The following is a 283,634-nucleotide window of genomic DNA, read 5'->3' as shown; positions in this document are numbered from 1 at the left end:
ATTATTTTATTTTATTTATTTTTTTATTCATTTTTTAATTTTTTATATAAATCAAATACTGCTATTATTAGCTTTTAACTATATATTGAATTGTTAATCCTAACCAGTAAGCTCAAATTAAATTTTCCTAACCAATTGGTTCAAGCAAAACCCCAATCCCAGTGAGTGAGGACGTTTATATTTATAGAGGCTATTAGTTCAACTTCCTGAATGAAGGAGAGGGCTTAACTAACCACTGCCAAATAATCTCCACTATACCAGGCACTGTGCCCCAACAGCATAAAAGACACTTAATTATTTGCAGCACTCAGCACTTTAGCACCAACAGCATAGAAGCCACTTACACTATACCAGAACAGAAAAATAACCCTGTAAAATAATAGCAATTAAATCTGTAGCAGGAACCCCCCCACCCCAATTATTCTGTTTGCACAAACTTCACACACACTCACACTCACACACTACATACGCCACATTTCTGTTATAAAGTCATAGAAAATCAACCATACATCGGATTTGCACTGTTCCATTTTATTTTACTCCATGTGACAAGGACTATCAAAGGAGGGTGGCTTGGTTCTGGTCAGCCATAATCCCTTCAGCATACCAGCACATCCACAGGAGCCCTGCCCAGTTGCTATGTCAGCCCTGATAATCCCAGACAGAAGACAATCAAAATGACAAAGAACTTGCATATGGTAGTGGATTCAGCATGGACTGAAACAAAGGACAATAATCAGATCTTCCCTCTGGGGGCAGGAAACTGCAAACTCCCCTTTGTCACCTGGAAAGTACTCATGGGGAGGGGGAAAGGAGGAACCAGCCAGGTGACAGGACACTCAGGTTACCACCACAACTCCTCCCTCAACACCTCCTTTCTGTAATGTATGCATGATGTCAACCCCTCCTTTCTGTAATGTATGCATGATGTTTCTGGGGGTGGGCTTGACCTAGAGGAGGGGAATTTCAAAAGTTTTTATAAGGTCTTGCACACCATCTTTCTGGGTCTTTCCTCTCTCTTGCAAGTGAAGGGAATACCCTGTTGCAACAGTTCAATAAAGGCCAAGCCTACAGGCTGCTGTTTTGCTCCAAGTTATCCTGGTTGGTGTCTTTACTTTTTGTCCAAGGGAGCCCTCAGATTTTTCCGTTAACAAATCAAACAGTGTCTGTTATACTGCCAAATAACGCACACCAAGCCAGCTAACTATACGTAGAATAGGGATGAATGCTCTAGCAGTTAGCAATTTATTCTCAGCGTCAATAAGCTACGCGGTCTAAATGCAATTAACTCAATTAACTCTAAATGTAATTTACTCTAAATTCTGCCAGGTACAATGCGAAATACTGCTTGCCTAATCACCAAGGGCGGGAGCTACACAGACGTATGTTTGTGGGGCTAAATATGTTTTGAATTATCCTGCCAGAAACCCCCGCCTCACTCAAAATGGCCGCCCTGGCTTCAGCACGTGGCCAAGATGGTGCTGGCAGACTGCCCACACTCTGCCCTTGACCAATATGGTGTCCCGCACAGCAGCACTCAGTAAATAATTCCCAGTGTTAATAAGCTACAATAGACCGCTACATAAAAACCGCTATAACTGTGTAAAAAGCTGTACTTGTGAGGCTAAATATGTGTAAAAGCATCCTGCCAGTGACCCGCGCCTCACTCAAAATGGCCTCCCAGGCTTCACCATGTGACCACAAACAAAATGGCGCCGACAATCTGCCCACAACCCGTGCCTTTTCCAAAATGGCCGCCCCCGCTTCACCCACGTGCACTACTAAGATGGTGCTGACGACCTGCCCTTACAGTGGCCCTTACCAGAAATGGCCGCTAAAACTTCAAGAATGATCACCCAAAGAGGCGGGGTGCTGCGGAATCCTTGGCAACCTGACACAACAATTCAGAAGAGTGAGGAGATGAGGGCTACTGGGAAGGGAAGGAGGACAGCGGGGCGCGCAGGGCAGCAAGGTAGATCAAAACAAAACACTCACAGCACGCCTGCCTTGGTAGTGAAAAGGAGACGGAAACACAGAAGCAGCAGCAGGGAGGGGGAAGTGGAGAAATCAGTGAGCCCCGTGCACGCCTACCGGCTCTTAAGAACAGCCACGGGACTTTCACTCAGTGGCGCGTTGCCGATCGCAAGGAAGGAGGATGGGGCGCAGCGGAAAAGCGGTGGAAGCAGCACCCCCCAAGCGGCATAAAGCCCTGGCCGGCAGCAGCGGAAAGGAGGAAACTAGTACAGGTCAGGAGCGTCCCGGAGCGCCCACGCTACCCTTCCTGATTCTGCCGACGAAGCTGCAGCCCCCTTCCAAATCAAATCAGCGAGAACTCCACTAGTCCAGCAAAACTGCGATAATCCAGGTAAAGGGACCAAAGTATCTCCGCGATTAAAAAACCCGCTCAGCTGGAAGGTGCAAAGAGGGCAGTCCCCAGGCGTGCCTAGCCTTAAATAGGCTAGATCACGCCTCCCCGGCCCGATGATTGGCGGGCCGGGTCGCCGACACGCCCGGGGATTCCCTACTCTCGCGGGGGCAGAGGCTAGCCCCCGCGTGAGGATGTGGGAGGATTTCTGCACGCAACCCCCTCTCCTTTCAAGTCGGAAATGGCTTTAGCAGAAATCAGGCAGACACATGCAAATAAATTATAGCAAAATTATGGATAGTCACCTACTGACTTGCTGCGAGACTTGGTCTGCAATGCTGTGAACAGCAGAAAGCTTCTTATTGTTATCAATATAATTAATATTATTTTCTATTAGTCATGTCCATTGCTTTCAGAGTAAGACTTAGTTTTCTTTTCTTTTTCCAGCTCTCCAATATTCTTTTTAAGGGGAGGTGATCAGAAGTGTGCACCGTATTCCTAGTGTGTTTGCACCATAGATTCGTGTAGCAGTGTTATGACATTGACAGCTGTCAGGATGCTGTCAGTGGCTCCCGGCTGGTTGCCCAGGAAAGCATAAAGACAAGTAAACTTTTCTTACAGTCCTTTTTTATTTCATTTTTTTAAAATGATATTTATTGAAAAAAAGATTTTTTAAAAAAATTACAAAGAAAAAAGACAAAAACAGAAAAATAAAAAAAACCATCATTTTCAAATTCTCCACTTTCATTACCTTCTTTCCATGACCTCTTCCTCCTCCCATCTCTTGTATCTTAATTAATAATTATCACAGCAAATCCTTTCCATAATTCATAATATTCTGTCATTACATTACCTTACTCTATTTTCATCTTATCTTAGAAAAAACCTTAAAACTTAGGACTTAAATCTTATTTTTACCAACTTCTCATAACCATTACCTTTTTACCTAATTCTTTAAACATTCTTACAAGAGCCAAGTGTAATGTGTATGGGTTGCTCGTGCGTAAGTTGCCGCCTCTCCAGGCTTTGTTGCCTTGCTAAACCTTTCAGTCTGGACAGCCCTTCACTTTGTGGCTGCCTCAGTCGCTAGCAGAATCCGTCAGTGGGCGTTTCTTAAATCTTTTCCAACATAAAAGTTGTTTGACACCCAGTCTCCTCCTACTCTCTCTGCGCGGAAGTCTTCTGCGCAGGGTGGGCGTGGGTAGCGGAGGACCCGTGCTCTCCCCGCTGGTGTCCGGTGAAGAGTCCTGGAGCCCTCTCGCCAATTCCCCCATCAGCCCCTCTATATCCCTGGTGTTGCGCTGATTTGCTTCCCCCTCTGCGGAGCTGCCTCTCTCCCTGCTGGGCCCTTCTCCAGCATCATTTGAGAGTCTTCCCTCCGCCTCTAGCTCCGATGTCAGTTCCCTGACACCAAGTAATTTCATTTCAGCATTTTTCCAATGTTCATCAATTTTATAAAACATTCCTAATGATAGAAAACAGAAATAAAAACAATCCAATCTTCTTCCAGCGTCCCCTCTCCCAGGTCCCGGGATTGTCAGTCCTTTTTATCCCATTAGTCTGGCACATTAACCTGGTGATCTTATATCCGAGGCCTTCAAATCTCTTCCATGTCCCTTCCGCAGCTCTTCTTCATATTTTCCTTTCACTCGTGGGAACTCCAGCTTGGTAGTGTTTTTGACCCTTTTCAACAAATCAGCCCCTTTCCCGTAGTCCAGACTAGACTCCATGTGGTATTTTTTCCCAACTTTCCCCCTCATCTGCCTCTGGGTTGTTACTTACCACAAACCACTGTTGTAAATCTATACTGTCTTCCTCTTCTTCTTCCCTGGAAGTGTCAGGATGGGGAGGCAGCCTCCACCATTCCTCCTCCTCTACCCTGTCCCTGACAACAGTTTTATTTCCAGTCCTTGTCCTCGTGATCCCTTGTGTGAAATTTACCTTTTTTCCCCCACAGCTGCTGCAGTTGATATCTTTGTTGACCTATCTGTTACAACCTTGTTCCTGGTTAGTCAGCTCCAGTTCAGACCCCATGAGTGTGAGAGATCAGGACACCCACACATGTCCATCACTTTACACCTGCTTCTTTGAATCGCACGTGCCATTTTACTTGCCCATTCACCCAGTTTGGAGGAGTTTGGAGCCAACTTGGCTACTTTGCTGCTCACCCAAATTCTAGGACATTTAAACAGCTTGCCTCTTTGTTGTGACACACACACACTCAGTCTAAGCGAGAGTAATTAAAATAAACTATTACTACAGTATAAATCCTCTTTTGGATGCTCCCTTGATCTCCTTCTCCAGCTCAAGATCACCTGGGCATTTTGGTCAGGAGAGTGGATCATACAACCCCAGTACTGAATTGTCATTTACAACAATTCTGTGAAGGAGTCTACCCTTTTGGGGATTGCAGTCACTAGAAATGCCCTATTGGATGTAAAGAGAGACCCTCATCTCCAGGAAGCCCTTCTCCATCCTTCCCAGAGATAACCATGTTGTTTCCATTTCGCCAGGATTCTGTTATGTCCAGACCAAGCATTCCTGCTCATCTCTCTTGGAATCATACCTGATAGGTATGGTGGGAGATATTTTTTCAGCCTGAGGGACCCATTCCCTTTCAGGCCACATTCTGGGGGCCACATGCCAGAAGTTGGCAGGGCCATAGGAAAAAGTGGGCAGAGCAATGGCAGTGAATTATACCTTTGCACAGTAGGCTGGCTTCTATATACACTCACACAGCCCTCACTATCCTGATAATGAGAACAGCATTACCATGAGTTCTAAGACACATTCCTACTAGGAAAAACATTCAAGCAGGGTGTGAAGCAGGACTAGTGAGGGGAGTGGCCTGGGGAAAGCTTGCGTGGCTGGAGAGGGGTTGTGGTCTGGAGAGAGTCACAAGCGCCAGGCAAAGGAGGAGGAGGAGTAGGAGAAGGAGGAGGAAGAGGAGGAGGATGATTTGGATTTGCTATCCCGCTTTATCACTACCCGAAGGAGTCTCAAAGCGGCTAACATTCTCCTTTCCCTTCCTCCCCCACAACAAACACTCTTTGAGGTGAGTGGGGCTGGGAGACTTCAGAGAAGTGTGACTGGCCCAAGGTCACCCAGCAGCTGCATGTGGAGGAGCGGAGACGCGAACCCGGTTCCCCAGATTACGAGACTGCCGCTCTTAACCACTACACCACACTGGCTCTAGAGGCCTAGAGGGGTACACATGGCCTCTTAGTAGGGTTGCCACCCATCCTGTATAATACCAGATTGTCCCTTGTAAAATTCTATGCTAGGTATTGATTCAATACAGGACAGTTTGTCCTGTATTTCCCCTATTTCTGTGTGCACACATTCTCTCTCCCTCCCTCCCTGCCTCTTGTTTCTTTCCTTTCCTTTTTTTCTCCTCACCCCCTCTCCTTATCCCACCTCCAAGGAGGAGCAAACGAGGGCAAGGCTTTCATGTTGTACCTTCCAGTCCCCTACACCTTCGGCATGGGTTAAGGTGCAGGGACGCGGACTTAGAAAAAATATTGGGGGGGCCCGGGAAAGCTCATGAATAATAAATAAGCTCATGAATATGCAAATAAAGTGGCTCCGGCCCTAAATAGGGAAAGCCACGCCCCCCAGCCAGCCGATTGGCTGGCTGGGAGGTGTGGCCAGTCGGGATTCCCCTGTTCTCGCGGGATTTCCGGCAGTGCCTCCGATTAGGGCGCGCGGCTGGCTGGCTGGCGAAGGAGCAGGTGAGGAGGAGGCAGGGGGCGGCGGCGGCGCTCTGCTGGAAGGGCGCCCGCCCGAGATTATTGGGGGGGCTGAGCCCCCCAAAAAAATTTTTTGAGGGGGCTCGAGCCCCCTCAAGCCCCATGGAGTCGGCGCCTATGTTAAGGTGCCTATCCAAAGAGCTGCAGCCTGGGAGTGTCGGGCCGCATCCCTCCAGTGGTGCAGCATGGGGGTGGGCATAGGGGCAGTTGCCCCGGGTGCAAAATTGTTACAGGCGCAAAATTTCAACACTTGGTGCTACCTCGATACAGCTGCATGCATCCATCACTGGGCTCCATGCTTCTCCATGTAAACCAGGAAATGACCTCTCCAGACAATGGAATGACTCTTCTTATTTCTGTGGCTGCAATCTCCTGGATAACGCAGGTACTGTTAAGCAGTTGAATACACATGCATACTCCACCCAGTTCCATCCCTTCCATTCCCCCCTTTAAGTAGCCCTGGGCTCTGGCAACCCATGCTACACCACTGCGTTCCTCAGAGAGAAACAGGTTCCGAGATTCTAGAAACAAGCGGTTTTGTGTCAGTGTAACTCAGAAGCCCCAGTTATTGACATAGTTATCTACAGGATATTTGAGAGAGGAGGGTGAGGGAGAAGTAGCTCCCCATAAGGCTTGCCCTCCACTCCCAATGTTTTTCTTTCCTTCAGAAGCGTAACATGTGGAACAAAGCCTGTTTCCTCATCAGAATATGCCCGACTATTTATTTATTTTTGTCCTGGCCTGAACGTATAGTACTGGATGTGTTTGAAAGCTCTGTGTAGCAAAGCAGAGACAGGTTTGCAAATTCATGAGCACGTGTGTCTGCGTGTGACAAATTCCAGAGTGGCATCAGGGTTGGCTGCAATAGAATGCAACTGATTGCTTTAAAGTCATTTCAGCACCAGGGGGCAGGGACAATTGCCACCCCACCCAGCCCACAACCCAGCCCGCTATCCTATCCTGTATTTTGCCCGAGCAAAGGTGGCAACCCTACCCCTGGGTTTGAGGTTCCCCGGCCCTCTCTTACACCACTTAGATGGAAAATCATACAAATTACAAATAAAAAACTGAACACAAGTAAGTAGGTAATGACTGGTCCTTGTGTTCTATACCTCTCGGGAGTTAAGTGCCTTCAGGTTTCTCAGGCAGATCATTGCTGCAGAAACCACTTTGCAAGCTGTCTGTGAGCCTCCCCACCTCTATGGCTGTCAGTGCAACCGACGTCTTTCGGAAAAGCTCTAGGATGGGCTTTTTGGGGACCTTCATGGTGGTGCAGCCAAAGCCGCTGAGTCCCCAGCTGGTGAATGGCAGCCTCTCCTGGCACTGGACCCACTTAGGGGCTCCGAGTTCCCAGTAGTAAAGAGTGTTATAATATTCCTCTTCGTTCTCTCCTTCCAGGTTGTTATACATGTAGGTGTTCTCCCCACCCAGCACGTAAATGCGGTGCTTCCATCGCACCACACCGGCCCCCGCCAGCTCTATGGGCAGCCTGGGGATAGTGACTCTCCTGTCCAACTGGCCATCTTCCCCCAGAAAGAAGCACTTCCGGGTGCAGCGCAGGTTCCCTGTTTCCGACCAGCGCTGGTTGTGCCTCGTCCGGCTCCGGACGTAGCCCCCGATCACATAGATCCCGTTGTTCATGGCCACAGCACCAGACCAGTAGCACTCGTGGTCCAGGTACACTTGACTCCACGTGTCAAAGCTTACTTCGTAGATCAGGACCTTCTGGGAAGCGTACCATGAGCCGACGGTGTTTGTGACGCCGCCGACCAGATAGAGCTTGTTCCTGAGTGCCGCCGAGGCAAAGTGGCTGAGCGCAAAAGGCATCCTTTTAATCGGGGCCCAGAACTTTCTCTCCAAGTCGAAGCACTCCGCTGTGTCGAGGTAGTCCTCATACTTGCACCAGCCACCTATGGCGAACAGCTGCTGGTTGCAGGCGAGGAAGCCGTGGGAGGCCCTGGCCACAGACATGGAAGGGAGCTGAGTCCAGCGACCCCTTAAGGGGCTGTACTCGTGCATCGTGTCCGAATAAGAGCCGTCCGTGTGGACCCCTCCGGTGACGTACAGCTTGTCCCCGACGGCCACACAGCGGGCGCAATACAGGCATTTCAACAGGGGCATTTTTTCCCACGTTTCAGCCTGCGGGTCGAAGCAGCCGACCTGGAAGTCCTTGGTCTTCAGTTCTGGGCCTTCCATGTTGAAGAGGTCCACGCAGATGATGCAGGTGGAGTACATCCCTCTTCGCAGGCCTCCGCTGTGCTGCAGCCTCTCCTGGCGGTTGAAGCGCTTCCACTGCAGGCGGACGTCCCTGTGGCACATCAGCTCGGACTGGACCACCCTCAGCTCCTCCTGGGTCAAGAGCGGGAGGCGCACATGCGTCAGGAGCTGCCCCAGGAACGGCAGGCGGCTCTCGCTCTCGCTCTTGCTCTTGGCCGTCACCCAGCGCCACACGGCCCGGTAGACGGTGAGTTCAGAAGAGACCACCAGACTGTGCAAGGAGAGGATGCTAATGAGGGTACTGGGGTTCAAGTCGGTGAAGGTCTTGTCTTCGATGGAGAGGCGCTTGAAGTGCAGGTTGACCAGGGCCTTGGCTTTTTGGAGGAGCTCAGGGTCGCTGTGTGCGAAGCCCAGTTGGTAGAGCGAAAGGCAGTTCTCTGGGGAGATGTGTTCCAAGAGGTATCTGGGGCGGAAAGATGGGAAGGTAAAAAGGTAAAGGATCCCTGGATGGTTAAGTCCAGTCAAAGGTGACTATGGGGTTCATCTCACTTTCAAGCTCTGAGGGAGCCAGCATTTATCCACAGACAGCCTTCCGGGTCATGTGACCAGCATGACTAAACCACTTCTGGCACAACGGGACACCATGACAGAAACCAGAGCATATGGAAACGCCATTTACCTTCCTGCCACAGTGGTACCTATTTATCTACTTGCACTGGTCTGCTTTCAAACTGGTAGGTTGACAGGAGCTGGGACAGAGCAATGGGAGCTCACTCCGTCGTGGAGATTCAAACCACCAACCTTCTGATCGGCAAGCGCAAGAGGCTCAGTGGTTTAGACCACAGCTAAAAAAGGACACACTGCTGCTGAAGATGAGCTAGACAAGATGCATATGGCCACATCTGCACAATATTATTTAAAGCAGCATCGGGAGAATTTAAACAGTTTCTCCAAAAAGAACCTAGGAAGTGCAGTTTGTTAAGGGTGCTGAGAGTTGTTAGGAGACCCAACTGATGGAATATGCTGAATTAGCAAATCTAACTAGTAAAATTAGAGATCAAGATGAGACTGTTTCTCAGCAGGATTGGAAAATGTTTGTAGATGACTTTTAAAAAAAATCATTGTAGCAACAGCTACAATGATTTTTTTTTAAAGTCATCTAAAAAAAATCATTGTAAACATGTTGAAACACAAGCAGGTTTAGAGTAAGAACAGCAGTAAAATACATATCTGAGAATACTGTGGAGGAGGTAATATATAGAATAATTATAATATACAGCAATATTAGAAAAATTGGGGAAACCATGGAGGGCTGGAAGGGAATTCAAATACTAATTGAATGTTAATTTGAAAAAGTTGTACACTTTATTTTTGTTTTGTTTTTTTGAAAAATCTATAAATAAAATGTATTTAAAAACTGAGAGAGTTGTTAAGAGAGCATTATTCCCCTCCCAGAGCAATAATTCCTAGAGTTTCCTGGGAAGAGGGGTTGACTATGAAACCACTCTGTGCCTGTAATCAGAATATAATAGCAAAATCCAAGTGTTCAGGCTGAATAATATGAATGCAACTCTTTGGCACACTACATCTTATCTGGAATTGTGCATGAGCCCTGCAGATGGCACTCCTGACTCATGGGGGAGAAATTACTTTCGTTCACGCTTTAAAGTCAATCTACCTAATCTACACTTCTTGAATCTAAAGGCAATGTGAAAACATAGCCATTTTTCAACAATTGTGTGAAGCAGTTCTCCAGTCAAAAGGGAAGCATCTACATTATTGCTTGCAAAAGAAAAGGAAAAAAATGCTTACAGAATTGCGTACCAAAATGCATATACCTAGGAGAAAGGCACTAAAAAAAGGTCTGCCAATTTTCCCGCAAGCTTATAAAAAGAAATTTTGATATGGAAATGGGGCAAACTGATGGTTGGAAAATCAAGAAACTGAGAAAAATGTACCCTATTGCTTAAGCATGTGGTGGAAGTGCACTTGATTTGAGAAGGGAATGTCTTTGTATCCTAATATTCCACTTCCCCAGAATCTGCAATAGCTTGAACATACAGGCAACAACCAATTTATGTGAGTCCAATTGACGCACGGCCATGCAAGTGTGTATTGCGGCAACCCGGAAGCAGCCAGAAAAGAGGGTGGAACAGGAGGCAGAAGGAGGTGGGGCAGGGGCATAACAGGGAGGAGTGGGCTTATGCATGCTCCACCATCACACGCAATGACCGGGAATGCAACTACCACGCAAATCAGGGGTTGTCTGTAGTTACACAAGAGGTAGAAAGGCCTTATTACAAAGGGGTCCTCCTTTCACATCAATTACAGGCAGAGAAGATGGAGATACACTTTCCGTGCAATCTGCTCCTGTTTACTGTTCTGATCGGCTTGTACTACTGACCAACCTGTGCCGTTAACTTGGCCGATTCATAAAGATGTCATGTCACTGGCTTAGGTAAAGGTAAAGGGACCCCAGACCATTAGGTCCAGTTGCAGACGACTCTGGGGTTGCGGCACTCATCTCGCTTTACTGGCCGAGGGAGCCGGCGTACAGTCATGTGGCCAGCATGACTAAGCCACTTCTAGTGAACCAGAGCTGTGCACGGAAACACCGTTTACCTTTCTGCTGGAATGGTATCTATTTATCTACTTGCACTTGATGTGCTTTCGAACTGCTAGGTTGGCAGGAGCAGGGACCGAGCAACGGGAGCTCACCCCGTCGCGGGGATTTGAACCACTGACCTTCTGATCAGCAAGCCCTAGGTTCTGTGGTTTAACCCACAGCACCACCCGCATCCTGCCACCCGCCACTGGCTTAGCTGACATGTAATGGACAACATGGCAATAATTGTACGGCAAATGTGATGTGCCTTGTCTAATTAATTGGGTGATTGTGAGGTGGCATGAAAGCTGAAAAGACCCTGTGTTCATTACAGTTCCCATCCCTTTATGGAACCGTCCTTTATTGCAGTAGAATCAATGAAGAGTTTGTAGGGCATCAGTTGAAGAAGGAGCAAAAAGGGTTTTCTTGTGTCTGTGTGTTTCTTTGAGGCTGATTAGCTGTTTTCCCTGTGTAAAGGTCAGAGGGGGCAGGGTTTCTGTTGAGGCAGGGGATTAGCTGTGGGAGGAGCTTATCAGAGTTTGTAGGGCATCAGTTGAAGAAGGAGCAAAAAGGGCTTTCTTGTGTCTGTGTGTTTCTTTGAGGCTGATTAGCTGTTTTCCCTGTGTAAAGGTCAGAGGGGGCAGGGTTTCTGTTGAGGCAGGGGATTAGCTGTGGGAGGAGCTTATCAGAGTTTGTAGGGCATCAGTTGAAGAAGGAGCAAAAAGGGTTTTCTTGTGTCTGTGTGTTTCTTTGAGGCTGATTAGCTGTTTTCCCTGTGTAAAGGTCAGAGGGGGCAGGGTTTCTGTTGAGGCAGGGGATTAGCTGTGGGAGGAGCTTATCAGAGTTTGTAGGGCAGCGGCGCGCGCCTACCAGCGCGCGCAGTTAGATCCATCTTTTAGATTTAGGGGAGCTAGTCTCAAACGTTTGTTGAGGGAGATCTAGGTTTTTTTTGTGTGAGGGAAGTTATTTGTCCTGTCTTCAAGCTTTTTATGATGGAGGACCTCTGTAGCCAACCCCAACGACACGATCTCAGGATGGAAGGGGAGGGAACAGCTGCAGTCGCCTGCGATTCCTGCGCAATGTTTGCCATCTTGCCAAAGGTTGCAGGCAGCTTTACCTGCAGCAATTGCATGTTGATTGCCCTCTTAAAAGACAAAATCCAGCAACTGGAGGAACGTGTAGCTACGCTCCAAAGAATTAGAGAGCTGGAGCTCTTCTTGGAAGCAACAGAGCACACCGTCTCCACCAAGGAGGAGACAGGGGACTCCCCTGAGAAGGAGTCTAGTTCACCAACACAGGAGCCAGATATATGGAGAAACGTGACTCAAAGAAGTAGGAGGCCCAGGGTTCACTCTGATTGCTTAGAAATACACAATCGCTTTGAGGTCCTCTCCCCTAGCATGGAAGACGAAGGGCAGACTCCATTTGAGGATCTCTCCCTCATTACAGTCGATCAGGTATATGAAGACGAGCAGCAAAGTCAGTCCTCAGGGAATGTGCAGGCGACCTCAGAACGGACAGCTCACGGAAGAACCCCGACCAAACCCAAGAGGAGGCGTGTAGTGGTGATAGGGGATTCCCTACTGAGGGGAACAGAAGCAGTGATCTGTGGGCCTGACAAGATGTCTCGGGAAGTGTGCTGTCTCCCCGGGGCTAAGATCCAAGATGTAACTGAACGACTGCAAGGAATCATAAAACCCACTGACAAATACCCCTTCCTCTTGGTTCATGTGGGAACCAACGACACTGCAAGCAATAGCCTCCAGAAGATCAAAAGAGACTACGAGGCTCTCGGCAGGAAATTGAAGCAACTAAATGCACAAATTGTCATCTCATCTGTCCTCCCAGTTGAACGACGTGGCCCAGGGAGAGAGGGGAAAATAGTGGAAGTGAACAGCTGGCTTCGCAAATGGTGTAAACAGGAACGGTTTGGATTCTTAGATCACGGACTGCAGTTTCTTGAAGATGGACTTCTGGCAAGTGATGGGCTGCATCTCACAACGGTTGGGAGAAATGTTTTTGCAAAAAATCTCAGAAACCTCATCAGGAGGGCTTTAAACTGACTAATGTGGGGGAGGGAGACAGTGCTCCTGAAGGTAGGAGTCTATCAATTAATGAAGATGATCATCCAAATGTCATAGACCAAATGGAGCAAACAGCACGCGGACCTAGTGGTGGGAGGAAAAAATCCTTAAATAAGAGACACGGGGGAATGATTAATGGACTTCAATGTCTGTACACTAATGCGCAAAGCATGGGAAATAAACAAGATGAGCTTGAGCTCTTGGTACAGCAAACTAAATATGACATAATAGGCATCACTGAAACCTGGTGGGATAAGTCCCACGATTGGAATGTAATAATGGGGGGATACAATCTATTTCAGAGAAACAGACCAGACAAGAAAGGAGGAGGAGTGGCGTTATATGTCAGGGATGTGTATACCTGTGAAGAGATCCACGATTTAGATCCTCAAAGCCAAAGTGAGAGCATTTGGGTCAAAATTAAGGGAGAGAAGAATAACAGAGACCTCATTGTGGGAGTTTACTATAGATCCCCAAGCCAAACGGAGGACATAGATGATGCCTTCCTGGAACAGATGGCCAAGCATGCAAAAGGAAGGGAGATAGTAGTAATGGGGGACTTCAATTACCCAGATATTTGTTGGACGTCAAACTCAGCCAAGAGCATAAGGTCAAACAGATTCCTCACTGGCCTTGCAGACAACTTCATTGTCCAGAAAGTGGGAGAAGCAACAAGAGGAACAGCCATTTTAGATCTGGTCCTAACCAATGTTGATGACCTGGTTAGTGGGGTAGAAGTGGAAGGATCATTAGGCGCGAGTGATCATGCTCTTCTGAAGTTTACTATACTGGGGTCACTCAGAGGAGAAGATGGTGAAATGCAAACAGGGGACACAGAAAGGGCTGAACTCCTCAATGCCTTCTTTGCCTCAGTCTTCTCCGATAAAGAAAACAATGCCCAACCTGAAGAATTTGGAGCAAATGATTCAGCAAAGGAAACACAGCCCAGAATAACTAAGGAGATGGTACAAGAATATTTGGCTAGTTTAGATGTATTCAAGTCTCCAGGGCCAGATGAACTGCATCCAAGAGTATTAAAAGAACTGGCAGATGTGATCTCAGAACCACTGGCAGTCATCTTTGAGAATTCCTGGAGAACAGGCGAAGTCCCGGCAGACTGGAGGAGGGCAAATGTTGTCCCTATTTTCAAAAAGGGGAAAAGAGAGGACCCAAATAATTACCGCCCAGTCAGTCTGACATCAATACCAGGGAAGATTCTGGAGCAGATCATTAAGCAAACAGTCTGTGAGCACCTAGAAAGGAATGCTGTGATCACCAATAGTCAGCATGGATTTCTGAAAAATAAGTCATGTCAGACTAACCTGATCTCGTTTTTTGACAGAATTACAAGCCTGGTAGATGAAGGGAACGCAGTGGATGTAGCCTACCTTGATTTCAGCAAGGCATTTGACAAGGTGCCCCATGATATTCTTGTAAAGAAGCTGGTAAAATGCGGTCTTGACTATGCTACCACTCAGTGGATTTGTAACTGGCTGGCTGACCGAACCCAAAGGGTGCTCATCAATGGTTCCTCTTCATCCTGGAAAAGAGTGACTAGTGGGGTGCCACAGGGTTCTGTCTTGGGCCCGGTCTTATTCAACATCTTTATCAACGACTTGGATGATGGACTCAAGGGCATCCTGATCAAATTTGCAGATGACACCAAACTGGGAGGGGTGGCTAACACCCCAGAGGACAGGATCACACTTCAAAACGACCTTGACAGATTAGAGAACTGGGCAAAAATAAACAAGATGAATTTTAACAGGGAGAAATGTAAAGTATTGCACTTGGGCAAAACAAATGAGAGGCACAAATACAAGATGGGTGACACCTGGCTTGAGAGCAGTACATGTGAAAAGGATCTAGGAGTCTTGGTTGACCACAAACTTGACATGAGCCAACAGTGTGACGCGGCAGCTAAAAAAGCCAATGCAATTCTGGGCTGCATCAATAGGAGTATAGCATCTAGATCAAGGGAAGTAATAGTGCCACTGTATTCTGCTCTGGTCAGACCACACCTGGAGTACTGTGTCCAGTTCTGGGCACCACAATTCAAGAAGGACACTGACAAACTGGAACGTGTTCAGAGGAGGGCAACCAAAATGGTCAAAGGCCTGGAAACGATGCCTTATGAGGAACGGCTAAGGGAGCTGGGCATGTTTAGCCTGGAGAAGAGGAGGTTAAGGGGTGATATGATAGCCATGTTCAAATATATAAAAGGATGTCACATAGAGGAGGGAGAAAGTTTGTTTTCTGCTGCTCCGGAGAAGCGGACACGGAGCAATGGATCCAAACTACAAGAAAGAAGATTCCACCTAAACATTAGGAAGAACTTCCTGACAGTAAGAGCTGTTCGACAGTGGAATTTGCTGCCAAGGAGTGTGGTGGAGTCTCCTACTTTGGAGGTCTTTAAGCAGAGGCTTGACAACCATATGTCAGGAGTGCTCTGATGGTGTTTCCTGCTTGGCAGGGGGTTGGACTCGATGGCCCTTGTGGTCTCTTCCAACTCTATGATTCTATGATTCTATGATTCTATGATTCTAAGATGGGTATCATTTTGCTTGAACATTGGTTGCCTTTTTACTTAATAAATTCCCTACCTGAGAACAAACGGAGTGAGTTGCACAGGTCACTCCCTGGACAAGCGATACAAAACAAGATGGGCATTTCCCACTAAGGGGCCATTGCCCAGGGCTGGAGGATCTGTTTTGCAAGTGAAAGATCCCAGATTCAATCCCCAGCATCTTCAGGTAGGTCTGGGAGAGACTGCTGCCTGAAACCCAGGAGAGCAATCACTGCCACCCACTGTTCACAGTACAAAGCTAGACAGTCACTGATTTGACTCACTGTAAAGCTGCTTCCTGATTAAGCCGGCCCTTTGTTCACAAATGGGAGGACTAGAATCTTGCTTCATATTTAGGGATGGAACATAGCTCAGAGCATCAAGTCCAAGGTTTGATCCCAGCATCTCCAGATAAGGTCAGAAGAAACCTCACTCTGAAAACGCTCGAGAGCTGCTGCCAGCCAGTGGAGACAATACTGAGATAGATGGAACAATGGTCTAACTTGGTATAAGGCAGTAAAGAGGATTCCAATGTTCAAAGACGCAGCATTATTTAGGGATTACCTAGAGCAACTCTCGAGCAGTGGAAGGATTTGAAGCCTGCTGGCTGCTACAAACAGGTCTTGGGCCATCTCCGGCACGATTGCAATCTCCTCCGTGTAGAAATAGTTCACCACAGCTTGGACAACGGAGGGCTCCATGTCTTGCAGCAGAACCTCTCCATCCTTTGACTCCCGGAAGGAGTTGGAGAACATGGCTCGGAAGTAGGGGTTGATGGCAGCAAGGAGCATCCTAAACGACAGGAAGGGAGGGATGTGTCAACATTAGGAGGTCAGGGTATCAATCTCTAATTCAGCATTCCTTAGCTACCTTGAACCATGTGGAATCTCTGTCAGCAGACTTGGGCTACCTCACTGCTCAGCCCTAACTCCAAACCATTTATGAGCGAGTTTAAAAGCATTGACTCACAGTGTAGGCAACCCTGATGTAGATAGACCAAAGGTCTGACTTAGCATAAGGCAGTTTCTAATGTTCCTGTGTCTACCAGCTCCCATATTTTGTTTCTAATTATAGCAGCCTCTTGTAGCCTGAAAAAAAAAAGAATGATGACCCCACTTCTGACCATTGTTTGATTCTATAGGAGTTCCCCTAAACTGGGGATGGGGAGGCCTAAGAACCTCCAGATGTTGGTGGACTACAGGTCCCATAATTTATTTTGTTTGATGTTTCATAAAATGTATATGCCCACTTGGTTGTAGGAAAAACCTCATAGTGATTATGGCTGATGGGAACAGGAGCCCAGCACCCAAACCACCCCATACCTCATGAGTACATGGATGCTGTTTCAACCATGGTAGAGAGTGACCCAATGACCCAATGCGAGTAGATCTAGGAAGCTTAGCACAAGAATTTCCAGGATTATGCTGGAAAGAGCTATATAGCAAAGAATGTCAACAGGGCATTCTGTGTGAGTTGCCCTAAACCAGGGATGTCAAGTCCCAAGGACCTTCCGATGTTGCTACAACTACAACTCCTATCATGCCTGACCATGAGGCATGCTGGCTAGACTGAATTGATTTGGAGTCCAAGTAAGCATGCATGTGGTGGTACAATGGTACCTCGGTTTACGAACTTAATCCGTTCCTGAAGTCCGTTCTTAAACCAAATCTGTTCTTAAACCGAGGCGCGCTTTCCCTAATGAGGCCTCCCGCCACCAGTACCCTTCCATCATTTGGCTTCCATACCGAGGTGAAGTTCACAAACCAGAACACCACTTCTGGTTTTGTAGAGTTCATAAACCAAATAGTTCGTAAACAGGCCTGTTCATAAACCGAGGTACCACTGTAATTACAAGGAAGAGGAGCAGGTGGTGATGAGATCCAGTCACATGCAGAGGGAACCACATGGAGAGTGTCTTGCCCAGGGGCCCTTCTAAACCCAGAGCAGGCCCTTTGCCTGCATGACAAATAGTAACCCCAAAATGTATAAATAAATACCTGTGACAGGGGAACCGTTCGCCTTTGGCCACGATGGTTGTGTCGCAGAGGAGCTGTTCCTGGCGAAGGTGATTCAGCCCTATAGGAAAAGAGGGAATGTGTGCGATGAGACAGAGCAGACAGCCATCAGAAGTGAAGCCTTATTAGTGGTGCGACCAGTGGGGGCTGCCCAACTTTTGCAAATAATTTCTCCCAAACAGAATGCATTTTTAGGTATGTTATTAACAGTGCTTCCTTCCTGGGGGAAAGCAAAGGCACGCATATCCCTAAACATTTTGTATGTAGTATCTTCATACTTTTGTCCATTTACTGTATTTATTTTTCCCAATTTGAACTATAAAATGGTGGTTTTCTTGAGTCAAAATGAGAGTACCCCCAAACATTTTTTTTAGGGGGGGAAAGCACTGGTTATTAATACTTATGCATGATTTGCTATGCACACTTTGCTATAATATACATATATTAAATGCTTTGCCCCCCTTTTGCTGGCAGAAAAATCCCAACATTTGGAGAAGTGCAAACATGAAAGGACAGCTGTTCCTTGCTTTACATACTGTTTCAGGAAGCTGCAAATGTGGTTGCTTCACATTAACACGTGTGTAGACATGTTATTTCTATGTGCCTAGTATAGTAAAATATTCCTTTCCTCCTGCATTTTTGGGAATTATTTCTATCTTCCCTTTGCTTCTAAAACAGACTATAAGGCCTGTTTATAATCAATCACGCTTCTCTCCCTCTCTTTCACGCACAAGGCTAAAGGTCTGTGCCTGGCACAGATCTTTCTGTATATCATTCTTTGCATACCACACTTTTTTCTCTTTAGTTCACCTTTAGTTCACAATGATGTGTAAATCACAATGATGTGTTAATCCTCAATGTATAATTAATTGTGTGAGTTTATATAACAATCTAAACATTAGTAAACACCTTAGTCATAACATTATCAATCTTAGTCATAGGTGGATTAAGAGCTTATATGCCTGTCTAAATACAGCTCTGACATTCTGTCTTTCATGTGCCAAAGATCTATGGAGCTATGTAAGCCCGCCTTACATACAAATGAGCCAATAGGATTTCAGTTTCTTTGTCTTGTATTGAGCCAATCAGCCACTGGCACATTCGTGGCCATGCTTGTTGTAACTTTGAATAAAAGGAGATGCTGTGAGGCTGGAGGGGAAGAATCTCTCTCTCTCACTTTCATCTGGCACACACGCAAGCTCTCTGAAAGAAAACATCTCGTTGTCTGTTTTTATTCATCTCTACAAACCCCCAAAATCCACATCTGGTGACCCCGACGTGATCCTGAAGAAGGGTAAGTAATCAGATCCCAAAAGAGATCCCTTTAGAGCCAAAAGCATTCCTCATACTAATCCGACTGGGAAAAGTCTAAAGCGCTTAATTCGTTAGTATGGGAGGGGATTTAAGTAAGGTGCAAAAGGCTCATGCGAAAGAGCTTCTTTCGTTAGTAAGACAGACAATAGACAAAGTCCAAATTTCTCTAAAAGAGATTGAACAGCTGCTGCAGGAGATAAATCATCAATGTCCTTTTTATAAAGCAGAAGGCACATTGCAAATTAGCACATGGGAGAAAATCGGCAAAATTTTATTTTCTGAGCCACGTGCCCAAATCAGCTGCCTACTCACGTGGCAAAAGTGTGCTACCGCCATAGCGAAATTAGAACAATCTTCTCATTCAATTTCTTCACTGCTGGTAACTGAAGAAATCACTTCCCCCCCGCCATATCCCCTGATTTTGCCCCCTTTGTCCCCTTCATCACCTAGCCAAAATCCCCCTCCCTTTTCTCCTTCCCTTGCTCCAGTTTCGTCTCAGCTTTCTGAGACCCCTCCCCCTCTCCCTGCTGTAAAAGTTGTGGCTCAGCCTGCTGTTTTTTCTGCTGCTGCTCCTTCTCAGTTTACAAATTCCCCCCCATCCCCCTCGGCCCCCCTTCTCTGCCTGAACAAGCAAATCAGCATGCCTTTGTCCCTTCCTCTTTGTCTCTAGACCATGCTGCTTTGCCAAAACAATATGGAGCCGTCCGTGCTGGGCTTTTACAGGCTAAGCAGGATGGGCTTTTTTCATTGGAAGAAACAGCTGCATGGGCTGGTGAAATGCCATTAATTTTTCCTCTCACTTATCAAAATGCTCCTGGAGGTCAGCAATTACAAGTTTATCATGAAAAATTGCCTTATGCTGTCATGAAAGATCTCAGGAAAGCCATTAGTGATTCAGGTCTCAAATCTTCTTATGTAATGGGAATTTTAGAGGGCATATCTACCTCTTTTACAATGATTCCGATGGACTGGAAAGATCTGATGAGGATGATGTTATCTCCAGCGCAATTTTTAGTTTTTGAAAATGAATTTAAACATGCAGCCATCGCTCTGGCTGATCAAACGCATACAGCAAGCCAGCTTTTCGGCGCTCCTCCTTTTGAGACCCTGGCTGCCCAAGCCGTGTTGTCACCTTCACACCTTCAGCGCACTGCAACTTGCGTGCAGCGTGCATTTCGTAAAATTCCTGTCTCAGGACAGCCACTGAGTTCTTTTGTAAATGTTAAACAGCAGAATACAGAGCCATACCATCAATTTGTGGACAGATTGAAGGAATCTATCTGTAGACAGATTGATAATGAAACGGCTCAAAGTGAGTTGCTAAAAAAATTGGCATATGAGAACTCGAACACAGATTGCAGAAAAATGCTGCAATCAATCGTAAGCCGTTCAACATATTCCCTTGCAGATTTGATAAAAGCGTGTTCGGAAGTAGGGAGTCAATCTCATACAATGTCTTTGTTTGCCAATGCACTTCACGCTTCCGTGATACAAACAGGAAACTGTTATAATTGTCATCGTCCAGGTCATTTTGCAAAACAGTGCAAGGCCCAAGGTGGGACTGCACAGAAGAATAATAATGTAAATACCACGACCAGACCTTCCAAAAAATGTCCAAAGTGTGGGAAAGGCTATCATTGGGCGAATCAATGTAGGTCACAGGGAAACTTCAGTGGGCCCAGACTCTCGGGCCCCAAAGAATAGAGAGTTGTCAGCCTTTGGTTTCTGCTGCTGCAAAAGTTACTAAAAATATGCCTTCTGAATTTGCCATTGATTTGATTAATCAAGAGACCAAAAACACTGCATTGCCTGGTGAAATCATAATCATGGCCAGCCAAATGGCAGGTCCACTTCCTTCTAATATCACAGGTTTAATTTTACCTAAATTTTCTGCTGCAAAACAAGGCATTCATGTCATCCCAGGTGCCTTGCCTCCTGACTATGTGGGCACAATCATGGTTCAATTTTGGAGCCATATGCCCATGCAGTTAACAAAGGGTGAATCCTTTGCTCATTTGGTGATGCTGCCTTCACCACCTGATGTTGTTTATGCAATTGACACTAATCTGCACAAGCCCTCTTTATCTTTTTCCCCTCAGCTTCTAGCTGTGACCCAACGTATTGGAAGAGAGAAACTCCTTCGTAAGTATAAAATCAATGGAAAAATATTAGAGGGTCTGATAGACACTGGTGCGGATGTTTCGGTCATTTCGAATAATTTTTGGGAACAAACTTGGCCGCTTGAAACTTCTCCTGAAGTGTGGGGCGTGGGAGGTAATCAGGCTTCTTGCAAAAGCGCACAGTGGCTGCCTGTCTCTTTGCCTGATAGCTCTGAAGTTATTGCATATATTCAGCCCTGTGTGCTCAAAATCCATCTTAATTTGTGGGGAAGAGATTTGTTGCAACAATTACAAGCATCCATTCAAATAAATGAATGAGTTTGTGCTTCCACTTACTTGGAAGTCCACTGATCCTATATGGATTCCGCAATGGCCTCTTACTACAGAGAAATTGATTGCTTTGAGACAATTGGTCGATCAGCAATTATTAGCTGACCATATAGAACCTTCTGTCAGCCCTTTCAATAGCCCAGTCTTCGTAATTAAGAAGAAAAATGGGAAATATAGATTTTTGCACGATCTGAGGTCCATAAATAGCATCATTGAACCCATGGGGCCTTTGCAATGTGGTATGCCTAATCCAAATATGATTCCACATTCATATCAATTGGCTATAATAGATCTGCAGGATTGCTTCTTCTCTATTCCCCTGCATGAAAAGGATCGCAAATTTTTTGCTTTTACAATTCCAGAATTAAATAATTGTACACCATCTAAAAGATATCACTGGAAGGTTCTGCCTCAAGGCATGATAAATTCCCCCACTATGTGCCAATATTTTGTGGATAAGGCACTTCAATCCTTTCGTCTTAAGTACCCACATCTTAAGATTCAGCATTATACGGACGATATTCTTTTTTATTCTCCAGTCCTTCCCCCCAATTGGAAACATGATTTAATAACCTGTTTGTCTTTGTATGGTTTAAAAATAGCTCCAGAGAAGGTTCAGGAATCTCCCCCCTTTCAGTATCTAGGACATAAAATGATAGCTAGTTATTCTATTCCAATAATCCCTGAACTTCATATTTCAAAAACAATGAAATATGTACAACTGCAACAATTGCTGGGAAATATTAACTGGATAAGGCCTTATTTTAAAATCCCTCTTGAAGTGCTAAGGCCACTGTTTTCAGCCTTAAAAGGCCATCAATCTCCAGGTGAGCAAATCACCTTGAACTCTGATCAACTCAAAACTGTTGCACAGTTGAAAGCACTCATGCGTATTCATTGGGTGGATCGAGCGATTCCTAATGTTATGCCTGATTTGGTCATAATGACGGATTCTGTACAACCTTTTGCTGCAATTATTCAGAAAGGTCCATCAAAAGTTCATATACTAGAATGGCTTTATTTACATCATGCACCAAGAAACACAGTAAACCCTTTAGTGGATCTCCTTGCTCAGCTCATTAGCAAGGGACGACGACGTTGTAAGCATCTTTTTGGTGTTGATTGTAATCAAATTATTCTCCCTATGCCTTTAGAACAATGGGAAACAGCTCTTTCCACTAGCATGGATTTACAGTGTGCGTTCGCTGATTTTGTGGGTCAGGTGGATTGTCATATTCCACCCGATACGCGCCTGCAAATGAGCAAGCAATTCCCTATGTCTTTCTCTTCTATCATTTCCCCTGTTCCTTTGAATGCCCTGACTGTTTTCACTGACGGGGCTCCTTCTAGAGGAGTTGTTGCTTGGCAACAGAATGAGGAGTGGCATAGCCTGTACACTCTCCCACAAAAGTCTGCTCAGCGTTCTGAACTTGCAGCTGCTATAAAAGCTCTGCATTATTTTTCCTCACAACCAATTAACTTGATTGTTGACAGCTTATATGTTTCAAACGTCATATGTAGAATGCAAGGCAGTTATGTAAGTCCTTTATTAGATGATAACTTGTTGAGTCTCTTCCTGTCTTTGCAACTGCTTCTTTCTAATCGTTCTCACCCACTCTTTGTAGTGCACATTCGCTCTCACCAACCTTTTCCAGGTTTCATTTCAGATGGAAATGCAAAAGCAGATTCTTTGCTAAAGATTTTGCCTGTCTCTCCTATAGAAAGTCATGCTTTTCATCATCAAAATGCAAAAGCCCTTAGCCGCCAATTTCAAATTTCATTGGAAGAGGCGCGTGCAATTATTCAGCAGTGTCCTCAATGCTCCAATCAGATTGGCCATCCCAGCCCTGGGGTTAATCCCCGTGGACTGGAAGCAAATCAGTTGTGGCAAATGGATGTAACTCATTTTGCCCCTTTTTCACCCTGGAAGTTTCTACATGTCTCTGTCGACACATACTCTGGCTACCTTTGGGTTACGCCTCAAAGAGGAGAGCAAGTAAAACATGTTTGCAATCATCTTGTTCGTGCAATGTCAGTTATGGGCAAGCCTCATTCTATAAAAACTGACAATGCCCCAGCGTATTGTGCAAAAGGCTTTGCAAAATTTTGTGAAACTTGGGATATTCATCATCTGTTTGGCATCCCTTATAATTCTCAAGGTCAAGCTATAGTTGAACGCTCTCATCGTACCCTGAAAACTGCATTGAACAGGCAGGAAAAGAAAGCAGGCATTCCAAACTCACTTTCAGAAAAGGAAAGTTGGTTGTCAAGTGTGCTTTTCACTCTTAATCATTTGAATATCTCCATACAGGATCACCAATCTTACACACGTCTTCAAAAGCATTTCCAGCAAAAGGAAATTCTTCCAGCTCCACTGGTGCGCTATAAAATTCTACCCTCCAATGAGTGGAGTGAACCAGTGAAATTAATTACATGGGGTAAGGGTTACGCTGCAGTTTCTACTCCACAGGGTGCTCGGTGGGTTCCTGCACGTTGGATTCGGCTGCACCATGGCGTGGCGACAGGTTCTTCCGGATCCATTGCCTCAATTCAACCACCAACTCCAGATCACCCACGATGTGACGTCCAGCCCCCCCAGGATTCGTAAGCGGGGACATCGCAATCCCCCAGTGACGTGGGGCCAAATAAAATCGCTCTCTCTTCAAGCTGAACAGTATAGGAGAGAACAGCAACTGGAAGCAAGCCCTACTAACCAGCTTCTATCCCTCATTGCTTGTCTTAATATGAATTCCATGATAATTCTCATTTTCAGTATTTTAATTTTGCCTCTCTCTACTTCAGCTCTTCCTACTGGTGATTCCACATCGTTAAATGTATGGGAATCGTTTGCAAGGACGCTCAATGTCTCATCATTTTGCCTTACTCAGCAAGTAGCCATTGGTGATATCCTTGGCTCTTGTCTCATTCCAGTTTGCCATGATCCTCATGACATACAGAATGATACTTGGTTTTTCTCATTCCTACCTCAAAATGATTCACTTCGTACCCTTGGGTATAAAGGTTATCACAATTGGGGAACGCAAATGCGTGAACGCCCACCTTTAGCTATTGATTTGACAACCCCATATGTGGCCTCTTATAACGCTATTTGTGCACGTATGGTCAACTGTACGAGACCGAACTGCGTGAAAATGGGCAAAAATAACTTTAATTGCTCTGATTATGTGAATATTTCTTATATATATAAGTACACAGAACTGCCAGCAGGCTGGTTTTGGTCCTGCCCAGGTTACACTTTCAATTACATTCCGGCAAACATTAGTCACGGCACACCTTGTTGTTTAAGCCGTCTGTCTATCATATTGCCTGAAAAACATCATTTCTCTTACTCTAGACATCAGCGTAGTGTTGAATTGTCTGATGACTGTGATGATCTTGTCTCTCTCCCTAGCAGGTCTGAATACATCTCTTTAGCTGTCTCTCTCTTAGGTGTTCCAGGTTTGGCTGTGCGTAATAGCGCAAATATTAATTCTTTAGCTTGCTCTGCAGCAAAATCCCTGAATATTACGTCTAAGGCGCTCCATCTTCTCAACACAGAGCAAGCTGAACTTCGCAATGGTTTATTAAGGTCGAAATCTACTTTGGACTACCTACTCATGGTACATCATTATGGTTGTGAACAATTCAAGGAAATGTGCTGTTTTAACATCACTGACAATTCTAAGGCCGTTCAAAGGCAAATTTCTCATTTGCAAAATCTCACTCATCACATTAAAAAGGATATCGGATTTTCCGGACTCTGGGATTCCTTTTCCTTGTGGTCGACGGCGTGGCTACCTAATCTCAATTGGCTACGCAATGCCTTTTCTTATACCATTATTATTGTATGTATATTAATTTTGTTTTGTTGCTTTCTCCAATGCATTCCTAGCCTTACAAATCTTTTTTCTCGCCTTCTCTCTCCTCCACCACCACCTAGCGCGCTCCTTGCAGCCTATTATGCGAAATGGCAACGCCACCAGTAAGTAAAAAACAAAAATAAAAGGGGAGATGTGGGTAGGATTATTTTGAGATTTGTTGGCACACCACTAATCTTGAAGTACTTTTGCCCCATCAAGCCTAGCAGTATTATTTCCGGCATTTGATGGCAAACCACTGATCCGGAAGTATTGTTGCTTTATTCACCGAGTTGCCTTACCTCGCAAAGAAGAAAAAAAAGGAGGAGATGTAGACATGTTATTTCTATGTGCCTAGTATAGTAAAATATTCCTTTCCTCCTGCATTTTTGGGAATTATTTCTATCTTCCCTTTGCTTCTAAAACAGACTATAAGGCCTGTTTATAATCAATCACGCTTCTCTCCCTCTCTTTCACGCACAAGGCTAAAGGTCTGTGCCTGGCACAGATCTTTCTGTATATCATTCTTTGCATACCACACTTTTTTCTCTTTAGTTCACCTTTAGTTCACAATGATGTGTAAATCACAATGATGTGTTAATCCTCAATGTATAATTAATTGTGTGAGTTTATATAACAATCTAAACATTAGTAAACACCTTAGTCATAACATTATCAATCTTAGTCATAGGTGGATTAAGAGCTTATATGCCTGTCTAAATACAGCTCTGACATTCTGTCTTTCATGTGCCAAAGATCTATGGAGCTATGTAAGCCCGCCTTACATACAAATGAGCCAATAGGATTTCAGTTTCTTTGTCTTGTATTGAGCCAATCAGCCACTGGCACATTCGTGGCCATGCTTGTTGTAACTTTGAATAAAAGGAGATGCTGTGAGGCTGGAGGGGAAGAATCTCTCTCTCTCACTTTCATCTGGCACACACGCAAGCTCTCTGAAAGAAAACATCTCGTTGTCTGTTTTTATTCATCTCTACAAACCCCCAAAATCCACACACGTGCACCAAGCTGATTTTCTTCTTACCTCTGCATTAAGTAATGTGGTCCAAAAATGGAATGGATGTTACCGTCCCATTAAAAAGTTTTTAATTAAAGAAAAATCATTATTGACATTTATGCAGGACTGGAAACTTATGGACTTTTTTGCGTGAAATAGAAAATGAACTTGTAATATCTGCATTTGAAGATTGAAAAAAATACCAGTTTATAGAAGATAGAATGGTCGGGTGTTAATGTGTGAATACTATATGTAGCTGCAGGACAAAGAACTGAAGGTCTTTTTATTTTTCTCTATTCTCCCTATTCTTTTCCCTTCCAACGTTTTTTCTTTCTACCTTTATTTCTCCCTCCCCCCCACTTTTTAAAATATTCTTCCCACTTCTGTTCTCTTTTAGATGAAATATTTCAGTGTATTATAAAAGTATACTATGCAATGGATATGATTTTTTGTATATCTTCAGACAAGTATCAATAAAAATATTTTGGAAAAGAAAATGAAGAAAATGAAAGTACCCATTGCTATGGGCTGCATTCCTTAAAACATAACTACAGTGGTACCTCAGGTTACAGATGCTTCAGGTTACAGACCCAGAAATAGTACCTCAGATTAAGAACTTTGCTTCAGGATGAGAACAGAAATCGTGCCGCGGCGCCGCAGCAGCAGCGGGAGGCTCCATTAGCTAAAGTGGTACCTTGGGTTGAGAACAGTTTCAGGTTAAGAACGGAGCTCCAGAATGAATTAAGTTCTTAACCCAAGGTACTACTGTACTAGGAAATAAACCCCACTGAACACAACAAGGCTTGCTTCTGAGTGAACATGAAATAGATGGTAAAAAAATCTTGCCCAGCCATGGTGGGCTCAGATATCGGGGGACCTACCCTCTCGTATGTACTGATTCAAAGGCTTGTCTTCCTCCTCTCCAATGGTATCATCATCTCTGTCCCAAGGTGAATTCATCATTGCACTCCTACTTGCTCCCAGATAGCAAAGCTGTATTGCAAGCCATTCCTGCTGGTGGGGGGGAGGGAAGACACAGAATAAAGATGAGAAGAGGTCATTGGCAAGAAATCTGAATCGGAGACTCCCAGTCAAGTGCAAGATGTAGGCAAAGACGCAAGTTTATCAGAAAAAGGCCATTGATGACTACTGGTCATGGTGACTACTCTCTGCTTCCATGGTTGAATGCAGTAATGCCTCTGAATGTCAGTTGCTGGAAATGATAGGAACAGGGAGCACTGCTGTGCTCAGGTTCCCCATGGTGATTTGGTTCACCTCGGTTAAGAACAGGATGCCATTGGCTTGATCCGGTGAGCTCTTCTAAAGTTCCTCAGAATAGAAGATCCCTGCAAAGACTCATCTAGCATTTTGCTTCACACATTGATCAGCCCCAATCTATTGACATGAGTCCCCTGTTTTAATTCATGTGTGTTGTGTTAGTTTTGTTACATATTTTAGTTATGGGTTGCATGTCCCCCAGTCTCCAAGGAGAAAGGTGCTTCAAGGGTGCCAGAGGTCTGTTTTCAGGTTTTGGTTTCCTTGGAATGAAAGTCCATGAAGACTGTGGATTCTTTAGAGCATGGGTAGGCAAACTAAGGTCCAGGGGCTGGATCTGGCCCGATTGCCTTCTAAATCCGGCCTGCGGACGGTCCAGGAATCAGTGTGTTTTTACTTGAGTAGAATGTGTCCTTTTATTTAAAATGCATCTCTGGGTTATTTGTGGGACATAGAAATCCGTTCATTTTCTTTTTAAAAAATATAGTCCAGCCCACAACATGGTCTGAGGGACAGTGGACCGGCCCCCTGCTGAAAATGTTTGCTGACCCCTGCTTTAGGGCATGTATGGTTTTATTTACATATATATACAGCCTGAGCTTAGGATGGAGGGACTCACAACGTTAACACTTCAACAGATCTTGGGCTCCCCATTAAGTTTCTAGAGAGGGTCCTGAAGGCCATGGCTTCAGATTCAGCACGTGAAGCCTTTGAGTCTTTCCAGATTGAGACACAACTACTGGCTCCATGGCCCTCCCCACAGGGCCTGCAATGTGCCTCCCATCCCAGTTATTCCTATCAACCCACAAGGCTAATCCACATCTCCATAACCCCACCTCTGTCCGGAAGTCCGGTGTGCATCCTGATCTTCCTTCCCCCAAGCTTTGCCCCTCCCAGCCTGAGCATCACCCAGCCTCCAATTGGTCTAACTGGCAGAGGTGTCATAGTCTGTTTTGCTTATTGTGCTCTGATTCATTATTCTCCAATTGTGTGCCTTGCATGGGTGGGGAGGGGGCACACCTAGAGCCTCATTAAGGATTAGGAGAGGGGAGGTGTGGCTTCAGGAATGGAGGGGCGGGGCTTAAATGGACCACAGAACAAGAACAAACAGCTTCAGAATGAATTCTTTCAGAAAGGGGGAGCATCATTGCAGACCCTCCAAGTGCCCCTATTTTCCAGGGACAGTCCCAGATTTACAGAAGCAGTCCCAGTTTCTGATTTGATGCCAGGATGTCCTGTTTTTCCTTAGGATGTCCCTATTTTCATCAGAGAAATATTGGCGGGTATAGTAGAATGTCCCTATTTTCATCGGAAGTTATAGAGTTATGTGACCCCCCCCCCCCGAGCCAAGGAGATAATTAACCTTTAGAAGACATCAGAAGACAGCCCTGTAGGTTTTTTAATGTTTGATATTTTATTATGTTTTTATGTTTGTTGGAAGCTCCTTAGAGTGGCTAGAATATAATAATAATAATAATAATAATAATAATAATAATAATAATAATAATAATAATAAATTTATTAAAGAGTAGGACATCACTATTTTCTTTGAAGAAATGTTGGGTGGCGTGTCATGATCTGTTACATTTTCATTGGGAAACCTGTGACTCTCTGGATGTTGTTTGTCTCCAGTACTCATCAGCCCCAGTACAACCAGTGGTGAGGGATCATGCAAGCTGTAGTCTAGCAACATCCAAAGGGTCACAAGTACAGTGGTACCTCGGGTTACAGATGCTTCAGGTTACAGACGCTTCAGGTTACAGACTCCGCTAACCCAGAAATAGTACCTCGCGTAAGAACTTTGCTTCAGGATGAGAACAGAAATCACGCTGTGGCGGCGCTGCAGCAGCAGCAGGAGGCCCCATTAGCTAAAGTGGTGCTTCAAGTTAAGTACAGTTTCAGGTTAAGAACAGACCTCCAGAATGAATTAAGTTCTTAACCCGAGGTACCACTGTACCACACGGCTACTAGCCACTATATCTCCATTCTGCCGTCATTGTCTGAAAAACAGTTGCTAGGAATCACAAGTGATGAGAGTTTCTGTTGTGCCCAGGACCTTTTGGGGGAGCTTCTTGAAACAGATATCTGGTTGGCCACTGTGAGAACAGGATGCTCGACCCGTTCAACCACTGGTTCAGGAAGGCTCTCCTTAGGTTCTCGTGGTTCATGGTGCTATTTTAATGCTATTTAGTGCTTAGGTTCATCCTTACTGTAGTGTCAAGGTTATGCAGGAGGATTTCACAACAACATAGAGTGTATCTTCTTTCACGGCTTCCAATCCATTTCCTCATTCTCAGGCTCAAAATAGAAACAGGGGTTTCTATGAGAAACTAAGGGAAACTGAGAGATACATCCTTGTAGAGAAAAGATTATTCAGATCTGCAAGGGGAGGCAAAAGGGGAATCCAGCCTTGGACAACCAAGAAAGCAAACAGTCCAGCGGTCAAATCCTGTTGGGGCCAGAATGAAGTAGGACTGTCAGCAGAGCAGCAAAATAAACAAGCACCTGGCCTGCCAAGGCTTATGGCCCTGGGTCCAAATACACAATCACAAAAGGGCTTAATGCTCAATAGATGATATATATTTTTGGAATGATCACATACAGTGGAGGCTGCTCCTTAAGGGCAAATGGGGCTATGCCCCACCAACCTCAGTCTGCACTCAGCAGCCTCCAGCTGTCTGCCCTCTTGCTTATAATAAAAAATAGAAACCATACATGCTCTGGTTAAAACACAGTGATCCGCCTTGGAACCCTTGCCCTGTATCTCTGTATCTTTGCTTTTGAAAATGTTTTTGTAGACCTGCCAAGGAAGTTAAAAAGCATTTTCATGTATGCGACAACGGCAGCAAGAGTCTTAATAGCACAAGGATGGAAGAATGAGGAAATCCCCACTAAAGAATTGTGGCAAGAGAAATTGATGGACTATGCGGAATTGGCGGAATTGACACATAGACTACGTAACAAGGATAACTGTGACTTTAAAGAAGAATGGGAACCTTTTACGAAGTATTTAAAGAAAAACAAAATGAACTGGACTCCTTGGCAGGTTTTGAATAAACACTCCCAAATTCTTTATTGGCAACATACAGATAGATAAATTGAGGATCTTTACAATTTTACAACTTGCAGAGAATAACATGTGCTGAGAAACCAGAGAGAGGAGCTGAGGGAAGTCTGGGGGTGGGGGTGTGAAGGCAGGTTTTTCTTTTTTTTTTAGGGGAGAGGGGGGAAATGTGGGTGATGTATTTTTGTTAAAATGTTATTTTTAAATCCCTAATAAAAATATTTCTAAAAAGAAAAGAAAATGTGTTTGTGGGTCGTTGGACTGAAATAAAGAGTATTGTTGTTGCATATTCAGTCCGGAGAGTTACCATGTCTGTCAGTGCCTCCTTGGGAGCTGTTGCTCCTTATAGGACACATCAGGTAGGAGGAGGAGGAGGACAAAGTTAGAATTCGTAGAACTTGTTGGAGGTTTTTAAGCAGAAGTTGGGTGGCCATCAGTCTTGGATGCTTCAGCTAAGATTCCTGCATTGCACAGGATTGGAATAGATAACCCTTGGGATTCCTTCTAACGCTACGATTCTGTCATTCTGCCTGTCATCGGCTCTGGCCATTGATGGTATAGTATAAATAATAGGTTGGGGGTGGGGGGCTAATCCTGTGACCAGGAATTTAAGGTGCTGCGAATCTCCACTGGTGCTGAGCCCCCAACCCTGGCTCAGCCAACAATATGCCGATGTATGTAACTTGCTCAGCTGGCTGAGCCAAAGCCAGTGTCAATTTCCAAAAAGAAATTTACAGAGGTGGGGGAATTTAGGTTCGATCTTAAGCCCATTCAGCTCAGTCATGCGACCTGGCAACACGGTGTAGAGCTGAGTGACAGTGGAATGGACTCCCGTAAAAGGTGATGGATTCTCCTTCATTGGAAGTTTCTATACAGAGGTTAGATGGCCATCTGTCAGGGATTTTTTTAGCTGTGACTCCTGCAATGCAGGGGTTGGACCAGATGAGCCTTGGAGTCCCTTCCAACTCCACAATCCTACGGAAATGCCAGTAGAATGAGAGCCCACAAAGACTGATAGGTTCCTCAGGCTCCTTACTAAATGGCTGTACACACCCACCTGTCTCTCCAGATCTGGGGGGACAAAACCAAACAGCACAGTCCTAATGGGAGAGATGGAAAGCAGGGGCCCTTTTCATCAGTACTGCTGAAAGAACAGCTCCATTGAGCTCCCCCTGAAATATTTCCACAGCAGCAAGTCTAATGTGCCTGGGTAGATTTTCCTGTTTCTTTCTCTATATCCGCTCTTCGTTTTCGCTGCATCTTTTAGAACATAAGCCTACAGAACAGGCTGCCTCATAGGAGCCAACTTCTAGGGGCTACGAGGGCTGAGCCTCTGCATAGTGGATGGGCATTCCCATTCAAATGGTGCATGTGCACTGCATCATGTGAGCGATTATGCAGGGCGGAGATCACCTGGCATTGGGAATCAGCTCTGTAACTGCCAGCAGTATTGGTTACCCAACTCGAAGGGAGGAATCCTAGCAATGCAGTTAGAGGTGTGGTCCCGAGGTGTATAAAAGCTTGTTGTGCATTTCTAGCTGAAGCACTGAAAGCTTGGGCGGATGACAGATAGGGACGTTGCCAGCCAAGAAGTATGGGGAAGTTTCTGAGACTGGTGAGCATTGCTTGCTTGGTAATAGGGAGTAAAACAATCCTCGATCTGGTGCTTTAACACAAAATCCATAGTCTGTACCCTTTCCAACTGGTATGGGTGGGAAGGTGTAATCAAAGACTCATTACCATTTCTGCAACAGGGTCCCTCCAAATCTCTCTCTCCAGCCACCCAATCAGCATGAAAAGGAAACTTTTTAGTCACTGAAGTCTTCTTGTAAGGTAAAGATAAAGGTAAAGGTAAAGGTAAAGGGACTCCTGACCATTAGGTCCAGTCGTGGTCGACTCTGGGGTTGTGGCACTCATCTCGCTTTATTAGCCGAGGGAGCCAGCGTACAGCTTCCGGGTCATGTGGCCAGCATGACTAAGCCGCTTCTGGCGAACCAGAGCAGCGCACGGAAACGCCGTTTACCTTCCCGCCAGAACAGTACCTATTTATCTACTTGCATTTTGACGTGCTTTCAAACTGCTAGGTTGGCAGGAGCAGGGACCGAGCAATGGGAGCTCACCCCGTCATGGGGATTCAAACCGCCAACCTTCTGATCCACAAGTCCTAGGCCCTGTGGTTTAACCCACAGCGCCACCCATGTCCCTAAGTCTTCTTGTACTTGGTGCTGATTGGAGCCAAGTATGAGTGAAAGGAGGTGAGTCAGCTGCTGAGGATTGGCTCCTCAGGTCACTCTGGAGAAGGCGCACAGGAGGAACACCAAGGAGGAATTATTTTGTATGCTCCCATATTAGGCATTTAAAAACACTGGAAACACAATTTTCACAGGAAAGGTGGGCAAGCTATGTTACATACAACAGACTTTAAGGAAAACATGATTTAAGTCTCTTTGAAAGAAGATCTCGGAGCGTCCCAAATCATGTGCCCATGTATGTGTGCAGAAGATAGTAGATCTAGCTGAAAGGCAAGACATGGAGAACTACACTGTTCTTTGTAGTGCATCTCTAATTATTATTACAGTGAGATTGTAAGGTTATTGTATAATCTTAGGAGGAGACATGGCTTTGATTATAATGAAGGGACCATGAGCTTCTGAATTTGCTGCCACCTTACTGTGTGGGTAAGGGATGTGGGTGGAGCTGTGGGTTAAACCACAGAGCCTAGGACTTGCCGATCAGAAGGTCGGCGGTTCGAATCCCCGAGACGGGGTGAGCTCCCATTGCTCGGTCCCTGCTCCTGCCAACCTAGCAGTTTGAAAGCACGTCAAAGTGCAAGTAGATAAATAGGTACTGCTCTGGCAGGAAGGTAAATGCCGTTTCCGTGCACTGCTCTGGTTCACCAGAAGTGGCTTAGTCATGCTGGCCACATGACCCGGAAGCTGTACACCAGCTCCCTCAGCCAATAAAGTGAGATGAGCGCCGCAACCCCAGAGTTGGCCACGACTGGGCCTAATGGTCAGGGGTCCCTTTACCTTTTGCTTTGTGGATATGTCAAAATGGTGGCTGGTTGATTCTACCCCTCTTCTTCATTAAATGCATCCTCTCTCTTTCATCCCCTCAGCTTCTCCTGACTGTCCTGGTTCTCCCAGCATGTGGTAAGTGAGTGAATGTTGTCTGTCTTAGAACTTCTCCTGACAACCAGCTTCTGGAACACTCATGCGGATTTTCTTCAACAAAGCTTATGATTTAGGAGAAACTGGGAGCTCTTGGAATGTTGATGCTCTGAACCCTTCCATGTAGGCTTGGGCTGCATAGGTGTGTATAAATAAGTCGTATATCATAAAGACACCATTGTCTCCACTTTGCCTCATTTCCAAAGGGAAACACAGACCATAAGTGCACCTGGAACCCCTAGAATCTCATACTGCTCTCAAGACTGGTGTCGCGTATAACAGCATTCTGGGAACAGTAGTATAGTAGCCATTGTTATAACTGCAGTAAAGTAAAATGGGTATGTTTAACTGTTACATGACACCCCAGTCTCTGAATGGTGATGTCAGGCGCCAGGGAATCAAATCCCCCCAAGGCAGGATGCCAGGAATAGATAGACCAGGAAAGTTCTTAGCAATGTCTTTTATTCACTATTCACAGAGAGAGGCTTAGAAATGCAACTTCTTGGAGTAATGGCCTTGCTCCGAGTAATCTCCACCCTTGCCTTCTCTCATCAATCATTAACAGCAGCACCCACCTTACGGTAGCTGCTTAGGGCCATTTGCCTCTAAGCTCTTTGCTCTCCTACTTTCAATGCTCTCTGGGTTTTGGGAGAAGGGGGGTCTGGAATACGTTTCTGAGCACAATTCAAAATGTTGGTGCTGGCCTTTAAAGCCCTAAATGGCCTCGGTCCGGTATACCTGCAAGAGTGTCTCCACCCCCATCGTTCTGCCCGGACATTGTGGTCCAGTGCCGAGGGCCTTCTGGTGGTTCCCCCACTGCGAGAAGCCAAGTTACAGGGAACCAGGCAGAGGGCCTTCTCGGTATTGGCACCTGCCCTGTGGAACACCCTCCCACCAGATGTCAAAGAGAAAAACAATTACCAGATTTTTAGAAGACATCTGAAGGCAGCCCTGTTCATGGAAGCTTTTAATGTTTAATAGGTTATTGTATTTTAATATTCTGTTGGAAGCCTCCCAGAGTGTCTGGGGAAACCCAGTCAGATGGGCGGGGTATAAATAATAAATTGTTGTTGTTGTTGTTGTTGTTGTTGTTGTTGTTGTTGTTGTTGTTATTTCTAGTGATAACATGTCCGGCTCTGCCTCCTGCTCCTCTTCTCCCATTATTTCCCAGCTTTGCCCCTCATCTACCTCTGAGCTGTGACCTCCCACAACCCACTGCTGTCAATCTATACTGTTTTCCTCTACTCTGAAAGGCTCAGGCTGGGGAGGCGGTCTCCACAATTCCTCCTCTGCCCAGTCCCTGACAGGTGAGAGACTCCAGGGGTTCATTCATTTACCCAGTGTTTGGTTTCCTTGGAATGAAGGTCAGCAGAGTGTGTGGTGTCTTTGCGATATATGGTTTTATTTAAACATATATAACAACCTGAGCACAGGGCGGAAGTGCTCACAGCATTAACACCCCAAGGGATCTCGTTTCTCCATTAGGTTTCCTGGGGAGCCTCAAGTCCAGCTTAGGTTCAACGCATTTCTCTGTGCCTACTGCTTCCAGCATCTCTTCTTTAGCTTTCACACACCACAGCTCACAAAACCAGCCCCTCTTAGGCATATTGTTCTTCACATGGGAAGAGGGCCACTCATTTCCCTCTATCGCAAAAGAGCAACTTGTTTAGATATGCTGAATCGCAGCACTTAACTAGCCAGACCAGAGCCATTATCTGGACAATGAAACTGGTTTGGCAGACTTCCTCTTATACATTCTTCGAGGGGACCCAAGATTCCATGACTTCTCCCCAAACTCATAGCAGTATAATATCCCGTAAACACCCAGATGTCAGGCGAAATGCTGGCAAGTGCACACCGGGGGAAAGGGGGCTGGAGTCTGACTCGGGAGAGGGGAGCAGTGATTTGTGGGGACTTGTACCAGCCAGGAGGCAGGGGGAGCTTCAGAGATGGAGGGTGAAGCACAGGATAGGTCAGGAGAGGCGGAAGAGGCAGGTCAGGCAAATGAAGGGTCGGGTGCATCCTCGCCCTCTCCTGCACCACTGTCTCCTAAAACAAAGAGCAGATTGATGAGGGAAGAGCAAAGGCAGCTTCTATGCAGGTACAGTCTCTGGCTATGTGTGTACAGCCCATCAGGGGAAGATACATAAGCTGGTGGAGGGGGCTAGCTGCAAGCACTCCATAGAGCACAGGGAATAGCTGCCTGGGTCGGCAAACTACGGTGCGCGGGACAGATCTGGCCCAATTGCCCTCAGGCTCTGGCCCACATACGTTCCATAGATTGGTGGTTCTGTTTGTTAATTTTTTCCCATAATTTTTTCCCAGCGCCACCATTTCTTTTTACCACCATTTCCCCCCTCCCTCTTGCACACTGCGGCACCTTCTCCCTCCCTCTGCCTGGCTTCTCCCTGCCCTTCTCCCTGCCTTGTGTAGTGGAGGAAGGGGGCTGGGCTGAGCTGGCTGAGTGCGATTTTGGGCAGTGCCTCTCCAGAGCCAGCCAGCCCTTTCGGGCCACTTGTTCCTCTGCCACTGCCAACAGCCTCTGCCGCTCGCAAGGGCAGGCACAGGAGCCGTGGTTGGCAGAGCACAGCGCCGACAGCAACAGCGCAGGTAGGCAGGAGAAGAGGAGGGGAGAGGGGGAGAGAGAGAGAGAGAGAGAGAGAGAGAGAAGCCCCCTCCGCCAAGTGCGTGGTCCAGCCCACCCCAAGGTCTGGGGGACAGTGAACCAGCCCCCTCCCAAAAAAGTTTGGTGACCCCTGCCTTACATTAAAAACTAAAGCTGTAGAAACTACAGAAAAGTGTGCACTTTTGCAAGAAAGAGTTAACCATTTGCTGCGTCCATTCCTTTGGCTGGGGATCATCTGTGAATAAAATCAAAAGATGCTGGGGGGTGTGTGTTGGCCATGCCAGAGCATCTCGGAGAGAAGGGGAGGGTGGTAAAATATTAACTTGCTATGCACCTACATCGGTGGTCTGTCATCCGGGAACTGAGCAGACCTCAACCTGTTTGGCTTCACCAAAGTGGTGGCTTTGTGTGCCTTCACACCATACCCTGGGACCACACTTGCATAGTCAGGCACATTTTGTGAATTCAAAGACCTCTTTATTATTGTTCCTTATTTCCACTCAAAAAACTTCCCGTTCTCCAAAAGTGTATCCAGAGTAAAGGGCAGTGAATAGTTTCTCTTCGTCTCATCTCAGCTTCAACTTGCACGACTCGTTGGTTTGACCGGGACGACCCTTCAGGAGTGGGTGACTTTGAAACTCTAGCTGACCTGAGGAGGGAATATCCCATGGATGTTTGCCCTAAACCCACTGGAATTGAAGCTCAGACTGTGGAGGGAACCCCAGCGTCCAGCACTGGGCAGATCTTTCATCCGTGAGTGATGCCAGAAATGAAGAACCATGATCATCCTTGTGAGGGGAGGGGAAGTTTAACTCTTTCTCTCATTGCCATGGACCCAAGAAAAATAGATTCTTTGAAGCTGCTCTTTGTATTTCAAAGGAAGGTTCTGATGGATCCCAGGTTCTGTTGGATCCCAGTTTAGTACAGATTATCTCTCTACAACTGCTTCTCTCTTGCTGGTCACAGTTTGGTGAGTCAGAATGCTTCTCTCATTCTCTTTCTCTCCCCCACTAGGTTTAACCCTAAAGAAGGATTTGCTTGTGTAAATAAGGAGCAGAAGTATTCCTGCTTGGATTACAAAGTCCGCTTCACCTGTCCCTCAAAATTCTGCTCAGGTGAGTCAACCAGGACATCTTATGGTGAGATGGGGGAATGATCTTCAACCACTTAAACTATGTCTGTATAACACCAAACCAATTGCTCAAAAGTGAACTGTCTTTCACTTTTATACTATATAAGAGGGGTTGCTGACATGGAACTCACAGTGTGCTCAGAAAAGGTCTTAATAAATATGCCTCCAAAAATCCACAGTGTGGAGGAGAGCTGCTTCCTCTGCCTGCTCACTTTGGCTGCATTTACACAAGAGTTTATTCCATTTCCCTGACATTTCTGCCATTATTAATTTCCGCATTGTACTTGAACTGTCACAAGGCATAAAAACCAGAAACATAGTAGAATATAGCACAAGTTTAGTGCTCATTCCCCCCCACACACAAAAAGGGCTTCTTCTGGAAGCAAATAATACAGAAATGAGCACTAAAGTGGCTTTTACATCATATGAAACCTCAAATGGAAATTAACAGTTAGGGAAACAGTCTGGAAAACAGAACATACGTCCATGTGATAGCAGCCTAAGTCCTCAAAACAGACCCCTTTGAAATGAATGGGCCTGTGTTAGTCATCATGACTATTACCTTTAGTGGGTCTACTCTGAGTAGGACTGACATTGGCTACAACGCTCAAAACAGGACACCCACCATCCCCCTTTTTCTGAGCTGAAGAGTGCTGCAAAGTGCTTCTCTTGGGGAGCAATCCATTTCACATCTGGAAGCTGACCCGGGGCTGTCAGTTGACTCTTGCTTTGACACTGGAGACAAGATAGCATCCTCCGGTTTGTGGTGAGGGAGAATGGCAGCATCCTTGATCAGCAGGTGCAAGGTAGGCAGGGCAGGACTTAACACCTCTACTCTTCAGCAGAGGGCAATGGTTGGGTTTTGCTGCTGTTGCTTCTGCCTGGAGCAAGAGTGGCCTCGCTCCACCCAAAGGCGCCCCAGTCCTCTGTGTTTGTATGTGGAGTCACATTTTCCTCCTGATAAAATATGGCAACCTGAGTGTATGGGGGCAGGGGTGGGAAATATACCAGCCCTGTAATTTTAGGGAACTATTGCCTGTGGTTGCGGAAGAACAAGCGTGCCCGTGTTGCACAACCAAACATTTGCTCCCGTAGTTCCTTTTTCCTTTTCCTCGTGCCCTTGTAATGTGGCAAGAAAGGAGCAAACGTGACAGTCTGTGTGTAACAGGCCTCACAATGCCTCTGTGGTAACAGAGGACAACCCCCTTTATTCCCCTGCTGAATCCCCCAGTCAAGGAGGACTGGAACCAATAGGGAACGTAAGCAGCTGACTGGTACTGAGTCAGACCCTTGGTCCATCTAACTCAATATTGTTTGCACTGGCTGCCAGCAGCTCTCCAGGGTTTCAGACAGGGAGCACCTCCAGTCTTACCTGGAGATGCTGAGGATCGAACCAGGGACCTTTCGCATGCACTCAGCTATGCTTGCACAGCTCCTGTAAGGCCGATATCAAAAGATGGCATTGTTGGGCACTTGCTGAAGCCCACCACACTGCAAGGGCCTCCATCTCCCTGCTGATTCCCCTCTGTGCTGCCACTGCCCATCCACCTGCCCTGCTTGAACCAGCAAGGAGTGATAAGGATGGAGCTAGCAGCACAGGGAGGGGCTTGGAAGGGCCCCTCACAGGTTCAACGGGTAAGTGAATGACCTGGGACACTGTTGAGCAAGTGGGTCCACTCAAAGAGCAGGGTGGCACTGAGAATGGTGTTTCTGCTTGCCTTTGGAAGAGCTGGGCATGGGCAAAGGGCTGCAGCATCTGCACTGCTTGCAAAAGGTCCCAGGTTCAGGCCCTCGCATTTGCAGGTATGGCTGGGAAAGACTTGGAGAGCAGCTGCCAGTCAGTGCATGCACTACTGGGCTTCATGGAGTGATGCTCTGACTCAGTATCAGGCAGCTTCCTGTATTCCCATGTTCCATCTTTCTTGTCCTCGCATACCTGCAACAAACACTCATTTAAGTTTTGCCTTGCCTTTCCCCCTTCTTTAGGATGCACAACTCGCTGGTTTGATCGGGATAATCCGTCTGGAAAGGGAGACTATGAACTCCTTTCCAATTTGCGGAGCGAATACCCTGGCAAGATTTGTGCTGAGCCCCTTGCCATCAACTGTGGGCGGGAGACCTGTATTGAAGACAGGGCAAAGATTTTCAGTGTGAGAAGACACTTTTGTTGATGGCTGTGATTTTTTTTAAAGATGCCAGATCAGACCATGCACTTGTGCTCTTGCTCAGAGATGTATTTTTCTAAAATCCTTGTGATACATAATTTCTTCTTTTTCCAAAGGTGGGCATGGATTCCAGAGCTGAGAAGGGATCCTATAGCCCCCGGAGCCTTGATTAAATTCTAACACTTACTGGTTCCAGGACTTGAGAAATGTCTAGCACCCGCAAGCTCATAACAATACTCAACTAAGATGGGCACAATTATATCTGTAACTGTCATTCCATACAGCACAACTTTTTATCCCTCTCTTATGCAGGTATGACACTACTAGAGGCTTTGCCTGTGTCAACATTGAGCAAGTACCTGGTCAGTCCTGCCTAGATTATGTGGTCCAATTCACTTGCCCAGAATCCTTCTGTTCTGGTGAGTGCTGCTATCATAGCTGTCAACTTTTCCCTTTTCTTGCGAGGAATCCTATGCAGAATAAGGGAATTTCCCTTAACAAAAGGAAAACGTTGACAGCTATGGCTGCTATGTATTGATGAGATGTTCTCAGTTGGGATGGGGGTTCTTACCTAAAGGTGGAGGAGCTATTTTGTGGTTCGCCTCAGGCGCCAATCTATCATAAAGCTCAACAACTTTGGGGTAAAACCGTAAAAAAGCTCAACAACTTCAATCCAAAAAAAAGCTTAACAATTTTGGTCGGCCCTCACAGCCCTTCACTTTATCAAATCTGGCCCCCTTTGAAAAAAGTTTGGACCCCACTGGCTTTGTGATAAGTCACTTGATTGACTTTGTCATCAAGGTGCCAAAGGACACCTTACTGTAGAAGTTTAACAGAGCTACCCTGCAGAAATTCATTAACTTTGAAAACAAGCAAGTAAAGAAAGCAACCGATTTGTAAATATTTGTTGATGGCTAAGTATACATACATTTTCACATCAGCAGACTACAAAAAAGAAAGCACTTTATCAAAGGAAAGCAAGTGCAGTGGAATGGAAAACACCAGGGGAATGTATGACTGAATATCAGAATGGATTAAGACACCCAGCAGATCCCTAGCCGTTATTCATACAGATATCGATGACTCCTACCCAAATTAGCATGTGCAATATTCCATTGCATGTGTGATTCAGTGAAAGTGTTGCTGCAAAACGTAGTTGTGAAGCAATAACAACGGGTGTGATTTCAAATTGCTCTGATTGTTTTACATGAAAGAATACATACATGTGGCAATCAGTTCTCTTGTTGCATCTCTTCTTCCCTAGTAACACAGGGAGAGACTGAATGAAAGAACTCCTGGCTTGATGCTGTCAAGGCCAAAGAAGACATGAATGTTATTAGTGTGCTTGTTAACATTACATAGATTGTTATGTGAATGGGGAGGCATGATCAGCCTTGGGAGGGGAAGTTTTTCTCTCCTTGCCATGGACCCAAGAAAAATCGATTCTTCAAAGCTGCTCTTTGTATTTCAAAGGAAGGTTCTGTTGAATCCCAGGTTCTGTTGGATCCCAGTTTAGTGCAGATAATCTCTCTACCACTTCTTCTCTCTTTCCTGGTCACGGTTTGGTGAGTCAGATTGCTTCTTTCGTTCTCTTTCTCACCCCACTAGGTTTAATACTAAAGAAGGATTTGCTTGTGTAAATAAGGAGCAGAAGTATTCCTGCTTGGATTACAAAGTCCGCTTCACCTGTCCCTCAAACTTCTGCTCAGGTGAGTCAACCAGGACATCTTGTGGTGAGATGGGAGAATGATCTCCAACCACACCATAATAAGCCATGCCTGTATAACACCAAAACAATTGCTCATAAATTAAAAGCAGGAGTCTTTAGTTTATATATGAGGTGTTGCTGACATGGAACCCACTCCTTTGTTAAACATACCCCCTTAAACATGCCCACATCTCATTGGATGGCAGTGGTTGTATTAAAAAAAGAAGGTGGCTGCATTCACACAATAATTTATTCCATTTTCCATAATTGTTTATTTGCATGTCATATCGGAGCATTCACATGACATAATTTAGTGCCCAAATGTCTTGGGCAATCCATCTGCTCCACATTTTACTAAGGGCAAAATAGCAGGAGTTCCTCTTTCCTGCAACCCACTTCTGCACTAGTGACAAGATAGTATCCTGCACTGCATGGAGGGTAGTGGTAGCAGCAGGCTCGATTAGGGGATGGAGGATAGGCACTGTGGGTGCTATATTTATCCTTCAACAGTTAACAATGCCTGGGGGGTTCACTATTGGGCTTCACGGAGTGATGGTCTGACTCAGTATCAGGCAGCTTCCTGTGTTCCTCTGTTCCAACTTCCTTGTCCTCCCATACCTGCAACCAACACTCATTTGAGTCTTGCCTTGCCTTTTCACACTTTAGGATGCATGACCCAGTGGTTTGATCGGGACAATCCATCAGGAAGGGGAGACTATGAACTCCTTTCCAATTTGTGGAGCGAATACCCTGGCAAGATTTGTGCTGAGCCCCTTGCCATCAATGTACAGACTCTGGATGGGATTCCTGCCCTGAAGACAGGGCAAAAGTTCTCAGTGTGAGAAGACACTTTTGTGATGGTTGTGAACTTTTTTTACAGGTGTCAGATAGGGTTTCATGTATTGCACTTTAGCTTAGAAATAGGGAACCTTTTTCTATTCCCAAACTCGGCCCTCCAGATGTTTTGGGACTACAACTCCCATCATCCCTAGCTAACAGGACCAGTGGTCAGGGATGATGGGAGTTGTAGTCCCGAAACATCTGGAGGGCTGAGTTTGGGGGTGTCTGATCTAGACTGTCAAATGTGACCCTCCAGGCCCCTCAATCTGGCCCTTGGAACTCTCTCAAGCCATATCCTCCACCATCCCTGCTTCACACCCTCTTTGGTTGTTTTTTTCCAGTTTCCCTGGCTCCTTGAGCTGCAATGATGCCTCTTATTTAACTGGGTGGAAAGAGGTGTCCCTTGCAACAAGTGTCCATTCGGCATTGCATTTACACTCACCTTCTCCTTTTTCTTTTGATGCTTTGTAACTGTTTCCTACCACTTTTTACATTGTGTTTTGCATATCATGTTGGGGCATACGTGGAAGGTGATTAGTGAACGGCAACAATTAAAGAAATGTGTTTGTGCAGAGGAGACTCTGGCTTCTGCACGGTTGGCAAGAGTCTTGTCTATTGTGCTACTCATTTCACCTCTCGCTCCGCCAGCCAGTGGCTTGTGGCTCACACCCTCCTTGCATATTTCTGCTGGCTGGGATGTATCCTTGCACTCTAATAATGCCTCTTGCTAGTCTGGGTGGAGATGCAGCGGGTAAAAAAACAAAGGGAAAATTGACTTCAGTTGCTCTGTTCAGTTCTTCTGGCCCCCACCTGCCAATAGCAAATGACTCCTGGAATTTTGTTCATAAGGGAATGTATTTGTTTTTATTTACTTTACTAATTAAATAGTGTGTGTGTGTGTGTGCATTTTAAATGTTGCGATGTATGGTTTCTTTGTTTTCCAAAGTGCAGAGATGAGTGTGGCTCCTATTACATAGCCAAAATGTAACTAAATTAAACATAGATGGCTCAGTTGGCTAGACTGTGATGTTGATAATGCCAAGGTTGCAGGTTTGACCCCCGTATGGGACAGCTGCATATTCCTGCCTTGCAGAGGGTTGGACTAGATGATCCTTGGGGTCCCTTCTGGCTCTACAGTTCTATGATTACTAAATTAAACTAGGGCCAGGGCTTTTTCAGTACTGGCCCCGACTTGGTGGAACACTCTGTCACAAGAGACTAGGGCCCTGCGGGATTTAACATCTTTCCACAGGGCCTTCAAGACGGAGCTGTTCCACCTGGCCTTTGGTTTGGACTCAGTCTGACCCTTATGTTTCCCTCCCCTTATGGTTTTGATTTATGGGCTACTATTAAAATGAGGCTGCATTTTAAATTCTATTTTAACCCATATTTTAACCCGTATTTTAATTAACTGCCCCCCTTCCAATTACATTTTATTGTAATTTTATCAGTGTTAGCCACCCTGAGCCCAGTTCTGGCTGGGAAGGGCAGGGTATAAATAAATTTTATTATTATTATTATTATTATTATTATTATTATTATTATTATTATTAAATTAAGATGTGGAAAATAACACCTGTAACATGCAATTTCATACAGAGTGCTTCCCCCCCCCAACCTGCTGTTATTCAGGTATGACCCTACTCAAGGCTTTGCCTGCGTCAATGATGAGCAAGAACCTGGTCGGTCCTGCCATGATTACAGGGTCCAGTTCACATGCCCAGGATCCTTCTGTTCTGGTGAGTGCCACTATGAGTTGATAGGATATTCTCTACTGGGAGGGAGAGGGCAGTGGGGATGGCAAACCTCCTTAATTATTGTTTTGCCAAATAATAGTAAGAATTTATTATTTATATCCCGCCCACCTGACTGGGTTTCCCCAGCCACTCCAGGCGGCTTCCAACAAAGTTTTAAAATACAGTGGTCTGTTAAACATTTAAATATTCCCTAAACAGGGCTGCCTTCAGATGTCTTCTAAAATTCTGCTAGTTGTTCTTCTCTTTGACATCTGGTGGGAGGGCGTTCCACAGGGCAGGTGCCACTAACAAGAAGGCCCTGTGCCTGGTTCCCTGTAACTTGGCTTCTTGCAATGAAGGAACCACCAGCAGACCCTCGGTGCTGGACCTCAGTGTCCGGGCAGAACGATGGGGGTGGAAACTCTCCTTCAGGTATACTGGACTGAGGCCGTTTAGGGCTTTATTTTTTTATGTTTATTTTTTTTTAATAAATATTTATTGGGGTTTAAAATACAAATAGATATAATAAACAATATAACATATGTCCTAACATAATTCCACATCCTCTTTGGACTCCCTCACATCTCCCGCTCCCACTTTCATCGTTATAAATTTTTACCAGCAATTTATCATCTTGTTTGCATTCTTATGTCCCATCTATTTATTTATAATCTAGTAAATCTCCAAAAAAATTATGTTTTCTCAATCTCACTTATCATCCTGAATCATCTAATTTAGTGGTGCCCAGTTATTTATGATCTAGCATCCTACTTAACATTCAATCAAATTACAGTATTTTTGTAAATAAATCTTAAATTTCTTCCAATCCTCTTCCGTCCTCTCCTCTCCCAGGTCACGGATTCTGCCAGTCATCTCAGCCAGTTCCATATAGTCTATCAGTTGCATCTGCCATTCTTCCAGTGTGGGTAGATCTTGGGTTTTCCAATGCTTCGCAAGAAGTATCCTTGCTGCTGTTGTTGCGTACATAAAAAGTGTCCGGTCCTTCTTTGCCACCCCTTGGCCGACAATACCCAAAAGAAAGGCCTCTGGTTTCTTTGTGAAGGTGTACTTAAATACCTTTTTCAGTTCATTATAGATCATTTCCCAGAACGCCTTCACTTTAGGGCAGGTCCACCAGAGGTGAAAGAATGTTCCTTCACTCTCTTTACATTTCCAGCACTTATTATCAGACAGGTGGTATATTTTTGCAAGTTTGACTGGGGTCATATACCATCTATATATCATTTTCATTACATTTTCTTTCAGAACATTGCATGCAGTAAAGTTCAACCCGGTACTCCACAACCTCTCCCAGTCCTCAAACATGATATTGTACCCAATGTCCTGCGCCCACCTTATCATAGCCGATTTAACCATTTCATCTTGTGTATTCCATTTTAACAGCAAGTTATACATTCTTGAAAGTACCTTACTCTTTGGTTCTAACAATTCTGTTTCTAGTTTCGATTTCTCCACCTGGAACCCTAGTTTCTTGTCATTTTTAAAAACTTCTTTAATCTGAGCGTAGTGTAACCAGTCTCGCACTTTATCCTTCATTTTCTCCAAACTCTGCAATTTCCAATTGTCTCCATCTTTTTCTAGTATTTCCCAGTATTTTGGCCATTTGGCCTCCATATTGGGTCTTTTTCGGGCCTTAGCTTCCAAAGGTGAAAGCCACCTTGGAGTTTTATTTTCCAGCAAGTCTTTATATTTTGTCCAGACGTTAAACACTGATTTTCTGACAATATGATTCTTAAAGGCCTTATTGATTTTAACCTTGTCATACCATAAGTATGCATGCCATCCAAAAGTATTGTTAAACCCTTCCAAATCCAACACGTCAGTGTCTTCGAGAAGTAGCCAGTCTTTTAGCCAGCAGAAAGCTGCGGCCTCATAGTACAACTTTAAGTCTGGCAGGGCAAAGCCCCCTCTTTCTTTCGCATCGGTTAATATCTTAAACTTAATTCTGGGCTTTTTGCCCTGCCAGACAAACTTAGAGATATCTCTCTGCCACTTCCGAAAACACTCCGTGTTATCCGTTTAGGGCTTTAAAGGTCAGCACCAGCACGTTGAATTGTTCTTGGAAATGTACTGGGAGCCAATATAGATCTTTCAAGACCAGTGTTATGTGGTCTCGACAGCCACTCCCAATCACCAGTAGGAGATGGTTCTTTTAAAATTAGAATCAGAAGCAATATAGACACAAGTGGGTGAGAAGGTTACAGATTTTATTGCAAACAGCAAGCAAAATGTACATTACCAGGCAGCACTTCGATCTGCTGAGAAGCCCCGAAGAAGTGGCAAAGTGACCTCCAGGTAGCTTTTGATGCACAGCACTGTGGCCAACAGCCTGTGGTGAACTTCTGACTGGCATGCCCCAAAACTAGGTATTTTATAGATACTGTGTCCTGTTAGGGCCAATACAGGCTCAACTACAAGCTCAAAGACAAAAAGCCAGGCTATACATCAAAGGCTTTTACTGACCAGTGCCAACAGTCCACACATCAAAGACCTTTTTACAAAGGATAGAGAAAAACATAAATTATGTTTTATAAACATAAATTATGTGTTATAAACATAAAACATAAGCAGAGACAGGAAGAGATAACCAGAGACAGGAAGAGTTGACCATGCCAGATCACTTATCTCCTCGAAATTACAATAAACTTCTGCATTATTCACACAATGATATATCTATAAGTAAGTGATTGGTTTCAGCTTCCTGACCGGGTGGGCTTTTTTTGTGGTAAATATTTGATTTTTCTGAACATACAAATAACAAACATCAACATAAAACTGAACCACATCTGCTGTAGCAGTGTTCATTGTGAACATCTTGGAATGGTTTATACATTATAGTGGGGGGGTTAATCTTGCTATTTTACCATTGTGAATAAATAAATAAATAAATAAATAAAAGTCTGCCAATTTTTGAGCGTTTTAGTTGCCATAGGAATAGGCGACAGACGGAAAAGGTGAGTTAAAATGTGGTACGCTATTCATTTCCATGGAAGTGGGTTTTTCCCCCCAAGCCAGGATGGATTTATTTCGCTCCGTATTTGCAAAGCTTTTAGATTATTATTTTTCATAAATGGTCTGTAATTGTGTTTTTCTACCACACCCAAATATTTCATGGCTTGGCCATGACTTGGTATACCTGCGTTGTCTATTTTGTTTATTTTTGTGATCTGAATTAAAGCACAGCATTTCTGATTTCTTTAGGCTAATCTGAAGGCCAGACCTTCTGCATCATTCTTGCCATGAGAGACATTGCCTTCTTTTCTTAATTGTTAATTCAATAAAATCAGTGTGTCGCCAGCAAACATTCCTATGCAGCATTGTGGGTGATTAATTTGGACTCCTGTTGTTTTAGGGTCATTTCTAATTACTTCAGACAGTGGTTGCAAATGAATAGCACCTTTGCGCCCCCCCCCCCCGGACATGAAAAAAAAAATATGTGATCCTCAGGCTAGAAAAATTTCCCTCCTCTAGTCTGGGCTACTCCACCCTCAATTCTCTCTGCTCTACAACATTTTACAGCCTCTTTAACTTCAGTGCTTCTTGTTCCTTTCCTCAACTCTCCCTCACAATATGTTATAAACAGGCCATTCAGCAATGCCAGCAAGTTCCACCTGAATCTCCTTCTCCTTCTTCTTTTTTAAAAGATCTCCAAAAGGTGTGTTATAGGCATTGTAATTCATGGTTGCACAAGGTTGCATTTAACTTTCCAAAATGCAGAACTGGGGGGGTTTTAATAACTCTTTAGGATGACATGCATATTTGTGGTACGACAAGGTAAAGACTCATAAAATGTTCAAAAACCATATTGTCAGAAAAGCAATATTTATGGTCTGGATAAAATACAAAGACTTATTAGAAGGTAAGACCCCGAGGTGGTTATCACCAGTGGAGGCCAAGGCTCGAAAAAACCCCAATATGGAGGCCGGCTGGCCGAAATATGGGGAAATAATAGAAAAAATTGGAGACAATTGGAGGTTGCAGAGCTTTGAAAAACTAAAGAATAAGGTGCAAGATTGGTTTCATTATGCTCAAATTCAAGAGATTTTTAAGTTGGACAAAAAAACAGGATTCCAGGCGGAAAAATCGAAACTAGAGACAGAACTGTTAGAACCAAAGACTAAGGTACTTTTGAGAATGTATAACTTGCTGCTTAAATGGAACACTCAGGATGAGACAGTCAAATCAGCCATGATAAAATGGGCTCAGGACATTGGGTACAACATTATGTTTGAAGACTGGGAAAGGTTATGGACCACTGGTATGAAATTCACGGCATGTAATGCTCTGAAAGAAAATATTATGAAAATGATATACAGGTGGTACATGACCCCAGTCAAGCTAACTAAGATATATCATCTGTCTGATAATAAATGTTGGAAATGTAAGGAGGCTGAAGGGACATTCTTTCACCTCTGGTGGACCTGTCCAAAAGTGAGGGCCTTCTGGGAAATGATCTATAATGAGTTAAAAAAGGTGTTTAAGTACACCTTCCCTAAGAAACCAGAGGCCTTCCTCCTGGGCATTGTCGGCCAGAAGGTGTTAAAGAAGGATAGAACTTTTTTTATGTACGCAACTACAGCAGCAAGAATTCTCATCGCAAAATACTGGAAGACACAAGATTTACCCATACTGGAAGAGTGGCAGACGCAATTGATGGACTATATGGAACTGGCCGAAATGACTGGCAGAATCCGAGATTTGGGAGAAGAAACAACGGAGGAGGATTGGAAAAAATTTAAGGATTATTTACAAAAATTTTATAAGTTATATGAATGTTAAGAATTTGCATGATTTGGAAAATTTAGCTCCAGCAATAAGATTTGATGGTATGGGAAATTAAGTTATATTAATGGAAGGACTAATGTTTAAAATAATACTACATTTGTTTTTAGAGTAAATTGATAATGAGTATTTTAAGCTTAAAATATAATTACTTGAAAGAACAAAAGAATGCACGAAACAAGGTTATAATTTGCTGATATTTTTATTGTAAAGAACGCATGGTGAGGGAGACGTGGGGAAGTCCGGTTGGTTATGGGAAAATGTTTTGAAAAGATGGTTCTCTTTTTCTTTCTTTTTTTCTTTTCTGTTATTTCTTTGTATATCTGGATCTGGAAAAAATGCAATAAAAAATATTTAAAAAAAAACAAAATGCAGAACTGGAGAAAGTCAATTTGCACTTCCCAGTTGAGTCTTCGCTGAGTCAACTATTTCCTTCTGTGATGGGGAAGTGATATGCAAAGCTTCACATTCTTGGGAGTCATGTGCAATTGTTACCGCTGTCTCATATTCTAGGTGTCCCCCTGACTATTTACTGGGGAAAACTGGGGAAGGGTCCCAGTTCAGTGGGCCGAGCAGATGCTTCAGGTACACCTGTCTGAAATGCTGGGCAGCTGCTGCCAGCCGGTATGGACCACAGATTAGGAACCCCTTTCAGCCACCTGAGGACAAAGGCCACTGATGGGCAGGAACAGAGGTAAAACTGAGTGGAGTAGTGGGTATGATTCTTACCTTTTACAGTAGCCACATTCCAGCCTCACAAAAACCAAGAGGTTTATACATGCACACACATCTCCATCCACCATCCAGGCAAGCATGGGGCATTATCACAGTTCAAAGACACATTTCACCCAAGCAAAAGCGCTTGAGGAGGGGAGGGGGAGTGAGGGGTGTGCCCACTGGGAGGGGGCCTTTCCTAGGCAGAGGCCCATGGGATGGAGAGAAAGGCCTGGACAGCCACATTTGAGTCCATGCACCTGAGAAACTAATGTGCTCCACCACAAGAAAGAGTTTCAAAGCTTTACTGAGAACAGTCTTTAAAACAGTTACAATTAAATCTTACAAGATACAAAGGAACACATTGTTGTTACACAAGCAAGCAATGTGGTCCAGTCTTTTTTTAGGTCCTAATACTGTATCCACAGCAGTGGCCAGAGGAGAAATGACTGTTAGGAGGAGCACAAACAGAAGAAACACAATTGTGCAACTGTAGCAGCAAAACTAGACACCTGTATCTGCTCCACCTGCAATAAAACTAGTCTCTCCCATATAGGTCTGTACAGCCACAGCAGGCGCTGTAACTCTCCAACAGCTTGAGTTAACCCCAAAGGGGCATTCTTCCATTGTCTCCCGAGACAGACAGATGTCAACAACAGTTCAATACAATTTTCTTCTCTCTACTCCCAGAGAGAGATCCTAAGCAACTTGCTTGTATCATCATTGTGGAGCTTAGCTTCTATTGCTGTTACTGCTGGCTCCACCAGTGACTAAAGACACTGGGCTTATCGGGCTTCATCTCCTGTTGTTAAAGATCTCTCGGTTTTCCAAAAATGAGTCATCACTTAGCCTAATGACTGAAAGGGAAACATTCGGCCTTTTCTGCTGCATTTGCCAGAGTGAAACCTCCCATGCCTAATGGAAGCCTCCCATTGCAAATGCAAACCTTACAGCGTAGCATTTCAAATACAATGCACTCAAGCATAACATTAAAGGTAAAGGTAAAGGTACCCCTGCCCGTATGGGCCAGTCTTGCCAGACTCTAGGGTTGTGCGCCCATCTCACTCAAGAGGCCGGGGGCCAGCGCTGTCCGAAGACACTTCCGGGTCACGTGGCCAGCGTGACATCGCTGCTCTGGCGAACCAGAGCCGCACACGGAAACGCCGTTTACCTTCCCGCTTGTAAGCGGTCCCTATTCATCTACTTGCACCCGGGGGTGCTTTCGAACCGCTAGGTTGGCAGGCGCTGGGACCGAACGACGGGAGCGCACCCCGCCGCAGGGATTCGAACCGCCAACCATTCGATCGGCAAGCCCTAGGCGCTGAGGCTTTTACCCACAGCGCCACCTGCGTGTATTAAACTGATATCTTTAACACCTCAGTGCTTTTGCATGGAGCAGGTGCTTTTGTATGGAGAAGGTCCCAGAAGCAAGGTGGACCAATGACCTGATTCTGTACAATGAAGCCCTCCAGGACCCCTGCCAGATACACCCATCTCTGGCCCTGCTCCACACTCTCCTCGATTGCTTTTTACCTGGCTTGAATGTGTCACTGAACTGTGATAACGCTTCTTGCTTATCACTGGATGAAGGACGGACAGACTGTGAGCATGTTGCTCTGACTTTTGATGACTAAGTGTGTAAGAGTCACATCCGTCGTGTTGCCCAATTTTGTCTCTGGCTCCACCCACCAACATGGGCACATGACCCCATGGAAGATTGCCCAGGAAGGAATGCAGCCCTCAGGTTGGGGGGAAAGCCCAGCCTTGCTCCAGTGTCCCCCCCACCCCACCCACAAATTTTATTAGCTCGTAATGAATGAACTGAGTCTCCTTGTGTCTCTACATGTGCAGTTTCCATCACGTCAGAGGATTTGGTTTTGCACCAATGAGCAACAGGAGGGTGTCAACAAATCCTGCCAAGACTACAAGGTTCAGTTCACCTGTCCAAAGACATTTTGTTGACATGAGATAGATTGACGGGAACGGACAGACACTTTGTATGCAGGGAAAGTCTCCTGCCTGTAACCATTAGGTACCACTGCTTGCCAGTGTACACAACACTGAGCTACATGGAGCAATAATATGACTCTTATCAGATATTAGGTGCCTCCAGGCCCCAGGCCTTTGCTCAGCATTCAAACCAAAACAAGGATGAGCATACAAAACTGACTTATACTGAGTCAGACCACCTTGCTCAGTATTGTCTACACTGACTGGCAGAGGCTCTCCAGAGTTTCAAGTGGCGGGTATTCCCAGTCCTACCTGGAGATGCTAGGAATTGAGCCTTGGGTCTTCTGAATGCAACACAGATGAGTTGTGGTCCTGCTTAATTACACTGGGTTGTGGCCAACTACATTCTACTCAGATTGAACCCATTGAAATTAATGGTCCTATGGTAGTCATGGCTGTTAATTAAATGGGTCTACTTTGAGCAGGGTTAGCTTTCAAGCCATTATTTTCAATGCCACACTTTTATTTTATTTTTAAAAATTCTTTATTTTCTTAATAATAATTCTTAAGAAAATGAAGTTCAGCTGATGACCGCTCCTGAAAAATGTTGCGCAGGAGGAGAAATGCTGAATGCTCTCATAAGAGAGACTTCTCTCGCCACCTGAAGTTCCCCTTGATTACTGATATAAAATGTCAACAAAGCATAATGATAACAAAGCAGACATGCATGAAGTGTAAAATATTGACTGGGCAAATCAAGCGAACAAATAGAAAATAAAATAAACAGTGGGGGATATGAGTAACTGCAGCTCATCTATAAACTCGTAAACAGAAGGAGGTTAAGAAGATATATCAGAACACTCCTGGGGGCACAGAAAGAAGAGCTTTCTGCTGCATGTTAGATTTCCCATTTACTCTGCATACACTCTGCTTCCACCACTGGTTTAGAAAGTGGTGCTACATGCACAGTTTATATCTACGATCCATATTCTAACCTGTATCTATCATATTCTTTCTTGGAAATGCTGCATTTTGATGCATTTCCCCCAAACCAGCTTCCGTACAAATAGAGAAAAAGAACAACAAAGCTACATTTTAGGCCCCTGATATAAACGGAACCAAGGTACGTAACCAAGTGGCTTTGTTTGAAGTTCAGGTACAAGTCAGCTTGCAGAAGACAGGTTGCAAGGAGTTAAGACAGAACGAGGAACTTCTAGAGTCCCAAACTATCCTTGAACCTTTATTTCTATGCTGACTTATCTCTCTCTAGCTCTGTCTTTGTTGACTAGGCTGATACATCTTAGGTTGCGTCCTGTTTACAACTTCCTCCTCCTCACACTTACTTCTCTCTATCGGACCTCAAGAGGAGAAGTTCACCTTGGCGTTATCCTCCGAGAACAAAGGAGCAAAGACGGCTGCCTTTTTTCTTCTCCAGATGAGCTAGTTAGGTTAGAGACCTATAAAGAAAAAAATCTACCTGAGTTACTTCCTTACTATAAATTACTTCGTTATTTTTCTTAGTCTACAATCATCTCCGTGTGTGAGACTGAAACAGGTGGAGTCTGCTCTCCAACCAGATTCACTAGCCAAACGCCCCAAGCTTTTCATATAGAATCGCAGAATGGTAGAGGTGGAAGGGACCCAAGGGTCATCTAGTCCAGCCCCCTGCAATGCAGGAACATGCAGATAAACCCTGCGGCCTTCAAAGAGCTCTATCAAGTAAATGGAGTCAAACTTCTAACAGGATTGCCACGGGGGAAATAAACAGGCGCCTCAGCAAGCAAGCTCTGTTGCATACAGGTGCCGCGATTGTTGTCACGATCAATATCACCATTCTAAAACGGATTCAGAATCAACAATGTTTCTTTTCTTTTTATTTAAAAAAAAATATTAAACAATTTCAACATAACAAATTATCTGTCCAAATAATCAATTACATTGTTTCCACACACACCCCGCCATCCCCCCCCACAAGAATTCCCTCAGCTCCCCTCTCTGATTTCTTTGCACATATGGTTCTCTGCGCGTTATAAAATTGTACCTATCTTTGCCTTATCTATCAAATGTTCAACTAATACAGTAAATTTGTGAATGTTTATTCAAAACCTGCCAAGGAGTTCAGATCATTTTGTTGTCCTTTTAAGTAATTTGTAAAAAAAAGTTCCCATTCTTCCTTGAAGTCGCGATTGCAGGACCAACCGTTTTTCTAATGACAGAAGCAAGCGTCCCACTGTGTGTCCAGGGTCACTGCGGGCTGGGACGGAGCAACGGCGGCAGAAGTTCTCTGCAGATGCTTAGATGTCACTGTTTCCAGCCTGGGAAGGGTGCCTCTGAGCGCGTCCAGAAAACCGCCCCTCCTTAGCGATCGCTTATTCCGCGAGAGCGACGCCTCTGCGCGCGTATAGTGCACAAAACTCTCCTCGGGACTGCGAGAAAGCGCTCTCTGGACATGCTCAGAGGCGCCCGGTGTATCCCCCTACTTTGGCTCCTTGGGTCCAATCCGGAAGCTGAGCGCGCTGGCTCCGGTGCCCAGCCCTCCTCCGGGCCGGCCCCTTCCCCGCCCCTTTGGATCTCGCCTCGACTTGGGGCGCCCGAGGCAATAGCCGCCGCTTCTTTCGCTTTCCGCTGCGAGTGAGCGAGATGTCGGCGCGCTGTCGCTCCGCGGGGCTCCTCCTGTATGGGGCGCTGCAGCTGGTGGGGCTCCTGAAGGTAAGAGAGGCAGCCCCTTCCGTGGGCTCTCCCACCCCCAGGACAGAGTCGTCGTCCCCAGGTTCCCCCACCCGGTGTCCTTAGAGCTGCCCCGTCCCATTCAGCCCCCAACCAAATCACAGAGGCAGGCTCCCACCCAACCCCCATCAAAAGACCCCACTTCTTTTCCTAGAAGCACAAAGCGCGACCCCCACTATCCTATTCAGCTCCCCCCCCCAACCCAGTCCACGGACACCCTCCCAGTCCCAAGCCAGCCCTCCACCGCGTCCTTAGGACCCCCAAGAACCGAAGCCAGGAAAAGCCCCTCAGTCCGCCGCCCCCCCCCCCCAGGCTCCTGCCCGGACAGTGCCAACCATTCCTGCTTTTCACTGTGGGTTTGCCTAGGGTTTATTTTTAATAGCATTAAGCAGTTAAGAATCGTTTTTAATTAATTATACTCCATCCACTGCCAATCCCCCTTTAACAGATGCCTTACTGTGTCCTTAAAGCACAGCCCCACATTCGATTCAGCTCCTAAAGTTCCCTGGAGTGCATTCCATGTCTCCATGAGACAGGCAGACATCCAACAGGTACATGCAACAGTGTGTCCCTATGGCTCTATATCTCCATTCACGTGAAAGCTGTTATATTGCCCCCCCTCCCAGGATATTGCTCTGTCCCTTCCCCAGAGGCAGAAGGATTACAGTGGTACCTCGGGTTACAGACGTTTCAGGTTACATACGCTTCAGGTTACAGACTCCGCTAACCCAGAAATAGTACCTCGGGTTAAGAACTTTGCTTCAGGATGAGAACAGAAATCGTGCTCCAGTGACACCATGGCAGCAGGAGGCCCCATTAGCTAAAATGGTGCTTCAGGTTAAGAACAGTTTAAGGTTAAGAACAGACCTCCGGAATGAATTAAGTACTTAACCCGAGGTACTGGCCTTCTGCCGCTGTGCCGCCAGAGCACGATTTCTGTTCTCACCCTGAAGCAATGTTCTTAACCCGAGGTACTGTTTCTGGGTTAGCGGAGTCTGTAACCTGAAGCGTATGTAACCCAAGGTACCACTGTACTTGCCTCCCCACCCTAAAAACATATATTTGAATCTCTCCACATTCAGTGGGGCAGGGAATGATTGCTGGAAAATACAGGTTACCATAGCTATAAAACTTTTCAGCAGCTCGTATAGTCTTTGCATTACAAAAGAGGCGATACAGGCAAGATACTAAATAAACACTGTGTAACGCAAAGGTTTAGAAACTTTGCAAAGACTAAGCCTTTGTAAATACCACTGGACTTTGGACAGTAGAATATATACAGTAATACCCAAGCAGTCATATGCAGCTTCACGACACTGAAGTGCAGACATTGTGTGTTCTATCAAGTCAATGTGTTCTGAAATATCTACCTGAGCTGATGGGATATTTCTGTCCAATGCTGACTGCGCCACAGCCATGAAATGCAAAGATCTGGTTGACCAAAACTCTGATATCCTCAGTAAGAAAGCCTGTTGCAACAAGTGTGTTTGAAGAAAACGCCACAGGCACATTTTAATTTATAGTCTTCTTCAGAGGCAACAAATTGGAAGAGAGCATTCCTTGTGGGTGGGCTCAGCAAATTCATACGACTGACAATTCTGCTGCAGCAGTTTTAAGAAAAATTGTCCAAAGCTCACCTGCAGTACAGAAGTCTCCAAGTCCCAAAGAGTGTCGGTCTTCACTTTTGTTGTAAAGATACACTCCGTTCTGCTTTGGGTTGCAACAACCTTCACAGTCACCAGGACCAAAATAACTGGAGGAAACCAGGCCAGGGGTGGTTGGATCCAGACCACTTTTCAGCTTCTTCCACTGGGAGTTTTGAGCAGATAAGCATTAGACTGCCTGGTGCAGAATGTCTGGCTAGGAACAGAGTGTTCCAGGTTCAAACTTCTTTGTGGCCGTGGACCAGTTACGACCCTCTCAGCTTGGCAGGGTTGTTAGGAGGATAAAATGGGTGATAGATGGGAGGGAGGGAGAATGGTGCTCAGCACTTTGGGCTCATTGAAAGAAAGGTGGGATGTAAATAAAACAATCAGATACCCGTCGACAGTCCTCCAGGAATGTGTCTCATCCCATTTTCAATCACAAGCCTATTATGTGCCTACTCAGAAGTCAGTCCCAAGTTTTTGATTTGGGTTTCCATTGAAATGAGGCTGCATTTTAATGTTTTAATGTTGTATTTTAATCTTGTTTTTAAGTTGTATTTCAATCAATTTGTTTTTATATCGGTTGTTAGCCGCCCTGAGCCCGGTCTTGGCTGGGGAGGGCAGGGTATAAATTATTATTACTATTATTATTATTATTATTAAGTGCATAGGATTGCAGCTTAAAGCTCACAGCCGCAAACATCTGGTGGCTGTCACTTTGCTCAGAGCTCACCCTGATTTGTTGGCGAAAAGTTTTTTTCCCCAGAGAGGTTAGGTGATGTTGGTTATTTATCAAGTGTGTCTTCTGATTTCTTTGTGGGCTGGTTAGATGACATCAGACCGAGGAACTGTTATGCCACACTTTCCAGCACATTTTCCTGGCATGTTTCTTACTGCAAAAAAAAATATCATTTTCTAAAAAATAAAAATAGGAGAGGCAGCAGGTTTGTTGAGCAAGGGCTCCAAATTCACTTCAGTTTCTGCTGCCTGATTTTACTGGTGCGTGATTGTATCTCTTTTGTGAAATAGCAGATCTGGAAGTGTCTAGAATTTATTTATTTCTATAGCACAATTTCTCTGCATGGGGCTGTGGCCAACTAAGTCCTGCGTACTTAAGAGTGAACCCACTGCTACATCCAGTGCTAGCCTTAGGCATCTGGTTGGCCACTGTGAGAACAGGATGCTGGACTTAGATGGACCATCGGCCTGATCCAGAGAGGCCTTCTTAAAATAAAACTTCAAGCCCTTTCTTAAAAATTCCCAATACAAAGCTGCCCTTCCTATACCTGTCACGCAGCTCTTTTGAGGCATGTCAGTAACTTGTGTAAGGGATGTGGGTGGCGCTGTGGGTTAAACTGCAGAGCCTAGGGCTTGCCGATCAGGTCGGCGGTTCGAATCCCCGTGACGGGGTGAGCTCCCGTTGCTCAGTCCCTGCTCCTGCCAACCTAGCAGTTCGAAAGCACATCAAAGTGCAAGTAGATAAATAGGTACCGCTCCAGTGGGAAGGTAAACGGCGTTTCCATGCGCTGCTCTGGTTCGCCAGAAGCGGCTTAGTCATGTTGGCCACATGATCCAGAAGCTGTACGCCGGCTCCCTCGGCCAATAAAGCGAGATGAGCGCCGCAACCCCAGAGTCAGCCATGCCTGGACCTAATGGTCAGGGGTCCCTTTACCTTTACTAATAACTTGTCTGTGTGGGATGGACTCTTGTGTTTAAGTTTCTTTTCTTTGCACTGAGTTGACATTTGCTGCTCACCACAACCCCTTTTTTTCTGGAGAAAGCACAATCTGTTAAGTCCTCCTGGTATACATGGGAAGTTTGGGGAATTTACACTTTCTTTTTTCTTTTTTGTCCCAATGCCCTCTCTCTTTCTTTGCATTGAATTTACATTAGAACTCCTTTTGTCATTTTGTTGCACAATTTGAAAAAAAATGTTGGAGACCTCTGCTTGGGATTTCGCAGTTCTAAATAATTATGCATCACAAACATTGACAGAAGCTCTACATGCAAGCAGGACTATGCTGCTTTTTCCTCTTCCAGCAACTGTAGGCAACACATGCAATGTTGAAGGCAAAGTCTTCATAATTACACCCCGTATGCAAGTAGTGCATGAAAGGGCCTGGATTTTATCGGAAAGTCTCAGGGCTCTTCCACTTGACTGAGCATTCGTTGTTTATTGAACATTCATCCTAATTTGCTTGCAAAAAAAACCTTAGGCGAGGCTTAGACTATGTCTGGTCTTTATTGAGCATTTGTTTCAATTTGCAGTTTGCAGGACAAGGAGCATTCCTCCTTATTTGCTTTGCATACTGTTTATACACCCACCCACCCCACACATTTCAACGCATTTCCTTTTTCCTAACTGCAAAAGTCTGGTTCCTTTTTTTTAACAGTGGATTTGCTGTGTCAGGGTGACAGAGCACTTGAATCAACTTTAATTGCCCAAACCAAAATTTCTCGATATGTGTTTGAATCCTTCTTGCAAAACAGTGACAGGCTGGAGGCACCCTCAGGTCTGATCTGGAAACAGCATGTTTCTTATTTTGACTTAGCTCATAACTGTAGCTCCTTCCTTTTAATTTCTAAGGTTCAGCATCACTCGGTGAAATGGGGACTTTAACTTGAGTTCAGGGCCTTCTCGGTATGGCGCCCACCCTAGGGAATGCCCTCCCATCAGATGTCAAGAAGATGAGTAATTTTAGGAGACATCTGAAGGCAGATGTTTTTTAGGAGACATCTGAAGGCAGCCCTGTATAGGGAAGCTTTTTAAGGTTTAATGTTTTACTATGTTTTTATATATGCTAGAAGTTGCCCAGAGTGGCTGGGGCAACCTAGTCAGATGGATGGGTACAAGTAAATTATTATTATTATTATTATTATTATTATTATTATTATTACGACAAAAGTTTGGTCTTGTTTACTCCTTTGATTAACGGTGATGGCGGCAGGGCAAAGGCCAGAGGTAGACAGTGAAAGCATGACTCAAACACAGTGAAGACTCATATGCTGGGGGTGGGGACCATAAATAGTAAATACTTGACTGGCTAGTTTATTCCGAACTTCTTATCTGTTCCATATGTTTACCTTCAACTTAGTTTAGCAATGAGCAGCAAAGGTATAGAGGTATACAGTGTTATTTTTCTAGAAAAAGAGGTTCCAGAACTCAGCACAAATGCCTCCCTTGTTCTCTTATAATGGCAATGGCGCCCACCTGAGAGGTGCCGAAACTGAGATCCAGCTGGAAAAAAAAGCCCTGGATGTATATAGGCAAAGGTTTGCATCCTGTTTTATGACAGACTGAACAGAAAGATCTCCCCCTTTCGTTGCAGATTTTATTAACTGAGAAAAGAAGGGGATTCCCAGATTTGAAGAATTAACTCAGAATGGGCAGCTATTAACAAGGCAGGACATTGGTAGTAGTATTAAAATAGATACATATATGTATATTTTCATATAAAGGTAAAGGTAAAGGTACCCCTGCCCGAATGGGCCAGTCTTGACAGACTCTGGGGTTTGTGCGCCCATCTCACATCTATTGGCCGGGGGCCAGCGCTGTCCGGGGACACTTCCGGGTCACGTGGCCAGCGTGACAACGCTGCTCTGGCGAGCCAGAGCCGCACACGGAACGCCGTTTACCTTCCCGCTGGTAAGCGGTACCTATTTATCTACTTGCCCCCGGAGGTGCTTTCGAACTGCTAGGTGGGCAGGCGCTGGGACCGAGCAGCGGGAGCGCACCCCGCCGCGGGGATTCGAACCGCCGACCTTTCGATCGGCAAGCCCTAGGCGCTGAGGCTTTAGCCCACAGCGCCACCCGCGTCCCAATATATTTTCATATACAATATGCAAATATAAGAGATCAGATGGATTTAATAGAAACATCACAGCGCCAGCCCTTTCCGTAAAAGTAAGTGACCCTTATAGAAAGTTGCAAAGGGATGATTGTGTCAAGCTGATTCTGTAGGTTCACCCTATCAGCCAAAAAACAGGAAGAAGAAAAAGAAGAGTTTGGATTTGATATCCTGCTTTATCACTACCCTAAGGAGTCTCAAAGGGACACGGGTGGCACTGTGGTCTAAACCACAGAGCCTAGGGCTTGCCGATCAGAAGGTCAGCGCTTTGAATCCTCGCAATGGAGTGAGCTCCTGTTCCTCGGTCCCTGCTCCTTCCCTAGCAGGACCTAGCAGTTCGAAAGCACATCAAAGTGCAAGTAGATAAATAGGTACCGCTCCAGTGGGAAGGTAAATGGCATTTCTGTGCACTGCTCTGGTTCACCAGAAATGGCTTAGTCATGCTGGCCACTTGCCCCGGAAGCTGTCTGCAGACAAACACCAGCTCCCTCGGCCTATAGAGTGAGATGAGCGCCACAACCCCAGAGTCATCCACGACTGGACCTAATGGTCAGGGGTACCTTTACCTTTACCTTTAAGGAGTCTCAAAGTGGCTAACATTCTCCTTTCCCTTCCTCCCCCACAACAAACACTCCGTGAGGTGAGTTAGGCTTAGAGACTTCAGAGAGAAGTGTGACTAGCCCAAGGTCACCCAGCAGCTGCATGTGGAGGAGCAGGGAATCGAACCCGGTTCACCAGATTATGAGTCCTCTGCTCTTAACCACTACACCACACTACACCACACCACAACATCACAAGAAGACAATAAAATAATAATCATAGGAGGCTTAAAAAGAATGAATGGTGTAAAATATATTACTTAGTGGAATACAAGGTTCGGATTTCTACCAAACGTACCAGATGTTCATGCAAGTTGCCAAATAAACACATATTTAGTGGTGATGTGCCAGCCATGAGATTGTTTTGTCATGTTAATCACAAACGCCCCTAAGCTGAAGCAAAGACGGAGAGGTCTATTTCACCGCTGGCAGCATGTATTTTATGAGTCAGATTCCTCCACCACCACCCCCCATAGAATAACATGGCGCGTCCTTCCACCCGTGAGAGATCACTAGATGAACAGGATTGTAAGGTACGAGGAACATATTGGTTTTTGTGGTAGGGGTGCGACTATGTACACAAGTTTGGGAAGCAGGTTGCAGTGGAGATGGGTATTGTTGTTGGCTAGCAGGTCACCTTGGATGCTGAGCTCTGTCTCTTATTCATTGATGAGAGTGCCAAGGCTAACCTTGCTTCTTGACAATTAATTCTCTCTCTGCTGGTTGCTGCTCGTCTCAAGATCTCTAAACTAAAAAGGGAAGTAAAGAGGAAGAGGCAAGAATAATACAGCTGGGATTAAATCACGGTTAAGTTGAGGATGAAATCTGTATCCTTTGACATGGGGATGGGGAAGTGGTGACCTTCCAGATGTTGGTGGACTCTCATCAGCCCCAGCCAGCTTTGCCCAGTGGTCAGGGATGATAGGAGATGCAGGCCAAGAGCATCTCGGGACCCAAGCTTGAAGAACACTTGTGTAGACAATACAGAGCTAGATGGACCAATGGCCTGATGGAATCTAGCACAAGGGAATATAATTAGGTCCATGCCTGATCCAGTCCTGCATCTGTTCTCAAAATGCCCTGGGAAACCTGCAAGCAGGACCCAAGCACAAGAACACTTCCTCCTTGTTTCTGGTACAATGGCACCTCAGGTTACAGACGCTTCAGGTTACAGGCGCTTCAGGTTACAGACTCTGCTAACCCAGAAATAGTGCTTCAGGCTAAGAACTTTGCTTCAGGATGAGAACAGAAATCGTGCTCCAGTGGCGCGGCGGCAACAGGAGGCCCCATTAGCTAAAGTGGTGCTTCAGATTAAGAACAGTTTCAGGCAGTGGCGTAGCGTGGGGGGTGCAGGGGGGCCGGCCGCACCGGGCGCAACATCTGGGGGTTTAGGGTTAGGGGGCGCAAATCCACGGGTTAGGGGGCGCAAATTACTTGCCTTGCCCCGGGTGCTGACAACCCACGGTACGCCACTGGTTTCAGGTTAAATACGGACCTCTGGAACAAATTAAGTACTTAACCCGAGGTACCACTGTATTCAGAAGCATTTGGTGCTTCCAGCTGTGGAGGCAAAGCATCACCATCATTACTAGTAGCCAGTGATAGCCTGACCCTCCATGAATATTCCTAATCCTCTTTTAAAGCCATCCACGTTGGTCCCCATCTCTGCCTCCTGTGAGAGTGAGTTCCATAGTCTAACCATGCGCTGCGTGTAAAAGTCCTTTCTGTTATTTGTCCTAAATCTCCCAACATTCAGCTTTGTTGGTTGCTGAATACAGGGAACCAGGCAGAGGGCCTTCTTGGTAGTGGCGCCCGCCCTGTGGAATGCCCTCCCATCAGATGTCAAGAAAATAAGGCAGCCTTAGGGAAGTTTTAAATGACTGATGTTTTAATGTATTTTTAATGTCTTGTTGGAAGCTGCCCAGAGTGGCTGGGAAATCCCAGCCAGATGGGCGGGGTAGAAATTAATAATAATAATAATAATAATAATAATAATAATAATAATAATAATAATTACAGTCATACCTCTTGTTACCTTAGCTTCAGCTTACGTCTTTTCAGGTTGTGTCCCGCAGCAATCCAGAAGTACAGGAAAGGGTTACTTCCTGGTTTCCTCGCTCGCGCATGCGTAGACGCGCAAAACGACGTCATGTGCATGCGCAGAAGCGGCGAATCACGACCCGCGTGTGCACAGACGCGGGTTACGTTCGCTTCAGGTTGTGAACGGGGCTCCGGAACAGATCCTGTTCACAACCAAAGGTACCACTGTATTATTATTATTATTGTTGCATTCTAGGAGTTCCAGTGCTGCTTAAGAAGGAGAAAACTTTTCTCTAGTCACTTTTTCCATGCCACACATAATTTTAAAAACCGTTACCCTGTGCCATCTCTTGCTCGCCTTTTCTCAAAATTTAAAATGCCCCAAACACTGCAACCAACTCTGCAATTCTACCTTTCCTCATCTGGCAGGCACTCAATCCCTTTGAACATTTTGGTTGCCTTGTATGGCTAAGGCAGCTTCTCATACATGTGCCTGTCTGTTCTCATGGTTTCTTTAGCTGCGATTCCTGCATTGCACTCAATGGGTCTCTTCCAGCTCTTTGATTCTATGGTACGTCTCGTCTCTCCCCCCCCCATCTGAGCAATGATTTCCCCCCTAGAGCTTCCTAGAGCTTAGCAGGGAAACTGCCTGCTCAACATTCCCATAGGAACAAGTGGCAATCCCACACACCAATTCCTGAACAAAATGTTTAATTAACAGCTGCCTCCCTGCCAAAATCTTATCTGAGTGAAACAGTTACTTGGAAGGAGTTGGAAAAGAACAATATTTGGCCAGAGGATAATCTCAGCTTTTCAAAACAATGCAAACGTTACCCCAACCTCCCTTCCTATTTCATTTCCTACTACATTTTGCTGTTTGAGGCCGAACCAGAAATGGTACTGTATTTTTTGCTCTATAAGACGTACTTTTTCCCTCCTAAAAAGTAAGGGGAAATGTGTGTGCATCTTATGGAGCGAATGCAGGCTGCGCAGCTATCCCAGGAGCCAGAACAGCAAAACAACAATCCCTCTTGCTGTTCTGGCTTCTGGGATTCAGAGTATTTTTTTTCTTGTTTTCCTCCTCTAAAAACTAGGTGCGTCTTATGGTCTGGTGCGTCTTATAGAGCGAAAAATACGTCTGCTGCCTCCAAACCTTCCCCAACAACCACCTTCTGCTCCCTTGCTGTAACTGCAAGGAGGGCTAATCCAGTCTGTGGCTGTTTTCAGGTGTGATTCCATCACTTGGCAGCAAATTCAGGCTGCGCCATTAAAGCTGCTCTGGAGATCTCCCCAAACAAAGATGCTACCCCAAACGGACAGACTTTTTTGCAGGAAGGAAAGTGACGGTGAAATGCTTGCTTTGAAGCAACATCACCTCGCTTCCCTGCAAACATGTCAGGAGGAACGTTGAATAAGTAGGTCATTTGGGAGTGCCCAAATCTGTGCCCTGAAGCACAGAGTTTTAGTATTTATTTGTGTTTGCTTCTCAATGCAAATTGACAGACTGGGACCCTAGGACTGTGGATGCTTCCTACCTAGAGGTGCTGGGATTGAACCCAGGAGCTTTTGTGTGCAGTTCATCTGCTCTAACCACTGAGCTACAACGAGCTTAGCATATGTGTTCCTTTGCAGTGCACTTTTAAAGAGCACACCTCTCCTCTCTGTGCCACATGAGTGTGGGAGCTTCAGCTGCCAAAGTACTCCCAATGCAATACCCCTTCATTAGTTGAATGGTTCCCTTTTTCTTCCTATATACATAAAAACACAAGGCTGTCGTCACACAGCCCACACTGTGGGATTTGTAGTACATACCTCATTGCAATCCTGGATCTGTATGAAGGGAGGGAGCAAAAGAGAATGTTAAAATTGCATTTTTAAACAATGGCAGGGGTTCGAATAAAGCAGGGTTGGGGGGACACACGTGGGTCTGGCGAGCAACATAAGCAGGAGCGGTAGCTCCTAGTCTTATACAATTTGCTTTCTTTGGCGGTACACACCTTTGAGAGCTAGTTACAGCTTTAGGTTAGGACTGGGCAGACTCCAATCCAAATTATCATTGAGCTACTCACTGCCTTTCAGCTCAGTTCTACTTCGCAGGGTTGTTGTGAGGGCAAAAAAAAATGGAAGGAAGCATGTATGCTGCCTTGAGCTCATTGAAGGCAAAGTGAGGATACCAGTGCAAATAGTTGTGCAGTAATTTTTCCATGCTGAGCTGCAGTCTCCCTGCAGTGAAGCTTGCTACCTCCTTAACACCCACACTCATGGTTTGCACAAGGGATGGGGGGTGGAGGGAAGGTATCGCAAATAGGCGAATTACAGGAAGTGTGACTCAAATCCATCTCCGAAGTGTGACTCTCACGTTAACTGTATCGCTGTGTTTTGGAAAGGGCTAACGTAACAGTTAGGAAATAACAGCGCCTTGCGGTGAGTCATCGCCCCAGAATGAAGAAACCCACAGACAGCTGTGCCAAGTATCAAACAGGCAACTGATCAAGCCAAGGAGAGAACAGCATTTGTTTTGTTTTTTTAGAAAATCGATAAAGATAATATTGGAAACTGCCCTGTGCCCATTGGTCCATGTAGCTCAGTGTTGTCTACACTGACTGGCAGCTGCTCTCCAGGGATTCAAACAGGAACTTCTCCCACCCCTACTTAGAGATGCCTTTAGGGGTTGAACCTGGAGCTTTCCGCATGCAAAGCTGTTGCTCTACCACCAAGCTACGGTCTTTCTTTTTAACATGAAGTAAGATTCTAGCCCTCATGTTTCTGGAGAAAGGGCTGATTTATACTGAGTCAGACAAGCAGCCCACCCAGCCCAGAACTGGTAGTGCTCTTCAGGGTTTCAGGCAGAGGGCTGCTGTGTCAACTCAATGCTGCTGCTGCTGCTGCTGATAATAATAATAATAATTAGTGTTTATTAAATCTGTATACCACCCTTCACCCATAGAACTCAGGGCAGTTCACAACATAAAAATACAAGATAAAAAACACAAAATACACAATAAAAACAAGAACAAACCAATAACCCCACTCCGCTAAATACATTTAAAAGGGTATAGAGTTTATAGGGGGATCCTGGGAGTGACGCCACCTACACCCCCACAGGTTTTCATGCAGCAGCTGTCAGAGCAGTGGTGTAGTTTGCAACTTCAAATTGTAGAGGTGGAAGGGACCCCGAGAGTTGTCTGATTTTCGATTTTCGATTTTTATTGTTATTCATGTTTTTATACTGTATTTTATGCTGCTTTTATAATTAAGTGTTTTAAAGTGTTTTAAATTTGTTGTTAGCTGGCCTGAGCCTGGTTTTTTAACTGAGAAGGGCGGGGTATAAATAAAATTTATTATTATTATTATTATTATTATTATTAGTCCGGCTCCCTGCAATACAGGAATCACAGCTGACAAACAGTGGGCAGTTGGCCATCCAACCTCTGCTTAAATACCTCAAAGGAAGAACATTTTTTTTTTCTGAGAGGCCAATGTTCTTGCAGTTGCCATCTTCCAGGAACTTTGTCTGATAACGGTAACGGGCTTGGCTGAAACCCCAAAGAGCTGCTCTCCATCTATGATAGTCACCAGTCGGGTGCCTGCTTATCTCATTGCAGAGCCCACCAGAAACGGGGGAAACACAAAAGCCCACTTGTGCTGATGTTAGAACTTTTCCCAAGTGGACCCCCCAAATTCTCCACCCTACGCACAGGTGGTTTGGGAGAGTGGCAGCAGCTACGTAGCTGAATTTCTCCAGTGGGAAGGAGAAATTGCCCAATGCTTTCTTGGGCTCACCATTGGCCTCAGCATTGCCAGAGGGTGCCGATCAGGGCTGTTGTGTGGTCTGGGGAGAGTCCCAAGGGCTGTATAGGGATTCCTGGGTCAGGGGGACATTCTTTCCCCAGGCCTGAGGTTAACCACTACGCGATAGCAGACCTTTGGAATGGGCTTTCCCCACACAAGTGAAATTTGGGTCATGTGTAGGATGCGCATCCAAAAGCCCCCCTTTCGGTGCGACAGCGACGTTCTTGCACAAGAGTGTGGTCTCACAATGAATCATGCGCTCTGTGTTTCCTGGGCTTCTTCCTTGCCCCTCTCTGTGAGCAAAATGTGACCCGGTTGGTGTTTCTTTCTTTAATATCGCTCAATGGACATTTATGTTTTTCGGAGGGAGCAGGGAGCGGAACTTCGTTTCCCTTTTTCATATGTGCAAAATTTTGCTGCTTTGCGCAGCGACCTCAGATATTCTGTTCTTCTTTTTTCGTTCCACAGCCACAGGTTCTGATGTCAGAAAGTGGGTGGCTTCATCACTGTGGTTTTGTCATGCAGCCGATATGGCTATTCTTTCTGTTGTTTCCTGTCACCATCTCAGCATATTACCCCCCCTTTTAGCTGTTACCATTATGCGTTCTGGGTGGGCAGAGTTAGTCAGCCCGTCACCGCTTCTCCCCCTCTTGAGTTACCTTCTCACCTGAAGAGGGGTTCTAGCTCACCTTCCGCCTTCCTCTGTGACCTTGAGGTCTGCCACAACTGACGAGCGCAGGGTGGGCTGGTCTCACGTGCGCGAATGAGCAAATCTGTCAGTTTTGGTTCTCTCCGCTCATCACTTTTTCCAGTCTTCAGCTGAATTCTCCACATTTCCACATCAGTTTGCAATTTCTTTTCTTTTCTTTTCTTTTTAAAAAGTCATTGTGAAAATTCACCAGAGTTTTCATCCAAATTTCTTACTGAGGCAGTATTCAGCTACGTACAGTCGTACATTAGAAGTCGAACGGAATCCATTCTGGAAGTCCATTTAAAATGTTTGAAAACCAAAGCATGGCTTCTGATTGGCAGCAGAACATTACACTCCAAGACTGTTCCTCATTGCTCCTCTATAACCACTTGTGTCCTTGGCAAGTAGATTTTTGGCGCACCTGAAGGCGGGAGGGACCACGGACCATAAACTCAAAAAGTTTGCTTCTTGCCACCTTTCACGCTCCACAAGTGACTTCCCCTTGAGTTGACATTGACTCATACTAGGAGATACTTTTATGGGCACGATGAAGAGATTCAGTTTCAGGTACTGGGCTGATCCTGACAAGAATGCCAAACCATGGCTTGCTGCTACATCAGTGCATCTCAAGGACTCCAATTCTCCCCTTTCCCTTTGCATGCAGTGATCCTCCCTTTCTGCACGGGGCAGCTGTAGTTTAATGTTTCATCAAAACTGGTAAACCATGGCTTGTTCTTGCCAAGCTGCTCAAGGCTAGAAAGCATGGTTAGGGCTCTCCTAATAGCGAAGGGGAAATCAATAGGCATTGAGTAATCCTGAGTATGCAGCTTGGCTTAGTAAGAACATAAGGAATGTGGAACAGAGCTATTCCAATTAGACTAGTATCCTTGGCAAGAATTCTAACCACCACTTGTGAGATGGTCCACCACAAATGGACCAGTAGCTCAATGATGGGCCAAGCCCAACTTTCTGCTAATTCACATGATTCTATGTGGTGTCAGTGATCTTCCTTTCGGCCCTGTTTATCTACCATGCCGAAGATAAGTACTTTCTGGAAAACCTCAGCCACATCACTCAAATGCATTTATTTAATGCGGTCTGCTTTATCTTTCTCTTTGTTCTTGAATGGAAGATTTCTAGATTAGGAGCTATACTGCTGAATGAGGCTGACTTTTAATTTGAGTTTTAATTTTGCAGTGGACCTTGATCTTGTGTGTTCTGTGCAAACCACAAACAGATTGGCCTAAAAATAGTTCAGGCAGCTGCAAACCTCTTCCCTTGCTACCTGCCCCACCCCCGCGCCAAGCTGGCCTGTTTTCGATGTCTTAAATAATGTCTGTTCACAGTTGCAAGCCTTGCGGTTTTTCTATTGCTTGCTGCATTTTCCTGAGTGACGCTTGTTGGAGCTGCTGAGCCATGCAGTTAGGAAATGTGAATTTTCATCATCGTCATCATCAATTAATATCATCGCCATCAATTTCAACAGGGCTTTGAAAGTACGTATCTCCATCCCACTTTGCATCTCTGTTGGAACTATTTTTTTATGTGGAATCATTTTTAAAGGTTGTATCCAGTTAAGGTCCCCTTCTCACTATACATTTAGAATTGCAGCATTGTAGAGTTCCTTCCAGTAGCAGTAACTTAGTTGGTCTTTAAGGTGCTAATGGAAGGAATTTTTTTATTTTGACTATGGCAGACCAACACAGCTACCTATCTGTAACTGGAAGCATTGTAGAGGTAACTCAAGAGTCATTAAATTCAACCCCCTGCAATGCAGGAATCACACCTCAAGAATCACTGACAGATGGCCATCCAATCTCTGCTTAAAAACCTCCAAGTAAGGAGTGTCCATCGCTTTCCAAGGTATTCCATGCCGCTGTTGAACAGCTCTTACCATCAAGAGGTTCTTCCTAATGTTCAGTTCCAAGTCTCTTTTCTTATAATCTGAATCCATTGGTTTGGGTCCTACCTGCTGGAGCAGCAGAAAGCAAGCTTGCTCCATGTGGCAGCCATTCAACGATTTGAAGATGGCTTCTCAGTCTTCTCTTCTCCAGGATCAAACCATGACACTTCTTCCACTTCCCTGCTGTGAAATTACCCCCTTGGGTGTTCATATGCCAACCACCTTGAAAACCAGTAGGCGACACTGCCCCTAGGTAAAAAAGGTAAAGGACCTTTGGATGGTTAAGTCCAGTCAAAGGTGACTATGGGGTTGCAACGCTTATCTCGCTTTAAGGCCTAAGGAGCCGGCGTTTGTCCACAGGCAGTTTTCTGGGTCATGTGGCCAGCATGACTAAACCACTTCTGGTGCAACAGAACCCTGTGACAGAAACCAGAGTGCACGGAAGCGCTGTTTACCTTCCTGCTGCAGGGGTACCTATTTATCTACTTGCACTGGAGTGCTTTAGGTTGGCAGGAACTGGGACAGAGCAACGGAGCTCACTCCATCGCACGCGGGGATTCAAACCACCAACCTTCTGATCGGCAAGCCCAAGAGGCTCAGTGGTTTAGACCACCTTTGCCCCCAGAAAGCAGCCAAGTGGTAGGACCATCATATTAAATCACTCCGTGGGTTCTTAGCCTGTTGCTTCATCTGCTCAGGTTTCTCAGACTTCTGCCATGAAACTGAATGGTGGAAGGTTTAAGACAGTATACAGTAAAGTATACAGTAAAGATGTGGGTGGCGCTGTGGGTTAAACCACAGAGCCTAGGGCTTGCCAATCAGAAGGTCGGCGGTTTGAATCCCTGAGACGGGGTGAGCTCCCATTCCTCGGTCCCTGCTCCTGCCAACCTAGCAGTTCGAAAGCACAAAAGTGCAAGTAGATAAATAGGTACCGCTCCGGCGGGAAGGTAAATGGCGTTTCCGCGCGCTGCTCTGGTTTGCCAGAAGCGGCTTAGTCATGCCAGCCACATGACCTGGAAGCTGTATGCCGGCTCCCTCAGCCAATAAAGCGAGATGAGCGTCGCAACCCCAGAGTCGGTCACGACTGGACCTAATGGTCAGCGGTCCCTTTACCTTTACTTCACACAGAGCATAGTGAAATTCCAGAACAGGAGGCAGTGATGGACACTAACATGAGTGGCCTTAAAGGAGGACCAGACACATTCATGGAAGAGAAGGCCTATTGATGGCCACTGGCCATAATGGCTATGCTCTGCCTCCTCAGCTGGAGGCAGAAATGCTTTTGAACACCAGTTCCTGGAAACCACAGGAGTGGCAGGTGCTCTTCTGCTTGGGTGCTGCTTGCGGGTTACCCACAGGCATCTGGCTGCAACTTTGAGAACAGGATGTTGGACTAGATGGGCTATTGGCCTGATCCTGCAGGCTCTTAGGTTCTTAGGCTGATCTATTGCGGCTTCCATTCTTCTTCTCAAAAGGAATTCAAGTTTGCCCTCTTTTTTTCAAATTCTCTCCGGTGTTAAAACTTTTCTAAATGTCATGAAATGCACAAGGCAGACTCTGATGTGCATTGTGATGTTTCACGTGGCCAGCACTGTCTCAGCTCAGCTTGCAATTCCTTATAAGTTCTTTGAACCGAGAGCAAGCCCCTCTGCTCCAAACTATTTCTGTTTTCAAGATTAAGCTAAAGTCAGCAACAGCCCAAACCAGACATGCAATCATTCCTTCCTGGGTTTTTCTGAGGGGGCTAACACCCAGAACTGTATTGGTGTCTTGCTCCTTGTTCCTCAAAGCCCCAACTTAAACACATTAAAAAGAAAAAGGAAAACAAGTAACTGGATTGTTGCTAGCTTATTTTTTTATTGGCCAATAGCCCACTTAGAGAGAGTTCTTAGTTCTGAGTGCTGTTAAATGCCTGTCAGAGAAGTAATTGAAACATTTTCCCTGTGTACTAAAATGACACTTCCCTCTCAGTGCAGATGTTTATCTTGGCTACCAAAGAACAAACTTAGTCAAGTCACTGTGTGGTTTACAGTAAAGCATGGAGGAAGGCTGCCCTTGATTTTGGCCTGTTCCACCTTTTGTTCCTACTTCTGATTTCTCTTATTATCTCCCTGCAGATTATGTTTGCACATGTTTATTAGGGTAGCAATTGGCCCGGATAGGTATACAGGAAGCTGGCTTGTACCAAGTCAGAACAGTGGCTCATTTACCTCAGTATTGTCTACACTGACTGGCAGTGCCTACACTAGAATTTCAGACAGGGCTCTGTCTCTCCCAATTCTACCTGGAGATAGGTAAAGGTAAAGGACCCCTGGACGATGAAGTCCAGTCAAAGGCAACTGTGGGGTTGTGGTGCTCATCTCGCTTTCAGGCTAAGGGAGCCAGCATTTGTCCACAGACAGCTTTCCGGGTCATGTGGCCAGCATGACTAAACCGGTTCTGGCACAACTGAACACCGTGACAGAATCCAAAGCGCACGGAAACGCTGTTTACCTTCCCGCCAGAGCGGTACCTGTCTATCTACTTGCACTGGTGTGCTTTCGAACTGCTAGGTTGGCAGGAGCTGGGACAGAGCAACGGGAGTTCACCCCATCAAGGGGATTCGAACCGCCGACCTTCTGATTGGCAAGCCCAAGAGGCTCAGTGGTTTAGACCACGCCACCTGGAGATGCCAGGGATTGAACCTGGGATTTCTCCATGCAAAGCAGTGCTCTGCTACTGAGCTGCAGCCCTTCTTCCAAGGCAAGGCGGAATCAAGAAAGAAGCAGGAGTGTGTTCATCGCCTTTCTGTGAAATGCCTCCTGATTGGCTCTCTAAGGTCTCAGACAGGGAGTCCTACATGGAGATACCAGAGATTGAACTTGGAATCTGAAGTTCTACCACTGAGCTGCTGGGATTCTAGGTTTTTGGCGGTGGCAGCGTGGATGTGGTGGGACAACCACATTAGAAGCCACTTGGGCATGTAATTAGGGTGGATTTGATTTAAATCCATTCAATTTAAATCACTAGTCAGTAAGACTTGATTTAATTTTTTTTCTTTTTTACAGAAAGACTCATTTTTGCTGGTATAAACTTAATATTTACAACCAGATGAAGGTTTCATTTTTGGAATAATAAATTTTCAGAGTAGTTTTTACAGTTATATGCAAAATTACTGATTTGGTTATACTGTACTATTAGAAATACAGAGACAGAAAATTATGAAATTATTGTGAGGTTTAATACGCTGTTTGTATTTGGACAACTTTTCTGCTGTACTTTATTGGAAGGAGAAAAATAATCATTTCCTTAATAACAATTTATTTAACTCAAACAATAACTCAATAGTGTATGTATCCATGTTTGTTAACTGATGTGGTTACACATTTTTTTCGACTGAGTTTTAGCACACATGAAACACTTAAAGCAAATCCTTATTTCCTGATGAGTAGCCTTTGGACTATAAGGTAACTTAAACAGGAAAAAAGATTTTTTTCCCTCCAAAAGCATTTTATTTTAAAAATCCAATTTTAAAAATCTGATTTTATTTTTATTTTTTAAAAAAACCATTGATTTTTATTCACCCTGCATGTAATGAATCTCTTCTTCTCATACCCTCTGCTCTGCACATTGCACCGTCAACTATTTCCGAACCAAGATACTCCAGAGTACCTATTTGTGGCCTTGTTGTGCCCATAAGAAACAGCAGCCTGTGGAGTCGCTTTTTCCCCACACAGCTGCACACTTCGATGCCTTTCAGCTATTGATTTCAAGGCGTAGTATTGACCCCTTCTATGTTGACTCCAACATTAGGAAGCTTTGGCGCCAGTGATGAGTTTGCGCCAGAGCCCAAGGCCACTTCATTCCCATGCTGCTGTGGTCGCCTGGTCAGTGGCGGCACAGATCAGCTCCCTCATTAATCTGCCAGCACATCCACATGGTTGGCCCTGAAATCCTGTGTATAATGCCATCTGGAGAGAACACCAACTTTTCTCCAAATCAAAGCCCCTGGATTTCAGCTTAGAGCAGGGTTTCCCAAACTTGGGTTGTGTTCGGACTACAATTCCCATCATCGCTGACCACTGGTCCTGCTAACTGGGGGTGATGGGAGTTGTAGTCCCAAAACAGCTAGACCCCCAGGTTTGAGGAAACACTGGCTTAGAGGTTGTTGGAACCAGTTGCCTGGGCTCTGGACGCTGTCATGATGAACTCCTGCGCGTCGAGATTCAGCATGACACCACTGTGGCTGAAATACTAGTTATACCTTGGTCTGCTTGGATCACACATTGGTTCTGCTCAAGAGTGAACTAGGACTGGATTTGCTATCTCTTGCTCCTTTGCCCCTAATCAGTGTCTCACCCGTTCCTAAGGAGCTCAGGGTAAAGGTAAAGGGACCCCTGACCATTAGGTCCAGTCCTGACCAACTCTGGGGTTGCGGCGCTCTTCTCGCTTTATTGGCCAAGGGAGACGGCGTACAGCTTCCGGGTCATGTGGCCAGCATGACTAAGCCGCTTCTGGTGAACCAGAGCAGTGCACGGAAACATTGTTTACCTTCCTGCTGGAGCGGTACCTATTTATCTACTTGCCCTCTGACGTGCTTTCAAACTGCTAGGTGGGCAGGAGCAGGGACCGGGCAACGGGAGCTCACCCTGTCGTGGGGATTCGAACCGCTGACCTTCTGATCAGCAAGTTTAACCCACAGCGCCACCCACGTCCCACAGATCTCAGGGTAGTGATGGCCAAACTCAAGCTTTCTGTCCACTCAAGACCTATTTTCTCTCTTGATCTCTGCAGGTGTCCTCACTACCGTACACCCCCCAGAATCAGTGCCAGAATCCACGCACGGAGCGATATGACGAAGCCATCCGTAAATGTTGCAGCTTGTGCCCTCCAGGTAATGTGTTTGCAGTCAGTCCTAAACGTTAAGTTGATGCATTCATCCAGCTCATGGGCATCTGAATAGGAAATGGGTGTGTTGGTGGAGTTTGTCCACTAGGGCAAGTGGAGCCCCATCAAGCTCAGCCTCAATCTCCTCTGAGCCCAACTGCTCTTCTTTCTTACAGCCAGCCCAGGAAGTGGCCCTGTCTGTCAGCTTCCTCCTCCATAGTCTCAGTGTTGCCCTTGCAGGAAGGAGGAAGAGGAGTGGGAGGCAGGCAAAGGTGCAGTTAGTTGTCTCTGCCCAGCATTTCTTCTGGCTCCAGCAGTTGTTGATCTCCCTGCAGTCTGTCCCAGTGGGCACCAGCCACCACTGGCCCCCTCCCTGTACAATATGAAGAAACTCCAGGTGTCAGGCAGCAGGAGAACCAACCCCCATGGAACTTATAAGACAAGGAAAAGTCCTTACCACCTTCTTTCTATTCAATATTTACAAAAAGAGGCTTGAGAACGCAGCCTCTTCAAATAGTGGTGTTGTCCCAAGTAAATCTCCACCCCTCTTTTCTTCCACTTCCTTTTTTAAAAAAAAAAATAGTTTTTATTAAGAATTTCAACATAACAAATCAAAAACATATCATCTTCATTCCCCCGCCATTTCCCCCCTCCCCCCCTGAAAAAAACCTCCTTCCCACCCCCTATCCCCCAGACTTCCCTCCATTCCTCTCTCTGGTTTTTCAACATGTATTATTCTCTGCATAGTATAAAATTGTAAAAAAAACCTTAAATAATCTATCTATTATGTTAACAATAATAAATTTGTGTATGTTTATTCAAAACCTGCCAAGGAGTCCCATTCATTTTGTTGTTTTTAAAAGTAATTTGTAAAAAGTTCCCATTCTTCTTTAAAGCCACAGTTGTCCTTGTCTCGCAGTTTGTATGTCAGTTTCGCCAGTTCTGCATAGTCCATCAATTTCCCTTGACACTGTTCTTTTGTGCCTTTTCTTCCACTTCCTTATTCATCAACAGCACCCACCCACCCCCTTTACGGTGGCCACTTAGGGCCATCAGTCTCTGAGTTCTTTGCTCTCCTACTTTTAAGGCTCGCCGGGTTTTGGGAGATGGTGGGTCTGGAATGCTTTCTAGTGATAACATGTCAGCCAGCTGCTCCTGCTCTGTCTCCTTCTCCTCCTCCTCTCCCATTATTTCCCAACTTTCCCCCTCATCTTCCTCCGAGCTGTGACCTCCCGCAAACCCCTGTTGTAATTCTGAACTGTCTTCTTCTTCTCTGGAAGGGTCCAGCTGGGGAGGTGGTCTCCACCATTCCTCCTCCTCTGCCCAGTCCCTAACTTCCACCAGGGGTCCCTAACTTCCACCCAGCTGTTCTCTCCCCTGCCACCCAGTTTTTTCAAAACTCTGGGCCATGTGCACTCTACGACAGAAGCAAGTCTTTGCCCTCCCCTCCCCCAGTTGCCAAAATTTGGCTGAACAAGCAGGAAACCAGCGCGCAGGGGAAGAGAGCGAGCTTTGCAAAGTGGTGAATGTCAAGCAAATTAGCTGGGTTTCCTGTGTTGCAGGGGAGTCAGTGACCAGAAGTGTGTCTTCCAGAAAGCTCTCAAAGGAGAACTCAAAAGAGAAGTTAAAGGGCAAAGCCTCCTGTTTACAGTGAGCTTTTGCCATATGAACGTTCCCTTAACCCAGAAAAACAAAAAAACAAAAGGAAGTGTGATTTTTATAAATGCATGTATGGCAAAGTCTGCGAGCCATCGCATATTGAAAAAATATGCTCCACTGATCGCTAAAGGAGTCTATTAAATGCATACTGATCTACAGAACGTAAGAAGCTTGCCCTATTCTGAGCTGCAGTATTGATCCATGTTACAGGCAGTACTGTCTGTGCCAGCCTCATTCATCCCAGAGGATCTCCGTAAGTTCTGGACTACAATTCCCATCAGGAAAGTGTAGTTTTAGTCAGTGTGGTACATAGCAGAGGCAGCCCAAGAAAACCTTTCAGCCCGTGAAAGACCCACCCTCCTCATCGATTCCATATAGAGAATTCAACCAAATAGCAGCTAATATTTGTTTCAGTGCTGGTGAGAGTGCCCTTCTCTAGAATGCAACAGATTATTTTAGGGGCTACAGGGCAGGCTGTCTTAGAAGTAAGGGTGCCGCAGCCCTTAGTATCAGCTGCCCAAAGCCAATGTCTCACTCTCCCTAGTGGTGGAGCCAGCCCTGATACAGAGCTCAAAAACAGCGGTATTTTTCACAGTCTGTTGCAGTCTTTTTGGATTCTGGGAAGCACGGCTTCTAATTCCAATCCACTGATGTAATGTTTTCAAGTGAATCCTGAATCAACTGACTTGACTGTACCCTGGGGGGGGGGATACATTCATTTAAAACTGAATTTATTCAGCCTTCTTAGTAATTTTTATTTTATTTTAAGAAAAGCTTGCAAAGTGGCTTTCGCTGTGTTAAAACAATGCTGCATAAACATTAAAAGTGGCTCTAGCCCTCTTATCCTTAACCCCCATTAAAATGAAACAGAAATAGAAGGGGCAGCAGTGGTGGAAAAAGCGTGATCTAGCAAATGCTCAGAACAGATCCAGTCCTTTTAGGGTCTCCATGCTGACTGTCAACAGCTCCTTGGGGTTCTAGGCAGAGGCCTTTTCAAATTATTTACCATTTTAATCCATAAAGGTACAACCACCATCAAAATATAATAGCAGCAAAATAAGCCAATAGTAGTAACGAGGAGAAAATTATAAGACTACCAAGAGTATATTTCCAGTTATATTGCACATCTATATCTGGGATATAAAGGGACGCGGGTGGCGCTGTGGGTTAAACCACAGAGCCTAGAACTTGCTGATCAGAAGGTCAGCAGTTTGAATCCCTGCGACGGGGTGAGCTCCCGTTGCTCGGTCCCTGCTCCTGCCAACCTAGCAGTTCAAAAGCACATCAAAGTGCAAGTAGATAAATAGGTACCGCTCCAGCGGGAAGGTGAACAGCTTTTCCGTGCGCTGCTCTGGTTCACCAGAAGCGGCTTAGACATGCTGGCCACATGACCCGGAAGCTATACGCCAGCTCCCTCAGCCAATAAAGCGAGATGGGCGTTGCAACCCCAGAGTCGGTCACGACTGGACCTAATGGTCAGGGGTCCCTTTACCTTTACTATAACTGGGATATATTGTTTAGAATGCATTCTTGTCGAGTCTGTTGTATTTTTGGAATTTTATTTACTCAGGGTTGCATTCAATGTTAATCCTCCTCAGAGTAGGTGCATTGAAATTACTGGGCATGGCTAACTTAGCTGCATTAATTTCTGTGGCTGTACTCTGAGTAGAACCTAGTTGGCTACACTGCCCACTACAGTCAAGAGTCTTCATCTATTTTCAGTTATAGGAGATTGTTACATGAGCAACGGCTAATAAATATCTAGCCATTTCCCTCTAATCTGTTAGGACCAGACCTTTGACATAACCAAACAGAATGACCAGGCAGAGGTCCTTATAACTGGAAGTGCCACAGATTGAATTTGGGACCTTCTGCATGCAAAGATGATGCCCTGTTGCAGAGCACATCACTGCATCTCCATACCTTCTGTGTTGCCCTCCATCATTTAAAGACTTGGTCCATGCTGATTTTTCAGACTTTGAATGCAATTGCATTGCTAGCCCAGTGCAGCCTGGCAAAGCACCTATAGGGCTTTTAGAGGTGATGGTGTACCTTTTGTTAGAAGCTTCCTCCTGGTTTGATGTTCATCCCATGGCATTGCTGAACTGGTCCTCAATTGCATCTCAATAAAACCATGCCTGTTTTCTGCTGGGGAGTGGGGCATTGAGGTCAATTTATTAGTTTCCAGAACTGTTGTTCTAAAAAGTGCAACTGTGACATTACAAAACTGCAAGCATAAAATTTCAAAATTCAAAAATGAATTGTTGTTTGGGTTGTGAATTGGAAATTAATTACCACCCCCCATGTAATAGGAACTGACTAGTCCTATAAGAATTAAGAAATGCCTTTGAGCAAACAGAACTGATTGCAGCCCCTGAAGCCTCAAGAAAGAATCTACTAATCAAAGGTACAGGAGGGATTTTCTGGAATGTTGTAGGAGAACCTTGACAAAGGACTATGCCAAGTGATATTTGGAGGCCCCCTTTTTAATTCCTCTTACAGTGGAATTAAAACCATTTCCGTTGCTAGCCTCATCCTCTGACAAATATATTTCCCTTGTTTGCATTGCAGGTTCCCGTGTGCGTGAAAAGTGCACTGAAAACGCTGACACAAAGTGCGTAGCATGTGATGAGGGGACGTATACAGAGGTCTGGAGTGCAGCTGGACTCTGTTTCAGCTGTTCACCATCATGCAAAACAGGTATGTTGAGCTCGCTGGAGCTTGCTAGCCTGAATGTGAGGGCCCTGAAGGTGGAAGGTGATAATGCAAAACAAGTCCCTTATGCTTATGGGCCCCCTTCCAGACACCATTTTTATCATGCATTTGCAGTGATTTGCACCCGTGATGGTATTGGGGCAGTTAGATGCGAACCTGCTTTCAATACTGTTTGTGCCTGCAAAAGTTTTAGATCAGATATACCGTGGTACCTTGGGTTAAGAACTTAATTCGTTCTGGAGATCCGTTCTTAACCTGGAAGTGTTCTTAACCTAAAGTACCACTTTAGCTAATGGGGCCTCCAGCTGCCACCGCACCGCCGGAGCACGATTTCTGTTCTCATCCTGAAGCAAAGTTCTTAACCCGAGGTACTATTTCTGGGTTAGCAGAGTCTGTAACCTGAAGCGTCTGTAACCTGAAGTGTCTGTAATCCGAGGTACCACTGTACTGCTTGATTTCCAATTGGCACACGTCCTGTAACTTCCTGCTTGAAGTCCTGTAACTTTTCATACCATAAAAGCCATTTCTCTGATTAGGAGAATAGGAAGCTACCTTATAAAGAGTCAGACTAATGGTCCTTCTAGCTCAGAATACTCTATACTGAGTGGCACCAGCAGCTCAGGGTTTCAGGCAGGGGGTATTCCCAGCCCAAACTGGAGAGGCTGTGGGTCGAACCTGCAAGCTTTTGCACACAAAGCATGTGCTCTACTACTGAGCTACAGTCCCTTCACTTAAATATCAAGTAAGATTCCAGCCCTCATGGTCCTCAATTGAACGATTATTGCTGTTATTAAATTCATATACAGTGGTACCTCGGGTTACATATGCTTCAGGTTACATACACTTCAGGTTACAGACTCCGCTAACCCAGAAATATTACCTCGGGTTAAGAACTTTGCCTCAGGATGAGAACAGAAATCGTGCTCTGGCGGCGCAGCAGCAGCAGGAGGCCCATTAGCGAACGTGGTGCTTCAGGTTAAGAACAGTTTCAGATTAAGAATGGACCTCCGGAATGAATTAAGTACTTAACCTGAGGTACCACTGTACCACTTACATACCAAATCGACTTCTAAGTGGATTGTTGTTGACATCTGTCTGCCTCAAGAGACAATGGAGTGTGCTTCTGGGGGTGAAGTCAAATTGCTGTGTTAGCAGCACCGACGTGACCTCCCCAGAAGATAAGCCTAGGCAGTGCTGTGGAGATCCTGGGCTGCCCAGATGACAAGACCCCTGTCTCGGCCTCACCAATGTGGTCCAAAGGAAAGCAGAGCAATACTTTTGGTACCATCCAGCCGTCTTAGGGAATCTACTCTGGGTTTACTCCTTAGCCTTTACTTCTTACGCAGATATCCTTCAAGGTAACAGAGGTTTAGGGTCAGAGTTTTCCTCCTCCTAGATGGGCTACCTTCCCAGGTTGATAAGCCCCATTTGCTCCTCACGTCCCTCTATAGCATGTCCAGAAACCACCTTCTTGACCATTGGACCCAGTATTGGTTGTGTCTGCTCAATCTGTCGGAGCCTGTCTTCACATGCAGGGGAAATCCCTAACTCATTGAGGGTTTAAGACCCATCAGCTGCCCTCCCCTGGTTTGCTAGCCAATCGAAGCCATTCACAGGGTGTGGCTGCTGTCGCATGCTGAGAGCTTCTAGGAGCTGCAATTTTAAAATATCTGCACATAATGAAAATACATATTACCCAATATTGCCCACTACTAAAGTATAAAATGAAACAAACCTGTTTAAGAAACCCCAAAACAATTCCAACAGTTACAGCAATTTGATTGAAAAGTTCAGGGAATGCTTGTCTGAACAGATGTCTCTTCAAGAGCCGGTGGAATGCCAATACTGATGAGGCCTCTCATATTTTAGCAAGGATATAGTCAGTATAGCAAACTGCCTTATACCAAGTCAGCCCAGTGGGCCATCTATCTTGACATTGCCTCCACTGACTGAAAGTGGCTTGCCAGGATATCAGACAGGGGTCTCTCTCAGCCCTATTTGGAGATACCAGGAATCAAATGTGTGACCTTCTGCATGCAAAACAGAGACTCCATCACTGAGCTAGGGAAAGATACGAGGGCCTCCATAGAGCCCATAAAACACCACTTCCTGACACCCACCAAATTAAGTCAAATCCTGTAATCCCTACAAGAGGATGGTCCCCCTCACCCACCACCTCCTCCCTAGTCTCCAGGCATTTGAGTATTGGCTTCTTACAGCAAGGACTTGGGCTTCTGCCATTCTACAGCCCCCTAATGTCTTATATTTCCCCCCTGAAATTAGGATTCGTTCAAACAAAGGAGTGCACTCGGATGCAAGACAGATCGTGCCAGTGTCCTCCTCATCACTTCTGCCACCTGGCCTATTCAGGCACCTGCATATGGTGCAAGTTATACCAGCAATGCCAAAAAGGCTTTGGAGTTGCAAAACAAGGTAAATCTTTTATTTCTCTCCCCTAGGGGACAAATGGTGATGGTAGAGACACAAAAACAAGGGTCTTCTGGTGTCTCAAAGCAGCAGGTGGGGGACCTCAGGCCAACAGGCAGAGTGCAGCCCCCTAGACCTCTCAAAATGGCCTTCAAAACCCTCCTTGGGCCACGTCCCTCACCGGCCCTGCTCTGCACCCTCCTCAAGGGCTTTTGCCTGGCTAGAATCTGTCCCTATCAGTATTATTGGTACATGTGGTCCTCCAATATATCATCACAACAGCTCTGTGAGATAGGTTAGTCTAAGACACTGGGGCCACGTCCACCCAGCAAGCTTCATGGCTCGGCGTGGATTTGAACCCTGGTCTCCCAGGTTGCAGTCCAACACTTTTACCTGGATGGAGAATGGAGAGGCATGTGTGTGAACTTCTGGCTTTGGTGTGACTCGAGATAGGAAATTGATGGTCTTTGGGGACTACATCTGCCGCCAGCCCCAACCAGCATGGCCAATGGCCAGCGCCTCTGGTTGTTCCCAGAGTTGGTGAGACTCATTTGATGACATTGAGAAAATGCCTTTAAGTGTCGTTTTCCCGGTCCTGTGGAATACCCTGCCACTAGAGATTCAGCAAGTGCCTTCTGGGCCAAATGCCTGCAAACTTTTATTTTGCCACACCTATCCAGGCAATTAAGAGTACATTCCCCAGCGCAACAGTCTACTGATGCTTGTTTAAAAAAATTCTTTTTGCTTTTAAATTTTTAGGATTTTATGGTTTTTGGGGGGGTTGGTTGTATGGTTTATGGTTTTTTTATATTGTTGTAAACTGCTGTGATTTTGTGTGTGTGTGTGTGTGTGTATATATATGTATATGTGTATATTTGTGTGTGTGTGTGTGTGTGTATATATATATATATGCTTTCGTAGATTTTCACGGGTACAGGAATGCAGGTTTTGGTGTCTTCGGGTGTCTTCCCGTGTGCCTTGTGCCAGCCAGATCTGTGTAGGGATTGCTGTGTAGGGATGCTGCACCCCCCTGCAATCCCTACACAGATCTGGCTGGCACAAGGCACAAAACCACAGCTCGCCCCTATACACGAAGCCAAGCCAGAGCACAACTAAATGCAGCACAGCCATCTTCTCAGAAAAACTCTTCACAAGCTCAAGAGGTCAAGACACGAAAGCTTTAGCAACTAATCTACACTTAATGACCCACCCAGTGGTATTCAGAATATCACTCATGAAATCACCCAAGATATCCCTCAAGTAATTAAGGAACAAAAGAAGAAAAGGCACACTAATCTAGGAACTTCCTCTCTGCCCAGAACGTTGGAGGCTATACACCACACCCCTCAACAGTATTTATAGGAACTCAAACACCAGATTCTGCTCTGTTCCAGTAACAAGAAGCCGAAAGCACCAGCCTGAAGATGACGAGTGAGACCTCGTCGAAACGTCGCACAGACACCCCGACTCTTACACGGGAAGACACCCGAAGACACCAAAACCTGCATATATATATATATATATATATATATTATTTGATACAATGATATTTGAATTATGTTTATACATAAATAAATGATGGGGATAATAGGCCAGCAACTTCTCAAAGGGCATAGGCTTCCCCATCAGGGGGTAAATGCTGTTGCTGTACTCACATGACCTAAAACCTCCTGACCTTCTTTCTGTAAAACTGAACCTGGGACCTTCTGGATGCAAAGCAGATTCTCTGCCCCTGAGCTATGGCTCTTCCATAGCTCAATTCCTGAAAGGCAATCAAGGCAGATACAGAGAGAGGCAGGTAGCAAGTCAGGTAGGCATGAGGCGCCAGGAAGCCAAGGAAGCCGAGCCAGAGCAGGCTGGGAACGCGAAGGAGCGCAATCTCTGACCTGCGTGTTGTAGGAGGTTTTGTTGTTGTGCAAAGTTCACTGGCAGGAAGGGGAAGTTTACACAGGGACGGGAAAGGGCAGTGGCCGATAATGCAGGGAGAGATTTGGAGCGTGGCAAAGAGCCAGTAAAACTTCTGTGCGGCTCAGGCAAAGAAATGCTAAACTTCACACACACACAAATCTTTGGGAAGCTTATAGGTTACTTTGCAAGACCCAAAGTGTCCAAAAAGAGTTCTTAGGCACCGCCGCAACTGTAGTCGTGCAGGATCTCTCCTGAATTAGGCCTCTGGGTGCCAGTTGATGGCAGCTGCAGGTGGGCAGAGTGCTGTTGTAGAATCATAGAACTGTCGAGTTGGAAGGGATCCCAAGGGGTCATCTAGTCCAACCCGCTGCATCACGGTTCGAGAATCCCCGACAGATGTCTGTCCAACCTCTGTTTAAAACCCTTCAGCGAAGAAGTGGTATCGCAGCGCTTTTAAATAAGTTGTATCCAACTAAGTCCTACTCAAAGTAAAAGGTAAAGGGACCCCTGACCATTAGGTCCAGTCGTGACCGACTCTGGAGTTGCGGTGCTCGTCTCGCTTTATTGGCCAAGGGAGCCGGTGTACAACTTCCGGTTCATGTGGCCAGCATGACTAAGCTGCTTCTGGCAAACCAGAGCAGCGCACGGAAACGCCGTTTACCTTCCCGCCGGAGTGGTACCTATTTATCTACTTGCACTTTGACGTGCTTTCGAACTGCTAGGTTGGCAGGAGCAGGGACCGAGCAGCGGGAGCTCACCCCGTCACAGGGATTCGAACCGCCGACCTTCTGATCGGCAAGTCCTAGGCTCTGTGGTTTAACCCACAGCGCCACCCGCGTCCCACTGAAATCAATTAAGTTCATCAGATCTGTTTATTTCAGTTGGTCTGCTCTGAGTACAGCTGACACGTGGGACCACCTGAAATGTACAGGTGCTATTCCTCTCATTGCTTTATTTTAGGTGAGAAATTAGCCTGCTCCCCACTTTCCTGCGCTTATTCCAGGCTCTAAAACATTTAAGGAGAACCCATCACCTTCTGAAGGGGGGGGGTCTGTTCTCCTGTAAGACAGTCCATGTCGCTTGGAAGCTCTTCCTGCTGTTTTGTCCTTTCTTATAATTGAACCGCCATGGGTGCTGCCCTCTGGAGCAACGGAAGACTCATTTGCTCCATCATCTAAGTTGCACCCCTCAAATATCCAAACACGGGCCATCATCTTTAAACAGTCGTGGCTTCCTCCCTGCGCCCCCTACCAAAAATTCTGGGTGCCTGTAGTTTGTTAAGTGTGCTGAGAGTTATTAGGAGATTTCTCACACAGAGCTGCAACTCCCCAGATTCCCTATGAAGAGGGATTGATTGTTAAACCACTCTGGGAGGGGAATGGGGTATGTGTGTGTCTCCTAATAATTCTCAGAACCCTTAACAAACTACAGGTCCCAGAATTCTTTGGAGGGAAACCATGACAGTAGCATAGCTGTCAACGTTTCCCTTTTTTAAAGGGAAATTCCCTTATTCCGAATAGGATTCCTCAGAAGAAAAGGGAAAAGTTGACAGCTATGGACTGTGAGGGTCAAACTGCTTCAAATGTATGGTGTGAATGTGGCTTTTATCTCATGTATCACTGTTACGGAAAATCTGGGTGCGTATTTACCCTGCCACCCAGCCAATCGGACCAGGTCCATGGATTCTAGCGGAAGAAAAGGAAGCTCAGCCGGACGCAGGAGCAAAATGCGAAGATCCGAGTTTATTGCGCAACAGGTTCAAAGTGGAATTGAACCCCGAGAATGGGGCGACATAAACTTTTAAAAGTTCCCTCCAAGTCCCATAACACAGTGCGCGAAACGTCATGAATACATTATGGGAAGGTTGGGTTTCATGGATTACATCATGAATACATTACACACGTCATGAATATCTCAGAGAAAGGTGGGGTTACACTAATTTACATTTGAGGGAAGGGAGGGGGAATATGCAGAGCGAGGGTCATACACAAATATACATTTCATGAGTACCGGTGGCGGTGGGACAATGGGTTACTGATATGCACCGTCTGCCACCTGGTATTGCCCGGAGGAAGGGCTGGGCAGAACGATCTGACGGGATTAGAGTGTTCCTGTGTACGTGACTTGCCGTCTCGGGGATTATGGAGTCGGGCAGCATCATGGAGTCCTGGGGAAACTGAGTCGAATGACACCAAGAGCGAGAAAATTGGAGCTGTGGTTGATTTTATATGAATTTTGAAAGGTTCTGATGACTTTCAACCTGTTCCGTAGCCTAGATCAAAAGCGGAAGCAGAATGTATCCATTCTTGCAGAAATGGATACATTGTAACAAGGGTTTGACAGTTTTACGAGGTCGGGAGTTTCGGTTCTATTGTTCTCGCCGTGGGGGGCCGTCAGCAGCTCGTCAGGAGGTTAAATGAGGCGTGCAAGAGCTCCCTGAGCTAGCTTCTGCAGGATGAATGCATGGCTGTGATTGGCCAAAGCGCGGCCATAGGAATAAGCGGAGAAGAGAAACACTCGGTCTACTCATTCTAAGTATGGAGCGCAGATAGGCATAGGAAAGGATAGGGAATATATATATATTCGAGCTTATTTCGCTCGGGAAAAGGTCTGGGAAAAGTGTGGTGCTTGTGCAACGGTGAAGGGGGTTTGAGGGTGGGTGTGCGATGGCACCCTTGAGGTCATCGCCTCGGACAGCCAAGAAGAAGGGGGGAATAGGCACCCCCCCCTCAGTCCGTATCAGTCCCCCATTCGGAGATAGATTTGCATTAAAGTTCTGTAAGAACTTGCAAATCCTTTCTCCGCACCATTTGAGCACTAAATTTTGGTGATCTCATATTCACCTTCTCCCAAATGTCTCATTTGTACATAGTCTGGGAAAGTGGGAGCATGTCGGGAGCGGGAATAGGCTCGAAGAGGAAAGGAGCTAGTAGGAGCAGAATGTCGGAGGAGAGAGCAGCAAGGGGTAATACAATGCATAGTACAACATAGGATAGAGACACAAAGGAAAACAGTTAAAATGATAAACAACACGACTTTCAATAGTTGTCTGAGCCATCCCAGCTTGGGCAACCATCCCCATAAGTCCACATCGGATAGCCCCTCATGCTGGATGTCGTGGAGCTTCCCTGCTAGTTCATGAATGCTATTTAAATGTCCAGTTATATTTAAGGTCTGGTCAGTCACGTATGTACAGCACTCAGTGCCTATTAATGCACAGGTGCCTCCTTGACTGGACAAGAGGAAGTCTGTCGCGATCCTCGTCTGTAGGCTCAATTGTCTTACCTCGGATAGTTCCGACATGAGAGAGTCTGTGATCTGAGTCGCCTCCTGCATGAACTTAAGGAGGATGTCGGTGAGTCGGAGAATATCCACGTGGTTTGAACCGGCACCGTAGGCGGGGAAGAGTGCTCGGCCTACGGTCTCTCCATTCGCAGCAACGTCTGACAGGTCTGACAGCTCCCTTTGCTCCCTTTTGTTCCGTTGTCTTCCAGGGGGTAGGTGTGGTAATATTCTAATTCCGGGAACGATGTAGCCAATGAAGCAGGATCCGGACATGTGTGGGCTCACCCATGTATAAGCGCGGTGCCCACACACCCAGAATAGGCCGCTGAGGTAAGATTCCATTCGGCCTGAAGCAAAGGTTTGCAGCAGCATGATGTCTGTGGGTTGTGGCTTCCAGTCCAAGGGGTGTCCAACCACAGCGGCCCAGGCAACAGTAAGGTTAGGAAAAGTTCGGGAGTCCCTTGTGTTAGAGACAGTGACTAGTCCAGTTGGTAAGATTTCCAGAGTGTGGGTGCATGTACTGGATCCGATGAAGGTTCCTTCCCCTGAGAAGCTGCGGCAAAGGGGTCCCTTCGTAGGGCCGGTGAGGTAGAGGTATTGATGGGTTAGGTTGAGTGCGGTCAAGTTCCAGGAGGTAACGTTTCCGGAACGGAACTGTTCTAGGGTCACTGGTACAGGGACCAGTGGGAGGCTCTGTTGGAGATGGCTAGGTGCGTGAGCGCAAATCCAGCAGTCCGGGTAGGGTGACTCCTTCGCCACCTGGCTGAGAAGCTTAATGTAGGAGTTTTGCTCCCAGGATGACAGGAGGTCTTCTCCTGGGAGTGGCGAGTCAGCGCCGAATTGTCGGGGTGCTGTACCAACCGGATGGAGGGGGTCGGTGGTGTTCAGTAGTCGCCTATCCCTGGCGATACCGCCGCATCGCAGGGGTCCGACGTGGTCCCATGAGGGGGAGCGCGAGGGGCGTAAAGGATGGTGCCACCCTTCGAGATATTCAGCCCCTTTCCACTCATTAGTGACCCCTAAGTCCCATAAACAGCAGAACCATCGCAGGCAGAGTCCTTGGAGTTGGGGCTTCCAGGTTTCTGGGGTGGAGCGGAGGCACTGGAAGCCGAAAATCAAGTTTCCAGAGGGGTGGCTTGGTTCCGTATAAGCGTGAGTAGCCCCTCCTGTCTCGACTTCGGTCCAGTTTGGGGTTTGCGAGACCTCTCCACTCTCGTAAAGAAGGTAAGTCCCATTTCTGCAGGTCAGCCGGTAAGAGGAATGGTCAAGAGTGAGAGCCGCAGAGCCGATACGGTGTAAATCCTTGTTTCGGATGAAAAGTTCCCAATATTCGTTTTTGGCGAGTTGGGGAACTAGGGAATGGCGCAGCAAGGTCCGGGACTCAGGAAGGCAGAAATCAAAGTCCCCCATTCGATCAGGGTTAGACCTTCCCGTCTCGACCTCATGATAGTCCAAGAAGTGGTAGTTCGTTCGCAAGCCTGTGCAGTGGTCTGATGAGGTGGACGTGACACAGGATAAGGCGGCGAGGAGAAGGGCGGTGGTAACCGGGCGCATGGTTCGGATGCGTGTAGGGAGAGCGCAAATGTTCGAACAAACGAAGGCGCCAGATAGGGTGAGGCTGTAAAGCGAAGCTATCAAATGAAGCTGTTGAATGGAGCTGTCAGATGAACTGTCAAAAGGCGAAGCTGTCAACGAAGCAAGCAGTCAATGGAGCTGTCAGGTGATCTGTCAAAGCAAAGCTGTCAATGAAGCAAGCAGTGGATGGAGCTGTCAAACGAAGCAAGCTGTCAATGGAGCTGTCAAACGTAGCAAGCTGTCAATGGAGCTGTCAAACGAAGCAAGCTGTCAATAGAGCTGTCAAACGTGGCTGTCGGCGCGTCTGAAACGTAGCTTGATGGTGTCGGTATCTGGGATGATTTCGGACGTCCAGTTGGGTGTCGTGGGGTCTGGTCCGGTCTGTTGGGCCCGACTTTGGCCCCGATCCGCTGGTCCGGTCTGTTGAGCCCGACCTTGGCCCCGATCTGCTGGTCCGGTCTGTTGAGCCCGACCTTGGCCCCGATCTGCTGGTCCGGTCTGTTGAGCCCGACCTTGGCCCCGATCAGCTGGTCCGGTCTGTTGGTCGTCGTCGTCAATATATGAGGTCGGTGGAGCAGGTGGAGTCGAAAAGGTGAAATCCTCGCCGTTGCTTTCTTCCATCTCCTGTGGAGGGGGTGAGGACTTGCACCTAGTGTGATGTAACCAAGAATTCTTCTCACCTACTTTCACGGCGGTAGGCGATGTCAGGAGTACTTGGTAGGGACCTTCCCACGCGGGTTGGAGTGGTTCCTTCTGGTAGACCTTGACGAGGATCCAGTCACCAGGGTGGAAGGAGTGAGCGTGGACGTCGATGGGCAGGTTCTGTCCCTCGATGGCCGCGTAGTGGTGGAGACGCTGTAGCTGTGTCTGGAGCTGAATAACATAATTAGTGAGTTCTGCCTCCCCCAGCTCCAGTTCCGATAGTGGGAATAGAGTGTTGTAGACGGGGGGAGGTCTCCCGAATAAGAGTTCGAATGGAGAGAGTTTCAAACGTCCGGTTGGGGCGCTGCGGATGTTATGAAGAACCAGTGGGAGTGCATTCACCCATTTTAGACCAGTGAGCTCGCAAAGTTTGCCCAACTGTATTTTTATTTCCTGGTTCATACGCTCCACTTGGCCAGAGGACTGTGGGTGGTATGGAGTGTGGAGGTCCCATTTAATTTGGAGTGTTTTGGCCACTAACTGCACCACTTCTGCAGTAAAGTGGGTCCCCCTATCGCTGTCTAGGCGACGGGGTATGCCATAGCGGGGAATAATGTCCTGTAGGAGGGCCCTGGCAACTACGGATGCGGTAGCTTTTCTGCAAGGGAATCCCTCCACCCACGAGGAAAATTGGTCAACTATAATCAAAGCATGTTTAAAGCCTTGGCATCGGGGCAGATCAATGAAATCAAGCTGCAAGTTCTCAAAAGGGACAAAGGCCCATGGTCTGGCTCCAGGCGGCCTCCTGGGTTCACGCTTGGGATTGAAGCGATGGCAGGTAATGCAATTCTTTGATGCTGCTGCTGCAGCGGCAGCTATCCTGGGTGCGTACCAAGATCTAATTACATGTTCCATTAATCTCCCTTTTCCCCAATGTGTCCGCTGATGAAGAAACCTCACTACTTTTGGAGTCCAGGCCTTTGGAAGGACGGTTCTTCCATCGGGGAGGACCCAGATACCCTGTTGTTCGGTGGCACCTATCGATTCCCACGTAGCCTTTTCATCCCCTGGGGCAGATTTGTAAATTTCTGTGAGGTCTAGGTCTGCTGGCAGTTGGAGGGCTTGGAATTCGGATTCATTGTTAGGGATGCGTAAGGCTGCCATCTGTGCGGCTTTGTCGGCTCGTCTGTTTCCTTTAGAAACTGAGTCCCTGCCCTTGGTATGGGCCTTGCAGTGGACAACGGCTATGGCGGCAGGTAGGTGGATCGCTGTGAGAAGTCGCTCTACTAGGGCGGCGTGCGAGATTTGAGACCCGGCAGCGGTTAGAAAGCCTCTTTGGAGCCAAATTTGGCCAGTTGTGTGCACCAGGCCGAAACAGTATTTACTATCCGTATAAATGGTTATCCGCTTCCCCTCACCAATCTCGCAGGCACGCAGCAGCGCAATTAGCTCGGCGGCTTGGGCACTGTACTGAGAGTTGATTGGATTTGACTCTAGTATTTCGAAGTCGGAGACCACCGCGTACCCAGTCTTCCTAACCCCGTCGATTACTTTAGAGCTGCCATCAGTATATAATATTAGGTCCGGGTTCTCCAGGGGAAGATGATCTAAGTCTTCCCGGGGCTTTTCGGCTTGCCAGACTATAGTGGTGCAGTCGTGATGCGGGGTGCCATCATCGGGAAGAGGTAGTAGGGTAGCGGGGTTTAACGAGTTGACACGTTTAATGGTGACATTGGTTGGGGTTAGTAGGAGGGCTTCGTACCGGTTGAGGCGGGAGTTTGAGAAATGGTGACATCCTTTTAAGGTTAGGAGGGTTGAGACTGAATGGGGAACGTGAAGGGTGATTTCGTGGCCCAGAACCGTTTCTTGGGCTTTCTCGAGGAGGACAGCAGCGGCTGCAATGGCTCTGAGGCAACTGACAGCCCCTTTAGCAGTATTGTCAAGTTGTAGACTATAATATGCTACTGGCCTCTCTTGATCGCGGAATGGTTGGGTTAGGACACCAGAGGCTACCCCCATTTGCTCGTGGATGAACAGGTTGAAAGGGATTCGGTAGTCTGGTAATCCTAGGGCAGGAGCAGATCTGAGTTCCCGTTTTAGTCGTTCAAAGGAGGTGTAGGCTTCTTCCTCCCAGACTAAGGTGTCTGGGTGGTCCTGACGCGTCATGACAGTTAAGGGCTTCGTTATTTCACTGTAACCAGCGATCCATGCCCGACAGAAGCCGGCCATGCCAAGGAAGCCGCGGAGCTGTCGCTTTGTTCTTGGGAGGGGGATTTTAGTGACTGCCTCAATCCTGTCAGTGGCTAGACTTCTGGTCCCTACTCCCAAGATGTGTCCGAGATACTTGACCTCTTGTTTACAATATTGGAGTTTCTTAGGAGACACTTTATGTCCCTTCTTTGCTAATTCTGATAGGAGGTATTTAGTATCTATCTTACACGCCTCCTCACTGGTAGAACATAATAAAATATCGTCCACGTAGAGAAGCAAGGTGGAGCTGGCCGGTAGGTGGATGTCCTCTAAGTCCTGGTGTAATACGGCCGAAAAAATGGCTGGTGACTCTACGTAGCCTTGGGGCAGTCTGGTCCAAGTTAATTGGCCGGGCCCCCAGGTAAATGCAAAAAGGAATTGGCTGGCCGGATCTAGGGGTATGCTGAAGAAGGCAGAGCACAGGTCCGCAGCGGAGTACCAAGTCGTCCCTGCTGGAATGGCGTTTAGGAGGGAGTTCGGGTTGCCAACTACCGGGTGTCGGGGTATCACGAATTGGTTCACTAATCTCAAGTCCTGCACAAAACGGTACCGTATAGGTGCCCCCTCCTTAGCGGGCTTCTTGACCGGGAGAACTGGGGTATTACAGGGTGAAGCGCATGAGACTAGGATCCCCTTTTCGAGGAAGTCCTCAATCATGGGTGTTAGGCCTTCTATGGCTTCTTTGGGCAGAGGGTATTGCTTGGTGCACGGGAAGGGTAGGTCGCTTCGGTAAGTGATCTTGACCGGAGTGGCGGAGAGTAAGAGCCCTACTGAGGTTGATTCAGTGCCCCATAGGGAGGGGGGCAATTCGTTTTCCAGTTCTAAAGGGAGTTCGGGAAACTGTCGGTCCGCTTTAGATTCCTGGACGATACCCTGGAACATGGGAATAGAGTTCCCTGGCATATGTAGGTAAATGCCATCCGGGGAGCATTTTATGGTGGCGTTTAGTTTGCAGAGGAGGTCTCTGCCGAGGAGGTTGACGGGGCTGCTTGTTAAAAGGAAGGTGTGTTCCGCTAGTAATGGTCCGAGGGTGACTTTGGCCGGTCGCGAGAGCGGGCAAGTGCGGGGTATCCCATCCAGTCCCATTACTTTCTTGGTCACTGTCCCTGGTTCCAGGTGACTGTCGGTTAGGGTGGAATAGGTGGCCCCTGTGTCCAGTAGACATTGGTAGGGGTGGCCGTCTATCTCGATTGTACAGACCGGGTCCTCAGGTGACAATGCAAGGACAGGGCAGATGGTTTGGGTCTGACTGGGATCCCCTTCTAATTGTCAATAAGTGTCCTGATCATCGGGAGGTGGTTGGTTTGGAGGGTGCAAGGGAGGAGCAGTCGCATTCGCCCAAGGGTGGGCAGGCTGCTCTATGGCCGGCATTTGGGTCCGGGGTCCCGGTTGTGGTCGGGTTTGAGGTATCGGGTTCGAGACCGTCGGTGGGGTATAAGCCGCTGGGTTGTGGTTGCTGTAGCCTGGAGTTACGTTGGCTTGCGGGGAGAAAGGGGGGTGGGTAGCCCGTACAGGGAAAGGCTTAGGCTCCTGTCCCCCGTAGGGTGTCGCATTTAGGTAGGGGCAGAATCTTTTTATGTGTCCCTCTTCCTGGCAGTAGTAGCATCCTCCAGCATCCTCCATTGCCTATAGGGATTTGGGGTTCCTCCTCCACGGATCCCCTTTCCTCGAGGGAGTCCCTGCCTCGATTAGGACCATAGGCAGTTTCCATGCTTAAGGCTAGTATTTGTTCGACCTCGGGTTTCGTTTCCTTCTTCTTTCTTTCATCCCGAGAGTTGTAGACAGATTTTGCGATGGACAAGATTTCACTTACGCTCTTTCCATCGTATCCAATTTGGAGATTCAGGGCTTTTCTGATATCTGGGCAAGCCTGATCCTTGAAGAACCCTTTAACGATTACTTCATGCTGTGGGTTTTCGGGGTTTATTCCTCCCCATGTTTTAATGGCAGAGACCAATCTAGTGTAATAATCGGACGGGTGTTCGTTTGGTCCCTGCATGACCGACTGGACTTTGGTCCAATTAACGGTGCGTTGTCCGGCGGCCTTTACACCGTCCAAAATGGCCTTTTTAAATAGGTTTAAGCACCAAATACCGTTGGTGGTATTATAGTCCCATTCTGGTTCTACTCTGAGACATTGTGCTGTGAGCGCCTGCAATCCCTGAGGCCGTCCCCTTTGGTAGTCGGGTAGTTCTATGGCTTCCCCGGCTTTAGTTAGAATGTCCGCTTTCTCCGCCTCGTTGAAGAGGGCATTCAGAAGGACGTGGACATCGGGCCAGGTGGGATTGTGTGTGGAGAAGATTGCGCTGACCTGGCGGTGGCACTTGTCCGGGTCGTCCCTCAGTGAGGGCATCTGATTTGACCAAGTTACCAGGTCTGAGGTATAGAAGGGTTGATGCGTGTAAACCATCCGCGGGGGCCCATCAGGTTCGAGAGGGGGAATGGGCAGGGCCCTTAAGGGCATCTGGACCGCAGTAGAACTCACGGTGGAGCTTACTTGGTCAGAAGTCCCCGGAGTCTCTTTATCACAGCCCCGGGTCCCCTTTTCGGAGCCCTGAGGTTCCGTGGGAGCGGGTTTATTCCCGATTTGGGTAGAGTCCTCAATGGTGTTGCGGTGAGTAGAGGAGGGGATTTTAGTTTTAGCTTGCCCGGGGTTTTTAACTTGTTTGGCGTCCCCCTTGTCCTTTCTCGCTTGTAGTCGTGTGACCCTCCTATTTTCAGTGTCTTGTGCCTCATCCTCCTCCCCCGTTTCCTCCCCACTACTAGAGTCGCTGTCGCTGGATGTCGGGGCTCGCGGCGGTGGTCCTTGATAGTAAAAGGGGACCAGGGTCTGTCGTACATCGTCATCTTCGTAAGGGGGGGGCATTGGCAGTCGCCCGGGATTTAATATAGGCAGTTGGTAAGAGGTTGTTCCCTTTGGGGCTTGAAGCATTCTTCTTACTGCCTCAAAGGTGGCCAGGTATTCTAACTGGCGGGGTTTTTCTTCTATCAGGGCTTTCCTTAGGTGGTTCAAGCGTTCTTCATTAAACGAACCTCCCGGTGGCCACCGCAGTTCGGGTTTGGCGGAGGCAGTACTGGCGGGCCAGGTTTTGGAGCAGAGGTCCTCTAATTTTTCCTTAGATAACAATTTGTGGCCAGGAATCGACTTCCAACACGCGATGACGAATTGAAGAGGAGAGTCGGGATCCTTCTGGGAACGGGATGGCTTCCGGGAAGCCTTCCTCCCAGAGTGAGTCCGCTCGTGTTTGGAAGCCTGGGTACCCATAGTATATCTCACGCGTGTCTAGATAGGAAAGAGGAGAGAGGAGGGGGTCGATAAGGATTTGTGGGTCTAGGGCTGTTCGACAAAGGACTTGTAAAAGGAAAGGTCTTTAGTCGCTTGGCAACTTCCTAGGGAGGTTTTAAAGAGCTCTAGCTATCCGGTATTCCTTACTTCCTTTTTCCTTAACCATTCACCTGGGGTCCCTTTTCCACTCTGCCGGTCCCGCCCAATTCCTCATGGGCTATTCCCTCCTGGCAACCTCCTACCTATCGTCACATCTCAGGAAAAGGGGCCCTACTGAACGCCCGCGCCGTGCGGTGCCAGATCGGGTGGTCCCTGGACAGAGGTTTGGGTCGAAAATCCCCCTTGCTTTCGGAAGCGGGCTTACGATACGCGTGGTACGTAGCCCGACCGGTGCGGCTGGGATTGGGATAGAAAGCAAGACCACTTCCTGCCCCCTAGAAAGGACGCTCGGGAAGATCGGAAAGAGAGCTCCAACCCCTTGCTTTCAACTGGGATGCCCGTTTGCGGAGAGTCGGCTATCTTTCAAGTCGGGTCTCTCCGTCTTACCCTTCGGGCTCCCAATTGGTGCGGCTGGCTGGAGAGTTTAGATAAAGAGATAGAGCTCAGAACCCCCCTTTTGGGTCGAGCAGCGGTCCACAATCTCTCTCACTGACTGGACCAAGAGAAAGGCAAGAAGGTACGATAGAGAGGAGGGCAGAGAATTCAGTTGCCAGGAGACTTCCACCCCTTCCCACCAGTGCACTGGATTTTCCTATACTCACGCGTCTTCTACGTCGATCCGATCCCGGGATCGATGAATGAGCCGGCTGGATCCCTTTTGCTCCCCGGCTGAACTCCTGGGGCTCCTGATTACCGCCCGGGAGATGGCCGGAGGTCCAAAAGGGTCTTCTCGGGCAAATTGGCCCGCAGCCGGCTGAAGAATTCGGGGCCTCCGGTCAGCAACCCGGGAGAACCGCTCTGCCCCACGTTGGGCGCCAAGCTGTTACGGAAAATCTGGGTGCGTATTTACCCTGCCACCCAGCCAATCGGACCAGGTCCGTGGATTCTAGCGGAAGAAAAGGAAGCTCAGCCGGACGCAGGAGCAAAATGCGAAGATCCGAGTTTATTGCGCAACAGGTTCAAAGTGGAATTGAACCCCGAGAATGGGGCGACATAAACTTTTAAAAGTTCCCTCCAAGTCCCATAACACAGTGCGCGAAACGTCATGAATACATTATGGGAAGGTTGGGTTTCATGGATTACATCATGAATACATTACACACGTCATGAATATCTCAGAGAAAGGTGGGGTTACACTAATTTACATTTGAGGGAAGGGAGGGGGAATATGCAGAGCGAGGGTCATACACAAATATACATTTCATGAGTACCAGTGGCGGTGGGACAATGGGTTACTGATATGCACCGTCTGCCACCTGGTATTGCCCGGAGGAAGGGCTGGGCAGAACGATCTGACGGGATTAGAGAGTTCCTGTGTACGTGACTTGCCGTCTCGGGGATTATGGAGTCGGGCAGCATCATGGAGTCCTGGGGAAACTGAGTCGAATGACACCAAGAGCGAGAAAATTGGAGCTGTGGTTGATTTTATATGAATTTTGAAAGGTTCTGATGACTTTCAACCTGTTCCGTAGCCTAGATCAAAAGCGGAAGCAGAATGTATCCATTCTTGCAGAAATGGATACATTGTAACAAGGGTTTGACAGTTTTACGAGGTCGGGAGTTTCGGTTCTATTGTTCTCGCCGTGGGGGGCCGTCAGCAGCTCGTCAGGAGGTTAAATGAGGCGTGCAAGAGCTCCCTGAGCTAGCTTCTGCAGGATGAATGCATGGCTGTGATTGGCCAAAGCGCGGCCATAGGAATAAGCGGAGAAGAGAAACACTCGGTCTACTCATTCTAAGTATGGAGCGCAGATAGGCATAGGAAAGGATAGGGAATATATATATATTCGAGCTTATTTCGCTCGGGAAAAGGTCTGGGAAAAGTGTGGTGCTTGTGCAACGGTGAAGGGGGTTTGAGGGTGGGTGTGCGATGGCACCCTTGAGGTCATCGCCTCGGACAGCCAAGAAGAAGGGGGGAATAGGCACCCCCCCCTCAGTCCGTATCAATCACCTTCTACAAATGCTAGAAATTCTCTCTGTTGAATATGTGGGAAACAATTGTGTACAGCTGAAGATGCTGGCAGCATTAAGATAAATTCAACAGTGTAAATAAGTTTTGATGGACGTAATAATGGAATACTGAATGGTATAGTTTTTTGTAAAATATGCAGGGATTTATGATATGCAAAATGAACCGTATAAAGAGAAGAAGGGAAGTCATTGATATCTTAAGGATGTAAAAATGAGTACTTTAAATTGTAAAACAGAAAATTTAATAAAAATTCTATATATATATATATAAAAGAAACGCACACTATCTCTGTTTAAAAAGTGAGCTGGGAACCTGGGAACTGTGGTTCCTCTGGGAGGTCAACTTCAAAGCATCTGGGTCTGGGATTCTGAGCCATTTTCCGCTCTCATGTTTCCATGGACGTGACTAACCAGAACTCTTTGAAAATGCTTGTTTGTTTGTTTGTAGGCACAGAAGATAGGGATGTGGAATGTGTGCCCTGCGGTCCAGGCACATTTTCAGATGTGGAGTCCCACAGCGCCTCCTGCAGGCCTCACAGGATGTAAGTTACACCATCTCTCCACCAAATATGCAGATACACAGGTGGCAGCCTTGCAAAGGATGCTAGCAGTCCTGCTTTTCCTTTAAAGTTGAAGCGGGTTTTCGTGGTGATGGAATACACAGACCCGTCTTGGACTTTAATGACTGGCAATGCAAAACCCAAGTGATCTTTAAGAATACACGCACACAAACACATTCCTCTATAACCAGGCCTTTGGCTGATTAAACATTACATGGTCTTTTTAATGTGTTTGTTTTTAGCTTTTTAAAATGTATTTTGAGTTCTCGTTTTGTGTTTTTATGTTGTGAACTGCCCAGTGATCCCTGGATGAAGGGCGATACACAGATTTTAATCATAATAATTCCAGGTTTGGGAAGACTGGGTCCTGGGCCGTTCTGCATGCAAAGCAGCTGCTATACCAGTGACCTTAGTCCCCACTAGTTGGTGCCTTAAAGTTTAGTATTATTTTAAAAATATTAGCTGTGGTTCCAGAGGATTGGATAAGATGACCCTTTGGGTGCCTTCCAATTCTACAATTCTCCCCCCCCCCCAAAAAAAAATTTTTATTTGATTTTACAAGTGTAGAATTATAACAATACAAAATACAAATCCATGATTAAAGATTTCTCAGAATCTCTAGACTTCCCACCTTCCCATCCATGTGCCCTATTATCAAAAAATATTATCAACTGCATATTATTTCATCACCCAAATTTTATGTCTCTCCATTTTGTCCATAGTATTTTCTACATTACAAGTGTTATTGGAATCCTGCTAATGTTTTCATCTGCTTACAGTGGTCTCTCAAGTAAATTATAAATTTCCCCCATTCTTTATTAAAGTTTTGGTCCTCTTGGTTCCTGAGCTTTCTGGTAAAGTTTTGCCGTTTCGGCATAATCCAGCAGCTTAGTTTGCCATTCTTCTCTGCAATTCTGCAATTCTATGATTGGTTTAATTGTTATAAGCATACACTTTCCTGGTTCTTGCCGAATTTTTCACTTTCTAATCCAGTTTTTGTTTTTTGTTTTGGTTCCTCACAGTTGTGAATCAGAAATCACTCCTGGAAACAGCACCCATGATGCAGTTTGCAGCGATCTCGGTGCGCCTGTTGGCACCGTGGCAACTCCTCTGCGCACCACACTCACTGCAAAGAGTCATTTGGTCACCAGGAGTCCGACAGGGAAGACGGTTGTGCAACAGCCTCCAGCAGACATGTCTCAAATTGCTGGTGAGCATTGCGGGGGGCGGGGGAAATAACTTAACTTCTAGGCAGTGTGGGACGCGGGTGGCGCTGTGGGTTAAACCACAGAGCCTAGCTCTTGCCAATCAGAAGGTTGGCGGTTCGAATCCCCGCTACGGGGTGAGCTCCTGTTGCTCGGTCCCTGCTCCTGCCAACCTAGCAGTTCAAAAGCACGAAGTGCAAGTATATAAATAGGTATCGCTCCGGCGGGAAGGTAAACGGCATTTCCGTGTGCTGCTCTGGTTCGCCAGAAGCGGCCTTGTCATGCTGGCCACATGACCCAGAAGCTATCTGTGGACAAATGCCGGCTCCCGTGGCCTATAGAGTGAGATGAGCGCACAACCCCAGAGTCTGTCACAACTGGACCTAATGGTCAGGGGTACCTAGGCAGTGTACAGAGTGAGCTGGGCTCACGTTCCTCTTTTAGAGAGGGGGACACAGCGCCGCAGTGCCAGGTCTCAGGTTCAATACTCGCCATTTCCAGGCAGGGGTCGGGATGGACTCATTCGTTTGTAGTTTGTTCATAGTTTCCCCCCCCCCCACAAAGAAAATCATGCTCAAAGAAGCTTGCGTCAAAGGAATGCATCTCAACCATTGAGGGGGCCTGGATAGCTCAGCTGGCTAGAGCATGGTGCTGATAGCACCAAGGTTGCAGGTTCGATCCCCGCATGGGTCAGCTGCATATTCCTGCGTTGCAGGGAGGTTGGACTAGATGATCCTTAGGGCCCTTTATGACTCTACAATACTATGTTTCTGTGTAATAACAGACTACCTAGGAAGGTGGTGGGTTCTCCGTTGGAGGTTTTTAAGCAGAGTTTGGAGGGTTATCTGTCAGGGATTCTAAAGCTGTGACTCCTGCATTGCTGAGGGTTGGGCTAAATAACCCTTTGGATCCTTCCTTGGGAAGAATTAGCAGGAGGAAGCAAATAAATGAAAATAAGGACAAGAAGCAAGGAAAGACTACAGCACAACACATTACAATTGCTACCTGGGGCAGAAAAATAACATTATATGGTCCATCATGGCCCTCATCAATTTTCAAATGGCCCATGAAGAAAAGAACTTAACTTTGCCATGTCGGACTTCTGCCTCCATCCCTAAGGGTCCTCTTGGGTGTTAAGATCTGCAGAGGGGGCTCTCTTAGTAGTGCTGCCATGGTCAGGAATGTGGGGGAAGGTAGCCCAGGATGGGGGCCTTCTCTGTGGCAGCCCCTAAAGGCAAACTCCTTCCCTACAGAGGTGCATCCAGCTTCTGCCATGTGTTACAGACGCACCTCTTCGCTTTGCTCTTTCACTGTTAAGGTGTTTTGTTTTGGGGACCCATCACTTTTGGCGAAATCCAGAACCCCTGCTCTGCTTTGGTTGGGACTGATGTACTTGGTTTTGTAACCATTTGATTGCATAACTGCTTTTATAATTGTATTGCTGTAAACCTGCCCTAGGAAGGCTGGTTAGGAAATTAACAAATAAAAGATCACAGCTAGATAACACATGGTGGGTGCTTTGAGCACTTAGAAGTGCAGTTAAAAAACGTTAAGGGTTGCTACTACTACCACTGTTATTATTATTATTACTACTACATGTCATCAACAACAGATCAACAACAACAAAAAAGACATTTCACCCTGGCTAATTTTGAGGACTCAGATTTAGACCCTTCTTCCTGAAGTCCAGTCTAGGTTTGATAAGGTGGCATAAAGTTCGATTTCTCCAATCATTTACATTTTTGAAACTGACTCCCCCCCTCACCCAGTACACTTCAAAGTTTCCAGAAATGTGACATCTTAAAACCCTAGTGTTTTCCAGGCGGAAATTGGAATGCTTTGGAAGTTGTGTTTTTCTGGGTTTTGCATTGGGGCTCCTAGCATTGTCGTCGTTTGTCTTCCCAGGTTTGGTGGCCGGAGTGGCGTGTGCCATATTTGCACTGATCGGAGGGACTTGTGCCTGCTTTGTTCTGAGGAAAAAAGGTGAGACGTGTGAAGAACTGCTGAGGAAATAACTAAACCACATCATGGCTGCTGCATCCCTCACTAAGAGAGCCTCAGAACCCCTGGTGGTCTCTTGCACTCAGAGCTCCCCCTGGTGGGAAACGTATTCAAAGTCCTCCATTGTCCTCTTTCATTATAAGCCCCCATTTTGTTTTATTTTGTATACAGCGGGTTCTCTCCTGTCTTCCATTATACAGTTCAACTCTTTATACCCCTAGTACAGTATTCTCTCCTGCCTGTGTTTCCATTCCTCTCTGTTGCTTGCTCACTAGGCATGGCAACCCTAGACTCTTCTGTCCTATTACTGCATTGTAAGTGGCTGGACTAGACGATCGTTGGGGTACCTTCCAACTGTACAATCCTATGTCTCAGTGACCTTACCAGAGTTTACTTACATAGCTTCAGAATACTCTGGCTGCCTGCTGCCCCAGCTTTCTCTCTTTCCCAACTTTCTGGAGGGGACAGTATTATATATTGCAAGAGCTCTTAGCCGGAAATGAGAGAAAAGAATGAGATCGGCATCTTGGCTATGCTCCCAGCGGCAGTGAACACACCAGCTTCCAATAAATGACAATGGATGTTGCTGGACAGCTCCAGATTCTTGGAATTTGGAGCACAGAAAACCAGGCAGCCTAATGGATAAGAACAGATGTTCTCTTAGTAACTGTGCAACATAATACAGTGGTGCCCCGCAAGATGAATGCCTCGCAAGACGAAAAACTCGCTAGACGAAAGGGTTTTTCGGTTTTGCGTTGCTTCGTTAGACGAATTTCCCTATGGGCTTGCTTTGCAAGACGAAAATGTCTTGTGCTTTTTTCTTGAAGAGGTGCAGTTGCGACGGACCGTGCTTCGCAAGACGAAAAACATCGCAAGACGAAAAGACTCGCGGAACGAATTATTTTCGTCTTGCGAGGCACCACTGTAAAAGGATGCTCCATCCCCATGATATAAACAAAGACTCAAAGATTTAAGTTGGGTAGGAACAGGAAAAAAAATGTTTCTAAATATTATAAGAAAATAAAATACAACTTTAACACAATGTGGAAACATAAGCATGCAGTCGAAACGGAGAAAATCACTATGAGAACACAATGACAACTTAACCTGTTCTGTTTATGTCTGAGACTGATCAAAATACTTACATGACCAATGAACAGCAACAAATTTAGTCAAAGGCTTTTAGACCCAATTGGCCTCCTTCAGCAGTTATGGGAGAATTACTATGTACAATTTGGTTACCGAGAATGGGCCCAATAGGTTAGTTTTTCTAAATGATATGAACTGGCCATTCGTAATACTCTTTCTAGGCACATGCAATGCTAATTGGCATAGGTAGTTGAAGTATTCTGATAATTGTGTCTCAAGAGCTACACCTTTGGGGCATCTTCCAATGCATAGACCTCCGCTTGTCAGCTCCCCACCAGTGACCATAGTGGTGCTTGCTAAGTATTGTGTGGCCACATTGTGACATCAGGTGATTGTCAGGTGGGCAGCCCCAGCCCAACCGTCAAAGTTGCCCACAGGGGTTGAGGAAAGATGGATCTAGTTCCCTGTCCTTATCCTGTGAAATATACTCAGAGTCACAAAGTGATTTCATGCTCTTTATTCAGCTCATAGTGGTGAGGAGGAATGAATGAAAGACCCCTCACAGTATCTGCTTTATATACATTATTTACACAATAGGCTGCCCATGATTGGCTAATTCCGGAATTCTACTGTAAGCCAATCAGGTTGTGGATTCACTTCTATCTGGAGCAGGATTGGGTGGTTCCTGCCAACCAATCATACTGCTGCATTGTTCTAGGACCAATCAGACTGCTGCATTCTGAATCCTATTGTTCTAGGACCAATCAGACTGCTGCCTTTTGGATCCTATTGTTCTAGGACCAATCAGCCTACTGCAGTTTGGATCCTATTGAACTCAGTACATAACATCCTGGTTTATAGCTAAAAGATGGGAGGAAATGAGAAGCTGAGAGAAACTGAAATTGACAATTCATCCATCCCTCTGTGGGCTTTTGCAGGAACTGGTTTTGCATGAAGGGAGGTTAATTTCTAATTTGTGATTTTTCTCTTTGGCAGGCCACCTTTATGTACTGCCTTTTGCCAAGGAAAAACAGGTGAGTGACAGCCTCTCTATAATCTTGTATTTTCACCTCCAACTATACCAAGCATGGACGCTCCTCCCTGTGTGCCACAGACAGCATCTGTGGGCAGCCCCAGTGCGCCTCTGCAAAACTCCACTGCACCAGGTCACAGAGTCCATGAGGCATCCTCCATTTTAATTACCCACAAGGCCTTACATGGTGCTTCGCATATAGAACCATTTTAATATCCCGTAATGCCTTGGAGCACTATCAAAACCTTCCTGAGGCAAATTCTTAATAATAAGAAGAAGAGAAGAAGAGTTTGGACTTGATATCCCGCCTTTCACTCCCCTTAAGGAGTCTCAAAGCGGCTAACAATCTCCTTTCCCTTCTTCCTCCTCCACAACAAACTAAAATAAAAATAAGAAGAGAGTGGAGGTTATAGGAAGCTACCTTATACAAAGTCAGACCGTTAGGGTTGTGTCAAACATTGGTTCTTTTCAGAGTACGCCCATTGAACTAATAGAGATGACTAACTTTGGTCTGTTGGACCATATGCAGTGAAATAGATTTGCAAGCAAGGGGATTTTTGCTTGCCCAACAAAATTTGCCTACTCCTTCCCTTTGCAGTCCCCAAATCTGCTCTGGTGAGTTGGGGGGAATCCCCATAACAGATTGAGGGAGGCACATAGGGAGATGGAGGGTAAAATCCATTGGGTATCCCAACGTCCTTGCACCTGTGGATCTACTTCTATTAATGTCAATGGGTCCACTCTAAATAAAAGCACTTGGTCCATATAGCTCAGTATGGTCCAAGTCAGCTTTCTCCCAACCTCTTGGCCCTTCAAATCAAAATATATCCCATCATCCCCCCTCTGGGGTGTGGATCTCTCAGCAACTGACCAAGAATGCTAGCTTCTGATGCCTGGCCCTGTAAAATGCACTCTAGCTTCTGCAATGACTGTCTGGTCATCAGCCCTCAGCTAAATATTAACTGTGGCCTGCAGTTTGGGTTAGAGTATTCAGTGATAATACTCAAGCAAAGGTGAATATAGATAATTACAACTCCTCCACTCTGCACTGGGGGGTCGCCAACCTTTTTGAACCAGTGGGCACATTTCAAATGTTGTGTGTGTGTTGGAGGTGCCAGCCGCAAAATGGCTGCCATGGTGTGGCGGGGCATAACACAAAAAGGCCATTAGGGATCATGGCATAACGTAAAATCAGAGAGACAACCACCCCCAACCCTTTTACGCAGAGACTTTATTCCGGAATAATTCAAGCTTCTTGTTTCATTGAATGTCTCTAATGTGCTGCTGGTCCTGCTTGTGGAGATAACATAATATTGATCTCTCTCACATACTGGTACCGGCTAAACATAACAGGACTAAAAACACAAGGTGGCTACATCACGATTACTCTCAATTCACATAAATTGTTTGAAAGGTACTTGCACATTTTGCTTCATAACTTTCTTTCTTTTTTTTATATTTTTATTTAAGAAAGATACACTCTTTACATCGTTATACAAATATATACACCCATAAAAGTTTCCATCATAGGAAGAAGTAAGAAAAAAAGAAAAAAAAAGAAGAAGAGAAAAGAAAAACAAAAGAGAAAGAAAGAAAGAAAGATAACATACAATAATACAAATACAATACTTCCGTCCGACTCGGTTTTGGAATTACATAATCTTACATTAATTTGCAGTATTACTAAAACGTTATACGTCAATGCTTTTAATTATCGTCGATTGATAAGTTATTTATTCCCTGGCTGCTTTCAAAATAAATTAGAAATTTGTTCCATTCGTCTTTAAATTTAACTGTTTTGTTTTGTCTTATTTTTTGGGTTAATCTCGCTAGTTCAATATATTGGTATAACCTCATTTGCCATTCTCCAACCGTGGGTAAATCAGGGGTTTTCCATTTTTGTGCAATTTGAATTCTCGCCGCTGCCATGGCATATTGAACGAAGGTTTGATCTATTTTCTTTATTTCTTTACCAATCATTCCTAAAAGAAACAACTCAGGGGTTTTAGGGAAATTATATCTCAAAATTTTTTTCAATTCGTCATGTATTTGCTTCCAGAATTCCTTCACCACATCACAGGTCCACCAAATATGGAAAAAGGTCCCGACCTTGTCCCTACATCTCCAGCAGGTGTTATCAACATTATTATACATCTTTCCTAGCTTTACTGGGGTCAAATACCAGCGATATATCATTTTCTCTAGATTTTCGCGAAGGGCTACGCATGCTGTAAATTTTACACCTTTTGTCCACAATATCTGCCAGTTTTTATACTCTATGTTGTGACCAAGGTCTTTTTCCCATTTTACCAACGCTCCCTTCACCAGATCTTCCTTCGTGTCCCATTCCAATAATTGTTTATACATTTTGGAGAGAAGTTTTTCATTACTCTCCAAAATTTCCACTTGAAACCTTGATTTTTTTCCACTAAAACCCACTCTCTTATGTTCGCCCCATAGAGCATTAATCTGATGAAAAAGCAGCCACTCTTTTATTCTGTCTTTCAACTGCTCATAGGGCTTCACCTTCCATCCTGCTTCTGTCTTCACTAAGAGGTCCTCATATGTACATTTTTCTTCAGCCATATTTATTTTCTTGCTTTTAATAATATCAGTTGGAGACAGCCACCCTGGGATGCCTTTTTCGATCAATTTTTTATACCTCTTCCACACCTCTAGTAATGGGCCTCTAATTATATGGTTGGAGAAGCCTCTATGAGCTTCCCCTTTCTCTTGCCAAAGGTAGGCGTGCCACCCGAATCTAATATTAAAGCCCTCCAAATCCAATAAATCTGTATTTTGGAGGGTGGCCCACTCCTTTATCCAACATAGGCAGGATGCTTCATAATAGAGCCTGATATTCGGGGCTGCAAAACCACACCTCTCTCTTGAATCTGTCAGGTATTTAAACTTTATTCTGGCTCTCTTACCCTGCCAGATGTACTTGGTCAGGGTTTTTTGCCAGTTCTTAAGGAGGGAGGTACCTTTAATAATCGGAATATTTTGAAACAAAAATAATAGCCTCGGGAGGATACACATCTTAATAGCTGACATTCTCCCTGTCCATGATAATTTCAGTCTGTGCCAGGTGTCCATATCTTTTTTGATATCCTGCCAGGCCTTACTATAATTGTCCTCGACCAAATTTATGTTTTTTGGTGAGAGCCAAATTCCCAAATATTTGACTTTATTCACAATTTTAATACCACTTTTTTCTTCTAGTTGGGTTTTATCCTGTTCAGTCATATTCTTTATTAGAATCTTTGTTTTTTTCCTGTTTAATCTAAAGCCCGACAGTCTACCAAATTCCTCTAGAAGTTCTATTACCCTACTTGTACTGTCCACTGGGTTCTCCACGGACAGGACCAAGTCGTCGGCGTCGGCTTTAAGCTTAAATTCTTTCTTTCCAATTTTTATCCCCCTTACATTTACCGCCTCTCTTATTCTATTTGCAATTACTTCCAATATCATTATAAATAACAAGGGGGACAAAGGACAGCCCTGCCTTGTACCTTTCTTGATCTTAAAGGGTTTAGTCAAATTATCATTTATGATCAGCCTGGCCTGCTGCTCTGAATATATTGCCCTGATACCTTTCATGTAGGGGCCTTCAATACCTGCCTTCTCCAGAGATTGTAATAAAAATTCCCAGGAGACATTATCAAAAGCCTTTTCGGCGTCTATAAAGATTAATGCTGCAGGGACGTCTATTCTCATATCTAGATATTCAATAATGTTTAGTATGTGGCGAACATTTTCTTTCTGGTGTCTGTTAGGGAGAAATCCTGCTTGGTCTTTGTGTATATACTTTGTTAAGAGCTTCTTAAGTCTACCAGCCATGATATCGGCAAAGATCTTATAATCGTTATTAAGTAAAGAGATTGGTCTATAATTTTTTACATCTGTTTTTTCTTTCTCTGATTTTGGGATCAAGGTTATATAAGCCATTTTCCACGACTCCGGGATCTTCCCTCCCTGGAGGATGTTATTGATCACGTCTTTAAGCACTGGGGCTAAGTACTCCCCTAACGTTTTGTAATATTTTGCAGATAAGCCATCTGGACCTGGGGATTTCCCCATCTTCATCCTACCGATGGCCTCCTTTATCTCATTTACTGTGATCTCCTTATTCAGATGTATCCTGTCCTCCTCTGTTATGTATCTCCTCTCATTTTGATCCAGGTAGTTCTTAATTTCAACACTGTTTTCTCTTCCTCTTTCATACAACTTTTCAAAAAATTGGGTAAACCTGTTTTCTATCTCCTCTGGGTCTTCTATGATATTATCCTCTATTATTATTTTATTTATCACATTTTGTTTCTTTCTTTTTCTTAACTGCCAAGCTAATAGTTTCCCCATTTTATTTGCCGATTCGAAATATCTTTGCTTTGTAAATTTAATTTTCCATTCTATCTCCTGATTTAGTATTGCCGAATATTGAGATTGAAGCACCCTAGAGGCTCGGATGGCATCATCATCTGTAGGGTTTATGACCAATTTTCTCTCGTAGTTTCTCAGTTGAGAGAGGATATCCTCTTTCTTACGTTCCCTTACCTTTCTTCTGTAGCTGTTTTGTTGTATTAGCAGACCCCTCAGCACCGCCTTACTGGCGTCCCAAACCACATCTATAGGGGTTTCTTTATTCAAATTTAAATCTAAATATTCTTTTAGGGTACCTTTAATTTTTTCCCTCACCTCTTCATTATCCAATAGGTTCTCACTCATCCTCCACTTGTATTGTCCCTTCACTTCATTTTTTATTTCCATGTCTAGGGCACAGTGATCAGGTATTGTCCTGGGGTAAATTTTACAACTCTTCACCCTTAGCGAGAGTATTCTTGTCATCCAGATCTGGTCGATTCTACCCCAGCTCTGATGGGGTTCAGAGTAGTGAGTAAATTGTTTAAGGGAGGGATTTTTGTGCCTCCAGATATCAATTAGATCTAAATTTCCTTCCATATCGTCAAAAGATTTCGGCAATTTCCCCCTAGCCAGTTTCCCCTTCTTTTCACTCCTATCCAGATCCGGCACCGGGACGCCATTCATATCTCCAAGCAGGACTAGTTTGTGAATTTCCAGCTCTAATAACATGCTTTCTAGTTTCTCAAAAAACTCTGCTCTGTTTGAATTCGGTGCGTATACCGTCACAACATTGATTTCCCCCCCCGGAAATTTAATTGAACCCCTAGGATTCTTCCTTCCTCATCTTTGCATATCAGGGTCGGTTCCCACTTCTCTTTGACATATATTACTACTCCTCTTTTTTTTATTTATCAGAATTAATAAAGTCTACTCCTAACCTTTTATTCACCAGGATGTGTTTATGTTTCTTAGCGATATGTGTTTCCTGAAAGCAAATTACATCATACTTTTTGTTTTTCACAGCTTTCTCAACTTTATTTCTTTTAACCTTATCGTTCAACCCATTTACATTCCAGGATAAAAATTTTAATGTATGTGTTATTGTTTGCCTTTGTCTGTTTCTAAACCTTCAACCGGGCTTGTGGGCTATAGTCTAAACGCCTTTGTCTCCTGAGGTTTCCCCCTCTTCTGCCGTCTCCCCTCCCACTACGGCCTCATCATCATCTTCCTCTGAATCCCCTTCCCCCTTCCCCGCTCCCCCCCTTTCCCCCTGTCTGCCCCTTATTTCCCCTTCCTCTTCTTCCTCCCTATTCTTTACTCTGCTCTCTGCCTTTCCCAAATCTTTTTCATATCTTCTCAGAAACTTATCCGCTTCCTGTGTGTCCAACAATCTAAACTTTTTCTCTTTGTAAAAAAAACTAATCCCTTCCGGGAATTCCCATCGAAATGGGACCCCGTTTCTCTTCAATGCTGCTGCTACTTGTTTATAACCCTCTCTTTTACGAAGCAGCCTCACTGGTATTTCCTTATAGATAATGATAGGCCTTCCATCAATTCTTAATCTGTTGTTATAGCTCTTTCTCAAAATTAAGTTTTTCATTTCCAAAGAATTAAAAATCACCAAGCAGTCCCCCAGGAATTTGCTTGCTTTCAAGTGTTTGGGCCTAGTCATTCTAAACACGTTATCCACGGTAGAAGCCATCTCTTCCTCCCTTAGACCTAGCCAATTAGAAAGTTTTGCTTCATAACTTTCTGTTTAGGAGGACTTCTTTAAAAATGAAAACTCAGTCAGGGGCACCTGCTGATGGTCAATTACTTGAACACAAAGTCGGTGTGTCTCTGATACCTCTGTCCTTCATTGCTTTCTAGCCGTTTTCATGTCCCGAAAAAGCACCCACCAACTGGCATCAGGACACCAACGCTCTGCAGCAGGAGGAGCAGAATCTCCTTCAGGTCTCCGCCTCAAGCAGCGGGTCTTTAGATAGCCCACCGGCCTCTGAGAAAAGCAGCAGGGTCAGCAGTGAGGGCACTTTAAGCACCGACACAGAGAGGACTCAACAAAGATCTTCTCCATCAAATACCTGCTTGCATCACAGCGGCGCAAACTCAAGTAAGGAACTCCCCTGAGCATGCTACTTGTACTCATTTATTCCATTTATCAGTTGCCCAATAATAGTGTGGTTTAAATAGGTATATTGATCAGTTACAAAAGAAAAGTGCAAATATAGCAAGAAAGAAAACAAAGAGTCAAAAATATAAAGCAGAAAGTGTCACGGCACGGAAGGACAAAAGTGCACAGGTCCAGTGCAGCTCCAAAGGGACAATAGAGTGTCCTCCTTACAAATTATAAAGATACAGTGGTACCTCAGGTTACAAACACCTTGGGTTACAGACTCTGCTAACCCAGAAGTAGTACCTCAGGTTAAGAACTTTACCTCAGGATGAGAACAGAAATTGTGCACCGGTGGCGCGGTGGCAGCGGGAGGCCCCATTAGCTAAAGTGGTACCTCAGGTTAAGAACGGTTTCAGGTTAAGAACGTACCTCTGGAACGAATTAAGTTCGTAACCAGAGGTACCACTGTATAGAAAAATAAAAGTGTTCTCCCCCTGTGAGTTCTATCATTATTGAGAATAAAGGTTCTATATAGTTTTAAACAAACCAGACTTTTGTATGTATTGCTGGCACTGAGTAACCACTATGTGCCTCAATATTTGTGTAAGAAATAAAATTATGTTGTATATATTAAAAATGGTCATTCAAGCTCTGCTCTTTAGACACTTTTAGTCTGTGAGCTATCTGTTCAATAAAGGTAATTTGTTAAACCCTAGAACACCAGCAATCCAAATTATTAACAAGGTAGATCCCCCCCCCAACCATATTATAAACAGAACACAGAAGTTTTTCCAAATCCAAATTATTAGGATTTGGCAATGCAGTATAACCCTGTGCTGCTGTTACGAGAGGTGATACAAGTTCTGTTTCTACGTACAGGCTCAAAAGCACCAGGTGGAAAGATGGAGTAATTGTTTGTGCAGGTATCAGAGCGATTTCAGCAAACACCTTCTTCCAAAATTCAGCCACCTTTCAGCCACCAAATATCAGTCCCACCATGTGTGCTTATATGTACCAACCACATGGCAGCCCCTCCAACAGAGTCAAGATGCACCAGGATGCACAAAAAAGAGCTATCGTGGAATAAAGTGCCAGCTATAAATTGGTTTTCCCTTCTTCTTTTTTAATAACAGAGCAATCCGGCAGTGGAGGAACACACGTCAATGTCAGTTGCACCGTCAGCATCTGTAACACTTCGGACCACAGCTTGCCGTTCCAGTTGCTGAATGCTTCGGGTGCCTCCAATTCCAGAGACTGCGCTTTGGCAGAAGACCTTCCCCTGTCGAAGGAGGAAAGCCCCTTGAAAAATGAGAGCGGGACACAGATTGCGGAAGAGGTTGAGGACAATATGGACGCGTTTGACCACAGCCTGGGGAAGGCACTTCCCCTGAGCATACAAGACGTGGGCATGAAGGCTACATGAGGGAGGCTTGTGGAGACTCGCTGAGTGTGGCACAGCAGTTTTTGTATGTTACAAATGGATCACAAGCTCGTCAAGGGTTCTAGAGAATCTCAGGTGCTTAATTAGTAATATACAAAAGGGGAAGAAAACAAACTTTGTGAGAAATATACGTACAGTATTGGAATTCCAGGATTTGTCGGTGACTAAAGATGCAGATTCTGGAATGTGTTGATCACCACGTTGCCCCAAAATTACACCTATAGTGATATGGTGCTCTGATTCCGTGCCCAGTTGCCACCACAAAATGTGTCCCCTCCCCCTATGCCTCCATCCCACCTTTTTCTTTCCGTCACCCCCTAGTTTGCCCCATTCCTGCTTTTTGGCCTACGTGTATTATTTTTGCTTAGGGTGCATGAAGTCCCAGGTTCAAATCATAGAGTTGGAATAGACCACAAGGGCCATCGAGTCAAATCCCAGACAAGCTCTGCCCAGGGAGCGGAGAAATGCCGCCTGTGTTTTTAGCAACTGGAAGAGAGATGTTGCTCTGTGGGAAAACCATGTGCTTTGCGTGCAGAAGGTCCCAGGTTCAGTCCCCAGCATCTCCAGATGGGGCTGTGAATGCTCCCCTGTCTGGAACCTTGGAGGGCCACTTTAGTCATTGTGTAGACCATATTGAACCAGATGGATTAATGGTCTGACCATAAGTGTCAGCTTCCTGTGGGAGCGTATATAGAGCACATGCATTGTATGCAAAGAGCTCCAAGTCCAGTCTTTTGTATCTCTGGGAAGGCTAGGAATGTCCCATCTGAAAACCTGGAGAGCCGCTGCCAGTCAGTGTTGACAATACTGAGGTAAATGGACCAATGGTCTGACTAGGTATAAGGCAGCTTCCTGTGGTCATTAGGGGCATCTATAACTTAGTGGCAGATCACATGCATTGTTCCCTAAAGGTCCGAGGCAAACACAGGTAGCTTGGAAAGGCTCTTGCCACAAACCCTGGAGAGCTGCTGCCGGTCAGTGTCAACAATACTGAGCTGGATCTGACCTGGTAAAAGGTAGCTTAGTTATCCAATTTAAGCAGAAGACTGGATTTTCAGTCACACTTCCAGAGGCCCAGGCCTGTAAGATAGCTGCAGTTTGATTGCAAAGAATGTTTTCCTTCATAATAGGTTTCCATTGTTCAATAGGGATGATGCATTTGTTTTTCAAAACTTTTCCCCCCCATTCAGTATAGTTTTCCAGAATTTTAGTTAGCATTCTTTTCCATTTATGTAATTGTGTACAGTTGCTGTAATAAATAAAGAAAATAATGTAATATATCACTGAGTGGGGAGAGGAAGCAGTTTTATTTAAAAAAAGAGAGGGAATTTTAGTCATCTGTGCACGAGAAAGCTTCAATTGCTAGTGTTTGACTCTTTCTCCCTCCCTTACAAGATGCTTGCTTGAGAGACGCCTTGGAGAAAAAAAGAATTTTGCTTTGCCTTTCAAATGGTCTCTCCTGATCCTACAGTTGTGTTGGAGGAGCACCTGCTTTGAATGCAGAAGGTCTTAGGTTCAATCTCCAGGCAGCGCTGGGAGGGACTCCTATTTGAAACCCCAAAGAGCTGGTTTTTTTCAGTGCAGGAAGTTCTGAGCTAGAAGGACCCAACACTCCTCTGCCTCTATGATTTTGAAGCATCTTGAGTGGCTGATAAATGGAGAGTTCCGTTTTCAGGGAAGTTAAGCAGAGCCTGCAACAGCTGAAAACCCCCGTGAAATGAAACTAGGCTTTGCATAGCACAACCATTTTTTTGTTTTTGGTATGACTTATAAGGTGCCAGTGTCTGTTGGGCCTGTGATCTCCATGCAGGCCAAAATACCCAAACCCAGCAGGTGGGACATGCAGATCTATCGCTTTATGTTACATTAAATAAATCTGACTGTGTGGCAATTTTGAGTGGCTTCCACATCTTCACACACTCAGATCTTCACATACCATTTATTGTAATGGGAGGCAGTAAAACTGGGCACTCGGCAGCACCAGTGGAAAGCAGGGGGCTTAACCTGTGCTCTGTTGCCCTAGTGCAAACAAACCTGGAACTGATGGGGCAAACAATTGACTAATGGGAAGACTTATAAAGAGCCCACAAGCCAATCAGGATGACTGCTTCTTGTCATATGTGAGGTCTACCTGGCATTATTCAGTGCCAAGCAAAAACTTGGCTTCTCTGCCAGGACTTTGATGGGCTGAGCCGATTTATGTTTTTATTGTTATTTTACTGTTGTCGTTCTGTGCATGTATGCTGTTTGAATTACAAAAGCATTAATGCTTCTTTATATGACTTCATCACTGTATTATGCAATGCATTTTGTTTTAAAATTGACGTTGTTTGGAAACCTCGGGTAACAAGTCCAACTGATCATCGTCGCCGTTATCATAATCTCATAAACAAATCATAACGAGACCCACCAAGTGTCCCTGTTTTCCAGGAAGAGTCCCAGATTTACAGATGCCATCCCAGTTTCTGATTTGATCCTGGAATCTCCTGCTTTTCCTTAGCGTTATAAGAATTCTGAGGCCTCAAATATAGAATAACCATTCATAAATGCACACATATCTAAATATATAAACCATGTTCAATAGAGCAATCCTGAAGCCATTTGGACTCTCCCATTGACCTCAAATATTCCTCTGCAGTAAGGGAGGCAAATGTGGAAAGCCTTCCCGTTGTCCTTTTGCTTACAAAGCCTGTTTTAAGGGCTTATTTGTGTATGAATAGGGTGAGCCTGTGCATTCAGGAACTAAAATATGAACCATCACAAAAGAATGGCCAGGCTGCCCAGGTAATGCAATCAGTGACCCTTATCCTGGCAGAGAGGATTTCTGTGTAGACCAGGGGTGCCCAAACTTTTTTCAGAGGGCCAGATTTGATGAAGTGAACATGTGTGAGGTCTGACCAAAGTTTTTGAGCTTTTTTTACAATTTTACCCCAGAGTTGTTAGTGACCTGCAGGCCGGATTAAACCCCCAAAATGGACTTTCAGATATGCCTGGTGTAGACTGTCTCCTATGATGTATGTATGATGATTTTGGGGTGGTCTTTAGCTAAAGGGGTTGGGCAATGTCAAAAGTCTTTAAAGGTTCCTGCATACTTTTGTTCAGGGTCTCTCTTGCCTCCTTGCAAGGAGAGACGGGAACTCTGTTGCAACAGAAAAATAAACATCTGCCTTGCTTTCCACTGGTTCCTGTCTCCATCCATTCTTCTCTCATGGATCATTGACTTAGGGGACCCAAGAATCCCATGGGGAGTTGGGCAGCAAAAGCCAAACCCCAATTTTTAAAACATCACAGTGTCCCTATTTTCATCGGAGAGTAAGGAACTAGACCTTTAGAAGACATCTGAAGGCAGCCCTGTATAGTTTAGTCTTAATGTTTCGTGTTTAATTACTTTTTTACTTATGTTGGAAGCTGCCCAGAGTGGCTCCGTCCAGTACAATGGACAGAGTATAAATATTATTATTATGATGGAATAGGACCGCCCCTATTTTCATGGGAGACATGCTGGAGGGCTTGAAGTGAATACTCAGCCAAAGGCAGCATAGAGCCTTGTCCAACCCGCAGAAATATGCAGGTTGCAGGTGTCCCATACGGGGATCGAACCTGGAACCCTGGCGTTATCAGCGCCCCCTTCTAACAAACTGAGCTCAGCCAGCGCAACTTCTATCACGCCGTTCTAACAACTACGTTAAGGTGCACCTGCGCACAGCACTGCAGCCTGAACCGGGCGGCCTCCGTTGCCATGACAACCGAGAGCCCCCCCCCCGGGCCGCGCCCGCTTTCCCCGGCCTCCCAGCAATGGCGTTCGGCAAACGCCCGGCCCGGCCGACAAATCCGATCGACGGCTCTGCGTCCCACTTCTCGGCCTGCGCCTTCGCTCTGCGCTCGACCTGACGCAGTCCGAAGGTAGGCGGGCCCGGCCCGGCTCGGCTGGTCCCTTGTCACACAAGCGAGCGCAGGACGGCGGCCCGCGAGGACTGGCAGGTACGCCCGCCTCTCTCTCTCTCTCTCTCTCTCTCTCTCTCTCTCTCGTGCGCGCGCGCGCCGGGGACGGGACGGCAAAGGGAAGTAAGTGGCCGTCACTCGACGTCGCCGGAAGTGCTGAGGCGGGAGGCAGCGGCGGAGGAGAAGGAGACCCGGCGCAGGCCCGCCTGGGCTGCCCTGTCCTTTCCCCCTCCCTTTGGCTGGCGAGGAGGTGACTTTCTCGCTACGCCTGATGGGAAAAGGGGGCGGGGCCCTCTAGCTTCGCACTTGGTTTTGGCTTCGCACGTCCCTTTCTCTCCAGTGTGTTGGGCTTCTCCCCCCTCCCTTTCACAACAACCCCGTGAGGTAGGTCCGTGTGATTAGCGTCTTCCCATTCTCCCTCCTTCCTCCTCCGCCCCCACCGTATTGTCGTTGGGGAAGAATAGTATGCCCCCCCCATTGGCATTGCTTCGTGCCTCTTCTCTAGGTGTCCATCTTTGTCAACAACCCTGTGAGGTCGGCCGGTAGAAGGAGCTTCTTCCCATTTCACCCCCCCCCCCTTAGTATTCGTGTAGAGTTTGCGTCGTGGAAAACGCTTCACCTACCCTTTCTCGGGTCTATATGGTGCTTTAATCAATGGTGCCCCTCTCATTTGTTGAAATTATGTGTTAATTTAATTTATTACTTAACTATGCAGCACATATCCAGCATTTACACACACACACACACATATATATATATATATATATATATATATATATATATATATATATGTATATATATGTATGTATAATATATATATATAAAACACTATTTTATTATTTATATCCCACCTGGGCAGCCTCCAACAGATATAAAAACATTAAGGAAGCACGTGAGCTGGAAAGGGAAAGGGAATAGAAGGGAGAAAGAAAGGAAGAGCAATTTCAGGCACAAGCTCTTAAGGTTACAACCCATGTTAGTGGCAGGTCCGGCTGTCTTCTTGATAATGAGCACTCTTTCCCCCAGATCAGATCCAGGAGCAGTGCAGGTGACAACACCCAAGTCAGGAGGACAGTAGCTCCTGCAGCACGTTTCCCCCAGGCAGCTGGCTTGATAGCATCCCTGTGAGGTCTGTCAGTGCAATGAGCATCTTCACATTTTCCCCTCAACCCATACCCCCCCCCTTGTTGTGGGTGGGAGAATAATAGCATTTTAATTTGTTTCTAGTGGTTTCTGCATAATGATCTGTATATAGTATATTATGTCCACATTGCAGCAGCCCTGGGGAGGGGCAGGTAGGATTCTTCCCATTCTTTCTATCTCTCTCTCTCCTCCCCACCCCCACCCCTTATTGTAGCTCAGAAGAGTAGTAGTTGCTTTGTGCTTTCAAACATCAAAAGTGCTTCATGTCTATTATCGTGGTGTCACAGTTACAATGGCCTTCAGAGGTAAGGTCATAGTATTATCCCAGGTATTGCTGATTGATGTTGGTATGATATATAAGGTTGTGGCTTCCTTATGGGCAGTCTAAGGAATTCTGTGATACCGCAATTCATATGTATCATTTTGGGACAGATGAGACACGTTCACGCACAACACATAGTTAAACTATGGAACTTGCTCCCACATGATGTAACAGCAGCCACCAACCTAGATGGCTTTGAAAGTGGATTAGGCAAATTCATGGATGATTTTGGTTACTGGCCCCAATGGCTGTGTTATCCCCTGTCCAAGACAGTATGCCTTTGAATACATGTTGTTGGGTTTTACAAGTGAGGAAAGTGCTGTTGCTCTCAAGTCCTGTTTGCGAGCATCCCATAATGTGCATCTGGTTGGCCTCTGAAGAAAAGATGTTGGACTAAATGAGCCTTTGGCCTGATCCAGCAGTTCTCTTCTTATGTCTGGTTGACCTCTGTGGAAAGCTGGACTAGATAGGCCTTTTGTCAGATCAAGCAGGGTTCATCTTATAGAGCTTTTTAATCACATCCATTATCCTCCTTCCAAGTGTACACCAAAGCTGTTTTGCAGGCCATTATAATGCTACTATTATCCCACATATTGCTCTATATAGCATTTATGTAGTGTTTTCTAGGTCAGAAGTTTTTTAGATCCTTTATCTTAGTGTTACCCTTACAACAGTGCTATGGGTAGTAACCCCATTGGCTGATTTGACAGGAACAAAGAATGGCTCTCCACAGACCACAAAGTGAATTCATGGCAAATACAAGATTTGAACCTGGAATTAAGTTGATTTGTTGCCAAATCTCTTGGCTTCTACACTAGCTGTCACCTAAAATATTTCATATTGCAAAACTATTATTAGACATGGCTCTATTATTTATTGTTGCTTTTGATGAATTAGATTCTGGCGTAAAAGGGTTGGCAGCTCTTTCAACAACAGATTAACTGTTCTAAAATTTGGTCCTTTGAGGATGCTGATGTATACTATTTCTCTTGCTTTGTTTGTTCATTGCCAGTTGGGACTGGATAGTTCTTCTCACTCTGGATTATTTTCCCTTCTGTTGCATTTGTGCATAAATGGGACACACCTTCTCCTTTCTTCTGTCCCTTCTTAGGCTGAAATGGTATCTGTACACAACTCATTAATTTCTCTATCAACTAGTTAATACAATCACTCCTTGCATTTGACAAAGTGGGCTTTGCCCCATGAAAGCTGATGCCTGAACTTATTTCTCAGTTTCAAGGTGCACCACACTTGGTGGTTTTACTGCAACATAACTAACACAGCTACCTTTCTGGAATGCATCTTGTATTTCAGATTTGGAGGTGAGATTGCTGTGACTGAGAGAAAACAGGTTAGTGGAAGAAAAGGCCTGGCTTTGGGTGAACAGTGTTCTCCCCTTTATTTCCTCTTGCATTATTATTATCTTTCTGCAACATGGTGGTGGTGATAGAGCTTCCAAAAAGATCCACTGTGATGATAATTTGTGTTAAGCATTTTGAAATCTTAAAATGCAATATATAAATGTTGGCCTGGATCCAGAACGCCCCATAACTAGTTTTGCTGGCCCAAGACAGGTTTGGACTTGTGTGCAGTGCAATGCTGTTTGTAACACACTTATTTTGAAAGGGAGGCAAGTTCATAAATAGTTTGAAGAATGTGGGGAGAGTTGAAAGTTCCCCTAGAACAGGGGTCTGCAGCCCGCGGCTCCGGAGCCGCATGTGGCTCTTTTACATCTTTGCCGCGGCTCCGGGGCGGATACTAGCGAGGGGAGGAGGCGCATTGTGCGCCCCGACACTCCCCACTGTGGCGGGCGCTGTACTGGCTGTGACGTCGCATGGGGGCAGTGCGTGCGTTAGTCACACACCGTCCCGACGTCACCTTCCCACCTGCTGTCAGATCGGAGGGCAGCGGCGCGCATGCTTTAAATGTGGCAATGGTTTTTTGGCTCCCAGGTTGTTTTTTCTTCGGAAACGGGTCCAAGTGGCTCTTTTTGTCTTAAAGGTTGCAGACCCCTGCCCTAGAACCTCCACGAACTTGGATATTCATAAAGTAGATCTTTGGACCTGAGTCACTAAGTAGTAGTATTGTGACATCGATATACTATAGTGGTGTAATTAAGAAGAAGACCGATCCCTGCCTGTGTAAAGAATTACAAAATCAAGGTTACAATTGCAGAAACACAAAGCATTCCCAAATGTGCCCCCTAGTTAATAGCAGTAATTAGAAGATAATAGAATCTGTACAAAAGTCTGGGCTGCATCCCAAGCTGGCAACTGGTGCTCAGATTCTTGAGGGGATGAAATAACTGATTGCTTTCCCCTGCTCCCTGGCTCTCTGCAGAGTTAATCTGACTCTGCTTTGAGTCTGGATATTGATCCTAGGCCTTATCGCATGGCAGTGACATCATTAGTATATACCAGAGCCTGCAGTGACCCCTCCTGTGGCATTAAACCCTACTTTGGGCTACTGGAATAACTTTGTGTAAGAGTACTGCACATAGCATTGACCTTTGCAGCTTTACTAACTAAGTTGAACATGTTAGCCAGATCGTAATCAATTTAGGGCATCAGGAAGGTTTTGGGAAAGTTCATATGGTTGGCAGTGACTCACTTTCTGTCCAGATGTAGGATCACAACAGGCGCTCTGCTGCATGGGTCAAAACATGTGACTGGGCTTAGATGCCTGTGATAATACATGGGGCACAGTGGAAGTGCTGCATTTCCACACCAAATGAGTTCAACTTCATTCATTAATATTCTCTCTCTCTCTCTCTTATACCCACCAACCACCCAGAATAAAGAAGGGCTTAGAAAACAGATTGCAAGGTTTTCTCCCCAGCCCCCAACTCTTGTTTCTTCTCTTCTAAGAAATTAAACCATGTCCCCAGTACACTAGGGACGGAAAACTTGTGGCTCTCCAGATGTTGGGCTGTAAATCCTGTTGGGTGCAGCCAATGCAACCAGTGGATAAGTATCATGGGAATTATAGTCCAGCAACATTGGGTGGCCCACAGTTGCCTCATCCCTGCTGTGCACAGCTGAAGACAAACACTGTCTTTCAAACAAAAAAAAAATCCTGTTTTTTCCCCAGAACTCCAGTCCAGAAACCCTTTCAACTCTCTTGCCTTAAGTCGGCTCTCTTCTTTTGCATGTACAGCTTAATTTGTGCCTGAGCACATACCAGCTGGACAGAAACCCACTCCACACGTTCCGTCCTCCCTTTCAGGAGTCAATCTCATTTTGTTTTTAAAATCTGCCAGGCCAAAATAAGAGTGTCTGGAGTAAGCTGGGGTTGGACATGGGGAGTGAGGAAAAGCCCTCAACGAAGGCAGCCCTACATTTGCAGATGAGGGTTTTGCAGTCTGCAGAGAGCAAAACCGGGAAAAGAAGTAGTAGCTGGGGAAGTGGGTGAGCCCTATTCAGGTGCAGAGGCAGGAAGAGCACCAGGAAAGGAATTTTAAAATGGTGTGGTTTGCTCCCACCTAGTCAGCCTGTGTTGGGAGATGGCAGCTTTATTGACTCATAGGCAGTGTCTGGTGCTGCAACTTACTAGTTCAGGCTTCCTCAAACTTGGCCCTCCAGATGTTTTGAGACTACAACTCCCATCATCCCTGACCACTGGTCCTGCTAGCTAGGGATCATGGGAGTTGTAGGGCAAAAACATCTGGAGGGCCAAGTTTGAGGAAGCCTGTACTAGCTTAATAGGAGAAACAACTTATATCAGGGGAATGCTGGCAAAGTGTTTTTAAGGAGTAAAATTCTACAGCTTTTTAGTAACAGAGGAAATTGCATTAGAAGGAGTCAGACCATTGGTCCATCTAGCTAGTATTGTCTACTGTGGCTAACAGTTGCTCTCTAGGCTTTCAGGCAGGGGACCTTCCCAGGTCTACCTGAAAATACTGGGGATTGAACCTGGATCTCAACCCATGGGCAGGTCCATAAAGGAGGCTGTGGCCTTTCTCCATGCAGGATGAATGTTGGGTCCCTGGGCTAGATATGGCTCCTTTTTGCTGGATACTGATGGACAGTATTCGTTGTTGCTGTGGTGACAGTGGCTGCATTTAGCAGCTTTCATGTATTTACCTTTGAGGTTAATTCCCCCCTTCTGCGTTTCATGCAGATCCCTCTTAGCTATGGAAGAGAGCAACCAGGAATGAGAGAGCAGTCCTTGCTACCCTCTCCCAAGAAGTAGTCATGTTGGAGGGATTGGTAGCCTGGGTTCTCAACAACTACCTCGGCAAGTATGTCAGCAACCTGAACACAGATCAACTGTCAGTAGCTCTTCTGAAAGGTAAGGTGCAGGAATGTTACAAACAGAACTAATTTTGTTTAAAGCATGCCATACATTAGTTAGAGTCTGTTTCCATGTTCTTCCATGGAACCAGTATAGAAATACAGGAGGATTCAGATACACACCTTAGGTTCAAACACACACCTTTATTTAAAGCATTTTTATTCTTCAAAATTACTTTACTCTTCAGCCAGTAAAGGTCCTTAGAGCAGTTTACAGGTGTCAGTGATAAGACTGCCCCTGTCCTCAGGCTTATGATTTAAAAGGCACAACACAAAAGGCAGGAGGAAAAAAGACAAACGTGGGCACTATTTCTTGTACCAGAGTTCTTGTAATGAGCAGCCAGAATAGAACAATTTGAGAAGTCAATGGTCTTCCATCAGAGCCAGTGGAGAAACCCTGCAGTTCCATCTCTTCCTGTCCTATAGCTTAATGGAATCACATTTGCCTCTGAGGCTTTGGGCAAGCTGGCATCTCCCAGTCTATTTCTCACTGTTGCGATGTGGCCAAATTACCACTCTGAGATTTTAGAAGAAGGGCAGAATACAAATGATGGGTTGCATTCATTGCTGGTCTTACTTGGAGTAGACCCATTGAAGTTAATGGACATGATTAACATAGGTCAACCTTTTTGAGCCCACGGCTCCACAAGGGACCAACTTCATTATTTCTGTGGCACTTCTGTGGGGCTCAGGAGCACAGTTATGTCACCCCTTGCCTCTCACCCTTTTTTGAGCACCTTCCCTTGTGGAGTGTTTCCTCAGCCTCCTTTCCACTCTCCTTGGGAGTCCTCTGGGCAGCCGCTGCCACCGCCCCTAGTCTCTGAGCTGCCCAACCCCCTGCCCCAAAGAAAGGTGCCTCCTCACACTGCCCCATAGGGGCCTCAGACTTGTTTGTCCATTCCAAATAGCAAGGGCTGGTGGACTGGCCGGCTGGGCTCCCTCACCACTTGCTTGCTTATTCCAAGGCTACCTCTCCTGGCACCCAGCGCCCCCTCACCAGCCCTAGAGACTACTACTAGTATTGGATACAACCTGTAACTTTTACCTTTAGTGATGCTTAATTGGTTTTGGTATTTCAGACCTGGGTTTGTTTGTTTTTGGACGATGAGTTGTTGTGCTATCTTTTAATATATTTCTCATTACCTCCCTTCTCTATATGATGATAAAACAGGAGTCTTTCCCCTTCAGAATCTGCTTTGTTGATTTGTTCTTGCAGGTGCTGTAGAATTGGAAAATTTACCACTAAAGAAAGAGGCCTTGAAGGATTTGCTACCTTTTGAGGTCAAAGCTGGTATGTTTTAGAAGTGTGCTTCTGCAGCTGTTGAAGTGTTATATTCACTGGAACACCTTTGTAAGAAGGTTCTTATTATAGTGACCTGGTGGTTTTAAAACATTAAATTGGCTGTGAATCTCAGCGGCTTCCAGTGACTTAAACAGCATGATCATCATATTTTGCAATAATGCTTGTCACGAAAGTGACATTTATATTCCTTACTTGTATGTATGGAATTTATAGGCAGTGCATCTTATCGTGAGCTCTGCTGGCACCCCACAGGGTGTTTTTTTTTTATGAACAGCATCCCCTTCCTTTGGAGTGAATGGGAAGCTTTTGCATTTGGAAGCTTCTGCATCAATGACCAGTCACAGAGAGGGAAGATGTTTCTATACGTACTGACGTTGTTCTCCTTGGCAATTACAGGCTTCATTGGCAAGATAACATTACAGATACCATTTTATCGCCCTCATGCTGATCCATGGGTGATATCGGTATCAAAATTACACCTCATTGGCTCACTGGAAAAGCAAGAAGATTTTGATGAAGAAAAAGAGAGGCTGCTTGAAAAAGAAAGCAAGGCAGCTATTTTATTAGCACTGGAAGAAAAATGGAAAGTGAGTTGCTTGGGGGCTTTGAATGAAACTATCTCTGCATTTGGGGAAATTACTTTAAAACCACAAATCAAATTCCTTCTGGCTGGATCCAGAAAACCGAATTCTTGTTTCTCTCAAATTAAAATGGCATGGCCTTGAAAGGCAATGTGCATACACACAAATGGTTCCTTTTTTTATAAACAATAAAAAATAGGTTTTTTAAAAAATAAAAACCCCACATAATTTTACTCATGATTTCTTTTTCCATTAACTGTGACCTGATTTTTTTGGCTACAGTGAGGAACTTGGCTATTGTATATTCTGTGATCTTAGAGCTATAGCCTAATAGTAACATTCATCTATATTTCCCAAATTTAGAGAGAGTACTGGGGAAAGATAATCAAGTGTTTTCTGCTCACTAAAAAGGCTGAAGCGAGTCTTGCCTCCCTAGGGAGAGAATTTGCTAATCGGGGTGCTGCCACAGCAAAGGCCCTGTTTCACATTCACACCAACAAAATCTCTTTTGGTAACGGGACATGCAGTAGGCCCTTGGAAGAGTATCTCAACCAGTGGACAGGTCCATATGAGAGGAGATTTTTTAAACATCTTGGTTGTTTAGGGGGCTGTAGGTAAGCATCAGCACTTTTATTACACATCAGGATTGGGGAGTCTGGGGCTTCTTCATGTTGTTGTGCTACAGCTTCTCAACAGTGTTAGCCAGCATAGCCAATGGTTAGAGATCACAGACTTTGTTAGTCCAGAAACATCTGGAGGATCACAAATTCTCCATCTCTGTTATAGACAGCGAAATTTTCAAACATGAGAAATAGGTGGCTGATTTTGATTAAGAGCCTACAAGTGTTCAGGAATGTCTCCTCTCCTCCCCTTGAGCTTAGTTTGCAAAGCCACTTGTAGTTGTTCTTTTCATACTTGCACAAAATTGAACCCCTCCTCTTTCTCTCTTTCAGAAAGAGCGGGAACAGACAGCAGAATCGTACTGGTGTTCCGTCACCGCATCTGTCGTCGCACGGATCGTAGAAAACATAGAAGTAAGTTGGATTGGTGGACAGTCTCCTCCCTGCACCCTGCCATCAGCATAACTGTGTGCAAGCAGAGAAAAAGTTTCCTTCCCCCTAAACACATTCTCAGGTTGCTGTAGCAAGCACAGCATATGGGAGAGGAAATTTTGTGAACGGATGATGAGTGCCTGTGGGGATCATAATTGACTGATAGATGGATTATAGGGAACATGCCTTCATGACATTTAAAACGGGGGGGGGGCAACTTGGATCAGATGTGGCCCTTGATGTGCCTCACCATTTGACCTGCAATTTCCCCTCTCCCACCTTCAAAGAAACTGAAGATTAAGCTGCAGCTATCATAATTCCGTTGTACGAATCTATAGTGCAACCACTTTTGGAAAACACTGTACATTTCTGGTTGCCTCGACTCAAGAAGCGTATTGTAGAGTTGGAAGGGGTTCAGGAAAGAGGAACCAAAATGATCAAGCAGATGTAGCAGAAAAATTTGGGGCTTTTTAGTTTAGAGAAAAAACGAGTAAGATGTGGCATGATAGCATTTTATAGCATGCATGGCATGGAGAGAGTGGGCAGATTTCTCAATAACGTGCGGGCATCTAGTGAAACTGAATGTTGGAAGATTTGGGACAGATAAAGTACTTCTTTGCACGGCGCGTAGTTAAATTATGGAGCTCGCTCCCACAGGATGGCTTTAAAAGTGGGCCAGGCAAGTTTACAGAGGATAACGCTATCAGTGGCCGCTAGCCATGATGGTTATGCTCTGCTTCTGGAGTTGGAGACAGTCATGCTTCTGAATACCAGTTTCTGGAAACCACAGGAGGGAGGCAGTGCTGTTGTGGTCAGGTCCAGCTAGAGAGGAGGGCTCAGGCTTATTTTTTGGGCACTCTGCTTAAAAAGATGCTTGGAATACATTGGAAGTATAGCATCCTTGCAAGAACACTCCCTTACAGCTGGCGAGGAGAGCAGTAGATTGGCCAGAATCTCATTCTGGCACATACAATATGTTCTCTGGTACAAGATTCCAGTCATTGTGAGGAGCAACAGAGTTCTGGTGGCCACAGGTGGTTGTTGTTGCTGTTTGGCTACCAAGGCCAGCAAAATAAACAAATAAGCCAACCTGTAATTTCCTCTACAAAAAGATGGCTTTGGTGTTACTTCATTTTGAGTAGGAGGGAGGCGAGTTAGGCTCTTTTGAGCAACGAGGAAGATTTTACTGTAGCAAATGATGAAGTGCAAAGGGTGTTGCCGCTGAGCATGCGACTGTGTACCATGAGCAAATGTTATGCAGTATATTACACCAGACTGGAACCTTTATTCCTTTTTGGTGACTGACCAGCATTTCCCCATTTAAGATGGTATTCTGTCTGTTTCATGTGTTTAAAACCTTTGTTAGCAATAAGTTTGCACCTGCTAACTGAAGGGAACCTCCCCTTCTCCCTCTTATCCTCCTTCAGTTAAACATTCAAGATGTCCACCTGAGATTTGAAGATGGCGTCACAAGTCCTTCACAACCGTTCGCATTTGGAGTCTGCATAAAAAATGTATCTGTGCAAAATGCCGTAAATGAGCCGGTGAGTCAATGCTTTTCCCGTGAAGAATTGCCTCAACTGAAGTGCTGTGTTGTGTAAAGTGCTTTTAAAAATGCCACTGGTTTCCATGGATGGAATATTGAACAGAAAAAGTCTGATTTCAACTAAAGGATGTGTGAGTTCAAGAAACAGTGGTTTGATTCAGGTCTGAGGCAGAGACTGCTTAAATAGTGATTTTCACTTAGGATAGATCAGCTAGGGAACGTGTTGTCTTCTCATTTTTCTTTTTGGCTCTCTCCTGTAACAAGTGATTTTATTTATGTTACTGTATTTGTTGTATAAGTACCTTGTACTAGTAGTCTTCAACCTTCTCAAACTCAAAACCCACCCTAATTTTTATGGCCGTATTGATGCTACTGTGACCGGCATTAAGTCAAGTTGTGACCTAGTAGCAGGTCCTGGCCACCAATTAAAGTTCAGTGCAATTGATCTTTTGTTGTTGTCTCTGGCAGCATGATCTGGATTGTATTTTCTGTGTGTATTGGTCATAATGCTTAGATTATGAAGACACCTCGAAGGCATGTCTTCAGCACGTCTGCAGAAACTTTTTTATTGTTTTCAGGATTTGTAAAGATCTATCATTTTTAAATTTCGTTGAAGCGATTTTGTTGTTTTTAGAACAGATTCTGTCTTTGTCTTGTGCACCATCTTGATGGTATTATGTTTGTAAATTTGATAAATCAGTAAAGTAATAAATGGAACAAGGTGTGCTGGTTATTTGATACTGTGTGGTTTTTCTGTGGCTCATATCTAGTTGTCCTCATTTTAAGGTGGAGGAGCTAATGAAGAAAAAGCAGCTGGATATTGCTGACTTCAGCATCTATTGGGACACTGATAGTGCTTTAATGGGAGACTTGCCACCTGGGGAGTTGCAGGTAAAAGCTTCTTCTTCTTTTCATTTGCCTGTGAGCATGAGAAATGCTTGCCTATTCAGAGGAATTAACTTGGTTATGATTTCCAGGAAGCAATGGATGAAAGCATGGAAAGCCGTGACCATAATTACATCATGGAGCCTGTGTGTACCTCTGCCCTTCTAAAGAGAAACTGTTCCAAGGAGCCCCTCAAATCGCGGAATACCCCACGGCTTGAGTTTGACATTCAGCTGGAGACGATACCTCTGAAACTTTCACAGGTAAAAGCTGCTTTAAGGAGGTTGCCCTGTAAGGCGAACGTTTTCAGTTGTCGAAGCCAGACAGTAATGGCATTCAGTGCTTGTTGGCAAAACCTACACAAATCAAGGCTGAATGTCATATTAAACAACTCATAGAAGAGGAATGCTAACGTACGCCTTTCATTTTAACACAGAGTACCAGCATACATATACCACTCAAGCAAATCACGTACCATTTCTCCTGCATACAATATTTTCACGCATGCACGTGTTGCTTAACATCCTTCTTTACTCCAGGCTTGTATAGAATTGTATAGAAAGGCCCTTGTGTGAATTCTGCCTTTGCCATGAACTTGCTTGGCAGCTTAGGAGAGCCGCTTCACCACTGCCACTCCCAATTAGAGAATACATAGGCTTGTTGCGGCCAGATTTCAACCAGCCCTCTGGGTCTCCTTTTAACCATTAACTGTTCAGCTTTTGGGAAACCTCAGTTCTGACCTTGGTTTGTATTATTCTGCCCAGTTATGGCAGGTAAAGAATGTTGGAGAGCCTCTTCTTTTAAACCGGTGGGGGGGGGGAGTCAAAACAAAGGGGAGCGTTGAGTGGAGTTATCAAGAACTGAACATTAGCTTCTGTTTCCATGGAAAATAGCTTCTTATGTACGTAAAGGTCTCTGTGGTGGTGTATGAGTCTGGCACCACCCGTTCCTAGAAAGATGCCCTTGGAAGTTTCTTTACCGTGGGAATGCAGCTCTCAGGTTGAAAAAGATTCCCCACATCTGTTGTAAGGGTTGCAACAAGGTATGTATAGAGAGAGCTTTGAACACTTGAAAGCACTGGAAAAAATTATGAGGATGATCTTCCACGCTGCACCCATTCTATCATTAGTACACAGCCTTACATGCCTATAGGCCACAAAAAAATGCAAGTAGTCAGCAGTGAAGCTAACAGGTCGGGAGGGCTTGCTTCAAACCACAAAGCTTGAGTCCTCACAGCCAATATCTATGGAGGTTTCAGAAATTGCTTCCTGTGTTCGCATCACTTTTTTTAGCTTCTTTAATCTGAATTTGGGAATAAACTGTCAAAGCCACTAACTATAAATCTGTTACTGCATTTGCGTCTCTCTAGCCTTGCCAGCTACCCTGGACAGTTACTTAAAGCCCATGTTGCCTTTTCGTTATACCTGTGGACAATTTTTTAGGCAAAGCGGCAAAGTTCATTCCTGAGTTCAGCTGTTAATATTGGCATTTGTGTTCTGTTACGGAATGCATCCGTACTGATTGCCTAACCACTGTATGGTGATTTTATTCACACAGACACAATACCGACAAATAATGGACTTTTTGAAAGAGCTGGATCGAAAAGAGCGACAACTCAGATTCAGAAGATGGAAGCCAAAGGTCCCCGTAGCTGGAAAGTATGAGCTCTGTTTTCTTGGATCAAATAACCATACACGCAAGTCTCCCTTTTCTAATTAAATACTGTTCCCTAAACCTTCTGGTATACTTTTTGTTGTTGATGATGATAAGAATGCATGCTTGAGTTGCCATCTGCTTTTATGTTTAATTTTAAATAGGACTGAAGATTATGCTCATACACAGAAACTACAGTTTGGAGGAGTGTCATAGCTTGGCAAAGTGACAAATGGAGATAACAGTGCTAAGATGAAGAAGGGCTTTTGTTTGTTCGTGTGGTGTGCTTTCAGTACCACCACTTGTGCATAGTGATCCTGTGATCATGAGTTTGTATGACTGGTGAGCTCAGCACATCATTTAGACAGAGCTGCCAATACTTTGTAAAGAGGTTGCCTATAATAATTTTCTTCTGATCACTGAAAAAGGCTGATTGGGATGAAATGTATCTGCTTGACAATTTTTGTTGTCTTACTATTGGATTTCAATCAGATTTTGACCATAGAGAAGTAAATCTGTTATTGTATCATCACCCCCCCACTTTATCTTTTTGTTCATATTTTTATATATTTTTATATTGGTCTAAAGCTGTACTTCACCTTCCTGTAATATTCAGAAGCATTCTATATTATCTTACCAAACTTAGTTTTTAAGTTTTGTCTTGTTGATTGGAGATTGTCTACCCCTTGTTGTTTTGACCTTTTAGTATAACCAGTCGATCCCTTCGGTCCTCTATTAAATTTTTAAAACTAATAGAGGCTGTAGGGTCTCTCCTACAGTGGTTAATGAAGATAGAATTGAACAAGTGGGGAGCCTGAAATGAAATACCAGCTAGAGTGTTTCCTTGGCTAAGGTGTTCCTATTTAGACCTGCAGCCTGCCTCAAGCAAGAGCCTTGTAGTACCATTTGTAGTTCATCCTTTTCTTGCATCTTTCTGCAGCCTGAGGGATAACTGCTAACCATGAGTGTCCACTTGTTAGAATTTTAGTCTCACTTAAAATGTGTGTGTTGCTTTTCCTTTTTGACTTTTAATTACATTGCATGTAAAATACCTTGAGGCAGTGGGTTAGAAGGTAATGAATGAAAGAGTGATGATAATAATAATAACCAGAATTACATTCATTTGCAATGTTTCAGCTGCCGGGAGTGGTGGCTTTTTGCTCTGAATGCACACATTGCGGAGATCAGAGAGCAGAGGGAACGCTGTTCCTGGGATTTCGTGTTGCATCGGGCCCAAGATGCTGTATTGTACACAGATCTATATTACAAGAAGTTGAAAGAAGTGGAGCTGTCTGATGAGGAGCAGGTATTGGGAAACAGCTGGGCTACGGTATCTTAGCCATCATTTTGAGATTATAGCTCCTCAACTAGCATGTATAATCATAATCCGTTGTAGACCTTTTGTGGCTTAAAATATATATATGTTGTTGCCTGTTGGAAACATTTTAGAGCTTACCTTTGTTCGGATTCAGGCATAGGCAAACTCTGGCCCTCCAGATGTTTGGGACTACAATTGGGACTACAATTGCCATCATCCCTGACCACTGGTCCTGTTAGCTAGGGATGATGGGAAATGTAGTCCCAAACATCTGGAGAAGCAGCATTTACAGAGACTCCAAGGAGTTCCTTATCACCTCCCTCCAGTGTCGGAGGCAGTAGGCCTCTGAGTGCCGTTTGAAACCAGGATTTGAAACCACCTTCAAATAATGGGTTCCGATCATTGTAACTATAGTTTCCCAGTTAGAATGTAATAGGTAACTATAGCAGAAATCTGGAAGTCTGGTACACTGAGGAGTTGAGGGGTGGTGTGCATGCATACAAGGCTCATACATCTTTCTCCTTAATAAACCGAGATGCCTTGCATCCAGACTGGACCATTTACTTAAGTTGGTGTTGTGATTTCAAAGCTTAATTCTCATAACTTCAGATTAAGTGGCTCCTTCAAGAAAAGAAATGGCTATCTGAATGAAGAGTTGAATCTTTCAGCTTTCTGGATTATTTGCCAACATTTCCTTTTCTGCCTGCAGGAGGAGATAGAGCGCATTGAGGATGAACAGACATTTGAGGAGCTGAAAATCTTGCGCGAGATAGTGTACAATAGATTCTGCGAACTTGCTGAGGTTAGAGATTTTATGAGATGCAATATTTAGAAGCACCTTAGGGGGTTTGGAGCTGCTAATGATGCAAACAGAAAACCAACCCAACCTGGAAACGTCTGAGAGCGGTGACTTTAAGCACGTGAAATAACATCAGAATTATTGATTTGATTTCATGCATTGTTTGAATCTCATTTATCCAGTATTCAGCGTGAGATACAAAGCAAAAAAAATATATATCCCAAAATAAACACCCTGTTGCTAATGAAGTTTCTCCAGTACACTTTGGGCTGTGTTTGGTTTACTTCTTTGTCCCCTTAGATTTCCCCTCCCTGTATATCTTTTTTTGGTTTTTGCACAAATCTTGGAGCTCTCCCTAGCTATTCTGATCTCCTTTTTTGTTTTTTGGTAATACCAGTTTGGATCCCGTTTCTGTCACCACTGGATCGTGCTGTGGGTTAGAGGGTGTGGTGGTAGCAGTATTCCAGCAAACATGTTTAGACAGAGCAGGGATAAAGCAGGTCAATCATGCATTCACTCCAGGCATGTAATAACAGTAAGAGAAAATAGTTCTGATTAGCAGCACCTTTTAAATTCCTCTTTTTTTAAAAAAAGAATTATACCTTTCCTCATTTCAAGCAGAGCATCAAGGAGCCGCTGTCCGATTCCTCAGAGGAAACGATTGCAATCGAATCGGATACTAGCAGCAGTGGAATGCTTCGCTATCTTCAGTCCTGGTTTCCTGGGTGGGGAGGCTGGTACAGCGATTCTCAGGAAGCCCTGGAAACGGAATCTTTCGAAGGACTGCTTTCGGAAACATCTGAACAGTGGAGGCCGGACGATGTCGCTGGTATGGGAAAACTTACCCTGAAGCTCTAGATCAGTTGTGGGAAACTTGTGGCCCTCCAGTTGTTGTTGGACTACATTTCCCATCATCCCTTGTTCGTTGGCTGTGGTGATGGGAGTCGGGAGTCTCAACAGGACCTGTGTGGCTGCAGGTTTTCCATCCTTGCTCTTGGTGAAGGTGCTGCCACACTGTACACAATAAGGGACCCCCCCCCCCACCTACAACAAACAAGACCCAGAACTTTATAAAAAAATGTGTGTTAAAATCACATAGTTGTGGTGTACTACATGGACAATACATATCCATGACGATTATGCTGGAAAACCAGTAAGAGCCTGCTTTGACTAGATGTAGTTGGGAGCTGTGTTGTTCCATTCTTGGGACTGGCAATAGAAAATGTGGATGGCTGTTCCGAAGACCAGGTTTTGATAAAGAGTCTAATTGGCACTCACACCCTGTACTATTAATTCCATGCTGACCTCTGGTTTGGTGGTCTCATTGTTGGGCATGTACTATTTTTACTTTAAGATTACCCGACCAAGACTAGGCTCTTGCCAGTTTAAAACCTGTTCCACATCTGTTAAAATGATCTGCTTCTGGCAAAATATGAGTTGTCTTGGCATCCAGAAGGATCTGGGGGACTTTCCTGCTGATTCTGCAGGGTCTCTTCCATCCAGCCTTCTTAAATTCTGAGATAGGGGTCTGGGCCAAGTATGGATTTCTATTCAATGTTAAAACTAATTATTTTGTGCTCCTTTAAGTTTGTGCGGTAGTATTCATATTTTTAAAGAAAACCTCAAAACAACAACAACAGCACAATTAATGGCCAGAAGCTCTCACTCTGTAGTTAAGGTTGGGCAGATTTGCTTGCAAGTGCTTTGCATTTTCTAAAGTCTCTGCTGTTTCCTCTCCTTGTATTATTAGGTGCCGATGATTTTTTTGATCCAGCTGCGGACGTCTCCAACATAAACACCTTCACAAAGAGGGATCATGTTTTGGCAAAGTTAAATCTCCAACTGCAAGGTGGCTCTGTCAGTTTGCTACATGCTGGGAAGAAGGGCCTGCAGGCCCATGAAAGAGCTTTCATGCAGCTTGAATTTTCAGGTATTGGTTGTGTGTGTGCATGTGCGAGAAGCCTCTTTCTGTTAAAATTATGAACTGGTATCTCCAGTGGTGCAGGGGATCCACTAGTGCAGTGTTAAACACTTCTAATGCAGGAAAACCTTCCAAGCAGTCTCTTCTGCTCTTGAACAGCACATGCCACCAGGAAGTAGTGGTATTGATGAGAATTGCAGTAACAGTGAGCTGCTCAAAATAGGCACCTTACCAGGCAAGAAGTAAATGGCAGTGGGATACACAAGGACGAGGTGGGCTCCCTGCGCCAGCTGTACATCAGTATCCCTGACAATCCTTTGGTAGCTTTAGACCTGCCCCCCAACACAGTTCTCTCAATTATATGTGGCTGATTTTCTGTGCTCGGACGGGGCCCACAACGGAGCCAACCTAACATTTATTGGTGACAACCTAGACACTGCCAATTCTTTAATACGGTTCTTGCAACCAAACAAATTGTCCTAGTTGCATTCTCTTTGGGGCCGCAATGGAAAAGGCCCTGTTCCTTATGTAGGCCAACGTGCCTCCACAAACAGTTTCACTTGCACTGCTGGGAAAAATCATATGGAACAGACATGATTGCAGCAGCGGATGTAACAAACAAGACGCGTTAACCCTTGCTGTCTAGGGGCATTTATCTTCCCTGTTTCTGTTTTTCAGCAGACCAATGCCGTGACTATTATTTTTAGTCAACATGACACCGGCTTTTGTGTGCTTCTTTTTCTAGGAGTAACCATCTTAGCAGAATCTCTTCCTCGGAGGAATTCTTCCCTTTTCAAGGTTCAGCTTGGTGGCCTCTTCCTACGAGACTTAGCGACGGAAGGGACCATATTCCCTGTCCTTGTCTTCCCTAACCCCGTACGTTGAATTGTGCCGATAACACGATTTGTTGCAGAACTTGGAATTTAACATATATGTTACATTGTGTTCATGAAAGGGATTGGGGGGGACAACCAGTTTTCTGCTAAAATGAGTTGGGGGGATTATCCAGCTGTTGCGCTGCAGGCACATCTGGTAGAGCAGCTTTTGCCTGCCTGTTGCCCCCTAGTTCTTCTGAACTGCAACTCCCATGAGCCTCTGTCAGCATGGCCCCAAAATCAGGGATGATAAGAGTTGATAGTCCAACAGTATCTGGAGGTCCACAGGTTAGTGACCCATACCTTACGATTTGCCTTAAGCTTGAGAGATTGCAAAGAAAGGGACATGCAGTTTTTTAAAAAAGTATTTTCATTCTGACTTCTATTTGTGAATTTGATCACACACTCTGAAAAGGATTTACTTGAATGTAAGCTCCATTGGTTTCAACGGGACTTGCTTCCAAGTGAGTATGTGTTTAGGATTGCAGCTGCCATTATTAAAATTCCACAAGGCCATTAGTTGCACCAATAAGCCCAAGAAATGATAGAAATTACAACAGAATGTAGGATGTTTTGTTTTGAATAGATGCTGGATGAGCAGGACATAACACACAAGGTACAGTGTGGCGAGATCCAGTTTGGTGTAGCATTGCGAGCATTGCACTTGCACCTGGGAGACCAAGGTTCAGATTTCCACTCGGCCATAAAGCTCTCCCTAGGTGAACTTGGACCAGTCACAGCTTCTCAGACTATTCTACCCCACAGGGTTGTTGTGGGGATGAGGAGGGGGGAGAGCTACATACTCCACCTTGAGCTCCTTGGAGGAAAAGGTGGGATATAAGCGCAATAAATAATAAACTATAATCATAGCTCTCTTGTTCTCATCAGCAAAAAGAAGTCGGCTGTGTCTCTTCCATTGGTCTCCAGACGTCCTCTTCAGACACGAGTAATGAAAGCGCTGGTAACATTTCTCATTTTTGTATCAAATCTATCATTAACAACTGAAAATACAACTGAGTGCTGTGCATGTCAGTGGCATCATTGCTGATCTCTCTTGTGCTCTGTTTTGATTCAGCTGCTGATCCTGCTGTTCCAGTGTTTGAGATGCTGTATGAGAGAAACCCAGTTCGCAGCAATTTTGAGAGACGTCTGGAAGTCAGTACCCGACCTCTAAATATTATTTACAATCCACAAGCCATTAAGAAAGTAGCCGATTTCTTCTACAAGGGAAGGGTTCATACCTCAGGTTAACCTTTCTTGTTTTTTGCTAGAATAATTACATTTCTCTATTTTCCTTTCCTTTCTTTTTCTTTCTTTCTTTCTTTCTTCATACTTAAGTACTGTCAAAGTAGCAATAAAGAATTTATTCGGTACAATACATGTACGCTAGTAAGAATTGAATGAGTTTTCTTATATGTAAACTGTGGAACTCAATGCCCCAAGATGATGTGACGGCCATCAAGTTAGAATTTTTCTTGTGTTACCTTGATGTGGTCATCATTCCTGAGCGGACTTGACTCCTGGAAGATTTTCCAGATCAAGTGTCTGGGAGACTTTGAGCCCCCGGGGAGAGTAAGAGGCATAGAATAATAAGAGCATCTCGATGCAAGAAATCAAGAGCTAGATTACCATCGGCAGATGGCTGTTCAGCTCTTACCTACAGAGTTCCAGCAAGGGGTGAATTACTAATTACCCTCTTGGAGCTAAACCTGGGAGAGAAATAACTTAGTGAGCATAGGGTGTTTCTTGCACATAAATGACATCTGCAGTGGCTTGTGAGTCCTCTGTGAGCATTGTTTTATCTTCATAAAGTCAGAATGGAATGTGTGACTAGCTTCTAGCAATGACTTGGCGGGTTGCGGGAAGAGGAAGTTTTCTCAACTACGGACATTTCCTGCATAAAACATTTACTTTAGAATTAAGAAGAGACAACTCCCAAATTGTCAGTTACACTAGTTGCCTAGTTAGAGAGAAACCTTCTGACTTTTATTCTCATAAAAGAGGGAAAATAACCTTCTCTTAACTTGGAAATCCCCCCCCTTTTTTTTTGCCTATGAAACTTATCTCCGTTGATTGTTACTTTTTTTCCTTTCTGTACCATTGAAGTGTAAGCAAACTCTGGCATCCACCTCTGTCTGTCTCTCGGTGCAGGTTTCGGATGCCAGTCTGAGCTGGAACTGAGAGTGGCTGCAGCTGCCAGGAGACAGTACAACAAGCTCAAAATGCAGACGAAAGCCGAAATCAGGCAAACCATCGACCGCTTGCTTGTGGGGGATTTCATTGTAAGGGGATTTCAAAGGATGGTGACTTGTGCTCTTTGCATCTGTGTGTATCAGCGTGAAGGTAGCTTAATGTAATGTCGGTCTCTGGATCAGAAGGGAGAGAGGACCAATGCACACGCACACACTTTGAAAAATTAAGGGTATAAAATGTGGTATATTAAGGGGGGGAATTTGCATGGATTTTTTATTTATTTTTTGCAAACTATGGTTGGTCTGGATTTTGGCTGGAATATGAATAGCAGAACCAGTGACAGAGCACCTGGCTTGCATGCAGGAAAGGTTGCTAGGCAGGGCTCTCAATGTTCCCTGCCTGAATTCCTGGTAAAAAATGTTGGTAAAGCCCTTAAGATAGCCTAGCATCAAGTTAGCTGAAGATTTGCTTATGCCTATACACTTAGTCAATACCTCTGATTTGCTCCAGAGAGCCTGCTCTCTGGTGATGGTTAGTGGATTCCAGGAAGGGTTGTATTGAACTAAGTCCTACCTACTAAAATTAATGGGCCTAAATTAGTCATAGCCATTTATTTCAGTAGGCCTGCTCTGTGTAGGAATAGCATTGGCTATAACCCAGAGACTTTTCACTGGTGGCTACCTGGTTGTGCAAGTCTGTTACTAGGAAAATTGGACATGCTTCCTCTCTGGTTGTCTTCGGACATACTATGAAGATGTTTTTGTTACATAAGCATTAGCCACTCTTTTTGTCTCTCTCTACTGATCTGTCAGTGCTGTTTTTAATTTATGTATGCCTTGGAACTCCCTGAATAAATATTCGGCAGGTACCTTCATTTTATATGTTTTAGATGCCTGTTAAAACCCTTTTCGTTTCAACCGGATGAAAGTTACATTTACTTAGTTTTAAATTTTGCTGATTTTAAACTATATGTTATTGGTAATTGTTTTACCCTGTTACGTACACAACTTGGATAATATTCAGCTTCTTGAATAAATAAAATTCATAAAGTGCTCTTGCAATTATTAGCTGTTCATTTCTACTGCTTTATTTTTATGATTGCAGTTCTAAAAATGACTAGCTAATAAAGCAAAAATGAAAACAGCTAATGAAGCAACAGTAAAACCAAATGAAGAGAGGCTTGCACATAACATGAATGCCATATGTTATAATGTTCCTTAGTAGTATTTGGTGCTGGCTGTTTTCTTGCAATCCTATTGGACCTATACATAATAAATAAACTTGTTTTTAATTTATTTTTTCCTTTTCAGGAAGAAAGCAAGCGCTGGACAGTGTGCCTTGATATTTCTGCTCCTCAGGTGATCTTCCCCGATGACTTTAAATTTGCTGATCCAGTTTTAGTAGTAATCGATTTGGGAAGAATGCTGCTCACCAACACACAAGGTACTGTTCACACTTTTAGTAGGGTGATGGTGGTGCAGGAGCATGCCTGTTAATCTTGAAATCAGAAAATTGTTATTTTATTCAAAATGCATTGAATAGGAAGAGAATCTGTGGGGTATCGTTAGTGTTAGTACTTTAAAAAAAAAATCCCTCTTGAAAAAAACAGTTAAAACTGTGACTGAATATTCTGATTTAGAATGCAAGGAACCAGAATCCTGGAAGCAGCAAGAAGTTCAGTTCCTATGCCAGTTTCTTTTCTAATTACACATATTTATGCCATGAATTCTGCTCATATTGACCCAGAGCAGATTACAACGTATACAGTCATACCTCGAGTTACAGACGCTTCAGGTTACGCGTTTTCGGGTTGCGCACCACACCGAACCCGGAAGTACAGGAATGGGTTACTTCCTGGTTTTGGCGCTCGCGCATGCACAGAAACACCAAATTGCGACCCGCGCATGCACAGGTGTGGTGCTGCGGGTTGCGAACACTGCGGGTTGCGAATGTTCCTCCCTCACGGACCACGTTCGCAACCCGAGCGTCCACTGTATTTAGCAGAGTAAAAGAAACTTAGCGCATTGAAGGATTCCCAAAAAATAGACGAGAGGCAATTAGTAATTCATCCAGGAGAGCTTTACTGCTACTGAAGGCAAATGAGCATAATGGTCACAAATCTAATACATTCAGGATTGGCCCTGTCCAGTTGCAGCAGACAGGCTTTGTTCATGACTTTGAGCATAAGGTTGAGAAAGAGAGAATACCTGACTAAAGTTCTCTCTCCTGTCTTCTCAATCTTCTAGAGGAGCACAAAAAGAGGAGCTCCGGTGGTCCATCTTCAGAGCTGAGTGACCTGAGCGACGATGAGTATAAAACGCCTCTTGCAACCCCTCCAAGCAGCCCGCCTCCTGAAATTAGTGTGGCTGGCGAGGACAAAACTCTCAAGTTCACGGGGGTAGAAATCAGTGAAGCGCAGCTGCAGGCACACTTGATGAGTAAAAAAATGTATGAGACCTACAGCTTGTCATTCATGGATCTGCAGATCATGGTCGGCCGAGTGAAAGACAATTGGAAGCATGCCCAGGACAGTGATGTCGGCCCAACCCATGTGGTGGAGAAATTCAATGTCCACTTGCAGCTGGAACGCAGGTTGATCTACACCTCTGATCCCAAGTACCCGGGAGCCGTCTTGTCTGGGAATCTGCCCGATTTGAAAATACACATCAACGAGGATAAAATAATGGCTCTGAACAACTGCTTTGGAAGGCTGAGCACATCTGATACGGACATTGCGGGCACTTCGCAGATAGGCAAAGAGGTGACTTTTTCAGATCTGGACCAGCGCGGAAGTTTGCACAGCTCTGTGGTGAATTTAACACAGAGTGTGATGGTGGTAGAACAACACACTAAGGAAGTCCTTGTAGAATCGCAGCTGCTTTTAGCAGAGTTCCAAGTTAACTGTATGCAATTAGCCGTTGAAAGCAATGGCCGGTATATCTCCGTCCTCAAGGTTTTTGGCACGAATGCACATTTTGTGAAGAGGCCTTATGACGCAGAAGTTTCTCTCACAGTCCACGGCTTGCTGCTGGTTGACACTATGCAAACCTACGGTTCAGATTTTGACCTCTTGATGGCTTCTCACAAGAATCTCAGTTTCGATGTTCCAACAGGAAGCCTCCGGGACAGCAGAGCCCAGTCCCCTGTCGGTGGGCTCGACGAGGCTCGTGTAGCTGACAGGGTGCAATCGACCAAGAAATACGCTGTGGCGTCAAGTGATTTGCCTGGCAGCTTCCCACAGGACGATGAATCCTTAATTAAGTTGGAATACCAGTTTGTGAGTGCAGAATGCCCCTCTATGAACTTGGACAGCACTCTCCAAGTGATATCGGTCCAGATGAACAACCTGGATATCATTCTCAACCCGGAGACGATCGTTGAGCTGATTGGCTTTCTCCAAAAGTCATTCCCAAAGGAGAAAGACGATTCTAGCCCTCAGCCACTCATGACTGACGCAGAAAGGCATTTCAGCGAGCAGGAAACCTTCCAGACCACCCACGCCCAGAGTACAGAGGTAGCAGTAGACATCCACTGGTTAAACGTCCTTCTCCTTAGGACGGTTACAATGGTGAACGGAGAAAAACTTGGCCGGAAAATTGCAACGGCGAGCATTGGCAGAACCAAAGTGAACGTCTCCATGGGCAGCCGGCTGGACATAAATGGCTCTCTGGGTTGCTTGCATCTTATGGACCTGACTCTGGACAGCATGAAAAACCAGTATGTCGTAAGCATTGGGAATATGATGCGGTATGAAAACCTCACCCACGTCCCGGGCTCCTTCAAGCCTACATTTCTCCAGTTTGACGATGCCAGTAGCCTTCCTGACGCCTTGAGCTTCACTTTCTCAGAGAAGTCCAAAGAGGAGTGCTCGCTCCAGCTCAGGATGGCCTCGCTGCATTACAACCACTCGGCCAAGTTCTTGAAAGAGATCACCTTGTCCATGGACGAGTTGGAGGAGAACTTCCGCAGCATGCTGAAGAGTGCAGCCACGAAAGTGACCACCGTCTTGGCCACGAAGACGGCTGAGTATAGCGAAATGGTGTCTCTGTTCGATACGACACCTCGGTCCAGGGACCCCTTCAATTTGGAAAACAGCGAAGGGGAGGAGGTCTTTCCGGTGCGCTTCAAAACCGAAACGATCAAGCTTATTTTGAATGTGAACATTGAATCCCCTGTGGTATCCATACCCCGGAAGCCGGGCAGCCCAGAGCTGCTGGTGGGGCATTTAGGGCAAATATCGATCCAGAATTTTGTGGCCGGAGAGGACAGTCTGAGAAGTGATAGGCTTCAGGTTGAAATCAGAGATATTAAAATGTATTCTCTAAACAGCAGCCATTTAGCAGCCAAGAAAGAAGCTTCTTTTGAGATGCCAGATGCACTGCACCCTCCTTCGGGTGTTGCTAGCAGCAGTGGCAGCAGCCAGGAAGATCCTCAGTTCACTCGGCACGATTTCTTTGAATCCTTACATAAAGGCCATGGTGAGTTAAACAAGGCTTGGGCTCGTTTGCTCCCACTTGTCAGAGCTACGGATTTGTTGGTAGCTGTGCAGTCAATCTGGTTTTTTATTAAGTCGGGTGGAGAACTTTGGGTCCAGGGACCACATGCAGATGTCTAGGCCTCTCTGTCTGGCACTTGGGACTCTTCATTGATCTTGCATCATGCTCTCCTTGGGACACAAAGGTGAAATCTCTCAGGGCACAAAGGTGAAATCTACATTTGATGCTCTGCTTACCATTGGCATGTGGCCCCTGGAAGGTTGCACGGAATGTGGCCCTCGGACTGGGGGGAGGAAAGGTCCCCCCACCTTTGTATTAAGTGGTAATAGGTGTTTTCTTTCATCTAAGGCAGTGTTTCCCAAACTTGCATCTCCAGCTGTTTTTGGATTACAAATCCCATCAACTCTGTCCACTGGGAGTTGTAGTCCAAAAACAACTGGAGACCCCAAGTTTGGGAAACACCGATCTATAGCTTCCTCCCATTTTGAAGTAATTTTAGACACAAAAGATCTCAACTGTTTATTAACAGATTCGCACAGCTTAGCATGGCTTTGTATTTCTAGAGAATTCTGGGAAGAGAAGATAGTCAAAGGCAACTGACTTTGACTATCATCTCTTTCCGGAAACCTGGAATTTTTCAGGGCTGTGGGTGAGCATGGTCTTCTGTTCGTACTGGGCTACAGTTAGTAGCAGGAGGAGAGACTTCTGCTTCTTTTTTTTTAACTTTTGCAAACCTCACCACGGACAAAAGCCCCAGTAATGAGAGTTGTGCGCTGCCGAACATTGGAAAATTCAGGACATGCAAAAGGAAGTACTTCTTCGCAGCACATACTGTGGTACCTCTGGTTATGAACGCTTCTGGTTACGCACGCTTCAGGTTACGAGCTCTGCTAACTAGGAAGTAGTTGCTCCCAGTTGCGAACTTTGCCCCGGGATACGAGCGGAAGTCATGTGCCAGAGGCATGCGCGCAGCGGGAGGCACCATTAGCGAAAGCGGGCCTCAGGATAAGAACGGTTTCAACTTAAGAACGGACCTCCGGAACAAATGAAGTTCGTAACCAGAGGTACCACTGTAGTTCAAGTGTAGTTAAAGTGTGGAATTTGCTCCCACAAGATGTAGTGACGGACACAAATTTGGATGGCTTTAGAAGAGAATTAAACAATTTCATGGGGGATCTGGCTGTCAGTGACTGCTATCTGCGATGACTATACCTGTTGCTGGGAATTCCAGGTGGGGAGAGAGCTCTCATTGGATTCCCATAGACATCTGGTTGGCCACTGTGAAAACAGGGTGTTTGGACCAGATGGGCCTTTGGCCTAATCCAGCAGGGCTCTTCTTCAGTTCTTACTGAGTGGATTTGTGAATGCCTAATCACTAATTTGCATAATGCAGGCTGTTACGGGTTGTAGCAGGCAACACCTTTTCAGCATGTGAGTTTGAGCAACAGAATTGGAATCAAGGTTTCCATCTTGGCTGGTAAAGCTGCTACCTATAGCCTGGAGTGTTTTTATCGTGTTTTTACTATTCTGCTGGGAGCCGCCCAGAGTGGCTGGCGAAACCCAGCCAGGTAGGTGGGGTATAAATAATAAAATTATTATTATTATTATTATTATTATTATTATTATTATTATTAGGGGTGACCCATCTCTGGTCCTTATCAGATCATAACGCATAATGCGACTGTTAATCCAGACCTTAATAACATTGAACACACGTCTCCTTAATTGCAGCGTTTCATATTTTGAATAATGCTACTATCCAGTTCAAACTGGAGAAGATTCCAGTAGAGAGCGATGCAGAGTTGGCCTTCTCCATGAACGATGATGTTGAAATTTCAAGCCTTATGCGGATCGAGGGGAAATTTGTCAACCCTCTACGGGTAGAGTACACTTCGGTTTCTAATTTTGGGTAGTGGTCCTCCTGCTAGAGATGACTATGTTGCCGTTGGTTAGTTGGTTCTTGCAGGCTTCTCAGTGGTACATATGCTTCATTTATTATTATTATTATTATTATTATTATTATTATTAGTTATTTATTTATTATATTTATATACCACCCTTCATCCGAAGATCTCAGGGTGGTTCACAAGATAAAAAAATGCAGGATAAAAGCACAAAATAAATCGTTAAAACAAATCAAAACAATACCCCCCACCACATTTAAAATGCTGTAGAGTGCTCCCTGTGTGATAACCTTTAACTCCTCTCCTTCTATTTTGTTGTAATTCACAAAGTGGCCTCTCTCTGTGTGGGGCAGTTTCAAGCACCTGCAATAAAAGTATCGTCCTGCCAGCATACTGTCCTCTAGCTGATTTTGTAGCATGGAGTTTAGTGTGAATAATAGTTTAACAAGGGCTGTTTGGAAGAAACTCCCCTTACGCATTTACAGAATGATACTGCTTCCAGGCTAATGTACCTGCTGGCCACAATTCTTCACTGACGGTACTTCCACTATCTTGCAGGTTTAGAGAGCTCTTTCTGACTAATGCTGCACAGCATCGGTAAAATAGGCCTGGACTGGCAGCCGTAGTTAGGCTCTTCTTCTCCTGGTCCGGAAGCCCATCACTGCTGGGCTAATGCCTCCAAGTTGTCTAGTTAGGAAACTCTTCAAGTAGTTTGCATACATTCCACTGCCAGGCAACCACAGTTTTGTTTCCTGTCTAGCCTAGGCCAGAAGTCCTTCTCCCTCCTGCCTATCTAGAAACATTTTGGCAACAGCAGAGGAGCTGTGGAAGAAAATAGAGGTGGCGGGAAAGATTAGTTTAAAGCTAAGGAAAGATGATTACCGTATTTTTCGCCCTATAGGACGCACTTTCCCCCCTCCAAAATGAAGGGGAAATGTGTGTGCATCCTATGGGGCGAATGCAGGCTTTCGCTGAAGCCAGGAGAGCGAGAGGGGTCGGTGCGCACCGACCCCTCTTGTTCTCCAGGCTTCAGGAAGCTATCACCCCAGCCCGACAAGCTCCCAGAGTGATGCCAAAGCTGCGCGCAGCTTCGCCATCGCTCTGGGACCCGTTCTGGGGGCTGGGGTTGGGGGAAGCTCGGGCTTCCCCCAGCCGCGCAAGCTCCCAGAGCGATGCCGAAAGTGCGCACACCTTCGCCATCGCTCTCGGACCCTTTCTGGGGGCTGGGGTCGGGGAAAGCTGGGGGGGGGAATAATCCCCCTCTTTATTCCCCCCCCCCCAAATCTAGGTGCGTCCTATGGGCCGGTGCGTCCTATAGGGCGAAAAATACGGTAGTTTAAACGTAAGAGAAGAGAATTTTTTTCTGAATAGGCAAGAGACAAAAGGACTTCTGATCTAGGCTAACTAGGCTACAGGAAACTAAGCTGAGGTTTCCTGGAAGAGAGGCGGAAGAGGAGCACATGCAGATTTCTTGACAAGTTTTCTGTCTTGATAAGTTGGAGACATTGGTCCAGCAGTAATTGGGTCCCTTTATCCAGCAGAGGATGGTAAGTTCCAGTGAACCATCTTTGCCCCACCATGTGTTCACTGAAGAAGTGGGGGAAATTTCATCTGAACAACCCTGCTCTCATGCCAGAAGAAGCATGATGCATGTGGTTGAAAGTATCACCAGACTTCTTGAAACTCAGTTTCCAAGTGTTTTACAATGCACATCTTTCCCCTTAAAGGTGGTGCTGGCAAAACATGTGTATGAGCAAGTCTTGCAAACCCTTGACAACTTAGTTTGCAATGAAGATTTGACCCAGCCACCATCCAGCTTTCCATCCTCCCCGTATCCCAGCTCCAGCTCCCCATCAGTATCGCACCGCAGCATGAGCACAGACTTTTCCACCGACAGGAAGGAAAATGGGCTCTTCAGTCACTCCAGCTTTTCTGCGTCTTCGAACAAATTTGTGCCTGTCAAGGAAGTGGCACAGTCCTTTACTCAAATACAAGCCACCTTTCACATTTCAGAGCTCCAGGTTCAGCTGAGTGGTGACCTTACACTTGGGGCACAAGGCCTGGTTAGCTTGAAATTTCAGGATTTTGACGTTGAGTTTGCCAAGGACCACCCTCATACCTTATCCATTCAGATTGCCTTACGTTCTCTGCTAATGGAGGATCTTCTGGAGAAGAATCCAGACTCTCTGTATAAGAACCTCATGGTGTCACGCGGAGCACCCAAACCATCCAGTTTAGCACACAAGGAGTACCTTTCCCAGTCTTGTCCGTCCGTGTCTAATGTGGAATATCCAGACATGCCCCGTTCCCTCCCTTCTCATATGGAGGAAGCTCCTAATGTCTTCCAGCTGTATCAGCGGCCCACCTGCGTCTCCCAAAGAAGGCACAAAGAAGATGCAGACTCAGGCTATCCGTTAACGCCGCCCCCTTCTCCTACCGCCGAAAGGACAGCTACACCTTGCGGGAAGAGCGACTTTGACGATTCCTTGGTCCACATCAACATGTTGCTGGTGGACAAGAAGCACCCGGAGTTCTCTTCCAGTTATGGCAGAATCAACCGTATTGTGGATGTTGACTTTAACTGTTTGGATGTTTTGATAACTCTGCAAACTTGGGTGGTGATACTGGACTTCTTTGGGATTGGGTCCACTGCTGAGAATCACAGCTTTAAGTCACAGCCTGAAGATGTGCAGCATACCATTAAATCGGAGGCAAATGTATTGTCAGCCTCGGAAGGCCAGGACTCTCTAAATACCAAACTGGATCTGAAGGTACGAGAGGGGCAGGGGGTTCTGTTTGTCTTCATAAATTATGTCTTCATGCAGTGACTACTTGCCAGGTTGTCCCTTTGGCAAGTAGGACTCCCAGTAGACGCTTCTGTGTTGCCACTTTGGAGAAGAGAAACAGGGTTGTATCCAATGCTAATCATACGCAGAGTAGACCTATTGATGTTTAGGGACATGGCCAAGAGGCCCTTCCATTTCATTGGGTCTACTACTCTTGAGTAGAGCTTTGTTGGATTCAAACCAGGAGCTTCACTTCTCTAAACAGCAGAATAAATGAAAGAAAAGTGGCTTTCTTCCAAGCTCTGCACTTGTCAGATACCTTGTGACAGAGGCAGAGTCTTCTGTTATGCCAGTGCATCATATAGTTTGCTCTTGCATAGCTGATTTTTAAAAAGATAAAACAGCTGGTGCCATGGATGGGTAGGAGATGGATTCAGACTGTGCCACGAGGGGTCATTCACTCTTTGTTCCTCTTTTGGTCCTGAATGGAATCATCACATTTTCTGCCTGCTATTTGCAATGGCCTCCCCTTGCCAACTGAAGACTTTACAGGGCATAATTCAGCACTGTGACAGAAGCAAAGGGTTGAAGCACTCCTCATTCCATCTCATGCTTTTCATGTTGGCTGTTTATTACAAGGATAACTGCATGTCATGCCTGGTTTGACCCTCACTTGCACAGAAGTTTGGAGAAGAGAAAAAACTTCTGCTGGCTCATCTGTTCTCCAAACTTGTATGCAGGTGGGAATACTTTGCCTCTCTTCCAAGTCAAGCATGAAGGTAGGCTGGTGTTGACTACAAACCAGTAAGGCAAATCAATATGTGTCTAAGTTTGTATTTGTTTTTTGAGTAGGCATTCAGATGTATTTCAAAACATACTTTTGATTGTTCAGATGACAAAAGTTCTGAAGGAGAGTTGGAGACATGAAGGTTGGCTTGATTCAGACATTGTGCTAAACCATTGTTAAAGGAGATTTATCCTTTGCTGTGTCATTTTGCAAACTGGCTTATAATTAGCTCTCAGTGCAGAATCAGAAACTAGTTTGATGTGGCTTTGTAAACCATGGTTTGTTTATGATTTAGCATAGTGTTTTAATACTGACAAGCCATTGTTGTAGCTGTCCCCCTGTTTCTGGAGACCACTGAACCTGGACCTATGAGCTGGATATTTGGGGAAGCACCATAGCTCTGTGGCAGAACATCTGCTATGCAAGCAAAAGAAAGCAATCTCTAGAATCTCCAGGTAGGGGTGAGAAAATGTCCCCAGTCTGAATTCTTGGAGAGCTGCTTCCAGACAGTGTAAACAATGGTCATAGATGAACCAATTGTCATTATAAGGCATTTTCTATGTTCCTCTGGTTGCCAAGCAGTCGGAAGTTGAAAGCAAAGAAACAACTGTAATCCATGGTTTGCCTGACTTTAAAAACAAACAAACAAACACCCAAATCATAGTTTGTATTCTGAACTGTGGTTGATACAATCGATAGCCAGGGTAGTGTTTGAATTTAGCCTTCCTGTCAAAGTAACTCTTAGACCCAGTATGTAGCCAGCTATATGGTAAGGCAAATTCCACTGGATGTGCCTCTTACCTGTATTGCTAGCTCCTGTTGCCTTCTAGATGTCTTGAATCTCTGTCTCATAAAGATGACCTTTAAAATGTGTCTTGAGGAATACTATTCAGGAGGAAGGCTTGTAGCACTTGGATGGAAAAGGTCATATATCTGAGCATGTTTCCAGTCTCATCCTTTCTGCTTTATTAGGTGCATTCCCTCTCCTTAGTTCTGAATAAGACGACCAATGAGCTTGCTAAAGCGAATGTATCTAAACTGGCCACTCATGTGGAAATGATTGGTGAGTGTGAGTTGCCTACATTTCTTGTGGGGTGGGGGTTTGATTATAGAAACGAGAGTTGTGTTTTGGGATGATTTTCACACTTGGGAATCACTGCCGGCCTTGCTCCCTTGTCCCACATACGTCCCTTTTGGACTTGCTAAATACCCAGTTTGCCAAGCAGAAAACCGGAGGAAGGGAACATGCAGCTGAATTTGGTGATGAGACTCAGATCTCCAAATTCATGGCTTTTTGACATCTGGCAAAGAGCAAATATGTCCCAGTTTGCATGTAATGTTAAACCATAGTTCATTTAGTTAAGCACAAGCAGAAACTAAGGTGTGTGGCCTTCCTGGAGTGGCAAAACGAGAGTCTTGCTAAGAAGGCACTTCAGAGCAGCATGTAAACTACAGCTAAAAATGACCTGCTGGCTGGTAAATTTTGCTCTGAGCCTCTGGTGAACATTGGGCATTCTATTAGCAAGAAAATCCTTCGGTCTTGCTTTGGTTGTTTATGTGGTACATAATTGCAGAAGTGCATTACGAAAGCAAAGACAACGTCAGCTATTATTAGTTTGTTATGGTAGATTCACCTATCGGGGCTTTGCTAGTTTTGAAAACCCAGCCCTCCTCCTTCTCTTCCGTTATACATCTTTTCAAAGAAGAGGCTTTTCTTTTTCTTTCTTTGGCTTCCTCAAAATCCTGATCCCTTCCCCTATTGTGGGGTGCTCAGCAGGAGGGAGTTGAGAGTTACAGCTTGATTATTGCTGTCAGCCAGAGAGAGCACCTTGAAACTTATACCTTCGATTTCTCATAACCCATGTCTGGGCTCGCCTCCCTGGCCCCTTTTACTGGCTTTAAATTAGCTGGCAGTGAATGCTCACTCAGTTGGTGTCTGAACCATCTTCTGTTCTTGCAGAAGGAGATCTCGCCCTTCAAGGGAGCCTTGGAAGCCTATCCCTCAGTGATCTCACCTCACACGGAGAGTTGTACAGGGAACGTTTCACTACCAGCGGCGAAGAGGCACTCATCTTTCAGATCTACAAGTAGGTGGTGGAGACGTTGCTGTTTGGCTAGGCTGCTTCAGCATGATCAGTAGGATTCCACTGATGCTTCCAAACCAGGTGTGGGGAGCCTTTGGCCCTCCAGGTGTTGCCCCATGAAGCACGGCCAGTGTGCAGGGATGATGGGAGTTGTAGAGCCCTAAGGCTTACCACACCTGTTTCAGACCAGACCAAAACAAACTAAAATACATTAGATTTATGTGTGGTGTTTATAGAGGTTCCCCCTGAGAGTGACAGCATTCCCAAGCCTGGACAAAGATCTCAGAGCGGTTCTTCACCTGTAGTCTGGTCCATCCTTCCATGTGAGCACTCCATCACTTCATTCCAACCTCATTCCTCAGGAGCGATGGCACTGGAAGCCAACATTAGCCTTGTCATTTGCAAGTTTCTGCCACCCTGCTCCCTGAGGTCCTCTGCAGAGACCTGGTGCATATCCTGCTAATATCTGGTCCTGTGGCTTTGCCCAGGCTTGGGAATGCCCTCTCCTGGGAAATCCCTTCAACTCCCGCAAGGGTGAAGACATTTGTTGTTCAGGCCTGCCTCTGACGTCTTCATTTTCAGCGCCTGCCAGTTTTGCTTGTTTCCCTAGCTGTTACTTGGTTCATATCAGCTTGTGTCTGTGCGTTTCATTTTTGTTTAGTTTTTTATATTTTACTTGGAACCCAAAACGTTGCGAGCTGCTTTGGGCACCTCGTGTTTAAACATCTTCAAATGCACTCACTGCTGGCAATTACATCTTTTCAAGAGCATAGCATCAAGGAGAGTCCCTGCCTTCTACAATGTGCTTTATGATCAGGCTTCCTTCAGAATTAGCATAGCTCAGTTGGATAGAACATGTGGCTGATAATGCTGAGATTGCAAATTCGATCCCCATATGGGACGGCTGCATATTCCTACATTGCAGGGGGTTGGACTAGATGATCCTCAGGGTCGCTTCTGTGGGAATGTTGAGGATAATAGTAAAGGTTATATTGGATAAGTATTATCCGTCCTTCACTCACACTAGTAAGTGATGTAGCAGAGCAGATTCCCCTCAATATAGCTGGAAGCTAGTTTGCAGATTTGTTTGAATCTCTTAGTTAAATTTATTTCCTGGTGTCCCCTTTAATCCCTCTTAAAGACACAAGAGTCTTTCTGTGTAAAGTAACAAAAAGTTTGCTCACATTTCAGTTCACAATTCGATCCCTGAAAGGCAGGCTTTTCTTAGTAGTTGCACCAACAAAGTGTGAGTTCATTTCATAGGGAGACTGAACTCATGTGCTGCTGGCTGAGAGCCAGCAGACAGCAAAATTACATTAATATAACAAAATGGCTGCAGGAAAGCAGCAACAAGGCAGCAAGAATCAAGACTGAGACTGAGAAAATGGCAGCATGACTTGGCTCTTTTATGGAGTCAGCCAGAGCCAAGCCCATCTCCCAGGTCACATGCAGGGGAAGGATGCTCCAGACCAGTGTAACAGGAAGTTACACTGACTGGATGTCCCCCTGCCTGTGCCCACTCTAGGGAAATGAAGAATGCTGCATTTGACTGTACCAATGGATTACATCCCATAGCTTCCAACCCCACAATTCTATGATTAGAAGCACAGAGGTACAGCAGAACTTTCCTGTTGCTGTACTGAGCCTCAGGGTTGCTCAGAGAGCTTTGGAACTTGGCGTTGCTTTCTGAGCACCTGAGGTTTAGAACAGTAGGAACAAATTTCCATGTTCTCAGCTGTCAGGGAGGGACTCATCCCCTGAAATTCTGCTGGGTGTTGAACTCAGTGTAACACCAGAATATCTTGTTTCCTGCTCTAGAAGGGAGGGGTAGAGAACAAATTTCACGGTGAGCCAAGATATGTTGGTCTGTTCGACTCCCCTCATAATGAGGAAGAAGAGAAAAGTATTCAGCCAATAAAACATAATGGCAGCTGGTTACGAAGATGTCGTCTGGTGTAGCCAGGTGACCACGGTACACCTGAGCACTTTTGCGTGGAGCACACTGAATGTCTCGTTTCCCACCAGGTACGGCCGGCCCGATCCCTTGCTGCAGAGAGGCTGTGATATGCGCGTCAGCCTACAAATGGCATCGGTGCAGTATGTCCACACTCAGCGCTTTCAAGCCGAAGTGGTGTCTTTCATTCAGCATTTCACTCAGCTGCAGGATGTCTTGGGGCGGCAGAGAGCAGCAATCCAGGGACAGACGGTATGCTTTATAGCCTTCCTTTCAGCTTGCAGGAAATGCCTTCCTTCTGAAACACGAGGACCCTCCAAGGGTTACTGGAGGCTTCTCCGCAATTTGAGAGTCCTCTTTGCGATAGCCCTTCTGTTTTTCCTGCCCTGGGCAGCCAAGGATTAGAAGGCACAGTTCTTTTATCATAATGGCATACATCATAATGGTGCCCCTACGAAAGTAGCTTGTGGAATTTCAGAAGATTGAGTTTGAACGTCCACAACATTTTCCATGCAAGCATAACTAGAAATCAGGACAGTCTACAGCAATACATAGCGAGCCGACGCATTACTTTGTCATCTGTTCCCCAAACAAACACACTGATTTGAGAGCTAGACCTATAAACAATGAGCTCTCCCTCTTTCTGCCATTGCATTTTCCTTGGGGGGGATGTGTGTGTATAATAAAAATAATAATTTATTATTTATACCCCGCCCATCTGGCTGGGCTTCCCCAGCCACTCTGAGCGGCTTCCCAAAAAATATAAAAATACTGTAATACATCAAACATTAAAAGCTTCCCTAAACGTGTGTGTGTGTGTATATATATATAAATATATATTTGCAAACACATAGTATCCATTAAAAATAAATAAATTTAAAAATCCAAATCCCCAAATCACCCCAGTTTTGAGTGCTTTGGAGAGATTCCGCTTCAGCTCAGATGGGGCCAGAGTATTTCAGAAGTAAGGGGTGTATGCCTTGGCTTTTGAAAAACAGGGGATCTGTGGTACTTAGCTAATTGGGAACCACTGGCATAGACAATGCAGAGTAAATGGACCAATGGTCTGAGCAGATCTAAGGCAGCTTCCTGTGTTTAGAAACTTGTGGGGAACTTCGTGTCAAACTAAATTTTGTGTATTTTTTTTTAGTATTTTAATAGTGATGTTCCCCAAGGTGTAGAATTCAGGCAGACTTGGAAGGTCTGGCATTTTGGCCATGAGAAGTTTGGGTGAGATTAACTGAAACCAGTAGCAGGTTTTCAGCATTGCGGTAGTAGCGAAAAATCATCACTTGATTTTTTGTAAAATCACTCTTCTGTACTTTTTGGGGGAGAGGCATAGCATACCCATGACATTAACAGGGCATCTTTTGAGACAACCTCTCTCTTCCCTAAGGTACGAGATCAGGCCCAGCGAGCCACCAGAGTTCTTCTGGACATCGAAGCTGGCGCTCCTGTCCTCCTCATTCCTGAAAGCTCCAGATCCAACCATCTTATTGTAGCCAATCTTGGGAAACTGAAAGTCAAGAACCGGTTCCTTTTTGCAGGTACCCCTGGTACCTTTTCGCTAAAAGATAAGGTAAGACTAATGTACTTGCCTTCACTGTTCTGTACATTGCAGTCAAGCTCAGGAGACAGCAAAAAAGCATTTGTTTTGAAATATTTCTGTCCCCTTTTCCTTTCCCCCCCGAGGACTCAATTTTGCAAGGCGGAGTCTACAAGGATCGTATTCTATGTGAGGTATCTCCAAGCATCCTTCCTTGCAGAGAGGGTGCTGGGTGTTTGTGCTAAGAACCCATGTGGAATTCAGCTACCATGCACATTTCATTCAAAACACGGTGTTCATATTTCTGAAAATACTACCACTGCTGCTGTGATAATTGACACAATTACTGCTGCAGTAATCAGCTGCAGAATTCCATAAGGGTTGGTTTTATCTTGCGGTGTTCTTTTGCTGTGCCTTTTCAAAGTGCTCTTCAGAAGTGCCTCACCTTATTTGCAGGTGTCAGTGGAAAGTGGGTGCCAGCTTGTGGTGTAATTCAATGTTCACAGGCATAATACATCTCCATCTGTGTCCCCCATCACCCATTTTGCCTAGAGTCAGGAGGAGTTGTGCAGCCATCCTTGCTTCTGGGCAGCATACAGCAGAGACGGGTGTCATAGGGTGACAACTGATAGGAAGTGTTTGTGGAGTGGGCAGAGGGTATCTTCAGCTGCAGCTGCTTTTCAGGAAGAAAATGCACTTCCAGTAAGGGTCTGCATCGATGGAGTGAGAATTGCTCCTTGTATATGGAATATTTCGTTTGTCATGACATAGCTCAGCTTTTGCTGGCCCGGTTCCTTTCTGGCTAAAACTCCCACCAGAACTTGCTAGTACAGCTGTGCTGGCTGGGGATCTAGGGAGTTGTAGCCCCAAAAAGTGGAGGGTGGTTCTTTATGACAAATGGGGCACTGCCCCACCAACCTCAGCTTGCTCCCACCTGCCAGCCCTTCTTACTTTGCATCTAGTTCAATGCCTGCCAGCTTCCTCCTTCTTGCTCTCACTTTTGCCCTTGTGGAACTCGACAGGGAGGAGGATAGGTAGAATAGTAGACTTAGGTAACTTGGCCCGTCATCGACTCTGTCTTCACCTACTGTTAGCTGTCCCCCCTCGAGGGAGAGCATCAGTGAGACTGTCGGTCCAGTTCTCTCCAATGGACATCAGCTATCACTGGTCCAAAACACCTGAAGAGCACCAGGTTATCTGTTCAGGCCCAACTAGTAGTTATAGAAATAAACAACAAGGACATTTCCTTTTATGGATGTATTTTTTTTTATTAAAAAAAAAACTTGTGGCCCATTGCTTCTCTCAGTGAATTTCCCTAACTTTGGACCGCCCCCATTTCTAGCAGGATTCCGTTCAGTTTTCTTCCCCACTGGGAACCCCAAAACACAGCATGAAGAAAACAGCAAGCACTGATGAGTCCAAGACGGCATCATGTTCCTCTGAAGGGTTGTTCATGAAACTGTCCTCTTCTGGACCAAATCTGAGTCGGCTAAAAAGTGACCCAGGAGCAAGTGCTTTGGCTAAGCCACCAAAGATGACCACTTTGCCAGTCCCGGACAGTCCTGGTAAGTTGGAGAGAGCTGGACCAACAGACTCATTGATCTTCTTCTCCTGTTCATTTTGTGTTGGTTCTATTCAGATTGGCTACCACTGATGTGGTAAGTTATCCAACAGTCAGGGTGGTCTGGCAGGCCCAGACAGCGGGGGGGGGGGGCATATAGGCCACTTGGCCCAGGCCTCCGATTCCAAAGGGGGCTTCGGTCAGCATATTCACAATCGACGGAGAAGTTTTAATTATAATTTAATTATAATTAATAGTCAAATTTGTCTACTTAAAAATAGATTTTTAAACGCATTATTGAACTATTAAAAATTGTATAATACATTTTAACCCAAAATAAAAAAAAATCCTTCCAGTAGCACCTTAAAGACCAACTAAGTTAGTTCTTGGTATGAGCTTTCGTGTGCATGCACACTTCTTCAGATACGCATGCACACGAAAGCTCATACCAAGAACTAACTTAGTTGGTCTTTAAGGTGCTACTGGAAGGATCTTTTTATTTTGACTATGGCAGACCAACACGGCTACCTATCTGTAACATTTTAACCCAGTTATCCCCAGGGTAAAAAAAAGGGGGGGCACATTATCTCCCTGGCCCGGGCCTCTGCCTGGCTCTGCAAGGCCCTGGGTCTGGGTATGTACCCTGCTCAGTGTAGATTTTGAAAGGTGTTTTTGTGGAGCTGTATTTTTGATAGCAAACCCTCCCACCATGGTGCTTAAGTGTGTAACCGAAGACGGTTAGCTCCAAATGGTAAGCATCCTCCACTTGGAGATGGCTTTGAACTGGCCCTTATGATGTAGAACGATGCTCTGTAGCAAAGAGCACTTTTTGCAGAGCTGGGCAGGGGAAAGTAAAATATTTTGGGTTGATCTCTTGCAGAGGAACAAATGTGCCTGCTGGACTGCATTGTGGTTGACCTGCAGGACATGGATATTTTTGCTGCTGAAAGGTACTCAAGAGAATATTCGAAAGCTACGGAAGATGCGAGTGCTGATCTGGTCTTCCCATCCTTCATTGTCAGGCAGACAAGGGGGAGCCTCTTGACTGAACCCTTCAGGCTGAAGTTGCAAGTAGAAAGAAACTTGGACAAGTGAGTTATGTGACTCTGTGATTCCACATTCACTGGGGTGCCTCCCCTCCTGAGTTAAGTTCACTTGCGTTTGGAAGATTTCAGCTTTATGTGGCAATGTGTCAGTTTTTCATATATACTTGTGAAGTTTTTTAGAACGCTTCTCAACCGTTTTCATTAAGTTAGTGTTGGAGAACAGCTTCATGATGCCGAGACATTGTGATGACTCGTGTGCGTTTTTCTTTTGTAGGGAGATAAGCCACGCGGTGCCTGATATATCTGTTCATGGCATCTTGTCGTCGGTGCATTGTTCCCTGGATCTGAGTAAATATAAACTAATTCGTGGACTCTTGGAAAATAATCTTGGGGAGCCGATAGAAGAATTCATGCGGCCTTATGACTTACAGGACCCAAGAATACATGTGAGAGGAGTGCACTTTTGCAGTTGAAAAATCTGTCCTGAAATATTTGCATTGTGTTAAGATATAATATAGGCCAGGGGTGGGGAAACTCAGGCTCTCTGGGCCAAATGTGGCCCTCTCAGCCACACCCCTTCACTGGCTCTGCTCCACAACCTCCTTGAATGCTTTTGCCTGGCTGGAATATGTCTATGGACTCTGGCAATGCCTCTTGCTTCCTTGGACAGAGGATGGAGAGGGACATATGAATAAGCGTAAAAACTAACCTAAGGTAAAAATCACGTTTACACTTATCATTTCACCTGCTTTTTCCTCTGGCCCTGCCCACCACTGGCCGTCAGAAGGCTCTTGACTAATAAAGCCTGGGTCAGATGAAAATCTTGGTTGAAGAGAGAGGAAGATTCTGAATGTTGAGGCTCTATCAAGGCATAGGAGTCACGTTGAAGCACTTGTTACTGAGTGTGTAGGTGTGGAGAATTCCAGAGGACTGAGAGGTGTGGTGATGAGGTGCAACACAAGTGGGGATTCTGTAAGCAAAGACTGTGATCCTTCAACTTGGGAGTCGTTCAGAAAATGTTGTGTTCAGTGCAATACGTGGATAGGAAACTGGAATCCTTCTTTGCAACCGTTTTTGTTCGTTTCTCCTTTTTAGACTGTGTTGAGTGGTGAAGTTTACACTTGTGTGTCTTTCCTAATTGACATGGTCAATGTAAGTCTGGAACTCACTAATCCTCAGGGGAAGGAAGGCTCATTAGCCAGGTACGTTTCCCCACCCTTTCGAGAGAGAGAAAATCTTCTTTACTGCGTTTGATTTTTTCTAACCCAGTTGTTTTTTATTTTTCTGTTTTTCTCCATGCAAGAGATGAATGATAAAGGACAAGAGGGAGGGTTCAAATGATGAAAGTAGGGGACAATGTCGCTTCCTGTGGGTGAGGGGTGGGAAAACTTTTTTGCAGAGGTTTGAAAGAGAAATGCCGGGCGGTGGCGCTTTTGAAAACCTTGAGCAAGGGGCATCAGCTGATGGGTTGGTAGGAGCCTGCTTTCAAACGTCCCCTCTCCGCCCCCTCCCACACTTTAGGCTGGTGGGCTTGTGCCTTGCTCGATCAAAGGAACAGTCACCCCACACCTGAGTCCATGTATACTGTCAGGTGCAGGGCAGGTGGTAATGGCTTTGTGGGCCAAATGGGCAGGAGTCCTGGAGCGCCATGTTTAGTCTGTGGGCTTGGAGGTTCCCCTTACGAAGAGAGGATGGACAGTGTGCTCAGCACGCTGAACAACGCCAAAAGGAAACTCCTCCTAAACCAGCAAGCTTGTAAAGCAGGGCAAGTACAATTTGGAAGGGAAAGTAACAATTTGCAATAGTGACCATTCCAGTGTATCAGTCCTTCGCAGCTCTTAACCCTGCAGCACGCTTTGTGGCAGATGCGTCCTAGTGCTGTCACAAGGCTCTGCCCATCCTATTTGGCTACAGCAAAACTTAAGGTGAAGCCATAATTCCTCACTTGCCATTGTTCTCATTTTCTTTCGTTAGCCAGATTGAGGCTGGCTCAGAAAATCCGGTGCCAGGGTGATCTCTGCTTACAGTAGGGAATCAACAGCTCTGTGTATCTTAGATCTGGAGTTGCCAGGGACCTTCTGCATTCAAAGCAGCCACCCTACCATCAAGTTACAACCTTTCTCCTTACCCTCCTACACTTAGCTAGGTAATAATAGCGCAGGAAGTTTCCTCACACCAACTCAAACTGTTGACCCGTCTAGCTTGTTGTTTTCCATACTGACCGAGTTCCAGCTCTCCATCTCCTTATACTTAATTTTCCCGCCAGCCACAATGGGTTGCATCCAATGCTAGACCCATTGAAATGAACAGCAATCACTCATTTTGGTCCATTAATTTCATTGGGTCTGCTCGTGAGTAAAACTCAGTTGGATACAACCCAGTTCTTCCAGGGGGAAGTGGAGGAAGCATATGCTACAATATGCAAATATGAGCGGAATATTTGGAAACTGTTTGGAAAGCATTTTGTGAGGTGCTTTGTTTTGTTTGCTCTCCCTTGCTTCAAATTCCTTTAGGTTTGACTTTAAGAAGTCCAAATTGCTCTTTGAGGGTTTCTCAAACCAAACCAAATCCATCAACTTGGTTTCACATTCCATGATGGCATTTGACACGCGGTACACAGGGCAGAAGATGGCTTCGGGAATGCCAAACGTGTTCAACTGTATCTTCCAGTCATCGAAGAACAGCAGTACTCAAGGAGCAATACAGATTGAGCTTCATTACAGGTAGGAGGAGCCTGAGATCACAGACAGCCCAGGACTGGCCCATGTGGAACAGGTGGCCTTCAGCTTGGTTTTCAGCCTGCAGGCTAAGGGTCACCGAGGACTTGAGCCTCTGTGTCAAGGCCACCTTTTCAGGCAAGATTTCATGGTCTCTGCAGCATCACTTGGTCCATTAACATTTATAATTAAGAACATAAGAAGACCCCTGCTGAATCAGTCCAAAAGCCCATCACAGTCCAGCATCCTGTTCCGAAGGTGGCCAATCAGGTGCCTTTGGGGAGCCAACAAGGGGGCTTGAAATGAAACTAGTGTGACTGGATAACGGAGCACAGCTGGCAGCTAAAGAACCGATGCCAAGCTGCTGAGCTGTTTCAAGTACCGTATATACTCGAGTATAAGCTGACCCGAATATAAGCCGAGGCACCTAATTCTAGGACTAAAGATCAGGAAAACTTATTGACTCCTGTATAAGCCGGTTCACCACACCACAAACCTGGTGGTGGCGGCAGCGGAGGAGGAGAAGAACAAGCAGCCCGAAAGGGCTGCTTTCGGGCTGCTCGCTCCTTCACCGCCACCGCCACCATGGGCAAAGGGCTCCTTTTGGGCTGCTCATTCCTCCTCCGCTGCCCCTGACAGCGGCAAAGGTGGGGGAAGAGGAAGGAGCAGCCCAAAAGGGCTCCTTTTTCGCCGCTCGTCCCTCTGCCCCCCCCTAGCAAGAGCAGGCATAGGCGCCTGGTTGGGAGAGGCACAGCGCAGCGCCTCTCCCAGCCATGGTTCCTGTGGCTGCCCTTGTGAGAGGCGGGCGGCGGTGGAGGGATGAGTGGCGAGAAAGGGCTCGTCCCTCTGCCGCCACCCGCCTCACTCAAGTATAAGCCGAGGGTCAGCTTATATTCAAGTACATACGGTATATCCTTTTGAACCAGCGATGTCACAGCATCAATACTAGAACAAAAGATGGATCTCAACTGTCGTGTAATCAGCTTTGCTTGCTTAATACTCTCCCAAAATAATTTCAAAATGATGGATGCTCAAAAGTGGGCAGTTGGGGTTGATAGAAGGTGCATAAACATACTCATTGCTCACATCTCTCCCCGCTAGATCTACCAAGGATTCCTCCTGCTTCACAGTTGTTCTGAACAACCTCCGCGTGTTTCTCATCTTCGATTGGCTAGTGCTTGTCCACGACTTTCTGCAGACGCCCAGCGACACCAAAAAGGAGTCCAGCGCCACTCCTTCCCGACAGCGCAATTACAGCAGTGAAACCGCTGTTGTTCCCAAAGCAGTGAAGTGTGGGATAGTTACAAAGCGTTCTTCCCTTCAGGTCTCCGCCGAAAAGCAGTTGGAGGTCAAGGTAAATGTGACAGGTAAGGCAAGAACTCGGGAGGCTGGGAAGGGAAGGGCTGGGGGAAGTCAGAGGTCAAGGCTTTGCCATGGCGGCAACTCATGCTTCTATCCACATTATTTGTGTATCATTCTGTCATAGAGTGGGGGGTGAGAGTGGGAGAGATGAAGCCCAGGGATAGAGCATCTACCTTACGCATAGAAGGCCCCAATCTCTGGCATTTCCAGGTGGAGTTGGGAGAGTTTCCTGCCTGAAAACCCAGAGGACCACTGCCAGTCAGTGTGGACAATGCTGAGCTAGATTATACTGTCTCAGTATCAGGCACAGTTTCCTATGTTCCTGTTGCCGTCATGAACACAGAACTCAGTTTGCAGGTTGAACACCTGCAGTTTCAGACCTGAACCATTACAGTAGGGATGACTCGGGTTCAGCCTGGATAGACCCACTTTGGCAGGGTGAGGAGGGAACAGCCAATCTGTGTTAACCCTGATTTTCTCCCACTTATCTGCCCACACCACACCCCATTCTAGAGTTTGCCACTATGGTTAGGGACAGTAGCTCTCGGAGTTCTGTGTCGACACCCAGCGTTCTGCTAAGTGTTGAATGTGGCTGCAAAGATGAACAGAAATGATGAGCCAAGTGTGTTATTTGGCCATTGCTGAGAATTAGCTACCTTTCTGTGATGCTTGATGGAGAGTCCCATGCATCAGAAATTTTAAAAAGCTGTTATTTACCTTAAATTTCTCATTTTGTGACATCTGACTTTCCACACTAAGCTGGAGAGAGAATGTTGACAGTATCCAAAACCCATTCACCAACTGGAGAAATGCTTGTCACGTTTCCCTTCAGATACTGAATTTGTGGTGGTCGAAGACATGTCCTGTGTGGATACCAATGCAATTATTCTGAAGGGGACCACAGTTCTCACATACAAACCCAAACTAGTGGATCGCCCTTTCTCAGGCAGTTTGTCTGGCATTGAGGTAAGAGTGCATCTCTCCTGCCGCCTGATGCAATTCTAGCAGGTGATGATGTTATTTTTTTGGGGTGGAGGAAGCTTACCTGTCATCCTAAGGCAGGGGTTCCCAAACTCTGGTCCGCAGGGGTTCCCAAATTGTGGTCAGGTGGTCCGCAGCATGTCAGCATTAAATATCCATATAGATCTTCAATTGTATTTTGTTGCTTCTTGCATTTCTTATATCGTATTTTATTGCACTGCAACTTAAACCCTATGGAGTCTGAATTGTAATGCTATGAAAGACAAAAAATTAAAGAAGCGATAAAAGCACAATTAAAAATCAGACAGCATCTAGGGCAGCACATCAAAATTTCTACAACGGGCAAGAAAAAGAATGAAGCTGTCTCCTAAAGTGTATCATAAGAGCTTTAAATAATCTAATAGGGTAGAATCCATCAGATACATAAAAGCTGTATCTCACCATAACTTGGACCAGCCTTCGAAAATCCACTGCCTTGCCCTGCCCCCCCCGCCCCGCCCCGCAGCATATTTTGGGTATCACAAGGTGTGGGGAGGGAGAAAATTGTGTTGGCGGAAGACCACAAACATAGTGCTTGATCTCTGTTCCGTGTCACCTAGGTTTTTTCATGCCGACTGGGAAACGAGCAGGAAACAGCACTCTCGATCATCGACCCTGTACTAATTCAAGTTGAACTTGTGGGGAACTCTTCATATCCAAGCGGCTCAGGATTGTTGGATGCCTTCAACAGTGAAGACTTCCCACCTGTTTTAGAGGTAATGCTCTAAATCAGCCTGTGGTGGCTGGGGTTGATGGAAGTTGCCTCCCCAAACATCTGGATGGGGCAGGCTTCTCTAAATGATTGTGTTCGGCGTTCTCAAATATACGTGCAAGCTACCCTGCAAAGGCTGTCGCAATTGCTTTCCTTGAAAGTGTCATGATAACGTGTAAAACGATTGAGTGAGTTGGGTGTTGGTTGTGTTAAGTTTAGCCTGGAGAAGGGAATTCTGAGAAGTGATATGAAAGCCATCTTCAAATATCTGAAGGGCTGTCACTTGGAAGATGGGGCAAGCTTGTTTTCTGCTGCTCCAGAGGGTAGGACCCAAACCAGTGGATTCAAATAGCAAGGAAGGAGATTTCGGCTAAACATTAGAAAGACTTTCTGACAGCAAGAACAGCTTGACAGTGGAACGGGCTGCCTTGGAAGCTGGTGGGCTTTCCTTCCTTGGAGATTTTTAAAGAGAGGTTGGATGGCCATCTGTAAGGGATTCTTCAGCTGCGATTCCTGAATCGCAGCCAGTTGGACTAGATGACACCTGCAGTCCCCTCCAACTCTACAATTCTATGAAACCTTTCTTTAAACAAAAATAACAAGCTATATAGCTGCTTGTACAGATGTGCCTTTTTGGAACAAACATGTGTCCTAGGACACCGGGGGGGGGGGAATATTGTACTTCTTGGAACAAGGGGTTGGATTCAGACACCAGTGAATAGATCCTAATCCGAAATTTATATGTGCCTTTTTTCCAATTTACTTCGCTTCACAGGGCAGATATTTTCCCCATTTTCTCCCTTGGTATAAATGGATTATTTCAACACTGGGATGGGGATCCTGTGGCCTCTTAGAGGTTGTTCATTTCATCCCTGACCATTTGTCATGTTGAATGGGGCTTCTGGAGTTGCAGCCCAACAACATCTGGAGTGTTACATCTGGAGTCCCCATTGCTGCTTTAAACTCCATCATTTGATAGAAAGTTCATGACTCGAGTTCTGAGAGATTTGAAACATTTAACACCTGTCTTTGTGTTTTAGATTCTGATTTAATTTTAAACCAGGTTGTTTTAAAAGAGAAACATATGGGTTTTAGGGTTTTTTAATGGTTTAATTAACAGGGTCAAGTAATTTTGTTTTTGTTTTTAGTCCACTTCTATATTCTGTAGACATTCCCACTTGCTAATTTCTCTTTGCTGCTGTTCCTAATTTTTATTTAGATTCAGTTACAAGCATTGGATATCAGGCTGTCTTACAACGATGTCCAGCTGTTTCTGGCCATTGCAAACTCTATTCCTGGTCAGACCAGCAACGCTGTGCCGGACCCAGCTGCTGCTTCAGATGCCAGGGCCACAGCTTCTCCTTCTCCTGCTGCTTCCTCTTGGGTAAATGAGATCCCAGGACTGGTGTCAGAAACCATAGAAACATACAAGCACACTTTGGATCCCGTTCTTGGTATGAATGCATTTTTTTAAAGTTAAACTTGTGTTACTTTCTCCTTAAGTCATCCATTGCTGAGATCATGCATAAGATTTAGCATGACATACATGGGTAGTTTGATTAAGACGCAAATGAAAATAATAAATGATACAATAAAAAGGAGATTGTCTGAATGTGATCACAATCGTATTGCTTGCTTATCTGCCTCCCCGCAAAAAATCCTTTATTAATTACATTTTGCAATGCTTGTTACAGATATGACATCCAGTGTCATATACTCTCATATCTCTTGCATTTGAGTGAGCAAACATACCAGGAAGTCTTCCATTACTGTTGTCATCTAAACCAGGATACCATGGTTAACAGCTTGGGAATAATATCCTGCTTAATAATCACAGATTCCCTGTTCAGCTGACACAGGAATGGAAGACTTCCTGATTTGTTTGCCTGCTTGCAGCCAAAAAGCGCGTTCCTATCTCAACTTAAGCAAAGATGACAATCGGAACTCAGCCAGTATGATAGCTTATATATTGTTATATATGATATACGATATCTTTATTGTCATTGTCCCATGCAGAACAATGAAATTGAAAACTACATAAAACTACATAAAAACTACATAAAACATTCAAAACCCCCTGAAAACTCTGAAACCCCATTTTAAAATACACTATACTATAGAGTTCTATATAGCAGTTCTAGGCAATTGTGATGTGGCTTCATAATGACAGAAGTATATCTACAGTCTTACACTGGTTGACTTGTCCCCAACCTTGCTAATTGTGTTAACTGTTTATGCTACACTCATAATACTACTTTTCTTGAAAATAGAACTGTTCCTTGTGTTTTGCAATTGACCGCTTCCATAAAATATTTTGGAGGGGAAACAGCAGGAAGTGAATATGTGTTCAGGCCTTAATAGCAACTTACTATTTAATTGCAGAGTTGCAGCTTGCCCGACTGCAGGAACTGGGGTTTAGCCTAGATGACTGCCGCAAAGCTCTGTTGGTATGCCAAGGTATGGTTATTTTTGTGTGACTTGCAGATGTTATAAAATTGTCCTTGTAATAGTTTGCCGCAGCAAAACAGGAGTGCATTCCATCCTTTGCAGGTGGACAATATTGTCGGCCCACAACTTTCCCCCCTCATCTCTCCCCCTCCCCTCCCCCTCAGTGCCATAACATTGATTGTTCTTACCCCGTTTTTGTGAAGATGTGATTTTCAACTAGAGGGGTGGGCCTGCTACCAGGCCATGGCCTCATCTAAGAAGGGCTGCAGCAGCACTACCACCATACAAAAGTGCACTTTTGTGTTAAAGGTTGGAATAAGTTGAAGACTACCAATATAAACCATCCTTATCATTTTATTATTTATTATTATTTATTGAATTTATATACCACCCTATACCCGGAGGTCTATAACCTTCCTCCTAGACTATCCAAATAAATTAAATAGTCAGGATGGCAATAAAGCTGCTGTGGTGGGGAAAGAGGTATGGCCCTTCTTGGCAAGGGTTTTTGGCTGCTCAGAGCATGATTTTATTCCTTCTGGCTACGTATATAGGCATGGAGGGAGTTTCTTTGGCTTTGGGTGTGCTTGTGGGATAGTAAAAGAAATGTGTGTCCAATTAGATTGATAGATAATATTAATCTGGTGACACTTTGAAGGCTTCTGATTTTATTTTATTTTTAGCTCAAGCCTGCATTATTGGGAAAGAAACAGTTTTCTTTTGACGCCCTTCCTGCTTTGCATTGCTTAGTAGGTGTCTGTCTGATTGCTTGCTTGTTGTGCACTCAGGTCAGCTGAAGAAAGCAGCAAGCTGGTTGTTCAAGAACGCCGAGCCTTTGAAGTGTGCACCGTTGGATTCCAGCCACCGTGATATCCAGGGCCCCATGGCTCTGCGCTTAATCTCTGGAGTAGAAATTAAAGCAGACAGCATCTGCATTTGCTTTATCGACGACTGCATGGACTGTGATGTTCCCTTAGCCGAGCTAACCTTTTCACGTAAATATTCCCACTTTTTTGCAGCCGTTGCTGCAGAGTTTGCTGGTTGTCACATGGCTTGTGTTTCAGTTCGTTGAGGCTGGGGAATCTTCGAGTGATGAGGGCATTTTAAGGTTCTTGGAAATCCATCCTGTAATCTCTTCTCTTGGGAAGTTAGCCACATAAGCTTCAGTCAGCGCTCAATGCTGGTCAGGGTGTGGTATGTAGAATTGCAAGTTTGTAAGAACCTGAGGATCAGCCCTTGTACAGCAAGGTGGGCTTTTGGAATAATGCCTAGCATTAATCAGAATTTACCCAGCATCTTCCGTCATTAACAGGGAAAGAAAAGCATGCCCCGGGTGTTAAGTGCCTTTAAGAGAAAGAGCGAGTTTAGGAAGGCAACACCTGAGACTTCAAGTAGGGTTGCTGTCTCCACCAGCAACCCTGCTTGAAGTCTCACCAGCATACCAGTCACCACAAAACCAATGAATCCATCAGTCTCAACCCACTGTTAATATCAAGCAGGTCTGCCAGTAAAGCATTTTGAGTACCAGAGAAGGAGCAAGAAAGGAGAGGTGGAGCCTCAAAAGAGCAAAAAACTGAAAAGGAGCAATTAATGGCCCAACACATTTCTGAAGATACTCAAAGTTAATTAGGCTTGTTTGTTTGCAGTTCATGGGCATAGGACACAATGCTGTACATCTAAGTACTCCAAGGAAGAATATCTTAGAAATGTGATGCCATTTAATTTGCCTTTGTTTTGCACCTTTGAGAGCCCCCCTCTTCTCTTTCCACTTGGGAACCAGCTTTTGTTATGACTGCTTCTGGTGCTTCAGTGTGCTTTAAAAAGAAAAAACTGGTGAGGGTGTGTGTGTGTTTGTGTGTGTGGGTTAAATGCGTACCTGGATAGAGTCCTTTAGAACACCTTCTCACAAAGTGATGAACTGAAAAATGTTTGTTAACTATGGACTGAGGCTGGGAGGGGATATGGTTGTTGTTGTTTTTTAATGGTTGAAAAGTTGCTCATTAATTTTTGTATAAATGGTTTAATTTCAGACCTGAATTTTCTCCAGCATCTAAGAGCCAGCCCTGAAGGTTATGCGAATTTTACACTCTCAGGAGATTACTATAACCGCGAGCTTTCGGGTAAGAAGGGTGGGGAGCTTTGTGACCAAATGTGGCTCTTCAAGCCCCTCTATCTGGCCCTCGGGGTTTTCCTGTGGTGGTCGTCACCTACTGACCCTGCTTTGCACCTTCTTTGCCTGTTTATGGCTGGCTAGAATATGTCCTTGAACTCCGATAATGCCTCTTGTTTGCATGGATGGAGGACAGAGAGGTGTGTGTAGCCTACTGTACAAAGATAATATTTACATTCATTGCTCAATACGTTTTGACTCTGGCCTCATCCACCACTGCCATTGTGGCCCCCTGGAAAGTCACACGAAAGAAAACATGACTCTCAGGCTAAAAAGGGTTTGCCACCCTTGAGGATAAGTGTTTGTGTATTCCCAGCATTTGGCGCTCAGAGAGATGCTGCTTTAGCCACCATGGCTAGCAGCCATTTACCTGAGTTCACTGTACATCTGAGAATACTCTTTTTTTAAAAAAAGGAAAAGGAAAAAAGACCTGTTTCTGTTTTTATGCTACCTGAGAAGTGGATAGTTAGACTGGGGTACTTCCGCTTGCATTTGAAGCTGCAGTTACTTGAATAAAGCATAATAACACAAAACGCACTGCAGCATGTATGAAACTGGTGTGACTGGCATTCAGAATCCATGTTTTAACCCATCGTGATGATTGGTCTGTTTTCCTCTGTTTCTCCCAGGCTGGGAGCCTTTTATTGAGCCCTGGCCATGCTCTGTGTCCTGGCAGCAGCAGTTAGCCAGCCGCCTCCACCCTTCCCGGTTGAAGCTGGAAGTGAAAGCGAAACATCGTTTGGACATCAACATAACTACTGTGTTAATCGGTATGTCAGGCCTGTGGGGTAGTAAACCCACTGAATTTAACCAGTTTCAGTGGGTCTGTTATCAGTAGGTCTAGCATTGGCTGCAACCCTTGGCTTTGTTTGTATCTTTCTCTAAGCTTGGTTTTTTGGGGAAAGGAACTCTGCAGGCACCAGAGAAGTCATTGGTTGTGCAATTTTTTTAGCTTCAACCTGACCTGTGCTATATTTTCTTTTTCCTCTTCTTCTGTTTCTCTGTCTGTCTCTAGAGCAGTATGCCAGCACCAAGCAATCATGGATGGCAGATTATTGCAAGCAGGAGAAGGAAGTAGAGGAAGTTGAATCTGAAGACTGGATGGGCTCTTCAGTTGACCCTCCATCCTTCGGACAAGGTATGGCTTTTACTCCATTACAGTGGGCTTTTTTATATAGCTTGTGATTGCACATGCCGCACTGTAGCTATAGAATGAGACCGTCATAATATTGCTCTTAGTAGAATGCTTAAGGCACTGCCTTTAGAGTTCTCCCCACTCTATGCTTCATTCCTTTCTGATTTGCTGTTGGGCAATTCGGCTTCAAACTGAGCGCTTGTTACCGCCTGTCTGTAACTTCTATGTGCATAATACTCTATTACACAAAAGGTCTGTTGGTAGTGTAACCAGGCCACGGAGCCCTTTTCTGGCTCACTTTATTTCATGTTTACACCCTACTCGCAGTGGACATCCACACCTTTCAGCCTCCTGTGTGGCCTCAAGCCCAACTTCCCAATGTTTGTCCCAAGCTCCTACCTGCGCTGCCAACCACTCCCAATCTCTTAACCAGGATCCTGGATCTTGCATGACCTTCCTTCCCGCTCTCCTAGCTGTTTGGGCACAAGCCCCACTCAGATTGAGAAGACTGTGCATGGGCGCTGAAGAAACTTCTAAACTCTAGATCTTCCCATCCTCACTCCTTTGCCTCGGGACTGCTTCCCAGTCAGATGCCTCTGGTCTTAAATCCCTTGTGGTATTAACAACTCTGATAGAGAGTGACTGAGATGGTAGGAGTGTCCTTGATACCCAAGGGGAAATACTGTATTGTGGCCTCTGTTAAAACCTTCGATCTCTGTCTTTTAAAAATAAATAAATGATTTCTTCGATACAAAATCCTGAAAATGAAACAACGATATCAAGCTTTCTTTTGCACCTACTTTCCCCCAGTATCACTATATTTTTGTTGCAGTATTTCACACCTCCATTGGCCTGGTTCACATGCAGCGCTAAACCATGGTTTAATTTGATTGTCCAAAGCTGGCCTAGCATCTTAACCATGGCTTATTAACCACAGGTCAGCCACACCCATGATGGTTCATTGTTCATGGTTTACATTAACCATTGCTTGGTGTTGCATGTAAACCAGCTCAATGACAGGGGCTCTTTCTCTGGCCGTGTGATACCCTTTCTGCTCATAACTTCCCCTCCTTTGGGTATGTGCAACAATCTTGCCTGTATATCTGCATTTTCCCCTTCCTTGCTAATGTTGTCTTTCCTGTCTGCCAGGCCTTCCTCTTGTCTACCTTAGAACTAGGAGTACAGCCAGTCTGACTAACCTAGAGCACCAGATGTATGCTAGAGGTACTGTATTGCAAAGTTGAGATGCTTTGCTCTTTCCCAGAAATGTCTTGTATAGCAGATAGTTGTTGCTTCTGTGTCACTTGTCAAAAGGAGCCAATGCGATCTGTTAAATTGCTTGCAGTGTTGCATAATTAAGTCCTACTGGACATTGGGATATGTGTTGATCAAACTCAATATGAAACTTTTTTTTAATCAAAGCTGGCAAGGCTTTATTGAGCTCCTGTGGACATGCCCAGTTGGGTTTCTCACTTCCCTCTCTTCGAATGGTGTAAATAAATAAAAAACTAAGCATCCACTTACTGGAAATGCCATTTCCGGTGAACTTACTTCACACGTTGGTGTGTTAGGGGTAAAATTAAGGTTGCTGTGGAATCCAGGGCCTGAGAAGAAGGGTGCAGTCCTTGAGTTCCCAGCAGTTTCTCCTAGTTTGTAGGCTCAGCAGATGTTTCAGTCAGATTCCCACTGGGTAGACAGATGTCCGGGGTGAGCTCCCGTTGCTCGGTCCCTGCTCCTGCCAACCTAGCAGTTCGAAAGCACATCAAAGTGCAAGTAGATAAATAGGTACCGCTCTAGCGGGAAGGTAAATGGCATGTCCGTGTGCTGCTCTGGTTCACCAGAAGTGGCTTAGTCATGTTGGCCACATGACCCGGAAGCTGTACGCCAGCTCCCTCGGCCAATAAAGCAAGATGAGCGCCGCAACCCCAGAGTCGGCCACGACTGGACCTAATGGTCAGGGGTCCCTTTACCTTTTAAATGAACATTCATGGCCTTTCCCAGCAAGAGTTCACAGACTTACAAACTGAGAAACAAAGTAAGGGAAACTCTATGAGTGAAGGACCACCCTGTACGGATTGGTCCTAAAGCTGAGCTCTGCTTTCATACCTTTTAATATTGCCGCTAATGGCTATTAATTTCTCATCTTATAACTACTAGTATCTGTGCAAAACCTAACAACACGTTTGTTTAGTGACTGGGTAATCTTTAAAAGGCTAAAAATCCTTAAGACATGAAAACACCGTTTTGATTCTATCTTAACTTCTGACCTATAGCTCTCTGGTGTCTCTGCAGAAAGTTCTCTTACACCTAACTCTGCACCTACACCTGCTCTATCACAAAAATGCAAACTCACAAAATATTCTTAAGTAAATTTCCACTCAGGCTTCCCAAACTAATATATAACAACTCAAAGGCTGGCCCCATTTTGAGTGAAATGGGGTTTGTACCCTACCTTTTTCACTAGCTGCCCCCCCCCCCCACTTTACCCAAGCAAAAAAGAAAAGTATTGCCTTCTCCCCCACATGATGTTGTGCAGCAGGCAAGGATGCCAGGCTTCTCCTTAACTGGAAGCAATGCACAACACACTGTTTGCAGTGTTTCAGGCAAATGAACAATCTAATCCAGCTGACTGGGAATTATTTGGAGAGGGTGATCTCTAGCCCAGCATTTGAAAATTTGGGAGAAGGCTGTATTCAGCTGGTCAAGCTAGGAACGCTGCCTGTAGCTGGAACAGCGTCTGATCCCAGCAAGAGAAAAATAAGCCCTGCAGGCCAGTGCCCATGGCTTCCTAACTTCTTTTTCCTCCTTCCCTCACAGCTGAAATGAAGACGCCAAAACGCAGACAGCCTTTTGTGCCATTTGCCCTGCGAAATCACACGGGTTGCACTCTGTGGTTCGCCACTTTGACAACAACACCGACCCGGTAAGGAATTTGGGGTGGGGAGGAGGAAGTGAATGCAGATCTTGATTTGGTTTGTTTGTTTTTAAAATATTTTTATTAACTAATTCCACATAGCAAATTATCAAAACATATATTCATTATTTTCCCCCTCCCCCCCTTCAACCCCCCCCGAGACTTCTCTCAGCTCCTCTCTCTGATTTCTCAGCACATATTATTCTCTGCATGTTGTAAAATTATATGTATCCTTACATTATCTATCTACCATGTTAACGCTTAATAATTTTGTGTATGTTTATTCAAAACCTGCCAAGGAATCCCAATTCATTTTGCTGTCTTTTTAGATAAGTGGCAAAAAGCTCCCACTCTTCCTTAAAGTCACAGTTGTCCTTGTCCCGCAATTTGTATGTCACTTTGGTTTGTTTTAAAAGTGTGTGTGCACACGCACACACACACATGCCCCAAACCTAGAGGTTTGAAGGATTCATTTTATTGAAGCAGACTGGCAGATTTGTTCAGAGAGATTCCCGCCCTCCACCCCCGCCCCAAATTGTTGTGTCATGAAAACGCAAGGCAAAAGCAAGTTTATATGTTTGTCTGCATAGGATAGACACTGAAGACTTTGAAGTTGGCAAAGCAAGGTCCACACAAAAACTGACAGTCTGGTATGACTTTTGCTTTTAGTGCTGCTCTCTCTCACAGTGGAAGCCCGGGAGTCATCCCGGAGGAAAACGGATCGTTTCTGGATGGCACACATAAAGTCAGCGAGTGGCGAGAAGTTCTTACTGGTGAAGAGGTTCCCTTTGCATTTGAAGCCAAAGGGAAACAGCGACACAGGTGACACATACTGAAACCACATTGTGATTATCTACTGTGATGGCCTTGCATTTTGATGCCTCAGTTCTTGACTGTGCACCTTGGAGAAGGTAACCTTTAACTGGAATTTGAATGGGCCTTTAGTGGATCAACTGCAAGCTCCAGTGCGCTGCATGCAGCAAGTTCCAGGATCTGTTGCAGCAGCTCCCAGTAAGGCTGAGATCCCCTACCTGAAAGCCTGGAGAGCCATGGCTAAATGTGGACAAGGTGCAGGGAACTGTTGACCTTCCACATGTTGTTGGATTCCAGCTCCCATCATCCCCAGCTAGCATAGCCAGATGGTCAGAGATAAAGAGAGTTGTTGTCCAGCAACATCTGGCAGGCCAGAGGTTCATTGTCTCTGGTTGAGACAGTCCAGATGTTCTTGGACCAGTGGTCTGACTCTGTATAAGGTAGCTTCATATGGCCCAATAGTGTTGTGCTAGTGAAAGTCAACTAGTCCTTTAACCGGGAAGCATTTAGTTTTGCTGTCGAGAGATAATGCTCTTTTATTTTATTTTTTTGCAACAATGTGAATCTGGAAACTCTTCACTGTTCCTTTGGTCTTAATGTTAATCTGCTTTATTTTAAAACTTAACAGGCACACACACGACCTAAGAATCCATCAGCTGCAAGTGAGAGTAAATGGCTGGGAACAAGTCAGTCCAGTGTCGGTAGACAAAGTAGGAATATTTTTCCGGTATGCAGCTCCTGATAAGAGCACATCTTCCTCTACTGTAAGTCCTGATGCTTCCTTTCTCCCCCACCCACCCATTTTAGTAGTTGATGCTGTTTGGCTGTTCCCTTCCCTCAACTTCCTTTCCCCAGCTGTATCAAAGTAGGTCTGTGCATTGATAAAAGACTACCAAAAAAAGCAAGTGGAAGATAAGGCTGTCAATAGCCTTAGTATAGTCAATAGTATGATTGAGTTTCAACTTTGCCCCCATGGTCAGGTGTAGTAATGATTCTGAATGCTAGCTGCTGGAAACCGCAGGAGGGGAGAGTTATCTTGTGCTCGAGTCCTGCTTACAGGTTTCCCATGGGCATCAGGCTGGCCACCATGAAAACAGTATGCTGAACTAGATGGCCCATTGGCCTAATGCAGCAGGCTCTTCTCATTTTCTTATGTGTATTAGAAAGGCATGTGCATGGGACGCGGGTGGCGCTGTGCTCTAAACCACTGAGCCTCTTGGGCTTGCCAGTCAGAAGGTCGACGGTTCAAATCCCCACAACGGTTGAGCTCTGGTCGCTCTTTCCCAGCTCCTGCCAACCTAGCAGTTTGAAAGCACACCAGTGCAAGTGGATAAATAGGTACCGCTGTGGCGGGAAGGTAAACAGCGTTTCCGTGCACTCTGGCTTCTGTCCCAGTGTTCCACATGACCTGGAAAACTAACTGTGGACAAACGCTGGCTCCCTCAGCCTGAAAGTGAGATGAGCTCCGCAACCCCCTAGTTGCCTTTGACTGGACTTAACCATCCAGGGGTCTTTTACCTTTTACTTTTACCTAGAAAGGCATGGCATACATTTATAAGCTGCACAGAGATTTTACCACAGTCAAGCAGTGTATAATTGTTGCTGGATAATTAAATAGATTTTAAAAATAAAAATTATATATACATGAACACTGTTTGTACAAAGCAAGATTCTCTCAAACTACTACCAGCCTGTTTGTCATCATAAGTGAGCCAATGTGCTCCAGGGACTTTGTTGTCCTCTGCAAAGAGGACAACTGTGGCTAAAAGCCAGGTGTCTGCCTTAAAACTACACTGTTGTTGGCTTCTGTCTGTCTCCAGATGCAATGTGTGCCACATCACTTGAGGGTTATTGATCTGTTATCCTTTGAAGGAATATCTGACTGACATCTGTAGACATTCCAGGGGGCGAAGGAAGGGCAAAACATGGCTGAGAAACTTAGAACAGCTTTTCTCAAACTTGGCACCTTCCAGATGTTGTTGGACTACACCATCCCTGAGCATTGGTCATGCTTGTTGGGGCTGATGGGAGTTGGAGTCCAGCAACAGCTACAGGGGGCACTGGGTTGAGAAAGATGGTATAGAACCTTTGGGCTTAGACTTTGGGGACAAGTTTCCATCAGTGAAGTGGAATCAAAATGGGCTGTTAGCATAACTGAAGGTTTCTGGCTTTGGGAAACAGAGAGAGGGTGGCGTGAGCGTTTCACTAGCGATGCAAATATGAATTAAATCGTTTACTTGGAATTATTGCCATTATATATCCATTACCTGGGATTTATTTTTGAAAACATGATAATGGCATGGGCAGTTACACTTTGCTGTACAGATTATTCTCAGTGTAGTTCTGACACTTTTCTGGCAATGGATGTATTTTTTGAAAGGTGGAAGGAAAAAGATGCTCCCCTTTCATTTGCTAACCTCCCCAGCCCTTTCTGCGGGTTGCTGTTTGTCTACTGTCTATCAGAGAAATACCATCCTCTGTGAAGAGCTGGCAAGCTTCCTAATGGCTGTTTTCGGCTTTTCTTTTTCTTTCCTAGGTTGGCAGCCCAATTAGCAGAACAAACATCATACATCCACATGTTTATGTGAGTAGTGAATTCTCCCTTGAGCTTTGCAGTATGTACAATATACATTAAGAGGGGCATTCTTCTGAGGCATTGGGATGAATCTCATTTCATTTGAGTATCAAAGTTGTTTGGCAAAGCAGATACAGAAGAAAGAGTCACAGGACGTGATATCATGCTTAGAGTGGATATATCCATGACTGCATTTAGCTTACCTCTTCACATCTTAGTTGCATTGTAGGTTTTCTCTCCCCTTTTGACACTTTAAATAACTGTTGGCAGTTAAATATCTCTAGACATTCAAGCAGAACAATAATGGCCACATCTATAAAAGGATGTTTAAGCAGGCTGGGGGCAGGGGTTGAAAGTGGTTCATGGGTGCAAGACAATATAAGTATTTTTTATTTTTATTTTTAAGTAAATCCTTCAGAATTCCAACATGTATGCTTGGGTAAATAAAGCAGACATTTAAATCTAACAGAAAATTAGTATTTTATATTTCTTTTAGGCCTACACCCCCACAAAACAGTGTACAAACAAGAGCAAGGCAAAATATAACGCTCTAATAGCCGCATTAGCCAAACATAGGGCATTATTTCAGAAGCGGCTTTGTAACTCCCAAGCTAATTGTGATCTCAGTTTAATGCAGGATTGAGGAGGAAGGTTTTCGGGGCTCATATAAATGCTCATACAAGTCAATAGGAAGGGAGTTCCAAAGGTCTTGGGACCCCCACTGATAAGCCCTGTATTTTTGCAGTTTTCTTCATTGCCTCCAGTCCGAGTGGTATTTGCAGTCACCATGGAAGGCAGCGCTCGGAAGGTAATAACTGTCCGTTCGGCCTTGATTGTGAAAAACAAACTGGAGACGCCTATGGAACTCAGGCTAGACAGCCCTTCAGCACCAGACAGTAAGTGTGCGTCTTCATTTTTTAAGGTCCTGCAGAACTGCAGTGTCTGAGGCAGAATGCTTTCCCTTTCTAGATTCTTAATATTACCAGTGGTGTAAGATAGCCGTGCTTAAGGAATTCTTCTTTCAGCCCCCAATAGAGATCATTGGTAGAGCATCATATGCTTTGCATGCAGAAGGTCCTGCATTCAATCCCTGGCTTCTTTGGGTAGGGGTGAGGCTGTCCCCCGCCTGAAACCCTGGAAAGCTCCTGTCACTCAAGCATGGATAGTACTGAGCCATTAACCTGACTCCGTAGACGGCCAGTTCCTATTCCTGCAGACACCTGAGTGCTGCAAGCCTGTGCATAGTTACCTTGCAGTACGCTCCATTGAGTATAACAGGACGTGCATGCGTAGAACTGCACTTTTGAAGACTTACGTACTGTAGGTTCAGTCTTTGTGGACCAAAGGCATGAACTGTAGCCTTCCATTCACACCCCCACACCCCCACATGCCCTTAGATAAAGACAGAAAAGCAAAGGGGGGGTAGGAGGAATCCGAGATACTGTGATACAAATTGAGGCCAAAAGGCCCAGCAGTGTAAGATAAAGGCGAGACCCATGACAGTTCAGAGCAGAGGTTCTCATTTGAAGGGTGAATGTAAAAAGAGCTCTGCTAAGTCAGGCCAAAGGTCCAGCGTTCTGTTCTCACAGGCCAGATGCCATATGTTTCTGGAAAGCCTGCAAGGAGGACCTGAGCACATCAGCCTTCTCCCCCTTTGTGATTTCTTCAGCTAGTATTGAGAGGCATGCTACTTCTGACAGCAGAAGGGAGAGAGCATAATCATTGTGACCAGCAGCCATTGATAGATTTCTCCTCCATGAATTTGTATAATCCTCTTTTAAAGCCATGCAATCTGGCGGCCATCACTGCCTCTTGCAGGAGCAGATTCATCATTTCAACTATGTGCTCTGCACTTTTGTCTGTCCTGAAACTGATGTATTGCAAGCATATTTTGCATTTCTCATTTGGTTGCAGAGCCTGTAGTGCTGCCTTCGGTCATGCCGGGGGATTCTTTTGCTATTCCCCTGCATCTGACATCCTGGCGACTTCAGGCCAGGCCGAAGGGGATGGGAGTTTTCTTCTGCAAGTCTCCGATCCACTGGACAAATGTGCAGAAGACCTCGGAGGTCAGCAGCAGCAAACGAGAGTGCCATGCGATGGAGTCTGAAAACAGCCGTTTCTTCAGGTGACTTGGGTCTTGGGGAAACTGCACTGTTTGCTTCTCCTGTTCCTAATAGAAACAGTGTTGTATGCTGGCAGAGGCTATCGAGAAATGAAGAAAAGGAAGTATTTAGAAAACAACATGGCCGAGGTGTTTTGTGTTTGAGATCTGTCTGTTTTGCTCCAAGGGTAGTGAAAAGAAACCATCACGTGGGAGGGAGAAATATGGACAGGCTACCATTTGATGGCAGCTGAGTAGCTGGCTGTGCTACCTAATTTGTGTCGTTAACCCTGCGACTTTTCTGCTTTTTTTACAAAAAGAAACACAGCATTGCGTAAAACAGCAAACCAAACAATACGATGAATAGAATTGTTGCTACAGGCAGGTTCTCTTAAAATGGGCCGCCTTGACCTGCTGCCTGAAGTCCAGCCTTGAGCTTCTTTAGGAGAAGGAGTTGCAAAAAAATGGTACCACCTCAGAGATGCCCCACAGCACTCCGGAGAGTGGGGGAAACATATAAAAGCATTTCTTCAAAAGGCAACGTCCGTGACTCATACGTATCTTGCCTTTCCCTTACAGGTTTTGTGTCGCCATAAAGAAAGAGAATTACCCAGATTACATGCCCTCCAACATCTTTTCTGACAGCGCTAAGCAGATTTTCAGGCAGCCCGGACACACCATTTATCTCCTTCCGACCGTGGTGCTCTGTAACCTGCTGCCTTGTGAACTGGAGTTTTACGTGAAAGGGGTGCCCATTAATGGGACCCTGAAACCTGGGAAAGAGGCGGTACTGCATACAGCCGACACTTCGCAGAACATTGAGCTTGGTAAGGCACCCAGGGATTATTTGTGGCTTAAGCTGTAGGACGTCAAGACCAAAGCACAAGTTTGCTGTGGCTGCCAAAGGTCCCTTTATCCCTCGTTTTCCCAAGAGAGTTCCTTGGAAGTAACTAATTGTTTTTTTAAAAACAACTTTTAAAAATTGTACTTTGGATGCACTGTCTGGATGTACCAGGATTCAAGTCACACCATGGCTATCACATTTGCTCATACAGTGCAGTTGTTGGAAGGGAGGACGCCATTTACAAAAAAATTAAAAATGGGTTTCTTACTTTGCTCTCCAATCTCCCCCAAATGGAGAAAGGTGCCCCATAAGAACGGTCAAGAGCACACATTTCTTTCTTTTCAATTTCAGGGGTCTCCCTTGAAAACTTTCCACAGTGCAAAGAGCTTTTAATACCCCCCGGAACACAGAACTACATTGTGCGGATGCGAATGTACGACGTTAACAAGCGGCAGATGAATCTCACCATAAGGATTGTGTGTCGCGCTGAAGGGTCCTTGAAGATATTTATTTCAGCACCGTATTGGCTCCTCAACAAAACAGGTAAATCTGGCCTGACTTCTTACGGATGTAAGAATTCCTCACCTGAAAATGAGAGATCTGCTTAGGTCAGGTTAGGCTTACTGAATGTGATAATTGCTTCTCACCAAAGATTCCTAAAGCAGTTTACAACCAGAATAAGAATACAGTAATCAAAATACACGAATCACATTAAAAACGTAACCTGAATACAAACACCCAGTCATTGATGCTTTGCCCAGTGAGAGAGATGGAACTCTCCACCCCTCATCTGCTTGCCCCCACCAACCTAGTATGCATTCCAAGCTTGCGGTTCATTGAGTATTTCTGACCACGGGATCACACCCAGTAGCTCCTCCCTCCCTCTTTGGTCTATTTCTTTTGAACTGGTTATACCCCTCAATTCCTACATTCCAGTCATGAGTCTCATCCCACCAGGTTTCAATAATGCCTACCGGGTCGTATTTCCTGTGTCGAGATAAGGACATTTGTTTTAAAGCAATGTTTAAATGATACACACAGAAAAAGTGAGTCCATCTAGTTCTGTGATGATGCAACTAACAGAGCATTCAAGTTCAGATTCAGATGCTAACGGCCATCTGGTTGGTTTCTTTTTCAAGGGTTGCCGCTGATCTTCAGACAAGATAATGCCAAGATTGATGCAGCAGGCCAGTTTGAAGAACATGAGCTGGCCAGAAGCCTGAGCCCTCTCCTCTTCTGTTATGCTGACAAAGAACAGCCAAACCTGTAAGCTTTGGTGACGGGACATTACGAGAGAACCGTGCAGTGGCAAAATGTTGTAGTCGAATTGGAAAATTGATTCTGTGACAACTGAAATATGACCATTTAATTGGGTCCAGACTGCACTGTAGGTTCTTAAGGCTCGTCTAAATCAGCAGAATTGTATGGATTGCTGAAGTAGTATATCTCATTGTCTTCCTTGTTGCAGTTGCACAATGAGAGTTGGAAGAGGAATCCACCCTGAAGGTATGCCCGGTTGGTGCCAAGGCTTCTCGCTGGATGGAGGCAGTGGGGTCAGAGCCCTTAAAGTGATCCAACAAGGAAACCGGCCAGGCCTTATTTATAACATTGGTAAGAACTTGTATGGCTAATAATTGAGGCCATCATATTAAATAATTTACTTGTTTGTTGATTCTAAAGCAGTTTGCATTCTAAAGCGGCTTACAGTAGTCACAAAATTCAAGAGACAGTGGTTTGGTTTGGATTCATTGATACATTCTGGATTATTGTTAACATGCATGAATTTCAGGCAAAGAGATCAGAAGCTTTCCCATTAACCGTGATTCATTATTGGCCTGAGCCTGAAATTCTGATTAATGGTGGGTAGGGTTTACAGAGACAAGCCAGAATCATAAAGCATGATTTGACGTTACCTTATTTCCCTATGCAAGGAGTAGGGAATCTTTGGCCTGCCAGATGCTGCTGAACTACAACTCCCATCAGCCCCAGAAAGCAAAGCCAGGGTAGGTGGCCGTTGTAGTTCTGCAACATCTGGAAGGCCAAAGATTCCCCATAACTGCCCCTAAGTCATAAGAAATGAGGGAGAAGCAGCAGCAGCAGCAGCAGAAGCTGCCTCTTCATTGCGCTTGGATCCAGCTCCACAACCCTCTGAATTGCTGCTTGTCATGCAGCTGTGAAGGGTTTTGGTGAATGGAAAGTTGAATAGTCATCTATATCTGTTGCCAAATTCCAAACTCTCTACAAGGTGGGGAAGTGGAGGGAGGTATAAGGTCTAGGACCAACCTTGACAGATAGCCACTTCAGTATGGATTACAGGTAGATGGGTAAAAATAATACCTTTGGGCAGACGTCTGGTCCAGAAGCATTGCAAATGGATTGTCCTGTAAACTGCATCATATAACTACTTAAACTAAATAATAACTAAATGGCATCAGTCTTTGCGATTGGACTGTGTTATGCCACTGGGCTGAGGAGCGAGGCGTGTGTGGTGGCATAGTGCTTATACTGATAAACCATAGTTTATTAGACCATCACCACTGTTTCTAAACCAGCCCTATCGATTGGAGAGAGGCAGTCCTTCTTCCTGCAATGCATAGCTAACCTACGGAACTCACTCCCACAGGAGGCAGGGATGGCCACCGACTGATGGCTTTAAAAAGAGGATCAGGCAAACTCATGGAGGAGGAGAAAGCTATCAATGGTTACTGGTCATATTGGCTATGCTCTGCCTCTATGGCCAGTCACAGTAATGCTCTTGAATACCAGTTGCTGGGAAAATCAATAAAATGCCTAAATTTCTTTTTAAGGCTGTGGAGCCCCAGATGCTACATGTTCTAACTGTGGCTGTATTTATTACCAGGTATCGATGTCAAGAAGGGCAGAGGTCGCTACATTGACACCTGTATGGTAACGTTTGCCCCTCGCTACCTGCTAGATAATAAATCCATGCACAAGCTTGCCTTTGCACAGCGGGCGTTTGCCAGGGGACAGGTAAGAAAGCTTCCATTCCCTCTAAGCAGTTTTAGTGTTACTGCATAAGAGTCTTCCAGCCTTGTATAATAAGCCCTCAATAAGTTAACTAGCCCTCTAGGGCCTGGCAGTGGAAGGACTCTGTACTGGGCGCAGAACAGGGACAGAGCGCCATGTGGTGTTGATGTAATAATAATAATAATAATAATAATAATAATAATAATAATAATAGTAATAATAATAATAATAAGGTAGCCCCACGTAGAGCGCATTGCAGTAGTCCAAGCGGGAGATAACCAGAGCATGCACCACTCTGGCGAGACAGTCCGCGGGCAGATAGAGTCTCAGCCTACGTACCAGATGGAGCTGGTACACAGCTGCCCTGGACACGGATTTAACCTGTGCCTCCATGGACAGCTGTGAGTCCAAAATGACTCCCAGGCTGCGCACCTGGTCCTTCAGGGGCACAGTTACCCCATTCAGGACCAGGGAATCCTCCACACCTGCCCGCCTCCTGTACCCCAGAAACAGTACTTCTGTCTTGTCAGGATTCAATCTCAATCTGTTTGCCGCCATCCATCCTCCAACCGCTTCCAGACACTGTAAATAATGGCATTATATGTAAATAATGCCAGTCCAAAGGAAATCTGTCCTTCAGGTAGACTGGTTGTTCTTCGTGCTAACTAACATTTAGGCGTGCCCTGTGTTTTCTTTATGTGGGTTAAGGAAAACCATCAATTGATTGCTCGCCTTGGGGCCATGCAAAATGGTTATTGGTAAATGCTGTTGGCTGATGCATGTTGTTTCAGGGCACATCGAACCCAGATGGCTACATCTCCACCCTCCCTGGCTCCAGTGTCGTGTTCCACTGGCCGCGCAACGATTACGACCAGTTGCTTTGCGTCCGGCTCATGGATGTCCCAAACTGCATTTGGTCTGGAGGCTTTGAAGTCAACAAAAACAATTCCTTCCATATCAATATGAGGTAGTTTCGGTCGTGTGGATGCTGTTGCTTTAATACATCTAAATCACATGTGCAGGCATACTCCTTAGTAGTTGTTGTGCAAGACAGAATTTGACATGGGCTTACCATCGTGATTCTAGAGAGCAGGGAATTCCTATCTATTATAGCCACCTCCTCCAAAATGAGCTCCAGAAAGTCAGGCAAAAGAGAACCACAGATATACTGGCCATCGGCTGATAGCTGTGTGTGTTATTTCTCCCTCCTCATCGGATCTACTCTGCCTTGCTTGCTTGACCTTAGGAGTTTCCCTCTCCATGACCTCTGTCTTCCAGACAGTCCCTGGGCTCTGACAACCCTGGAGCAAAAGTAGACAAATCTAGGTTTCTTCATTGACAGTGCATTGATTCTAAGTTAACTCTAAGTTCACATTACATCTGGAATTTATGCGAGTCCATTATCTTTGGATGTGCCAATATTTGGGACAGGTATTCCGGCATGTGAAAGCATTGTTGATTTCTAGCTCTCATCTTCATGAGGATTTGAAACTGTGAGCCATTACTTAAACCTATTGGTTTTGCAAGGTGCTTTCCTGGTTTGTGACACTAACCAGACTGGTTCTGTTTTCTGCAGGGACACCCTTGGGAAATGCTACTTTCTACGAGTAGAGATCACTCTGAAGGGAGCTACATACCGTGTTTCGTTCAGCGACACCATCCAGTTACCACCCCCGTTCCGCATAGACAACTTTTCCAAGGTGATGGACCATTTCGTAGCATAACGGCCTGTAACAAAAACGTTTCTGGGACTTGGTGCTAATGGTTCACCCCTTTGTGACATCCCCGTTGCTCTAGGTCCCGATCGTCTTTGCTCAGCACGGTGTTGCAGAACCACGGCTCAGCACGGAAGTCAAGCCAACAACCTCTTTAGATTATGCCTGGGACGAGCCCACCCTTCTGCCTTACATAACCCTGACCGTCAAAGGAGCTGGCTCCTCCGAAATCAGCTGCAGCATGGATGACTTCCAAGACAGCAAGCAGCTCTATTATGAGAACTTCATTTATATTGCTGCAACGTACACTTTCTCAGGGTAACCTCTCTTTTTAAACATCATTTATTTGCAGCGTTTATCTCTCCCCCTTTAACCAAATGGCTGTCGGAGCAGCTTAAAAAAATAAAAATCAGTTCTAGGACTGCAGCCTAAGAATGCTTTTCCCGTTCATAGGCCAGAGGCAGAACAAGGCACTTTGTTAAAATGAGCACGCTTTACAAAAGAACTATTGATAGCTTTATTGTGGGAGGAGCTTATAACAGGACTCATAACTAGGTAACATATTTAGAATGTAGTAAGTCTCCCCAAGCCCAGTCTCCTTACCTGGAAGTGGCTGCTACAGTGGAAGCCCCCTCCTCACCCCCCCCCCGACTGCAAAAGCAGCACAGGCAGTGTTGAAGATCTTCCTTAGGGTGCCTGGGATAACACCACAGCAGCATTCAGGGCATGGGGGAAGTAGGAAGAACACTGTGGTGGTGGGAAAGAGGCTGTCTTTGGCTCAGTTTACATTCTGAGCCAACTATGGGGTCATAATGCTCACCTTGGGCTGAAAGTGAGCAATTTGATTCACCGATTACCATTCTGTGAATCTAGGAAACATCGCCATTTGAAGCAGAAATCCATTTAAAACGGAGACTGCGGAACTGCACTTGCTCCTGTTCGTCCCCTGATCGTGAATCTTCCTCATTTTTTTCTTCCCCCACTGTTGATGTTTCAGAATGCAACATCCTTGGGGCAGGGGCCTGCCTGTCTTTGCTTGTTACTATCCCTTACAGCGTATCATAATGTGGTGCGCCCAAACTTCTTATTTATACAGTTATACAGTCACACATCACTAACCAGAAGCAAAGGAAAGGCATTTCTAGCCCTGTACTGCTCAGAAACATTTTGGAGCATCTCCACCCCCAACCTTCTGCCCGGACACTGAGATCCAGTGCTGAGGGCCTTCTGGCACAATAAAGTTACAGGGAACCAGGCAGAGGGCCTTCTCGGTAGTGGCGCCCGCCCTGTGGAACGCCCTCCCATAAGATGTCAAAGGAATAAACAACTATCTGACGTTTAGAAGACATCTGATGGCAGCCCTGTTTAGGGACGTTTTTAATGACTGTGTTTTAATGTATTTTTAATCCTTGTTGGAAGCCACCCAGAGTGGCTGGGGAAACCCAGCCAGATGGGCGGGGTACAAATAAATTAACAACAACAACAACAACAACAACAATATTCAGTGGTAGCTCATCCCTACTGGAACGGGTAGGGGAGAAGCCCAGACAGTAGGTGGTGCCAGTGGCAATGACTGGCAGCTAGTTCTAGTTTCGTCCCATCTGCCTCTTCCCTGCTGAATTCTACATGGGCAACACGGAGACTAAGGAGGAAAAAAATGACAGGTAGTGCCAACCCCCTGGGCTTAAAATGTAAGCAGGCAGGCTGGCAGGCAGGCTTGCTTACACTGGTGGGGCACACTTCCATCTGCCCTAATGGGCAGCCTCTGCAGCTACTACCAGGAGCATTTTAAAAAACTGCCTGTGCTTTTACTTTCCTGTAAAAGTTAAATTTCTGCTCACCACCTGTAAGAAGTTCGATAATATTAAAACATCTTTGCTCCTTCTGAGTGTTGGAACCCTTCTCTGCATGAGCACCTAATCGATTTCCTTCCAATTCTAGACTGCAGGAAGAAACAGGGAGGCCTGTGGCTTCAAATAAGGACGTGGATTGTGCTGAACTTGTCCTGGATGTTTCTCTGAAGACGCAGAGAGTCATATTAAAGAAAAAGGTATGAAGCTCAACGGTCTGTGGAGAGAAACTGCCTCGTTCTGAATGCAAAAGCGGGCTCCTTGAGCTGCTTGTGATCCCATCTCTTCCTCGCTGCTGTTTTCTTCTCAGGAGCCGGGGAAGCGCTCCCAGTTGTGGAGGATGACGGGCACCGGGATGCTTTGCCACGAGGGCTCTGCGGTTCCTCACCATCCGAACAAGCCGTCCCCTCCCCGTTCCACAGAATCCTCTCTGATCCTGGACATCGCAGGCCTGGCTGCCGTCACAGACAACAGGTCTGCAAACACCCCAGTCGGCTTCCTAATGCGGAGCTCACTTGTATTAACAAAAGGAGGTTGGGATCAGAGTTTATTGCCAAAGTGCAGGTGTATCCTGCAACATGTCATTGATGGTGCATTGGTGCGCTAGTGATGGATTATTACCAAACTGTACACACATAATTCTGCCTTATCAGTTGTTCTGTGTTGCTTCCCAAAATGTAATTGCATTATTGCTGTCAGGAGGGGCACTCTTGCAGGGTGAAAAATAAATTGGGCAGAGGAAGAAAATGCACTAGTTATGAAGCTGGCACTTGTTCGGCCTTTAAATCAGGCCTAAGGCCACACATGGAGGGACGCGGATGGCACTGTGGGTTAAACCACAGAGCCTAGGACTTGCTGATCAGAAGGTTGGCGGTTTGCATCTCTGCGACGGGGTGAGCTCCCCTTCCTCGGTCCCTGCTCCTGCCAACCTAGCAGTTTGAAAGCATGCTGCTCTGGTTCGCCAGAAGCGGCTTAGTCATGGTGGCCACATGACCCGGAAGCTGTAGTGGTTAAGAGCAGTGGACTCATAATCTGGTGAACCGGGTTCGCTTCCCCGCTCCTCCACATGCAGCTGCTGGGTGACCTTGGGCTAGTCACACTTCTTGAAGTCTCTCAGCCTCACTCACCTCACAGAGTGTTTGTTGTGGGGGAGGAAACTCCTCCTCCTGTACGCCGGCTCCCTTGGCCAATAAAGCGAGATGATTGCCACAACCCCAGAGTCGGTCACAACTGGACCTAATGGTCAGGGGTCCCTTTACCTTTAAGGTCACACACACTTTCCCTTTCCTCTTTTGTGCCCTCCTTGACTGTTTTGTGGGTTTTTTGTTTGTTTGTTTTATGTTTTCTTTTTGGCCTGGCTGGAATGTGCCCTTGAAATTTGGTGCTTGTCTAGGTGCAGGATAAAGAGAGGTAGGTAAACAGTAGCTTTAAAGCTGATGTCCGTCGCTACCTCTTGTGTTAGCAAATTTCTGTGAGTAGATGTTGGCCTTACTTGTCAAAAAACAGTGCATCCCACTGCTCATCAGAGGGCAACAGCCTTTCTGTAAATTAGCATTGTGGGTGGGTGGAAAGAAAATAAAGTAAAATGCACAGAGCATTTAAAAAAAAACCCGGGGGAAAACAAATGGTGCACAGATGAATTTGTTTTGCTTTTTCAGGTATGAACCGCTGATGCTGAGAAAGCCAGACCGGCGGCGTAGCACAACACAGACCTGGAGTTTTCGGGATGGGAAGCTCGTCTGTGGCATGCACGGGCTTGTCGTTCAGGTTGGCATTGGGTGTTTTTCCCCCCTGGATGTCTCTCGAGGTGAACAATGACCAGCCCTTTGTAAAACCTCGTAACGGGGCTGGGAGCCCTGGGCTTGGGGACCAGATGCAGCCCTCCAGGCCTCTCTGTCTGGTCCTTAGGACTTTGCCTGGGCTACATCCATACTTGCTTTACACCTTCCTTGACCATTTGTGCCTGGCTGGGGAAGGTCCTATGAAAATGTCTCTTGCTTGCCTGGGTGGAGGACGGAGATGGGGTGTGTGTAGAAAGTTCTCTACTGCACAACAGTAAGGCGTTACATTCTTTGTTCTGCCCACTTTTGCCTCTGGCCTTGGCACGTGGCCCCCAGACAGTTTCCCTAAAGGGAGTGCGGCCCTAGGGCTGAAAAAGCTTCCCCACCCCGTGATCTATTAAAAACAACAACAATTAACCAGGAATCCCAGGAATCTGTTCAGTAAGCCACAAGCCACCCACTGCCTTCAGGGCGTTATTTCATCCAACTTCTGTGTTTCATTGGAACATTTCTGCCAGGGCAAAGGTACGGGTTGATCCATAGGCCTGATTTTAATTTGCAGCGCATGAGTAGCTCAAAGACAAAGGCTTTTTAACTGCCGCCAGCTTTCTGCGGTAGCCCAGGACCAGCCATATAATGTGGGGAGCTGGGTGGTAGAGCTGTGTTCTGGAACTCACAGGGTGGCCCTGGACTAGTCACTCTCCCATTCAGCTTAACTTAACACACACTGTCATTCTGAGCTATAGATGGCATGGGGAACCTTTCTTGTTTTGAGAGACACATTCCCTTGGGGTTATTGGTCAGGGGTCAAAGTTAAGAGACCATCAGGGAAGAATGAGGTCTTCCCAACCAATCTCCCTCTCGTTCTTTGCCACCTACTTCTCTTCCTCTCTTTCTGCAGCCCCATCATCTTCTCTCCCTCCATAGCCAGCCGGGTGCAGGGGGAGGAACAGATTTCTCTGGCAAGAGTTCTGAACCAATGTCTTGCCTAGAGCTTTCATGGAAACCTAGGGAGTCGCCTTATGTCGACTCGGGCCATTTGTCTTCCACACCACTGCTCTTCGACAGGTGGGTCCAGACTGATGGCTGAGTCGCAGCCTGATCCAAGCTCGGATCTGTGGGCACGACCGCCTGACAAATACTATGTTAAAAATAAGGATTGTAGAATTGGAAGGGACCCCAAGTGTCACCTTGTCCAACCCCCTGCAATGCAGGACTCTTAAGCTAAAGCATCCACACCAGTGGCCAAAATCTGCGGCCAAAGCAAAAAGTGTGACACACTGTTCTCAGCCACCTCAGTCAGTAGTAGTAACTTGCCTGTCCTCACCAGCAAGATGCCCCACCCCACCGCAGAGATGCTTTGATAAAAGGTGGGTTGCATGCCTGAAAACTTCGGAAGCCTGCACCGACTGGCAGCAGCTTTCCAGTGTTTCAGATGGGCGTCCTCCCCAGCTGGCAGGGATTGAACTTGGGACCTTCTGGACCTTCTTCCGTGGAGCTACAGCCTGTCCTCCCCAGCACCCCACCCTTCAACTCTATCCATTGCAGCTTTCCCCCTACTTCCTCCCTTCTCTTCTGGGTTCTTCTCACCCAATAAAAACAGGCTAAAGAGTGCAGCTTACCTCCGCTAGGTCCTATCAGTAGAGAGGTCCGGCAGATAGCAGGGAGCAGGTCTTTTCTCTAGTGGACCTCCAGTCACAGAACAACGCTGTTTCCAGGGAAGCTCACCTGACACTAGCATTGTTATCTTTTCATCACCAAGCAGAAACATTCTTTTATTTCCCCATCTACTAGGGCAGCACTAGAGACCTGGCTTTTCTTCTCTCTGTCAGGTGTTCATTCTTGGTTTGGATTGGGGACCTTTTATTCTTTCAGCTCACGTTGAGGGTTTTTTTTGGGGGGGGGGTTTCTTTTATAAGCACTGCTATATTCTGCATTGTATCATTGGGGTCATTATATTGATTGCATTGCATTAAATGTTTTCTGCAAATTGCTTTGGGGCTCCCTGCCGGTTGTAAGAAGCGACTGATAAATTCAACAAACCAGCATAAGAATTGGGATATAAAACACAGGACAGCTCTGCTTGCCCCGGCCTCTTGTCAGCTCAGTAAGGAAAAGTAAAGAAATCCACAGAGCATCCCTGTTCTGCCAAAACTTGATCATTGCCACCATGCTTGCATTTCAGGAATTGTTTATGGCCTGTGTGGTTTGCTAGTTTTGTTTACGTTTGTCTAGCTTTTGTTTCCAAAAACCTTTTCACTTAAATTCTGTGATCTTCACTGATTGCCACAATAGGAAGCTTAACGGAAAGGAAAGCTCTGAGCTAAAAACTTAAAATTGGTAGGATTACGGTGAATTGGTTTTCCACACGAAAAGGATTTTCAAAGGGAGAATGCAAACTGTGTCATTAAGAATCAAACCTGATTTACCAAAAAGAGAAAGAGAAAGGGGGGGGGGAGTGTATTTTAGTAACTCAGAGATCTTTGATCAAAGACTGCCTACTCTGAGCTATCCATCTGGAATTAATTTGTAAGCTATATTATAACAGATGCACTGTTCAGAATTCTTTATTAAAGGGATTTGTGATCCCTCTATTTGCCCTGTCTGCCTCCCCTTCCTCCCTAATTCCATGTAGTTATTTGTAGTGCTTTGCAAAGAAGTGGAAGACCGTGGCTCAATGGCCGAGCATCAGCTTTGCATTCATAAGGTCCCAGGTTTGATCCCTGGCATCTCCAGGCAGGGCTGGGAATATCCCTTGTCTGAAATCCTGAGAGCCGTCAGTTTAAGACAATAGTGAGCTAGAGGGACCAATGTCCTGGTATAAGGTGACTTCCTAGGTTCCTGAAAAAACCCAGTAAAGTTAATTTGGTACAGGCATATTGTACTAGTACTTGGGCCCATTGTGTTTCCTTTCCCGATTGTCCTGCTGAATTATTACCTGGCCTTTTAAGGCTGTAGTCCTGCGCACATTCACTCCCAGGTAAGTCCCATACAAGTAAGTGGGACTGCCTTCCAAGCAAACTTGCACAGGTTTGGACCTTAAGTCAGTTTTCTAGGAGCCCCTAACCAAAGCAAACGACAACAAAAAAGAATATATGGAAAAGTTCTCAAGTCAGCTAAAATATATCGGCTTGAAGATTTGAAAATGCAGATGCTCTAAATAGAAAGTGCTACAGTGGTACCTCTGATTACGAACTTAATTCATTCTGGAGGTCCTTTCTTAATCTGAAACCGTTCTTAACCTGAGGTACCACTTTAGCTAATGGGGCCTCCCACTGCCGCCGCCGCACGATTTCTGTTCTCATCCTGAGGTAAAGTTCTTAACCTGAGGTACTACTTCCGGGTCTGTAACCCGGAATGTTTGTAACCTGAGGTGTTTGTAACCTGAGGTACCACTGTATTTATTTTTAAGCTCTTTCTGCTTTCTCTGTTGTTTCCTGTTTCCTTCTAGGCAAAAGGAGGCATTGCAGGGCTACATGACGGAGCAGAAGTCGTTCTTGGACCCGATACGTCCCTGGAGATGTTAGGTCCAGTTCCACCGGAACAGCAGTTTGTCAATCAGAAGATGAGGCCTGGCTCGGGAGTTTTGGTAGTCAGGGTCATTCCAGATGGCCCAACCAGAGTCCTGCAGGTGATGGAAATTCTCCGTCTGATCCATGGAGATTTATTTCTGTAACTAAGTTATGCTTGGAGTAGACCCATTGACATTTGTTGAGCCGAGTCCTTTATGTTCATTCATTTCACCAGGCCTATTTTTAAGTTGGCCTGACATTGAATACAACAACCCAGTATTTCTAAACTGATTTTCACCCAGACATGGTACGCAGTGAACATAGACAGTTAGTCATACAGAATGCTAATAGAAAACCACAGTGTCTTTCATAACTTTTACGCAGCAAAACATTATAAAAACTAAAAGCAGGCTGAAGCAGCATTAGCCTTTAAAAATCCTAGATTTTTAAAAAATGTCTTAAAGCGCCATTGAAAAGATTGTAATGTCTGCACCAGTCATACCTCCAGAAAATGCTGAAACACCACTGCACCCAAGGCCCACTGTTTATATATGCATTCATATATATTGAGCATTGCTAAACAAGGCACTGGGGGAATGGGCTCAGCCAAAGTTCTTCAGACATAGGCACGGTGACTTAACATTTGCAAATTAAGCTAATGCATCTTTCAGTACCTGTGCTATCTTTCAATATAGCAGTGTTTATATTGTGCTTTTCCATACCCAAAAAGGGGACCCTAAAGCTGTCTGACGATTATCAACAAAACAATGACCACACCTTCCCCCCCCAAAAAACCCCACTAGCCAGGAAATAAATAGCAATGGTGCTAATAAATTAGAAACCAATAACAAAAACTATCAAAGAATGCCCCTGCTTCTGAAAAGCATCTTGCAATTACTTTGTTTTAAAATGACAATTTAAAATGGGTGCAGAAGCCTTTGGGCACGATGCTTAAGTTCTCCCTGGGCCAATTTTACAGGTGGGCAGGGCTGCCTACCTGTCGGCCACCTGACAACCCAGTTATATCAGGCAAAATTGTTTCTACCCCCCACCCTCAAATGTGGTTTGAAATCAAACTGCAAAGGCAGCAGCCTTTGCAGACTCTGCTTGTTGGCAGTGCCTGCAACCCCTGCTTCACAGGCCAAATGGGGAGACCTCCTCTGCTGAGGCATGTGGGTCACAAGTTCCTTGCTGCTGCCTTAAAGGCAAAGAGAGGATGAAACAGGCAGACCACTTGGCACTGAGAGTTCCATAGCTTGGGTACCACCTCCAAGAAGACCTTGTATTGGGTCCCCACCAGATGTACCTACCAGTGATGGGGACACGGATATAGGACTCCTTTGAAGATGCAAAGGTTCATACAGAACCAGCTAGGAACAAAGTGTTGCATTAGATATTTTGTTGCTGCCAGTTTCTTTTCGATTCATCAATTTCTTACTGAAACTTTCTATTTCAGGTTTCAGGTTTTGTTTCTGGGTGTTGTTTTGAGGCCTGTGGATTTCATTGGCCTTGTAGAGGGGGAAAAAATCCTAATAGTGTATTCTGTATTAGATAACAGACTTCAACCAACGCAGAAACGATCGTTTCTCATACGAAGGGGATGAGCTGGAACACGATCTGCGGAAGCTGAAGAACCCTGACACAGAGCAAGAATTGGAAGTGAGTCAGGAAAGCTGCTATCTGGGGTTGGGAGGTTGTTTCTGTTGCTGCTGTTTTTTCAACAGACAAAGCTGCGTAACAAGGACCACTCACTCACTCTTCTCGTTTTCAAATCTGAATTAGGTATTGGCCACTGCACTTTGTCGTGCTTCAGAAATTCTGCTTTGCAGACCTGGTGCAGAGACTGATAGGATTGGATCTGAGAGAGAAAGTTCCCATCATGAAATGTAGAAAGTTTCTCTTGGAGCGCTCACAGTCTAAATTCGACTGCTGATAACTTTCAGTGTTTTAATTCTGAAAGATCAAGCTGTAGCCTGCAAGGAACTCCTGTTTATGAAATCAAAAGAGCTGAGGTTGCATGTCATTACACACAGGAGTCCCTTGCAGATGAATCACAGAATCCGGACTGCAAAAGTGCAGAGCCGGAGCAAAACGGGTGTTTTGTGCCAAGGAGGTTCATGCAGAAATGTAACGGCTCCTTATATCAGCCGTGGGGGGACCTTATTTAGCCCAAGGGCCACATTTCCTCATGGCAGCCTTCTGGGGGGCCACAGGCAATAGCAGTCACTGCGATGGACGTGACTCTCGGCTTTGTTTGAAAGGCTGCGCCAACCATGCAGAAGTTCCAACTTGCATCTCTTTGTGGCAAGCAAGAGGTATCAAAGAGACATCTCCCCAGGCAAAAACACTCAAGGATGGCAGAAGGCAGGGCTGGTGAGGGGTGAGGCCTGGGGATAGTGTGTGGGACAGTCCTGAGGGCCAGTTAGGGGCCACATTTTGTCCCCAACCCTGATGTTCCCCACACCCAATTTACAAGTCCTCAGACTTTACTTCCAGGGGATGTGAACCCTGTTTCTGAATGCAAAAGGCGACAACTGAAGCCCCCAAGTTGAAAAATAGAAACATTGGTGGTTTAATGCTTGTGTGAATGCTTTTCAACCCATTTTGCTTCTGCTCCGTTTGCAGGTCCAGTTGAAATTGGAAGGCGGAATAGGTTTATCTTTAGTTAACAAGGCCCCAGAAGAGCTGGTGTTTGCGAGCTTCACCGGCATTAACGTCCATTTCACACAGCTGTCAACGGGTCAAGTGCTCGAACTGAGTATACAGGATATACAGGTAACTGGATGGGTCCACTCTCAGACAAGAACAAAAAGAAAGAAGACTTTGGAGTGAAATTCGTCCCGGAAGTATATAAGCTAGATGCGAATATGACACGCAAGGAAAAATAAACAGGAGGGAGGAGGTTACAGCTGATTGCCAGGGGTGGCTCTGGTTGTCTGTGGTTAAGAGCGGTAGTCTCGTAATCTGGGGAACCGGGTTCGCGTCTCCGCTCCTCCACATGCAGCTGCTGGGTGACCTTGGGCCAGTCACACTTCTTTGAAGTCTCTCAGCTCCACTCACCTCACAGAGTGTTTGTTGTGGGGGAGGAAGGGAAAGGAGAATGTTAGCCGCTTTGAGACTCCTTAAAGGGAGTGAAAGGCGGGATATCAAATCCAAACTCTTCTTCTTCTTCTTGATAAAGAGCAGTCGCTGTTCCCTTGGGAAGTTCGCCCTTGAATCAGATCAATGATTGGGATATTCTGGTTCACCAAGCAGTCCCAAATATTGAATTGTGTCTGTGCAAACAGCAGATGGCACGTGCACCCAAACAGATAAAACACTCTCCAGCAGTGCTAGAAAATGACATGCTATAACCTTTTAAAGTTGGCCAATGGGAAATAACTGGTGTAAACTAGCTGGAGCCATTTTGGCTGTTGACTGATATAGCGGTGAAGACCTTGGTGTGCCTACTAAGGCAACACAGGTGTAAACTGTGATCTACTTTGGGACCTGTAAAAATGTTCGCATATCAACATCAGGGCACCGTTTTTCACCAGGAGCTGTTTTTCATTTTGCAACTTTGAGGTATCTTGATGCTTCTCCCCCATCTCTCTCCTTGTTTAGGTGGACAACCAGCTCCTTCGTACCACTCAGCCTTTCATGCTCTTCCTGACCCCCAAAACTGGTGAAAATGAAGCAACCGAGACAGGTCCTGCTCTGCAATTGAATGCCATGAAATTTCCCAGTAAGAGCCCTTTAACTGATATATACAAGGTAATCCAACAACCGGATATTGTTTGGGCTATGGAACTGCAGAATTGGGAAGAAAGGGGATCTGTGTACCTATCTAGGCATTGCTTCCTCAGGTAGCCAGAATTGGAGACAAAGCAAAACAGATGTGCAAAAAATTTTTTTGAATACATGTGCAGTCAGTCTAGGACCAGGGAGACCAAAATTCAAATCCCTACACAGCCACAAATCTCATTGGAGGACCATGAGCCAGTCACTTATGGTTTGGGGTTGTATTTGTTCTATGCTGAATCCTCTACAGAAGGGATATCTCAGCTTGGGGGGTGGGCGGGGTGTCCAGAGCCATATTTGGAAATCTAAGGGTATTTTGTTGGTACCACCAAAAATCGATTTCACAGAAGACCTACTGATCTTCAGAAGCCCTCCCCACAAGGAAACTAGGCAAAATGCCCAAAGAGACACGCATACAGAACAAATAAAATGCAGACCAAAGAAAGCAGATAGCACGTGCGTGCACACATCTCAAAAGAGGGAACTTCCTCAAAGTTGGGAGATAAAAGTAAAACAGATAGGTGGGCACTATGTTGGGGACCACATCCCTAAGGTTCAAGTAGACCCTGTAGTGCTTCCAACATTTCATTTTATCTTTTTCTTGTACCTATTTGAAGATACAAAAATTTGACTTCATGCAGTGTGAACCCGTTTAATGTTTTGGTAAACATCTGTATTATGTGTTAACATTTCGTCAGCCTCCTGACATATGTACCTGGTACAAATCCTCAGGCTTCCTTCTGGGCATGTATTAATTCTGAATATGTGTGTTACCAAGTGGAAGCCCTGTAAGGCTGAAATTCAGAATGCAGAGTTTAAAATACGGTTTTTGTGTCACGGGTCTTTTTGTGAGCGTATTTATTTAGATTGCAAACTCCTCGTGTGATCTGTGTTTGCTTTCATAAAGAGTTGTGTGCATAGCGTGATAGAAAAGAACACACCTCCCTCTCGTTCCAGCATCTGATGATCACAGCTGGCAGGTTCACAGTCCAAATCGAGGAGAAGCTGCTCCTGAAACTTCTGAGTTTCTTTGGCTGTGATCAGTCAGAATCAGGTACGTTGTCAGGTCTGCAGTCATGCTTGCGGAGTCTGTAAATAAAGGAAATAAAAAATGCTTGGAAATTTTTCTACATTGAGCTGGAAAGCCTGAGATGAAAACATTTTGGCAGAATACTTCTCATCCATCCCCAATATGTCTGTATGTTGGTTTCAGCCTGCTTTTGCTTTTTTGAAAAAATGCCTTGCAGGGACCTTAAATAATGTTTTCTTGACAGTATTGGAAATATTCCGTACAAAACACATTGCAAATGTTGGAATAGTTTGCAGTGCAGTCCTGAAAAGGGGCATTAAAAAAACAACACACATTTTAATATATATTATTTAAAGATGATCTGATTTGGAGTAGGAGATGATTTGTGGGAGTACCAAAAAGCACAGCAGTAAGCTGGGTTGGGATTCATAAGGTTGCATCCAACTAAGTCCTAGTCAGAGTAGACCCCTTGAAATGAATAGACCTCAGATAGTCACTTCCATTAATTTATTTGGGTCTGCTCTGAGTAGGGCTAATCCTGGGTGCAACTCACAGTTGTTTTTGCACAAACTGTTGGTTGCCGAAACTGTTAACTTATAAGCTCCCTGGATTTATGCCGTAATTACTTTAGTTGTCCTCATTCATCATAATGGCAGCAAATTAGATGCCCCAGGTACTATTGTAATAATGCCTGTGCCATGTTGTTGAAACACAGAAGTTGAAAGTTATGATGAAAACCTTCACGAAAAGCCAGTTGATCAAGGTGGAGCGCGGAAGCGATATTACTTTGAAAACCTCAAGATCAGTGTGCCGCAGATAAAGCTGAGTGTCTTCACTTCCAGCAAGCTTCCCTTGGATCTCAAGGTAAGGCTTCATGGGCCCAGCCTTCCAGAGTGTTCTGCTGTATTGCATAATATTTTTTTGCAGGGTGATAGATAAGCAGTGGTCTGCAGGAGATCTGCAATCTTCCTGAGAATCTCCTCGTATTTAGAAAGCTAGATTTCTAGTACTGAAGGCTGCAAAATAATATCTGCTGAAAGCGCAGAATCCAGGGAGAATTGGGTAATAAAATGCATGCCTCTTCCCCCCTCCACCCCCTTAACAACTGAGGATTGTCTTGCCAAATGAGATCAAGCGTCTGGCTTGACGAATGTTCAGTCGACAGCAGTGGGCAACCTCTAGGATATTCACGTTCTAAATGTGTGCGCCGGTGTTAAGACTTGAACCTGAAGCATATCATGAAATGGAAGCCTGTTGGAGCATCATTGGCAGAGACTTTGCTTTTTTTATTGGTCATTTGAAACCAAACTGAGTACAGCTTAAAATGAATGGGAAAACCTACAGTGTGTCCAGATAGTGATGTGGACTCCACATCCAGCCCCAGCCATTTCCAACAACAACTGGAGAACCACAGGCTCTTCATGCCCCATGCCCACTCGCCATCTCTGGCTTAAAGGAAAATGGGAAAATGCTCTAATAGGAACAGTATAACTTCTATGAATTTATATACAGTGGTACTTCGGGTTACAGACACTTCAGACTACAGACGCTTCAGGTTACAGACTCCGCTAACCCAGAAATAGTACCTTGGGTTAAGAACTTTGCTTCAGGATGAGAACAGAAATCGCGCGGCGGCAGCTGGAGGCCCCATTAGCTAAAGTGGTACCTCAGGTTAAGAAAGGACCTCCTTAACCCGAGGTACCACTGTGCAACATACGCTATCTAGTGTGGAGGGTTTGAAGTCTGGGCCAGGCAACACATTCTGTGTTTCATATTGGCCTTTGATATTTGGGGATCCATTTCCGTGTTGGAAAAACTCTCTAGTTTTCAGACCTTATGAAAAGCAATGCAGGATGAGGCCCAGAGACCCATCTAGCCCAGCTTATTGTTCTCACAGTGGCCAACCAGATGCCCATGGGAAGCCAGCACGAGGGGCCTGGGTGCAATAGCAGCCCTCGCAACCTGCAATTCTTAGCAACTGGTGTTCTGAGGCACATTGGCTCTTGACACTGGAGAGAGAGAGAGAGAGAGAGAGCGAGCGCAGTTGCACATTATCCAAGCGAAACACTTTCTGGACCTACCAGGCCTGGCCCTCACCCTGTGGGAGCAGAGTGGGCCACAGCACGCTCTCTTGTGTTGGGTGGGGAGAGCTGTACTGGGAAGCGACCTGCCCTTCTCTTGCTTTTGTTCCTGCACTTCTTTGTTGAAGAACTCCTGATAAGGTTCCAGGGAACCTGGAGTTCTTGGGAACACAGTTTGAAAAAGACTGTTCTAAGTCAACAGACCTAATTTTAGCCTCCAGTTTCAAGGAGCCTCCACTTAATTAACCAATAAAAAAAAAGCCACACATATTGTGGCATTCATTCTGAGCTCAAGTCTGGGGCAGGCAGTGCAAACAAAAACACTGGGAGCATTAAACCACATAGTGCTGGGGACTCTTTGGAAAGCAATGGCAGGGTTATTCTGTTTGCTGTCCTTACAGTCCAGAGAAGCCCATATTTTTAGTGGCTGCTGCTGTCTGTCCCTCTCAGGAAACAGGACGGGAGTGGACTTAGAAATGGGGAAGAGGCTTGTTGCCACTCAAGGAAACTGCCTTTTGTTTTGCAGACCAAAAGCAAAAAAGCTCAGGGAAGGAAAACGGAATGAGGTTTTCAAGATGTCCTTTCAGATGTCTTCTTTTTTATTTTTAACAAGTGGAGCAGCAGAGAAAAGGCAGCCTCCACCTGGGCTTCAAATGCTAAAGCTCTGTCCATTCTTGTATTCTCTCTCTCGTTTTTCATAAGCTCAACCCCAAGGTGGTTGGGAGGTAAGAAAAGAAGATGAGGAGAAGCATGTGCCGAGTCATGCACATTTAACACAAAACGCCTCTTGCATTAATTCATAAGCAAAGCTGCCAGATTTAGCTGAGAAGTGCCAGGATATGGAATTTAAAGGATTGGTAGCCTTGAGGTCATGTCTCACTGGAGCTGTTTTGTTGGCCCTACCTATAGCGGATGGCAAAAGAGGGTATGGCAAATTGAATTGTCAGGACATCTGATTTACCACCTCAGAGTTGTGCAAGGTTTGGCCAAAGGAGATATAGTATGGGTTTCTCCTGTAACCAACAACAGCATATTACACAAACCTCCAATGGCTCATGCATCATGGAGAGGGCGGTTGCCTCCCTCCTGACGGTTTCTCCTTTTGCCTGGTCTAGACATATTTCAGACTGTCCCTTTTGTTGTTGATGATGACTTTTGATCTGATTTCATTTTGATGTAAATTCTGACCCATCTTGATTTCTTAATGTTGAAGATGGAGAAGATGTAAGCAATATTGTACGTCACTCAGTCACAGTTACGTTTTTCTCCCTTTGAATTGTTCATCCTATTGATTTTTGTTGCTGTTGCTTTAAAGTGTTAAGATGCTAATCTATCTGAAGAAGTGTGCATGCACACGAAAGCTCATACCAAGAACTAACTTAGTTGGTCTTTAAGGTGCTAATGGAAGGAATTTTTTTATTTTGACTATGGCTGGCCAACACGGCTACCTATCTGTAACTGATGCTAATCTAGTTACTCTGTTTGCTTTAGGCATTGAAAAGCACCCTGGGCTTCCCTCTGGTTAGGTTTGAAGATGCTGTGATCAACCTGGACCCCTTCACCAGAGTCCATCCCTACGAGACGAAAGAGTTCATCATTAACGACATCCTGAAGCACTTCCAAGAAGTGAGTTAATTTTGCACTAGAGGGCGCAGGGCCACACAGAGCCAGGCCTTCCTGCTAGGTAGTCCCTGCTGCATTGCAACATAGGAACCTTCCTTCCCCACTCAGGTTCACCAAAGCCCCAGTCTGAGCAGACTTGAGGGCTGCTAGTGTTTGACAGCGATAGCGCAGATGTTCTGATATGTTTATAGCAAGCGTGGGTAGCCTTTTGTCTGTTAAGTGGCCGTGTTCTCTTTGGGGACAATCTGTGTGTGCTCCCCTATCCGAACACTGACCGCTCGTGTGGTTGATCCAATTTAGAGTAGATTGCATGGGCATCTTATTAACCCCCCCCATGTGCTTGCCAATGGTGGCCACGGCCAGAATAAAAAATGGGTGGGACCACACCTTTCTTTGCTCCTCTTGGTCCCTGCCCAGCAGAATGCAGGGAAGAGAGTGCATTGCTCCTGCCAGAGGTGTGAACTAGTATTTTGCCAACAGCCTCATGAAATGAGTTCAAGGGCCACAGGTTGCCCACCTCTATTTTGTAATCAGAGTGGGGGAAATGGGTGTGGCCACCTTTCCCTCTCTTTCTTTCTGTCCCAATCTGTCTCCCCCTTTCCTTTGCTGGGTGTTCTCTCTTACTGTCTGTGTTGTAGCCCAAGTTACAAAGCAGCTTACTAACTCACATATTATCCCCCCCTTGAGGGTTTTGATAGGGTAAGACATGAACACTGGGGTGTCTCCAGCTCCTTCACTCTGACTGCTGTTTTAGCACCCATGGTGAGATCAGAAGGCTGCATTTTGGTCTTCTCCAGCTCTGTGATTCAGATACAGAAGAGAGGAGGGGAAAGGGTCTTATTCCCCCACCCCTTTATGGTCGCCCCTCCTTATGCAAAAGAGCCCCATTTACTGAACATGATGACTTGCCGTGGGCTCTGTTTCCAGTGACATTTCTGATGCCCTTTCCAGGAGCTGCTCAGCCAAGCGGCAAGGATCCTGAGCTCCGTGGACTTCCTTGGCAACCCAATGGGTCTCCTGAACGATGTTTCGGAAGGCGTTACCGGGCTGATAAAATACGGAAATGTCGGTGGCCTTATACGAAACGTTGCCCACGGTGTGTCAAACTCTGCTGCAAAGGTAGGGATACGAAGGATAAAGAGGCCCATTTGTTCCTCCTGCAGCTCTAGCAACTGCTGATGCCTCAGAGCAGGGGTTGGCAAACTAAGGTCCGCAGGCCAGGCTGGATCAGGCCCAATTGCCTTCAGGATCTGGCCCACAGACGGTCCGTGGATCGGTGTGGGGATTCTGTTCATTCGGGCTGCGCTATTTTTTTCTGCACCATTCCATTTCCCCCTACACACACACACCGTGGTGGCACCTCCTCCTCCCTCCCTCCTCTTGGCTCCTCCCTGCCCTGCCTAGAGGAGGAAGGGGGCTGGGCTGAACTGGCTGAGTGCCATTTTAAGTAGCCCCTCTCCGGAGCCAGCCCTTTCGCACCAATTATCTTCCCTCCGTCGCCGCCGCCCTGGTGCTCCTGTGAGCCAGAGAACGGAGCGGACAAGCTTGCTCTGCCTACCCACGAGAAGCAGTGGCGGCGGTAGTGATGGTGGCGGTGGCGGCAGCCCCAGGGAAGGTAAGCGCAGCGGCTGGGGTGGGAGTGGGGTGGAAGACTACTTGCCCCCCTTGCCTCTTGTTCCAGCTCCCCGCCCCCCGGTGCCGCTTCTCCGGCCCACCACAAGGTATGAGGGACAGTGGACTGGCCCGCAGCTAAAAACAATTTGCCGACCCCTGCCTCAGAGCAACCTTCCCCTACCTGTTTCTCTCCAGGTATTCTCAAACAACACTGCTTGAAAGCACAATTATTTTTGTTACCAGGTGTGATTGTCCCCAAACATGGGTTGGCAAGATGGCTGACTTGAACCAGTGGGAAAACAGACCATTTTAACATAGATAAAATCATCAACCAATATCGTGACAGATCATAGAGCATGTCTTTGTTTTCCCCTTCTGTTCCATACTGAGGGACTGTTGCCATTTAAACCCTTCCTATATAATAAGAGCTTCGTCCTTTGAAACTCCCTGCCTATTGACGCCACTCAATCTTACTTCAAACACGTACGGAAAAGTTTTTATTTCAGCAAGCTCTGCCCAGAGATATGGGAATGTATCCAATTCTACTCAAGAGTAGACCTATTAAAATTAATGGGCCTGCCCTGATTATGACTAACTTTGGATGCAATCCATTGCACTATATTTAACATTAGTCCTACTTAGATCCGTTGAAATGAATTGATGTAACTAATTTAGAGCTGTTAATTTCAGTGCGTTTACTCTGAGCAGACACTGGCGTTGGATAAAATTCGTAGTTGAGTTGCATATATTAGTTTTTAAAGTTTAATTGATTTTATTTGTGATTATTTTATTTGTATTTGCTTTTTGTGGTTTTTGAGAACTTTGGCTATGTTTTATTTGCAGTTTGTCTTCTCCACGGTTTTATCTTTGCCTCCCTTACAGTTCCTCATGCTGTCAAATGAGTTCTGCCCTGGGCAGAAGGATTGTCAAATCCCAAAACAGGCAGAACGATGTGTGCACAGTATATCTATTTTAGACATTTATATACAACCCTACATCGTTTGATTCTAGGGCAGTTTGCATTGAAACAACAACTTCTAAAAACAACAATGAAAACATTACAGGACAAAGTTGAAATACAATCAGCCGGTTGATTTCATGGCTTAGTGATGCATGCTCTATTTTTCAGGTCCTCATTTAGACATTGTGTTCTCCTGTTTTTACAGCCTCAGCACAATTGAGGCAACGTTTTCAGCATGGGCTTTTTCCCCCTGCTGAGATTTATGCATTTTTCTTCCCTAAGCAGCGAAGCCCCTTCAGAATCCATCTCGTGCATGCCTGTTTCGGATTATTCATTCCAACCTACATTGAGTGCTGTGTGCTTTTGCATCTCGCAAAGGAATCTTTGAAAACTCTGCTCGGGTGTTGAGAAGAAATAATCCAGTCTCGCCACAAGGGAACCTAGCCAGACCAGTAAAAATCGTGGCCATTGGTTCTGCTCTTGTGCGCTGTCTGCAGGCAGAGTATGATTAATTAGGGTGTCTGCTCTCGCTGCAAACCCTTCCACCTGACACAGAGGAGCCAGACATTTTCACATCCTTCAATTCATTACATCAGTTCTGAGTCGTTGGTGGTTGAGGCAGCCAAAACCCGTCTAGGGAAATTTGTACGTGTCTTATGCCCCTTCGGTTACCTGGTTCCTTTTCCTCCCCTTTCTTTTTTTAAATAGCAGTTCAGAAGATGCAAATAATGGCAGACCTTCCATATCCACATACTTCTTAACGAGGCTGAACTTTAACGACCCCTTTAAAAGAAATAAAAAGTGCCTGCAAGAATTGCACGCACGCACACACAAAAATGCCTTATTTATGAGCTGTGTCTGGTTTTGCCATTGTATAGATTTTCTGTTTAATCACTGTTGATTATTCCAGTAATGGGTTTTCCATGTATCTCAGAGCGTGTACTGGGTGAATGACTTCTTTCAAGTGGAGAGGTTCTGTGTATTTAAGTTGGCACAGAAACTCAGGTTAATGGAAGTTCACTTCAGACCATTCTCTGCGGCATGATCCCTTGGAGACTGGCTGTTTTTGTGTGTTAAGAAGGGCTTTGATCCTAAATATAGGGACCGGAGGGAATTTCCATTCCATCTGCCATGGCGGCTAAAAAAGAAAAAGAAAGAAACCCAACAGTCCTGTTTGAACTATTTGCATCAAATATCCTCCCCCCCCCCCTCATTTGGGTTTTTCCTTTTTTTTCTTTTTTCTCCCTGAGGGTTGCAAATACCAAAAGCTAAAATTATTCCTCCCTTCAATGACTTCTTGGTTAGAGACGACAGTTGGTGGTGCAACTTTATAAGCAACAGAATGAATTCCTTTTAGTGATTCAATTCTGTCCTCCAGCTCGAAACCTCGGTTTTATTGCAGTGTCTGCCAGCGTAAGGAGAGGGTTTGTTTTTCCCCCTGAAAGGTTGTCTTTCTGTGTCAGAAATATTATGGTCTGGTGGCTGGCTCTACGTTGGAAATGGCTTCCAGTACTAGAGGCGCAGTGGATTATTTGCTGGCAGCTAAAGAGTCCCGTGCTTGCAGTCCATTCTGGAAATTACAGAAAAGCTGCCATGACTGGTGTGTAAATATACATGTGTGGGAACAGGGTTCCCAAAGAATCCCTGCAGAAGATGGGCTTTAAAACAGAGTACAAGCACAATGTTGGGCAAGGTGATGGCAGCAAGCTTAGGCAGACTGGGGTGATGTGTGTGTGTGTGTGTGTGAGAGAGAGAGAGAGAGAGAGAGAGAGAGAGTCTGCAGCAGGGAAAGTATGGTCAAAGATAGAGAACAACAGGCAAGGGCAGAAAATGTACTTATGGAGCTGCGTATGAGCATGAAGCTTCATTTCAGTAGGAACTAAGCTCAAAAAAACTTCTCAAAAGAGATGAGAAGAGGTTTGAACGGTTGAGGGTGCCACAACCTACATGTTCAGAGTGGTTCTCAAACGCCTTGGTACTCATACGTTTTGGCTCCCAAACGCCGCAAACCCGGAAGTGAGTGTTTGTGAATGTTTTTTGGAAGCCAAACGTCCGATGCAGCTTCCACAGCTTTCAATCAAGTGCAGAAATCTCTTCGGCCAATCAGAAGCCGTGCCTTGGTTTTCAGAAGTCGAACAGACTTCTGGAACGAATTGCATTTGAGAATAATAATAATAATAATAATAATAATAATAATAATAATAATAATAATAAATTTTATTTATATCTCGCCCTCCCCAGCCGAAGCCGGGCTCAGGGCGGCTAACAACAATAAAACAGTACAAAAGTACAACATAAACAACATTCTAAAATCATTCATTATAAAAATTAATACTGCTTCTTGATACACCATACACAGGACCGCAATATTTCAAGGACTGCCTCTCCCACCCCATGAACAAACTCATCAGAGGCCCTTCTCTGCATGCCCCACCTGAGGGATGTATGGAAGGTGGCATTTTCTGTGGCTGCCCCACTTGTTGAATGCTCTTTCCAGGAAGATACGACTGTATATTAATCAAAAACAAAAACTAGAGCACCAGACATATACCTATCTAGGTAAAGCAACTACTTTATAAGTTGAAGTTACTGGGAATGAAGAGAAACACAAAATACGGAGTGCAGTGTCTGCATTTTCATGATAATCTCTGATATAGAAAATGACTTTTATGAAGGCACTGTTAGGTGCCATTTGGGGCTTGGGTGCCCTTGATACGGGTGGGGTGGGGTGGATGATAGGGTGCAGTTCTTAAGCAATTTATTAAGGCAGATCTTGATGCCCTCTGTGACTGGTTTACTTTCCCTTTTCACAAGGTGACCCATTATGTAGTGAAAGCTCCTTTCTGCTTTGGCGTGTCAGCCCAACACCTCTCAAGAGATCATGCTTGGCTTTTTGAAATGACACTTTCCCCAGCTTGCTGCAGGGAATGATCCTCTGGTGTGACTTCTGAGACAGTGCTTTTGCTGCAGCCGTTTTCATGGGGAGTGAAAATCAGTCTCTTACTTGTTTATTTTTATTGTCGTTTATTGCATGTATAGACTGCCTTTCTGCCAAGGCACGTGATGTGGTTTGTCCTGATGGTCCAGCTGGCAAGTTACTGGCATGTTAATTCTTTTTAGCTGAAACTTCCAAGACAGATTTCTCTCTAAACTTGTGAGGGTTGTGTGTATGCACCTCTTTTGGATGTGTAAGCTTTGTCTTATCTCTCTTATCTCAGTATCTCCTGTAAATCCAAAATGGCAGATTACAGCAAAATACAGTGGTACCTCTGGTTAAGAACTTAATTCGTTCTGGAGGCCCATTCTTAACCTGAAACTGTTCTTAACCTGAGGTACCACTTTAGCTAATGGGGCCTCCCGCTGCCGCCGCATGATTTCTGTTCTTATCCTGAAGCAAAGTTCTTAACCTGAGGTACTATTTCTGGGTTAGCAGAGTTTGTAACCTGAAGCGTCTGTAACCCGAGGTACCACTGTATATACACTATGTCTCCACTGAAGGGTTTTGTTCTGGACTGTACTGGAGAAATCGGCTTGCCACTCTTATTAAAGCAAATTGTTCTGGAGCATAAAGAAGTCTCTTTGGTACCTATCAGACAGTGTACTACTTCGAGAAACTAAAGTGAGTGGAGGAGCAGTCAAAGTTTACTTGCTGCACTAGGGCAATTAGAGGTTCTGAAGGCTATAAATATAAGCAACGGAGAAACCTCGCAACGAGAGCTCAGCTTTCATGTTAAAATTTGATGTTTTCTTTGGGAGTTTCAATTTCTGCTGAACCAGCAGCAGCTGTCGTTCCCCGCACCCCCACCCCCGGGTACCATCCTCTTGGTTGAGTTAGAAAGGAGTTAAAGACCAACATAAAGGCAAGGCAGGAAGAAAACATTTCCATCTGAAGTATGACAAAGTGATTAAAAGCTGGCAGAGTTGATGTTGTGATGTGCCCTCCCTTCAACATTGGGAGTGGTGACACCCGCTGTTTTGCAAAATATTTGCTGTGGAAATTCCAGGGGATTCTGGCGAGGTTTTTTGTTTTGTTTTGTTTTGTTTTGTTTAATTGGGCTCAGCCAGGCTATATAGTCAGTTTTTACATGTCTTAATCGAGGTGTTGGGACTGGGGAGACCCAGTTTCCTATCCCCACATAGCCCTGAAGCTCAGTGGATGAAATTGGACAAGTCATTATTCCACAGGAGGGTTGTGAGGATAATATTGGTGGTGGTACATATTATTCTGCCATCTTACAGAACCACCAACTTTATTACAGGATAAGCTGTTGTGGACCAGCAGCTCCTTCATTAGATCCGTTAAGTCCACTGTAGCCCACAAAAGCTTATCCCATAATCAAGCTGTTAATCTTTAGGACAGCAGTAGCCAATGGGATCCCCTTTAGATGAATGTTGGATTGCAACTCCTATCAGCCCCAGCCAGCATATCCAACAATCAGGGATGATGGGGAGTCGGGATTTGTAGTCCATTGGCTTAAGGTGCCGTACATAGGTCTCTTTGCTATCAATCTGCCTGGTACTTTCTGAAGGACAGGAGGACACTGTAGTACCTGATGCTTTGGACTACAGCACCCATCATCGCTGGCTGCTGGCTCATACCGGCTGATGGGAGTTGTAATCCGAAGCATTTGGAGGGCAGCGGGTTGGCAAAGGCTGGTGTGAACTGCAGTAGGGGGCAGGAGACTGGGTGGTTGGCACAGAAAAGGTCTTGAGAGATAGAGATGGCATGATTGTGGTCTTCTTGGGGTGGGGAGAGACTTAAGAGACAGTAAGAGACAGTAAAGGAGAAAGAGTGGAGTCTTAAGGAGCAGGAGGGATGATAGAGCGGGCAATGTTTTGCTTCATTGTGTGTCAAAGCAAGGAGCAACAGAAATGCAAGGCCAGGTTCAGGCGCAAGGCTTAGACTGTGGGGAACACCGAGCTTGAAGTTGGTTTAGCAAGGAGCAAGGAGCAAGCTGAAACTGAGCCCTTCTGTGCTAGTAGCAGCAGCACTAGGTGCAGCTCAGTTTCTAGCACAACGATGCGGTTCGGGGAGCCTCCGATCTTCCTGGGTCTTCTCCAGGGAAGTCTTCTGAGTCAGTCGCCCGAGACTGCTTCTGGGGCTGGCCCTGCGTGCTCCCCCCTTCCCCCATTCTGCTCCTCACTCTCACCCCCTGCAGATGAGCATTCCGACTCCAGGGTTATGACAGGCAGTGCTAAAATAGCAAGAGGTAATTGACAGGGATCTGTCACGGTATGTGAGGACAGAGAGATGGCAAGAGAGGCTGGTCAAGGTCTTGGAGAGCATTTAAGGTAAGAACAAAGAGTTTGTGCTACACCAAGGAATGAACAGGAAGTCGCTGTTCGTGTCGATTTCTTTCTTTAAAGCAGCAACAGCTTGATCCCTGTACTAGCCTTTCAGTTTGAAGGCTGCTATGTAACCCTTGTTTTGGTTTTAGCACCATGAGTGTGTCCAACAAGCAAAAGAATCCTTTTATTTGTGACTTCTGTCAGGGCTGAACAGAAGGTGCAGTTCTTGTTTCGAGCTGAATTCAGCCTTGCTTACTGAAGGCAATTATGTATGAGTGTTGAGCTGCGAGGTGGTCCACGTTACATAATACACATTGTGCATTTAGGGGGAAACCATCCGCCCCCCACGTTTGCCCTCCTGTGTAAATTTGCATGAATGATGACTTTGAACCCTGGCAAGGGAACGGCTTGATCTGGACGCAGTGTCCCTAAGTCAGCATTCAGAAACAGACTGGCCAGTCTTTGGCAGACTACCTCCCCCAACCCCTCCGACCCTTTTAATATGGTCAGGTAATATCATACTCTGCAAACACAGGGCAAATAATAGCTTACGAGGCAGCTTTCAGATTTTAAACGCTTGCTTGTGATCTTGTTTGTTAAAATGAAACGGGTTCAGTAGATTTGCATTGCTCACCTGACTCTTAGTGTAGTTGCCAGGCATATCTTTGCGCATGTTAAAATGACCTACCTGAGAAGGGGACTAGCTCTCTTGTCCGCTCCTTGTGAGTTCTTGCACTTCTGCACCGGATCCTCTTAACTACGGAACAATAGCTCAAGTCTTGCACAAATTAACGAAGGCAGCAGTGCTCCTCGTGTAACAGTTTTTCTTAAGCCAAATGAGCAGACAGACGGGGGGGGGGGGACAAAGTACTGGGCTACCCAGCTGCTTTCTGGAAAAGGGGTACTCCTCTTTTGCCATCTTCACCCCTAAAAGACACTCACATAGAAATGAAGGAGAGAGCTGTTCTCTTGACCCATTCCTTCTCCTTTTGTGAATGCACTGCAATCCTACAGGGAGTTAGAGTTCTGGGCAGATCCTTGACCATTAGCCATCATCTCAAGGGAAAATGTATCTTATAACAAAGGAGGTATGTGGCCAAACTCCTATATATAACAACAACAACATTCTGCGAACCGGACTCTGACCTGCGGGCATAGGGCGGTATATAAACTAAATAAGTAATAGGCAACAAAATTGGATTATGCAGAATACAGAAAACCAAGCAGTTGAAGTATGGCCATATCTAGCATAAAAGGTTATTATTACACGAAAGGGGGTTCAAGTTACAAGAAAAGAGTTTCTGGCTAAACATCAGGAACAACTTTTGACAGTGGAACGGACTCCCAGTAGTGCTGATGGACTCTCCTTCCTTGCAGGCTTTTAAGCAGAGGTTGGATGGCCACCTGTCATCTATAGCTTATGAAACAACAGCTAAACTTGCCAGGCAGCCCCATGGATTCCCCCAGGAGGAGTAGATGTGCTGAGTTTGAATGTAGATTGTCCTGTTTTGCCTCCTTGCCCAGCTGAGAGACATTCTGGGGAGGGGTGTGTGGTGAGAGATCGGGAAACCTTTCTTTCACCTTCCCAAGGCGACGTCCTCACACTTTGGGAGAAAGGGGATCAAAGGAAAGAAAGCACAGAAGGATAAGCGAAAATCTGCCCCCGCTGCCCTTTCTGAAAACCAGATTGCCTTGTTTGGATTTTCTGTGTTAGCAGGATAAAAGCATGCTATATTCTCATGGGGTGGCGGGCGAGGAAGGAAGTTTCTAAGCTTCTCCCCAGCCTGTTTTCATCCTTAGGAGAAGGTGCTTTGGAGAAGTAGCTGTGCATGTGCCTCTTTTGCAGCAACCCTGGAAAGTGGGGGGTGGGGGTGGCAGGACTTTACGCCTCTTTTCCTCAAAAGTGATCTGTTAAAAAGAGTATTGGTTGCTTAATAAAGTGTAGATTGCCCTCTCAGTGAACCCGCCAGTGACTCTCCAGTTGGGGTCATTCCAAGTTCATTCTGTGGACTTTTGACTGCCTTCTGTGTATGTGAAAACAGCCGGCAGCTCCTGCAGGGATCACTCATTCAGGCCTGTAACACAAAACTATTCCCCCGTAGGCACCTGCTGGGCAGGCTCACAGGGGGTCCTGGGGCTGGGGGAGCGGCGGAGGGCAGGGGGGAGACAGCCCCCTTCCCACATTGGGCATCTGTAGAGGTGGAGAAGAACTGGGCCCTCCCCGGCAGGTCCTCTCGACTGGCCGGGCATCCCTATAGACAACTCATTAGACGTCTTTGCGGATTACCCAGCAACATGCTATTGTCAGAATTCATTACGAGGCCAGGTTAACGAGGAGATGCGAGCTAATTTAAGGGCCTTTCGCTTGGGCACCGTGACATAAACTGGGGGTAAAGAGGATGCCGTCCGGCTTGGTGGAAGGAAAATTTGCTGCTACCTTTCTGGCGGCTTCTGGGTTTGGGCCGTGTACAACCTCAATTTGACCCTCTCTTAAAAAAAAGGGAAAAAAAGAATTGCAAATTCTGCCAGAGTCAATGCACCACCAACATCCTACTGGTCTGAGAATTGTTAGAATGTTGAGATTTGTGTGTGCTTATTCCACCTTGAGATGCATGTTCCTGGCTTGCCAGCCCATGCCCACAATACACCAGTCTGAGACTGTTTCAAGTATCCTGATGTTGAGGGCAAGTGATATGAAGCAGACTTCTCTTGCCATTTATTTATTTATTTATTTATTTTTATTAGTGGGGAGGGGCGGTAAAAATGTCAGGCTTTTTGTAGAAGCGACACATGGGCCAAGTCTATCGTACGTCTGCTTTTCGCTGAGTCCTTTGGTGGCAGCATCTTTGCCGTTTTGTACTACATGGCTTCTGTTCCCAGGAAGGCACTGCAGGGATTCTGGTGTTAAACATTTCTTATAATGCAACATTGCACCAAATTCCTGTCTTTATATTTATTGAAATAAATGTCCTGGTAAATTTGATAACCCTGTGAGTGAGACAGTGAGGCACAAACCACAGATCATGGTTTGCCTTAGATGGACATTGAGACAGGCGGTGTAGACTTAACTAGAAAGCCGTTCCTTGTTTATTTCATTTTTTTATTTTTCAGAGCTAGGTTTTTCAGTGTGTGCATTTCAAGTCAGATAGGGACTGTTGTAAGTTTCCCAAGAACATATCTAGCTATATCTGTATGTGTGCAGGAAGATGCTATATTGCCTTTATCCTACATTTCATATATGTTAATTTACATTCATTTTTAAATGATTAACAGGGTCTTTTTTGTGGTGGCAGCCCAACATTGGAATGCTCTCCCCTTGGACTATTAGGCCACAGGGTAACACTGAGTAGATGAGGCACCATGCAGAGATCTTCCTGTTTCGTCCAGGATCTTGAATATTTAATTGATTTTCTGTGCTGTTTTGAGTGTTCTTTTGCTGCTGAGACAGGGAATGGGATCCAGCAGGAGGGCTGGATCCTGAATTCCTTCACCCTGAGCAGGCCACTTTGACAGGTGGGTGGAGCCACACACCTATCAGTCAGCTGACGTTTCCATGCCATCAGGTGATCCTTTTCTTCCCTTTCCAGCGTGACTTGAGTTGAAGTGCTGCAGCAAAGCAAGTCTGGCACAGACTTCAAGCCCTGCGAATGGAACTACCGTATTTACTCGAATCTAACTCTCACCTTCTTTGGCCAAATTACGTTGCGAAAATTAAGGTGTGCATTAGATTCGATGGCACATTTACATTCGCCATTTTTTGGTTTCAAGTTTTTGAAAATTGAGGTGCGCGTTAGATTCAATGCTTCATTAGACTCAAGTAAATACGGTATTTTCAGAAGGACATTCATTTGATGACAGGTTTAAAAGGTGCCAAATCCAGGCCCTGCTTGCCATGGAACAACCGGGAGACCATTTTAAGGCTCACAGTCGTTCCTTTGCCACCGCATCATATACGGCGTCTGATGTGGAGCGGGAGGTTGTGGCTCTGGATGGGGGAACATGGGTTAACAGGGTAAATTAGGACCCTTGCCGGGCTTAATTAGACCCAACAAGTCAGAGATTCCTTACCCATGTGCCACTGTGTTACTGCTGCTTTTTTGTGTATATATTTGATCAGCGTTCGAAAATCCCTTTATTCTAGGCGCATTTTGCAACAGAGAATTTCATTAGCGCGAGCTGTTTCTGAGCTCTGGGTGCAGTACTGTGCCTAAGATTTCCAATTAAAATTGCAGAGTAGAAAGAAAGGAGGACATTTTCCTGCCTCCCTACTTCCAGCCCCTCTCTGAAGATTGGAGAAGAGACCCTCTTAAGAATATTAGGGGGTTGGACAGGGGAAGGACTAGACCATATGAAAAATGAACATAATATTTTAACTGCAGTTCTTTCATTTTTAGCTTTGTATTCTTGTTATAAAAAAGCACGCCTAGACATTTTGTTGTTGCACCCATAATCTAGGTTTAAGGTGCCATTCAGCTCCTATCTTTCATATCTCAGTTTCTAACACTGTATTTGACATATATTTAGTTTCGGTCTATTTGCTGTTCAGACGTGAATAACCGTCAGGAGCCTTCTTTTTTAAAAAAAAATGTTGAGAAATGATGGGGCAGAATAGAAACGGTGTTTGCAGAGGGGGTTTTTTAAGAAAAAAAGGAAAAAGAAGAATCTGCTGTGCTGTTTTAGCTGCACAGAAATGCCTTAAACATTAACCTGACCTTGCGACCTGCTGCAGAAGGAAGGCAATCCAAAGGTAAAGGGCTGGCATGTTTTTGGAGGAGGGTTGTAGCTTAGTGGCAGAGCATCTGATTTGGCTGCAGAAGGTCCCAGGTGCAGTGCCCAGTGGCATCGCCAGGTGGGGCTGGGAGAAGACCCTGCCTGAAATCATGGCGAGCCACTGCCAGTCAGTGCAGGGTCAACAGCACTGAGCTAGATGGACCAATGATCTGGCAGTTTCCTGTGTTAGTTAATTCCCTTCTGCCTGGGCATTGTACCTGCTTTAGAACTCATCACAGAATTGTGTTGTATCTCTGAGCCCAGCAGTGCAGATTGAGAACCTTGTGTTGCTATTGTTAACTTTGCATTAAACCACAGAGCCTAGAACTTGCCAATCAGAAGGTCAGCGGTTCGAATCCCCACGATGGGGCGAGCTCCTGTTGCTCAGTCCCTGCTTCTGCCAACCTAGCAGTTCAAAAGCACGTCAAAGTGCAAGTAGATAAACAGGTACCGCTCCGGCGGGAAGGTAAATGGTGTTTCCATGCGCTGCTCTGGTTCGCCAGAAGCGGCTTAGTCATGCTGGCCACGTGACCCGGAAGCTGTACGCCGGCTCCCTCAGCCAATAAAGCGAGATGAGCGCCGCAACCCCAGAGTCGGTCACGACTGGACCTAGTGGTCAGGGGTCCCATTACCTTTACCTAAGGGGCTAGCCATCTTCTCCCAGCTCTTAACTCTCTAGGCTTAGCTATGGCTACATATACATTTGCGTGGCACCGCAGTGTGTTGCTTCTGAGCGGCTCCACTCCAAACTTAACCAAACAAAGGACGGCTTTGCTGAGAACCGCTTCTTGCATGCATCATGAAATAAACTCTGGGAGTTCCCAGGGTTAATCAGGCAGATGAGGTGGAAACCGGGCATGTGTCATTTGAAAAAGAATTGGTGGAGTAGCTGGAGAGAGCGTTGTTTTATTTAGTTGTTTAGAAACATTTATGTACTGTACTTCAGTTCTCTGAAAAGCAGATTGCAACATAGTAACCCAAAACACTTCCTCTCATAGCAAATTCAGATGATACTGATAGCTGTGTAGTGTAGACTTCAGCACAAAAACAAACAAACCAACCTATTTTTAGAATAAAGCAAAAGTTCTGAAGTTTCACCCCCATCAAACTCCCTACAATGTCATTGCGGAATCACAGAGGAGCGGCAAGGCCTCCCACAAGCTGTTCCTCATTTCCCAGACTCATTAGGCTGCATCGGGGCAGGAGGATAGTTCTGCAGAGGAAGCCATGGTCCCTAAAAGCCCTCAATGCTGCCATTCATTCTTGTGGCAGTGCCCAATGCAGGTCTTCTCTGAGCCCATAACACTGTCAGATAAGCCTGGGGTCTGGGAAACGGTGGCTACAATGGTGTGGCCCCAAAAAAATTAAATTACAAAGCTAATAAAGTCTGGTGGATTGAAGTCTGGGTTTGTTATGCATTCATAGAATTGTAGAGTTGGAAGGGATCCCAAGGATCCAATCCCCTGCAGTGCAGGAATCACAACCAAAGGATCCCTGACAGATGGCCATCCATCCTCTGTTTAAAAGCCTCCAAGGAAAGAAAGTTGGTTCCACTGTTGAACAACTCTTACCATCAGAAAGGTCTTCCTAATTCAGGAACTATGAACCTGCTAGATTTAACTTATGAACCAACCAGTTCCGAAGTCCAGCAACGTCACTACAAGTCACGCATTCAGCGTTAATGAAAATTCCATGTTTGTGTGTTTGTTGTCTTTAACAGTTCACTGGAACTTTGTCTGATGGGTTGGGGAAGACAATGGATAACCGGCATCAGACAGAACGAGAGTACATTCGATACCATGCTGCAACAAGTGGGGAGCATCTCGTAGCTGGCATTCATGGACTGGCTCATGGTAATATACAAACATAGAATTATAAGGTACTCCCCCTGCTCGGCAATACAGGATTCCACTGCTGAACAGTTCTTACTCTCAGTTCTTCCTTATGTTTAGTTTTTTCCCTACCCTCTGGAGCAGGAGAAAACAAGCTTACTCCATCTTCACTGTGGCAGCCCTCCAGATATTTGAAGATGGCTATCAAATTATATCATATGTTCGTAAAAAAGATTGTGCAATGGGCATATCGGGGCTCCCTTGAATGAAAGGCTTTAGGAGAGCAATTAGTTTTACAAGTGTAGCCAGACAGGGTCTGTCCAAATTGTACTTTTAAGAAATTTATGTCCATGCCTTCCCGGTGTGTTCAATCTTACAGCAGCCGTGAATTTTCTTAGCATTGTCCTAGAACCCTAGAGCTACTTTTGCCGCTAAGCATGCTCATTTTCTTCGACAGGCATCATTGGTGGATTGACAAGTGTCATAACCTCGACGGTAGAAGGTGTAAAAACCGAAGGGGGGGTCAGTGGCTTTATATCCGGCCTTGGGAAAGGACTTGTCGGAACCGTGACCAAACCGGTGGCTGGTGCTCTAGACTTTGCCTCTGAAACAGCCCAAGCAGTGAGAGATACAGCCACGCTTACCGGCCCCAGGTTAGTTAAATCTCCTTTTTTTTGTTGGGGTGTGGGGGGAATGATGACAGTACCAAGCAGAGTCACATGCGGATTATCCAAAGCATTTTGCAGCGAAACGATTTCCTGGCTGGGCCTGGCAACAGGTTTCCAGAGATGAGTTCCGGGAGAAGATCTTCTGTACAAAGTACAGGAGAATGAGATCTTTCCTTTGAAACCCTTTTGCCCTTCTCCTCCCTCTTGCCCTCCCAAACTGTTTAGTGGCTTTGAAAGGCAGGTGAGAGGTTTAAAAGGAAATAGCCCTTTTATTCTGCCTCCCTCTGTCTCTCTTTTCGCCTCCTCACCCCTCACTTTCTCCCTACAAAGGGTACGGTGGCAAAAAAGTTCATTGCCTCTTCCTATGCCTTTGCTGTTGCAGAGGTGTTTCTCAGCTCAGGAAAACAGAAGGCGATGGGTTAAAGCAGACAATGGGTGTGTTATGGATCTGTGGTCCTTGGTGTTCTTGGAAAGGCAAAGAGGTGAAATGAATTTTCCTCTCTCACCTCCCCATGCAGTTGCATATAGTGTGCAGGGGATGAATGGGTAGGTTTGCCAGTAGGCGGGCTGGGAAGGGATCGGCTTGGGGCTCTTTCTTGTCCCCTTATTCCTGCCACATGTAAAAGGCCCTCTGAGAATCTGTAGCGGTTTAATAATTGTTGTAAAGATGCAAATCTGGGCAAGTGGCCCTCAGCAGGGACCTGGAGTGCCAGCTTGGCCCCATGACCGTGGGTGCCCAAGGCCGTGGGTGTCATGCATTGTGCAAGGCCCTGCCGCTGTAATTTGTGGATGCTCGGGCACCCAGGGCCCCAGGGAGCCGGCACCTATGGCAGGGACACATGCCACAGTCCCTTTTGCCTGATGAACGTTCAGTGTTATACTTTGCCCAGTTTTTAAAAGCACCTTGTGACCCACTTAAGAAATGCAGTGGTGTCCCTAAAAAACAAAAAAACGGAGGAATACTTTCAATTGGACTTGGAAATACAAGAGGCTTTCCTAAAGATCCATTAACGTGGGGAGTTTGGAGGGCGCCTTCTTCTGCATCCAGACTGGGTGAAGAATTGCGCTCTGCTGAAGTCTTTCTAATACTCCAAGCTCTCACTGTTGCTCGGCTTCAACCCAGCCCAGTGCAAGCCAAAGGCAAAAAAAAAAGCTGTGTTGCAAATGTCTTTTCCTTCTGTTGGCTGAACTCTAAATACTCCCTTGCACTCCAAAGCCCAGAACAATCCATTTCTCATTCGAGTGTCACTTATGTAAGGCTCTTACCAGATCTTGAGAAATGAACAAAATCCATTTCTTTCCCTTTGAATTGCTATGAGAGTGCATGAATCACTTTCAGTTAGCCTCTTGGATGTGTATTTCTTAGTCCTTGTAGATTTGCTTCTGGTGTGGGATAACCACCTCTCTCTCTCTCTCTCTCTGTTCCCCCCCTCCATTGCCATTTTGGCATTTGTGAGCTGCGATGGCTTTCCCGGAACTCCTATAATCACATGGAAATTTTGAACAAGAGAAAAGCAGGGGAATTGCTACTCCCCCCACCCCCCCGACATTCCCCCTTTTCCACACATGTACACATACACAAATGCAGTTTGCAGAGCCTTTTGAGCAGTGAGAAACAGCCCTGAGATGCAAGTATTCATGTGATGCTTTCAAAGCAGTCGTCAGAATGAGAGACCAAGGGAAGCTGCCTTCATTAGTCTTGATTCCATCCTTGGGGAAAGCAGCACCTAAAAGTGTGTAGATATAGAGATTCCATCCATAACGGCAGAAAATGCTGCTGCTACTACTTTGCCAAACCTTTATTAAGCATTGCAAATATAGGCCATCATAAAATATCCATATATAAAATTTTAAAATATATACAAATAAACAACCATGAAAAAAATATGTAATAACGAGGATTTTCACTGGAGTCTCTTCCTGCTAAATAGTGCCATTTGCCACTCTGAAAGAGATACTATTGATGAAAAACTCAGCCATCCTTGCAGTTATTTCCAAGTTAATGTCAGACAGATAGAATCTGATATTTTCATCATGCCATGATATTAGACTACCCAAAAAAAGGGAATAACACACGTTTGTGTAGCTGGTCGTACACTGAACAGTAGAAAAGAATATGTTCTGCTGTGTCCAGCACAAACAAAAAACATCCGCAATGTCTATCATTTCTGGGGATGTTTAATTATCTGCCCTTGACTTCAGTTGGGCTAACATAAAGGCCTTGCGTTGGACTGGAATTATTAATTTTGAAATATAAGTGACCCTGTTATCTGTTGTATTTAAACCATAAAACTTGGGGGAGCAAATTTTAATTACAGCTGACTCAATGTTTTGTTTTTCAATGTCCCTTAATTGGATTTGAATATTACGATAAATATATTGCTCACTTGAATTATACAAGGGTTCCTGGTCAATACCAGTAGATCTGATTTTGCTTTGTAAGAGCTGGAACCATCTGGATTTATAAGAGTCTTTAAGTAAGCCAGAAAGCAGACTTGGAGATTGACAACAGAAATGGCAACACAGCCAGTATTTTATAGTGCTAGCCCACAACCGATATTCCATCATTTGTATACCTAGTTCTGCAACATCTGTGGCATTGGTACAGACAGGAGGGTTGATGAATCATTCGTGTCCATGCTCCCTGCCTTTGCAGCAGGATCTTTTTGTTTTATTTATTTATTTACATTTACACCCCACAATTCCTGCAAGGAGCTCAAGTTCTTCCCCCATCCCCATTTTATCCTCCTCAGAACCCTGTGAGTTAGGTTTGGCTAAGACACGACTGCCCCAATGCCTTAAAGTAGACCAAAGAATTGTAGCAGAATTAATTGGCTCTTTGACTCTCCCATATCTCAAATTCATCTACACTGACTTCCCAGAGGTCTTTTTAACAGGAAGAGTTAGGTTTTGCGGGTTCTATCAAATGTTTTTCAGGCAGTGTTATTGCTGAGACATGAACTCGGTTGTTATATACCTGTGCAGCACATTTGTTCAGGGGGCAATTAGAGCCACTCCCTTCATTTTCGTCCCCCCTACTCCCTTTGATTCAACCCCACTGAGATCTTGAAGATTAGGGCTGGATTAGTATGCAAAGTTTTTCTTTCTGTTCCCAGACGGATGGCTGTGAAAGTACTTGTGTGCCATCTTTGCAAACCCTTGCAGGAACAACAGGAGTTGGGCTGGGGCATAGATTGCTTGACAAATGCATCTCCTATGGAGCTGTGAAGCCAGGTGAAAAACAAGACAAGGCTTTTTACAGGTTTCGCAGTTTCAGGGGCTGGGAATTTATGCAGGTTGTGGACTAAAACAAGCCCGCTGCACCCCTAAACGGTGTTTGTGCAGCTTGACTTTATCTGCAGGTGGGTGTTTTGTAAACTATATAGACTCACATGCTTCCAAGCCCAATTCAAAGTGTTGGTGCTGACCTTTAAAGCCCCAAACAGCCTCAGCCCAGTATACCTGAAGGTGCGTCTCCACCCCCATCGTTGAGCCCGGACACTAAGGTCCAGCCCTGAGGACCTTCTGGTGGTTCCCTCACTGCGAGAAGTGAAGTTACAGGGAACCAGGCAGAGAGCCCTCAACACCCTCCCATCAGATGTCAAGGAAATAAACAACTGTCTCACTTTTAGAAGACCTCTGAAGGCAGCCCTGTATTGGGAAGTTTTACATGTTTGATGTTTTACTGTATTTTTATATGCACTGTAAGCCACCCAGAGTGTCTGGGGAAACCCAGCCAGATTGGGGGATTAATTAATTACCGTATTTTTTGCTCTATAAGACTCACTTTTTCCCTCCTAAAAAGTAAGGGGAAATGTGTGTGCGTCTTATGGAGTGAATGCAGGCTGCGCTGCTATCCCAGAAGCCAGAACAGCAAGCGTTCCCTCTTGCTATTCTGGCTTCTGAGATTCAGAATATTTTTTTTCTTGTTTTCCTCCTCCAAAAACTAGGTGCGTCTTGTGGTCTGGTGCGTCTTATAGAGCCAAAAATACGGTAATTACTCTCTCCCTGTTCTGCAGTTGAGCCTACATACAGGCTTTCTGGATATGTGCAGAGGCAAGGGAGAAAAGGAAAGCATGGTGTATATTTATAGATCTATCTACGAATCTGTGATTTACATACCTGAAACCCCGGAGAACCACTGTGAATCAGTGCGGACAATACAAAGAAAGGTGTACCAATGGTCTGGCAATCTAGGGCAGCCTCCCGTGTTCCAATGGAAGGGCCATAGCTTAGTATTTGCATGAAGAAGGTTGCAGCTTCAACCCCCAGCACCTCCAGGTAGCGCTGAGCGAAATGGGACCCATTATCTGACTTGGTTTAAGGCAGCTTCCTATGTTCCTATGAGTTAGTTCTCTGTCCAGGAATTACTTCTCAGCTCTGCTGCTTGAGAACCTTTTAAACTGGAGATCCCAAAGCTAAAACCCAACAGCTTTCTGCTGAGCTGCAGATCCTCCTCCCCTCCTTTTTAGCTGTTCTCAAGCATCACTGCAGCGGGGTTGAATTTGGCAGCAACTTTAAAATGTCAAGGCTGGACAGAGGGATACGACTGAGCTTCACTCTGGCGGTTTTCTAATGTTTATCCCTTCCCTGTTGCACTGATGCTACAGGTGAGCGTTGCGAAATAGCACTAAAAGCACATTACTGACTACTTGCTTCTGCCAAAGTTAAACAAGCAGGCATGCTTGTGATAAACTGTGCTACAAAGCGGATTTCCTTCTCTGGCATTTTCATGAAGAGAACCTTTTAAAGAGAGAGAGAGCGAGAGCGCAAAGACACTGTAAACAGGAACCGCATTAAGCATTGCATTGTGAACAGGAACTATTGAAAGTGGTGCGGCAAGGTTTGGGAGGAGTGACGGAACACGAACTTGCTTTGAACCCTCCTGCCTTAAGCAGGTAATCAGAGCATTATTGTTAGTGTCTGTTATAAGTGATATGCTTCTGGGTTCAAGCAGAGTTCAGCCAGAAATCCTCATCGCAGCGAAACCTTCCCTCAATCCAGGGAAGGCCTACTCGGAAATGTTGCCGGGCAAATGCCTTGCAGACTCCATCCACACCTGTGGAATGCAAAACACCCTGTGGCACTGGCACTGAAAAGCTGAGAGTTGACAGTGTCATCATGCAGCGTATGTCTGAATGCTGCTTTTCCCATCAGTGAAATGGTGAGAGGAGAAGCTGTGCTTTGCAGCAGACACAAGAACCTCTGTATGGGGCTGGGGGGAAGAGTTTGCAACTACACACACACACCTGAGTAACCTGCCTTAGCCACATGTCTTGTCCAGTCGGTGCATCCTTGGATGCAGCTGCAAATGCTCCAGCCAATCGCTATAAATTCTTTTAATTGGTGGTAGCTTCCTTCTTCCTCTTCATTCTGTTTTATTCTCTACGTTCCTTTCCCCCTTCCTGTACGCTCACTTTCCAGTTGACTCTCCGACACTTGCTTGTTTGGCAGTAATTCGGTGTTGGGGGTGGGGGTACGGTCATCTAAGTACACTGGATAGATAATTCCAAAGTGTTTCCCTTTCCTTCCTCTCTTCTCACCCTCCCTTGCCCTGCAGTCCCGCTCTCCATATTAGGAAATCTCCCTCCAGCAGAAACGAATCCTAGAATTGCAAAGGCAGCCTGAGGGTCATTTAGTCCAACCCCCTGTAGTTCATATGCAGTCACATCTTGCTTTTCAAAAACTTGAGAGAGAAGCTGGTAGAGGCTGGCATAGACGTGACTTGTTGGCATCCATTGGTGTTCGTCCAAAAAGAGATGTGGGGGGAGGCTAAATACATAACCTGTTTTCAGTCGCATGAAGCCAGCAAGCACGATCTACTGGTGGCTACTGAGTGTTAGTTTTAAGGGCAAGAGGCCCAGGTTTAAACGGGATCCATGAAGCTCAGTGGGTGAACTTGATCCACTTTCTGGCCATCCCTCAACCTCATCAACCCGGAGAGGTAGTTGTGGTTTAGGATGAGCAGGGGAAGAACCACACCCACCAACCTCCATTTAAAACGCGGTCCTCATTTTTTCAACATCCGCTGGTTCACCTGAGAGCGTCGGCACTTTTCCTGTATTTTTGGCGTCCGCTCCCAAAGTAGCCGGATACCAGCGTGCAGCCGGGTCCCAGCACTTCCTTGCGGACACTGCCACCGTTTCCCTCCAGGTATGCCGTGTTGCAGAAGGTCGGCGGTGCGTGCCGCCTGAAATTTGGCCTTTTGTCGCGGGGAGTGGTGTGTGTGTGTGTTTGTGTGTTGTGCTTGCTGCCGAGCCGTGAGCCTCGGTGGTGCCGGAGCCCGGGGCCTGCTGGGACGGGGTTTACACTTGAGCTGTCCTTTTGCCCTTCCCCTGAACTCTCTTCATTTCAGTCATGAGCAAACAGTCAGTGCCTGAACTAACAACCCTGCAGTTCTCCAAAGCACGTCTCGCTTACAGTACCAAACAAAGGGAGGCCCGCGTGGGCCGGCCCAAGCCGAGGAATGCGGCTTCGGGGTTCTGCTCCATAAATTTAGCCAGCACGACAAAAAAAAGGGGGGGGAGATAATCTGAACCTTCGTGATGATCTGAAAAGGGGGTGGGGGGCGGGGAGGAGGTTTGCGTCCCATTGATTGCGGTCTGGCACAATGCCAGGCCCCGGGCCTGACCGACAGTTGAACCATATCGTTAAGGCGTGTAATACTGCTCGAGTTTTGTACGGCAGCCAATGAGTACATATCCAAAGGGCAAAAGTTTAGAAGGAGTTGAGGCTGTCCTATTTAACCCTCTCACACTGCATGTAATGTATACGGGCTCCTGCTAAGGAACAGCTACGTTGCCTTTTTTTAAAAGAAAAGGGGGGGGGAGTAAACGTGCAATTGTTTTTACTTCCGAGTCTGGTTCGTAAAGCGAAGCTGACTTCAGGGAACAATGCCGGATTGATGCCTCCCATCCCCTGCCCCAGTTTGGTGCTCTGGAGAAGGGGCCATCCGTGGTTTGGATGTTTGTCATTGTGCATCAGGAACGGGCCTTGGGACGAGCACCCTGCACCCTTGCAGGAAGTTCTGGGGCGTGCATAATTTCCCCTTGTTTCTTGGGTTAGCTGTGTAGGTCTGACAGGAATGAAGTTGGAACTGCAGACGGGAGCTCGACTCTCTGAATCTGGCCCTTTCTTTCCCAGTAAGGCTTGTGAACTTAATGACAACACAGTGTTCTGATATTGGTGATGAGTCAGATGTGACAGGGGCTGCAGATTTGAATTTGCTTAAAAACACAGTACTTGCATAAAACAGTGCAGGTTCCCACCCCTCCCAACACACACACTTTTTCCATTTGTCACCAAATTTGACATTTTTGCAGAGAGGCCTATGTGGGGAATTTACATCGGGGAGGGGCGTCTTCTGGAGATTGAGTTTAGAAAGGCAGGGTTCATTTTTGGAGGTTTTCTTCAATTTCCTTTGCTTTATGTATGCTCTTAAATTGGGGTTCTCTCTCGCTGTTGTAGCCTTGAACTCAGTCCCGGATGCTCGTTATCATTTTGCTACTTAATGTACACACACCCTCTTTTACCAGTTTTTTCACAGCTCCCTCCTTCCCCAAGCAGTAGGAAGTTCCAAAGCCAGTTGCTGCAAGCAGTCCCTTTCTTGTGAGGAGATAGCATTTGCAGCTCACGGCAGTGTGAAAAATCTGTTTGTTTACTAATATACACATTGTATTTGGCGGGTGCAGGGAGGAGAAGTATCCTTCCAGTGACAATACTAACCAGCTAATCAGCATCAGTTCCTAAGGCCGGCCAGCCAAATCCTTATCTCTCAGGGGCCAAATTGAACCCCTGGGTGGGGTTGCCCACCTCTCTGTTACCTGGTGTCACAGTGTAATCGGGTGACTGGGTGTTTTGAAGTCCCAGCAGTGGCCACAAAGAGCCCTGTACGGTTCTTTGAAGTGCTGGCAGCCAGCTGAGTCTCTGAGCCTCAACGCACCAAGCAAGGCTCTTTGCAAGGAGCAGAGGGAGATTGCTCAGTGCTTGGCAAGACCCTTCAAGGATCGGCTGGCTACAGAATTCTCCCTGAGGAATTCAGTAGCACAGCCTTCCCTGCCAGTGCACTGTGTGGAACACACTTTAAGGGTCTCCGTTGTGCATTGGCCACTGTGTCTCCATCCCATAAGGTGTCAGGTGTGGGGAAGGTGGGCATGCTTGGGTAAAAAGCGGTGTGGCAGGCCAAGCTGGATCATAATTCGGCCCACAGACCAGAGGTTCCCACCTTTACCTTAGGGCAAAGCACACATTGGTTCCATTTAGCTCATTTATATTTTATATTGTATTATATTATATTATATTATATTATATTATATTATATTATATTATATTATATTATAATTGTTAACTTTGCTGCATTAAATACGAATTCTGTAGCTGACCTCCTTTGTGATGTTTTATTTTGAATTCTTTAAGATAATATTTTAGTTTCCTGGTAATTATGTTGCTTTGAATGTATACTTTGCATTTGACTTCCTTCGCTAATCATTTTGGATCATTTTTATTTGATGTTTTAATGTGCTGTAAACAGCTTTGAGATTCTTCAAAATGTAAAGTGGTATAGAAATGTTGTTGTTGTTGTTGTTGTTGTTGTTGCTGACTAGTAGAAACCCTCCAGCATTTTAGGTGGAATCATTTCCACAAATCCTCTTATCTGGAGATTTCAGGGATTGAACCTGGAGCCTTCTGTATATATAGTATGTGTTTCACCTCTGAGCTAGTTCTTCCTTGCAAAGGACTTGCTGGTCTCCTGTTGCCGCAAGCTTAGCCGATGCAAAACCCAAAATTTCCAACTCTGTCACACATTTCTAGCCACCGAAACCTTTTCTCCATCTCCAGGCCAGTGTGTATAGTTGCGTTTTAAAGAAAGCCATGTGGAAATCTAATTTTGGCTAAATAAAAGCTTTTGTTTGTCATTACTACAATACACAGCAAGCGTGATAGTTCCTCCTAACAGTTAGGTAGAAAAACATTAATTACCTGTGCCAGCTACTTTCCAGAATTGTCTGAATCAATGGGCAGTCGTAGCTTTGTTTTTCTATCCAGGTGGGTCCACAAAGTGCTTTGAGATTGACATACGCATCATAAATAACAACCACTAAAACCCAGGACTAGGGAACCTGTGGCCTTCCTGGATGTTGCTAGACTCCAGCTCTCATTCCAGTTCTTAGGGATGATGGCAGTTGTAGTCCAGTAACCCCTGGAGGGCACCAGATGTCTAACCTAAAGGCATTGTGGTGTTTCTCCCCTCTGGCTCCAGGGCAGGTTCCTGTTTTCTTCTAAAGTAGTGTTTTCTCTTGTTAGTTACAAACAGGACTTACAGGCTTCCTGCCAGAAAAACGGGTTTTCTTTGTGCATATCATAAATGGAGGTATTTTCCCAGCCAGCCACCCTTTGCCCCCCACCCTAGGCAGGGTTAAAAGTGTTTGCCTGTTTCTGCGTGTAGCACCTTCCTTTCAAGCCACATAACACACCACCACACTGGAAAAGCAACTGCGATCATGGTTATTAAAAGAGCTTTGCTTTCTTCCTTGCATATAGCCATCTGTACCTTTCCACCAGCTTCTGTAGAGCTGTTTTCTGGTGGTCCATTACTAGGCTTCAGAGAAAAGCCATAATCCAAAAGGAAGGCCATCTTAGTTGTTCACGAATTCTGTTATGTATTCATTTTATACCCTGCCCGTTAGCCAAAAGGTCTCTTGGAGCCGCTTACAAAAACCAGTCCCTGCCTCACAGGCTCACAGTTTTAAAAAGACATTATACACGAGGAAAAAGGAGTGGGAGGGAGAAGGGGAAAGCAAGCTCAGACATAAACCTATTTCCAGACATAAACAGTTCTTAAAAATTACAGCCAGTATCTGTGATGGTTCCAGCTGCCATGCCCTTCCTTCCTTCCTTCCTTCCTTCCTTCCTTCCTTCCTTCCTTCCTTCCTTCCTCCCTCCCTCCCTCCCTCCCTCCCTCCCTCCCTCCCTCCCTCCCTCCCTTCCTTCCTTCTTTCCTTCTTGGACAAGCACATACCCACCAGTTCCTGTTGAAGCAGAGAAAGCGTAGGACTGCATCTTAAGACTGGGTGAGCGTGACAATGGGAATAAGCGTTTCAACATTTATCCACAGAATTCATCCACAAAGTTTTCATTATCCAAGTTTAAAACTCCTATATTATCCCAATATGCTTTGGATCGTGTAGATGGTTAAAATAAAAAAAGTTGGACTGTGCTCATTCGCCTTTGGGGGAATAGGTGGGTGGCAGATCCTTCTTCTAGCAGCAGCCACAGAGGCTGCAAAGAACAAGTTCTGATGGATACAAGCTGTGCATCTGAGCCATGGGCGACCACTCACAGCAACTCCCCAGAAGACACCCAGGATCAGGCAGGGATATAAGGAATTGGCCACTTCTTAAATGAACACAGGAACCTCAAACTTTGCCTGATAACGTATCAGCAGCCAGAGTTTTCTCAGCCATTGGGAACCAGTGACTGAAAAGGAATTTGGGTGGAGAGGGACGCGGGTGGCACTGTGGGTTAAACCACAGAGCCTAGAACTTGCCAATCAGAAGGTCGGCGGTTTGAATCCTTGCAACGGGGTGAGCTCCCGTTGCTTGTCCCTGCTCCTGCCAACCTAGCAGTTCGAAAGCACGTCAAAGTGCAAGTAGATAAATAGGTACTGCTCTGGCAGGAAGGTAAATGGCGTTTCCTTGCGCTGCTCTGGTTCGTCAGAAGCGGCCTAGTCATGCTGGCCACATGACTTGGAAGCTGTACGCCGGCTCCCTCAGCCAATAAAGCGAGATGAGCACCGCAACCCCAGAGTCGTCCACGACTGGACCTAATGGTCAGGGGTCCTTTACCTTTAAGGACAGCCTGCTGCGTCCTTCTAGTCCAGTATCAGTTCTCACAATGGCTGACAAGGTGCCCCAGTGGGCTGCCCACAAGCAGGACCAGAACATAGCAGCACTCTCCACTCCCCTTGCAGCTTCCAGCAAACTGGTACCGAGAAGCACACTGCCTCTTGACAGTGGAGGTGGAACATAACCATCAGGGGTACTGGCCATGGATAGATAGCCTGATCAATAGCTGCCCGGGTGCCAAACGTGGTCTTGAACAGTGGCGCTCTATCCCGTGCTGCTCAGCCTTTTGGGGACGCCGTCCTCGGCCTCTCCATGCCTCCATTCAGCGACGCTCTTCCCTGCTGTGATGGGTAGACACGAGGGCATTTCTGCTTTGTGTTGGCTTTTGTGTGCCTATTAAAAGCGAATCAGCAAATGTGTTGAGTGTTGAGAGCTGAGTTTAATGTAACACAGATGTGAGCGCAGAACCGCCATTCATTCTGCTTTTTCGGATCTTCGGCTTTTTGGATTTCATCACTGTGTGGCTTGTTATTTACAGAATGTAACTTGAGACAGTGGAACGAATCGTAGGATTAAAGAAAAAAAAGGAAACCGAGTAGTGTGGAATGTTACTTGCTGTCCAGACCAAACAGACCAGTTTGCCAAAACACTGATGGCCTGCACCAATTAATGTAATTCATGTTAGCACCAGCAGGACATAATTTAGAAGGCAGTTGACCTTCTTACCATCATGATTAGATTTTTATCATCATCATCATCATCATTACCAGTGTTAACGGAAAAATCTGAGGGCTCCCTTGGACAAAAAGTAAAGACACCAACCAGGATAACTTGGAGCAAAACAGCAGCCTGTAGGCTTGGCCTTTATTGAACTGTTGCAACAGGGTTCCCTTCCCTGGCAAGAGAGAGGAAAGACCCAGAACAATGGGCTGCAAGACCTTATAAAAACTTTTGAAATTCCCCTCCTCTAGGTCAAGCCCACCCCCAGAAACATCATGCATACATTACAGAAAGGAGGGGTTGACATCATGCATACATTTCAGAAAGGAGGGGTTGAGGGAGGAGTTGTGGTGGTAACCTGAGTGTCCTGTCACCCAGCTGGTTCCTCCTTTCCCCCTCCCCATGAGTACTTTCCAGGTGACAATGGGGAGTTTGCAGTTTCCTGCCCCCAGAGGGAAGATCTGATCATTGTCCTTTGTTTCAGCCTGCGGTGAATCCACTGTTCTTTGTGATTTTGATTGTCTTCTGTCTGGGATTATCAGGGTTGACATAGCAACTGGGCAGGGCTCCTGTGGATGTGCTGGGATGGTGAAGGGATTATGGCTGACCAGAAACCAAGCACCCCCCTTTGATAGTCCTTGTCACATGGAGTAAAAAATGGAACAGTGCAAATCCGATGTATGGTTGATTTTCTATGAATTTATAACAGAAATGTGGCGTATGTAGTGTGTGAGTGTGAGTGTGTGTGAAGTTTGTGCAAACAGAATGATTGGGGTGGGGGGGTTCCTGCTACAGTTCCCCCCTTCGGAGATAAGATTGCAAAGGTGGCTACTTTGCAATCCTTTTCTCCGCACAATTTAAGGTGGTAAATAATAACCTGGTATTCTCCGTCCCAGATGTGTGTCCATGTGAACCTGAAAGGGATTTGGATATCATGCTACTTTAAGGATATTTGCATGGAAATATAACGGTGTAACAGTGCACTGCTCAGTTACTTGTGGTATTCTAGCACCTTGGAAGAAATATTTTCTCAATAGTGATCTATACTTTACATTTAGGCAGGAAGGTCCACTAATGACTGAAAAGTGCAGTTTGCTCCCCCCCCCCACCATTTGTGTGTTCTCAGGTGTCAAGGTAGCTCTTCTGTGGTCTCACATTGGCACGGTGTCGCAGTAGTGGCAATCCCTGGTGAATCCACTTAGGGCTTTCATGTAGCCTGGCACCCACCACAGCTGGCACAGGTTTCGGACACGTCCTGAGAGAAATGTCTTCGCCTTGGCCAAAATCCATGGGATTTCTTATTATTATTACAGGCTCTGGTCTTGTAGTCCTGGGAAGTTGATCACTTGCACTTTAAGGACCAAAAAGCTAATTGCAGCCTGGATACACTTGCCCAATTCAAACTGAGTCCAATTTGAATTTATGTGCCCATGGTTCTCAACCTTTCAAGCCAGTCTGTTAAAGGAAAACCGTTCTTAAAAGGGCATTTTGTCCAAATAAGTCAATTTAACTCTATAAGGGATCATTCCTGCTAAACCAAAGCATGTGCACCTTTATGTATCTTATAAGCTTCTCCTTGGTAAAGCAAGTTTTAGCACATTTTAAAATGGATAGGGAAAGTTGGCAGAGTGCCAGGTGGGACAATGAAATGTGGTTATCTAAACATTGGACTACACAATAGTGTGAGCTATCAGAAAGTATAAAATGCATGAGAATTGGTGTGCAAGCAATAAGACATTAAACATAAAAATTACACACAAAAATACCCCCCTTGTGGAAATAACACACTGTCAGACACATTTCAACATTCCTACATAATAACACTTAATACAAAACAAACTAATTAAATATCAGTTGCATATCTTGACACAATTGTGATCTTTTACGCATGTATCTTTTGAATCCTGGAGCACAGAGGCTTGAGGTTCAAGTGAAAAGATGTCCTTGCAAGTCAACTCCACCCCCCTTTGTCAGGCCCACTCCCCTGGCAGTCTATATCCTTTGAAAGAGATAGCTGTGGGCACTTGAAAACTCTGGTGTCTTGTGATGACGGAAGAACTGAGTTGAGGGGTTGTTGCTGCTTTTCATCATTGCACATCTGTATAGGTGATATCCTGTAAGGGGCAGGGTTTTGGGGCTTAAAGACAGTTAGAAAAGGGAGGGGGCAAAAGGCAAAAAGGATGTCCTTCGGTTTCTGTTGGAAGCTGCAAATAATAAAAATCTTAGCGAATTAAGCGTTTCATTCATTCCAATATTATTATCACATTTTCCTATAACTACTGTTATTATCTGCCAAGTTCGTTTGCTTTCCTTCACTTTGGAGAGAAAGAGAACTGTAAAAAATACAAAGGTTAAGAAATACAAAAGAAAGCAAAAAATTAGATTACCAGTCAGATGAAAACAAACTTGACACAAAGACATCAGATTTAGAAAAGAATTATTATTATATATATTATCAAAACCACGCAGATTACTACTAGACTGAAAAAAATGGGAAAACCATGGGGGAAAAACTTTAAATTCACCATGTGCTATTTGATAAAAGAACTTCATGAAACTGACTTTCAACATGTGATGAACATGTCCCCAAAGTAAAACACACACACACAAAATGACCTATGAGGAACCAAATAAATAAATGCTAAAACACACAATTAATAAGTAACCTGAAGTAATCTGTTTTGGCATTCTAACATCCCAAATGAAAATAAAATAGTGTTTCTTGATGTGACAACATCAACTGTAATGTTAATACGGGAAATGAGTTAATACCAAGAAAAATGAATGGCAATTTAAGGTTGTGCAGGTACCTTGCACTAGCCAAAATGACAGAATTAATAAGAAATGCTCAGGCAAAAAGGTAAACAAATACCATTCACCAAACAATGTTTGGTTGTGCTTCGATTAACTTCATAGACATCATGGGGAAACAGATTAAATAAATGAAAACAGATTATTTGTAACTTTAAAAAAAGTGTCAAAGCCATAAAGAGATGGAAGTCACTAATATAGCAGGGATTCAGACTTGTTTCACAGAACAGAAAGAAAGTTGCTGTGGGAGGAAAAAGGGACAAACACTTTGTTATCGGGGTTCACATATCCTGTTAAAAGGGGAAATTATTTCATGTGAGAAGCCTGTCAGGAAATGCTGTTCCTAAAATTCCCATTGAGGGGGGAATGCTTTGATATTTACCTGTGAAAAGAATTTGGCATGTTAAGATTTGGAACTTGGAAAGCTCTTGACTTTTGATGGGTTAGTTGTTGCTTTGTTTTGTTTTGTTTTGTTTTTTAGCCTTTTGTCTTAAGTAGCCCCTGGAGCAAAGACAGATTAAGGGTGATTTCCCTCAATGGTTCCTCAATGGTTCCAAGTTTTCTTTTACATTTGGAAGAAACCTCCTCTCCCCCCTTACAGTTCCCCCCTTCCTCTCTCTCTCTTCTTTAGCTGATCTAGCCTCTGTGCATGTGCAGAGTTCATATCTCAGCAAACCTTTTATACTATAGAAAATGTTGCATCCTTTGGCTAAATTACCATTTGAATAAGGGAAAGGAAGGGTAAGGAGTAGATTTTGAAAACAGGGTTTGATTTTAAACAAAAAAGAGAAACTCAGCAATTTAAGTATTCACCAAAGCTAGCAATTTCAGCCCAAGCAAACTGAGACTGCTTCCTTTATGTACAGGAAAGGGCTATCATTATTGGTCATTTTATCTGGTCATTCGCGGAACAATCAACCGCTCTCTTATTTATGAGTAAAAATGGCCAGTCAGAATTCATAGGATTTTTTTTAACATTCTCAGTCATTTCAGCCTTACCATTTGCAGACAAATTATCCTGCCCTTTATTTACAGGATTGGTCAAGGCGCATTCTACTTGACTATATGGATTTTTATGTGCTTAAACTTTTAGTAGACTTTTAAGTTTTATTTTTTTTAAATAGACAAAATGATAAACACTGTAATCACTTAAATGCCTGATATCACCAGTTCTGCTTCAAACATCACGAGCAAATCTGGGCTAAATTTCAACACATCAGCTACAAATTGGGAAAGTTGAAAGGGACCTGGGGTCATCTAGTCCAACCCTAAAATACAGGGTTCATAGCAAGATTTGTACTACCAGAAACACACACATTCACCTCTCACCTTTAAAAACAAAGAGCAAATATGGGCTGGATTTCAACTCATCAGCCACAAATTGGGAAAGTTGAAAGGGACCTGGGGTCATCTAGTCCAACCCTAAAATACAGGGTTCATAGCAAGATTTGTACTACCAGAAACACACACATACTTATGTACACAGACACAACTGGGGAAGAGATCACAAGCCATGCGCCTATCACAAACCATGCGCCTATCATGTACTAAGGAAGAGGAAAATAAAAGTACCCAACCCTTTTAGCAGATCTTGAAGCTAGTTTGAGTGAGAGTTTTTTTACTTCCTTAGACTAAAGAGTGAAAGTTCCTAGATAAATTATCTTTAAAGACTGAAGTGAACATTTTTCCTAAGATAGGGAGAGGATCTCTTATAAAGCATAGTTAAAACAGCCATAGATTTGATTTAAAAGGAATACAAGAGTGAACAATTTTTCCTGAACTTGCAGAGGAATAGTAAGCCTAATCTATGCCCCCCCCACCTTTGCAGTTTCCTTTAAAGGAAGCTTACTCGGGAGTAAATTTACCTGGCACAGAATAAGAAGGAGAAGGAAAAAAAACCTGAAAGAGACAGAATGAAATAAGGGGGGGCATTTTCTAAGAAAAGAGGCCAGGACGTCTTATAGAGACTGATATCAGGAGCCTTACAATAACTCTTCTGTCCAACCAGATCAAAGTTAAAACTGGACTCACATATTTTTCTTAGAAGGAACACCATACTTTCATAGGCATATACTTAATGAAGTACATACACTGCATTTTAGCTTGAGAGAGCAGTTGTGCTCAACTAGGCTTTTGCAGCAGAAACATTAGGTTAACTTCTCCTTCTCACAAACTCAAAAGTTACAACAAAACATCATTTGCCATTAGACTTAGAATCACCCTCCTCACTTAAAACTAGAAGAAAGAGGTGGGGTAATCCCCCTTTCAGAACACAAGTAGCACGTATACAGGATTTCACCACTTGGGAGGGAAACTCTCTTTTAGAGCCTCCCTCAAATAACAAACATTTGCACACTCCATTCTCCATTTTGTTTTGTTTTAAGATTGATAAGGCGCAACATGGCTTCCTTAGATTTAAGATTTTTTTGAAGCAAGCTTGCAATTTAAAACTATGTGCATTTTAGAACATGGGCTGTTATTATATCTACTGCCTTCTGTGCACCATTAAGTTTACAGTTCCATGTTCCAGCTCTAGGCTACAGTTTAACAACACAAACTTGACCATTTTTGCCCCTTTATTTTATTTCTATTTTTTCTCTAATTGGAGATGGCAAGGTGGAGGGGCATATTAGAATCCTCTCTGGGGCAAAAAGGCTTCATGGAAGCTTTGTTGCCAGGAGGAGTCCAGCTAGGGTGTTTAGTGAGCTCCCATTCTCTCATATGTTATTATTGGGCTTTTTTTTTTTTTCGTTAACGAAGTACGCTAAAGACAGAAAGAGTGGAAACACACACACAAGGGAGGAAAGGCAATGGGAAAGAAAGGGTGAACAGAAAAAAAATCCTTTCAGTACTCAAAGTACCCTTGACTAACACAATTCCTACTTATCTATAAACCACGAATTAATTTCTGAAAATCTCAAACCTGAACCTGAAACAAAACCACGGGTCTCTCAGCCCGGAAACTCAAACCACGGGTCTCTCAGCCCGGAAACTCAAACCACGGGTCTCTCAGCCCGGAAACTCAACCACGGGTCTCTCTGCCCGGAATTCCTTTACCTCAGCGCTGTTTACAAGACTAACCCTAGTGTGGGGCCCCACTTCGTGAACCGCCCCTTCTACCCTCCACAACAGCCTCCTGCCTAGCCTTTGAGACTAAGTTTGGGCTCCCTACTGGACGCCTGCGCTGTGCAGTGCCAGATTGGGGGTCCGAGAAAACAAAGTTTTGAAAGGGGAGCAAACGACCTTGCGTTCTCACATACCCAGGTCATCCCTAACAAAGGTCACCAGGCAGGAGGGGCAGCTTCATTTGCAGAGTTAGGGTAGGTGGAGAGTAAGAGAATACTTGAAAGACTCCTCTGGACGACTCCGAGAGAGGGATGTCAGAGAAACAGTAAAAGAGCCACGCTTTCCCGGACTCAATTCCAAGACGGAAAACGGGGGAGAAAAGAGATAGAGAGATTAAGACGTTCCTGGACGACCCCGGGGGGAACGTCGGAAAACAGCAAAAGGTACCACAATTTCCCCGGCCCAGCACCGCGTAAGAATTTGTGGGGAGAGAAAGGGAAAGGTTTTGACGTTCCTAGACGACCCCGAGAGATAACGTCAGACAGAAAAGTTCCGCGATTTCCCTGGCCACCCTCCGAGGGGGAGAATCGGGGAAGAAAAGGAGAGAGAGAGAACGTACCCGGCCGACTCCGAAGGGTAACGTCAGAAATGAAAGAAGGAAAGTCTGGCTGTCGTGGGGACGTTACTTTTCCACCCCCCTCCCAATGTATTTACTTCAAACCATACTCACGTTCGAAGATGTCCCCCCGCAGATCCCGGGATCCTTTTCCCTTAGCCGGCTTTGACCTCGCCTTTGCTCCCCTGGTTGAGCTTTTGGTGACGATTGATTACCGCCCGCAAAGAGGAGGCAGGGAGAGGAAGAAGGATCCCTGGGCTAAGGTTGCCCAGTGGCGCCCGATCCCTTCTATCTCCCTCCTCACCTCTGCAGGAGAACCAAGCGTCCCTTCGTGGTTGCCAACTGTTAACAGAAAAATCTGAGGGCTCCCTTGGACAAAAAGTAAAGACACCAACCAGGATAACTTGGAGCAAAACAGCAGCCTGTAGGCTTGGCCTTTATTGAACTGTTGCAACAGGGTTCCCTTCCCTGGCAAGAGAGAGGAAAGACCCAGAACAATGGGCTGCAAGACCTTATAAAAACTTTTGAAATTCCCCTCCTCTAGGTCAAGCCCACCCCCAGAAACATCATGCATACATTACAGAAAGGAGGGGTTGACATCATGCATACATTTCAGAAAGGAGGGGTTGAGGGAGGAGTTGTGGTGGTAACCTGAGTGTCCTGTCACCCAGCTGGTTCCTCCTTTCCCCCTCCCCATGAGTACTTTCCAGGTGACAATGGGGAGTTTGCAGTTTCCTGCCCCCAGAGGGAAGATCTGATCATTGTCCTTTGTTTCAGCCTGCGGTGAATCCACTGTTCTTTGTGATTTTGATTGTCTTCTGTCTGGGATTATCAGGGTTGACATAGCAACTGGGCAGGGCTCCTGTGGATGTGCTGGGATGGTGAAGGGATTATGGCTGACCAGAAACCAAGCACCCCCCTTTGATAGTCCTTGTCACATGGAGTAAAAAATGGAACAGTGCAAATCCGATGTATGGTTGATTTTCTATGAATTTATAACAGAAATGTGGCGTATGTAGTGTGTGAGTGTGAGTGTGTGTGAAGTTTGTGCAAACAGAATGATTGGGGTGGGGGGGTTCCTGCTACACCAGCAAGGAAGCAGGAATCATGGTATCTTTTGGATGGAGGTGCTTTTGGTCATTGCTTAGGTGGGACAGCTGAGAGTCTTTTGCCCAATGCAAATTGATCTTCCCAAGCTGGGAGGAAAGGTTTTAGTAAGAGCTGTGTCCCCCTCCATTGAACAGCAAGCAACAAATAATTATAATTATAGCCCACTCTGTTTAGAGCGTCATGTGGCGTGTTTGAAGCAAGACTGTTGCAACCAGCCAAGTAAACCCATTGAAATTAAACGGACACAAGTTAGTCACAGACATTAACTTCAGTGGGGCTACTCTTGAGTATCAGATGCAACCCCTTGCCTTAGATTCCCAGGGGGCAGTGCTTCAGCCGCCGCCTGCCCCCCTTGACTCCCAGTACAAATGATGCAAAACAACAAAATCACTTTTTGTTTTTAATTTGGATAATTTATGTAGGCTGCTGAATTCTTTTACTGGCTTTGGGGGAGAATGCGTCTGGCCCCTTTCTTAATGCATCTATGCGCATATGATGGAAGAGACTCGCAAGAAAGAAAGAAAAGCCAAGAGACAGAGTAGGGGGAAACAGCTACAGAAGAGCAGCGGTGGTGGTAATAGAGTTCATAACTCTTACCTTTGAGCTTAGTGCCACATTTTTTTTATTTAATAAAGTGGCATTCTTGAAGAAGACGTGCAAATAGCACTATTGTCCCGTAAATGTAGCCTTTTTTTTTTTAAGGGGGTGGGGAATGCATGTTTGATGAAAGAAGGCCTGTGTGCTCCTTAGCCAGGACCCATGTTGCTACAGGGGATGGGGGCTGCCGAGGTATGAGAGGAGGAAACTAGCCTCTGGAGAAAACATCTGCAAGAAGCCAGTCAGTCTTCTGTACTTTGCCAAGAGGCTTAAGCAGGGAAGAAGAAGAAGAAAAACACCTCCAGTTACAGTGCATGATTTGTTCATCTATTTCTAGATCAAACGCACAACAGCAGCAGCAGTTCAGTCTGTAGGGGGGGTGGGGGGAACTAGGGAGCACGAATTGCGCAACGAGCGTGGTTGTAGAGTCACGTATGAGCAGCCCCTGGGTTGCTCCATGCTGGCGGAAGGCAGCGCAGAAAAATAAAGCAGCTCTAGGCACCCACAAGCAAACTTCTGCATGAAATCCAAATGTTAAGTCCAAGACTTGGTGTGAAGACACCCCAGTGGCTGCCTGGATCTGCCTGCCCCACAGCAGTCAGATTGTTGGGCACTGTTAAGGGTGAAAAGAAAGCAGAATACACTGAGCACAGCCCCTAGCGGGGAGGGGGGGAACACCCAAAATGGCATCTACAAGCAAGGAACCCTCTTTCTCCGTTCCGGACATCAAGGCAGTGTCTCTAAACAAGAGCAGAGAATAATGATGTGATACAGTCTCTGGTCTTCATGATAAAATCTGGCATACCTTGCACAAGACACTTGGGTTAGGATTGTGGAGAGAAGGTGGAGGAATGTGTGGTCAGAGCCAGAGATTCTCGGTACGTGAAGTGGGGCTCTTTAAAGAAGATAAAGTTGGTCAGAGGAATGTTGCTTTTCCCCCTATGCCATCCTCCAGGACAAGCTCAGACTGAATTTGAGACATCAAATCCTGGACACTTCAAGAAAGGGGCCGTAGCTCGGTGGTGGAGCATTTATGTCTGCAGAAATTATTAAATGCAATCCCTTGCACCTCCAGATAGGCCCAATAAAGTCCCAGGGTTTCCCAAACTTGGGTCCCCAGTTGTTTTGGGGCTACAGCTCCCATCATCCCTAGCTAGCAGGATCAGTGGTCAGGCATGATGGGAACTGTAGTCCAAAAACAGCTAGAGACCCAAGTTTGGGAAACCCTAATGTAGACATTGTGGAGTTGGATGAACCCAAGGTATAAGGTAGCATTCTGTGCCCTCTGGTCCTTAAAACAAGGAGGATGTATCATGGTTTCCTCGCTTTCCTTGGGCTTTATTACCTTCTGCTGAAGTTCTCCCTATGCCTTCTTTATGAGAGCTGCACAACTTAATGAAGGAAAGGGTTTTCTTAGGAGTGATGCCCCAACTAATGGAATGCCCTGCATAAAGAGACTCTTCCAGCACCTTCACTATAATCTTTGATGCAGAGTCAGAAAACTCACACTCTTACTCACCTATTTCATTTCAACTCACTTCAGGGATGTTATTGTTTCATTGTTGTACTTGAACTGCGATAAAGTTGGCAGTACACCAGTCTGAAATCCTTAATAGGATAAAGGGCGGTATGCAAACATCTAAAACAAATAATAAATGTTTTGACTTGCCCGAAATGTGCTGTTGATTCAAGACAGCATGGTCCTGCTGCATGCTCTGTGCAGGGTTGAGAGCTGGAGCTTCTGCCTGCCTGATTTGCTTTCCTGTGTTCCTCACGGAGGCCTTGGTCAAATTCCTGCCTTGGCTGCCCATCTGCAAAATGGGAGTAAGAATGACCTTCTTTACAGGACTCTGTTTGCGGTCCAGAGCACCTACAGAGATTGCTGCCTCAGTTTGCAAGTTAATTACATAGGGTTGGCTCCAATGTTATTCCTACTCAAATGTAGATTAGTTTAACTTAACAGATGTGGCTATCTTAGATTCATTGATTTAAATGGGTCTACTCTGGGTATGGAGGCAAACCATACACAGAAGACTATTGTATATGTGCATCCTTGATCTCCACTTGCAAGGGACGGGTCAGCTGGGAGGGTAGACCAGGTGCTGTTGCAAGGAGCCTAGCAGATATTCATTTGAGCTTTGATGACCTTTTTATTGGCTTTAACATGTCTGTATTGTATTGTTGTGGGTATCTGTCTGTCTCGGGAGACAATGGAGGAGTGCGCCTTTGAGGGTGAGGTCAAACTCTTGGAAGGTTACAGTGTCTGCTATGGCTGGAGAGACCAATACTGGAGAGACATTATTTTGTTGCAGCTGGTTGTGCTGCTGCAGATGCACCATGCAGATTTCTTCACTCTGCGCTCCTCCTGGCGGTCATTCCTCCGCCAGTCACTGCTATGGATGCACTGTGGTTGTCTGCAAAGGATCGCCACACGGCCAGATGGATCTCGCCAACTGTCACGTCATGTTTGCAGGCGCCCTTGTAACACAGAGTTGGTCTGCCAACAGGCCTGGTGCCTGAAGCCAGCTCCCTGTAGACCAGCCTTTCTCAACCTGTGGGTCCCCAGATGTTGTTGAACTACAACTCCCATCACCCCTGGCTAGCAAGGCCAGAGCTCAGGGATGAGGGGAGTTGTAGTCCAACAATATCTGGGGACCCACAGGTTGAGAACTGCTGCCATAAAGGGATCCTGCCATCTTCCATTCTGTGGTCATGACCAAGCCAGCGTAGACATCACTGAGACAGGAGTGTCAACCTGCTGGGAATGTGGGCTTGAGAAAGCGCATCTTTGTTTGAGACTCTGCCCTGCTGTGTGATGCCCAAAATACAGTGTGTTTTATTTTGTAAGCTGCATTGATACTTCTGTGTAAAGCAGTGATGGCCAAACTCGGCCCTCCAGCTGTTTTGGGACTACAACTCCCATCATCCCTAGCTAACAGGACCAGTGGTCTGGGATGATGGGAATTGTAGCCCCAAAACAGTTGGATGGCCGAGTTTGGCCATCACTGATGTAAAATGACTAATAGGTCACCTGTAAATTGTTGTTCTAATCACCGCCAGGGGGAGGTGGGAAATTCTGCTTGTTTATGTACTACAGTGGTACCTCGGGTTAAGAACTTAATTCATTCTGGAGGTCTGTTCTAAACCTGAAACTGTTCTTAACCTGAAGCACTACTTTAGCTAATGGGGCCTCCTGCTGCTGCCGGAGCACGATTTCTGTTCTCATCCTGAAGCAAAGTTCTTAACCCAAGGTACTATTTCTGGGTTAGCTGAGTCTGTAGCCTGAAGCGTATGTAACCTGAAGCGTCTGTAACCTGAGGTACCACTGTATATAATTCCCCTTGGGATAGAGTTCCTAAGGGAATTCTTCAGAGAGTTTCCTTACCGAATAGTAGGTAGAAATTGGGTTGTTTGCTGATGGATGGGGAAAAAACACACTACACGCAATGTTTCTACGTTGGCCTTGGCAGCCCAGTGGATTAGGCAAATTTTCAGTATGCTGGGGGACACTTATGCTGAAACGTATCTCGGTGCCGTTACGTATTATGGCATTTTCGTGGTGACTAATGGGTTGCTGTTTTTTCAGCAAATTGAATTTGACTGAAGTGCAAATGAAATTATGATTGAAATAATAAGAATAACATTGCCTGTCTTGTTTATGATTGACAGGACGCAAGCGGAAAGAGTGAGGAAGCCGCGGTGCTGCAGGGGCCCACAAGGACTCCTTCCTCGATACTTGGAGAGTCAGGCAGAAGGGCAAGAGGTGCTCTGCAAGCTGACGGAGAACATTCAGGATGAGTTGTAAGCACCAAAGCAGTTTGTCCCTTTGCTCCCCACATTCTCTTTAAATGCCTTCTCGTGGTTTGCAGAGCAAGAGGCAGCTCGCTGCAACGCAGTTTTCATTTGCTTTCGTGCGATTCCCACCGGCGTTAAGAAATTCCCATGTGGGTTGCATCACCCCCTTGTTGCAACAGCTTTGCCTGCTAGCACATTATTGTTGCCCCTCGTTTCCTGAGATGAAAACAGATTTTTAAAAACCAAAACAGGATTCTGTTATTGTACTCCTTGCCACACCGCCACACATGCCTTATCCAATTCATTATAAAAACTGGCTGTAGACAAACTAAGAGGTGGGGTATAAATGTAAGCCTCTTTTCATTGCAGCGTCCGCTTAAAAGTTTTGAGCTGAAAGGCAGTAAACAGGAAGGAAGGGCCTGCAAGAGACTGAGCATCGCTTTGCAACTGAGCATGCAAAAATGGGAGCATCTCCTTTTTAATGCATCTCAATTTGTGCCCTTAAATTGTGGTCTTCTGTGGGATGAAAGCATAGAGAAGAAACTACGTGCGCGCGCACACACACACACACACACACAACTGAGTGAGCCACAAATCCCTGGAAGTGTGATTGCACATGGTTCCATTAAGTTACGCACAAAATTGGAAAAGCCTTTCCCGTTAGCCAAGTTCCTGCTCATTCTGTGGTCATATTGCAAGGCTGTAGTGGACAGAAGGTAGCAAAACACACTCTTTTTTGTCACTACCAGTAGAGAATAAGTTCGTAGGAGGCGGAATGCTGCTCGGATTATTCTTATATCTGTTCATTTTTTCAAGGATCTCACAAACAACCCTCCCAACTCCCATCAGCTGCAGCCAGCATGGCCTGTGCTCAAAGCTGAACTCCAGAAATATATGGAAGGCATCATGTCACCTACTCTTAACTGTAGCAGATATTGAACCAAATGAACCATTGGTCTATGGCAGCTTTCTATGTTTCTGTGACTGGGGATCACCAAGCAGGTTCCATGGCTGAATCGGTCCAACTAGCTCATAGTTGTCTGCGCTGTCTGACGATGACTGTCCAGAGTTTCAGGCATGGATCTCTTCCACAGCTACCTAGAGATAGGTGCCAGAGTTTGGGCCTGTCACCTTTTTGCATGCCTGTTAGGTGCTCTGCCACTGAGCTGTGGCCTTTCCCAAGCTTTGTTGTTGTTATCAGCCATAATTTTCATTTTGTCCCCACACCAGACAAGATAATAGGACTGTCAGCCAGAGCCTTCTGAGCCATACAGATGGCTCATTCACCAGAGCATTTCCCTCTGGTGTCTCAGTAACAAAGCCAAGACCCGTTTGTGGGAAGCCCAGTTCAAACTCTGATGTGTGTATTTCTCTCCCCTGCCCCCAACGGCCATCCACTCCTCACTTGTGATACACACACACACACACACACACACACACACACATATATATATATATACCCAAGTGATTGCATATTTTCTTCAGAGTTAAATCCATAAAATGGAGGGCTCTAATGCCTTGCTTTACTGTTCTTGCTAAATGTTTCCATCTCTCCCCCCCCCCCAGCTAGACCTACTGTTTCACTTCTGGAAAAGGTTGTGTAATTAAATTAGTTCCTTATGTAAAAAAAAAAAGAGAGGGAGGTTTGGAGGGGTGCTGCAAGAGCGTAGAGCCATAAGTTCTCCAGAGACATTATCGGCTTCCACTTCGTTCTGTAGATCTGTTGTTTTAGTTTTGGTTTTAATTTTATTTAGAAGGTTGTCGCTTGCATTGCTATGTTGTCGCTGCTGCCGCCGCCGCTGCAGTTGTTGCTGTTTTGTGTTTTTTTTAATTGCCAAAATGTAGGGCTTTGGGGAGGGTGGGGTTTTGGAGCAGCACAACAGCCTTCAGGGGTCACCAGAAGGTTTGTCAGTTGATCCTGGAGAAGGGAAAGGCATGTGTCAGCAAGCGAAAATGAACAATGATGTGTGACTCAGGCTTAGAACAAAACAGAGCTCTTGCTACGGATCTTCCAGCAAACAACATTGCCAAGGCTCCTCTTGTGCTTACAGGACTCCCGGTCCACGTTGCACCCAATTGCCCATTTTATCGCAGCTGACAAAAGATTTCCTTGTAACTGGGGAGTTTGCGGTGTTTGGGTGTTTGCTTGTTTTTATGGAGACCAAGGGGTGGCCGTGTTCTTTGTTTTGTTTTCTGCACTTGGCTAGTTACAGCTAATGCCAGAGGAAAGTGCTTTTAAAACACCCCCCGACTTCAAACGTTACCATATGCCAGGCATATTGTCCCAGGCCACCTGTTGGTCTCTAAAAGGGCCTTGAGTGAGCCACCCCACAGGCTGATTTCGAAGCTTCCTTATTATAAGGCTTCCCTGTAGACAAGGTACATGGCTCCCCCTCTTCTATACCTCTCTATATAACTGCAGGCAGAGTAGCGGAAGTCAGGCCTGAAGTTGTTTGCAGCCCCAACTGTGAATGGATGTTCGACTCTTGTTTGTTTCAGAGTGATAAGCAACCACAGGAAGTTTTCTCTCTTGCATGCCTGAAACACCTAGTCTCCAGAAGGAGTGGCAGTATTCAGAGTTGAATTGCAAACAGCTTGCCCTAGGAGCACATCCTATATCTTACCAGTCCAGGCATGGCCACAAAACTGGGAATTCCCCTGCCGAGTTCAGGTGACTCTATGTAGCTGGATCCTGTAGCTCAGGAACAGCACCTTCAGGGAAGGCAGTTTTCTAAAGCCACAATCACGCTCTTCCCAAGTTCCCGGGAGTCTCGCTGAATCTGTGGTTATACCACCTCTGCAGAGAGTGCGTTGTTTAGAATGTGGGGATAGGTGAGAACGTTTTTACCTTCAGGTTCCTCCACACAATAATTTTTTTCCTTCTCCCCTATAAGGGCAAAGGCAAAACAAAAGTCTGCCCCAGAATGTGTCGCCACAAGTGAGACTGTGCCCTCAGATCTAATGCATAGTTTACTTGGAAGTAAATCCCATTGCTTTCAGCAATGCTCACCCACAGGTTAGCTGTGCGTAGGAGTGCAGCCAGGCTTCTGATCATGGCGTTCATCTGCGCAGTCTTTCTTGGAAAGGAGCCCTTTCAAATTCGGGAAACTTGCTTCCAAGCGTGTAAGGAAAGAGAGCCTGGAAATAAAATGCATCCAGAAAGTGGTCGTTTTCTGCCTCAAAGGGAAATCATAAAAGATGAACATCTTTCCGGGTTCCACGTGACTCTGCCCCAGTGTATATACAATGAGATAAAACATCCTAGCCCTCCTGGTCAAAATAAACTTCAGATACAGAAGGCTATAGGAAAGGCAGCCCCCCACCCAACCTTAACAATGTAGGAACCTAAAAGTGCAACAGGGGGACATAATTCATTGGTTGAAGCAGCTGACTCAGCGTTGGACTCAGGATGTACGTTGCATTATTGTCAATAATTATAAATGATTTCCCAAGTGCCATACACAAGCTGCATACAAGTTGGGACTGGACCCAAGGACAATTTATTCTAGTTCAGGCAGATAATGATTCTCAAGCCACATCTTGCCTCTCTGCCTCGTCTTCTGTCCTGTGATGGTTTTGCATGAGATTAAAATCCATCTCGGTAGCCAGTGTGCTGTCTGGAATTCTTCTAGCAGCAAACTCATTTGATAGCAGATGTTTGAAACATGAACATCCAGCAAGTGAGGCACTCACTTGACTTCCTGATTTGATTTTTCTTTCTTTCTTTTGCAGCTTCATTGCAGCAGAGAACATAGACAGTTATTGCGTTATCATTTCCTCCAAAACGGTTTATTTCCTGAAGAGTGGCGACACGATGGACCGAGAAGCCGTCTTCCTGGAGGTCAAGTATGACGATCTCTACCATTGCCTTATCTCAAAGGACCACGGGAAAGTCTATGTGCAGCTGACAAAGAAAGCTGTCAATTCAAGCAGTGGGGTGTCGATACCTGGCCCATCTCATCAGAAGCCCATGGTAAGGATATTGGTTCATTTACTTGCCGCTTGCATCTGTGGTGTTTATAGACAGACAGACGCGCCCTGAAAATCACCCAAGCCCTCTGTGAGCAGTCCGTAAAAACCAGTGAATCGCACAAATAACAATGCAGTCAATAAGTTGCCTTGGTACAAACATCATGAACTCAGAACCAGCATAAAACATGACCCAAACAGCAGAACAACAGGCTAGAATAAAATAAATATTAAAAAACCAACCTATATAAACAGCAAAAAGAGAGAGCAATCTGTGTCCAGATTTAAAAGTGCCAAATAGACGGCTGAAATTCAAAGGCCGGGGTGGGGAATTGAAATTTTCACCTGGCACTGAAAGAACCATAACTTGGGCACCAGACAAGCCTCTTGGAGGGGAATAATTAATCTCAGGATTCTAGTTAAAAACTTCAAGTTGATCTCATCAGCCTGGTCTGCCTACCACTTTTCCAGTTAGAGGGGTTCACCCCAATGCCATCTGCTGTCTCCAGCCACCATTAAGCACAAATGAAGACATGGGTGATGTGCAACCAGCAATATTTTAAGATTTCTTCTTCCTGGTGGAATCCTAAGCTTAGTCACCACTGGCTGTGCATTTTTGTCATTTTTACCCAGCGCAGGGAGGGGAGGGGCAGGCTGCTTCCAAAGCATAGCTGCTATTCTCTGTTGACGTGAGAAGTGCAATTTGTTTTGTGCAGGTCCACGTGACATCCGAGGCCCACGCGGTGAAGCTGTCTCAAGAAATCAACTATGCAAAGAGCCTTTTCTATGAACAGCAGCTTATGTTGAGATCCAGCGAGCACCCAGATCAACTCGAGCTGGACTCCTGACCCTGACAAAGCCTCGTGGAGAAGTCGCCTCCGCGCTTGGTGAAAAAGAGCAGGACCAGCGTTTGGGTGTTAGAAAGTGTGTTCTGTGAGCCTAGGAAGCCAAGACCCTGGAAACGAAAGAGAGTCTCGCCAGGGGGGGAACTACGAGATCAAAGACGTATTTGAAATACATTTAGTTTTAGGGGAAGCCCTGTATTTTCTTACTCTCTCTGTGTGTATATATACCTCTACAGATATATATATATATATAAATATAAATATATATATATGTATGTATGTACAACTGTGTTTGGTGTAAATAAGAAAGTGCACAGGGTGTTGTGAGGGTGTATAATGGTCTATCTCCTGTAAAGAAATTAAAGGAAAAGTTATATTGAGTTTTCTATTGCACTGATTCTGAGCATTTTGAAACAATGCTTTTCCTGTGGAGGTGGTGATGAGGACGCCTGGAGCACTTTGAGGCTCGTTGTTTTTTTTGATACAGGTGCTGTGAGTGATCTGCACTAAGCTGGGTTATGGCAGAGTCAGGATGGGGCCTGGCGACGAGGGTGGGGCATGTTCCTTTCCACCATTCAGTGCTTTTGTGTGCTGCTGGCTCCAGAATTATTTGGGTTCATTGTTTGGAAGGGCAAAGGGTAGGGGGCTCCAGCAAAATAACGATACCTAGGGTGTTTGCTCTTTAAAGTAATTCTGGTGTGTGTGTGTGTGTGTGTGTGTGTGTGTACTGCAGTGATCCCTGCAGGGAGTCAGAATCTCCAGTTTAAGGGAAACAGGAGACTTGTGTTGTTTTTTTAATCATCTGCGTAACTTTTCTTGCATTTTGTGATGTTCACTTTATAAGGCAGTGTTGATGTTTAAACAATAATGCCTCCTTTTATAGTGGGACATTTGCAGAGGAAAGTGATGTTATTGCACACACACGTACGCACACACACACACACACACACAAAAGTTCCCCTCTGTTGGCCTTAAGCAGAAAATGGACTCTGACCAGGAAATAACACCAGGTATATAAGACGACTGGAAAGTATCAACTGCCTTTGGGGGGGGGGGGGAGGAATGGAAGTTTATAAATTTTAATACTGCAGTCCTGTAGTCTTAAATCTGAGGATTAATAAATGCTACTGCTGCTCTCTCCTCTTGTCTCCACATTCTTTGGATGGTGACCATGAATTCCAGGTTGGCTCCCTGCCTCGGAGCTCTGGGAAGGGCTGTCGCTCAGTGAAAAGAGCAAACACTTTCCATGCAGACAATCCAAGGTTCAATTCCGGGCCTCTGTGTGTAGATCTAGGAAGAAACTATAGACTGGGGGTCATCATTCTATGTGGGGCTGCCTTTGAGACTGACCCAGAAACTCTAGCGGGTGCAGAATACCACTGCGAGACTCCTTACGGGGTCCTTGCTGCGGGATCACATTCACCCGGTGCTATACCAGCTGCACTGGCTCCTGGTGGAGTACAGGATCAGGTTTAAGGTGCTGGTTTTAACCTTTAAAGCCATATATGGCCTAGGACCCTCGTACCTACAGGACCACCTCTCTTGGTATGTCCCATGGAGGACCTTACAGTCTTCAAATAAAAACATCTTGGAGATCCCAGGCCACAGGGAGGTTAGGCTGGCTTCAATCAGAGCCAGGGCTTTTTTCAGCCGTGGCCCCGATCTGGTGGAACACTTTGTCACAAGAGACTAGGGCCCTGCAGGACTTGACATCTTTCTGCAGGGTCTGCAAGATGGAGCTGTTCCACCAGGCCTTTGGCCAAGGCACAATCTGACCACCTCTCTCCTTCTGTAATCCTCATAGAACTCTAGCCCAATGGTTGCCATTAATTCGATTCTGAATTGATTTTAGAATGTATTTCAATTAATTGACTGTGATTTTATGTAAATTGCACTATTTTTACTGTTGTTAGCCGCTCTGAGCCTGGCTTTGGTCAGGGAGGGTGGGATATAAATAATAAAATATTATTATCAGCACAACGCCTGCAGGCACTACCTCCTCTGGCACTCATGGAAGTTCTCTGTCAAAGTTCTGTCTCTGGGGGAAGCTGATGTTGGTGGCTTTCTCTACCTTTTTAGACGTGACTAGCATCCACCGTGCTTCTTCAAAATCCCAGATGTGCCCACAATGCTATATGGACCAATGGTGGTCTGATTTGGTGTAAAGCTACTTCTTATTGCAAGAGGCACCTTTCTAAGCAAGCGAAGGAAGGGAGGCAATAGCAGAAAGGAAAAATGGAAGCGGGAATCCTGGGTAGTCAGTAGTGGCAACTGCTTTGCCAGGGGGCCACTCTTACCTTAGGTTTCTCTGTTTGTATTCCATTTCCTTGAATAAAGAATCAACTTTACTGCTCATCTCCGAGGCTCCGGGATGAACCAAACCTGAGACTAGGAAGGAAGAAGCTGACAGCCAGTACCACCCACCACCACCACCACCCCCGGACTACTTGTAAGAAAGAAGGCAGGGAGATGGGAGCTGACTGAGACCAGACTGAGGGTGATGGGGCAGCTCCTCATTCACTTTAATGGACCAACCTCCACTTTCCTATAGGTAGTACTTAAAGAGGAACGAAATAGCTGCTGCTGCGAATCCTTGTGATTAGGCCACGTATCGTACGCATGCTACCAATTCAACTACCCAAAGGACTTCATGGGGAGAGCCCACCAAGTGTTGGGTGTTACTCTGAAATGTGCAGGTAGCTTTCCAATTCAAACCAGGATAACTTCAGTCACTTTCCCTCATGGTTGTGTGGAGCCAGGAAAGCAGCTTCCTGATGCCATTTTGAAAGCACAGCTTTGCTCCTGCCTTCCGGCAGGATTTTGGATGAGAGGGCCCCTCGTCCAGCTCCTCTGCTTTTGGTTTCAGATCTAGCGTCTGCAAAAGGAGTCATTCCAGACTTTTGCAGTGTGTTTTGTCAGGGGGAAAGAGCTTTTTTTTAAATAAAAAACAAACAAACCCAGCATTAGGAACCACAGTCGTGTCTGTGTGTGTGTGTGTGGAGCTGTGACTCTCCTGTTGATATTGGCACTAATACCCCATTACTAAGTGAATAAACATTGCATTCAGATTCCAAAGCCCATGGTTTAAAATATCTTCTGGCTCTCCCTTGCCCTCCCCCCGCCTTCCCCGTTACTTCTAGAAAGCACAGAACGGTGTGGTTTCTTATCTCTCCCCCCCCCCCATGGATACCCTTCAAGGAGTCGAGTGTGCCATTTTGCAAATGGGAGAACTCTGAAATAGCTGCTTGCATTGAGTTAATACCCTCGGTTGCTGCCTGATTTGGAATTATTGGGGAGCAGCAGGTACATGTAGAATTGCCATCTTGGGGGAAGCGCTTGGCTCTGAACGCTCCTCCTAAATGGGAGCTTCTCCCACCCCAGATACAAAGAAAAATAGGCGTGGGGCTCAATCGAGATGGGGACTGCAATGAGGAGGGGGAGATGCATTAAAACCTCGCAAGAGGTGCCTCGCAAGACGAAAAGAATCCGTTCTGTGATTCTCTTTGTCTAGCGGTTTTTTTCGTCTTGCAAAGCAAGCCCATTGACGGATTAGCGGATTAGTGCTATTAGCGGCTTTTAGCGGCTTATCTGCTGATCGGATCAGCTGATAAGCGGCTTAGCGGCTTAGAAAAGGGGGGGGACCAGCAGGAATTCGCAAGACATTGTCGTCTTGCAAAGCAAGCCCATAGGAAATTCGTTTTGCGAACCACCTCCAAAACGGAAAACTCTTTCGTCTAGCGAGTTTTCCGTCTTGCGAGGCATTCATCTTGCGGAGCACCACTGTATATCTGAAATAGTGATGCTGTTTGCAGATTGTGGATCCTTACGGTGCCTTCCTATTGGAAGGTGGGAAATACAATGGAAGAGGTGCGAAATAGATGTAGAAAAATGGAACTGCATACCTCCAAAATTGTGCGTATAATGAACCAGGGTATATTTTCTAAGCAGGTGGTAACTGAAGGTGTCCCGAATCTAGATATGATTTCTTCAGTTGAGTTCTTAATGCCATATGTGGTGACAAACAGCTGTAATCCCCACCTAGCTGTCTAATATTCCCCTATAGGCTTCTTCCAAACAATAAGGCCTTTGAGAGGGGAAAATTCACATCTCACCAGCACCATCCTGCCCCTGTGAGGCAATATCAGTCTTAAACTAAAATGGATATGCGGTCTAAGGACCAATTCAGACATCTTGGTTTTCACAATAACAGACGAAATAACATTCCTGTGGTGGTTAATGCTTTTTGGAGGATAATTAAAATATAGCTTTTTATTTATAGAAAATATTTGTGTGTCACAATATCGGGGGAGGGAGTATCGAAGAGGTTGCTACTTAATAAAAGCACCGTTTTAACCTAGGCTTATTACCTATATCATTGGAATACTGTTTATATTAATTTTTGTGGTGCAGAAGATAAATTTTGAGGAAACATCTGTTACAACAGTAAAAAACTAATAACATGTCCTGATAAAATGGCAGACTTTTATCACCTGGCTTGAGAGCAGTACATGTGAAAAGGATCTAGGAGTCTTGGTTGACCACAAACTTGACATGAGCCAACAGTGTGACGCGGCAGCTAAAAAAGCCAATGCAATTCTGGGCTGCATCAATAGGAGTATAGCATCTAGATCAAGGGATGTAATAGTGCCACTGCATTCTGCTCTGGTCAGACCTCACCTGGAGTACTGTGTCCAGTTCTGGGCACCACAGCTCAAGAAGGACACTGACAAACTGGAACGTGTCCAGAGGAGGGCAACCAAAATTGTCAAAGGCCTGGAAACGATGCCTTATGAGGAACGGCTAAGGGAGCTGGGCATGTTTAGCCTGGAGAAGAGGAGGTTAAGGGGTGATATGATAGCCATGTTCTAATATATAAAAGGATGTCGTATAGAGGAGGGAGAAAGGTTGTTTTCTGCTGCTCCAGAGAAGCGGACACGGAGCAATGGATCCAAACTACAAGAAAGAAGATTCCACCTAAACATTAGGAAGAACTTCCTGACAGTAAGAGCTGTTTGACAGTGGAATTTGCTGCCAAGGAGTGTGGTGGAGTGTCCTCCTTTGGATAATAATAATAATAATAATAATAATAATAATAATAATAATAATAATAATAAATTTTATTTATATCCCGCCCTCCCCAGCCGAAGCCGGGCTCAGGGCGGCTAACAACACTAAAATAGTGCAACATTATAAAAACATCATAAGAATTAATTAAAATCAAAATTGATGGCAACCATAAACTAAAGTATTGTAAAGATTGCCAAAGGAGGGAGTCAGGCTGTGCCCTAACCAAAGGCCTGGTGGAACAGCTCTGTCTTGCAGGCCCTGCGGAAGGATGTCAAGTCCTGCAGGGCCCTTGTCTCTTGTGACAGAGCGTTCCACCAGGTTGGAGCCGCAGCCGAAAAAGCCCTGGCTCTAGTTGAGGCCAGCCTAACCTGTCTGTGGCCTGGGACCTTCAAGATGTTTTTATTTGAGGACCGTAAGTTCCTCTGTGGGGCATACCAGGAGAGGCGGTCCCGTAGATACGAGGGTCCTAGGCCGTATAGGGCTTTGAAGGTTAAAACCAGCACCTTAAACCTGATCCTGTACTCCACCGGGAGCCAGTGCAGCTGGTATAGCACCGGATGAATGTGATCCCGCAGCGAAGACCCCGTAAGGAGTCTCGCTGCGGCATTCTGCACCCGCTGGAGTTTCTGGGTCAGTCTCAAGGGCAGCCCCACGTAGAGCGAGTTACAATAATCCAGTCTGGAGGTGACCGTCGCGTGGATCACAGTGGCTAGGTCAGGGCGAGAGAGGTAAGGGGCCAACTGCTTAGCTTGGCGGAGATGAAAAAATGCCGCCTTTGTTATAGCTGCAATCTGCGCCTCCATGGAGAGGGAGGTATCGAAGATTACACCCAAACTCTTAACGGACGGTGCTGGCACTAATTGCACCCCCGCAAGAGATGGGAGTTGCCCCCTCAATCCCATATCGTCCCGTCCCAGCCAGAGGACCTCTGTCTTCGAAGGATTTAACTTCAACCAGCTCCCACGTAACCATCCAGCCACAGCTTCCAAGCATCTGATCAGTGTGTCTGGGGCCGAGTCAGGATGGCCATTTGGAGGTCTTTAAGCAGAGGCTTGACAACCATATGTCAGGAGTGCTCTGATGGTGTTTCCTGCTTGGCAGGGGGTTGGACTCGATGGCCCTTGTGGTCTATTCCAACTCTATGATTCTATGATCATTCCACGTGTTAAAGTTCATTAGATGTTGTGAGCGCTTTGAGGGCCTCTCTTCCTCCTCCGTTGCTGCCCTGATGGCTCTGTGCAAGTCGTAAATAATAACAAACATAAGCATGGCTCAAGTATAAAAGCTGTACAAGATGCACTGACATCACCTAGCTTTAAATAGCACAAGAGTGCGTTCCCACCCTACCCTGAGGGTCACAAAGTGTCTGGTAACATCTGGTGAATGTTGCCTTTTGCAACTGCGAGAGCCAGAGCAGAATCGGAGCCAGAGCAGAATCAGGCACACCCAGCAAAGGAGCCTCATCCATTCAGCTCCTGAGCAGCTGTTTTAAAAGGCAAGAAAAGGAAAGTTCAAATTTCCTGTTGCCCATTCCCATTACTTTGTCACCTCAATGGCTACAGAAAGGAGGGTGGGAAGAAGAAGGTTCGAGCCTGACTTCTCAAACATTATTTATTTTTCCTTGGTAGCTAGGGATTGGTGGGGGGCGGGGGAGGAATCAATTTTATTTTATTGCACTGCATTTTAATGAGAAACCGCCTAGTTCGCAAAACGGTACACTGACTGAAACGCAGCTGTCGTCTGCAATAGGCGCTTTGCTGAATTTTGCTATGCAGTTTGAACAAGCCGTGTACATGAGTATGTATTAGTAATAATGATGATGATGATAATTTATACCCCGCCCATCTGGCTGGGTCCCTCCAGCCACTCTGGGCGGCTTCCAACAAAACACTAAAATACAACAACCTATTAAACATTAAAAGCTTCCCTAAACAGGACTGCCTTTAGATGTCTTCTAAAAGTTTGGTAGTTATTTTTCTCTTTGACATCTGGTGGGAGGGCGTTCCACAGGGCGGGCGCCACTACCGAGAAGGCCCTCTGCCTTGTTCCTTGTAACTTGGCTTCTCGCAGCGAGGGAACCGCCAGTAGGCCCTCTGCGCTGGACCTCAGTGTCCGGGCAGAACGATGGAGGTGGAGACACTCCTTCAGGTATACTGGACCGAAGCCGTTTAGGGCTTTAAAGGTCAGCACCAACACTTTGAATTGTGCTGTGAAATGTACTAGGAGCCAGTGTAGGTCTTTCAAGACCGGTGTTATATGGTCTTGGCGGTCGCTCCCAGTCACCAGTCTATAATAATAAATAATGTACAATAAATAACGTACAATAATTGCATTACATAAGGTGATTTGCTTGCAAATATATATATGAATCAAAACCGCACTCTGAATGAGTCGAAATTCTCACTAGAGTGCTGATGAATTTTCAGGAGAATTTTTTTCTCGAAGGTTCAATTTAAACCGGAGAAGCAGAGAGAAACTGAAATCCGAAGGTTTTCCATTCCTGTTGATCCCTCTCCCTCTCCCCACTCCATTCCCCTGTGAAGGGAGGGGAGATCTGTGAGGGGCAGCGGCAGCGGCTGTGGAGGGAAAAACCTAGGGATCAGCAAATCCATTGTGTCGTGCTGACAGAACAAAACTGTTGCTACACACTTTTGCTGCCAACTCGCCTCAGTCACTCAATCCATCATGGTGGGGTTTGCTGGGTCACAGGCCGGTGACACTCAGCCCAGCGGCTATTTTCGGCTTACATGGACTGTGAGATAAACGGGGCATGAACCAGCCCCCCAGCAGGGGGGCGACCCGTCGTACCCTCATTAAAGTGTCAATCAAAAAGAGTAATGGAACAGGGCAGAGGGAGCCTCCGTCTCCTCCGCTGGGTCACTCTCACGAGGAGCTGCTCTGCCTGGCCTGATCTTCTAGGCACTTTGTTCAAGGAGGGAATGGGTGACTGGCTTCAGATTGGGGAGCTGGGAAGGGGCCAGATCTTGTCTGTAAGAAGAAATGTGCAGATGTGGTCCTAAAATGGGTCGTTGTCGGTTTTTTCTTCATTGTCTTTCCCTCCATCTCTCTGGGAAGATACAGCAATGGAAGTTGAAGTAATAACTGACTAGTTTACCCATGGGTCGTGTAATTTTACTACAGTGGTACCTCGGGTTAAGAACTTAATTCAGTCTGGAGGTCCGTTCTTAACCTGAAACTGTTCTTAACCTGAAGCACCACTTTAGCTAATGGGGCCTCCCACTGCCACTAGCACATGATTTCTGTTCTCATCCTGAGGTAAAGTTCTTAACCTTGAGTTACTATTTCTGGGTTAGCGGAGTCTATAACCTGAAGCGTCTGTAACCTGAAGCGTATGTAACCCGAGGTACCACTGTATTTGGATATCATACCCTCCAACATTTCTCCGATGAAAAGAGGGACATCCAATTCCATCATTATAATTTTATCGTTTATATCCCACCCATCTGACTGGGTTGCCCCAGCCACTCTGGGCAGCTTCCCACATAGATAAAAACATAATTAAACATTGAACATTTTAATAAACAAAAACCTTCCCTATACAGGGCTGCCTTCAGATGTCTTCCAAAGGTTGTGTAGATACTTATCTCCTTGGCTTGAGGGTTGCATAACTCCATACCCTCTAACATTTCTCTGATGAAAATAGGGGCGTCCTTAGGAATAGCGTGACATTCCGTGATCAGATTAGAAACCCGGATGGCTTCTGTAAATCTGTGATTGTCCCAGGAAAATAGGGACTCTTGGAGGGTCTGGGATATGTTAAGGAAAGTGTATTAGCAGAGGATGGGGAATTAATGCAACATCTCTTAAATGCTGCCAAAAATATTGTTTGTCAAAATGGGGGTGTGGGGAGGAGAACACCATGAGACAATCAACTCAAATCTGAGACATGGTATGCATGGCTAAGCTTACTTATATGGTGAGAACCAGAGAGGGCAGACAACAAGAAAATGTCTTTATTGAGAAATATAGTCTTTTTATAATGTATTGCAGTAATGAGGTAATGTAAACCTATTTGTGTTACTTGGAACCTTGTGATATTAATTTATGATGTTTGGTTTCGGTGTGGAAATTTGTTCCTGTATGTTTAGTTCTGCATATCCCTTTCTACTTTTTATTTTATTTGGCAACAGTTGAACTACTCAGTATTTTTTTAAAAGACCTCTAAACAGCATACAGCATAAAAGCAAGCAATATCGTTAAAGCAAAAATGCAACCTTAAACAAATAAAACAGCAGCAAATAAAACAGGAATTTGAGGGATTCAAACGTAAGAAGAGGGTCCGATTTTATGGCTCAGGGAGGGCCTGGGCAAAAGATGTCTGGAGAAACTGATGGTGTCTGGCAGAAGGGAGGGCATTCCACAGGAGCGAGAACAGAAAATGCCCATTTTTGGATGTTTGCCCAATTAATATTCTGCATGGTGCCGTGCTATGAATAGAATTTCCTCAGCGATCTTACAGGGCAATACAAGGGCAAGTGGTTTCTGGTTCAGATTGGGACATTTTCTGATTTCTGTCTTGACTTGGCAAATTTTACACGTGGTCACAAATTGTGCCAGAGAGTCAAAATTGATGTAGCATCGCAGGAAAGAGGCTTTTGAATTGGGTGGTGTGTGAAACCCCATGGATGCATTCATGTGGGGGTAGTCCAATATGGTCTCCTCCCAATGTTATGCTTTCTGTAAGAACATTTCTTAATTGCTTCACATGCATAAGGCTCTCAGTAGCCAGGTACAATACAATATTGATGCATTTAAAATATGCACCATATTTTAAATTTGCATCATTATTTTAAATCTGAAATTTAAAATAATTTTAGATTATTTTTATTCAGCTTTCCCACAGTGAGCATCTTACAACAAACACCTGCTTATTATCCAAATGTAAAACATTGCGGGAAGTTGGGGAAAAGAGATGGGGAGAAAACAGTTTGCAAAACGTATCAGTAAATATGAAGAAGATAAAACCCAACAATTTAGAAAAGAATAAATTCAGTATTGCAAAAGAAATGACCTAGAATCACATATCATATATTAATAAACAATTTCTTAAAAACAAACAAACCCCAAACCATTAGAAGAGCATTACAGTGGTACCTCGGGTTAAGAACTTAATTCGTTCTGGAGGTCCATTCTTAACCTGAAACTGTTCTTTACCTGAGGTACCACTTTAGCTAATGGGGCCTCCCGCTGCTGCCGTGCCGCCGGAGCATGATTTCTGTTCTCATCCTGAAGCAAAGTTCTTAACCTGAGGTACTATTTCTGGGTTAGTGGAGTCTGTAACCTGAAGCGTATGTAACCTGAAGCGTATGTAACCCGAGGTACCACTGTATACTAGTTGATCAGTGATACAAACACACAGCCATCCATATCCATCAATGGATGGGGGGAGAACTTACCGTATTTTTTGCTCTATAAGACTCACTTTTCCCCTCCTAAAAAGTAAGGGGAAATGTGTGTGCGTCTTATGGAGCGAATGCAGGCTGCGCAGCTATCCCAGAAGCCAGTACAGCAAGAGGGATTGCTGCTTTTGCTGCGCAGTGATCCCTCTTACTGTTCTGGCTTCTGAGATTCAGAATATTTTTTTCTTCTTGTTTTCCTCCTCCAAAAACTAGGTGCGTCCTGTGGTCTGGTGCATCTTATAGAGCGAAAAATACGGTAGTTGCCATTTGCCTTTGAAGGTGAGCTCACCTAATTCACACTTTCTGAAATGAAGAGGCCCATCCGTCCGAAATTCACACTTCCATGAATCTTGCAATGCACTCCTCTCCCCAAGTAATTTGTACATAAATGCATTGAAAGGGTAAAGTGTGCATAGCGTTGCATATATGAGTGAAAGTAACATTTTATTGGTAATGTGTTACAGTAGAGGAAATTGCTTTGCAGAAATACAAATATTAGGCAAATTGATTGATTGATTGATTGATTGATTGATTGATTGCATTTGCAACTCGCCTTTCCTCTGAAAGTGCTCCGGGTGGTATTTTATCCTCACAACAACCCTTTGAGGTAGGTCAGGCTGAGAGGCGGTGAACTGGCCCCAATGTCAACCAGTGAGCTTCAGGGCCAAGTGGCTAGGATTTGAACCCAGGTCTCCCAGGTCCTAGTCCGACACTCAAACCAGTGCACTATTAAGAAACATTCACACTGAAATGCCAGTGAATTTTCACGAGGAGGATTGGGGAAAATGAGAAGCTACAATGGACATACAGTGGTACCTCTGGTTACATACTTAATTCGTTCCGGAGGTCCGTTCTTAACCTGAAACTGTTCTTAACCTGAAGCACCCCTTTAGCTAATGGAGCTTCCTGCTGCTGCCCCGCGATTTCTGTTCTCATCCTGAAGCAAAGTTCTTAATTCGAGGTACTATTTCTGGGTTAGCGGAGTCTGTAACCTGAAGCGTCTGTAACCTGAAGCGTATGTAACCTGAGGTACCACTGTACTGCTACTTCAGTATCCACTGGGTGGAACCTTCCTCCCTAATAGACTCCTTTTCTGTAACCTGAAGTGTATGTAAATCGAGGCACCACTGTATTTGGACATCCCTAATTAAAGCCAATTTAGCATCACATAGAATGGCCTTCTGAATGTGTGTGTATGTGTCGCCACGGATGCATTCTGGACCAATGGGCAGTTTTCCATGTTCTTGCGAGCTGGGCGTCCTCCCTGCTTGGGCCTTTGCTTTGATTCCTGCCCCCGCCTTGACAGAGGAAGGCGGAGAGACCGAGGGTCAGGCTTCCCTTGGAGCCCTCTCCACCTGTGCGACAGCCAGGACAGGAACAGGTTAGCTGGGCTGGGTGAAAAGTTCACCCGCAAGCCAAGCTGTCTGGTGCTGCTGCTTAATTTATCTGATATTTGGCTAACCTTGCTCTGAACCCGAGGCTCCCCGAACCCCTGCCTCTCACCTCTCCTGAGCAGGCTCATGTCAGCCAAAGACGTCTGCCAAACCCTCCCTGGTTTTCTGCCTGCCCTTTGACCCTTCAGGAAAGGCAGGGGTGGGAGCGAGGGAAGTGGATGTTAGAAAGGGAAAGAAAGGAGCAAGACAGATGGGGAGAGAGCATTTGATGCCGAGAAGATCGGAAACCCACAGCATGCAACCGGCTTCGCCAACCTGGTGCCCAGCACAGCCTGATGGGGCATCTGGTCCAGAACATCTGGAATGTACCCCGCTGGCCCATCTGGTCAAGCCTCCTGTTCTCACCAGATGCAAACCTGGTGCCCACGGGACACCCGCAGCCAGGACCAGACCCTCCAAGTGCCCATATTTTCCAGGGTCAATCCCAGATTTACAGAAGCCATCCCTGTTTCTAATTTGATCCTAGAATGTCCCACCTTTCCTTAGGATGTCTCCATTTTCACTGGAGAAATGTTGGAGGGTATGGAGTTAGGCGACCCCTGAGCCAAGGAAAGAAGTAACTACACAACCTTTAGAAGACATCTGAAGGCAGCCTTGCATAGGGGAGTTTTTAAATGTTTAATGTTCGATTATGTTTTTATCTACACTAGTGGCCAAAATTGTGGAAACCTTTTGGGAAAAGTGTATTTCTGAGGTTTGCTGGCTCATAACACCACTTTTTTTTGGAGTAATGCCATAAAATTATATAACAATGGAAAGATAATTTAATGAAGAATGTCATGCAACAAAGTTTGTTCAGTTATCTGTATTCTATCAAAAGTTATAGCCAAATAGCCAGAAAAAGGAAGTACAACTTGCTTAGGTTGATATGCTTTAGCTTTCCTTCATTTGAATGTAGCCAATATGCATGACTGTTTAAAGAGAGCCAATTAGGTGTTATGAGCCATCAAACCTCTGAAATACACTTTTTCCATAAGGTTTCCACAATTTTGGCCACTACAGTGGTACCTTGGCTTAGGAACTTAATGCATTCTGGAGGTCCGTACTTAACCTGAAACTGTTCTTAACCTGAAGCACCACTTTAGCTAATGGGGCCTCCTGCTGCCGCCGCGCTGCTGGAGCACGATTTCTGTTCTCATCCTGAAGCAAAGTTCTTAACCCGAGGTACTATTTCTGGGTTAGTGGAGTGTGTAACCTGAAGCGTATGTAATCTGAGGTACCACTGTAGTGTATGTTGGAAGCTGCTCAGAGTGGCTGGGGCAACCCAGTCAGGTGGGCAGGGTATAAATAATAAAATAATTTTATTGTGGAATAGGATGTCCCTCTTTTAATTAGAGAAATGTTGGAGGGTATGCCTCAGTGCAACAGTAAAGGTAAAGGGACCCCTGACCATTAGGTCCAGTCGTGACCGACTCTGGGGTTGCAGCGCTCATCTCGCTTTATTGGCCAAGGGAGCTGGCGTACAGCTTCTAGGTCAGGTGGCCAGCATGACTAAGCTGCTTCTGGCGAACCAGAGCAGTGCACAGAAATGCCGTTTATCTTTCCGCCATCTACTTGCACTTTGACGTGCTTTCGAACTGCTAGGTTGGCAACAGTACACTCCTCTAATACGGTTCCCAGCAACCAATATTCTTCAATGTGCTGCCTTTCGCAAAGTGGTAGATCATAGCCATTGTGGCTGGTTGCCACTGGTAGCCTAACCAGGACATGGAGAAGACTGTAGAATCATAGAATTGTAGAGTTGGAAGGGACTCAGAACCATCTACACCAGAAAGCTGGTGCAGATCTACTTTCTACAGAAGGAAGTTCATCTAACATATTCCACAGGGTGTGTGTGTTTAGATTTAGACAGTGTGGATTTCTTTTGTTTTGATTAGCTAGTCTTTGGGAGTTTGAGCCCATTCCTGGCTGTTTGGGACCATTTGTTTGATTCTCTGATGAAAGAGAAATTGGCAACCCCATAGCCTCTTCCTTGGAAGCTGCTAGCTTCTCAAAGTTTCAGACTCTGAATGAGCAGGTAGAGAACTGGTGACTGTCCGCTTTGGGGCAGGGCTTTGTGGGGTAGGGGGTGGAGTCTGCTGTTGTCTGGCAGATGCAAGCAGTAGCAAATCAGGGTGCAGAATGCAACACGCCAAGGTGGAGTCTTACAGGCAGAATGTGGAGCCAATAGTGAAAGCTTCAACGAAGAATGTGATTTCATAGTATTTCAGGGGCATAGCCGCTTGGTACTCAGCTAGTATTCTGAGGGCCGCATGCTAGTGTTGGGTGGGGCCAGAGCCAAAAGTGGGAGGAGCAACACATCCAAATTTTTACCTATGTCCAAAAGGCTAGTTTCTACACAGGCTTATGCACCCCTTTCTATCCTCCATGCAAGATACACAATCAAAGTTCAAGGATGCGGTCCAACCAGGCGAAAACGGCGGTGCCTCCAACTCCCAGCCCACTAAGTCAGTCCAGTAGGATGCCATGGTTGGTGTCATCAAACCTGCTGAGACATCAAATTGAAGCAACCTGTGCTCCATCTCCCGATAAAGATGATCTGTTTCTTGGACCAACACCTGAACCTAGATGGAAAATGGTCTTGTACTGATTATAGTTAACAGTGGGACTTAGTCTTATGGCCAACTTTAGCTGAAACGCCCACTCTGCTGTGCATTAGCCTAAGTCTAATAGCTGCCTTTTGACTTCTACCTGAAAGGCTGTGAAATGGGTATAATCAATTCGGGTCCCCTCCTCCCAATTCATGTGGGGGTTATATTCTGGGGCTTTGTATGCATAAGCGAAAATCCAACTAAACATGAGGAAGAACTTTCCAATGGCAAGAGCTATTTGAGACCGTGGAACGGACTCCCTCGGATGGTGGTGGGCTCTCCTTCATTGGAGGTTTGGACTAGATGATCCCTTAGGGTCCCTTCCAGCTCTGCGATACTATGATTCTATGACATTTCTATCCCGCTGGTGCTTTTTGATACAGATGGCCCCGCATCTTATTAAATGCTGGATGTTGATCTTGGGTTGTACGCTTGGAGCTGCTAGCATGTGGGATGCATTATGACATTTAGAAGGAATTCGCAGTCATCGTTTCACTTGAAGCATAAAGGCTATAAAACTTAATGGCCACACGACAAGGAGCCTATATGAAACACTTCGAGATTTACGGGCACCTTAAGGAGGGCGGCCGCAGCGTTGCCATCTGAAGCTCAAGGCAAACATGGAGGAACAATGCTTCCTGGCACTTTCCCTTCCTCTGAACTTGCAAAAGAGATATTCAAGCTGCTGCACTGGCTGCAGAGCAAAAACACAAACAACCAGCTTGTGTTTTCTTTGAAAATTCTTTTCTTTTTTTAACATCCCAGCAATGAAGGAATTGTGTAATTTATTTTAATTATTATTACTATTATTATTATTATTATTAAAAAAAGAAAAACACTGCAGAAAATCCCTGTGAGATGACTTCATTTCTCTCGGCAAGCTCAGCATATTTATACACACACACACACACACACACACACACACACACACACACAACTGCAAAGGCCTTCTGTGGTCAAAGAAAAAGCAAACAGAGCGTGACTCTTTGCCGGAAGTTCAAAGGAAAAAGAGCGAGCGCCCGGAGGAAACATTTGCATAGCCAAATGTTTCTGGATGGGCATATTGATGCAGTCCTTTGGGATTACAAGCACCAATTGCCTATTTACCAGGGTCTGGTTTTCGATTATTTGCCCTGATCACTAGGTAGTATCCAATGTGAGTCCTACTCAGAGTAGTGAACATGATAGACTTAAGTCCATTGGATTCACAGGCCCTGGTTTGGATGTGATCCCAAATTTCAGGGTTCGTAGTTAGGGAAGGCATCTGACTTTTAGAAGACATCTGAAGGCCAGTCAGTATAAGGCAGCTTCCTATACATTTCCATGCCTTTGCAGGAAGGTTTGCAGCTCAGTGGCAGAGCATCTGCCCTGCATGCCAAAGGTCCCAGGTTCAATCCCTGGCATTTCCAGGAAGCTGAGATGACCCTTTTTCTCTGAAAACCATGAGCTAGATGGACCAATGGCTTGACTTGGTAGAAGGTAGCATCCTATGTTTTTATTTGATGGAGAACATCATAACCAAATAGAGCTTCAGTGTCAATGGGTCCAACTTAGCCATGTTAATGCAATGTGTCTACTCTGAGTAAAAGGAGAACACTGGTTTGGGTATGTTAGTCCTGCTCAGGGTAGGCCCATTGGAATTAATGGACATGAATGACTTTGTTCCATCTTTTTCAATGCTTCTACTCTGAGTAAAACTGAGTTGGAAGCAACCCAATGTGATCCGCTCCTAGGCTTTAGTTACTTAAATTTTTTCGTGCGATTAAGCAGCTCTGGTTTTTGCTTCTATGGTCCCAATCTTGCTACTTCATCTCGCCTCTTTCCCTGATCAGTTGAAGTTCCCTTGGCTCAGATTCCCTCCCCCGCCCCCCGATTTTGTGGTTGACATCTGGCTACAAGATGGTGGCATTAAGCAAGCGCTGGGTTGATACAGAGTTCTTTAAAAAAAATAAAAGAAAGAAAATGTCTTAATTTAATATAGCTCTGTGGGTAGCGATGAAGAAACATGGTGGAGAGCAGGGAGGGGGAGGAGGTGGTGGTGAAGGAAACAGAATGCAGTGAAATAGAAGAATGGAAATTTTCCCACTGTGAAGCACACCAGAAATAGCCCGGGGAACTCTCCCTGTGCCCACCTCCCAGTGAAGAGTTTTGACTTCTGCAGGTATTAATAGAGAAGCAGGCTAAGCAGTGGAAATCAGACAAGGTAAAGCTAATCCTGTTTAGTTTATGCATAGGGCTGGGGGACCATTTTGCACCAGAGAGCTGCTTTCCCTTCTGAGAAATCTTTCCGAGGGTCACATGTGGAGCAGCAAATGTTAAGCTTTACCTTTGCGCAGTAGGCTAGCTTCTACTCGCTCTCACGCATCCCTCCATATCCTCCATCCAGACTAGCAAGAGGCAGGATCAGAGTCAAGGATGAGCATGCAAAGACAGGCTGCAGTGGACTCAGCGGGCGAGACTAACAGTGGGTCCAATGGTCAAGAAGGTGGTTTCTGTATGTGCTGTAGAGGGAAGTGAGGGGCAGGTGGGACTTGTCAACCCGGGAAGGTAGCCCATCTAGGAGAAGGAAAACTCTGATCCTAAACCTAAATCTTCAGGAGAGGCTAAGGAATAAACCCTACACAAATCCAGAGTGGAGTCCCGAAGATGGTTGGATGGCGCCTTGTATGCCTCCTTCTGGCAAGTCCTGCAGCCAAGCTGGTGCCAAGTGTAGTGCTCTGCTTTCCTTTGGACCACATCAGTGAGGCCAAGAGGGGGTGGGTCTTGTCTTCTGGGAAGTCCAGGACCTCCAAACACACTGCCCAGTGGAGGTCACTTTGGTGCTGCTAAGGCAGCAGTTTGACTTCTCTGGAAGTGCATTCCAGTGTCTCCAGAGGCAGACAGATGCCAACAACAACAATCCAGCCAGGTAAAAAAACTCAAGAAGGGTGCAAAGCAAGTCCGGGAGGGCATGTGCCCCATGGAGTTCCAAGGGTCATGTAGAGAGTCCTGGGGGTTGTACTTGGAGCCAGTGTGGTGTAGTGGTTAAGAGCGGTAGACTCGTAGTCTGGTGAACCGGGTTTGATTCCCTGCTCCTCCACATGCAGCTGCTGGGTGACCTTGGGCTAGTCACACTTCTTTGAAGTCTCTCAGCCCCACTCACCTCACAGAGTGTTTGTTGTGGGGAAGAAGGGAAAGGAGAATGTTAGCCGCTTTGAGACTCCTTCGGGTAGTGATAAAGCGGGATATCAAATCCAAACTCTTCTTCTTGGTCCCTAGGCCTACTCTGATGTATGGCAGGAACCAGGAGCCCTAGGCCCAGGACCTTTAGGACTCTCCCTGGGTCATGCCCCTTACCAGTGCACCTTTGCATCCTCCTTGAGTGTTTTCTCCTCACTGGAATGTGTTCTTCAACTCATATAAAGCTCCTTGTTTGACTAGCTGGAAGTCAGAAACTGGGTGTGTACAGAGGCAGAATTTGCACATATGTCACCACCCATCTTTCTAACTGGTCCCACCCACCACTGACACTTGACTCCTCCCAGGAAGGATGCCCAGAAGGGAATGCAGTCCTTAGATAGAAAGAGCCATCAGGACCCTTCAAGAAGGAGACTCGACTCCCTTCACGAGGTTGCAAGACTTTACATCTCTTGAACAATTGATGCATCTCAAGCCTAGTGAAGACAGACTCAGGATGCTTACCAACTAAAGAGGGGCGGGCAAGGGAAAAAAACACAGAATGGATTGGAGTAACCCACAAGAGGGCATGACTGAGTGATTGATACCCTGAACAATTGGTTGCCAATCTTGCTTGCTGATACACTGTCAAAAACAAAATGGCTTCTCTCACTGGGCTCCGCATCCCATTCACACATTATATCTGGAGCTTTTTATTTTTTATTTTTATGGGCAGCCATAGAACATGCCAACTCCACACAAAGACCACCACTGCAGCTTAGCAAACCCTTTATTTATATATGTGTGTATATGCATGAGTGACTGGTTCTGTGTTCCATTTGGAGGTGTTTTTTAGGAGCAAAGAGCTGGACTCGTTTGGGAAGTCTGTCCGTGCGAATTTGATCCTTCCCACAAGGCTTCCGGCCACCATAGAAAGAGGATGCGCCAACTACCTATCTTGAAAAATGCTGATATACCCTTGCATGATTCGCCTTAACTTGCTCCTTCCTTGCGAAAAAAAGAAAGAAAAGCAGAACCCTTGCATGTAGCCTGTGCATATTAAGACCAAGTCTATCAATGGCGATAAACCACCATAGCTAAGAAGGACCACGTCCTGTTCAGAGGCAGTAGATCTACTCCAGACAAATGGAATGAAACCAACCCAGGTTGTCTGCTGCTGGAAACAGAATTCTGGGTTTTGGTGTGATCCGATGAGGCAGCTGCGATGGTTTCCTTGGTCCAAGCATTGCAGACACAAGATGCACCTTTCCCTACAATCTACGGATAACCCAATAGAAGCATTTGATTCTGTTTCCCTCTGTCCATTGCCAAAGACTCCTGCCAGCTGCCCCTCGCTAAGGAACATTCCGTACTCTCTTCCTGGCATGTGGGAGCCAGAGGTCCTTGCTGCTTCCTTGGCTAAAAAGAATAATGTGGCATCCATTTTTCTGTTACTTCTTCATAGCCACTAGTCTCAGCACTCACCCAAGTGAAATCTTACAAGCTTTACAAAATGAGAACACCCCTTCCCCGAAACACACACACACAAATTGGGGAGGAAACCCCGCTAAATTAATTTGCAATTCCTGATTAGCAGGCCAAAGTGGAATGTACTCGGCGCGGGAGGTTCGGCAAACCGCTAGGCTTTGAAACTCCTCTGAAAATCTACGTTGCAAATGGCTGCCGTTGCTCGTCCCCCTTCCTTGCCCCTGTGAGTTCTTCTTCCACCCCTTTCCGCTACGGCTCTCAACGCTGTCGCCGTGGCAAGGGAGAGCAAGCGCGTGGCCTCGGGAGCCCCGCCGATTGCCCTCGTCGGGCTCTCGGCCTGCTTGGTGCGTGAGCGAGACGCAGAGCCTACGTGCGCCCTTTGAAAGTGTTCATGCAGGTGTAGCTCCCGGAGAACTTGTGGATTTCTTCAAGCGCCGCTTGCGGGAGGATGCTGCAAAAGAGGAAGGCAAGAGAGGGTGGGTCAGCCAGTCCACCGGAGGCAGAGCAGAGGACAGGCAGAGCAGACAGGTGCACTGGACACTGAAGCACTGGGTGATTTGTTTTTCTTTTACGCTTTGCAAAGAATGCGAAAAGAAATTCAGGGAGGAGAGAGCTGTAGGTGGCTTCTAGCCATGATGGCTCTGCTGTTCCTACACAGTTAGAGGCAGCAGTGCTTCTGAATACCAGTTCCTGGAAACTGCAGGAAGGGGGAAGGGCTCTGGTGCTTGAATCCTGCTTGCTGATTTCCCACAGGTTAGCCACTGTGAGAAGAGGATGCTGGACTGAGGGATAGCTCAGTTGATAGAGCATGAAACTCTTAATCTCAGGGTTGTGGGTTCAAGCCCCAGGTTGGGCAAAATATTCCTGTACTGTGGGGAGTCGGTCCAGGTGATCCTTGTGGTCCCTTCTATGATTCTATGACTAGATCAGCCACTGGCCTGATCCAGTAAACCTCTCCTTATGTTCTTATGTTCAGTTGTTGCCCATACGCCTCTGGGCCAAGTTAAAGGGCCTTGCATTAATGTACAGGGCCCTACACACACACACACACACACACCCCTTCACATTTATGGAAAGACGTGCCACTTTTGGTGATGGGTTCCCGCTTCTGGGACAATCTCACCATCTCAGGGTGTTCATCTCACAGTTCAAGTTGCTCTGCAACTCACTGTGCTGACATTTTGGCACAAGCTTTTGTGGAACAGAGAGAGCTGCTGGGCCTTGCTTTTCCCTTCCCTACTCCATCAGGCCTCTTCTCATCATCGAAGATGCACACAAGGAGAGGCAGCAAAAGGCGCTGCCCTCCATCCCTGCCAGTTGCAGCCTCAGATGTTTATGCATGGCTTGGGGCGTTCTGAAGGGGGAATAGCTGTGTGGTCTGCAGGACTGGGCTTACCATTCATGTGGAGGATTTTCAGTGCCAAACTCTCCAAGATTCCCCCTTCAGACCTTCCTTCACAACACATGAAGGTTGAGGGTGGAGGTAGGAGATGATGAGGGCAGGGTTGGTACCTGCAGCCCCTCAATCTCCCCCCATTCATGCTCCATCTTGCCAGGACTAGATTTGGGGAGCTAGTGTGGTTTAGCTGTTGGGACAGCCAGAATAGGCTCTGGAATAGGCCACAGGAGACCAACGTTCAAATCCCTCACTTGGCCATAAAGCTCACATGGTAACCTTGGACCAAGCCACCATTTCACAGGCTTGTTGATAAAAAATGGGTAGGAGTCGGAGAGCCAACTTGACCTCCTTGTATCACTGAACAAATAAAATAGAAATGGGTGTGGAGCAGCAGGCCGCACCTTTTCAAGATGATCAGGATGTGCATTGTCCATGGCAGGAGAAGGAAAGCTTGGTTCTGCTGAACAGCTTCTACTGTCCTCCGAGCCACCGTCTCTGGCTTTAGTGGAGGGAAGAGGTTGGGGAATCTGGAAAACAAAACACAGTCCTGTTTGTTCACCTCGCGGCCAGCTCTACCGTTAGGCAGAATGAGGCAGCTGCCTCAGGCTTTGGTAGACAGAAAGTGGTGCTGAAAAAACTTTCTGTCTCCTTGTTTTTAAAAACTGTATTGATATTTTAAAAACGTATACAGTGGTACCTTGGTTCTCAAACGCCTTGGTACTGAAACGCTTTGGTTCTCAAATGCTGAAAACCTGGAAGTAAGTGTTCCAGTTTTCAAATGTTTTTCAGAAGTCAAACATCCAATGCGGTTGTTGGTTATTGTTTCGGGGGCACCTGCACCAATCACCTGCACCATTTCAGAAGTCAAACGGATGAATAAGTTTGGGACTTTTGTTTTTACTATTTATTTTGAAATTTTGTTTTTGAGGCTTTTTCGGTTAATTCATTTTTGTGACTGTGTGGAACCCAGTTCCGCTACGGATTGATTAATTGTGTGACTGCGGAAATGGATAAAAGCCCCCCATCCAAACAATGACTATCATCAGCGCAGGTAAGATTTTTATTTTTTTTAATTATCATCTACAATACTGTCTTATTTATTTTATAGTACAGTACATTGATTATTACTGCTTTCACTTCATGGATCAATGGTCTCGTTAGATAGTACAATTGATGTTAAACTGCTGTTTTTGGGGTTGTTTTTAAAAGTCTGGAACGGATTAATCCATTTTGCGTTACTTTCTATGGGAAAGTGCACCTTGGTTTTGGAACGCTTTGGTTTTGGAATGGACTTCCGGAACGGATTAAGTTTGAGAACCAAGGTACTGTACTGTACTGCATTATCCAAACCACTTACATGATATCCTTCAGCTGTAGATTGAATGTTGCTGGGCTGCCCCAGGATTTCCCACCCCTGCTCCTTCATAAATGCAGGATCTACCTCACACATCGCCAACCAGACCTGTTTTTGTGGCTGTCTGAACTGACCTGATCCGCATGCCTTGAAACATCTCTGTGCTGGTGTGGAATGGCAGGACAGTGGTTGTGTTTACTCCAGGACAGTCCAAGAGACCCAGTGTCAAGCTCTCCATGAAGGCAAAAGAGGAGGCTTTGGAAGTGCAATAGTCAATAGCCCCAGGGATAGCAGACAAGGCCAGGATAGAATTGAGGCAAACAATGTGCCCTTTCTGCAGTTCCAGCATCCGCGGCAAGAAGGCCTTTGTGGTCTGTGGGCAGAGAGATAATGACCTTGGTTCACATATCATGATCATTGATAACTGCTGTTAATTACAGCCATGCCTCGGATAACAGATGCTTCAGGTTGAGCGATTTTGGGTTGCGCACCGCGCCGAACCTGGAAATACCAGAACGGGTTACTTCTAGGTTTCGGCGTTTGCGCTTGCACAGAAGCGCTACATCACGCTTTGTGCATGCGCAGAAGCACTGATTTGCAACCCGTGCATGTGCAGACGTGCGGGTCACGGGTTGCGAACACTGTGGGTTGCGAACACTGCGGGTTGTGAACATGCCTCCCGCACGGATCATGTTCGCAACCTGAGCGTCCACTGTACTTGATTTATGTACTACTTGCACACCGAAATGGCTTCTTAGCAGGTTACAAGTATAAAATAAATCATAAAATACCCGCACCTAACTGAAACGCACAATAAAAACCATTCCACGAAATCTTCCGCAACTACAATATGCCATGGGATAATACCCATTGAAAAGAAGAAGCATGAAAAGAGCCACCAAGGCAATTAGATCAGGAAGTTCAAGTTCAAGAGGGATCCTGGTCTTTAACCAAGTGTGTCTTCAAATGCTGGTGGAAAGCGAGAGCCAGTGGGGAGGACTCCTATATTTCAGAGGGGAGGGCACAGCACAACAGTGGTGCCACCAGTTGGAAAAGCCCACATCTGTGTTACTGTAAGCTGGCAGCCATCGCAGGGATGAAGTCAGAGATGTGGGGGGGGGCACCAGCTGGGGAACCCCCAAGGAAAGAAGGCTCAGAGCCTGGGGACTGGGGGTTGGATGATGATAAGGGGCTAGAGGGAGAAGAGGGAGGAGGGTTGGAAGGGTTTGGTGAGCAGGAAGAGGCTGTGGCAGAGAGCAGTCCAGAAGCAGAGGCAGAAGCAGAGGCTAGAGAAGAGGAGGCCCAAGAGGCAGAGATCAGGCAGGCTGCTGAAGAAGCCATGGAGTTGTGCTGCAACCCTCCCTCCCTGGTCTCCCAGGACCAGAAGAGATATGAAGAGTGTGGAGCAAAGTCAGGCACAGTGGCAATGACTCAGATTGCTTGGGAAGGACCTGGGTGAGGAGAGGACTTAGGGAACTGTGGGAAGGCGGGGACCTTCATTCCCAACAACTGCTTCATAGAGGCAAGATCTACCAGGATGAACTGCTGTGCTCACTAGGCCTGGCCTCCAGAGTCGACCTGGTTTCCTTGAATAAAGAGAACTTCACTGACGCTGTGTGATTTACTGCCAACTTGTTCCTGACTCCAACCCTGACTGATGGGAAAGCTGTGACCCTCCAGGAACTGCTGGACTCCAACCCCCATCATCCCTGACAATTGGTCATTTCTGGCTGGGGCATGATGGCAGTTGGAGTCCAGGAGGGCCACAGAGGCCATCCCCTTCTTCTTTACAAGAGACCTGCTTCTCCTTTGCAAGTCACAATTCCTCATGTAGGATGGAGCTGAGATATCAGGCAACTGACCACAGGCAGAATTGCATTGGGTAGAGAGAGATAAGGAGCTCCCCAATGCCCAATCTAATTGACAATTGATAAAAAAAGAATTCATTAATTAATCACCCCAGGTTAGATCAAGGGCAGAAAAAGGGAAATCTACCCAGCAGTAGAGACTAATTCAGGGATGTCTAAAAGAGCACCACCACTAAAGCATCACCCGACGGTGCTTAGTATTAATTTCAGTAGGTAGCTGGAATCTTTCCCCCTGCACACACCTCCCCCCCTGTTTTTCCTATTTTAGTATATGTGCTGCCGAAGCGAGCACTCCCCACTGTTTTTCCTGGCAGGTTTGCACGCCGGGCTGATCTTCCCAAATTCGGCTGAGCCATCCCTTGGAGCAGCCAAGATTTCGCTGGCTGCAATTCCCTCCTGTCACTTCCAAGCCTGAGAACGTGGGAGAAAGGATGGCTTCGTACCCAGAACTGTCCCAGCGTGTTGATGTGCTGTGATTTCAGCAGTGCGTCATCGTCGCTCTCCATCAAGCTCTTGCCGTGAACAACGGCTGCGTTGTTCACTAGGATGGTGATATCCCCGACCTGGAGAGGAGAGGGGGGAGGAAGGAGAAGCCCCCAGTCAGTGGGTAAGCCCTGCGAGATCTGACCAAAGGTACATTGAGCTCAGTCTTTTGTTTCCCAACAGTAAACATATTATGCATCCTTATACAGATTCCATCTAGCTCAGTATTGTCAGCAGCTCTCCAGGGTTTCAGACAGGACTTTCTCCCAACCCTACCTGGACACACCGGGGATTGAACCTGGGACCTTCAGCATCCAATACATGTGCTCTTTGGCTACAGATGCTCCACATGAAGCTGCCTCATGTTATATTAGAGCTCAGTATTGTCTACACTGACAGGCTGTGGTTCGCCTGGGTTTCAGGCCTTTCTCAGCCCAATCCAGAAGTGCCTGGGACCCACTGCAAGCAAAGGTGGTGCTCTACCACTGAACTTATGGAATGCCCTTAAAAAGAAAGCAAGATTCCAGTCCGCATTGTTTAGTGCCGGCATATTTGCAAAGTGAAGCAGGGTCAAGTACGGTTTCTGATGGATTCTATCCCACTGACAAACAGCTCTTAATGTCAGAAAGGTCCCACCCTTTGGAGCAGTGGAAACAAGCTTTCTCCATCTTCCATGTGACAGCCCATCAGAAAGTTGAAGGTGGCTCTCCTATCCCCTCTTAATCTTCTCTTCTCTAGGCTAAACACCCCAAACTCCCTCAACTGTTCCTCATAAGGCTTGATTTCCAGACCCTTTATCATCTTGGCTGCCCTCCTCTGTACCCTCCAGCCTGCCAATATCCTTCTTAAACTGGTGCCTAGAACTGGACACAGGACTCCAGGCGAGGTCTGCCCAATGCAGAATAGAGCGGTACTATAACTTCTGAGCAATATACTTTGATTGATGCAGCCTAGATGAGCTTTTTCTGCTGTTGCATCACATTGTGGGCTCACCTTGAATCCTATCTCCTGCGGTATTTGCTATCCCTCCCAGTGTGGTGTCATTTGTGAATTTGATGAGCAGCCCCCTCAGTTTCTTCACCAAACATTACCTTTTCACGGACGGCTTTGGCCTGTCGGTAAACCTCTTCGCGGTTGCCCACGTCACAGATGAAGTAATGGCACTCTGTTCCCATCGCCCGGATCTCCTCCGTGGTTTCTTTTAGGCACTTCTCCGTCCGACCCCACAGGATAATCTGCAAGAAGATGGCTCTTTAAGAATCATTGCCCAATGACATCCAGTTGCTTTGAGAATGCTTCACTAGTGTAGCTTCGTCCTCAAGGATAAATGGACCACTGCCCCCACCAACCCCAGTGTCCACCCTGCCAGCCCAGCGCCTTTTGTTTCTCTGCTTGCCTTCTCACTCACAACCAGCCAGGGGGTAGCTGCACCCATCACTGGCTCTGGTTCCACCTACTGTCCATCTCTCCGGCTTCCCTACCAGTACCAATTGTAACCTTAAGTCTTGATTATGGTACCATGCTTCATGTGGCACTGCCCAAGTTTCTAACCATAGCCATCATGTTACTCAGATGCTGAGAGTTTCACTGGTTTCTGATTTGCTACTAGGGGAGGTTCAAGATAGTTGTGTTAATCCACACAGCTTGGGCTAAAGTACATGCATGCGCTGGTGATCTCCCGCTTGGACTACTGCAACGCGTTCTACGTGGGGCTACCTTTGAAGGTGACTCAGAAACGACAACTAATCCAGAATGCGGCAGCTAGACTGGTGACCGGGAGTGGCTGCCAAGACCATATAACACCGGTCCTAAAGGATCTTCACTAGCTCCCGGTAGGTTTCCGAGCACAATTCAAAGTGTTAGTGCTGACCTTGAAAGCCCTAAACTGCCTCGGTCCAGTATACCTGAAGGAGTGTCTCCACCCCCATCGTTCAGCCCGGACACTGAGATCCAGCGCTGAGGGCCTTCTGGCAGTTTCCTCCCTGCAAGAAGTTACAGGGAACCAGGCAGAGGGCCTTCTCGGTTAGGGCGCCCACCCTGTGGAACGCCCTCCCATCAGATATCAAGGAAATAAACAACTATCTGCCTTTTAGAAGACATCTGAAGGCAGCCCTGTTTAGGGAAGTTTTTCATGTTTCATTATGCTTTTATATTTGTTGGAAGCTGGCCAGAGTGGCTGAGGTAACCCAGTCAGATGAGCAGCATATAAATAATAATAATTAACAAGAACAACAAGGACTGCCCAATTCCTTATGCTCTACCTCAATCACTGAGATCCTCTGATTCGTTTGGCCATTAGTAAAGATCAGTGTGGCAGGCCCTGCCCTCCCTGCCAGTGGACGTTTAGCAGGAATTGTCCCTGCCTTCTTTTATATGTCTTCTGAAATCTGCATTGTTTAGGCAGGCATTTGCATCATCATTATTTTTTTCCTCTTTTATGGATCATCTGCTGATTTTATTCCTATGTGTTGTACTCCATTCTGCTATATTTTTTAATTAAAGTGTGGATTATAAAAAATTAAATAAATCAGCCAAAGCCTTGCTATAGTAGACAACCATTCCCTTCCACGATATCTCCCACACCTTTAATATCAGTGGAACAAACACATACCACCCCCATCCCTAAATAAGCGCTGGAGTTTCTGTATTTGTGTTGGGCAGGCAGGAAGAAGCACTGGAAAACCCGACCTCTGTCTAGGGCTGTAGTTTTCGGATGTGATAGCTTCCCATCCTGGAACCCATCCAGTCCTCTTCTCTCCCCCCCCCCCACCTTACCCCTCCTCAGCTGCTGGCCTCCCTCCCTCCTGCAAGAGACACGCTCTCCTTTTCAGAAAGTTACTGACCAGAAAATTGTCGAGGGCAGCAGCTCAGCGAGGCGGTTAATCCCTGCTGTGGAAGGCTGGCGCTGTGCAGAAGCCTCCTGCCCTGTTGCTACTCTAGGTGACCTCAATCCTTGGCAGCCAGGTGGAATGCTTCCTTGTGCCATCCCAGGAGAAGGTGGGCTGCCAGGGGCTGGGGTCAGTAGCGAGCGGCCTCCCGCCCGCCTAGGATGCCAGCGCTGGATGGTGGAAGGACTCTGTTCTTGCGCCTTAATTAGCTCTGGGTTGCTAACTGCCTCTACCCCCCAAATAGCAGACTGAGAGGGGCTCCGCACTGATGCCATTCTTTTCCCTTCCCATGCCAACGCAACGGGTGGCATGACATCATCGTGCAGGATGGCGCTCTGCCACCAACCCCATTTGCCTTCCGTGGTTGGCGTCAGCAGAGGAGGAGAAATGCGCAAACATCGCGGCACACGGCTGTGTGTTTTGTTGAAAAAAATGGCATCCTGCCTTATTGTAAAAATGCCGAAGGCGGCGAACAACAACTTTTGTCTTCTTTTTTTTAGTCTGCATTTTGGAAAACATGTATACAGTGCTACCTCGGGTTAAGAACTTCATTCGTTCCGGAGGTCCGTTCTTAACCTGAAACTGTTCTTAACCTAAAGCGCCACTTTAGCTAATGGCACGCTGCCGCCGCGTGATTTCTGTTTTCACCCTGAAGCAAACTTCTTAACCAGAGGTACTATTTCTGGATTAGCGGAGTCTGTAACCTGAAGCGTCTGTAACCTGAAGCGTCTGTAACCTGAAGCGTCTGTAACCCAAGGTACCACTGTATAAATGTGTTTACAGTGTTATGTGTTGTTCTTTGTTTCTCTTTCTCTTTCTTTTTTTTGGTAAAATTCAAAAAAAAATTAAATTTTTTAAAAACGTAATGTAAATTTGGGTGCGGGGGAGGGTCTTCTAAAAGAGAAAGGTGCAAAGAAAAAAAATGCAAGGAGTACAGACAATAAATAAATGGGGGGGGGGAGGTTTTGTTGGAGACAAGCAGATGAAAGAAAGGATGCCCGGGAGGAATAAATACCAACAAAAGTGGCCCCTGCAATAAATGTTGCATAGACTTATAGAAATACAGAGTTGGAAGGGACCCCAAGGGTCATCTAGTCCAACCCCCTGCAATGCAGGAATATTTTGCTCAACATGGGGCTCAAACACATGACCTTGAGATTAAGAGTCTCGTGCTCTACCAGCTGACCTAGTTGCGGTGCCCAGTATGCTTCCTATGTAAGGTGCCAGCCAGTCAGCCATTTCCCCTTCCAAGATACACCATTCTATTCCTCCAGATTTTTTTTCATTTTGCTCAACAGGTAGCATCCTGTGCCCCATATAACCCCCATTTTAAAACAGCTGCACTGGTTGCCAGTTCACTTCTGGACCCGGTTCAAGGCACTCTTTTGGTGCTTCAAGCCCAAAAGGCATACATTAGTGAAGATAACATACAAAAATGTTTTATAGTAGGGGAAAGTGCATTGCAAAGATGTGTCTGTTAGCCAGACGTGCACTAAAAATTGTGTCTTTTAGGAGAACTGTACACTTAAAATACTGGTGAATTTTAACGAGGATGTGGGTCTGTTTGTTTTTTAATATTAAAAAATGTGAATTTGCTCCAGAGATGCGGAGACCTGAATTTAAGACTGGAAAAATGAGAAGCAGAGAGAAAGCAATGCTACCAGATCTGCCTGCCCTTAATGGGCACTTCATAACTCTAGAAGCCAGGAAGGATCTGTCAACCGGGGCCACACAAAGGTACCTGTTGACAAAAGGGCAACAGCTTGAGCAAGTGCAAACAGTAGCTGAAAGAGAGCAAAGTTTGTGTTCAGTCATGGAAGAAAGGGACTGGGTGAGGTCAAATCTTGTTCCTTCTTTTCAGCTGCCTGCAGCTAGGGGTTTGCTTAAATGTAATACTGCTAACCACGACTTTGCTTTGCCCTGGTAGGAAAAGTTGCTGAGAGACGTGTGAATGTTATTAAAACTTATATATGTTGTCCTCTCGGCCACAGCCAGAATGGCCAGTGAACATAAGAATTTAAGTGGCCAGCAGGATCAGGCCAATGGCCCACCTAGTCTGGCTCCCTGTTCTCCCAGTGGCCAAGCAGATGCCTCCATGGGAAGCCAATGAATGGGACCTGATTGTAGCAGAACTATAAATAGTAAAAATGGCTTGTGATCAATTGCATTCCATGCTCTGATGGCTTCCAGACTGGACTTCTTCTTTCTTCTTCTCTGGCGATCACTCGTAGCCTAGTAAGATCATCTTCCATAAACACGGTTTTAACAGTGAGTCCGTAAGTGACTGTGGAGGCCAATTCTGGATCCACATGTCCTTCCACAGTGGGGACAGTGGTTTCCGGGCAGGAGTTGATCACGGTGAAGGTTTGCCAAGCGTGCCTTCCTCTTAGCTCATTTCTCCCTTTCATCCTGAGTTCGAGTGTCTTCAAAGCCCATGACACCTTTGGTAAAGGCTGTTCTCCAATTGGAGAGCTCGCAGGCCGGTGTTTTCTTGTTGTTGGTGTTTATACGACATTATTTTAGATTTGCCTTGAGAGAGTCTTCAAAGCTCTTTTGTTGACCACCAGCATTACGTTTCCATTTTTAAGTTTGGAATAGAGTAGTTGCTTTGGAAGACGATACTGCAACGCGTTCTACGTGGGGCTACCTTTGAAGGTGACTCAGAAACGACAACTAATCCAGAATGCGGCAGCTAGACTGGTGACCGGGAGTGGCTGCCAAGACCACCTGCCCTCCCTGCCAGTGGAAGTTTAGCAGGAATTGTCCCTGCCTTCTTTTATATGTCTTCTGAAATCTGCGTTGTTTAGGCAGGCATTTGCATCATCATTATTTTTTTCCTCTTTTATGGATCATCTGCTGATTTTATTCCTATGTGTTGTACTCCATTCTGCTATATTTTTTAATTAAAGTGTGGATTATAAAAAATTAAATAAATCAGTCAAAGCCTTGCTATAGTAGACAACCATTCCCTTCCACGATATCTCCCACACCTTTAATATCAGTGGAACAGACACATACCACCCCCATCCCTAAATAAGCGCTGGAGTTTCTGTATTTGTGTTGGGCAGGCAACCATTTTTCATTTCCATTTTTAAGTTTGGAATAGAGTAGTTGCTTTGGAAGACGATAGGCATCCAAACAACATGACCAGTCCAACGAAGTTGATGTTGAAGAATCATTGCTTCAACACTGGTGATCTTTGATTCTTCCAGTACACTGGCATTAGTTCGCCTGTCTTCCCAGGTGATGTGTAATTTTTTTCAGAGACACCAGACTGGACTACTACAGTGTGCTCTACATTGGGCTGCCCTTGAAGATAAGGTCATCACAATTGTCCTGCTGGGGCATGTCAATGGCCCATCTACTCCAGCATCCTGTTCTCACAGTGGATGAGCAGATGCCTGTGGGGAAACTGCAAGACCACTCCCCCCCCCCCCGTGGTTTCCAGCAACTGGGATGCAGAAGCAGCATTGCTGCCTCTGCTCATGGAGGCAAAGTATAGCCATCACTGCCAGCAGCCACAAATAGTCTTAGTCTCCATGAGAACAGGGTTGATGGGAGCTATAGCCCATCAAGATCTGGAGGACCACAGACCATGCTAAGCTAGATGGACCAGTGCTCAGACTCCATATATAAAGCACTATCATCCCTTCCTGGAATAGCTCTTACTTTAAAAAAAAAAAAAAGATAATCCAAGTAATGTCAGATTGGCATGTATATGTAAAAGAGAGATTTGGCAAGCTTTTGTGCAAGGGAGATATGTGAAAGGTTGACCATTGTCCAAGGCTGGGAGAGAAACCCTTTTGATGCTTGGAGTCTGACATTAAGAGGCCTCTTAATGACACCTCTAAGAAACTATGGTAAACACCGTTGGGCCAGAGGCAAATCTTTGAGCATTAAAGATAATGGAAAGCAAACAGCGAGAGGTGTCGGCAGAGAATGGAAAGATACAGTGACGTATTTTGAGAAGGATAGGGGAGTTCCTTCCATTGGATTCCTAATCCCTGGGATGAAACAGGGTGGCGGCAAGAGAGCAAAGCAAATTCTGCATGCTAAACTGTTAAACCTACAAGACCCAGTGCTCCCCTCCCCAGGGGGGGGGTACTCAAGGATATGTAGAACTGGCACCTATTTTTTTTAATTGTTAAAAAAGTGTGGCACTTACTGTAACAACTTCATGTACCAATACAGTGGTACCTCGGGTTAAGAACTTAATTCGTTCCGGAGGTCCGTTCTTAACCTGAGGCACCACTTTAGCTAATGGGGCCTCCCGCTGCCACCACACGATTTCTGTTCTCATCCTGTATCAAAGTTCTTAACCTGAGGTACTATTTCTGGGTTAGCGGAGTCTGTAACCTAAAGCGTATGTAACCCGAGGTACCACTGTACTGTCAGAACAACCTGGAATGGCCGACTCATTTCATGTCAAGGTTCTTCTTAAGGGTAAGTTTGATACTATTACACTGGATGTAGCAAAATTCCTCTCAGAGTCAGTAAAAATCAGAAATCAGTATGTACAGGCTAAAGCTCCTCTGTTGGCTAGCAAAGCCGATCTTACACCTTAATGACTGTTGATATATGCTATTGTTATACTATGTATTTTGGGTCTGTGGACTGCAATAAAGCTTTGTGTGTTCTCTATGCCATGCCTAGCCTTATAAACTTATAATGTGTCACCTCTTACAAGCATTAGAGCACAACTAACAAAGCTGTTATGGACAGCCCAGTGTTATGTTCGCTACTAGCGTACCATTCTTGTGTCTATGACATGCTGCTGAATATACTTGCTTAAAATAAAATAAAAAACACCACTGTCCCCAGTCTGGAACAGTCTCTGGTGCAACCAGCTTGCAAAGAGTTCAAAGGAAAGAGGAAGAAAGTATTGTTGTCACGCTTGCTTGTCAATGAGAGCAAAAATTGCTGGGCTGCAGGGTTCCTCCTTCAAGTGTCTTGAGGCTGCTGAATCGAAGGAAGGAAGGAAGGAAGGAAGGAAGAAAGAAAGAAAGAAAGAAAGAAAGAAAGAAAGAAAGAAAGAAAGAGTAGATTTGGTGGACCAGTAGTCGGAAGCCATTTCTCCCTTCACAGTGCTTGTTCTGTGTGAGGGATAAACAAAATTGTCATGATGTCATAGGTTGGGGGGGGGACTGCCTGACCAGCCGATGAACCCTGAGCCACAAAGGAGGTAGCGGGTGCCAATTCTCTCAAGCAATCCGGATGTGCTTACACACACACACACACACACACACACACACACCAAGGATCCTTTGATTGCCAGGCTCCCCTCTGCAAACCCAGCTTTCAGATGTCAAATCATTATTTTGGATAAGTCAGAGGAATAGCGTTGGACAGCGGAGAACCACATCTCACAAGGATTTGCCTTCCACACAAGCAACTCCAGTCCAGAAGGTGGTGGACTCACCTCCGGCGGAGGTTTTTTTAAAGAGAAATTGGATGGCCATCTGCCAGGGATTCTTTAGCTGTGGTTCCTGCATTGTGGGGGGGGGGTTGGAAGAGAAGTCCCGGGGGGGGGTCCCTTTGAGCTCTATGCTTCTGTGAAATATTAACAGGCAAGGAAATGCTGGGGCGACAGAATAAAATGTGGTGTGAATGCAGCCCCAGAAAATCCCTCCAGATGGCAAAAATACCATAATATTGTGGAAGCATCAGAGAACAGCTAATAATCAGGAATGACCAGTGGATGGTCCACAGCTAAGGCTTTATTACTGCATCTATGACATGTTGCAGAAGACAACCACAAAAAGCCCCAATTCCCTGGCTATGTTTTCTTTTCTTAAAAAAGTCTAAACAAAATTATTTCTGTGTGTGTTCACCCCCAGGTTGCAAATATAGCTATATTGGCGTTGCTGGGAGTGCAATGGGATGTATTTAAGAAGCTAGAGGGCGGGGGGGGGGAAGGGCAGCTACAAAGAGGACCCCAAGTTAATTAGAGATGTAATTTATGGCAGACTGGAAAAAGCAACAACAACAACAACAACAACCCACCAATGACCCAAGCCCTTTAAACTCCACTAAAGGTAGCCTTCCATTGTGAAGTCTATTAATTAGAATCAATTTAATCCCTGCTGGGACAAAGGTCAAACTCTGCGAGTCTGACCTTTCTTAGCTGGCTTCAGCATCATCAGCTGCTGACTTCTGTACTGCCCAGGTCCATCCTGCGTTTTTGTGCACACATTCATGAAAATAACACACCAACTGCATCCTCTTGGGAACACTGCTTGCAAAAAGCAAGGCAGGATACATTAAGAGAAATTTGCATTTATATGCTGATGAATTTTCATGGTGGCTTTTTTAAAATATAAAATAAACAGAATCGCAAAATCCCTGCAGAAATATGGAGAACTAAAAATTGGAAAAAAACGAGAAACCAAAGGTGACAAGAGTGTTATTGCCAATGTTAGCCCTACTCATGAGTAGACCCAATGAAATTAAGGGTCCTGACTCATCTGGGTCCATTAGTTTCAAAGGTTCTCCTGTCAGCGAAACGTAGCTGGATGCTGCCCATGGGAAAGATTTTGTTGTGAATCCTGTACACGCAGAAATGGAGAGAAGGAGAAGTACCAGCTAAGGAGAAATGGCTTCAAAAGTTAATGGACTGTGCGGAAGTGGCAAAATTTGACAGCAAAAATAAGAGGTAAAAGAGATGAACTGTTTATGGAAGAGTGGAGAACCCTTTCCAGACTAGTTGAAGAACTGTTATAGTCAAATGAAAACACGGACAGGGTTCGAATTATGCGCAGTGGGACGACAACAACAATAAGTGAAACAGAGGATAATTGTATGAGAGAAAAGTATGTCATATAAAACAATAGGTATAAGGTGGGAATAAAAACATCAAGGAAGTAAGGGTGGGGAGTCAAAATTCTAAGAGAAACATATATGAAAATGTAAGCAAATTTGTAAAATCTGTGAAAATCAATACAAATCTCTCTGTAAAAAAGAAAGATTTCACTGCAAAAGGCCACCACCTCAGTGTCTCCATCCCAGTGGAAAGTAACTGGATGGCCCATGCTGCTGCTGTAAGTCGGCTTCCCACCCTTCTCTCTCTGCCCTCTTCCTCTCCCTTCCTCTTCTTGTTAGGCTAAGACTTCTTGGCCCCCCTCCAGATCGACGCTTGAAGATTGGCTTAAGCTTAATCAACAGGAGGCGCAGCTGCCCACAAGAAGCAGTTGAGCAAAATCACCGGAGTTACATAATTGTCGTGGAAGAGAAACTCCATACGGAAACCACATGAAACAGGTGGCAGGGACTCAGCAATAGCCGCAAGAGAAGTGAAATTTGCTTTGAGAAGCAGGGCTTGGATAGAGACGCATGCCCTCGGAAGAGCATGTGAGGACACGCCGAAACAGGCAGAGGAGGCTCAGGAGCCCGGTGGGTGCCGAGAAGCTTATGGAGGTGCTCAAGAAGGAGCAGAATGCAACCGGTGCTGAGAACCTCTTGACAGCGATGCTCTGAGCTCTCAGCAAGAGCACTGCTCCTGAACACCTTGGAGCAGTGATAGCCAGCCTTCTCGTCTCCACAGGCCACTTGGAAATAACCTACACTAGAGCTGGAGAACTTTTCTCAGTCTTACAGCTGCATTTCCTACTGGCCAACCTTCCAAGGGCTGTGTGACATTGCTGGTGGGTGGGGCCAGAGACAAAAGTGGGCGGAGCAACAGGTGCAAATTTACCTTCGCTTAGTAAGCAAGTTTCTATGCTCTATCCCCGCTCCAGACAAGCACAAGCCTCTATTGTCATTCAAGGACACATTCCAGCCAGGCAAAAACACTCAAATAAGGTGCAAAGCAGGACTAGTGGGAGTGACCTGGGGAGATTCCATGGGGCCAGATAGAGAGGCCTAGAGGGCCACATTTGAGGTTCCCAACCCCAATGTACACACAGCTCTGTTAACTACTCGAGCGACTGATCCACTTTGTATCCAGTAGGGTTGGGTGATATATCCATATATCGACCAAAAACCAGTTTGAAGTCCATATTGTGATATCGGTCTCATAATTTCTGACCTGGCAATATATCACAAATCATGATGGGTTTGTGCTAGGCAAAAATCACAATGCTGGGAAAACCCTGAAGCTAGTCAATTCCTCTACATAGCTCCATCCTTATTTCAGACATTGTGATTTATCTGTATATCGTGATTTTTAGCTGGTGATATAGCATGATGTTGAAAACCAGATATTCCCCAATCCTAGTATCCAGGTCATTCAAGGAAGCACACACACACACAAATATGAAGTGTGGCAAAATATTATCTCTGGCTACCCTTTTCTCTCAGAGGCCCAAGCTGTCCTCTGTCAGGATCTGTGCTTCTTCCTACTGCAGAACAGCCCATTTGCTTTTCCCCTCACTCTCCAACCTTTCCAGCATAGCTACATACAGTGGTACCGCGGGTTACAGACGCTTCAGGTTACAGACTCCACTAACCCAGAAATAGTACCTCGAGTTAAGAACTTTGCTTCAGGATGAGAACAGAAATCGTGCAGCAGCGGCATGGCAGCAGCGGGAGGCCCCATTAGCTAAAGTGGTGCCTCAGGTTAAGAACAGTTTCAGCTTAAGAACAGACCTCCAGAACGAATTAAGGTCTTAACCTGAGGTACCACTGTACTTGCTTTACTTCCTGCGATAACCTCTGTCACTCCAGCCAGCTAAAACAGAACCCTATAGCCAGAAGAAGGGGAAGCTTGGGTATTGCTAGCCTGCCTTGTTCCAGCAATCCAGAGTGCACGTCTCGTTGTGCCAAATCTGTTAATCCAGATTCGACTGCTCCCCAGTTTCTCTGCTGCAATCGCTAACACACATTAGTGAGTCCCATGGATTCGGTCTCTACTGAATCCTCAGCCTGCCAGCCCTGGGAGCCCTGCCACTGGGTTCCAGTGGCCAGCACTGTGCTACTGGTGACCTTTCTCCTCCCTGGGCAGCTTGGAGAACCACTGTTTCCTCTGCCACCCGCCACCCACCCAATTAGGATGAAGGGTAAATCTGCATGGGAATAAGGAAGGTTGCCAGAAGTGGTAGCCAGTCAGCCTGGTAATCTACTATTGCAGCAGTTGCCAATCCCCAGGTTGGCTGGCCAGCTGCTTCTGGTCCCCTTCCTCCTACTGCTGGACCAACTCTTCATCCCAACTGACCGGATGGCGGCAGAAGAAGATACATGACTTTTGCAACCCACCCTGCCATTCTCTTTTGCAGCTCCAACATTGGTGGTGGTGGGGCGGAGGAAGGGTGAGAAGTGGGGGGATAATCATAAAAGGCATTTGACGAGTTCTAAGGGAAAGGGATTGTTTTGGCAAGGGGACTGGTTGGGTGAACAAACCAAGCAAGGGGGGCAGCCCCTGGTATGTACAAACGCCCATATCCACACAGTATAAAAATAACGATGATAAATAAACAGCAAAGAGTGTACTCAGCCTGTAAATCACAAATGCAAACTGTCAGTCAGCTGCACAGCTCGTGAACGCACTCCCTATTTCTGTGCAAGCTGGAACAAGATTGGCATCTCTGCCGTTTGGAAGCACGAAGGGGTTTCCCCCACCACAACGTGTGCAAGCACGCCAGCACAGGGCCCCACCCCCTGAAATCCCTGCCGCCAATCAAAACCAACAGAGTCGTCCCCTTTCTTCTGGTGTCACCCAACCAGATTCCCCAGTTCGGTTGCTTTGGCCTCCCGTTCAGTTTTTAAAACACTGCCTCTCACTTGCACAGTCAAGTGTAGCTGGCTTTGCATGTCAGAAATCCCAGATTTGACGCCTGCGTCAACGGACTTGGCTGTCCAGAGCAGACAATACTGGGTTGAATGAACCAACAAGCTTACTAAGGGCATCCCCAGATGTCATCTTTATTGAAAATTGATGATGATTGGTGCTTGTGATACAATTGGGGGGGGGGTGTCATACCTGATCCCACTTTCAACGCTGTTTATGCAGAGAGAAGTTATAGATGGGTCACACTGCTTCGTTTCCAATCGGTGCATACCTCGTAACTTCCTGCTGAAATCCCATAACTTTTCATACTACAAATGTTTTGGGGCTGCTGTTGCCGTTTGTCCCTCTTTCGTTGTGCTGCAGCACCTCCAAACAGCAATTTTGTGGCAGCATCAAGGAAGCACAAACGAAAGCAGAACAAACCCACCGCTAATGCATTATCAATGAGTTGAGCACATGTTGCAGGATACACCCACGGCGAAACACCAATCGGGAAGGGTCCTTATAATGCAAATCTTTGAGAAGCTCCCCCTACTGGTATGGACTGCAACAAACAAGCCATGTCCAATGATCCCCTGGCATGCAACCAGCCCAGTAAGCAGTAATGAGTCTCCGCCTGTTCTGTGTAGGATTATTTACACCATGTAGCCTATGGAAAGACTGCATTATCCAGTATCCCCATCAAACTAACTAAGGAACTGACCATCCAGCCCTTCTTATAATTTGTAGTTAACATGCAGGCAGGGGTGCCATTGGAGCAGGACTCTGGGGGTAGAAGCTCAGAGTCCCACTCCCCAGGGAGCTGGCTTTTGACATCTGGAAGTGAATCAATACATAGTCTTAACATTTGAAGATACACTGCCCAGCCCCTCTAAGACCAGAGTTTAAATTTACCTGTCACTACCACTTAGCTACAAGATGTGGCAATGACTACTGGCTTAGAGGATTCAGCAAATTCGTTTTCATAAAATCAGAATTGTAGAGTTGGAAGGGACCCCAAGAGTCATCTGGTCCAATCCTGAATCCTTTGTCCAATGTGGGGCTCAAACCCATGACTCTGAGATTAAGAGTCTCATGCTCTAAAGACTGAGCTATCCCAGAGGTTCCGTGAAGGCTGAGGTTCAGTGGTCAAGTTGTAGTGGTGCAGTTATTGCCTTTGCCCCTAGATTCTGAGCTTCCAAGAAGCCTCTCTTTCCACACTGTGTGCAAATGGACAAGACAGACTTTCCACAGAGTTCTTCTTATGTCAGAACCCCAAGACAGGCCAATCCCAAATTTGCCTTTGTTCCGAAACCCACTGCATTCAGTCGAGCCACATCAAAGGGCAGATTGACTCTCTGGGCATGTGCAAACTACACTCCCTTCACCTCCCGGAAGCCACAACCTGCCGCCACATGCTCCAGATTATGGAGTGGTTGCATAATCAAGGGAGGGAGGACTTCAGGCTGTTGGCCCCCTCCCAACCCCCAAATCCACCCACACAAGGGTCAGGTACAAAACAACCAGAACTGCAAATATTTAAAGCACATTTCAAAACACACGACTTCCTCCAAAGAATCTTGGGAACTGCAGTTTGACAAGGGTGCTGGGAATTGTAGCTCTGCGAAGGGTAAACTGCAGGTCCCAGGACTCTTGGGAGGAGGGAAGTCTTGTGCTTTAAATGTATGTCATGTCTGAAGCCATAGATTTAGGATTAGAGGGTGGTATTCAACTAAGTTGAATTCTATGGACCTTACTTAATCATGTTATTTAATTTCAATGGGTCTACTGTGAGTAAATGTAAGCCCAGGAACTAGTTTTGAATGTACTCCTTCCATGAAAAAGTCGTTCTGGAATACCCCAAGGGAGGGAGTCTATTTGGCTGCTGACAATGATGAGCAGTCAGAAATCTTTGCTGATCTGCTATGAACTACCCAGACATTTACCGGTAGCTCCAGATCTGCCATCTGCCACCCATGGAAATAAAAGTTTGCACATATTCCTGACGCCCTAGAGCCCCTCTCCATTTAGCAAACAAACCAGACAGCCGTAATGGTCTGGCTGCATTCCACTGGGCCGTGGGGGTGTCATTCAGCTCAATGAGAGCTGGATGTGGGAGGTCTACCCCTCCCTGGGCGTGACTGCTCCCTTATCATCTGCAAGAAATATTGCTAGCGGTGTGTGGGCTGGGGGGGAGGCTGTACATGCAGTGTGAAAACTGCCAGGCAGAAAGAAAGCTTAAATCACCTTGACAGAACACCAACGGGACATGTGTACAAGAAGCCATGCAATCCTATGAATGGCTATACAGAAGAAAGTCATATTGAGTTACATAGGAAACTTCCTTACAGTATACCAAGTCAGACTACTGGGTCCATCTAGCTCAGTATTGTCTGCACTGACTGGCAGAAGCCTCTCCCAGCCCTACTTGAAGATGCCTGGGATTCTTTTGCACCAGAAGGGTGTGCTCTACCACTGAGCATTGGTTCTTCCCTTAAAAAATAAAGCAGGGTTCTAGGCCTCATGGTTCTGAAAAAAGAAGAGTTTGGTTTAAATAGGAAGCTGCCTTATACAAACACAGGCCATTGTCCATCTGGCTTATTATCATCTGCACTGACTTGCAGAGGCTCTGCATGGTTTCAGAAAAGGGTCTTTTCCTACCACTACCTGGAGGTGCCAGGAACTGAACCCGGGACCTCTTGCTTGCAAGGCAGATGCTCAGCCACTGAGCTACACAGCTCTTCCAGGAGCTGCTTAGGACCACAGCCTTAACCTCTGCATGACGCATGGTTCATAAACACAGTGTGTGCATGTGTGGATGATCACATAGGGCACATGGTGCCCACAAGAGTTTGCAAATGCACCCATGTGCTCAAACAATTTGGCAACCCCTGAGGACTGCAGTTCAGTCATAGAGCATCTGCCACAGAAGGTCGCTGGTTTGATCCCCAGCAGAGTGGGGAGAGACTCCTGCCTGAAACCCTGGACGGCCACTGCCAGTCAGTGTAGGCTGAGCTAGGTGAAGCAATGGCCTGACTTGGGATATTATCCTTCCTGCTTTATCTGGAAACCATAATCCATACATTAACCGTGTGATCTAGATTAATAGTCCTCATATTGTAGTTGAAGGGTGGACAAAAAGAGTGGCTTGATGAAGACCATTTAGGGAATACTGCAGCTGGCTGGACTAGATGATGCTTCGGGTCCCTTCCAACTCTCAAGGATCAAATCTAATTAACTCTCTAGGATCAAATTAAGGCAGAGTTGAGATCTGAACCGGGAGCTACCCAATTCATAGCCGGTGATGCTGTAAAGTGATTTTAAACCTGCATGCACAGACACATTCCTTTAGATGGCATAGTGGGCTGCTTTACTTGCTTCAGGTGTAGTGGTTACAGGGTCCGACTCAGGACTTGAGAAACCAGGGTTCAAATCCCCATTTAACCATAAATCTCTGTCGGGTGACCTTCCAAGACTGTCTCTCACCCTATAATCACAGGGATGTTGTGGAATAAAATGGGGAGTGGGGTAGAAATTAAGTTAATGAATAAATAAAATGTGGCAAGCCAGCCCACCTGAGTGTTGGGTGTGGGGCCAAACTGATCAGAGATCTGTGGCATCTCCCTCATTGCAGGGCACTGCCTGCAATTTAGGCTGCATCCTAAACATGCCTTCTCAGAAGCAAGCCCCATTGATTCAGTGGGGCTTGCTCTCCAGGTTAAGTGGGTTGAGAATTGCTGCCTGAGCCGCTGGGCAACTCCACCTTAATTGCATAATCTGTCACTTGCACAGTTGCTCTATTCATGCAGCCAGATAAATTGGAGGCAGGGAGGGGGATTGGAAAGTAGCTTCAAGCAGAGGCTCCTCCCCCTCCCCTCAGAACCCCAGGTTAAGTGGGATTAGGAATGCAGCCTTGACCATTAGGCTGCCCTGCCTTCATTGCACAATCCCTGCCACACCAATCCAAGTAGAGAAGCTGGGAGGTGGTGGGAGAGGCAGCTTCAGGTGTGCTTCCCCTGCCCTGCTCCCAGATTTAGGGTTGCAGCCAAGGCTAGTCAATGAGAGCCAGTGGTGGCGTACTGGTTAGAGTGTCAGACTAGGACCTTGGCAGAGCTGTATTCGAATCCCTACTTGGCCACGACACCAGCGGCGTAGCGTGAGTTGTCAGCACCCGGGGCAACGCAAGTAATTTGCGCCCCCTAATCCGGGGCAAGGCAAGTAATTTGCGCCCCCCCAACCCCTAACCTGCGAGTTGCCGCTGGCGCTGCCGCGCAAACAACGCTGCTTGCCCGGAGGAGGATGGAGGCAGAAGCAGCCGCCGCCTGTGGCTAGGCCGAGGGGATGGCGTCGGCGGCAGGGTGCAGAGGCTGCCCGTGCCCGGCCAGGCGTCGGTGGCGGCGTCGGCGCTGCTGCAGTGGCTGCTCCTCCTGCGAGCAGTGAGCGGAGCGCAGCCACAGCGACGGCGGGGGGCGCGCGCGCTAGGGCGCAAGGCTGGCGGTGGCGGCGGGGAGCCCGGCGGAGGAAGGAACTTGTCCCTTCCCTCTGGACTCGCGCTCCCCCCAGATGTTGCGCCCGGTGCGGCCGGCACCCCTGGCACCCCCCACGCTACGCCACTGCACGACACTGACTTGGAACCAGTCACTGTCTCTCCACCTAATCAACCTCACAAGGTTGTTGTTGTTGTGTATTAAATTAAGAAAGGGAGAACCATGTAGGCCCCCTCAAGTAGCTTGGTTAGAGAGTGAAAAGGTTGGGTATAAATGCAATAAACCAACAGCAGACCCATTCAGGCTAATGGGCACAACTAACAAGATCACCCATTTCCACGAATCTACTCTTGAGTAGAATTCAATTGGCCTGCAGGCTAACCCTTAAATTGCAGGGTCCCTTTACCTCAAGGAGGCCAACTTGAATAAAATATTTTGGGGGTCCAGGTAAGACCCACGCTGTGTAATCAATCACAAGGCACGATACATGCACACCATTTAAATGGCAATGCCCATCAACTTTAGGGGGGCCAGGCACCCTCAAATATTTTATTGTGGGGTGGCAGGCAAAGTCTCCTCGGCCTCTAGGAGTTGGCTACGATGCTTCACCTATGCAAGCGGAGAGGTTGGAAGGGGGACCTGGAAGGCAGCTTCAGGTTGGACAACCCCCCCCCCCCGCGCACTCCCCAGCAGGCGCACGCACCCAGCCTTCAAATCATTGCCACCCATTATTCCCAGCCTCTCACCTTGCGGGCGCCGCGTCTGGCGAACTCCTTGGCCAAGTAGCGCCCGATGCCTCGCCCTCCTCCGGTGATGAGCACGCTGTCCCCGGCCAAGTCGCGGAGTTTGCTGGGGAGCACCGTGGACGCCGCCGCCTTGGCTACCAAGCAAAGCATCCGCACCGGGAAGAGCAGCAGAGCGCCCAGGCGTCTCCAAACCATCCTCTTTGGGTTGGGGGGTTACGCACGAAGAGGGAGGGAATATTGAGGAGTCCGTCGAGGAGGAGGGGTGGGGAAGGGGGAGCACGGCGTCTAGAAGTGTGTGTCGGATCCTAGGCAAACGTACCTCCACCCCGCCAAAAAACAACAACAACAACAACAACAAAAAACAAAAAAAGGGGGGGAGAGAAGATGGGTTGCGCGAGCTTACGCGCAAAAGTCCGCTCTGGCGTTGCACGAGTTTCTGGCTTCCTCGGTCGGACTTCCTCGCAGGTGGGTAGAGAATCCAATGGAAAGCCGCCGTCCTAGGTACGCTTTACCCGGGCGCCAGCACGCTTCAAAACGGAGCTTACTTCCGAGTACACATATAGATGTGTACTGTAACTATAGATATACAGATCTTGCGCTGGGACTCTCCCAAAGTGCCAAGCAAGAGCAGCCGCGCTGAGGAGCGGGAGATCTCAAAACAAGCAGCTCGGGAGAACTTTCCAGAGTTGCTGGGCGATCTGGATCGCGGAGAGGATCGAGCCAGTTTCTCCGCTTTCGCGAAAGAAAACTCCTTGTTTCCTTTGGAGAGCGTCCTGCAGTCTAAGCCGGGCTGGAAAGCCCCCCAGAAGCTCTCCGAGGCGGCGGCGTCTGCATGGGGAGCCGGCAGCGCTTTTCCAGACAGCTCATGTCTATTCTGGGGAGTTCAGGAAATTGCTTCTCGGGGAAGGAGTTGGGAAAAAAGAGACTTTTGGAAGGAGTTGGCTTAAAAAAAAACAACAGTGACGGGGGGGGGGAGGTTCAGGGCAGCGCGCCGGGGTCCCTCCCCCTTCTATACATACGCCGCGTAAAGAAAACTCCCCGCCGCCTTTGCCCGCCTCCGCCTCCTCCTCTGCTTTTCCTTACGCAGACGCGAAAAGAAGTGGCGGAGAGCCTTGGCCGCTTCTTGTTTGCTCCGGAGCCGCCGATCCGAGGCAGGGAAGGAGTCCGACTCGCGTTGCCTGCCTGCCTGCCTGCCCGCCTCCCTCTCGGCGACCTCTGGCTGCTCCTCCTGGGACACTTTCTTATCTTCCCGGCGCGGCTCCCTTGCCCTGGGAGCAGGTTTTATACCCTATTAAGCCTGATTGACAGTTAAAGTATTGTTGGAGGTTGGGGTGGGGGGAGAGGGAGACAGAGAAGATCTCCTTGCTAGTGGCTAGCTGGGCTCGCTCCCCTCCCCCAAGCAGCGTCGCGCATACACGCACACACACAAGCACAAACACGCAGGCAACTTTAAAGCGCGAGCCAGGCTCTCGGCTGCATCCTCCTCCTTTCCAAGCCTGCAAGCCGGGACTTGCTGGATGCCACGTTGGGCCTGCGCAAGCTGTAATTCAAGTACTTTGTAACTGAGAGGCAGCGGCAACAGCCAGCCGAAGCTCCCTCTTCTTTTCTCCTCCTCCCTTAACATAAATACACTGCTGATAACACACACGAGCACGTGTTTTCTAAACTGAGTGCTGAGATTGGGCTATTCGAGGGACGGGGTGGGGTGCAACGTAAGTTTCAAAGTCCGGGTTGTGCGCAGCATATGTGTCAAAGTCCAGGTTGGAAATTTCCTTTTTGCTGCAGGGTGACAATGGCCCAATTGCCCAAGCTGGCGCCTCCGCACCAAGGAAAGGAAAGAAAGGATTTCTTTGCACTGTGCCTAGTTAAACTATGGAAATCGCTCCTGCAGGAATGGATGGCAGGGAAAGAGGATTGAGCACCTTCACTGATGGCTATCCTCTGCCTCCGTAGCTGGAGGCATTGATGCTTCTGAATGCCAGTTGCTGGAAACTACAGGAGGGGAGAATAGCTTGTGTGCTCAGATCGTTCCTATGGGCTTCTCACGAGCATCCAGTCAGCCACTGTAAGAACAAGATGCTGGACTAAAGGGGCCATTGGCCTGATCCAGAAGGTCACTATGGGATTTTGCCTGCATGCAAAAGGAAAAAGAGAAGTCCTTGCAGGCAGAAAAGGAGTCTATTAGGGAGGAAGGTTCCACCCAGTGGATACTGAAGTAGCACTACAGTGGTACCTCAGGTTACATACGCTTCAGGTTACAGACGCTTCAGGTTACAGACTCCGCTAACCCAGAAATAGTACCTCAGGTTAAGAACTTTGCTTCAGGATGAGAACAGAAATTGTGCTCCGGCAGTGCAGCGGCAGCAGGAGCCCCCATTAGCTAAAGTGGTGCTTCAGGTTAAGAACAGTTTCAGGTTAAGAACGGACCTCCAGAATGAATTAAGTACTTAACCCGAGGTACCACTGTAGTAGTAGTAGTAGTAGTAATAATACTAGATGCTGCCCTACTGATGCACCTTCAGAGGTTGCCTCTGGTACCCAGAGAGTCCTTCCCTCTCCTTAAATTTCACTCTAAAGAAGCATTCTGCTTCAGCTAATAGAATAACTTGTGAGGTGTGTGCATGTGGTGTGCAGTGCAGTTACTCTTATTTGCAAATGTGCCCATGGACTCCAATTGGTTGCTGAGCCTTACTCTAAACCTTAGAGGTACTGTGCAGCACTTAACCTATTACACAACACCTCTTGTGCGGTGTCATTCCCTGTAAAGCTCCCAGCCGAGAGTTGAGCCAGACAAACATATGACACTCCAGTCTCTGCAAAAGAAAATGTCAGAGATGTTTTGGAGCCTATGGTAATCCACCTAGACAAGTCTGTATAATAAAAATATAATAATGTCGTCACACAACCGCCATAGCAGGGCAGAGCAAAGCGAGTTGGGGCAGAGCTCCCAGTACATACATAAATACATATAAAATAAACTCCAAGCTAATATTTCAAGTATTTCTACTTGTATTTTTTAAAATCAGCAGTGTGGAAACTCAAAACTGCCCTCTAGGACACTGCCCAAGCCCAAGCCGTCACATGGCCCTACTCCACATACTCCCTGAGTGCTTTATTTCTCCTGGCTGGAAACTGTCCTTGAACTCTGATAATGCTTTTTTGCTTGCCAGGATGGAGGTGTGTGTAGAACTTTTGTGTGTCTGGAATGTAGCCTACATAAAACAAAGGTCACATCCATTTTTTCACTCTATTCTGCCTTGGTCTGACCTCACCTGGAGTCCTGTGTCCAATTCTGGGCACCACAGTTTAAGAAGGATATTGACAAGCTGGAACATATACAGAGGAGGGCAACCAAGATGATCCAGGGGTGTGGAAACCAAGCCTGATGAGGAACAGTTGAGGGAGTTGGGTATGTTTAACCAGTAGAAAAGAAGCCCGAGAGGTGATACGATGGCCCAGTGGCGTAGCGTGGGGGGTGCCAGGGGTGCCAGCCGCACCGGGCGCAACTTCTGGGGGGGCGCGCTCGCTGCCTCCGGAGTCGCCGAAGAGCCTCGGGCACAGGCTGTAGCTGGCAGCGGCTCTCAGCGCTCGCCGCGGTCCCTGCGCGTCAGGGCCACGGAGGGCACGCCAGGCAGCCCCTCCTCACCGACGGGCAGCGTTCGCCTGCGGGGCTCGGCTAGCGCGCTGGGCTGGCCGCGGGGAGTCGCCGAGGAGCCGCCACCGCCTGCCATGCCGCCCTGGCTGCTTCAACCGCGTCCGACAGCCGGCTCGAGGCTCCTTCCGGCCGGGTCTCCCGACGGGGCGCTGCGGGCGGAGGCTCCGGCACCAAGCGCCACGCCGCCCAAGCTCGGGTCGCTGTCTGGATGCGCGCAGCCCGCCAAACGCGCCATCGGCGGCGCTCTAGTGCCTGCGCGCCAAGACCGCCCACCCGCCCCGACGGACCCCCCCACCCGTGCTGGAGGCCGGCCGATGCACTGGCCCCAGAGCCGCCCCCTCCCCGCGCCAGAAAGAAGCCGCGTCGGGACTAGCCGGGCCGGGGAGGGAGACCGAGAAGGCTGCGCCGCGACGCCCAAAGACGCGCGTCTTGGCGTATTAATGACCATGGTTAGGTGTTAGGGGGTGCAAATTACTTGCCTTGCCCCGGGTTAGGGGGCGCAAATTACTTGCCTTGCCCCGGGTGCTGATAACCCACGCTACGCCGCTGCGATGGCCATCTTCAAATAGCCAAAAGGCTGTCACATGGAAGGTGGAGCGAACTTGTTCTCTGCTGCTCCTGAGGGTATGATCCAAACCAATGGGTTCAAACTGCCAGAAAGGAGATTCTGACTAAACCTTAGGAAGAACTTTCTGGTGGTAAGAGCTGTTTGACAGTGGAACAGACCACCTCAGAAGGTGATGGACTCTCCTTCATTGGAGGTTAGATGGACATCTATTAGGGATTCTTTAGTTGTGATTCCTGCGTTGGGCTGGAAAAGGGTTGCCATATGTCCTCTTTTCCCCCCAGGGCACAACCTCTTTTTCATGGGTAGAGTCCTCACAGCGATCCATAGTTAAAAGTAGAAGTTGGCAAATGTGTCCTCTTTCTTGCTCTTCAGAATATGGCAACACCTGTACAGTATACCGTGCAGCAAACTAAGACAAACATTCAAAAATTAATGGTATTAACAAAAGCATAAAAGGGCAACATGCCTAGAATTAAGACACCAGGCCCTTCAAAATGAATTGCAGGTGGTTGAGGTTCCTCTAGGTAAGAATAAATAAAGCAAATAAAAGAGACCTGGTCCTCCTGAAACCTGTCCCTGTCAGTTTCACCCCTCATGACTCTACAGTGCTCTGTTAACTTATGAAGTGGTACCACATTCTGCCCTACCAAGTGGTCTTACTGAATGGACAATTGCTCTGTCACAAAAATGCAATGGTCTGTCTTGTACATGGGTAGGCAAACTAAGGCCTGGGGGCTGGATGTAGCCCAATCGCCTTCTAAATCCAGCCTGAGGACAGTCCAGGAATCAGCGTGTTTTTACATGAGTAGAATGTGTCCTTTTATTTAAAATGCATCTCTGGGTTATTTGTGGGGCATAGGAATTCGTTCATTCTTTTCCTTCAAAATATAGTCCAGCCCACCATATGGTCTGAGGGACAGTGGACTGGCCCCCTGCTGAAAAAGTTTGCTGACCCCTGGTTTTGTACAATGCACCAGGGAGGTGTGCCGTTGACAAAACGTGAATCGGTTAGCTCTGCCTTTCATTGTCTCTGGCGCCACCTACTGTCTTTTTAAAAAATGATATTTATTGCTGGCGCCACCTACTGCCAGGGTACCCTGCATTCTGCCCAATCAGTTCCAAAGGGCACCAGCCACTACTGGCCAAAGTCTGAGACTTTTTAGTTTGGAGAAAAGGTAATTAAGAGAAGGACATGATAGCAGTTTATAAGATTGCTCATAGCCTGGAGGCAGTGGGCAGAGAAAAGTGTTTCTCCTTCTCTCCTAACACTAGAACCCATGGACACCCAATGAAACTTGAGTGTTGAGAGATTCAGGTTGGATAAAAGAGAGTCCTTCTTTACACAGTGCAGAGTTAAACTACACAACTTGCTCCCTCGGGATGCAGTGATGGTCACCAACTCGGAAGGCTTGAAAATGAGGCAAGTACAGACC

At 45.8% G+C, this 283,634-nt stretch overlaps 5 protein-coding genes across 19 annotated transcripts; 3 read left to right on the top strand and 2 right to left on the bottom strand.

Annotated features, from left to right (window-relative positions):
* Positions 1 to 7,195: 7,195 nt before the first annotated feature.
* LOC309536153 (kelch-like protein 38) lies at positions 7,196 to 28,455 on the bottom strand. 2 transcript variants are annotated; one of them, XM_082230080.1, is made up of 5 exons: positions 28,349 to 28,455; positions 27,119 to 27,248; positions 17,584 to 17,662; positions 16,151 to 16,378; positions 7,196 to 8,794 (listed from the first exon to the last, which is right to left on the bottom strand). In XM_082230080.1, the coding sequence occupies exons 2-5, from the start codon at positions 27,198 to 27,200 to the stop codon at positions 7,237 to 7,239; spliced, it is 1,947 nt and encodes a 648-aa protein (XP_082086206.1). In that variant the 5' UTR covers positions 27,201 to 27,248; positions 28,349 to 28,455; the 3' UTR covers positions 7,196 to 7,236. The 2 variants fall into 2 exon arrangements, with proteins under 2 accessions (XP_082086206.1, XP_082086207.1); XM_082230081.1 differs by having other exon boundaries at positions 27,119 to 27,251; positions 28,349 to 28,395.
* Positions 28,456 to 32,029: 3,574 nt separating this feature from the next.
* Positions 32,030 to 47,276, top strand: LOC309536413 (uncharacterized protein). The gene is made up of 7 exons (XM_082230645.1): positions 32,030 to 32,191; positions 33,695 to 33,728; positions 36,948 to 37,125; positions 37,387 to 37,487; positions 42,044 to 42,215; positions 43,850 to 43,956; positions 47,176 to 47,276. Exons 1-7 carry the CDS (start codon positions 32,171 to 32,173, stop codon positions 47,178 to 47,180), a joined length of 618 nt encoding a protein of 205 aa, XP_082086771.1. The 5' UTR covers positions 32,030 to 32,170; the 3' UTR covers positions 47,181 to 47,276.
* A 6,701-nt stretch (positions 47,277 to 53,977) lies between these two features.
* LOC309536228 (tumor necrosis factor receptor superfamily member 1B-like) lies at positions 53,978 to 110,547 on the top strand. 2 transcript variants are annotated; one of them, XM_082230241.1, is made up of 10 exons: positions 53,978 to 54,129; positions 73,440 to 73,539; positions 77,763 to 77,891; positions 80,190 to 80,339; positions 95,855 to 95,948; positions 96,989 to 97,176; positions 99,077 to 99,154; positions 101,258 to 101,295; positions 107,526 to 107,766; positions 108,903 to 110,547. In XM_082230241.1, exons 1-10 carry the CDS (start codon positions 54,061 to 54,063, stop codon positions 109,190 to 109,192), a joined length of 1,377 nt encoding a protein of 458 aa, XP_082086367.1. In that variant the 5' UTR covers positions 53,978 to 54,060; the 3' UTR covers positions 109,193 to 110,547. The 2 variants fall into 2 exon arrangements, with proteins under 2 accessions (XP_082086367.1, XP_082086368.1); XM_082230242.1 differs by lacking the exon at positions 53,978 to 54,129 and adding an exon at positions 56,128 to 56,258.
* A 2,501-nt stretch (positions 110,548 to 113,048) lies between these two features.
* VPS13D (vacuolar protein sorting 13 homolog D) lies at positions 113,049 to 237,017 on the top strand. 12 transcript variants are annotated; one of them, XM_082229634.1, is made up of 72 exons: positions 113,319 to 113,536; positions 115,932 to 115,968; positions 118,737 to 118,907; positions 120,126 to 120,200; positions 120,609 to 120,799; positions 121,747 to 121,827; positions 123,273 to 123,389; positions 124,178 to 124,282; positions 124,369 to 124,539; positions 125,834 to 125,934; positions 127,067 to 127,235; positions 127,957 to 128,049; positions 128,665 to 128,875; positions 129,797 to 129,976; positions 130,713 to 130,843; positions 131,731 to 131,803; positions 131,918 to 132,088; positions 132,994 to 133,124; positions 134,346 to 134,478; positions 135,282 to 137,513; positions 139,263 to 139,411; positions 141,163 to 142,206; positions 143,981 to 144,071; positions 144,969 to 145,095; positions 147,118 to 147,298; positions 148,443 to 148,625; positions 148,739 to 148,786; positions 149,938 to 150,157; positions 151,034 to 151,244; positions 151,474 to 151,645; positions 152,295 to 152,401; positions 153,713 to 153,922; positions 155,018 to 155,283; positions 156,111 to 156,244; positions 156,859 to 157,014; positions 158,230 to 158,464; positions 159,393 to 159,467; positions 160,247 to 160,453; positions 161,489 to 161,578; positions 162,258 to 162,398; positions 162,644 to 162,766; positions 163,913 to 163,987; positions 165,581 to 165,686; positions 166,347 to 166,499; positions 167,119 to 167,254; positions 169,027 to 169,074; positions 169,811 to 169,961; positions 170,980 to 171,190; positions 171,746 to 171,993; positions 172,362 to 172,553; positions 173,150 to 173,276; positions 173,479 to 173,621; positions 174,871 to 175,001; positions 175,790 to 175,965; positions 176,575 to 176,698; positions 176,796 to 177,031; positions 178,655 to 178,763; positions 178,874 to 179,037; positions 180,222 to 180,330; positions 183,796 to 183,975; positions 185,408 to 185,515; positions 186,482 to 186,631; positions 187,460 to 187,609; positions 188,594 to 188,690; positions 189,382 to 189,530; positions 192,239 to 192,373; positions 193,322 to 193,489; positions 206,725 to 206,857; positions 207,294 to 207,489; positions 230,938 to 231,069; positions 234,796 to 235,036; positions 235,749 to 237,017. In XM_082229634.1, the coding sequence occupies exons 3-72, from the start codon at positions 118,811 to 118,813 to the stop codon at positions 235,878 to 235,880; spliced, it is 13,242 nt and encodes a 4,413-aa protein (XP_082085760.1). In that variant the 5' UTR covers positions 113,319 to 113,536; positions 115,932 to 115,968; positions 118,737 to 118,810; the 3' UTR covers positions 235,881 to 237,017. The 12 variants fall into 12 exon arrangements, with proteins under 12 accessions (XP_082085761.1, XP_082085758.1, XP_082085760.1 ...); XM_082229635.1 differs by lacking the exons at positions 113,319 to 113,536; positions 115,932 to 115,968 and adding an exon at positions 113,049 to 113,191; XM_082229636.1 differs by lacking the exon at positions 115,932 to 115,968 and having other exon boundaries at positions 128,668 to 128,875.
* Positions 237,018 to 254,337: 17,320 nt separating this feature from the next.
* DHRS3 (dehydrogenase/reductase 3) lies at positions 254,338 to 279,480 on the bottom strand. 2 transcript variants are annotated; one of them, XM_082233345.1, is made up of 6 exons: positions 277,979 to 279,480; positions 261,249 to 261,392; positions 260,118 to 260,237; positions 257,941 to 258,179; positions 256,854 to 256,979; positions 254,338 to 255,504 (listed from the first exon to the last, which is right to left on the bottom strand). In XM_082233345.1, exons 1-6 carry the CDS (start codon positions 278,171 to 278,173, stop codon positions 255,420 to 255,422), a joined length of 909 nt encoding a protein of 302 aa, XP_082089471.1. In that variant the 5' UTR covers positions 278,174 to 279,480; the 3' UTR covers positions 254,338 to 255,419. The 2 variants fall into 2 exon arrangements, with proteins under 2 accessions (XP_082089471.1, XP_082089472.1); XM_082233346.1 differs by lacking the exon at positions 277,979 to 279,480 and adding an exon at positions 263,001 to 263,020.
* Positions 279,481 to 283,634: the final 4,154 nt, after the last annotated feature.

The sequence above is a fragment of the Podarcis vaucheri genome (genome assembly GCF_965113315.1).
Source record: "Podarcis vaucheri genome assembly, chromosome: 7".
NCBI lineage: Eukaryota > Metazoa > Chordata > Lepidosauria > Squamata > Lacertidae > Podarcis > Podarcis vaucheri.
The sequence above is the reverse complement of the archived record's forward strand: the minus strand, read 5'-3'. Positions and strand labels throughout refer to the sequence as shown.

Coding starts and splice junctions, on each gene's coding strand:
- LOC309536153 (XM_082230080.1), bottom strand. CDS start 27,200: ATGATGAATTCACCTTGGGACAGAGATGATGATACCATTGGAGAGGAG. Junction 17,663..27,118: donor GAATCAGTACATACGAGAGG/GTAGGTCCCCCG, acceptor CTTTTCCTATAG/GGCTGAATCACCTTCGCCAG. Junction 16,379..17,583: donor GAACGGTTCCCCTGTCACAG/GTATTTATTTAT, acceptor CCTGTCGTTTAG/GATGCTCCTTGCTGCCATCA.
- LOC309536413 (XM_082230645.1), top strand. CDS start 32,171: ATGGGGAAGTTTCTGAGACTG. Junction 37,126..37,386: donor ACTGGGCAGATCTTTCATCC/GTGAGTGATGCC, acceptor CTCCCCCACTAG/GTTTAACCCTAAAGAAGGAT. Junction 42,216..43,849: donor ACAGGGCAAAAGTTCTCAGT/GTGAGAAGACAC, acceptor GCTGTTATTCAG/GTATGACCCTACTCAAGGCT.
- LOC309536228 (XM_082230241.1), top strand. CDS start 54,061: ATGTCGGCGCGCTGTCGCTCCGCGGGGCTCCTCCTGTATGGGGCGCTG. Junction 95,949..96,988: donor TCCTGCAGGCCTCACAGGAT/GTAAGTTACACC, acceptor GGTTCCTCACAG/TTGTGAATCAGAAATCACTC. Junction 97,177..99,076: donor AGACATGTCTCAAATTGCTG/GTGAGCATTGCG, acceptor TTGTCTTCCCAG/GTTTGGTGGCCGGAGTGGCG.
- VPS13D (XM_082229635.1), top strand. CDS start 118,811: ATGTTGGAGGGATTGGTAGCCTGGGTTCTCAACAACTACCTCGGCAAG. Junction 121,828..123,272: donor GGATCGTAGAAAACATAGAA/GTAAGTTGGATT, acceptor ATCCTCCTTCAG/TTAAACATTCAAGATGTCCA. Junction 189,531..192,238: donor AGCTTCCCTTGGATCTCAAG/GTAAGGCTTCAT, acceptor TGTTTGCTTTAG/GCATTGAAAAGCACCCTGGG.
- DHRS3 (XM_082233345.1), bottom strand. CDS start 278,173: ATGGTTTGGAGACGCCTGGGCGCTCTGCTGCTCTTCCCGGTGCGGATG. Junction 260,238..261,248: donor CCAAAGCCGTCCGTGAAAAG/GTAATGTTTGGT, acceptor TCTCCTCTCCAG/GTCGGGGATATCACCATCCT. Junction 256,980..257,940: donor TTTCAAGGCATGCGGATCAG/GTCAGTTCAGAC, acceptor TTTGTTTTCCAG/ATTCCCCAACCTCTTCCCTC.